The sequence below is a fragment of the Salvelinus alpinus genome, chromosome 37 (genome assembly GCF_045679555.1).
Source record: "Salvelinus alpinus chromosome 37, SLU_Salpinus.1, whole genome shotgun sequence".
NCBI lineage: Eukaryota > Metazoa > Chordata > Actinopteri > Salmoniformes > Salmonidae > Salvelinus > Salvelinus alpinus.
This window is the reverse complement of record NC_092122.1, coordinates 3,577,170-3,863,659: the sequence shown is the minus strand read 5'-3', so window position 1 is coordinate 3,863,659 and position 286,490 is coordinate 3,577,170. Positions and strand designations below refer to the sequence as shown.

At 44.6% G+C, this 286,490-nt stretch overlaps 15 protein-coding genes and 1 long non-coding RNA gene across 41 annotated transcripts; 12 read left to right on the top strand and 4 right to left on the bottom strand.

Moving 5' to 3' along the window:
* The first annotated feature begins 1,238 nt into the window (after positions 1-1,238).
* On the top strand, positions 1,239-10,309 carry LOC139565957 (uncharacterized). Its single transcript, XR_011673015.1, has 2 exons — positions 1,239-1,576; positions 9,905-10,309. It is a non-coding gene; the product is annotated as an uncharacterized lncRNA (long non-coding RNA).
* Positions 10,310-52,876: 42,567 nt separating this feature from the next.
* LOC139565947 (SLIT-ROBO Rho GTPase-activating protein 1-like) lies at positions 52,877-82,052 on the top strand. 2 transcript variants are annotated; one of them, XM_071386657.1, is made up of 23 exons: positions 52,877-53,501; positions 62,507-62,702; positions 62,839-62,893; positions 63,004-63,111; positions 64,351-64,413; positions 65,019-65,210; positions 65,357-65,485; positions 65,594-65,815; positions 67,567-67,668; positions 68,151-68,348; positions 68,445-68,529; positions 68,807-68,834; positions 68,960-68,993; positions 69,073-69,133; positions 69,296-69,373; positions 69,459-69,593; positions 70,254-70,359; positions 72,335-72,556; positions 72,783-72,856; positions 73,238-73,418; positions 73,810-73,923; positions 77,884-78,202; positions 79,888-82,052. In XM_071386657.1, exons 1-23 carry the CDS (start codon positions 53,435-53,437, stop codon positions 80,308-80,310), a joined length of 3,192 nt encoding a protein of 1,063 aa, XP_071242758.1. In that variant the 5' UTR covers positions 52,877-53,434; the 3' UTR covers positions 80,311-82,052. The 2 variants fall into 2 exon arrangements, with proteins under 2 accessions (XP_071242758.1, XP_071242756.1); XM_071386655.1 differs by having other exon boundaries at positions 77,881-78,202.
* Positions 82,053-87,999, bottom strand: LOC139565948 (KICSTOR subunit 2-like). Its single transcript, XM_071386658.1, has 3 exons — positions 87,458-87,999; positions 84,359-84,647; positions 82,053-83,701 (listed from the first exon to the last, which is right to left on the bottom strand). The coding sequence occupies exons 1-3, from the start codon at positions 87,696-87,698 to the stop codon at positions 82,882-82,884; spliced, it is 1,350 nt and encodes a 449-aa protein (XP_071242759.1). The 5' UTR covers positions 87,699-87,999; the 3' UTR covers positions 82,053-82,881.
* A 774-nt stretch (positions 88,000-88,773) lies between these two features.
* Positions 88,774-99,275, top strand: parp12b (poly (ADP-ribose) polymerase family, member 12b). The gene is made up of 8 exons (XM_071386654.1): positions 88,774-89,422; positions 89,831-89,966; positions 91,137-91,401; positions 91,491-91,586; positions 93,561-93,687; positions 97,749-97,917; positions 98,274-98,394; positions 98,622-99,275. The coding sequence occupies exons 1-8, from the start codon at positions 89,076-89,078 to the stop codon at positions 98,720-98,722; spliced, it is 1,362 nt and encodes a 453-aa protein (XP_071242755.1). The 5' UTR covers positions 88,774-89,075; the 3' UTR covers positions 98,723-99,275.
* Positions 99,276-101,136: 1,861 nt separating this feature from the next.
* Positions 101,137-116,277, top strand: LOC139565619 (UPF0606 protein KIAA1549). 4 transcript variants are annotated; one of them, XM_071386059.1, is made up of 21 exons: positions 101,137-101,609; positions 102,281-102,503; positions 104,541-105,875; positions 106,146-106,231; positions 106,456-106,624; positions 107,657-107,787; positions 107,946-108,132; positions 108,398-108,457; positions 108,566-108,720; positions 108,847-109,024; positions 109,239-109,423; positions 109,651-109,856; positions 109,932-110,062; positions 110,781-110,977; positions 111,089-111,333; positions 111,653-111,800; positions 111,959-112,261; positions 112,432-112,484; positions 112,573-112,700; positions 112,804-112,958; positions 113,147-116,277. In XM_071386059.1, exons 2-21 carry the CDS (start codon positions 102,368-102,370, stop codon positions 113,372-113,374), a joined length of 4,416 nt encoding a protein of 1,471 aa, XP_071242160.1. In that variant the 5' UTR covers positions 101,137-101,609; positions 102,281-102,367; the 3' UTR covers positions 113,375-116,277. The 4 variants fall into 4 exon arrangements, with proteins under 4 accessions (XP_071242160.1, XP_071242159.1, XP_071242161.1 ...); XM_071386058.1 differs by having other exon boundaries at positions 102,267-102,503; XM_071386060.1 differs by having other exon boundaries at positions 101,137-102,503; positions 111,959-112,159.
* A 10-nt stretch (positions 116,278-116,287) lies between these two features.
* svopl (SVOP-like) lies at positions 116,288-125,777 on the top strand. Of its 4 annotated transcripts, none has more exons than XM_071386064.1 (17): positions 116,288-116,380; positions 116,486-116,627; positions 117,755-117,955; positions 118,066-118,157; positions 118,273-118,371; positions 118,475-118,546; positions 118,674-118,798; positions 118,942-119,005; positions 119,099-119,224; positions 119,430-119,558; positions 119,642-119,715; positions 119,949-120,148; positions 124,810-124,921; positions 125,057-125,138; positions 125,259-125,348; positions 125,476-125,589; positions 125,697-125,777. In XM_071386064.1, the coding sequence occupies exons 3-17, from the start codon at positions 117,760-117,762 to the stop codon at positions 125,706-125,708; spliced, it is 1,587 nt and encodes a 528-aa protein (XP_071242165.1). In that variant the 5' UTR covers positions 116,288-116,380; positions 116,486-116,627; positions 117,755-117,759; the 3' UTR covers positions 125,709-125,777. The 4 variants fall into 4 exon arrangements, with proteins under 4 accessions (XP_071242165.1, XP_071242164.1, XP_071242166.1 ...); XM_071386063.1 differs by having other exon boundaries at positions 117,748-117,955; XM_071386065.1 differs by lacking the exons at positions 116,288-116,380; positions 116,486-116,627 and adding an exon at positions 116,706-117,034.
* An 826-nt stretch (positions 125,778-126,603) lies between these two features.
* Positions 126,604-153,846, top strand: LOC139565768 (protein-methionine sulfoxide oxidase mical3b-like). Of its 4 annotated transcripts, XM_071386310.1 has the most exons (33): positions 126,604-127,027; positions 128,085-128,464; positions 128,892-129,099; positions 129,253-129,369; positions 129,538-129,639; positions 129,826-130,082; positions 130,693-130,950; positions 131,103-131,218; positions 131,481-131,607; positions 131,691-131,784; positions 131,896-132,043; positions 132,771-132,967; positions 133,231-133,331; positions 133,426-133,530; positions 133,709-133,843; positions 134,339-134,440; positions 134,674-134,760; positions 136,400-136,513; positions 142,436-142,622; positions 143,908-144,038; positions 144,276-144,348; positions 144,682-144,925; positions 145,296-145,489; positions 145,555-145,632; positions 146,104-147,348; positions 147,432-147,532; positions 147,804-147,887; positions 150,285-150,551; positions 151,028-151,121; positions 151,256-151,306; positions 152,097-152,196; positions 152,991-153,064; positions 153,176-153,846. In XM_071386310.1, the coding sequence occupies exons 2-33, from the start codon at positions 128,120-128,122 to the stop codon at positions 153,361-153,363; spliced, it is 5,724 nt and encodes a 1,907-aa protein (XP_071242411.1). In that variant the 5' UTR covers positions 126,604-127,027; positions 128,085-128,119; the 3' UTR covers positions 153,364-153,846. The 4 variants fall into 4 exon arrangements, with proteins under 4 accessions (XP_071242411.1, XP_071242408.1, XP_071242409.1 ...); XM_071386307.1 differs by lacking the exon at positions 145,555-145,632 and having other exon boundaries at positions 126,606-127,027; positions 144,589-144,925; XM_071386308.1 differs by lacking the exon at positions 145,555-145,632 and having other exon boundaries at positions 126,607-127,027.
* Positions 153,847-155,401: 1,555 nt separating this feature from the next.
* On the bottom strand, positions 155,402-163,178 carry LOC139565608 (leukotriene A-4 hydrolase-like). Its single transcript, XM_071386033.1, has 18 exons — positions 162,901-163,178; positions 162,124-162,254; positions 161,746-161,866; positions 160,760-160,933; positions 160,376-160,428; positions 160,138-160,210; positions 159,885-160,025; positions 159,771-159,794; positions 159,603-159,673; positions 159,303-159,414; positions 158,242-158,386; positions 158,010-158,113; positions 157,832-157,902; positions 157,502-157,556; positions 157,295-157,390; positions 157,101-157,183; positions 156,909-157,013; positions 155,402-156,723 (listed from the first exon to the last, which is right to left on the bottom strand). Exons 1-18 carry the CDS (start codon positions 163,054-163,056, stop codon positions 156,591-156,593), a joined length of 1,848 nt encoding a protein of 615 aa, XP_071242134.1. The 5' UTR covers positions 163,057-163,178; the 3' UTR covers positions 155,402-156,590.
* A 94-nt stretch (positions 163,179-163,272) lies between these two features.
* Positions 163,273-168,564, top strand: dennd6b (DENN/MADD domain containing 6B). 2 transcript variants are annotated; one of them, XM_071386035.1, is made up of 17 exons: positions 163,273-163,702; positions 163,942-163,980; positions 164,092-164,134; positions 164,709-164,821; positions 165,223-165,303; positions 165,465-165,525; positions 165,674-165,816; positions 165,955-166,010; positions 166,184-166,306; positions 166,431-166,526; positions 166,615-166,775; positions 166,859-167,013; positions 167,118-167,171; positions 167,261-167,370; positions 167,490-167,592; positions 167,777-167,851; positions 167,992-168,564. In XM_071386035.1, exons 1-17 carry the CDS (start codon positions 163,550-163,552, stop codon positions 168,112-168,114), a joined length of 1,689 nt encoding a protein of 562 aa, XP_071242136.1. In that variant the 5' UTR covers positions 163,273-163,549; the 3' UTR covers positions 168,115-168,564. The 2 variants fall into 2 exon arrangements, with proteins under 2 accessions (XP_071242136.1, XP_071242135.1); XM_071386034.1 differs by having other exon boundaries at positions 165,420-165,525.
* A 2,089-nt stretch (positions 168,565-170,653) lies between these two features.
* On the bottom strand, positions 170,654-178,921 carry gcc1 (GRIP and coiled-coil domain containing 1). The gene is made up of 3 exons (XM_071386032.1): positions 178,789-178,921; positions 176,146-177,332; positions 170,654-173,529 (listed from the first exon to the last, which is right to left on the bottom strand). Exons 2-3 carry the CDS (start codon positions 177,250-177,252, stop codon positions 172,156-172,158), a joined length of 2,481 nt encoding a protein of 826 aa, XP_071242133.1. The 5' UTR covers positions 177,253-177,332; positions 178,789-178,921; the 3' UTR covers positions 170,654-172,155.
* Positions 178,922-179,099: 178 nt separating this feature from the next.
* LOC139565610 (ADP-ribosylation factor 4) lies at positions 179,100-182,681 on the top strand. The gene is made up of 6 exons (XM_071386036.1): positions 179,100-179,299; positions 180,055-180,135; positions 180,964-181,073; positions 181,286-181,357; positions 181,685-181,810; positions 181,995-182,681. Exons 1-6 carry the CDS (start codon positions 179,233-179,235, stop codon positions 182,079-182,081), a joined length of 543 nt encoding a protein of 180 aa, XP_071242137.1. The 5' UTR covers positions 179,100-179,232; the 3' UTR covers positions 182,082-182,681.
* Positions 182,682-183,499: 818 nt separating this feature from the next.
* On the bottom strand, positions 183,500-186,116 carry LOC139565611 (ragulator complex protein LAMTOR4). Its single transcript, XM_071386038.1, has 4 exons — positions 185,984-186,116; positions 185,578-185,661; positions 185,328-185,445; positions 183,500-185,150 (listed from the first exon to the last, which is right to left on the bottom strand). Exons 1-4 carry the CDS (start codon positions 186,053-186,055, stop codon positions 185,053-185,055), a joined length of 372 nt encoding a protein of 123 aa, XP_071242139.1. The 5' UTR covers positions 186,056-186,116; the 3' UTR covers positions 183,500-185,052.
* A 191-nt stretch (positions 186,117-186,307) lies between these two features.
* Positions 186,308-188,034, top strand: LOC139565612 (V-type proton ATPase subunit F-like). The gene is made up of 2 exons (XM_071386039.1): positions 186,308-186,530; positions 186,985-188,034. The coding sequence occupies exons 1-2, from the start codon at positions 186,373-186,375 to the stop codon at positions 187,184-187,186; spliced, it is 360 nt and encodes a 119-aa protein (XP_071242140.1). The 5' UTR covers positions 186,308-186,372; the 3' UTR covers positions 187,187-188,034.
* A 1,036-nt stretch (positions 188,035-189,070) lies between these two features.
* Positions 189,071-192,438, top strand: LOC139565742 (uncharacterized). 14 transcript variants are annotated; one of them, XM_071386262.1, is made up of 8 exons: positions 189,084-189,241; positions 189,352-189,408; positions 189,500-189,556; positions 189,924-189,959; positions 190,145-190,165; positions 191,593-191,649; positions 191,758-191,808; positions 192,037-192,438. In XM_071386262.1, the coding sequence occupies exons 1-8, from the start codon at positions 189,102-189,104 to the stop codon at positions 192,119-192,121; spliced, it is 504 nt and encodes a 167-aa protein (XP_071242363.1). In that variant the 5' UTR covers positions 189,084-189,101; the 3' UTR covers positions 192,122-192,438. The 14 variants fall into 14 exon arrangements, with proteins under 14 accessions (XP_071242373.1, XP_071242364.1, XP_071242370.1 ...); XM_071386258.1 differs by having other exon boundaries at positions 191,958-192,438; XM_071386270.1 differs by having other exon boundaries at positions 191,758-191,812; positions 191,958-192,438.
* A 791-nt stretch (positions 192,439-193,229) lies between these two features.
* LOC139565744 (protein SPMIP1-like) lies at positions 193,230-194,301 on the top strand. The gene is made up of 2 exons (XM_071386273.1): positions 193,230-193,761; positions 194,049-194,301. The coding sequence occupies exons 1-2, from the start codon at positions 193,365-193,367 to the stop codon at positions 194,162-194,164; spliced, it is 513 nt and encodes a 170-aa protein (XP_071242374.1). The 5' UTR covers positions 193,230-193,364; the 3' UTR covers positions 194,165-194,301.
* Positions 194,302-255,440: 61,139 nt separating this feature from the next.
* Positions 255,441-280,061, top strand: LOC139565875 (D(4) dopamine receptor-like). 2 transcript variants are annotated; one of them, XM_071386506.1, is made up of 6 exons: positions 255,441-255,849; positions 262,814-263,001; positions 267,301-267,632; positions 268,170-268,282; positions 271,689-272,395; positions 278,931-280,061. In XM_071386506.1, the coding sequence occupies exons 3-6, from the start codon at positions 267,348-267,350 to the stop codon at positions 279,131-279,133; spliced, it is 1,308 nt and encodes a 435-aa protein (XP_071242607.1). In that variant the 5' UTR covers positions 255,441-255,849; positions 262,814-263,001; positions 267,301-267,347; the 3' UTR covers positions 279,134-280,061. The 2 variants fall into 2 exon arrangements, with proteins under 2 accessions (XP_071242607.1, XP_071242606.1); XM_071386505.1 differs by having other exon boundaries at positions 271,689-272,399.
* The last annotated feature ends 6,429 nt before the right edge of the window (positions 280,062-286,490 follow it).

Below are 286,490 nucleotides of genomic sequence, written 5' to 3'. Positions count from 1 at the left end.
GGGCAGCGGATATGAGGGTTTAAATGAGCTTGCTTATAACGGCGCCATCTATAGGCCGATCATTGCCGTTCTTTTTGACCAAGTTACTTATGGCCTCTAGTTTCTGTGTGCCAAATTAGAAAAAAGTGACCAATCTATGCTTGGTTTATTTGATCATGTCAAGGAAAAAAACTATAATCTATGTATAACAATAGGTTTCACAGCTTCACTGTGAACCCCTAATAAGTATCCAACAAGTTATTGTAGTCTGGCTTTTCCTGTGACTCCACAAGATTTAAGAGGATTATCTGAGGCAGTGGAGAGGCCAGGTGCGTAATTGTGAAACATAACAATGGAGACAAACAGGCTTGAGATGTGTAGCCTAAGTTAGAAGCTTATGCATATTAGCCCATTATTCAATAGCTCAATGTTAGGATTACACACACACACCATAGTAACCCTCTGTAATATTACCACCTAATAAGTCATTACCTAATAAGTCCTGCTGAATTTTCAATTGATGCACAGTGAAGGGATACAAGCCAGCGTTGAACTTCCCTATTTCCCCTTGGTGTCTAATCCTTTGATCTTGAATCAAAGATAGACACGGAAGGGTCAACGGGTTGAGCAGTGAATAGCAAAACCGATGATAAATAGATCAACCTTAACCCTCTCTCCTTCCATCCCTACTCCTCCCTCCCTTCATATTGTGAAGATGAGTCTTGTGTGGTTGAAAACCCATCATCATACAGAGACAGTAATATAACCCAACAGTCCCAAGATGGGGTTGATTAAATGGAATCAAATTGGATTTATAGAGCAAACATACAGTACCAGTCACAAGTTTAGACACACCTACTCATTCAAGGGTTTTTCTTTATTTTTTTTTACCATTTTCTACATTGTAGAATAATAGTGAAGACATCAAAACTATGAAATAAGTTTGGTGTGGTAACCAAAAAAGTGTTCAACAAATCAAAATATATTCAAATAGCCACCCTTTGCCTTTGTAACGATGTGAGCTGAGTCGGGAAGCAAGTTCAGGGAATGAATATTTTAATAAATAAATTAAACATAATACAAAACAAGAAACACGAACAACGCACAGACAGGCAACTGAAACATAATCAATGACGCCTGGGAAAGGAACCAAAGGGAGTGACATATATAGGGAAGGTAATCAGGGAAGTGATGGAGTCCAGGTGAGTCTAATGACACGCAGGTGTGCGTAACGATGGTGACAGGTGTGCGTCATAACCAGCAGCCTGGTGACTTAGAGGCCGGAGAGGGAGCACATGTGACATTACCCCCTCCCCGATGCGCGGCCCAAGCCGCAGAACGCCGACCAAAATGACAATCCCGGGGATCAGGAGCGGACCGGTTGCCTCTGCTGAGGCGCGGGAAACCTGTCAGTCCGGCTGAGATGCGGGAGCATGGCGACCTAGAGCACCGGAGACAGCATATATGACGGTACCCCCTCCCCGGCGCGTTCAGCTCCAGCCGCAGGACGCCAACCAAACGGACGATCCCAGGGATCAGGAGCGGACCAGTCACCCCTGCTGATGCGCGGGAACTCTGCCTTGTTGTTTAAGGGCTTGTAAGTAAGAATTTCACTGTAAGGTCTGCACCTGTTGTATTTTATTTGATTGATTTGATTTAAAAGTTAACTTGTGCAATTATTTTCCTTCTTAATGCTTTTGAGCCAATCAGTTGTGTTGTGACGAGGTAGGGGTGGTATACAGAAGATACCTGTCACGGATTCCCCCGGGTATTGCTGCTCATTCCGTGCACCATTCTTGGAGGTCTACCACCGGCCTCTAGGCGTCACTGAATCGTCTCATTACGCACACCTGATTCCAATTCCCCTGATTAGTAATTATATATAGGTGCCCTGTTTTCACCATTGTCTTGTCGGTTATTGTTCCCATGTCCGTTGGTCTTGTGAGTACCTGTGCATTGTCGTTTCGGCTTTCGTGCTGAATGTATTGTGTACTCATTATTACCTCGCTCTTTTGTTTGGGTTACAACCCTGTGTTTTTGTATACGTGTTTGTTTTGGGCTTCCTCCCCATGTCTTTTCATGGCATGTTGTATTTTTGGGTGGAGTGTTAAAGCCCCCTATTATGTATTCCTGTGCCTGTCTCCAATCCTTTATAGGACTATTGTCACGTTCTATTTGGTAAAAGACCTAGTCCATATTATGGCAAGAACAGCTCAAATAAGCAAAGAGAAACAACAGTCCATCATTACTTTAAGACACGAAGGTCAGTAAATATGGAACATTTCAATAACTTTTTAAAGTTTCTTCAAGTGCCGTTGCCAAAACCATCAAGTGTTATGATGAAGCTGGCTCTCATGAGGACCGCCACAGGAAAGGAAGACCCAGAGTTACCTCTGCTACAGAGGATAAGTTCATTAGAGTTACCAGCCTCAGAAATTCCAGCCCAAATAAATGCTTCAGAGTTCTAGTAACATCTCAACATCAACTGTTCAGAGGAGACTGTAAATCAGGCCTTCGTGGTCGGATTGCTGCAAGGAAACCACTATTAAAGGACACTAATAAGAAGAGACTTGCTTGGGCCAAGAAACACAAGTAATGGACATTAGACCGGTGGAAATCTGTCCTTTGGTCTGATGAATCCAAATTTTAGATTTTTGGTTCCAACCGCCGTGTCTTTGTGAGACACAAAGTAGGTGAACAGATGATCTCCGCATGTGTGGTTCCCACCATGAAGCATGGCGGAGGAGGTGTCATGGTGTGAGGGTGCTTTGCTGGTGAAACTGTCAGTGTCATCCCATCTAGTTTGCACTTAGTGGGACTTTAATTAGTTTTTCAACAGGACAATGACCCAAAACACACCTCCAGGCTGTGTAAGGGATATTTGACCCAGGAGAGTGATGGAGTGCTGCATCAGATGACCTGGCCTCCACAATCACCCGACCTCAAGCCAATTAAGATGGTTTGGGATGAGTTGGAACGTAGAGTGAAGGAAAAGCAGCCAACAAGTGCTCAGCATATGTGGGAACTCCTTCAAGACTGTTGGGAAAGCATTCCCCATGAAGCTGGTTGAGAGAATACCAAGAGTGTGCCAAGTTGTCATCCAGGCAAAGATTGGCTACTTTGAAGAATCTAAAATATATTTTGATTTGTTTAATGGTTACTACATGATTCCATATGTGTTATTTCAAAGTTTTGATGTCTTCACTATTATTCTACAATGGAGAAAATTGCACGTTGCGTCACAATACTGTTTTGAACGTTCGATTTAGGATTGATGCCCAACTGAGCGTTCTACATCCTCATTGGGCGCTGATGAAGATTTGGTGTAAAGTGCATTACTGTAGCTTTAAAACACAATGCCATTTCTAAAGGTGGAAAATACTTAGTAGGAAAACCTTTTGTAATCATTTTGATGTTGTCAGATTGACTTTAGTTACAGTATAACGTTAGCTGGCTAGCTAAGATTAAGGGGAGACCTCCAGATTTCAGCTAGCTAAAATTAGCATTGCTAGTTATTTGATGAACTTTGCTAGCAAATGACAATATTGCCATCTGTCCAAAATATATTTGACAACATGATGATGATTGGAAAGTTGTTTCCTACTAAATATGTGCATACTTTAGCAATGTTATTGTATTCCCAAGCCCTTGTAGTGTAATTTAGACAAAACAGTCATTAGCCCTTGTTTAAAGTCATTAGTCCCCGTCCTAATTTTGAGCATCAACATGGCTACGTGACCGAGTGACGGTGCAACCCATGAATACTTATATAATAAATGTTTCACTAAGTTCTAAATAGCACCCCAGACCTAAACCCCAAAAGATCCAGCTCAGGCAACAGTGGTAAGGGAAAACTGCCTAGTTAGGAAAAAGCAGATACTTGATTCCAACAGTGTGTTTCTATGATTCACTGGGTCATTGTTATATTTCCCTCATCACGCTGTCCTGGTCTGTGATATAACATTAAGACTTGTATGGAAAGTGTGGTGGCTCTGCTAAGCGCGATACTTCTAGAATAAATAATTTATTAGTGCTCTATTCCAGAGTGGAATGTAGATGGTATGATCAACTCTTGTCTCAGGTAATGGTGGTCTTTCTGTGTGTGTGTGTGTGTGTTTGCTACCCCGTCCTCATCCTTTCACCCTACTGCAGTTTGTCATTACCTCTAGGCCCTATGTACATTATTGTTTAATGTTTCAGGGGTCAGAGCACAATGATGATGCATACCCTGTTTTTATCTCTCCATCCTCTTATGGACACTCATCTGTCCGTTTTCACCTTTCTCACTCTTCCACATGGTTTTAGAGAGGCTTTGAGACCCTTCCATAAATCTGCAGATTACTGCCAAGAGGCACTTAACCCTCCTGGATTTACCACTGCCATTTTCTTCTGTTCTTCATCTCATCGGTCTCTACTGCTTCTCTTCTCATATGTCTCCTCTGTTTTTCGATCTCTCCCTCTCAGCCCCCGACACACTGACCGGACCAGGCCCTCTTAATGTCATAAAGATGTCAGACACGTTGTGATAATGATGCTATAACGATGTTACAGAGTTAGGGGATTTCTCTGGTTTTACCTGTATGACTAGATAAGATGTGTGTAAATGTGTCAGAGAGTCTGTAACTATCAGCCCTAAAGGCCGTCTACTGTCTTATGCTCAATAATCCACAGCCGCAAATATGTGATAGTCCGCAGGTTCATTATTACATATTTACTAACCTAACTTCATTGGACGCTCACGGACGTATGTCACATTTACCGTGCAGCTCGGCGGCTTTGAACTCAGTAGCACACTCTGCTGTGTTCCTCTGAACCCAGTCCTCTGTGTTAATGACTGTCAATCATTGCAAACTAACTTAGAGGTAAACTAATACATCAGAAAAAATTACATGAAATCAATGCGTTGGTGACTGATAACGCAACCCAGGCTAATTGTAAGTGAATTACAACAGACTGATCAGAGAGAGAGAGAGAGAGAGATGCCAACCATAGTTCGTCCTGTGTAATTAGGCATTTGCAAAAACTGTTACAGGCTTTGGTTTTTACATTTTGAGGTTGGACATTAGCACGTGGGGTGCACCGATTGGTGTCACCTCGTTAGTCAGAACGTATTACACCTGTGCTGGTTGGTCAGCTCGTTAGTGGGAAGGTGTTTCTCCTGTGCTGGCCCAGGTGCTATTTAAGAGTGGCTGACCCAGTACATCAGTTGTCTTGAGAAACATGGAGGGTTAACACCTTTAGTTGGTTCTCCCAATTTGATATCCAGACAAACAATCTTTTATCTGATCCTCCCTGTTTTTGTTTTGCGTCCTGTCTTTAAGTTTGGTGTGGGATTTTCTTTTGTTTGCCTCTTCTTGGGCAAATTTAGTGGGTGCTGATAGTGGATGTCTTTTAGGTCTCAGTTGCTGCTAGTCAACTTTCAGAGTGTCTTTCAAAACATAATGTACCCAAGATGGCGTAGCAGTCAAACGTCTTTGTCTTTTGTGTCCCTTGTATATATCTTTTTACATATTTTTCTTCGCATACCTTTAAAAAATATTTTCCTCAACCTCAACTTCTAAATACTCTCCTGCAACCCGCCTCACCCAATGTGGCGTGGATCTGCTTTTTTCTAAAGTATTTCTATTCACTTCGGATCTGGAATCCCTCAACTGAAGCTAGCCAGCTAACTACCTACCAGCTATCAGTTAGCAAACCATTGCTAGCGGTCATCCGCTAAACTTTAGCTCGGAAAGCTCTCGCCAGTTCGAACAACGTGACTCAAACCAGAGCATAACGGACCTATTTTTCTCCATATCCCCGGTTTCCTACCGCAAAAAAACATTTTCATCTGGATCTTCGCAACTAGCTAACCGCAATCCCGGGTGACCACTCCTGGAGCAAGCACCAACTGGCCTGAAGCCTGAAGCTAGCCCGGCCAGGGCTCCTGTGCTACCACCGAAGCCCACTCCTGGGCTACAATATCCGGAACCCTTCGGAACCCCCATCGCGACGTCCCCCAAAGGCTAACTTGCTAGCCCCGGTCTACTAACTGCTAGCTTGCCTGCCCCGGTCTGCTAACTGCTAGCCCCTGCTAACTGCTTGCTTGCTAACCCGGTCTGCTAACTGCTAGCTTGTTTAGCCCCGGCCTACTAACTGTTAGCGTGTTAGCATCGGCCTGCTAACTGTCTGAATCGTTCCCAGTCAGCCCAACCACTCACTGGACCCATATGTTCACTTGGCTACGCATGCCTCTCTCTAATATCAATATGCCTCGTCCATTACTGTCCTGGTTAGTGATTACTGTCTTATTTCACTGTAGAGCCTCTAGCCCTGCTGAATATGCCTTAACCAACCATGTTGTTCCACCTCCTACATATATGCGATGACATCACCTGGTTTAAACGTCTCTAGAGACTATCTCTCTCATCATTACTCAATGCCTAGGTTTACCTCCAATGTACTCACATCCTACCTTACCTTTGTCTGTACACTATGCCTTGAATCTATGTTATCGTGCCCAGAAACCTGCTCCTTTTACGCTCTGTTCCAAACGTGCTAGATGGCCAGTTCCTATAGCATTTAGCCGTACCCTTATCCTAATTCTCCTCTGTTCCTCTGGTGATGTAGAGGTTAATCCAGGTCCTGCAGTGCCTAGCTCCACTCCCCAGGTGCTCTCATTTGTTGACTTCTGTAACCGTAAAAGCCTTGGTTTCATGCATGTTAACATTAGAAGCCTACTCCCTAAGTTTGTTAGACTCACTGCTTTAGCACACTCTGCCAACCTGGATGTCTTAGTCGTGTCTGAATCCTGGCTTAGGAAAACCACCAAAACCTTTAATCTCCATCGCTAACTACAACATTTTCCGCCAAGATAGAACTGCCAAAGGGGGCGGTGTTGCAATCTACTGCAAAGATAGCCTGCCGAGTTCTGTATTACTATCCAAGTCTGTACCCAAACAATTCGAGCTTCTACTTCTAAAAATTCACCTTTCCAGAAACAAGTCTCTCACTGTTGCCGCTTGCTATAGACCTCCCTCTGCCCCCAGCTGTGCCCTCGATACCATATGTGAATTGATTTCCCCCCCATCTATCTCCTGAGCTCGTGCTACTAGGTGACCTAAACTGGGACATGCTTAACACCGCGGCCATCCTACAATCCAAGCTTGATGTCCGCAATCTCACACAAATTATCAATGAACCTACCAGGTACAACTCCAAATCCGTAAACACGGGTACCCTCATGGATGTCATCCTAACTAACTCGCCCTCCAAATACACCTCTGCTGTTTTCAATCAAGATCTCAGTGATCACTGCCTGCATCCGTAATGGGTCTGCGACCAAACGACCACCCCTCATCACTGTCAAACGCTCCCTAAAACACTTCTGCGAGCAGGCCTTTCTAATTGACCTGGCCGGGTTATCCTGGAATGACATTGACCACATCCCGTCAGTAGATGATGCCTGGCTATTCTTTAAAAGTGCCTTCCTCACCATCTTAAATAAGCATGCCCCATTCTTTTTTTTTTTTAACTAGGAATAGATAGTCCTTGGTTCACTCCAGACCTGTCTGCCCTTGACCAGCACAAAAACATCCTGTGTCGTTCTGCATTAGCATCGAATAGTCCCCGTGATATGCAAGTTTTCAGGGAAGTTAGGAACAAATATACACAGGCAGTTAGGAAAGATAAGGCTAGCTTTTTCAAACAGAAATTTGCATCCTGTAGTACTAACTCAAAAAAGTTCTGGGACACTGGTAAAGTCCATGGAGAATAAGAGCACCTCCTCCCAGCTGCCCACTGCTCTGAGGCTAGGAAACACTGTCACCACCGATAAATCCACTATAATTGAGAATTTCAATAAGCATTTCTCTACGGCTGGCCATGCTTTCCACCTGGCTACCCCTACCCCGGTCAACTGCCCAGCACCCTCCACAGCAACCCGCCAAAGCCCCCACCATTTCTCCTTTACCCAAATCCAGATAGCTGATGTTCTGAAAGAGCTGCAAAATCTGGACCCCTACAAATCAGCCGGGATAGACAATCTGGACCCTCTTTCTAAAATTATCTGCCGAAATTGTTGCAACCCCTATTACCAGCCTGTTAAACCTCTCTTTCGTATCGTCTGAGATTCCCAAAGATTGGAAAGCTGCCGCGGTCATCCCCCTCTTCAAAGGGGGTGACACTCTAGAGCCAAACTGTTACAGACCTATATCTATCCATCTATCCTACCCTGTCTTTCTAAGGTCTTCGAAAGCCAAGTTAACAAACAGATTACCGACCATTTCGAATCCCACCGTACCTTCTCCGCTATGCAATCTAGTTTCAGAGCTGGTCATGGGTGCACATCAGCCACGCTCAAGGTCCTAAACGACATCATAACCGCCATCGATAAGAGACATTACTGTGCAGCCGTATTCATCGACCTGGCCAAGGCTTTCGACTCTGTCAATCACCACATTCTTATTGGCAGACCCGACAGCCTTGGTTTCTCAAATGATTGCCTCGCCTGGTTTACCAACTACTTCTCAGACAGAGTTCAGTGTGTCAAATCGGAGGGCCTGTTGTCCGGACCTCTGGCAGTCTCTATGGGGGTGCCACAGGGTTCAATCCTCGGGCCGACTCTTCTCTGTATACATCAATGATGTTGCTGGTGATTCTCTGGTACACCTCTACGCAGACGACACCATTCTGTATACTTCTGGCCCCTCTTTGGACACTGTGTTAACTAACCTCCAGACGAGCTTCAATGTCATACAACTCTCCTTCCGTGGCCTCCAACTGCTCTTAAACGCAAGTAAAACTAAATGCATGCTATTCAACCGATCACTGCCCGCACCTGCTCGCCCGTCCAGCATCACTACTCTGGACGGCTCTGACTTAGAATACGTGGACAACTACAAATACCTAGGTGTCTGGTTAGACTGTAAACTCTCCTTCCAGACTCACATTAAGCATCTCCAATCCAAAATTAAATCTAGAATTGGCTTCCCTTATCGCAACAAAGAATCCTTCACTCATGCTGCCAAACATACCCTCGTAAAACTGACCATCCTACTGATCCTCAACTTCGGTGATGTCATCTATAAAATAGCCTCCAACACTCTACTCAACAAACTAGATGCAGTCTATCACAGTGTCATCCGTTTTGTCACCAAAGCCTCATACACTACCCACCATTGCGACCTGTACGCTCTCGTTGGTTGGCCCTCGCTTCATACTCGTTGCCAAACCCACTGGCTACAGGTTATCTACAAGTCTCTGCTAGGTAAAGCCCCGACTTATCTCAGCTCACTGGTCACCATAGCAGCACCCACTCAGGTATATCTCACTGGTCACCCCCAAAGCCAATTCCTCCTTTGGTCGTCTTTCCTTCCAGTTCTCTACTGCCAATGACTGGAACGAACTGCAAAAATCTCTGAAGCTGGAGACTCATATCTCCCTCACTAGCTTTAAGCACCAGCTGTCAGAGCAGCTCACAGCCCATCTATCTACCTACCTCATCCCCATACAGTATTTATTTATTTATCTTGCTCCTTTGCACCCCAGTATCTCTACTTGCACATTCATCTTCTGCACATCTACCATTCCAGTGTTTAATTGCTATATTGTAATTACTTCGCCACCATGGCCTATTTATTGCCTTAACTCCCTTATCTTACCTCATTTGCACACACTGTATATAGACGTTTTCTTTTGTTCTACTGTTTTATTGACTGTTTTGTTTATTCCATGTGTAACTCTGTGTTGTTGTATGTGTCGAATTGCTATGCTTTATCTTGGCCAGGTCGCAATTGCAAATGATAACTTGTTCTCAACTAGCCTACCTGGTTAAATAAAGGTAAAATAAAAAAATAAAAAACACCTAAATCCCCACCAATTTGCTCTGTTTGTCACGCCCTGATCTGTTTCACCTGTCTTTGTTATTGTCTCCACCCACCTCCAGATGTCTCCTGTTTACCCCATTAGTCCCCGGTTGTCACGGATCCCCCCGGTACTGATGCTCATTCTGTTCACCAGTTCCTGAGGTCTACGTCACCGGCTTTCTAGGCTTCATCAACCCCGGACTGTCTTGTCTGATTGCACACACCTGGTTCCCATTTCCCCTGATTAGTATGTTATATATGTGCCCTCTGTTCCCTCTGTCTTTGTCAGTTATTGTTCCCATGTCCGTTGGTGGTGTGAGTACCTATGCGTTGGTGCAGCTGTTATACTGCGTGCTTTATATATTGTGTATTACGGGTATCGTCCCATTTTGTTCAACGAGGTTTACCCTCACTCTTTTGTTTGGGTGCAGCCCAGTGTTTGTATACGTGTTTGTTTTGGGTATATTAAAATCCCCTATTGTGTATTCCTGAGCCTGTCTCCAAATCCTTTACACCAGTGTGACACCAGTGTATTCATCCCTTTGTTTCCTGTCTCTCTGTGCCAGTATGTGTTGTTTTGCCAAGTCCACCAGCGTTTCTTCTAGCTCCTATTTTTCCCAGTCTCTGTTTTTTCCTAGCCCACCTGGTTTTGACCCTGTCCTGACGCCGTATCCGCCTGCCTGACCACTCTGCCTGTTCTGACCTCGAGCCTGCCTATCCCCTTGTACTGTTTGGACTCGGACCTGTTCACTGAACCACTGCCTGTCCTGACCTCGAGCCTGCCTATCGCTTGGCGATTAGGCTTGATGGGCGCCTACGAGAATGCCGGTGTGAGAGGTCGGGTCTCATGAACACGCGTTCGTCTGCTGATGCTGGCGCCTGTCCGAAGGAATCCGGAAATCACCGAAGTTTGTATTTCCGATGACAGCCGAAAACCAGAGGTTCCCAGAGAATAATCGGTGACGGGTGAGTTGGATACTCCCGAGCCCATGCAACTGAGAAGAGCTAGGTTATCGTCGGTTGGGGAACACTCACAAAGAATTTAGCGTAACTGTTGTCATACTGTACGTGACATTATATAGCCACTTGCCCAGTTAAGAAACACTTTTCTTTAGTGGGTACAAGTACTCTTGTGAGCCAGACTGGGAGTTCCCTAACTTCCATCACCCGTCCACCTTTTTTGTGATGCTGCTGTGGGGAGACCAATCTAAGTCTCTCCGGGTGCTCATTGACTCTGGGGCTGATGACAGTTTTATGGATGCTACCATGGTTTCTGAATGAGGTATTCTCACTCAACTTCTCTCTGTCCCCATTGATGCAAGGGCACTTGACGGTTGTTCTATTTAAAGAGTCACCCATAGCACTGTGCCCGTTCATATACGGGTATCAGGAAACCACAGTGAGACCATAACGGTTCCTGATCGATTTTTATTTTTTATTCCCCCCCCCCCCCCCCCCCCATGTTCCTGTGGTTTTGGGATTTTCTTGGCTCCAGAAACACAATCCTGTTATTGACTGGACCACGAACTCCATCCTGGGTTGGAGCCCGTTTTGTCATTCTCATTGCCTAAAAGCGGCACAGCTGTCCTTGAGACGTTCCCCTCAGGACGTAAGCAAAGCCACAGATGTCTCTGCCGTCCCCACCGAGTACCATGACCTCCTGGAGGTCTTCAGTAAGGCACGGTCTACTTCTCTTCCCCCGCGCTGCACTTATGATTGTGCAATTGATCTCTTCCCAGGCACCACACCCCCTCGTGGTCGGCTATTTTCTCTATCCAGCCCGGAGACCAAGGCCATGGACGAGTACATTGAGGATTCTCTGGCTACTGGCGGCATTCGTCCGTCTGCATCTCCTGCCGGCGCGGGGTTTTTCTTCATGGAAGGACAAGACCCTGCGCCCGTGCATTGACTACCAGGGTCTGAATGATATAACGATCAAGAATCGTTACCCCCTACCACTCCTCTCCTCAGCTTTCGAACCTCTACAGGGGGCCACCATTTTTACAAACTGGACCTTCGGAATGCCTACCACCTGGTTCGGATACGTGAAGGCGATGAGTGGAAGATACAGGCCCTGTTTGTGCAACCACTGTGGCTGGTATCCACATTGGACCTTTGCATTAGTTCCGAGCAAGAACTCTCTCTCCAGCCATGAAGCTTCTGTATTTTGCTTTTCTCCGTCTCTCCACCTGTGCTCGCTGTTGTCTGTACAACCTGTTTCGTCTTTGGAGGTCTCAGGAGGTCAAGTCACGTGCGAAGCTGTCTTTTCATCATGGCTGACGCGGGTGCCACTGGTTGTAGCGTGGGGAGTGTTTCTGTAGATTAACAGGAAGGTGTTTCGACGCCTATTGAGGGAGCCGTTCCCTTGTGATGATTTTAAAGCTTGCTTCATCGTTTGGACAAATCTTTCAGCGAGGCCATTCGTTGCAGGGTGATACGGCGCTGACTTGATGTGTTGAATTCCATTTGCTTCCATGAATGACCGGAACTCTTCAGACACCAGTTGGGGGCCATTATCACTAACGAGTTGCGTTGGCAAGCCGAAGCGACTGAAGATTGACCGTAGCTCTTCGATGGTTCTCTCCGCTGAGGTGCTCTTCATCACTGTGACCTCAGGCCATTTACTACGACTAAGAACATACAATCCTCTAGTGGGCCTGCATAGTCTGTGGACTCGCTGCCAAGGCTCCTCTGGGAAGTCCCATGGGTGTAGTGGCGCTATCTGAGGCATGTTCCTCATCTTTTGACATGCAGAACATGACTTGACCTTGTCTTCGATAGCTGCGTCCAGACCTGGCCACCAAAAGTAGCTGCGTGCAATCTCCTTCATTCGCACCATGCCACAGTGCCCTGAATGGAGTTCTTCAAGCACCTGCCTTCTCAGTGGCGGCGGTATGATGACTCGAAAACCCCATAGCAAGCATCCAGACTGAACTGTGAGTTCGTTTCTCCTCACTAGGTAAGGTTGTAGGCTGTCCGACATCTCTACTTCTTTTCCACGAGTGACAATGTCCACGACCTCAGACATCACTGGATCAGTGTGGGTGAACTTTTTCACTTGGACAGATGTAACTGGGGCGTTCGTCACTTCCTTGAAGTAGAAGATTTCAGCCTGGGAGTGCTCAGTGTGTGCGACAGGTAAGGGAAGCCTTGAGAGACCGTCTGCATTGCAGTGCTGCTCAGACCTTCTGTACTTGATATCGTACTGGTGAGCAGATAACAATAACGCCCATCGCTGCATGCGGCTGGCTGCAAGTGACGGAATGCCGGTGTGGGGACCAAAGATCGAGGTGAGGGGTCTATGGTCCGTCAGCAGTGTGAATCGTCGGCCAAACAGAAACTGATGAAATTTCTTAACTCCAAACACAATGGTGAGTGCTTCACGCTCTATCTGTGCATAATTGCTCTCGGCTTTACTTAAGGTCCGTGATGCGAAAGCAAGTGGCCTTTCTTCACCTGATGGCATGATGTGTGAGACAACTGCACCAACGCCATAAGGCGATGCATCACATGCCAACTGTAATGGCAAGTTGGGGTTGAAGTGGGTTAGGGCCTCTGACTGAGCTAAGGCTGTTTTCACTTTCTTGAAGGCCTCCTCACATCTGTCTGTCCACTTCCACTGTTTTGTTCAAAAGTTCATGCAGTGACTTTAACATGTTAGCTAGGTTTGGCACAAACTTTGCGTAGTATGTCAGTAGTCCTAAGAATGATCTCAGCTGACTCACGTTCTGTGGGGATGGAGCTTCCGCAACGGCCTTCACCTTCGATGGCGCCTTGTGGAGCCCCGAACTGTCGATGACGTGGCCCAGGTACTCAACAGAGGGCCGGAAAAACTCGCATTTGTCCTTCCGGACCCTCAGACCGTACTCCTCCAATCTCTGTAGTGTAGCGTTCAGGTTTCTCAGGTGCTCCTGCCCGTCTTTGCCGGTGATGAGTAGATCATCGAGGTAACATTGGACCCCAGTGTCCAAGGGAATGTAGGTAAGCAAGGGGGGGGGGGTTTACAGGTGCCCTAAAGGGACAAAACTAGAATATCAATACACAACACACTCGGTCTCCGAAAGCATTCTCCCTACCTCATGCCTTGCAGCTTCAGTGGATTAGGGTATTGAAACCTTGGTACGCAAGGCACAACGTTCCCAGACTGAACCTGAAGGGGGCCAGGGCTAACCAGTTGTTTGTCCCTAACTCAGTCTGGTCCCGGGTCCTGGAATGGGCTCATTTCTCCAGACTGACCTGTCATCCAGGTTCCCGTCGTACCCTATCCTTCCTCCGACAACGTTTCTGGTGGCCCACAATGGTTCCTGGCATCTCTGCCTTCGTCGCGGCGTGCACAGAACAAAACTCCACGGCAAGCTCCTTCTGGCATCCTTCAGCCACTGCCTGTCCCTCATCGTCCCTGGTCCCATATCTCTCTGGACTTTGTCACTGAGCTTCCCCCGTCGGTTGGCAACACCGTCATTCTGACAGTAGTGGATTGGTTCTCCAAGGCCACCCATTTCATCCCTCTCCCCAAACTACCCTCTGCCAAGGAGACAGCCCAGCTTACGGTGCAGCACATCTTCCAGATCCATGGACTCCCGTTGGACATGGTCTCCCACTGTGGTCCTTAGTTCTCGTCTGGAAGGCGTTCTGCTCCCTTATTGGGTCGTCGGTCAGCCTGTTCTGCGGATTCCATCCCAAATCCAACAGCCAGTCGGAGCGAGCTAACCAGCACCTAGAAACCACTCTAAGATGCCTGGTCTCAACCAACCCCACTACCTGGAGCCGACAACTGGTCTGGGTGGAGTATGCCCGGAACACCCTTCCCTTTTCAGCCACGGGACTCTCCCCTTTTGAGTGCTCTATGGGGTATCAACCTCCACTCTTCCCAGAACAAGAGGTCAACGTACCCTCGGCCCAGATGTTTCTCCGCCGCTGTTGGCGTACCTGGAGAAGAGCAGACCAACTCCAGGTATCGTCGACAAGCGGACTGCCACCGGACTCCAGCTCCCCGCTACCGCAGAGGGTATAGCTTTCCACTCGGAACCTGCCCCTTTGGGTGGAGTCCCGCAATCTTTCCCCCCGTTTCATTGGTCCTTTTCCCATCTCTAGGGTCCTTAGTTCCACTGCTGTCTGTCTTGTGTTACCCCGTACCTGCCGTATTCACCCTACTTTCCATGTGTCTAGGATTAAGCCTGTGTCTCATAGCCCTTTGTCTTCTGTCTCTGTGTCATCGATGGCCATCCGGCATACACGGTAAAATGTCTCCTGGGTGTTCGACCACGGGGCAGGGGTTTCCAGCACCTGGTTGACCGGGAGGGTTACGGCCCGGAGAAGAGGTGCTGGGTTCCCGCTAGAGACATCCTGGACCCGCTCCTCATTGCCAACTTTCACCGCTGACATCCCGTTCAGCCAGGTATGCGCCCAGGTAGGACGCCAGGTGGCATCCCTAGAGGGGGGGGGTACTGTCACGTCCTGATCTGTTTCACCTGTCTTTGTGATTGTCTCCACCCACCTCCAGGTGTCTGACCTCGAGCCTGCCTATCGCCTGGTACTGTTTGGACTCTGACCTGGTTTATGAACTCTCGCCTGACCTGCCTTTTACTTTCCCCTTTTGGTATAATAAATATCGGAGCTCAACCATCTGCCTCCTGTGTCTGCATTTGGGTCTCGCCTTACCCTTATACTGTTAGATAAGTGAAACCCAATCTTTCCTGAATAAGTTCCTCAAAATCCTTTTGCATATAGATTATTCAATGCTTCTTTAGTACATTCATCAACATGTGCAATGTTAGATTTTCTGTTGTAAGTCTTTTCTCTGTTGACCGATATTTTTGTATTTGAGATGAAAATTGTATTGAATGGCCTTTAAAAAGGTACATTTTAAAGGCATCCCATACGATAATTGGGTCTGCTGAACATGTATTGTGCAAGAATTATTATGAATTCCTTAGTTTTTGTTAAAGTACTGTCAATCCATAAACCCTGGTTCAATTTACAATATCCCTGTCCTTGTGGAAAGTCTGTCATAGTCATAAGGAGGGATATAAGTTCATGATCTGATTGAAGGACTGCTACTTAACTTGGCAGACTTCAGTAGCTGTGCTAATTTATAGACACTCCTGTGAATCTCAAATGGCTGCAAATCAATCAGGGAGACGACTTTGTGCAAACTGTCCCCGTGACCTACAAGTCCGAACGTGGGTCTCAGTCTCTCAATGCAATCAAATTCAAACCAGATTTAATATATTGGAAATGATGAATGATAAAAATAACACATATCCAAAGCAGAGAGCTGCAAATCCAATTAAAGGCCCAATGCAGCCGTTTTGGCAGAAAGGTTTGGAACATTGCGATGCTACTATGGAAAGTGGAAACTCCCACCCTTGCAAACCTGCTGAATAGAAGGTCCTTGTAGATTATATTTTCATCCAGCAACTATCAGGAAATAACACTACACTCTTAGAAAAAAGGGTTCTTCAGCTGTCCCCATAGGAGAACCCATTTTGGTTGCAGGTACAACCCTTTTGGGTTCCATGTAGAACCATCTGTAGAAGGGGCTCTACATGGAACCCAAAACAGTTCTACTTGGAATCAAAATGGTTTCTTCAAAGGGTTCCCCTATGGGGACAGCTGAATAACCCCGTTAGGTCCTAGATAGGAAATGTTTTTATTGTAGCTATGTTTCCATGCAAATATTCTAAAATCCGCATACAGAAATTGCTGCGGCTAAAAATCATTGCGTGATGACATGCTGCACACAAAATGTACTTTTTTGCAAATGTTTTCATGTACCGAATAAAAATCTAAAGTTCAGTATGTTTCTATTACATTTTCAACTCTACGGATTGTTTTGTCACAAAAACTGTTTAATAAAATATCAAATGTGCCTACTCTGGTCTTGGCATGTGCTCTCTACCCAACAGCTCGCAGGTAGAGTGGGGGTAGGCTAGTCTACATTTAATTGATTATTATGGATAAGAGCGAGAATATTTGAGCGAGTGGCACAGCATCTCAGTGCTAGATGCGTCACTACAGACCCTGGTTCAATTCCAGGATGTATCACAACTGGCCGTGATCGGGAGTCCCATAGGGCGGCGCACAATTGGCCCAGCGCTGTCCGGGTTAGGGGAGGGTTTGGCCGGGGGGGGGGGGGGACTTTACTTGGCTCATCGCGCTCTAGCAACTGCTTGTGGCGGGCCTGGCGCCTGAAGGCTGACGTTGGTCGTCAGGTGAACGGTGTTTCCTCTGACACATTGGTGCGGCTGGCTTCCGGGTTAAGGGGGCGGGTGTTAAGAAGCGCGGTTTGGCGGGTCATGTTTCGGAGGACGTATGACTCGACTTTTGCCTCTCAAGCCATTGGGGAGTTGCAGTGATGAGACAAGATCCAAATTAGGGAGAAAAAGGGGGGTAAAAAAAATGGTATTGGCTGATACACTTGGAATCCAGTACGATTAGGAAATACACTTGAGTAGGAGTGCTGATCTAGGATCAGATCCCCCCTGTCCATATCATTGTATTCATCATGATCTGAATCAGGCAAAACTGATAACAGATCAGCACTCCTACTATGATACTTTCGGAGTAATTGTGAAGAATTTCTATGAATGTGGTCTGATTTAGCCCTTTTTTGTGAATCGGTCTCTATTCCCCCGAAATGTGACCTGGAATTGTGAGGGTGGGAATGTGGTGGGATTGACGGATTTCACACACATTCTGGCTCCTCAGAGGAGGAAGGGGAGGACCATCCTCAGTGAAGTTCAGAAAAATAAACATTTAAAAAGTTATCCTTTTTAGATAAAACTACACAAAAATCATTCACATCACCAAATAATTGTTAACACACTTATGCAATGAAGGTATACAGTAGCCTCAACAGTACTCTGTCGGGTAGCACCATGGTATAGCCTTAGGACACCTAGCTTCCGTCCTCCTCTGGGTACATTGACTTCAATACAAAATCTAGGTAACTCATGGTTCTCACACCCTTCCATAGACTTACACAGTAATTATGACAACTTCCAGATCACATTCTTCAACCTATCAGAGCTCTTGCAGCATGAACTGACATGTCCACCTAATCAAAGGATCAGAGAATGAATGTAGTACTGAAAGCATACAGTGCATTCGGAAAGTATTCAGACCCCTGGATTTTTCACATTTTGTTACATTACAGCCTTAATCTAAAATGGATTAAATAAATAAAAATTCTCAATCTACACATAATAGCCCATAATGACAAAGCGAAAACGAGTTTCTAAAAATGTTAACAAAAATAAAAACAGAAATGTAGAAATGCCTTATTTACATAGGTATTCAGACCCTTTGCTATGAGACTCTTGAGCTCAGGTGCATCATGTTTCCATTGATCATCCATGAGATGTTTCTACAACTTGATTGGATCCCACAGTTGACAGTGCATGTCAGGGCAAAAATCAAGCCATGAGGTCGAAGGAATTGCCTGTAGAGCTCCGAGACAGGATTGTGTCGAGGCATAGATCTGGGAAAGGGAACCAAAACATTTCTGCAGCATTGAAGGTCATTAAGAACACAGTGGCCTCCATCATTCTTAAATCGAAGAAGTTTGGAACCACCAAGACTCTTCCTAGAGCTGGCCGCCCTGCCAAACTGAGCAATCGGGGGAGAAGGGCCTTGGTCAGGGAGGGGACCAGGAACCCGATAGTCACCCTGACAGAGCTCCAGAGTCCCTCTGTGGAGATGGGAGAACCTTCCAGAAGGACAACCATTTCTGCAGCACTCCACCAATCTGGCCTTTATGGTAGAGTGGCCAGACGGAAGGCACTCCTCAGTAAAAGGCACATGACAGCCCGGTTGGAGTTTGCCAAAAGGCACCTAAAGGACTCTCAGACCATGATAAACAAGATTCTCTGGTCTGATGAAACCAAGATTGAACTCTTTGGCCTGAATGTCAAGCGTCACATCTGGAGGAAACCTGGCACCATCCCTACGGTGAAGCATGTTGGTGGCATCATCATGCTGTGGGGATGTTTTTCAGTGGCAGGTACTGGGACACTAGTCAGGATTGAGGGAAAGATGAACGAAGCAAAGAACAGAGAGATCCTTGATGAACACCTGCTCCAGAGCGCTCAGGACTTCAGACTGGGGTGAAGGTTCACCTTCCAACAGGACAACAACCCTAAGCACAGAGCCAAAGCAATACAGGAGTGGCTTTGGGACAAGTCTCTGAATGTCCTTGAGTGGCCCAGCCAGAGATCGTTCTTGAACCCAATCGAACATCTCTGGAGAGACCTGAAAATTGCTGTGCGGTGACGCTCCCCATCCAACCTGACAGAGCATGAGAGAATCTGCAGAGAAGAATGAGAGAAACTCCCCAAATACAGGTGTGCCAAGCTTGTAGCGTCATACCCAAGAAGATTTGAGGCTGTAATCGCTGCCAAAGGTGCTTCAACAAAGTACGGAGTAAAGGGTCTGAATATTTCTGTAAATGTAATCCGTTTTTTATTTTGAATACATTTGCAAAAAATGCAAAAAACAGTTTTTGCTTTGTCATTATGGGGTATTGTATGTAGATTGATGAGGAAAAAACACAATCTAATCAATTTTAGAATAAGGCTGTAACGTAACAAAATGTGGAAAAAGTCAAGGGGTCTGAATACTTTCCGAATTAGGTTTTGTGTAACTGGCCTACCCCCAATGCCCAATAATGTCAAAGTGGAATTATGTTTTTAGGAATATTTACAAATTAATAAAAAATTAAGAGCTGAAATGTATTCAATCCCTTTGTTATTGCAAGCCTAAATAAGTTCAAAAACAAAAAAGTCTATTGATATCTTATATTCTGAGAACATGGCAACAATGTTGATGGAATATTCTCCTAACCATCAGAAAATGTTTTTGCACCGTCTCTTGAAACTTGTCCAGAACATTATATTGTATATTCTGAGGACCAGAGGAGGCTGGTGGGAGGAGCTATTCCATACATTACAATGATCCCATCCTTCTATAGCTTCTCTCACCAGCCTTCTTTGCTGAAAACATGGTAACCACATTCTGGGTAAGTTCTGTTTGGCAAAACATGCTAAATAAGTTCTCATTTGTCTTTTTCCAACATACAGTTGAAGTCGGAAGTTTACATACACCTTAGCCAAATACATTTGAACTCAGTTTTTCACAATTCCTGACATTTAATCCTAGTAAAAATTCCCTGTCTTAGGTCAGTTAGGATCACCACTTTATTGTAAGAATGTGAAATGTCAGAATAATAGTAGAGTGAATGATTTATTTCAGCTTTTATTTCTTTCATCACATTCCCAGTGGGTAAGAAGTTTACATACACTCAATTAGTATTTGGAAGCAATGCCTTTAAATTGTTTAACTTGGGTCAAACGTTTCGGCTAGCCTTCCACAAGCTTCCCACAATAAGTTGGGTGAATTTTGGACCATTCCTCCTGACAGAGCTGGTGTAACTGAGTCAGGTTTGTAGGCCTCCTTGCTCACACACGCTTTTTCAGTTCTGCCCACAAATCTTCTATAGGATTGAGGTCAGGGCTTTGTGATGGCCACTCTAATACCTTGACTGTGTTGTCCTTAAGCCATTGCTACAACTTTGGAAGTATGCTTGGGGTCATTGTCCATTTGGAAGACCCATTTGTGACCAAGCTTTAACTTCCTGACTGATGTCTTGAGATGTTGCTTCAATATATCCACATAATTTTCCATCCTCATGATGCCATCTATTTAGTGAAGTGCACCAGTCCCTCCTGCAGCAAAGCACCCCACAACATGATGCTGCCACCCCCGTGCTTCACGGTTGGGATGGTGTTCTTCGGCTTGCAAGCCTCCCCCTTTTTCCTCCAAACATAACGATGGCCATTATGGCCAAAAAGTTATATTTTTGTTTCATCAGACCAGAGGACATTTCTCCAAAAAGTATGATCTTTGTCCCCATGTGCAGTTGCAAAATGTAGTCTGGCTTTGGAGCAGTGGCTTCTTCCTTGCTGAGCGGCCTTTCAGGTTATGTCGATATAAGACTCGTTTTACTGTGGATATAGATACTTTGTACCTGTTTCCTCCAGCATCTTCACAATTTCCTTTGCTGTTGTTCTGGGATTGATTTGCACTTTTCTCTAGGAGACAGATCGTGTCTCCTTCCTGAGCGGTATGATGGCTGCGTGGTCCCATGGTGTTTATACTTGCGTACTATTATTTGTACAGATGAACGTGGTACCTTCAGGCGTTTGGAAATTGCTCCAAAGGATGAACCAGACTTGTGGAGGTCTACAATTTTTTTTCTGAGGTCTTGGCTGATTTCTTTTGATTTCCCCATGATGTAAAGCAAAGAGGCACTTAGTTTGAAGGTAGGCCTTGAAATACATCAACAGGTACACCTCCTATTGACTCAAATGATGTCGATTAGCCTATCAGAAGCTTCTAAAGCCATGACATCATTTTCTGGAATTTTCCAAAATGTTTAAAGGCAGAGTCAACTTAGTGCATGTAAACTTCTGACCCATTGGAATTGTGATACAGTGAATAATAAGTTAAATAATCTGTCTCTAAACAATTGTTGGAAAAATTACTTGTGTCATGCACAAAGTAGATGTCCTAACCGACTTTCCAAAACTATAGTTTGTTAATTAACAAGAACTTTGTTGAGTGGTTGAAAAACTAGTTTTAATGACTCCAACCTAAGTGTATGTAAACTGCCGACTTCAACTGTACATACAGTACCAGTCAAAAGTTTGGACACACTTTTTACATTGTAGAATAATAGTGAAGACAAACTATGAAAATACACATGTTGAATCATGTAGTAACCAAAAAAGTGTTAAACAAATCAAAACATATTTTAGATTTTAGATTCTTCAAAGTAGCCACCCTTTGCCATGTTTATTAGTTGCAACATGCATGCACATGGTGCTAGCAACCCAGTTCATCTGGAGGTGATATATTATACCCATTACCCACCTGGCATCCCTGGTCTTGTGGATCAAAGGTGATGTTAGATGTTGTGCAATTTGTCTCCATTGCTCTCACACCCTTCAATCTTTCTTATTTTATCTCCATCTGTTTTTCAATTCAATTTCTATTTCAATTTACATTTAATGGCTTTATTGGCATGGGAAACATATGTTAACATTGCCCAAGCAAGTGAAGTAGATAATGAACAAAAGTGAAATAAACAATAACAATTAACAGTAAACATTACACTCACAGAAATTCCAAAAGAATAAAGACATTTCAAATGTCATATTATGTATATATACAGTGCTGTAATGATGTGCAAATAGTTAAAGTACAAAAGGGAAAATAAATAAATATAAATATTGGTTGTATTTACAATGGTGTTTGTTCTTCACTGGTTGCCCCTTTCTTGTGGAAACAGGTCACAAATCTTGCTGATGTGATGGCACACTGTGGTATTTCACCCAGTAGATATGGGAGTTTATCAAAATCAAAAGATCTGTGTAATCTGAGGGAAATATGTGTCTCTAATGTGGGTCATACATTTATCTCTGTTTTTCTCTCCCTCAGTCCCGCTCTCTCTGTCTCTCTCTCCCTCCCTCCTTCTCTCTCTGTCTCACTTCTCTGGACTCTGTCTCACTTCTCTGGACTCCTCCTCACCAGCCCAAGGAGAGGATACAGTGGTTCTCTCCTTGTCAGCAAAGAGAAACATTTTGATGGCTCAGAGAGTTCCATTTGGTCATTTGGATAATGGCACAGTGTCATCAAAGTGCAGGATGTGTGTGTGTGCATGTCTTTGCATTATGTTTTTGAGTGTGATGTTCTATGTGAGTGTATATTGTTTGGTGAGAGTTTAAGGGTGTGACTTTTCAGCAGGCAGCGAGAGACCACAGGCTCCATCAGTATGCTGCTAGCTAGTACTATGCAGCGAGATACTCACCATCCAGTTTATTAGGTACACCACCTCGTTCACCAAAAGTGATCGCTCATACAGACAGTGAGTCACATGGCATTCAGTTGCTGTTCGATTGAATGCTAGAATGGGCAAAACGAGGCGCCCCGGATCCAGTATGTCAGAATTGGACGCCCTCCTGGGCCTTTCACACACGGCAGTGTCTAGGGTTTAACGGGAATGGTGCGACAAACAAAAAACATCCAGTCAACAGCAGTCCCGGGGGTGAAAAACGTCTCGTTGATGAGAGAGATTGAATGAGGATGGCAAGAATCATGCAAGCTAACAGGAAGGCAACAAACAGACAAATAACGGCGCAGTACAAGAGTGGTGGGCAGAACGAAATCTCGGAACGCACAACTCGTCGATCCTTGTCACGGATGGGCTATTGCAGCGACCACACTGGGTTCGACTTCTGTGGGGAATGCTTTCCTGGCACACGTTAGGTCCATTGATACCAATTGAGCAACGATTGAACACCACAGCATATCTAAACATTGTTGCTGACCAAAGCCAATAGAGCATATTTGGGCTGTTCGCAGTATGAATGTACCACCGTCCAATCTGCAGCAGCTGCGTGATGTCATCGCGTCAGCATGGACCAACATCCCTGTGGAACGTTTCTGGCACCTTGTAGAATCCATTCCCTGTTCTGGAGACAAAGGGGGGGGGTCTGAGCCGGTACTAGGTTGGTGTACCTAATAAACTGTCCGGTGAGTGTATAACATTCACATGGTAGGAAAGTTCCATCTTCGTCACTGTTTCCGCTCATGTAATGATCATGGAAAGGTTTGATTTAATGTATGGTCTACCCACTCTAACCCCCTGCTTTACATCTTTCTCAACCCCCTCTATCCCCCTGCTCTACCTCTGCTTTCCATCGCTTGCTCCCTCTTTCTCGCTGCCCCCCCCCTCTCCCCTCAGGGCACAGTATGACCATGTCAGCACTCCCACACTCACAGCCCATGTGTGAAACCTGCATCTGCTTAACGCTTCCTAATCTATACCAGAACAGTGTGAGTTCACAGTGTGCGTGTCTGCGTACACATAGTATGCGATGTGTATTTGTGTGTATGTGCAACAGCGCCTAGTGAAAGTCTACACACCCCTTCGAGTCTTTCCATTTTGCTGCCTTAAAATTACATTAAAAAAAAGAGATTACATTCGATTTTTCTTCCTGCAGATCTACACAACCGACTCCAGATCTTCCAAGTGAAGGAAAGTTATAGAAAATGTTCCTCATACATTTTTCTAAAATAATTGCATATGTCCTCACACCCCAGAGTTAATACTTAGTGGAAGCACCTTTGGCAGCCATTACAGCTGGGAATTATTTTGAATAATATTCGACCAACTTTGCACAACTATTAGGTTGTGAATGGAATGTGTTTTTGTTATGCACTAATGGAATATTCTGGATATAAATCAACGGTAATGTGATGGCTGGGGATTAATCAGTTGATACATTTGACTGTTTGGAGACAGACTCATTCTCTAGCTCTGTCTCTTTCCATCCCTTCCTCTCTCTCCCTTCGCTGTAAAACATACGGTAATGTTTTACAGCGAAAACACCACGTATATTTATGTTAGCTCACCACCAAATACAAAAAAGCACAGACATTTTTCACAGCACAGGTAGCATGCACAAAACCAACCAAACTAACCAATAACCAACCAAACCAACCAAGAAACAACTTCATCAGATGACAGTCTTATAACATGTTATTCAATAAATCTATGTTTTGTTCGAAAAATTTGCATATTTGAGGTATAAATCATAGTTTTACATTGCAGCTACAATCGGAAATAGCACCGAAGCAGCCAGAGTAATTACAGAGACCAAATTGAAATACCTAAATACTCATCATAAAACATTTATGAAAAATACATGGTGTACAGCAAATTAAAGACAAACATCTTGTGAATCCAGCCAATATTTCCGATTCTTTAAGTGTTTTACAGCGAAAACACAATATAGCATTATATTAGCTTACTACAATAGCCAACCACACAACAGCATTGATTCGTTAGGCACGTTAGCATAGCAAATAAACCATCAAAAGATATACATTTTTTCACTAACCTTCTCAAACTCCATCAGATGACAGTCCTATAACATCATATTACACAATACATACAGTGGGGAGAACAAGTATTTGATACACTGCCGATTTTGCAGGTTTTCCTACTTACAAAGCATGTAGAGGTCTGTCATTTTTATCATAGGTACACATCAACTGTGAGAGACGGAATCTAAAACAAAAATCCAGAAAATCACATTGTATGATTTTTAAGTAATTACTTTGCATTTTATTGCGTGACATAAGTATTTGATCACCTACCAACCAGTAAGAATTCCGGCTCTCACAGACCTGTTCGTTTTTCTTTTAGAAGCCCTCCTGTTCTCCACTCATTACCTGTATTAACTGCACCTGTTTGAACTTGTTACCTGTATAAAAGACACCTGTACACACACTCAATCAAACAGACTCCAATCTCTCCACAATGGCCAAGACCAGAGAGCTGTGTAAGGACATCAGGGATAAAATTGTAGACCTGCACAAGGCTGGGATGGGCTACAGGACAATAGGCAAGCAGCTTGGTGAGAAGGCAACAACTGTTGGTGCAATTATTAGAAAATGGAAGAAGTTGAAGATGACGGTCAACCACCCTCGGTCTGGGGCTCCATGCAAGATCTCACCTCGTGGGGCATCAATGATCATAAGGAAGGTGAGGGATCAGCCCAGAACTACACGGCAGGACCTGGTCAATGACCTGAAGAGAGCTGGGACCACAGTCTCAAAGAAAACCATTAGTAACACACTACGCCGTCATGGATTGAAATCCTGCAGCGCACGCAAGGTCCCCCTGCTCAAGCCAGCGCATGTCCAGGCCCGTCTGAAGTTTGCCAATGACCATCTGGATGATCCAGAGGAGGAATGGGAGAAGGTCATGTGGTCTGATGAGACAAAAATAGAGCTTTTTGGTCTAAACTCCACTCGCCGTGTTTGGAGGAAGAAGAAGGTTGAGTACAACCCCAAGAACACCCTCCCAACCGTGAAGCATGGAGGTGGAAACATAATTCTTTGGGGATGCTTTTCTGCAAAGGGGATAGGACGACTGTACCGTATTGAGGGGAGGATGGATGGGGCCATGTATCGCGAGATCTTGGCCAAAAACCTCCTTCCCTCAGTAAGAGCATTGAAGATGGGTCGTGGCTGGATCTTCCAGCATGACAACGACCCGAAACACACAGCCAGGGCAACTAAGGAGTGGCTCCGTAAGAAGCATCTCAAGGTCCTGGAGTGGCCTAGCCAGTCTCCAGACCTGAACCCAATAGAAAATCTTTGGAGGGAGCTGAACGTCCGTATTGCCCAGCGACAGCCCCGAAACCTGAAGGATCTGGAGAAGGTATGTATGGAGGAGTGGGCCAAAATCCCTGCTGCAGTGTGTGCAAACCTGGTCAATAACTACAGGAAACGTATGATCTTTGTAATTGCAAACAAAGGTTTCTGTACCAAATATTAAGTTCTGCTTTTCTGATGTATCAAATACTTATGTCATGCAATAAAATGCAAATTAATTACTTAAAAATCATACAATGTGATTTTCTGGATTTTTGTTTTAGATTCCGTCTCTCACAGTTGAAGTGTACCTATGATAAAAATTACAGACCTCTACATGCTTTGTAAGTAGGAAAACCTTCAAAATCGGCAGTGTATCAAATACTTGTTCTCCCCACTGTATATTGTTTGTTCGAAAATGTGCATATTTAGAGCTGAATTCCGTGGTTATACATTGTAAACATGTAGCATCTTTTTCCCAGAATGTCCGGATCTATTTCTGACACTCACCTATTCTGACCAAATAACTATTCATAAACTTGACTAAAAAATACATGTTGTATAGGAAATGATAGATACACTAGTTCTTAATGCAATCGCCGTGTTAGAATTCTAAAAATAACTTCAGTACGACATCCAGCTTACGTTATGGCGAGAGAGCACCCAAAATCTGGGCGCAAACTAATAGTAAACAATTTTCGACAGATATATGAAATAACATCATAAATGGGTCCTACTTTTGATGATCTTCCATCAGAATGTTGTACAAGGGGTCCTTTGTCCAGAACAATCGTTGTTTGGTTTTAGAATGGCCTTTTTCCCTCACGAATTAGCAAGCAAAACTAGCCAAGTGCCGCTAAGCTCTCCTTCGTGAACAAACGCAGTGAACGGAACACGCAAAAACTCCCGAAAAAAATTCAATAATCTGATTAAACTATATTGAAAAAACATACTTTACGATGATATTGTCACATTTATCAAATAAAATCAAAGCCGGAGATATTACACGTCTATAGGGAAAGCTTTTCAGAAGCCAAAGCTGATGTCCATCCCGCGTCATCCTGAACAGAGGAAATTGGGGTCCTGTCATTCCAAGAGGCCTCTTTTCACCATAGAAAGAGCTAGAGACCCCATTTCACCTCTCACAGCCTATTGACATCTAGTGGAAGGCGTATGAAGTGCATGTATAGTCATAAATCTCAAGCAAAATGATAGGGAGGGCCTGGAACAGAGCCTCGATTTGAGATTTTTCACTTTCTGACAGGAAGTTTGCTGCAAAATGAGTTCTGTTTTACTCACAGATATAATTCAAACGGTTTTAGAAACTTGAGAGTGTTTTCTATCCAATAGTAATAATAATATGCATATTGTACGAGCAAGAATAGAGTACGAGGCCGTTTAAATTGGGCACGATTTTCCCCCAAAGTGAAAATAGCGCCCTCTATCCTCAACAGGTTTTAAGATACAAGCATCATGAAACCTATAACATAATAAATTAATTTGACTTGGTGAAAATCTGTTTTTGGGGATGTAATGTGGTTTCTTCCTTCACAGACTCCCTGAAAGGATGACCTCTTCCTAAATATTTGGTGAAATGATACATTGTGTATGGTTTCGTAGAAACGAGGGTGGCTCAACTTACCCCTTTGGCTCAACTTACCCCACTCTCCCCTAGGCAATATAGTAGCACTCACGTCGGTAGCCATGAAGTGCTTTGAAAGGCTGGTCATGGCTCACATCAACACCATTATCCCAGAAACCCTAGACCCACTCCAATTTGCATACCGCCCCAACAGATCCACAGATGACGCAATCTCTATTGCACTCCACACTGCCCTTTTCCACCTGGACAAAATGAACACCTACGTGAGAATGCTATTCATTGACTACAGCTCAGCGTTCAACATCATAGTGCCCTCAAAGCTCATCACTAAACTAAGGACCATGGAACTTAACACCTCCCTCTGCAACTGGATCCTGGACTTCCTGGCGGGCCGCCCCCAAGTGGTAAGGGTAGGTAACAACACATCTGCCACGTTGATCCTCAACACGGGGGCCCCTCAGGGGTGCGTGCTCAGTCCCCTCCTGTACCCCCTGTTCACCCATGACTGCATGTCCAAGCACGACTCCAACACCATCATTAAGTTTGCCGATGACACAACAGTGTCTGATCACAGACAACGATGAGACAGCCTTTAGGGAGGAGGTCAGAGACCTGGTAGTGTGGTGCCAGGATAATAACCTCTCCCTCAACGTGATCAAGAAAAAGGAGATTATCGTGGACTACAGAGAAAGGAGGGCCGGGCACGCCCCCATTCTCATCGACGGTAGTGGAGCAGGTTGAGAGCTTCAAGTTCCTTGGTGTCCACATCACCAACAAACTATCATGGTCCAAACACACCAAGACAGTCGTGAAGAGGGCACGACAACGCCTATTCTCCCTCAGGAGACTGACAAGATTTGGCATGGGTCCTCAGATCCTCAAAAAGTTTTACAGCTGCACCATCGAGAGCATCCTGACTGGTTGCATCACCACTTGGTATGGTAACTGCTCGGCCTCCGACCGCAAGGCACTACAGAGGGTAGTGCGTACGGCCCAGTACATCACTGGGGCCAAGCTTCCTGCCATACAGGACCTCTATACCAGGCGGAGGCAGAGGAAGGCCCTAAAAATTGCCAAAGACTCCAGCCACCCTAGTCATAGACTGTTCTCTCTACTACCGCATGGCAAGCGGTACCGGAGCGCCAAGTCTAGGTCCAAAAGGCTTCTTAACAACTTCTACCCCCAAGCCATAAGACTCCTGAACAGCTAATCAAATGGCTACCCAGACTATTTACATTGACCCCCACCCCCAATTTTGTCGCTGCTGCTAATCTCTGTTTATTAGCCATGCTCTAGACACTTTACCTACATGTACTTATTGCCTAAATTATCTTGACTAACATCTTGCCCCACACATTGATTCTGTACCGGTACCCCCTGTATATAGACTCATTACTGTTATTTTATTGTTGCTCTTTAATTATTTGGTGTTTTTTTCTTGTAAAGGTCTACACCTGTTGTATTTGGCACATGTGACAAATACAATTTGATTTGATTTGATATAGGCACCCTTGTGAAATGGGTCAGACGAGACAAATTGGACAAGACAAAGCTCTGGTGTGACGCTGATGTACGAGTTTGTCCAAAATGTGTCTGTGAATGGTATGGAATGTTGTTATGGAGATGTGTAGTAATGGAATGTTTTAGATATAAATCAACGATAATGTGATGGCTGGGGATTAATCAGTCATTACATTTCCCTGTTTAGAGACAGACTCATTCTCTCTCTCTCTCTCTTTTTCTCACCATCCCTTCCTCTCTCTCCCTCCCTCATATGGAACAGTTGGGGAGTGGTGTGAGGTAAAGGAATGTATGGTATTCTAACTACAGATAGTCAATATAGGCAGACGAGAGACAAAGTGTGTGTGTTGGCATGTGTTTGTGTGGTCCAGCTTCCCTCTCAACCTTGTGAAAAGGGTCTGGTGTGACTCTGATATACGAGTATGTTTACGGAGAATCCCTCAATGCCCCTGGTGACCTGAGAGCCAGTGATGATCCATGACCGTGACTGGTGAGGGGGTTCAGGCTGAGCCCTCTGTATCTGACCCCCTCATATCAGAGTTTACTAGGACAGGGCAGGGAGAGCGGGAGTTAGTGGACATAGGAAAGCCCTCTTATTGGGTCATCCACCTCAAAGAGAGTCTAACATTGTCAATGGTAGGTCAATGGGGAACTCCCTATGAAGACAGACAGATTGCTCACCTCTTTCCCTCTCTGAACTCCCTGCATCCATCTCTCGCTGATCTCCCTCCCTCCATCCTTCATTCTCTTCCTATTTCATTTCCTGTAGGCTTGTCTCCTGTAATGGATTGTACTCATTTATGTTTCCTTAATCTAATGTTGATGTACTTACTGGAGCTCAGACAGATTTATTTTCTCACCTCTGTAAGGATTGGGAATCAGCTTCTGTGTGTGTGTGTGTGTGTGTGTATTTTTTAAGGCTCTGCCATATAACAACCTGTTTTCCAAGGCATGCAAAAGTGCAATCTGCATGAACTCAGGAGAGCGGAAATGAGGGAATGAAAGAGAGAGACTGATAGAGGGAGATTGACAAAAGAAGGAGAGAAAAAGATGAGAGAGATCAGGACTGCTGCTGTGGGGAGCAGTGATGGGAAGGAGGGGGACCATTAATGAGGTTACACACTGGAAACAGTGAGGGGTAGATAGGCTGTCTGCGATCAGACAAACTCCCTTTAATTCTGTTAGGACTGCTGTTAGCTCCAGGTGAAGAAAATCATTCCCAGACAATAGCTTCATTGAACCATGTCTTTTTAAAGGCAGAATGGAATCTCATTCCCCTTTCATATTTCCCTTTCGGAATCTAACCCCGGACTCCGGTGGGGACATGTTCCCATGTTTTCAGTGGGTTTCTTTCAGTTCATTTCAGGTAGCTCTCATCCCCTTTGGCCCTCCGTATCTACATATTTCTTGGGGGGCCAACCCTTTTCTACCCCTGTGCATCCAGAGTAATGTCTGTCTATTAGTTATACTGGAATGGGATTTCCTCAGGGGGAGAGAGAGCGAGAAAGAAGGCTGTTTATGTACTTTTCTTATGTACAAATACACAGATAAGCTCCATGTACAGATAAGCTTGGACAGGAAACTATAGATCAAAAACAGACCATCAAAGCACAAAATGCCTCTAACCATCCACAACAGATCCACAACTCCATATATTAGTCAAATACATACATCCACTAATTTGCTGCTCTGTACTCATATCTACAGACAGTGAGAGACACAATGCTTTAAGCTAAGCACACCAGAAACACAGCCTGCGATCCAAAAACGGCTCCCTGTTCCCTATATAGTGCACTACTTTTGGCCAGTGCCCAAGTGCACTATATAGGGAATAGGGTGGTATTTGGGACTGAACCACAGTCTGGTAAATGAGGGTTGTATAACATGGACATGGTCCTCTCCTCTCTCGGTCCGTGGCTAACCTAATAGAGCTGGGCCTGTGGCTGGCTTAAGTGATGTGATGTGGGCACTTACTGCCTGGTTAGTCTGAACAGTCCTCAGGGGCTTCTTATAGCCTCGTGGGGAGAGATACAGGGAGTTTCTAGGATTTGTTTAATGGGGTGGCCAAGGGGGGACCAGGAACCAGTCATTGATGGCCATGGGAAATCAGCAAATTATATCACAAAATAGCATTACAAATTGACTTAAACAATGATGCATTGTATTGAATAACTGTTTATTTGTATCTGCCTCTTAACAGGTAGGCTACCTGTTAACCTTTTTATTGGAACCAATTTTATTTTTGTAAACCAACATTTACCATTTTTATTCCGAAAAATAAAGACAAATGGCATTGACACAATGATTGGCATCCCGGAGCTAGTGCATGGTTGCACAGCCTTTGGCCAAGATAACTGCAGACGAACGCTTATTGTAGCCAACAATGAGCTTGCTGCACTTTTCTACCGACAATTTGGCCCACTTTTCACCGGCAAAATGCTTTCAATTATTTAATATTTCAGGGGTACCCTCTACTGCTGTTTTCAGAACTCGCCATAGGGTTTGGATGTGATTCAGATCTGGACTCTTCTTTGGCCTGTCCAGCATCACTTAACCATTCATGGGTGCTTTTTGATGTGTGTGTTCGGGGTCGTTCTCCTACTGGAAGAGCCACAACCTTCAATGGAGACCCAGCTTTGGGACACTAAGTTGAACATTGGACTATACAAAACACCTGATAATCATGATGCCTTGCGCAAGTTCACGGCCCCCAGTACCAGAAGCAGCAAAGCAACCCAACAGCATTATCAAATCTCCTGCATCTTTGATTTTAAGGAGGGTGTGTTCTTGTCATTGAATGCTTCAATTTGGTTGTCAGTAAACACAGTGCTGATCTGTATTGCTGAAGAGCTCTAATTTTGTTTCATTGGGACACAGAACATTTCCCCCAGGATTTAGGCTTGTTTAGGTGGGTGTTTTAGAAATTCAAATCAGGGTTTCTTCAGCAGTGGGATCTTTTTGTATTATTTATAAAAGATAAAATAACATCTAAACATAAATGTAAAAATAGAACACCCTCCCTACAATCAATTATTGGCGAGGTTTGATAATGCTGAGAAGTGCAAGGATGCCAATATATTTGGCCGCAACTGTACATAGTGCACTTGCTCAGCACCGGGATTAAAAACTCTAGTTTAGTTTCCTGTCAAGTCAAACAGCAGTTACTTAGCCATCTTCCACCTTAACTACAGAAGTTTATGTGAATTGTATGCTCCATACCTGTTAGGGGAGAGTAGGGTAAGTCGAGCCATTTTTTATATTCAACATGACTACATCAAGGGAAATATAGTATTCTTTCCACCAAAGATATCTACATATATTTCAGGATGTTGTGTGTCCCTGGAAATAATCAGAATTCAAGTACACATAACAGTTTTGAAAACATTGCAAAACTTACCTAGCCTCGTACGAATCATCATGATCTCGCGAGCTCAACTTTTTTGTTTGTTTACGTTACAGCGTTATTCTAAAACGTATTAAATCATTTTTACTCATCAATCTACACACAATACCCCATAATGACAAAGCGAAAACAGGTTATACATTTTTGCAAATGTATATTTTAAAAAAATAACGTAAATATCACATTTACATAAGTATTCAGACCCTTCACAGAGTACTTTAATAAAATAAAAAACTTTGTTGAAGCACCTTTGGCAGCAATTACAGCCTCAAGTCCTTTTGGGTATGACGCTACAAGCTTGGCACACCTGTATTTGGGGAGTTTCTCCCATTCTTCTCTGCAGATCTTCTCAACTTCTGTCAGATTGGCTGGGGAGCATCGCTGCACAGCTATTTTCAGGTCTCTCCAGAGATGTTCGATCGGGTTCAAGTCCGGGCTCTGGCTGGGCCACTCAAGGTGTCTTCCAGACCTGACGCTTGGCATTCAGGCCAAAGAGTTCAATCTTGGTTTCATCAGACTAGAGAATCTTGTTTCTCATGGTCTGAGTCCTTTAGGTGCCTTTTGGCAAACTCCAAGAGTGGCTTCTGTCTGGCCACTCTACCATAAAGGCCTGATTGGTGGAGTGCTGCAGAGCTGGTTGTCCTTCTGGAAGTTTCTTCCATCTCCACAGAGGAACTCTGGAGCTCTGTCAGAGTGACCATCAGGTTCTTGGTCACCTCCCTGACCAAGGCCTAGTTATTTTATTTTTTCCTCTGCACCAACATTGGTGTACAGGAAATCATGCGTGTAACAGAAAAACTAAATTAAAAGGAATTAGTGCAGGTGCAAAAATAAGTGAACCCCAAGTTGCATTGGTTAAATCAAGTAGGTAAGTAGAATCAGGTGGGTAAATAATTGGGTACCAAATGAACCAATCAAAGGAGAGATCGTTTGGAAAGAGTTTGGGCGGGACTCTGATAAATAGAGATAAGAAACGTGGTAAGTTTGGTGTTACCCATCCAGGTGAATGCAAAGCAGACCATGCTGAGAGGAAAGGAGATCTCAGAGGACATCAGGACGAGGGTAGTGAGAGCACATCAGTCTGGGGAAGGCTATAAAATCATCCCAAAAAGATTTGAGCTCCATCAGTCCACTGTGAGGCAAATAATGTATAAATGGAGAGCCTTTAACATCAGCAACTCGGCCTGGAAGTGGACGCCCTTCCAAAATATCCCCAAGAGCCACAAAACAATAATAAATCAGGTAAAAGCCAACCCAAACATAACATGTAGAGATTTGCAGACCTCCCTTGCTGCATCTCAGGTAACTGTGCATGCTTCAAGAAAAAGAACACGGAATCGAAATGACATTTATTTAACTTGGCAAGTCAGTTAAGAACAAATTCTTATTTACAATTGATGGCCTACCAAAAATCCTCCTGCGGGGGCTGGGATTAAAAAAAAAAAATATAGGACAAAACACACAAGAGAGACAACACAACACTACAAAAAAGAGACCTACGACAACAACATAGCAAGGCAGCCATTCATGGGAGGGATCTGGGGCTGCTTTTCCTCCTCTGGATCTGGACGACTCCACATCATTATTTGAATGTTTTAAATATTTTACCTTTATTTAACTTTAACCTTAATTCCCGTAATTTAACATTAAGGGAACCATTAATTATTAGGTATTCCAGGAGATTCTTGAACAGAACGTCAGGCCATCAGTCAAGGAACTAAAGCTGGGCCTAAAATGAGTCTTCCAACAAGACAACGACCCAAAGCATTCAAGCAAATCTACCAAAGAATGGCTCAGGAGAAACAAGATTTGTGTTTTGGATTGGCCAAGTCAAAGTCCTGACCTAAATCCAATCGAGATGCTGTGGCAGGACCTGAAGCGGGCAGTTCATGCCAGCAGTGGCGGATTTAGGTATAGGCGACATCGGCAGCCGCCCAATACAGCATCTTGTCGGGGGTTAAACGGGGCGCCCGCACAAAAAAAATCAGAATGGTGACATTTGCGCGATAGGTTTTCTATCCCTTATTTGCACGTCACATCAATGATATCATGTCACCGTGTGGGACTGTGGGTTAATTCACCTTGTTAGAGTGGGCGCCCTGATTGGTAAGGTCTCCCCACTCAGAAGTACGAGATGGGGAGGGGGGCGGGGGTAGGTTGACCTCAGGTCTCCCCACTGGAAACCCGAGGTGGGGGAATCTATCAAACAGCGCACCTCTAACTTTGTACAGTACTAATGCAAATGAGTAAAATCAGTCACACTACGAAATACTACCAAATAAACCACAATGAATTCATAATACTGTGAATATATAGTTTCACAGATATATTGTTGCATTTTTTTTCTGGTTTGTGTGAAATCGTTAAGAATAATATAAAACCAGTCTGCACACCACCAAGGTGAATTGGTTTAGTCTTGACTCTTGGTTGACAGTGTTGGGGGATGGGTAATGTAGTCTTGACTTTTGGTTGACAGTGTTGGGGGATGGGTAATGTAGTCTTGACTTTTGGTTGACAGTGTTGGGGGATGGGTAATGTATTGATGCTCCTGTGCCAAATCAACACAAATGGATAAGAAAAGGTCTAAGCCATCAGGTGCCCAGTTTAGGAAAAAGAGGAAAGAAGGAGAAACGTGCAAAAGATATAAATGGTATGCAGCTATGTCATCTCTTTATGAGTATAATATTATGCATGTAATGAAATAGGCTAACAAACAAAGTGTTATACTAGCCTATGTTGCTTGCTATGCTATTACACGTAGGGTGACAATATTCTGTTTTCTGTCCAACTAGCTTACATAACATTGAATATCATTTCACACAGTTTCTTCATGATAATGTGTATAGCCTGCAGAAAAACGATTACAACCTAACTAGCACATTATTGATTTGGTTAGCTTTCATTGAGGTGACATCATAAAGGGTTTCTGTGATTGTACTGACTAGGTCCTGAGCTCAGTAAGGGGAATTTCCAATGCTATAGGCTAACTTCGAAGATGTCTATATTATGCTGATATTTTGTCTATTTTGTGATATATTGAGTCTTTTGGGATGTCTTATGCCTAGAATTAACCAAGGAGGTTGTATGGTTCATTTAGTTCCTATTCTGAAAGTTTGATAAATTGTGCATAATGGCATATTTAATTGTGCAACAAATGTATTTAGGGTGTCACACTCATATACTGTATTTCAATGCAAATTCAGGGGCACTTGTGAAATAGTTTGGAGCACCCTCTGGCACTGGCCAGGATGAGGAGCCATCTACCTCCTCAGCCACGCACGTGTCTTCACAAATGTTGTCTGAGCCTGAGGATGAAGACCCATTTGGTTCCACTTCTCCCCAGCAGGATTCTTCAGGTGTGTTGGTGCGCACGTGTGTGTAGGTACACGCACATGTGTTTGTGTGCATCCCTGCATAACAAACAAAGTAAATAATTTCCCTGCTGACTGGCCTTCAGTTCTGACTGACAGAATTCGGACACAACTAGTTTGCAGAGGACCAAGTGAGGTATCACCTAACTTTGTTTTCCCAAGGAATGAGAGTGATGGAAGAAGTTGCCACCACCAGTATTTCAGGAAGACCTTGGTGAGTGGGGGGAAAAATCCAGAGAAGTTGGTTGGTGTATTCTGAAAGAAACAACAGCCTCTTCTGCAAACTCTTTTCTAAGAAGAAAATTAATTTATTCTCAGGACTGACAGACTCGAAACATGCAAGTTCTTTGCTGACTTCACACGACAGCAGTCCAGAACACCAAAACTGCATGAAAACATGGAAAAAATTGGCAATGAGGATTAAAAAAAAGCGGAAACAATTGATAAGCATGAAATGGTACTTATGGAGGCTGTGAGAATAAGATAGAGAGAGGTGTTGACACGTCTGACTGCTAGTGTGCAGTCTCTTGCAATTATAAATCTGGCACTAAGGGGACACACAGAAACATTGTACTCAACATCAAATGGAAATTTCCTCAAAGAGATTGAACTGATGGCACAATTTGATCCAGTCGTGAAAGAGCACCTTAACCATGTCCAAAAAGGGACCTAGAGTCACACCACCAGCTACCTTGGCCACCAAATACAGAGTGAACTCATTGATTTGCTGAGCAGCAAGGTCATTTCAATAATGGTGAGTGACATCAAGCTGGCAAAATTATTCTCTATCATTCTAGATTGCACCTCAGATGTCAGCCACACTGAACAGTTGTCAGTTGTGATTAGAATTGTGTCACTGAAGGAGGAGTCCAAAATAAAGGAACATTTTATGGGGATTTTGGAGGCAGAGGGGCCAACATTTGGTATCCCTGATTCTCAAAAGATTAGAGGAGCTAAAATGTATTTTGAGGACTGCAGAGGACAGACTTATGATAATGGGGCCAACATGAGAGGCAAAAACAAAGGTGTCCAAGCCAGACTCCTGGAAATGAATCCAAGAGTTCTACTTGTGCCATGTGGGGCTCACACATTGAACCTGGTTGTGGCTGATGCTGCTAAAAGTTCTGTCGATGCCACAGGTTACTTTGGCATCTTACACAAACTGCACACCTTGTTCTCAGCCTCCACACAGCGATGGGCCATCCTGAAAAAACATGTGGACATCACTTTGAAGATGTGGACAGACAAAAGTGGGAGAGTAAAGTTAAGAGTGTCGAGCCACTGAGGAATCAGGCAACAGCGGTGAGAGCGGCACTGATTGAGGTGAGGGATCAAACCAAAGACCATGTGATAAAGATTGAGGCCCAGTCCTTGTCAGAGGAGGTGGGATCATACCACTTCAGCATCTGTACAGTGGTGTGGTATGACATCTTGAGCCAGATCCAACATGTGAGCAAGCTGATGCAGTCTCCCAGTATGCATGTGGATGTTGCAGTCAGTCTTCTCAGAAAGACAGAGAGAGGTCTCAGCAACTACAGGGCAACAGGCTTTATGACTGCACAAACGTCAGCCAAGGATACTTGCGAGGGTATGAATGTAGAGGACGTTCTACAACAAAAAAGGCTGAAGTCCACAAAGCTGCACTTTTCATACGAATCAATTGAATCAATGGTAGCCATCTTCAATTATGTGGGTACAACAGACTAGGATAGGGAGCGATTGAATATGACCGTAAACACACCAGCCAGCTGGTCTCCGAATGGTTTGAGGACGCGGCTAGGGATACCATCTGGGCCAGCAGCCTTGCGAGGGTTAACACGTTTAAATATTTTACTCGTCAGCCATGGAGGAGGGGGGGGGGGGGGGTGCAGTCCTTGTTAGCGGGCCGCAACGGTGGCACTGTATTATCCTCAAAGCGGGCAAAGAAGGTGTTTAGTTTGTCTGGAGGCATGACGTCGGTGTCCGTGACGTGGCTGGATTTAATTTTGTAGTCCATGATTTCCTGTAGACCCTGCCACATACGTCTCGTGTCTGAGCTGTTGAATTGCGACTCCACCTTGTCCCTGAACTGGCATTTCGCTTGTTTGATTGCCTTCCGGAGGGAATAGCTACACTGTTAATATTCAGACATATTTCCAAACCTCTTTCCATGGTTAAATGCGGTGGATCGCGCTTTTAGTTTTGCGCGAATGCCGCCACCCATCCACAGTTTCTGGTTAGGGTAGGTTTTAATAGTCACAGTGTGTACAACATCTCCAATGCATTTCTTTATAAACGCACTCACCAAGTCAGCGTATAGGTTGATGTTGTTCTCTGAGGCTGACCGGAACCTTTTCCAGTCCACGTGATCAAAACAATCTTAAAGCGTGGCTTCCGATTGTTCGGACCAGCGTTGAATGATTCTCGTCATTGGTACATCCTGTTTGAGTTTCTGTCTATAAGACGGAAGGAGCAAGATGACGTCGTGGTCGGATTTGCCGAAGGGAGGGCGGGGGAGGGCTTTGTATGCATTGCGGAAGTTAGAGTAGCAATGGTTGAGGGTATTGCGCATGCGCGTAGCGCAATCAATATGCTGGAAGAATTTAGGTAGACTTGTTCTCAAATTTGCTTTGTCAAAATCCCCAGCTAAAATAAATGCAGCCTCAGGATGTATGGTTTCCTGTTTGTATATAGTCCAGTGAAGTTCCTTGGTGTCTGCTTGAGGTGGAATGTACAGGGCTGTGACTATAACTGACAAGAATTCTCTTGGTAGGTAAAATGGCCAGCACTTGTAAGGAATTCTAGATCGGGTGAGCAGAAGGACTTGAGTTCCTGTATGTTGTTTTGATTACACCATGAGTCGTTAATCATAAAGCATAAACCCCCGCCCTTCCTTTTCACATAAAGGTGTTTATCTCTGTCGGCGCGATGCATGGAGTGAACCGATTCCGACAACATATCCCGAGAGAGCCACATTTCCGTGAAATAGAGAATGTTACAATCTCTGTCTCTCTAGAAGGCAACCCTTGCTCAAAGAGGGGCGGGGGTGTATGCCTTATGATCAACGAGACGTGGTGTGATCATAACAACATACAGGAACTCAAGTCATTCTGTTCACCAGATTTAGAATTCCTCACAATCAAATGTCGACCGCATTATCTACCAAGGGAATTCTCTTCGATTATAATCACAGCCGTATATATTCCCCCCCAAGCAGACACATCGATGGCCCTGAACGAACTTTATCTGACTCTTTGTAAACTGGAAACCACACACCCTGAGGCTGCATTCATCGTAGCTGGGGATTTTAACAAGGCTAATCTGAAAACAAAACTCCCTAAATTCTATCAGCATATCGATTGTGCTACCAGGGCTGGTAAAACCTTGGATCATTGTTATACTAACTTCCGCAACGCATATAAGGCCCTCCCCCGCCCTCCTTTCGGAAAAGCTGACCACGACTCCATTTTGTTGCTTCCAGCCTACAAACAGAAACTAAAACAGCAAGCTCCCGCGCTCAGGTCTGTTCAACGCTGGTCCGACCAATCTGATTCCACGCTTCAAGACTGCTTCGATCACGTGGATTGGGATATGTTCCGCATTGCGTCCAACAACAACATTGACGAATATGCTGATTCGGTGAGCGAGTTCATTAGAAAGTGCATTGACGATGTCGTACCCACAGCAACGATTAAAACATTCCCAAACCAGAAACCGTGGATTGATGGCAGCATTCGCGTGAAACTGAAAGCGCGAACCACTGCTTTTAACCAGGGCAAGGTGACCGGAAACATGATCGAATACAAACAGTGTAGCTATTCCCTCCGCAAGGCAATCAAACAAGCTAAGTCCCAGTATAGAGACGAAGTAGAGTCGCAATTCAACAGCTCAGACACAAGAGGTATGTGGCAGGGTCTACAGTCAATCACGGATTACAAAAAGAAAACCAGCCCCGTCGTGGACCAGGATGTCTTGCTCCCAGACAGACTAAATAACTTTTTTGCTCGCTTTGAGGACAATACAGTGCCACTGACAGGGCCCGCTACCAAAACCTGCGGGCTCTCCTTCACTGCAGCCGAGGTGAGTAAAACATTTAAACATGTTAACCCTCGCAAGGCTGCAGGCCCAGACGGCATTCCCAGCCGCGTCCTCAGAGCATGCGCAGACCAGCTGGCTGGTGTGTTTAAGGACATATTCAATCAATCCTTATCCCAGTCTGCTGTTCCCACATGCTTCAAGAGGGCCACCATTGTTCCTGTTCCCAAGGAAGCTAAGGTAACTGAGCTAAACAACTACCGCCCCGTAGCACTCACTTCCGTCATCATGAAGTGCTTTGAGAGACTAGTCAAGGACCATATCACCTCCACCCTACCTGACACCCTAGACCCACTCCAATTTGCTTACCGACCTAACAGGTCCACAGACGACGCAATCGCAACCACACTGCACACTGCCCTAACCCATCTGGACAAGAGGAATACCTATGTGAGAATGCTGTTCATCGACTACAGCTCAGCATTTAACACCATAGTACCCTCCAAACTCGTCATCAAGCTCGAGACCCTGGGTCTCGACCCCGCCCTGTGCAACTGGGTCCTGGACTTCCTGACGGGCCGCCCCCAGGTGGTGAGGGTAGGTAACAACATCTCCACCCCGCTGATCCTCAACACTGGGGCCCCACAAGGGTGCGTTCTGAACCCTCTCCTGTACTCCCTGTTCACCCACGACTGCGTGGCCATGCACGCCTCCAACTCAATCATCAAGTTTGCGTACGACACTACAGTGGTAGACTTGATTACCAACAACGACGAGACGGCCTACAGGGAGGAGGTGAGGGCCCTCGGAGTGTGGTGTCAGGAAAATAACTTCACACTCAACGTCAACAAAACAAAGGAGATGATTGTGGACTTCAGGAAACAGCAGAGGGAGCACCCCCCTATCCACATCGACGGGGCAGTAGTGGAGAAGGGGTAAAGTTTTAAGTTCCTCGGTGTACACATCACGGACAAACTGAATTGGTCCACCCTCACAGACAGCGTTGTGAAGAAGGCGCAGCAGCACCTCTTCAACCTCAGGAGGCTGAAGAAATTCGGCTTGTCACCAAAAGCACTCACAAACTTCTACAGATGCACAATCGAGAGCATCCTGTCGGGCTGTATCACCGCCTGGTACGGCAACTGCTCCGCCCACAACCGTAAGGCTCTCCAGAGGGTAGTGAGGTCTGCACAACGCATCACCGGGGGCAAACTACCTGCTCTCCAGGACACCTACACCACCCGATGTCACAGGAAGGCCATAAAGATCATCAAGGACAACAACCACCCGAGCCACTGCCTGTTCACCCCGCTATCATCCAGAAGGCGAGGTCAGTACAGGTGCATCAAAGCAGGGACCGAGAGACTGAAAAACAGCTTCTATCTCAAGGCCATCAGACTGTTAAACAGCCACCACTAACATTTAGTGGCCGCTGCCAACATACTGACTCAACTCCAGCCACTTTAATAATGGGAATTGATGGAAATTATGTAAAAATGTATCACTAGCCACTTTAAACAATGCCACTTAATATAATGTTTACATACCCTACATTACTCATCTCATATGTATATGTATATACTGTACTGTATATCATCCACTGCATCTTGCCATCTTTTTGTAATACATGTTTCACTAGCCACTTTAAACTATGCCACTTTATGTTTACATACCCTACATTACTCATCTCATATGTATAGACTGTACACTATACCATCTACTGCATCTTGCCTATGCCGTTCTGTACCATCACTCATTCATATATCTTTATGTACATATTCTTTATCCCTTTACACTTGTGTGTATAAGGTAGTAGTTGTGGAATTGTTAGGTTAGATTACTTGTTGGTTATTACTGCATTGTCGGAACTAGAAGCACAAGCATTTCGCTACACTCGCATTAACATCTGCTAACCATGTGTATGTGACAAATAAAATTTGATTTGATTTGAACACTTAACCAGCATGGCTACCACAGCATTCTGCAACAATACACCATCGGGCTCCCGAGTGGTGCAGCGTTCTAAAGCACTGCATCTCAGTGCTAGAGGCATCACTACAGACCCTGGTTTGATTCCAGGCTGTATCACAACCGGCCGTGATTGGGAGTCCCATAGGGCGGCACACAATTGGCCCAGCGTCGTCCTGGTTAGGGTTTGGTAGGCCGTCATTGTAAATTCTAATTTGTTCTTAACTCACTTGCCTAGTTAATTAATTGTCAATAGGGGGAGCTGTTAGCATTATTTATTTTTTTACATTTCCAAATTAACCTCTAACGAGCCTCTACCCCGGGTCCGGGATCACCCCCCACCCCCCCCCACACACTGATTAGCATAGCTAGCATAGCTTCACAAGTAGATAGTAGCATCTAAATATCATTAAATCACAAGTCCAAGACACCAGATGAAAGATACAGATCTTGTGAATAAAGCCACCATTTCAGATTTTTAAAATGTTTTACAGGGAAGACAAAATATGTAAATCTATTAGCTAAACACGTTAGCAAAATACACCACTTTTCTAACTCCATCAGTTTCTTACTACTTCAGGTGCTATCACCAATTCGGCTAAACTAAGATATTGATAGCCACTAACCAAGAAAAAACCTCTTCAGATGACAGTCTGATAACATATTTATGGTATAGGATAGGTTTTGTTAGAAAAAAGTGCATATTTCAGGTAGAAATCACAGTTTACAATTGCACCGACCATCACAAGACCACTAGAATTACTATAGAGAGCAACGTGTATGACCAATTTACTCTTAATAAAACATTTCATAAGAATAGACAAAGCATAGCAATGGAAAGACCCAGATCTTGTGATTCCAGACAATATTTCAGATTTTCTAAGCGTTTTACAGCGAAAACACAATAAATCGATAAGTTAGCATACCACATGTGAAAACGTTACCAGAGCATCGATTCCAGCCAAAGAGCGCTATAACGTAATCACCGCCAAAATATATTAATTTTTTCACTAACCTTCTCAGAATTCTTCCGATGACACTCCTGTAACATCATTTTACAACATACATATACATTTTGTTCGAAAATGTGCATATTTAGCCATACAAAACCGTGGTTATACAATGAAAATAGTAGCAACTCAAGCATCAAAATGAGGGACGTCAGCTTTCAGAGTGATCTAGTTTAATCGAAAGCTAATCATATACTTGACTAAAAAATACAGGGTTGACAGGAATCGAAAGACAAATTAGTTCTTAATGCAACCGCTGACTTACATTTTTAAAATTATCCTTACTTTTCAATACAGGGTTCGCCAAGTGACGCGATAACAAACAAAATGGCGAAATATGCGTTTAAAATATTTCGACAGAACAACGATTTATCATATTAAATATTGCTTACTTTGAGCTGTTCTTCCATCAGATTCTTGGGCAATGTATCCTTTCTATGTTGTAATCTTCTTTTGGTCGATAGATGTCCTCTGTCCTTCGAAATGTCCACTAACAACGACCGAGACCCCGAAACGTTCCCAAAGCTAGAAAGTGCACGACAAAGAAATTCCTCAGAATCGCACTAAACGGATATAAATTGCTATAAAACGGTTCAAATTAACTACATTATGATGTTTTTAACAACTATAACGAGTAAAAACATGACCAGAGAAATATTGCTGGCTAAACAACGATTTGGAATGAGGCAAGTCCGATGTCCTTCACGCTTCAGGCGCGCGACGAGAAAGGGAGGTACCTCCACGTTTTTTTATTTTATAGTGGCTGTGATTGTGCAATCGACTCCATTCAAAACGTGATGACGTACAGACACCCAGAGGAAGACGTAGGCAGTGTCGGTTTCTTCATAGCATTCACTGTCACCTTAAAAACAGACTCCAGATCAGGGGTAAAAATTTCTGAAATCTGACCCCTGTCATGAAAAGTGCTGTAGATATAGTTCTGTACCACTCAGAGACAAAATTCCAACGGCTATAGAAACTAGAAAGTGTTTTCTATCCAATAATAACAATAATATGCATATTGTACGATCAAGAATTTAGCACGAGGCAGTTTAATTTGGAGACCAAAATATGCTAATGCGGAACAGCACCCCCTATAGTTCCAAGAAGTTAAACTGCCTCGTACTCAATTCTTGCTCGTACAATATGCATATTATTATTACTATTGGATAGAAAACAATCTCTAGTTTCTAAAACCGTTTGAATTATGTCTGTGGGTGAACCAGAACTCTTTCTACAGCGAAACTCATGACAGGACATGCGAAGCTCTGAAAAATAGTCTCTGATCTCGGATCAGTTTAAAACTCTGTGTGTGCCCTATGGCTTGACATGAACTGCACCCGCCTTCCCCTGGATGTCAGTAACCAATGAGAAGTGGAATGGTGTCTCTAGGTGTTTCTCAGAGTTTATAAAAGGGAATGGAGTGAGATGTCCCTTCTTTTCGACGCTCGCCAGGACGCAAGGGAGGACATCAGAATCGCATGCTCAAAAGCTCTCGTTATTGATCAAAGATATATCCGTCTGTGATTTAATTCGATATAGGTGTTAGAAACATCATAACGAAGTTATTTGAAACCGATTTATATCAGTTTATGCGAGTATATTGCTATTTTTCTGAATTTCCTTAGTATTGCGTTTGAGGATTTGGGCATGTGTGTGCCGTGTAGCTATCGTTAGCTGCTAGTTCCGAAGTTGAGGAGGTCGTTTTACAACAAAGCAACGATTCTTTTGGACAAAGGACACATTGCCCAAGATACTGATGGAAGCTCGTCCAAAAGTAAGAGTTATTTATGATTTTATTCCGTATTTATGTGGAAAAATGTAAACGCAGTTGTCAGCCATTTTTTGCGGCACTAGTCTGGCTGTAACTCACAATGTATGTCTAGTAACGTAAATTTTAAAAATCTAAATCAGCGGTTGCATTAATAACCAATGCATCTTTCATTAGCTGTCCAACCTGTATTTTTTTAGTCAATCTAATCGATAAATAATCGTAAACTTAGGTGCCTTTCCAAGATGGCGCCGGCCAGAATGCATGCCATGTTTTGACAGATTACATTGCATAACCACGATTTGTGATGCTAAATATGCACATTTTCGAACAAACTCTATATGCATTGTGTAATATGATGTTACAGGACTGTCATCTGAAGAATTCTGAGAAGGTTAGTGAAAAAATTAATATATTTTGGTGGCGATAACGTTATCGCCCCTTTTGCCTTGATTCAATGCTGGTGTGATGTTAGCTCATGTGGTATGCTAATATAACGATATATTGTGTCTTCCCTGTAAAACACTTAGAAAATCTGAAATATTGTCTGGATTCACAAGATCTTTGTCTTTCAATTGCTGTAGGCTGTGTATTTTTCAGAAATGTTTTAGGATGAGTATTTTGGTAATTGACGTCGGTCTCTGTAATTATTCCGGCTGCTTCCAACGCTATTTCAGATTGCAGCTGCAATGTAGAACTGTGATTTATACCTGAAATATGCACATTTTTCTAAAAAAACATATCCTATACCATAAATATGTTATCAGACTGTCATCTTATGAAGTTGTTTCTTGGTTAGTGGCTATATATATCTTTATTTAGTCGAATTAGTGATAGCTACTGATGCAGGAAAAAAATGGTGGAGAAAAAAAGTTGTGTCTTTTGCTATCGTGGTTAGCTAATAGATTTACATATTGTGTCTTCCCTGTAAAACACTTAGAAAATCTGAAATATTGTCTGGATTCACAAGATCTTTGTCTTTCAATTGCTGTAGGCTGTGTATTTTTCAGAAATGTTTTAGGATGAGTATTTTGGTAATTGACGTCGGTCTCTGTAATTATTCCGGCTGCTTCCAACGCTATTTCAGATTGCAGCTGCAATGTAGAACTGTGATTTATACCTGAAAAATGCACATTTTTCTAAAAAAACATATCCTATACCATAAATATGTTATCAGACTGTCATCTTATGAAGTTGTTTCTTGGTTAGTGGCTATATATATCTTTATTTAGTCGAATTAGTGATAGCTACTGATGGAGTAAAAAACTGGTGGAGTAAAAAAAGTGGTGTCTTTTGCTAACGTGGTTAGCTAATAGATTTACATATTGTGTCTTCCCTGTAAAACATTTTAAAAATCAGAAATGATGGCTGGATTCACAAGATCTGTATCTTTCATCTGGTGTCTTGGACTTGTGATTTAATGATATTTAGATGCTTGTATTTACTTGTGACGCTATGCTAGGCTATGCTAGTCAGCTTTTTTACTGTGGGGGGTGCTCCCGGATCCGGGATGAGTACCAAGTAAAAGTTAAATAAAGGTAAAATATTTGTTTTATCTGGTTTGCACTTAGTGGGACTATCATTTGTTTTTCAACAGGACAATGACCCAACACTCCTCCAGGCTGTGTAAGGGCTATTTGACCAAGAAGGAGAGTGATGGAGTGCTACAACAGATGACCTGGCCTCCACAATCATCCGACCTCAACCCAATTGAGATGGTTTGGGATGAGTTGGACCGCAGAGTGAAGGAAAAGCCAACATGTAATGTGCAAAGTGCAATATTAGACTCAAATAATTGAGATAGCATGGTTAACTACATCGCCCATGAGTTTGGTGATGTTTGAAGGCAATTTAAAAGAGTTTTAACCCGACTGAAAAACTGTTTGGTATTTTCCCCATTGTAAGTAATGAATGTTGGCTAGGTTGCTAATGGTTTATATGTAAGAGAAGGGATTAAGATTAAGCGTCTGAACTTTTTGTACGATGTTTTATATCCTATTTGTTTTATTTTCCACGAACAAAGGCTCAGTTTAGTTCAGGTAATACAGTATATGTTAATATGTGATGTCATGATAAAATATGTTAATATTTATACAGAAATAGCGTTTAACAGTTTGCTAGATTTATGTTAACCAAATGTAGCTTGGCTAAGCACTAACTAGCCCTAGTCTAGGCTAGTTGGTTTCAGTTAATGTTAGCTGACATGTTAATGGTTTATGATGTAATGGTTGTAGCATTGTTTAGCACAGGCCTCCAGTCATTTATAGCTGTTTCTAAATTGACACTGATAGTACTTTTAAGCAATAAGGCACGAGGTGGTGTGGTCTATGGCCAATATACCACGGCTAAGGGCTGTTCTTATGCAACGCAGTGTGCCTGGACACAGGCTTAGCCGTGGTATATTGGCCATACATCACAAACCCTCAGGTACCTTATGGCTATTATAAACCGGTTACCAATGTAATTAGAGCAGGTAAAATAAATGTTTTGTTGTACTTGGTGGTATATGGTCTGATATACCACAGCTGTCAGCCAATCAGCATTAAGGGTTCAAACCACCCAGTTTACAATGAGTTATATATAATGTGAGTGTGTAGATGTATGGTGATAGTTTTTTTTAGACCTTTTATTTTTGATACTTGGATATGGAATGGGAAGAATTAATAATACAATGAAGTTGTAATGTACTGTTTAATTGATTTTGAGAACAAAAAAGATTAACAAAAGAGAACAATATTTTAATACATCTTGGAGAGTGCCTACTACTAAACACTAACGTTTCTCCGTCTCATCATCTCTGTTAATTCAGGTTTCTCATCTGCTGACCACATCTCAGTCCAAGGCGGTGTTACATTTGTATACAGTGGGCATGAAGATAGTGCATTTTTATTGTTACAAAGCAGTTATCTTGAGTTCATACGCATGATGCATTGCAAAAATACTATTCACATGGAGGGAATTCCAACCTGAGTTATTCATGAGTAAATGGAACTTAATTCCCTTTTGATTCACTATGCGTATTCTGACCTTGAATTTAAACATGAGAATACCATACTATTCACCCGCTATTCGATAGATACTCCATATTCTGACCTTGACTTAATTCCCTCATAATGCCACCATATTTACCCGCGATGAAACCAAGAAAAAGGTTGAGCGAACCAGGTCCAAAGTAGAAAAAGCATCTTCCCCCCCCCCCCAATATAAATAACAGCATTCTCCAATCACTGTAATGTATAAATCGATAAAGAGTTATTTATAAGAGATAGGTAAATGAGTAATCCGTTTGGAGAACGGGATTGTTAATACAAAGAGCAATTGTTTTAGATAATTTTTCCTTGTGATCCCTGGAGACTAATGTGAAACCAATCATATGGAAGCAAACTGAAAATCATTACAATATGACATGTATTGCAGCCCATTTTCCACAGTGAAGTAGGCTATAAATAGCTGTGCCGTTATTTAAAATTGTAATTGTAATTTGCGGGGATGAAATTTGGAGACCCAAGGGAAGGGAAGGGAAAATCGAGTCAGTTGCAACGCATAATGCATTCAACCAAAATGTATCTTCTGCATTTAACCCAACCCCTCTGAACTAGAGAGGTGCGGGGGCTGCCTTCATCCGCTCCGGGTAGCAGTTGTTGTTGGGGGTTAACTACCTTGCTCAAGGGCAGAACAGAAGATTTTTCCACCTTGCCGGCTCGGGGATTTGAACTAGCGATCTTTCGGCTACTGGCCCAACGCTCTTAAAAGCCTAGACTGCACTAAGCTATAGGCTTTTGTATCGCCGAACCGATCAAGTTGATTTATGCGCATTATGTTTTAATTATATGCCCTGCCTTTTCTCCGTTTTAGTTTACAATTAGTAGAATGTTAAATATTAGCCAATATCAGTAATACCCATATAATTGTAACTTTAGTGTTAGTTTCCTTCAATGTGTAGACTAAACGTTGCATCATTCCATTCCGTCTCTGTCACATCCGTGTAGTAGTTGTTCCTGAGGGTCGCTATAGTAGATCATATTAGGCTAACGTTGTGCAATAATTTGGGACATGTAGCGTATATGAATCCTTATGGAATGCAGACCATACGTAGCCGTTTAAACCTGGAGCCTGGCGCACGGTTCACGATGACTGACTTTGGTCATTTTATTAAACCACTGAAAACCCTCCCACTTGCTGGCCAACAGATGTTCTTGTGGAGTCTTCATTCAATTGAGTTATTAGTACATTAACCTTAAGCCATCCCTTTAAATACGGTGTACCTTTTAATTTGGTCACAGACTCACTAGAATGCATCGAAATAACAGTTTCAGAATATTAGTGATCAATGAAAGGAAGCCATCTAAATATATGCATATTTGTCTCCGTTTCAGGACCAGCTGGTTTAAAATTACTCTGATTGTGTAGATAATTTAGGCACATTTTAAGGTTAGGAAAGTATTTGGAGAGCTTTTACACACAATTTTTGGATGAATACATTTTTTTGGTTTAATTCATCCTGAAAGTTGCCATATTCAATTTCAAACCGTTAAATATTGGAAGGTGAAAAAAGTGTACAATAGGGGTTAAACAAAAGGCTAGTCCAATAAATCTACCCTAATCCTCAGTAATAATGGAACTGTAATGTATTCAGACTGTGGAAGGGAACCATGCCTGCAAAGCCGATTACGCGCATGCATACGGTAAGTCTGAATAACAATTACTGAGAACTGCGTAGTAATGACATGCGTAGGAAAAACGTACATTTCCTAAGTCTGAATCGGCTACATTATGCATAAAACGGACAATTAAACCCATGGACATTGGTTCAAGTTACCCCAATGCAAACATTTGTACTATATTAGCCAACACAGCTACAAGGATGCACTTTCATGCTAGGTTTAAGACCTCATATTGTAGACCCCAACTGATGTAATGAACAATCTTAAAATTATATACTTATGTTTCATGATGCTTGCATCTAAACCAAACTTTGTGAAAATCTGTTTTATGAACCTAACTTGGTTACCACCCGTGTTGGGGAGTAGGGAACTACATGTAGTTCAATTAATGTCTTTAACTACATTTTGCAGTAAGTGGTAGTTGATCTAAATTTGAATCTAGGTAGTGTTTTCAGTACTTAATTACTTGTTTTGCCATGCAGCAGTGTAGCTAAGTACTAGAACTACACCCTTTTTTTGCAAAACTAAAATATGAGTGAAGTAGGCAATAATGTATTTTTCAGCATCAGACCTGCCTAATTGACACTTGGATTTTTTGGGGGGTGTTTTAATAGGCTAAATCACACATTATGTTAACATATGACCCCACAAAGTAGTTTGGACGGAGTGAACTACTTTTTAAAAGTAACTGTAGTTAAGTAAACCATTTTTCTTCAGGGTAACTTTCCAGTGTGAAGTAATTGGTAGCTTGGTAAACTATATTTTCAGAGTAGCTACCCCAACACTGGTTACCACTTTTCCATGTGGTTTCTTCCGTCAGACTCCATGAAATGATGACATCTTCCTAAATATTTGGTCACATGATTAATTGTGTATGGTTTCCGCGAAACAGGTTCAACGAACCCTTTGGTTCAACTTAACCCACTCTCCCCTACAGTTTAGCTAGCATAAAGTCTGGGCAGCAATTTTTCAACTAATCTTTACCTTGCGATAACATTACTTCCTCTCAACCTGGAAGTTACCGGTGTCTTCATCTCCCCTCGATAGATGGAACGTAAGAATTTAGAAAATTCTCTTAATAAATGTAATACATTTTTGCTCCATGAGGTAATCCAATTCATGTAAATAAATGATAGTGATTGGATGAGATGTCCATCAATGTCAACAGTGCAGGTGTGTTTGCATGAATACCATAGTAACAGCCTACAGCAATATTACTCATAGCCTATATGACTGACTATGCACGGATTCCTACAGATGAGCGTATGCTCTTAACCTCTCAACCAGGCCCAACATGATTGATTGTTCTCTATCTGTAAAGGGCCTGTGTGGGTGCAGGCTTTTATTCCAGCCCAGTAGCATGAAGTGCTTTGAACCTGATCATGTAGACCCCTCCCACAGTATCATATCCTACATTCTCTCTATCCCCAATTTATCAAGCTAGATATGGGAGACCACTAGGGCCAACACCTAGTGCCTGCCAGTGGGGTTCTGACATATTATTTAAAGGGTAATTCTACCCCTTTTCAACCTCATATTCATTATCTCCACCAAGAAACCAGGTATATATATATATATATATATATATATATATATATATATATATATATACATATACTATTCTATAAAGAGCTAGGTCCAGAGGATGTATAAATGGAGTAACTAGCAGGACTCTACTGGCATCTGGTGGCAGCAGGGCCAAAAGCAAGACTGCATCCTGAAGAGGGTTCTGTAGATATGCATAGTGTCACTAGATGGCAGACCAGTCTGCATCAACACACAGCGGAATGTGCAGGTCCTGGGGGCAGTGTAGATGTAAATCTTGGTGGGGCAAAGTAAAAAAATATATATATATGTTTTAGGATCATGCCAGCAAACCCACTACACAACACTAAACAAAAATTGCACTGTAACGGTGACAAACAGTGCATACAAACTGTTAGGGCCTACATAAAGCTGTCCCAACAGCAGAGCTTTCTTTTCAGCACCATGGAGTGAATCCTTACCACCGCTACACCTGTCTATCAGCAGAGACTTGTCTGGCAGCGACACAGTTCATTCAGCCTTATTTACTGCCTTTAAAAAAATAACAATAAATGCTGATATTACTGACTTGCTTAAACAAATGGGGTTTCTACTGACAATTGAGATGTACAAACTATTGTATAAAGGAACGATGAGCGGATCAGAGGCAATCCGTAATTTAGATGAAGACAATGAGCGTGCTAAGACGGACGAAGTCAATATAACTATTTGTTAAGTACTTTTGAAATGTACAGCGACAGAATTCAGAACATGGGACGTTCTTACAGTATTCTCCCTGTACACCAAGTCAGAATCGTAGGATAAATAAAGGGGGCATATAAGCAGACAATGAAAGTTCTTACAATATTCGATAATGACATTTCTCTAAAACAGGCTATAGGCTACATGTGCACCACCAAGTCAGAACAGTAGGCTAAGTTATGAGGCGGAAAGGAACCAAATTATTAGGGTGAGGCACATATACTGTAGCTAAGAAAGTAATACTAAGTGTATCTCCCTGGCATATTACATCATTTATGCAGCAGCATACAAGACATTTTTGAACTCCCCTTGTTGTGCTGTGCTCACTTGAACAGGAAGATGGTGCGGCGGTCCTTCTTATGGGCAAATTTTGTCATCAAAGTCTCATTTCTCAGTTCCAAATTTCCATTTGTTTGGAACGTGGCAGAAGTCATACTGGATTGACAGCATGACCAATGTATTCAAACTTTTCTGGCCCATGGTGTTGCATGTGACTGTTTATCATTTTAAGCTTAAACCCAGACTTGGACCACACACCCTCTCCACTGAATAGCAGGCTAGCAATTGCTTTGCAACCGTTGAGGTTAGCCACTGATTCATTCCAAACCACTCATTGTTGAAATTGCGATTTCCAACATGTTGTGTAATGTTTATGTATGTATGTATGTATGTATACACACACACACACACACACACACACACACACACACACACACACACACACACACACACACACACACACACACACACACACACACACACACACACACACACACACACACACACACACACACACACACACACACACACACACACACACAGTCAAAAGTTTGGACACCTACTCATTCAAGGTTTTTTTTATTTTTTTATTATTAAGGCACACCTGTTCATTGAAATACATTCCAGGTAACTACCTCATGAAGCTGGTTGAGAGAATGCCAAGAGTGTGCAAAGCTGTCATCAAGGCAAAGGGTGGCTACTTTGAAAGATTTGTATCTGTTTTCAAAACCACCTACAAAAGGTTATTTTAAATATCTGATTCCATGTGCTTTTTGGCTGTTCAGACTGCAGGAAAAAAATCAGATTCGAATAAATAAAATAAGATTTGAGTCACTTCAAACTGCCAATGTGAACAAGGCTTAAGTGGTCACGGTAGGCCTAACTGTCAATCATATCTGGGTACCCGCCCCCGAGTCCCACCCTTTCCCATGGCATTGAGCAGCATGCTGGAGCGGAGTAGCGTAGCCCATAGTTTGTGTGAAAGGTTACTACAGTGTTAGAACACAGACACATATTGTTCATAGTACTCACGCAAACACCCCGGGAGAGCCTTGTACAGGAGAAACTCCGGCGAACGAGAGACCAGGGTGTGCTCCGCTGGAAAACCTAGTGGGCGTGCACCCCTCTCTTACCGCAGCCCAGTGTGTGTGTGTGTGTAGGCTACTGCCGCTGCCTCTCCCGCGCCCATTGAGCTCGCTAATGGGAAATTGTTTCTACCTGCTTCCCAGTTGACAGTTGACAGCTCACAGAGAACCCAAACTTAGCATGGCTCAGGCGGTGGCTCTATGGAGAGGGTGATTCTGGATGATTGAGCGTTGTATCCGCCATCCCTTGAGGAGGAATAATACATTCTGTTGTTGCGGCAGTGAGTGGATCTATTCCCTAGTATGTAACTTGTGGTTTGGGATAGCGCCTCGGGCATCGTAGACGCGCGGTGGAGCGGGAATTATCAAGGTTTGGACCGTTATCTGATTGACCATCGTTAGTGCGCCGACATGTCGAACCTGGTCAGGAGCAAGAAGGACAAAGAGTTAATTGCAGAGTATGAAAGCCAGGTGAAAGGTATGCTTTTTATTTGTTTTATTAGTAAGGCGTCACACGGTCACACGCACGCGAACCTGTGCACACGCACACACTGATATGCACGCACACATATACACCCCTCATGTTTATACACACCCCTCTCTCATAGGCAGATTCATATATATATATATACACACACACACACACACACACACTACACCTGCCTATGTTATGTCTGATTCTACTGCCTCTCACACACGGCTTGTTTGGAGAATTGATGTGTAGTGGGGATGACACCTCAGTATGAGACGTCAGTATTTCTGGGTTCATCCTGAGTGCTGCAAGGTGCCTGAGGGGGAGAGGATAAGGAGAGAGGGAGGAGGGGAATCTGCAGAGCCCTTGATCATTCTCAGCCATGTGGAAGTGTGGGTGTTTGACAGTAGTAGGCTACACTACAGTCAGTGGGTATAGAGTGGTGTAGTAGGTGGGTTTAGAGGGGAGTAGTAGGTGGGTATAGAGGGGAGTAGTAGGTGGGTATAGAGTGGTGTAGTAGGTGGGTTTAGAGGGGAGTAGTAGGTGGGTTTAGAGGGGAGTAGTAGGTGGGTATAGAGTGGAGTAGTAGGTGGGTTTAGAGGGGAGTAGTAGGTGGGTATAGAGTGGAGTAGTAGGTGGGTATAGAGTGGAGTAGTAGGTGGGTTTAGAGGGGAGTAGTAGGTGGGTATAGAGGGGAGTAGTAGGTGGGTTTAGAGGGGAGTAGTAGGTGGGTATAGAGTGGAGTAGTAGGTGGGTATAGAGTGGAGTAGTAGGTGGGTATAGAGTGGAGTAGTAGGTGGGTATAGAGTGGAGTAGTAGGTGGGTATAGAGTGGAGTAGTAGGTGGGTATAGAGTGGAGTAGTAGGTGGGTATAGAGGGGAGTAGTAGGTGGGTATAGAGTGGAGTAGTAGGTGGGTTTAGAGGGGAGTAGTAGGTGGGTTTAGAGGGGAGTAGTAGGTGGGTATAGAGGGGAGTAGTAGGTGGGTATAGAGGGGAGTAGTAGGTGGGTATAGAGTGGAGTAGTAGGTGGGTATAGAGTGGAGTAGTAGGTGGGTATAGAGGGGAGTAGTAGGTGGGTATAGAGGGGAGTAGTAGGTGGGTATAGAGTGGAGTAGTAGGTGGGTATAGAGTGGAGTAGTAGGTGGGTATAGAGTGGAGTAGTAGGTGGGTATAGAGTGGAGTAGTAGGTGGGTATAGAGTGGAGTAGTAGGTGGGTATAGAGTGGAGTAGTAGGTGGGTATAGAGTGGAGTAGTAGGTGGGTATAGAGTGGAGTAGTAGGTGGGTATAGAGTGGAGTAGTAGGTGGGTATAGAGGGGAGTAGTAGGTGGGTATAGAGGGGAGTAGTAGGTGGGTATAGAGGGGAGTAGTAGGTGGGTATAGAGTGGAGTAGTAGGTGGGTATAGAGTGGAGTAGTAGGTGGGTATAGAGTGGAGTAGTAGGTGGGTATAGAGTGGAGTAGTAGGTGGGTATAGAGTGGAGTAGTAGGTGGGTATAGAGTGGAGTAGTAGGTGGGTATAGAATGGAGTAGTAGGTGGGTATAGAATGGAGTAGTAGGTGGGTATAGAGTGGAGTAGTAGGTGGGTATAGAGTGGAGTAGTAGGTGGGTATAGAGTGGAGTAGTAGGTGGGTATAGAGTGGAGTAGTAGGTGGGTATAGAGTGGAGTAGTAGGTGGGTATAGAGTGGAGTAGTAGGTGGGTATAGAGGGGAGTAGTAGGTGGGTATAGAGGGGAGTAGTAGGTGGGTATAGAGGGGAGTAGTAGGTGGGTATAGAGGGGAGTAGTAGGTGGGTATAGAGGGGAGTAGTAGGTGGGTATAGAGGGGAGTAGTAGGTGGGTTTAGAGGGGTGTAGTAGGTGGGTTTAGAGGGGTGTAGTAGGTGGGTATAGAGTGGAGTAGTAGGTGGGTATAGAGTGGAGTAGTAGGTGGGTATAGAGTGGAGTAGTAGGTGGGTATAGAGTGGAGTAGTAGGTGGGTATAGAGGGGAGTAGTAGGTGGGTATAGAGTGGAGTAGTAGGTGGGTATAGAGGGGAGTAGTAGGTGGGTATAGAGGGGAGTAGTAGGTGGGTATAGAGGGGAGTAGTAGGTGGGTATAGAGTGGAGTAGTAGGTGGGTATAGAGGGGAGTAGTAGGTGGGTATAGAGGGGAGTAGTAGGTGGGTATAGAGGGGAGTAGTAGGTGGGTATAGAGTGGAGTAGTAGGTGGGTATAGAGGGGAGTAGTAGGTGGGTATAGAGGGGAGTAGTAAGTGGGTTTAGAGGGGAGTAGTAGGTGGGTATAGAGGGGAGTAGTAGGTGGGTATAGAGGGGAGTAGTAGGTGGGTATAGAGGGGAGTAGTAGGTGGGTATAGAGTGGAGTAGTAGGTGGGTTTAGAGGGGAGTAGTAGGTGGGTATAGAGGGGAGTAGTAGGTGGGTATAGAGGGGAGTAGTAGGTGGGTATAGAGGGGAGTAGTAGGTGGGTATAGAGTGGAGTAGTAGGTGGGTATAGAGTGGAGTAGTAGGTGGGTATAGAGTGGAGTAGTAGGTGGGTATAGAGTGGAGTAGTAGGTGGGTATAGAGGGGAGTAGTAGGTGGGTATAGAGGGGAGTAGTAGGTGGGTATAGAGGGGAGTAGTAGGTGGGTATAGAGGGGAGTAGTAGGTGGGTATAGAGGGGAGTAGTAGGTGGGTATAGAGTGGAGTAGTAGGTGGGTATAGAGGGGAGTAGTAGGTGGGTATAGAGTGGTGTAGTAGGTGGGTATAGAGGGGAGTAGTAGGTGGGTATAGAGTGGAGTAGTAGGTGGGTATAGAGGGGAGTAGTAGGTGGGTATAGAGTGGAGTAGTAGGTGGGTATAAAGTGGAGTAGTAGGTGGGTATAGAGGGGAGTAGTAGGTGGGTATAGAGTGGAGTAGTAAGTGGGTTTAGAGGGGAGTAGTAGGTGGGTATAGAGGGGAGTAGTAGGTGGGTATAGAGGGGAGTAGTAGGCTGGTATAGAGTGGAGTAGTAGGTGGGTATAGAGTGGAGTAGTAGGTGGGTATAGAGTGGAGTAGTAGGTGGGTATAGAGTGGAGTAGTAGGTGGGTATAGAGGGGAGTAGTAGGTGGGTATAGAGGGGAGTAGTAGGTGGGTATAGAGTGGAGTAGTAGGTGGGTATAGAGGGGAGTAGTAGGTGGGTTTAGAGGGGAGTAGTAGGTGGGTATAGAGGGGAGTAGTAGGTGGGTATAGAGTGGAGTAGTAGGTGGGTATAGAGGGGAGTAGTAGGTGGGTATAGAGGGGAGTAGTAGGTGGGTATAGAGGGGAGTAGTAGGTGGGTATAGAGGGGAGAAGTAGGTGGGTATAGAGGGGAGAAGTAGGTGGGTATAGAGTGGAGTAGTAGGTGGGTATAGAGGGGAGTAGTAGGTGGGTATAGAGTGGAGTAGTAGGTGGGTATAGAGGGGAGTAGTAGGTGGGTATAGAGGGGAGTAGTAGGTGGGTATAGAGGGGAGTAGTAGGTGGGTATAGAGGGGAGTAGTAGGTGGGTATAGAGGGGAGTAGTAGGTGGGTATAGAGGGGAGTAGTAGTTGGGTATAGAGGGGAGTAGTAGGTGGGTATAGAGGGGAGTAGTAGGTGGGTATAGAGGGGAGTAGTAGGTGGGTATAGAGGGGAGTAGTAGGTGGGTATAGAGGGGAGTAGTAGGTGGGTATAGAGGGGAGTAGTAGGTGGGTATAGAGGGGAGTAGTAGGTGGGTATAGAGGGGAGTAGTAGGTGGGTATAGAGGGGAGTAGTAGGTGGGTATAGAGGGGAGTAGTAGGTGGGTATAGAGGGGAGTAGTAGGTGGGTATAGAGGGGAGTAGTAGGTGGGTATTCACCATAGCTGGGAGCTCTCTCTGTCTGTGTTGGTTCTGTTCCACTGTTGGTTTACATATATTGGTTTACCTCGGAGGCTGTGACTGCAGCAGGCTCCCCCCGGTGTGTGTGTGTGTTTGTGTGCGTGACGAACTGTATATAATGAGCACTGCACTCTGCGTATGCTGGGAGTGGGACGCGGCGTAGGTTTCATCGTCTTGTCAACCCCACTGATGTCCTCGGAGAGAGGCTTGATGTGGTTACTGTGACAGTGACAGTGCTGTAACTATGGAACTGCCCCCCCCCCCCCCCATGATGCCCTGTGGAACGGCATGAGATGAGGGGGACACCTGGGGAGAGCACTGACTGACTGTGCAGGTGTTCCACGTGAGACCGATTCTGTTAAATGTCACGTCTTACACAAGCACTGAACTGAATACGTCCTCAGACCTGGATGGACGTTGAATACAGACTTGTTTCACGGGTGACCCGGCTGACTACTTTGTGTGGTGAGCATGCTGGCGCCAAGAGCTGCTGAGGCATCACCATCCTACACTGTGTTACACAGAGTGGAAGAGGAGAAGTCCAGTGGCTATAAGACACCCTCTACAAGATCCTCAGCAGACTCCATCACCATCATCTACCACCCTCTGACCAGCTCTCTCCATTCACCCATGAACTGACCCTCACCATCTTCGTAGGACGCAGCTTTCAAAGACTTGGCATCTATTGATTGACCTGTTGTGATATATTGCTCGTTTGTTTTTTGATTTTGAAGTGCTTTGAGATTCTATGAAAAGCGCTATTCAAATGTAATGTATTGTTATTATACTGAGGACTGCACACAGAACAGTAGGGTATTCCAACCAAGATGGTTGCCAGGCCACAAAACTGAACATGGCTCTACACCCATCATAATTACATGGGCATGTTGCAGGGCTGTGTGGGATGAACTCTTTTCCTCTCTCACTCGCTCTCCCTCACAGCACCACAGAGCACATAAAACATATTCTCACTTTATCACCTGCAGTGCCTTTATGCCCACATGATCACTTGTCTCAGAAAAGGAAATGACTTTCACTTTTCACAGGAAAGAGCTCCACATTGTTGTGAAAAAGCCTGATGTCCCTGCAGGTTGATATCAAAGAGAAAGGAGGAAATGGAGACGCTGTTGGAGAGTTTGGACTGAAATGGCATGACGTGTGTGTGTGTGTGTGTGCAGGCATTCTGATCAGGAAAGGTCACGAATACATCCTCAGCTCAGCCACGCACACATTGCTGAAATTCTCATAGAAGAGCTTCTTTACTCTCATCTCTTTCTCTCCCTCCTACTGTGCTCTTTCTGTCACTGAGGAACTCTGAATGCACAGGCTCTTCCCTGGGCACACACACACTGAATCGACATCGACACAGTGACTTTGAGTGATTAGATTTAATGGAGAGCGCCGGAGAGAGTGTGTGTGTGCGCGCGTGTGCGCCCATCCCCAGTCTGGCAGCTGGCCAAAACACTTGGGGATGCCCTGCATTACAATGACCACTTAAAGATACAGCGTTGCTTTGCTGCTGCTCTCTCCCGTCTTAGCGGAGGTACCTGTATGTATCTGAATTGTCGCTATGTGGCTTTGCAGTCTGCCTTCCCTCCCCGGGCTGTGATTGGTCGGGAGCAGCTGTGTTTACGAGGCGGGCTGTTCTACTCACGTGACGATGTCACAGTGAGAGTGTTGAGTGTCACGTCATCAGTGAGAGGGTTGATCTGAAGCCCAGGTATACCCAGGTATTCAGACCTCTGCTATGTATTCCACCATGCTAATGTCTGGCTGTCTCTGTGTGCAAAGATATGGGAGATTTTTTAAATGTTTGATAACATCAAGTGATGGCTTGGATCATATAAGCCTGAATGATAAATGCAAAAGAGGGAAAGAGAGAGTGGGGAGAGAGGAATGGAAGTAGAGTGGGAGAGAAGAGTGAAGGAGGGGGGGCCCTGTGAAAGTGAGCTCTGCTTTTGCCTGCGTCTGCATGTGTGTGCGATTACTGACCCCACATCTACATGCCTGGGAGAGAACGAAGGTGGAGGAGGGAAGAGAGGGAGGAATAAAAGATGGAGAGAGAGAGCCCTCACAACAGTGTGTGGTTGTGAGACTGAAGGAAGAAGAATTTGGTGGCCAATGCCAACACTGTGTGTGTGTCCCTTTATGATCATCCAGCGGTGTTCTGCCCTTGTGTCCTTGGACCTGGTTGTCATGGAAACGGGCCAGGATGAGATTCCTCTTCCTGTTCAGCTGTGACATCACACCCACACACACTCTCTCTCCAGGTGTCTAAGCCATGAAAGGTAATCTAGTGTCAGATTGGTGAAATGAATTGTTCTTGGCTTGTGCAGAGTTGTCTTATTCACAATCATACATTCATACCAAAGACACCCTCCACTAATCGTAGACAACAAACAAGAGCAAAATCATGGTGGAAGAACAAGAGAAGGGAAATGTTTTACTACATTTCTACAGTGTCCAACAGAAGTTGTGTATCTCACTCACTCCTCAGGCCCGCTGTCTCTCACTCCCTCCCCTGTGTCTACCCTTCCATTTCTCCCTTCCTTTCTTAATCCCTCTCTCCATCCCTCTCTCTCTCCCGCCCTCCATCTCTCTCATAGCACGTCTGTCTCTAAGGAGTCATCTTGGACCGCATCCTTTGGCCACAATAACATTAAAGAACACGCACACATTAAACCCACACAAACACATTACACACACACACACACACACCAATCCCACAGTCAGCATGGCAGTGCACACTTCAGTGGTTGTGCTGTTTCAGAGCGAGGGATCTATCAGACACAGGAAGGAGAAGAGAGGACTGGCAGAGAATACACAATGATAACTCTCCCACTCCCCCTCCCCTCTCTCTTTCTCTCTCTCACACATACACACATGATATATTTCTCTCTTTCTCTCTCCCTTCTTCATTTCCTTTCTCTCTCCTTATCTCGGTCTCTCTCACACACACATGCACACGCAGACACACCAATCTCCAGGGGACCCTCTCCACTCCACTACCTGTTGTCTTGGCAACCACACACTGTGTGTGAACTATGTGACGAAGAAGGTGAAGACGGAGCTCAGATCTGCCGCATCGACATTGACACACACACATACATATATATATATGCACACACAAACACACACATACATATTCAGATATGCTTCATAAAGATTCCAATAGAATAATATCATGGCCTTTAGCATGAAGAATCTGATTTCCAGTCATGCATGCTCTCTCGTGCGTGTGTGTGTGTTTGCACACGCAGGCACGTCCCCCACTGTGATAGTGGATATCTAGTGGGCATGTGTTCCAACGCAAAATGGCTGCCATGTGCATCACCCAGGTGGGTGCCTAGCTTCACATTAGTGGGTGATAGAGAGAGGTGACTTTGAGACCTAGTGAAAAACACTATATGAATACAATTCATTAGTATATGGGCCAGTACTCTGGAAAGGTGTTACGTCTGCATATGTTAGTGTGTATTACTAGAGGTGTCTGTGTAACTGAATGATTGTGTTTGTCTGTAGAGGTCTGGTTTAGGGTGTGTGCATGTATTTCAAATCAAATTTGTATTTGTCACATGCGCCGAATACAACAGTGAAATTCTTACTTACAAGCCCTTAACTAACAATGCAGTTAAGAAAATAGCTAAAAAAAAGAATAACAAATTATTATTTAAAGAGCAGCAGTAAATAACAATAGCGGGGATAAATACAGGGGGTACCGGTGTCGAGGTAATTGAGGTAATATGTACATGTAGGTAGAGTTAATATAGTGACTATGCATAGATAATAACAGAGAGTAGCAGCAGGGTTCCGGAGGGGGGGGGGGGGGGGGATTGCAAATACTCTGGGTAGTCGTTTGATTAGGAGACTTATGGCTTGGGGGTAGAAGCTATTTAGGAGCCTCTTGGACCTAGACTTGGTGTTCCAGTACCGCTTGCCATGCGGTAGCAGGGAGAAAAGTCTATGACTAGGGTGGCTGGAGTCTTTGACAATTTTTAGGGCCTTCCTCTGACATCGCCTGGTATAGAGGTCCGGGATGGCAGAAGCTTGGCCCCAGTGATGTACTGGTCCATACGCACTACCCTCTGTAGTGCCTTGCGGTCAGAGGCCGAGCAGTTGCCATACCAGGCAGTGATGCAACCCGTCAGGATGCTCTCGATGGTGCAGCTGTAAAACCTTGAGGATCTGAGGACCCATGCCAAATATTTTCAGTCTCCTGAGGGGGAATAGGTTTTGCTGTGCCCTCTTCACGGCTGTCTTGGTGTGCTTGGACAATGTTAGTTTGTTGGTGATGTGGACACCAAGGAACTTGAAGCTCTCAACCTGCTCCAATGCTGCCCCGTCGATGAGAATGGGGGCGTGCTCGGTCCTCCTTTTCCTGTAGTCCACAATCATCTCCTTTGTCTTGATCACGTTGAGGGAGAGCTTGTTGTCCTTGCAACACACGGTCAGCTCTCTGACCACCTCCCTGTAGGTTGTCTCAACATTGTCGGTGATCAGGACTACCACTGTTGTCATCAGCAAACTTAATGATGGTGTTGGAGTCGTGCCTGGCCGTGCAGTCATGAGTGAACAGGGAGTACAGGAGGGGACTGCGCATGCACCCCTGAGGGGCCCCCGTGTTCAGAATCAGTGTGGCGGATGTGCTTTTACCTACCTTTACCACCTGGGGGCGGCCCGTCAGGAAGTCCAGGATCCAGTTGCAGAGGGAGGTGTTTAGTCCCATGGTCCTTAGCTTAGTGATGAGCTTTGAGGGCACTATGGTGTTGAACGCTGAGCTGTAGTCAATGAATAGTATTCTCACATAGGTGTTCATTTTGTCCAGGTGGGAAAGGGCAGTGTGGAGTGCAATAGAGATTGCATCATCTGTGGATCTGTTGGTGCGGTATGCAAATTGGAGTGGGTCTAGGGTTTCTGGGATAATGGTGTTGATGTGAGCCATGACCAGCCTTTCAAAGCATTTCATGGCTACAGATGTGAGTGCTACGGGTTGGTAGTCATTTAAGCAGGTTATGTTAGTGTTCTTGGGCACTAAGAACGCTAAGGTAACCTGTGTCCATATCAATGCAGGGATGTGTGTAAACATGTCTAATTGGTTTACAGTATGTCTCTCTATAATCATATGCGTGTATACAGTATATCTCTGATTATGAGTGTATCTGTGTGTAGATGTGCGAGCCCAGCTGGTGGAACAGCAGCGGTGTTTGGAACAGCAGACAGAGATGAGGGTGCAGTTGCTGCAGGACCTGCAGGACTTCTTCAGGAAGAAGGCTGAGATCGAGACAGAGTACTCCAGGAACCTGGAGAAACTAGCTGAGAGGTTCATGGCCAAGACACGCAGCACCAAGGACCACCAGCAATACAAGTAAGAAGACGTGTGTGTGTGTGTGTGTGTGTGTGTGTATAGCTCATACTGTATGTGTTTAAGTGTAAACAGTGGCTTAATGCATGTGTTTGTGTTGATTTGAGTACAACCTCTGCAATCTTTCTCTCTCCTACAGAAAGGACCAGAACTTGCTGTCTCCAGTTAACTGCTGGTACTTGCTGCTGAACCAGGTAATGAATGTGTTTGTTTGAATGTGTGAAGGCACATATTGCTGACATGTTGGTTCTCTTCATTAAATAGTTAAAATGTAAACAATTGATCTCTCTCTCTCTCTCTTCAGGTGAGGAGGGAGAGTAAGGACCACGCCACCCTCAGTGACCTCTACCTGAACAACGTCATCACCCGTCTCACGCACATCAGCGACGACTCCGCCCGCCTGCTTAAAAGAGTGAGCCAATCACAGCCTCTTCTCATGCACGTGTCACAGATGACTTTCCCAAGGGAATAGAGGGTTTTATAGCTGTAACGACAAGTCTGTTAGTATGAGAGGGAGCAAGAAGAGAACTAGAAGAGTTAACGTTTTCGAAGGAAAAGTAAAGGCTCATATTTCCCCGTGTATTTTCCCAGAAGCCTCTTGGTTTGAGAGGGAGCTATAAAAGGAGCCACAGAGTTAACCTGATGGGTTTTAATCAAAAGTACAGAATCGGCCCACATTTTCAGTGTTTTCCCCTGTGTATGTTCAGAGAAGCCTGCCTCCGAGTACTGTAGAACAAGTTAAACACACACACCCACACAAACCCCTTCCGAGTTCAACTCATCATGTTCATTATTAATCTCTCTGTGGCTCCTGTTTTATTAATGAGAGCTAAAGTGCTGAGAGACCTGATAGCTAGTAGATACATACAGTACGCCTAGACATAGAAGCTTCGTAACTGTGTTATAACTGCTTATTGAAGCTTTGGTTTTAGAATGTTTTGTATATATTTTTTACAGTTGGATAAACACTCCAAACAGCCTAACCGACCGCTGAGGCATCCGCATGGTCCTAAAGCACATCGTTGCCTCGTTTTGTATATCATTCCAATGATAAAACTGGAGGGGGGACAAAAATGCAATTTCAGAATGTGGGGGGGGACATGTCCCCATCCCCAGTGAAAGTTGCGCCCCTGTATGAAGCTCTAGTACACAGATGACACTTGTCAGTCACTGTGAGTGTGCCCAGGATGACACCGGCTGGTGACCATGACAACGCTGAGTTTCTGACAGCCTGGTGTCCATGGTGACAGGCTCAGCTGGTCCGCCTCACAGTAAGAAGGCTAGTAGAATGGGATTCATCCATTCTGGGATTTTAATGCAATATTAATGCTGTACAGAATGCTATAACTCAAACTCCCAAACTGGAAGGAGCTGTTTAATACATGAGGACTCAGACACACACACAGGAGCTAGGAGCTACAGCCCAGCTCCTGCCACCATATGTTTTATTTATGGATTCATCCGTTTATGGATTTATTTATTTATCTGATTATGAAACGTTTCTCATTTGCAGTGATGACCTGTGTGTGCATTTCTAAATTCTACAGAGTTCTCCTCCCTTCTCCACAGTGTTGATGAAATATCTCTCTCCCCTATCTCTTCCTCCGTACCCCCTCTCTCGTCTACCCTCTCCTCCTCCCTCCACTCTCAGAGTAAAGAGATCACCTTTCAGCTGCAGGAGGACTTGATGAAGCTCCTTAATGAACTCTACACCGTAAGTGACATCATCTATAACTGCCACACGCAGTCTCCGTTAAACATATAACTTCAGGGCTTTTTTAACTGTCACTTTTCCTGTGCTTAAACAAGACATCAAAAACTGCCACACTTCATTTTAAACATTGCGACATGAACTTTGAGGAATGAGTCACTTTTGCTGTGCTCTACCAATACTTGTAATTTCAGCAAAATGCTGCAAAGGAAAGTTGCTGATTGGAGCGTTTAGTTAAGTGAAAGCTTGGCAGCCTTAAAAGCTGCTGGTGTAAATAAAGAAACGCATGAGCTAACAAGAACTTAGAGAGGGGACAGATCGGTTCCTAACCTCACAGGGGAAGGGAGGCTTAGGGTGGGTGCAACATTCAGGTGCATTTCTATAGGTGATTGTGGTATGAGCAGTAAGGTCATGTTCAGGAGGCACGAAACAGGAGAAAACCCTTTCAAAACGGAGGAGGTACTACCTGAACTTGTCCAATGAGGGCCATTCTTTCTGCCTTCTATGTAAAAACATTTCTGTCCATTAGTGCCTTCTGAACACGACCCAGACGATTTGCCTGGGCAGACTTGTTGACAGATGGATGCATTGTGGGCTGTGGTTGCTAGGTGATGAAGACATACCACATGTACCATGGGGAGACGCTGAACGCGGAGACCAAGCTGAGGGATGCCGAGCGTCAGGTGGGGGTTGGCAAAGTGGGGCCTGGCGGGGGGGTGGAGCCATTATTCGGCATGCGTATAGAGGAACGCCACCAGAGACGCAACGCCGCCCACAAGATGGAGAAGATGAGGGAGAAGGTACAGAGACCCATGAGGGACACACACTCCTTTCCTGCATTCATTTAGATTTTTTACGAGTCTCTAAAAAGTCTCAAACTGTTATTTTCTCCCCACCTTCTCTCTTGCTCTCTCTGCTCTCTCTCTCTCTCTCGCTCTCACTCCAGAGGAAAGCTAAGTACTCTGAGAACAAGCTGAAGTCTCTGAAGGCCAGGAACGAGTACCTGCTGACGATGGAGGCCACCAACTCCTCTGTGTTCAAATACTACATCCACGACCTGCCCGATATCATAGACGTGAGCACACACACAAACAAGCCGATTTCACTTTTACCAAAGCAGTGTTGGCAACTAGTGTTAGAGAAAGAAAGACACATTACCATCTCATCTCTCTCCCTCCCTCAGTGTTGTGACCTGGGGTACCACTCCAGTCTGAGTCGTGCGTTGAAGACCTACCTGTCTGCAGAGCTGAGTCTGGAGGCCTCCAGGCGGACAGGGTTGGAAGTACTGGAGGGGGCCGTAGAGGGCCTGGATCCTGCCCGAGACAGACAGCGCCTGCTGGGCCTCTACCCTACCGCTTTCTGCCCCCCGCCACGCTTCAGCTTCCAGCCCCACATGGGGGACCCGGTGAGTGCGCAAAAGTGCAAAAACACACAAGCACGCATGCACACATATACAGTGGGGAGAACAAGTATTTGATACACTGCCGATTTTGCAGGTTTTCCTACTTACAAAGCATGTAGAGGTCTGTAATTTTTATCATAGGTACACTTCAACTGTGAGAGACGGAATCTAAAACAAAAATCCAGAAAATCACATTGTATGATTTTTAAGGAAATTATTTGCATTTTATTGCATGACATAAGTATTTGATCACCTACCAACCAGTAAGAATTCCGGCTCTCACAGACCTGTTAGTTTTTCTTTAAGAAGCCCTCCTGTTCTCCACTCATTACCTGTATTAACTGCACCTGTTTGAACTCGTTACCTGTATAAAAGACACCTGTCCACACACTCAATCAAACAGACTCCAACCTCTCCACAATGGCCAAGACCAGAGAGCTGTGTAAGGACATCAGGGATAAATTGTAGACCTGTACAAGGCTGGGATGGGCTACAGGACAATAGGCAAGCAGCTTGGTGAGAAGGCAACAACTGTTGGCACAATTATTAGAAAATGGAAGAAGTTCAAGATGACGGTCAATCACCCTCGGTCTGGGGCTCCATGCAAGATCTCACCTCGTGGGGCATCAATGATCATGAGGAATGTGAGGGATCAGCCCAGAACTACACGGCAGGACCTGGTCAATGACCTGAAGAGAGCTGGGACCACAGTCTCAAAGAAAACCATTAGTAACACACTACGCCGTCATGGATTAAAATCCTGCAGCGCACGCAAGGTCCCCCTGCTCAAGCCAGCGCATGTCCAGGCCCGTCTGAAGTTTGCCAATGACCATCTGGATGATCCAGAGGAGGAATGGGAGAAGGTCATGTGGTCTGATGAGACAAAAATAGAGCTTTTTGCTCTAAACTCCACTCGCCGTGTTTGGAGGAATAGAAGGATGAGTACAACCCCAAGAACACCATCCCAACCGTGAAGCATGGAGGTGGAAACATCATTCTTTGGGGATGCTTTTCTGCAAAGGGGACAGGACGACTGCACCGTATTGAGGGGAGGATGGATGGGGCCATGTATCGCGAGATCTTGGCCAACAACCTCCTTCCCTCAGTAAGAGCATTGAAGATGGGTCGTGGCTGGGTCTTCCAGCATGACAACGACACGAAGCACACAGCCATGGCAACTAAGGAGTGGCTCCGTAAGAAGCATCTCAAGGTCCTGGAGTGGCCTAGCCAGTCTCCAGACCTGAACCCAATAGAAAATCTTTGGAGGGAGCTGAAAGTCCGTATTGCCCAGCGACAGCCCCGAAACCTGAAGGATCTGGAGAAGATCTGTAGGGAGGAGTGGGCCAAAATCCCTGCTGCAGTGTGTGCAAACCTAGTCAAGAACTACAGGAAACGTATGATCTCTGTAATTGCAAACAAAGGTTTCTGTACCAAATATTAAGTTCTGCTTTTCTGATGTATCAAATACTTATGTCATGCAATAAAATGCAAATTAATTACTTAAAAATCATACAATGTGATTTTCTGGATTTTTGTTTTAGATTCCGTCTCTCATAGTTGAAGTGTACCTATGATAAAAATTACAGACCTCTACATGCTTTGTAAGTAGGAAAACCTGCAAAATCGGCAGTGTATCAAATACTTGTTCTCCCCACTGTACATACACTCACACAGACATACGCACACCCAGTGACACACACACACCCCCAGGTAAGCGCCCAGTCATGCTGTGTGTTGTTCCTGTTTCCTGTCAGGTGACCCAGATAGCCGCCCAGCCACAGGTGCAGGCAGAGCTCACATCTAGGCTGCAGCAGCTCCAGTCACGCCTCTCCACCCTGAAGATAGAGAACGAGGAGGTGAGACACACACACAGTCATATGTACTTCAGTCTCCCAGTGTGCTTTGCTGTAGTTTGGTTGATTCTCAGACTACATGCTGTGGGAAGAAGGAGAGGAAGGTTGGGTTGATTTTGTAACAGATGTAGACCTACAAATAAACCGTTTTCGTGCCCTGAAGCTATAGCTTTTTTGGGTTATGTATAGTGTGGATTAATGTTGCGCAGATTGTATATGGATTGTTGTGGAATGGGAGGGCAGCTGTTGTCTCACCCTGAAGGGCACAGAAGTGTTGACGGAGACTGGAGTAATGAGCTGCATCTGCAGGTCTCCGCACATGCACACACACACACACCGTAATTACCATACACAAATAAACACCACCTGCACCATACAGATTTAAGATGTGCGTTAACACTCGCTCAAACCTCATATCCACAAATACATGAACAGACAATCTGTGAGGGATTACTTTGGTCTAACTCTATTTCCCCTACGCCCAGGTGAAGAAGACATGGGGGGCCACTCTCACCACCCTTCAGGACATGACAGTGCTGGATGACTATGACGTTTCCCAGAGTTTCACGCACAGCCCCTCTTCAGAGTCAGTCAAGTCCAGCGTGTCGGACGGCTACCTAAACAAACCCAGCCTCGCCAAGCGCCGTGCCAACCAACAGGAGACTGAGCTCTTCTACTTTACGGTGACACACACACACACAAACAGGCTAGATGATATAGACAGTTAGGTAGATGTACAGTTAATAAAAGCGGCATGTTCTTCTGTCTGTGGTCCACAGAAGTTCCGTGAGTATCTGGAGGGCAGTAATCTGATCTCCAAACTACAGGCCAAACACGACCTACTGAAGAAAGCCATGGCCGAGGGTAAGAGACACTCTCTTGCTTTCTCATTCTTTCTCGCCGTCGACCCTCTTTCTCTCTGTTAGCCTGGTCCACCATCTTGAACACTGCGCTCTCGTTTTGTTTCACAAGAATCCATGTAGTGAAACAGAATGTAAGCTCGCGATATCAGGATGGTTGAACGAGGCTCTCTCTCTCACTGCCTCTTTTACGGCTTAGAAATATGCCTTGTGTGCTAATGCCCTCCCTGTCTGACAATAAAACTCCTCTCTCTGTCTGCCTGTCTTTGATGTCTCTCCAGGGTATATAGCAGACACGCTGACTACCAGGTATAGCTCTTCAACATGTTATTGACTGAAGCACTGTTTCTATCTTTTAGATTGTCTCACCTCTTGTCTTTTGAGCTCTGCAAAACAAAACTGACTCACTCTGGTCTCTGTTTCTCTCCTTCTAGCCGTGGACGAAAGAACTCCCATAGCAAACACCAGGTAATGTTTCCACTCTTCCTCCTGCTGGTTGTGTGGTTGGCCTCTGCTGGTTGCTTAATTGCCTGGATGTGTTTTTTAGGACTCGACTAAAGCCATTCCTCTGCTGGTGGAGAGCTGCATCCGTTACATCAACCTCCATGGTGAGTCCGACTGTTGAAAACAACACGGTGGATCCTCCACTTAGCCTATTTGGGGGCTAGGGGTTAGGAGCCAAATCCATACCGCTTACACCTATCAAGTCCTTTCAAATTCCTCTGATGTGTACTGATTAGACTCTCATAACCGCCTCCCATCTCCTTCAGGTCTTCAGCACCAGGGCATATTCCGTGTGTCGGGGTCACAGGTGGAGGTCAATGACATCAAGAACTCATTTGAGAGAGGTGAGAGGTCATTGTGAGGTCATCATACGTGTGCTTCCAGGTCAGGTGAGAGGAAACTGACCATGTCCGTCTCTCTGTTGTCAAGGTAATGACCCCCTGATTGACGAGGAGAATAACCATGACATCAACTCGGTGGCCGGTGTACTGAAGCTCTACTTCCGGGGGCTGGAGAACCCCCTCTTTCCCAAGGAAAGGTTCAATGACCTAATTTCCTGTGTCCGTGAGTAGCATTTCCTTTCTTTATGCTGTGGGGAGGTGGCGGGACAGGAGGACAGAGGTCACTGTTTTAATGGGGGGGAATGTTTATTTTTTTGTGTGTATGCAATTAGTCTGTGTGTTTGAAAAAAATGATCAGCTGTGAAGGTTTTGTGATTTACCGTGACATTTGAACAGCTCTAACATGCAATGTGTTGCAAAAACGACCTTATCAGCAGTCGATACGGCCCTTCAAAACGTATTTAAAATGCAACAGATTCCAATTGCTTTGCATGCTTCACTTAAATGCACTGTTTGTTTAAGGTCTCCATAAATTATCAGCGGCTGTTCAGTGACATTCATTGACAAAAAGAGCAGCTTTGAAATGCAGTAATAAAAAGTCTTATGAGTAATACATTCCATTTTGGCACTGTCAAAATGGGTCCCTCTATCTCTCTCTCTCTCTGTATCGCTCTCTCTCTTCCTCCCACACACAATCTCCCAGTCCCATTTCTTTGTCTTCAACTCAGTTGCTTTCTGTCTTTCTGAAACACACAAAGAGCTAGCTGCCTCTCTGTGGGCTGCTTATATTTCAGGATGTGTCAGGATTACACCTCATGAGTTTCTGGGAATATTACTGACAGCTGGTGTGTGTGTGTGTGTGTGTGTGTGTGTGTTCCCACAGGTATAGAGAGCCTGTATGACAGAGCTCAGTGTATTCGTAAGATTCTACTGGGTGTTCCACGGGTGACTCTGGTCGTGATGAGATACCTGTTTGCTTTCCTGAACCAGTGAGTGTCTGTACGCTAACACAGAACCACACATGAACCACGTCTGGGTTAATATAGAGCCCACAGAACCAGTTGTGGGTTAGTCTAGAACCAAGCAGAACCAGGTCTGGACTAGTATAGAACCACACAGAACCAGTACTGGACTAGTGTTGAACACACAGAACCAGTACTGGGTTAGTTGAGAACACACAGAACAAGTACTGGGTTAGTCTAGAACACATAGGTCTGCAATAGTCTAGATCACACACAACACGGTCTGTCTGTATTTGGCTGAACACGATATCTCATCTCTGCAGCTCCAAATAGAGATGGAGGAGGAAGTGTGAACGGGAGGAGAGGGAGAAGTGTGAGGTGCAGGTGTGATCTACCACAGCAGAGAATGTTAGATTGCAGAATGTTAGATTACAGTATTCGGTATGAGTATGATGGACATTCAGTATACTTCTATTTGTATCCTGGAGTGTTTTACTTCCTGCTTTTATTGCTGGCTCAGTAGCCCACATGTTTTATTTAACAGTGTTATCAGGAAGTATTCCAAAAGCATGGAAATCTACATATGTGCTGCCACTCCATAAGAGTGGGGATACAAATGATCTTGACAACTGTCACCCCATTTCAATACTACCTTCTTTAGATAAGATTCTTGAATCCTTGGTTAATGTACAACTTTGTTCCTTTTTATCTGACAATTGCATTTTTAATATAAACCAATCAGGGTTTAGGCCTGGGTGTAGTACTACCACAGCAACCATGCTGTCCAACCACGCCTGGGATATACAGCCAGTTTTATGGTTTCAGAATTATCTTAGCGACAGAACTCAGGCCATCTTGACAGATTGGTTTGAATCTGAATTTCTTGAGAATCAAAAAGGTGTTCCTCAGAGTTCGATTTTGGGTCCAATATTGTTCACCTATCTTAATGACATAGGAAACACTGTTAATACTTGTAACATTCATCTCTATGCAGATGACAGTTTTCTATTCCTGTGCCACCTCGGTGCAGCAGGCCATTCGTGAACTTCAGCATGACTTTGTTTCAATTCAGAAATCCCTTACAGATCATAAGTTGGTGTTAAATACAAGTAGAACCAAGCTCATGCTGTTCTCTAGGTCACGAAATGTTGATCCTGAGGACCTGCATAATTGCGCAACAAATGGAGCCCAAATTGAGCTTGTTTCTCAATATAAGTACCTGGGTGTCTGGATTGATGACAAGTTGTCCTTCGTAACGCATATAGAAAATCTGACTAAGAAGCAAAGATCCTAGATTGTTTTTTTTATTATATTGAAATAAATCATGCCTCAGGATTGAAAATGGGAGAAAGATTGTTCAAACAACGCTTCTCCCTGTATTGGATTTTGGTGATATTGTTTACATGCATGCAGCAACCTCTATTTTGAGACCTTTGGACGCAGTCTACCATGCCGCAATACGTTCTATCACAGGGAACAATTTTAGGACTCATTGTAGTCTGTATAAAAATGTGGGATGGACCTCTCTCTAAGAAGAGAGCTGCATTCTCTTATTTATTTCCAAAGCAATCTGACAGAAACTGCCTCCATATGTAACTTCATGAAGTTAAGAATCATTCCTTCTCAGGAATGGATAACAATAGGTCTCCACGGATTTGGGAAAATCGGCGTTTTAGTTTTTTTTGCCTCTAACCTGTGGAACAGTCTGCAGAGTTCACTGCAGTTACATGTGCTGGTGCCACTCAGGCAGTTAACATTAATGATTGAGGACCTCTATGTAGTTTAATGTGATTGCTTTTATTAAATATGTTTATTTTGTTATTGTGTGCTGAATTATATTATTTTATACACCATGTATATGTATACAGGGCTCTGTTGTAAAATCGATTTTGAATCTCAATGTGACTCCGTTTTTAAATAAAGTTTAAAGAAAAAATAAGGGGGAAAAAATTAAGTGATGTGGTGTTTAAGTACTAACATTTGCCCTGTGCCCCCTGCACAGCTTATCCCAGTACAGCGATGAGAACATGATGGATGCTGGGAACCTGGCCATCGTCTTCGGCCCCACCCTGCTGCCCACGCCCGACGCCCTGGACCAGGTGGCCTGCCAGGCGCATGTTAATGAGGTCATCAAGACGGTCATCCTGCACCACGACATCTTCCCCGACCCCCCGGAGCTGCCTGGGCCCGTCTATGAGAAGTGCATGACTGGAGACCAGTACTGGTGAGACAGATGGACTATACTGTATACTCAAGCCTTGCAACCATCTGTGCTTTTATCCTTCTGTTCATCCATTTTGTGAAATATCAAGAGGGCCCGGTTCTAGCAAGTTTGTCTAGTATTGCTGACTGCTGCAGTTATGGTACTTACACTGCCTTTTTCTTCCTTCTCCTTCTCCTCCCCCACACCCAAACTCTTTCTCTCGCTCTCTCCCCCTCTCCCTTTCTAGCGAGAGTCCGTTCAGCGAGCCGGGTGGGGAGGCGGAGCCTGACGGCGGCACAGAGACTCAGACCAGTGAGGAGGGTATGCTTTGACCTCTACACAATCACCCAGTGGGCTTCTCTCTCTCATCCACCAATGGATAGAGAGCTGTCTCCATGGCAACAGCTAGCATAGAGACCCCCCTCTCTCCCATTGTAGGGGGGGGAAGGGGTGCGGTGGGGTGATGGTTAGCTAAGACTCTTATGCTGATTTCTCTTTCGCGTCCGCCTCGTTCCTCATTGGCTGAGCTCGGGCAAGGTCGAGCCGGGGAGATGAGTTATTGACAGGTCCCGATCATACTATCTGGCTCTTATCGCTCCTTTCTCTCTGTCCTTCTGCCTCCCGCTTCCTTCCCCCTCTCTCTGTTTCTCTCTTTCTCCCTCCCCATCTTTCTTTCTCTCTCCGTTTCTCTCGGTCTCTCAGAGGGGGAAGCAGTAGAAGCGGTGGCCAGGTTTGACTATACAGGCCGGTCGGGGCGGGAGCTCTCCTTTAAGAAGGGAGTGACCCTGCAGCTGTTCCAGCGTGCGTCACATGACTGGTGGGAGGGGCGACTCAACGGCACCCATGGCCTGGTGCCTCACCAGTACATAACACTGAAGGACAGGCAAGTACATGGCTACAGCATAGCTAGCACATAGCATGGTTGTGTTACTTAGCGTGTGTGCTAAGAGAATATGTCTGTAAAATATGCCTACAGCGGCATCCCGTTGTGGACTGTTATCAAATTAACTGTAGAATGAGGAATTGAAGTATCAAAGGAACTGCCCATTTTTTGATTATTTAAACTTGTTTTTGGGGATTTATGGATTGACGACCTAAGTTAATTAAATTGCAGTGAACAATTACTGGGCACTGGTATTGATTGACTAATTTGTCTGATTAGTTAGAGTGCCCTGATTGGTTGGGTAACAGGTTCTGTTTAAAACTGATTTGGTTAGGGAGCAGGTTCTGTTTAGTGCTGATTGGTTGATAAGAGGTGCTGTGTGGTGTTTCAGGCCTGACTCTGCATCGACAGTGGACAGCGACAGTGGGAGCACTAGCAATGACGACAAGAAAGCCAGAAGTGAGCTGAGCTCTCCTACTGACAGACAGCCAGAAACCTACAACAGGTCAGTAGTTAGATCGCCTGAGAGGAGGCCAAATTACAGAGGAGGAACTTCTTGATGCAATTAAAGCATTTAAGTCTGGGAAAACTCCAGGCCTGGATGGCATACCAAACCTTTTTTTTTATTTTTTATATATACTCAGAGGACCATTATTAGCATGTTTTAACCATTCCTATATAAATAGTAGATTATCGGACACTCAACCAGGTCTGATTTCATTATTACTGAAACAGGATCCAAGTAGTGTATATATAAAGAGGGATCTTACACTTCAATGTTGTGATGCAAAAATTCTAGCTAAATGCTTAGATCATAGAATTAAAAAGGTTTTGTCAGTTATTATTAATCCTAATCAGACAGGTTTTTTACATGGACGATACATTGGAGATAATAAGACAAGTACTAGAAACAATAGAACACAATGAAATATCTGCAAAACCAGACTTGGTTTTCATAGCTGACTTTGAAAAGGCTTTTGATAAAGTACGACTGGAGTTTATACACTGCTCAAAAAAATAAAGGGAACACTTAAACAACACAATGTAACTCCAAGTCAATCACACTTCTGTGAAATCAAACTGTCCACTTAGGAAGCAACACTGATTGACAATAAATTTCACATGCTGTTGTGCAAATGGAATAGACAAAAGGTGGAAATTATAGGCAATTAGCAAGACACCCCCAATAAAGGAGTGGTTCTGCAGGTGGTGACCACAGACCACTTCTCAGTTCCTATGCTTCCTGGCTGATGTTTTGGTCACTTTTGAATGCTGACGGTGCTTTCACTCTAGTGGTAGCATGAGACGGAGTCTACAACCCACACAAATGGCTCAGGTAGTGCAGCTCATCCAGGATGGCACATCAATGCGAGCTGTGGCAAGAAGGTTTGCTGTGTCTGTCAGCGTAGTGTCCAGAGCATGGAGGCGCTACCAGGAGACAGGCCAGTACATCAGGAGACGTGGAGGAGGCCATAGGAGGGCAACAACCCAGCAGCAGGACCGCTAGAAGTGTGATTTAATTGGAGTTACATTGTGTTGTTTAAGTGTTCCCTTTATTTTTTTGAGCAGTGTATATAAATGCCTGGAATATTTCAATTTTGGAGAATCTCTTATAAAATGGTTTAAGTTATGTATAGTAACCCTAGGTGTAAAAAAGTAAATAATTGCTACATCTCAGAAAGTGTTAAACTGTCAAGAGGAGTAAAACAAGGTTGTCCACTATCAGCATATCTATTTATTATTGCCATCGAAATGTTAGCGGTTAAAATTAGATCCAACAATAATATTAAGGGATTAGAAATCCATGGCTTAAAAACAAGTGTCATTATACGCTGATGATTCATATTTTCTTTTAAATCCACAATTAGAATCCCTCCACAGCCTCAGAGGATCAAGATACTTTTTCTAACCTCTCTGGATTAAAACCAAATGATGATATGATTACGTATTGGATCACCAAAAAAAAATGCTACTTTTACATTACCATGTAATAAAATGGTCTGATGGGAATGTGGACATACTCAAAATAAATATCCCAAAATAAATAAATGATCTGACTACAATACATTTTTACTGAAAGTTAGCAAAAATACCATGGGAAAATCACCCTGATTAACTCTTTAGTCATATCCTAGCTTACCTATTTGATGATGGTTTTGCCTACACCTAGCAACCTGCTTTTTAAATTATAAACTCAGCAAAAAAAGAAACAGCCCTTTTTCAGGACCCTGTCTTTCAAAGATAATTAACTTCCGGCGCCGACAGAGATGGCCGCCTCGCTTCGCGTTCCTAGGAAACTATGCAGTATTATCCGCCTCTTCAACCTCAGGAGGCTGAAGAAATTCGGCTTGTCACCAAAAGCACTCACAAACTTCTACAGATGCACAATCGAGAGCATCCTGTCGGGCTGTATCACCGCCTGGTACGGCAACTGCTCCGCCCACAACCGTGAGGCTCTCCAGAGGGTAGTGAGGTCTGCACAACGCATCACCGGGGGCAAACTACCTGCCCTCCAGGACACCTACACCACCCGATGTCACAGGAAGGCCATAAAGATCATCAAGGACAACAACCACCCGAGCCACTGCCTGTTCCCCCGCTATCATCCAGAAGGCGAGGTCATTACAGGTGCATCAAAGCAGGGACCGAGAGACTGAAAAACAGCTTCTATCTCAAGGCCATCAGACTGTTAAACAGCCACCACTAACATTGAGTGGCTGCTGCCAACATACTGACTCAACTCCAGCCACTTTAATAATGGGAATTGATGGAAATTTATGTAAAAATATATCACTAGCCACTTTAAACAATGCCACTTAATATAATGTTTACATACCCTACATTACTCATCTCATATGTATATACTGTACTCTATATCATCTACTGCATCTTGCCATCTTTATGTAATACATGTATCATCACTAGCCACTTTAAACTATGCCACTTTATGTTTATATACCCTACATTACTCATCTCATATGTATATACTGTACTCTATACCATCTACTGCATCTTGCCTATGCCGTTCTGTACCATCACTCATTCATATATCTTTATGTACATATTCTTTATCCCTTTACACTTGTGTGTATAAGGTAGTAGTTGTGGAATTGTTAGATTACTCGTTGGTTATTACCGCATTGTCGGAACTAGAAGCACAATCATTTCGCTACACTCGCATTAACATCTGCTAACCATGTGTATGTGACAAATAAAATTTGATTTGACTAATTCGTAAAAATCCAAATGACTTCACAGATCTTCATTGTGAAGGGTTTAAACACTGTTTCACATGCTTGTTCAATGAACAATAAACAACTAATGAACATGCACCTGTGGAACGGTCGTTAAGACTAACAGCTTACAGACGGTAGGCAATTAAGGTCACAGTTATGAAAACTTAGGACACTAAAGAGGCCTTTCTCCTGACTCTGAAAAACACAATGAAGATCTGTGAAGTTACTTGGATTTTTACAAAATATCTTTGAAAAACAGGGTCCTGAAAAAGGGACGTTTCTTTTTTTGAGGAGTTTATATATATATATATGGGATACAATCTTCCCAGCTCTGCAGATTTTGCTGCGAGGCAGTCAGTCATTTGATTATTTATTTTGCGACTGTCCATATGTAGCTCGTTTTTGGTCACAGGTCCAGGAATGGCTGAAGAATTGCAACATTTACCTAGAGCTAACACTGCAAATACTGGGTGATTTTAAAAGTCAGTCAATTGATAAATAATATAATTATTTTAGAAAAAATGTTAATCTTTCATTTACAATCTGTAGAAACTATGAGAATAGAAAGGTTTAGTACATTTGTGAAGGATCACGGCACAGTTGAAAAATATATGGCAAATAACACCATCCAATATTGGATTTCTAAGAGATGGTTGGGAGGGGTTGAATGGAGCTGAAGGGTGGGACTAATAACAAGATAACAAATGTAAAACATACAGGGTCTATAAAATGTATATAGGTTCAGAGGTTTTCAAATAACAGTTGCAAATAGAAATCAAACTGGATGGAAATCAGAAATAGAGGAAAGCCATGACTAAAAACAATCAAAATATAACTATTTTGTCTGTAAAATGTGTATAGTATGTATAAGCTGGAAGTAGAAGCCTAAGTGTTATTGTTTAATAGTTTACTTAATTGGGGGAGGGGTGGTAGGGTTTGTGGGGAATAAATAATAAAGGTAAATTCTAAAAAGGTATATGTTTATGTATGGTATGTATATCAATATATATATTTACCCAAAAAGTATGGGGGATTGGAAATGATGCAGACAATTACATTGATGGAAGCGACAATCTATCTGCAATATTAAGCTGATCCACCCCATAAAAAAACAGGTCAGTAGTTAATAACACACCACAGACCGCTAAGCTAGCGGTTTGTGGAGTGTATTGATTTAGTCAAGCGCTAATCTTAGTTAACGGTCTATACTGTACGTCTCTCAACAGCAGCCACCGCAGGAAGCGGACTGACATTTTCCGCCGCCCCCTCGGTCGCTCTAAAGACCATGGTAACGTGGGTGTGTTGGAGAGGAACTCGCCGCCGGTCACTGGTCACTTCAGCCCGCGGGAGCTCCTTCTGGGGCGGGGCACTGGCTTAACCCCGCCTCTCGACAGCCCCGAGCGTCGTCGCCGTTCCACTGCCGCGGTAACGGTTACCGTGAGCCGCCACGATTCGCTGCGTCGGCCTGAAGACACGCCCATCCGGCGCTCCAGCAGCGGGCAACACGGCTTCAGCTCCAGAACCCTGGACCCAGACACACTGGCACAGGTACTCTCTCACACACACAGTTACACACACATATAGTTGAAGTCGGAAGTTTACATACACTTAGGTTGGAGTCATTAAACCTCGTTTTTCAACCACTCCACAAACTATAGTTTTGGAAAGTCATTTAGGACATCTACTTCGTGCATGACACAAGTAATTTTTCAAACAATTGTTTACAGACAGATTATTTCACTGTATCATAATTCCAGTGGGTCAGAAGTTTACATACAGTAAGTTGATTCTGCCTTTAAACAGCTTGGGAAATTCCGTCATGGCTTTAGAAGCTTCTGATAGGCTAATTGACATAATTTGAGTCAATTGGAGGTGTACCTGTGGATGTATTTCAAGGCCTACCTACCTCTGTGCCTCTTTGCTTGACATCATGGGAAAATCAAAAGAAATCGGCCTCAGAAAAATAATTGTAGACCTCCACAAGTCTGGTTCATCCTTGGGAGCAATTTCCAAACGCCTGAAGGTACCACATTCATCTGTACAAACAATAGTACGCAAGTATAAATATCATGGGACCACGCAGCTGTCATACCGCTCAGGAAGGAGACACGTTCTGTCTCCTAGAGATGAACGTACTTTGGTGTGAAAAGTGCAAATCAATCCCAGAACAACAGCCAAGGACCTTGTGAAGATGCTGGAGGAAACGGGTACAAAAGTATCTATTTCCACAGTAAAACGAGTCCTATATCGACATAACCTAAAAGGCCGCTCAGCAAGGAAGAAGCCACTGCTCCAAAACCGCCATAAAAAAGCCAGACTACGGCTTGCAACTGCACATGGGGACAAAGATCGTACTTTTTGGAGAAATGTCCTCTGGTCTGATGAAACAAAAATAGAACTGTTTGGCCATAATGACCATCGTTATGTTTGGAGGAAAAAGGGAGAGGCTTGCAAGCCGAAGAACACCATCCCAACCGTGAAGCACGGGGGTGGCAGCATCATGTTGTGGGGGTGCTTTGCTACAGGAGGGACTGGTGCACTTCACAGAATAGATGGCATCATGAGGATGGAAAATTGTGGATATATTGAAGCAACATCTTAAGACATCAGGAAGTTAAAGCTTGGTCGCAAATGGGTCTTCCAAATGGACAATGACCACAAAGTTGTGGAAAAAATGGCTTAAGGACAACAAAGTCAAGGTATTGGAGTGGCCATCACAAAGCCCTGACCTCAATCCCATAGAAAATGTGTGGGCAGAACTGAAAAAGCGTGTGAGAGCAAGGAAGCCTACAAACCTGACTCAGTTACACCAGCTCTGTCAGGAGGAACGGGCCAAAATTCACCCAACGTATTGTGGGAAGCTTGTGGAAGGCTACTCAAAACATTTGACCCAAGTTAAACAATTTAAAGGCAATGCTACCAAATATTAATTGAGTATGTAAACTTCTGACCCACTGGGAATGTGATGAAATAAATCCTTCTCTCTATTATTCTGACATTTCACATTCTTAAAATAAAGTGGTGATCCAAACTGACCTAAGACAGGGAATTTTTACTAGGATTAAATGTCAGGAATTGTGAAAATGTGAGTTTAAATGTATTTGGCTAAGGTGTATGTAAACTTCCGACATCAACTGTACTTGCAGACAGACACCTGCTGCACACATCAAGCTACACTTCATCTTATATTTTCTCTATTTCCTCCACCCTGCCTCGATCCCCTCTCTCCATAGGACATAGAAGAGAGTGTGAGTGTGGCTCTGGGGCAGCTGAAGCAGATGGAGCGTGGGGGCTGCAGACCGGCTCCTGACGTGGTCCTGGACACTCTAGAGCAGGTTAAGAACAGCCCAATCACAGCCTGCTCCTCCGAGTCACCCAGCCCCCACAGCACCCCCTCCACCCCAGGGACTCCTGGTACCCCGAGTCCCCTTAGCCCTCTGAGCCCCCTCATTCCCCTCCCTGGCCCCCCTCCCGCACCCCTCCGATCCACCAACCCCTCCCCCGACACCCTGGGCTCCTTCAAGCCCGTAATGGGGACTCCACTCCGTATGGGGGCTCCACTTCGCCCCCCAGCCCTGAGGCCCAAACCCCTGGTGCCCCCCAAGAGCAACACCCCCCCTTTGCCCCCGCTGCTGGACAAGTCCTGCACCATGTGATGAGCCAAACCAGGCCAACCCGGGCCAAAATAAAGAATAGGAGAACAGGGTACCTGCTTACTGTTTAGAAACCTGAACAAGGGTAGAAAGCGGTAGGACAGATCTGAAACTAAAAGGGTTTTATGTAGTAATACAATATAATACATGATATACCATATTTATGTGTGTTGTCAGGTTGGTGTGTACTCTTGTTGGTGTATAGGAGTTAACTTTCTCCATGTATCGAAGCATTTATCAAAGGGTAGCTATGTAAAATGGGACTGCTGAATGGGAGAAGTACAAGAAAAAAAGTATCAGCTAAAGAAAGCAGAACCCTATCCTGTAAAAGAGATGTAGTCACAGATGTGTGGGAAGTGTAGTTCTCAAGTGAAATGTAGTTTCAGTGATGTGAACGTTGATTATGTAATGACAATAGGCTCTTCAGCTAATGAAGGTCTATCACCAAAAGGCTGCTGTATTCTTAGTGTAGTTCAATTGGCTGCTGTATCTACAAGCGATTTTCATTGGCGAAGCAAAAGAAAGGGACGATGCGGAGTGATGAGGTGCCTGATGGGTAAAGGGAGGCTCACACAGTGTGGAAACAAGGGCGGATGTCTGATCTTTTTTATTATTTTCTATTTCACTTGGTTCCGCTGCTAAGCTCACTAATGCCTCAACCGAAGCCTCTCGAGGCATTGGTGACAAAACTCACATTATATTTAACCAATGTTCAGCTATTTTAATGAATGTTTTTTAATTACGACTGTTCAACTCTCTATTGAATGTTCAGTGGGCACTAATGTCACAGGGCCGGCGGTGGCGTTAACCCTCACTACTAGAAAACAGCCTTCTCTTGTGTTCAACCGATACACACACTCAGGCCAGGGGAAATCGTTTGGAGGTACAGTGGGTTAGGAGTTTGTAGAGTACGTTTCCCTCAGCCTGGGTATGTGTGATTTCTTTCCCCATTGCCCTGTTTGTCTGTGTGTGTTTCCTCTGCCTGCCCTCGTTCTGTTCCTTTGTAAGTGCGATGGTGGATAAAATGGATTATTCATGTCTGCCTTTAGTACCAGAACATGTGCAGGACAGGGGTGCGTGTGTGCTGGCACTTAGTTTGTGTGTGGGAATATAGTGTGTCTGTTTGTGTTACACTGAAGTCACTAAATAACCTTAAGTTCACAGTAAGCAAACCGGGTGGGGCTCTTGGGTGTAAATGCCCAAAATACACTTGAACAACAGCACACTGAATGTGTCCTCTTTACTGGGTCGGGAACTGTTGTGTGTGCGTGTGTGTTTGAGGAGTCCTGGGGATGTGTGTCTCCGAGAATGGGCTATGGGTGTGCATCGGTTTGTGTGTGTCAATGTGAAAGTGCCTTTTTTTACCCTTGTCTTTGTGGGGAGTTGTAATCCACTCACGCATGTCCTGAACGAAGAGCAGCAGCACTTAGAATGAAATAATCCAAATGTTTTAGTAGAAGACTGAATTATGAATCCTAGAGTTAATCTATTGTGACATTGCACTTTGATGTATAGGAAAAATAGTGTACTTGGCATGTAGCATTATAACATGTGAACAGGTGCATTTTAAGGGGTGTTGGCTTCTCTCTGAATGTGTCTGATAATTAAAGGAAATGGTTTTGTCTGTTAGTGTTGCTGTATCTGAAACTCCTGAGCTTCCTAAAGACGAGCTCTTATAGCCAAATGCATAGTATCGATGTTGTATTTATATTATAAATAAAAAAAAAAGGGAAGAAACTAACAAGTGCGTTTTGCATAGTCGAGCCTTCATTATTGCCTTGTTTATCACCTGCTGGGTGTGGGGCTGGGATGGAGATGTGCTACAGTTGGCCGTCTGAACACTCAGCAATGTCTCAGTCTTAAGAAGCTTCTGAAACGTGTGACATCACCTCTTACACACACACACGTCATGCTTTTCTACACGTTAAGCTTTTTTCTACAGTCATTTGGGAATTAAACGGATAAATAAGTACAACTAAATAGAGGATGACCTCCGTAAAAAAAACTAATTAAGCACTTCTGTTGACGGTAAACAAACATCGATGTTAACAAAAGTATACAAATTAAGCAAAGGCTTTTTCAGTACATAGCACCATTATATCCCTGACGGGTAGGAAGTTGTCTAACCTGTGATGGAATAGAATCAGGTCAAATGTCTCAGTCAGTTCACTGTGAGAAGGCCACACTGCGTCAGCGACGCATCTCTTTTGGTCTGGAACTGATTTTACAAAACAAACTAAAGGATTCAAATCATGATGCTCAACAGAACAAACAGTTAGACCGCGGGTTGAAGCCATTCTCTGAATTAAAACAAGCTAATGTTGAGGTTCTAATTATATTTCAAATAATGAAGCAAAAGGTCCTGGCCGCCCATTTTAAGAAGCTAAAACCAATCAGAACGTTGCAAAAATGTCACTGGAAGCTTTCCTAATGATTAGACAACTTGTTCATCCGGTCTATGGAACTGGAACAATGCCTCGTCTCTCTGTTATAACGTTACACGCACACACCCCTCTACCCCTTATGGGGACACAGTCAGTTTATGATGTATATGAAGCAGGGCATCTCTCTCTCTCAGCCCTTGGAGCCAGGTTTGAGGGTGCTGAATGGTTTGGAGTTCCTCAGCGAGCCAGAGATCTCCTGCAGGAAGGCGGTGATGTGCAAGTCCTTCTCGGACTTCCTACCGTCGAAGATGACCACCAGGGTGAAGTGTGATTCCGGTCTGGTCAGGTAGTAAGTGCTCTGGACTTTGTCGTCATAGAAGTGTACCACCTTGTCCAGCGTGTTGAGCTCCGCCTCGAAGTCGCCCATCATCATGATGACGTTGGGCCAGTGCGTGAGCGGCCGCTCGCCCCCGGGAAGGGACACCACGGCGGGGAACTGCTCCACCCCCTTGGGCACCTCGCGGTACGAGTGCGGGTGGTGGTAGCCGTGGCCCTGGAAGCTGTCCAAGCCGCGGTTGTCGAACACCAGCGAGACATTGTTGGCATCGTGTTTGCGGATAAACGAACAGATCTTGCCGTGGTAATCAGGGGCCGTGCGTGCCGTCAGGGCCTTCATGTCTGCGGACGCCGTCTGGCGGCTCAGCGCCTCATGGAAGTAGAAGCTGAATTTAGCAAGGAGCGCCCCCTGGAAGCGCTGCAGCCACACGTACAGGTGGGGCAGCTGCACGGCTTTCTGGGACTGGCCTCCGAACAGGTGCTTGCGGGTCTCCCTCTGGCGCTGAAAGAGCTGTCCCCAGGCGGTCAGCTTAGAGCTAGCCCCATGCAGGCTGAGCAGGGCGGGCAGAAAGTGCCACTCTGACACCTGGGCCTGGCAGCGCAGGAGCTGTGTCACCACATCCACCTCTGTCTGGAAGCCCCCCTCCAAGCGGCCCAGGACGGGGTGGTGGAATCTGGGGAGGGGGGAGGAGATGGAGGGGGTCATTGGAGAGCAAGCTATTTCTAATATAAGGGAGAAATGCTGGTGGTGTCAGATGGCAGTCTAAAAACTGATCACACTCCACTACGAATCAATTGTGTTCACTATTCAGTAAGACCAATTATCCTAATGATAAATAGCCTTATTAGTACTAATGCTGATTAATATACTGTAAGAGATGGACTGTGGCCGTGGAACAGTATTGGATGTTTCTGGTGTTCTGTGATGCTAAGGGTGTGGCGACTGGGTGTGGAGGTGCTGGCCCTGATTAGCAGTTAATATCCTGTGTAGTCTCAATGCTGATTACGTTCCATGGCAGTGTCGACTGCTGTGCGAGAGAGTCACCTTCACCCCTGACTGCACAACCACCCGTGTGTGCCAGATTGTGACTCGCTGCAGTGTGAACTGCAACTCAGCCACACAGTGGGCTTTTCTGTGTTGGGCTTGCTTTGGTTCCGGCTGAGCTAAATTTGATATCTGCTGATTTCAGCAGAAAGCTCCCCACCCCTCCCTCCCGTCATGCTCCCCCGCATACGCTTGCCGTCTCTTTTTTCCTGCAATTTCTCAGCCACACACACTATTACAGCCTGCACGCACAGCTGAGCTTACACACATGACACGTCTAACACACCTAGAGCTGTATTTCTGCACCACCGCCTCGAGGGTGGCGACCAGCTCCTCAGAGTTGACGTTCTTCTGGCTGCCCAGCGCGTGCATCTTCTCGTACAGGTCAGCCATCTCCATGCGGGCCTGGGTGAAGTGGCACAGCTGCTCCGACAGATGAGACAGCAGGTCCTCCAGGGAGGGTGCGGAGCCTGGCTGGGCGTGGCGCCCCATGATAACCACCTTCCTCAGCGCATTGAACAGGGAGGTGTAGATGGTGCGGATGGAGTCCTTGCGGCTGAAGAACGACTGGCCGCCTGCAAGAGTGGGTTATGATCCTGATTAACATATTGGAGCAACATAGAGAAAACAGTCCATGTTGGAAATTGTTGTTTGGGGAGCTATAGCCTAACGTAGCTGACGTAAAAACACACCAGAGCGGAGTCCCAACAACCTTTTTTCAGGGGAAATGGAAGTTAGGTTAAATACTGTATCTGTGAAAACGGAAACATCCGTTTTCAGCCGACCCCTCAGAAAGTGGGGAAGACACGATGTGCTGTCTTTTTGTTCGGTGAGTTTATCTGCGGTTGGCATCCAACGTTATGGTGCATTGCCGCCACCTACTGTACTGGAGCGTTTAAACTAATTTCCTGTATCCCCTTCTCCCTCATACTAGATCTCATCCTCTCTCTTACCCTCCGATTCTGCCCAGACTGGAGCAATACATGCTCAACTGTCTCTGTTTCCTGGCAATAATCACACTTTCCTGTTGGATGCTTTCCTATCACATTTAAGGACCTATTCAACCGGATGTGTCCCACCTTTAATCTTGTAAAAATAGTCTCCCTTCCTGCTGTCTTCCCCTCCCCTGACATTCCTCTGTACTTGAAATAAATGCCTGCCGTTAGTATCTATTCCACTATTCCTGCCATCTCTGCACCATCACTGTTCATATCAGGCTTTTACCTCTGCCTTGCTCATTGAAACTACAACATCAAACATCTCTAGGACTAAGTGCTTGTTTAGCCAGTACATAAACTGCCCCGTTCCCCTCCAACCCCACATGGGCTGGGACACAAGTAAATCTTACCTGTATAACCATCTGTTTTATCCTGCCATGGGTTTGTAGTATCTCAAAGCAGGTCTTGTCTGCTACCTGAGCTAAATAATTGACTTCCTCCACACACTTCAAGGCCAACGGTATGGCCATCAGCTCCTCCGTATATACAGCCAGATGATCTGTACATACGTTTCCTGACTGGCATACCCCCCCCCATTCCTGCACTACAAATGCTGACCCAGTGCATCCTGTCCTTGGATCTTTCGAACCATCTGTGTAAATGGCCACAAAATCCTGACACACAGTATCCAGACATCTCTTAAACAAATCAGATGGATCAACACGCTCTCTATCTTTCTGTTGTCTCTCCAACACTTCTAGATCAACTACTGGAGCCGGGTGGTGGTTTTACAGGAATAGCTACCACTGGACTAAACTCCCTTCCATACAGTCCCATCTCCCCCTCGCCTGGGTATTACCCACCCAAAGCTCATATTCTGTCCTCGATCATGTTCCCAGCATGCCTGTAAAATCCCTTTTGCAGGATGAGACACCCCATGTCCCTGTAGGTTGACCCAATAATTCATTGCCAGCTGCTGTCTCCTAATCTGCAATGGCATATCCCCCATCTCCACCTGTAGTGCAGCCACTGGGGACGTGCGAAACACCCCACTACATATTCTGAGTCCTTGTCCCTGTTTGACATCTAGCCTTTCCAATGAGGTCCGAGCTGCCGAACTATAAGCTATACTGCCATAGTCTATTACAGATCGGATCAATGCAACATACATGGTCCTCAATGAGGAACGCCCAGCCCCCCACTCCTTCCCCGTCAGACAGCGCATCACATTTAGCACCTTCTTACACTTTTCCACCACGCTGTCAATGTGTTCTGCCCAGGTCAGTCTCGTGTCAAAGTACACCCCAAGAAACTGGAAGGACCCCATCCTCTACAAGTTTTTTTCCTCAAGCATACCACATCTCCCACCTTCCTCCTGGTAAAGTGAGTTCTCTACAGAGAACCTTAATCCCGACTGCGCTACCTTATCAATTGCTTCCTGTACCTTGTTGGCTATGTATGGCACATTTCTTCTCTCTTCCATAAGGCCCCATCATCTGAAAATAACGACCTCCCAATATCCGGCCATACCTGAGAGTAAACATCATTCGACCATAATTGAGAACAGAGGTCTAATCACGCTCCCCTGCGGTATACCGTTATCCACCAGGTAGCTGCTTGATAGAGACTTTCCCACCCTCACCTGGATAGACCTTCCAAACAGGAAATCCTTTATCCAGTTGTACTTTTTCCTCCTACCCCCATAATATCGACGTGATATTAGCTGCTGAATACACAAGTCATAAAAATGTGGGCTTGTATCGCCACCTGCTGTTAGAAACCTACACTTCAACGTTCTATTATGGAACGTGACTTTCTCGCCTGGATAATAACACCATGGTGAGACTAGTCCCACTTGTGATAGGGTGGGTATAATTTGTGGAACGTTCCAACAGGAATATATTCCAAAAACTTCGTAAAGTACAAGGTTGCCAACAAACAACGCATACAAAGTAGCATCGTCAATTCAACTAGTTGACGAATAGGCATCAACTCAGGACAGACATTTTACGGAATAAACGTGGTGAGTGAAAAACTTAAATAGCCCACTCCCTACCTGGTATCTTATTCTGCCGCTATACAACTTTGTATGCGTTGTTTGTTGACAACCTTGTTATTTACTAAGTTTTTGGAACATATTCCTGTAGGAACGTCCCACAAATTATTCCACCCTTGTAATCGGTTACAGTAATTGCACCGAGGGGTGTCATTTTGCCACACCAATGAGTTTTGTGTGGCTCAGTTGGTAGAGCATGGCGCTTGCAACGCCAGGGTTGTGGGTTCATTCCCCACGGGGGGACCAGGATGAATATGTATGAACTTTCCAATTTGTAAGTCGCTCTGGATAAGAGCGTCAGCTAAATGACTTAAATGTAAATGTAAATGTTTTGTAGTGAAACAAAACGGTCATTTTCTGTCCGTGCGTGTTTACATGGGGTACTTTTTACCCAGCTTTTGTCCCAGGAACGTCATGTTGTGATAGGCCTTCTCCGCTGCGGAAAGGTGTGCGAAGGCGGTGAGGAGAGCGGCCCAGATGGCCGCTGCGCTCTTGCTGCTGTCCTTCTCTTTCTCCACATAGTCCTTCGCTCGGTCGAACGAGAACATTCCGAGCTGCGTGAAGAAACTCTCCAGAATCGCCCGCTCACGTGGCAACGGCCGCAGTTCGTCCTCACGCGGAGCCTCCGTCATGCTTTTAGGATAGCTAATACAGCGAGTTAACTTGTGAATATAATAGTTACTAAACTGGTCGCATACTAGCTAGATACTACTGCTATCATGCTAGCTAGCCATCCATTTTTAGCAACACCACTCTCGGCCCAAACTGAATTTCTGTCAGAATGTATTGTTCATTTAGTACTGGCATAGAACAAACTAAAATTTAAAAACATTATGCGTTAAATAAAAATGTGTATACAAATGTAACTAGCTTTCGGTAGACGCCATCTTGGTTTCACATCACAATACTACATCAAATCAGAAGTGACTGGCGGGACCGTGGGAAGAGTTGCAATCTGAACCTCTAGCGCCCTCTTCTGGCTTGGAGTGGTTCAAAACTACAAGTAGATACAAAAACACACTTGAATGGAAATATGAAAATAAATTGTTTCATTCCATAATTTTCGTTGGATAGAGCTGTGTTAATATTTAAGTACTTACCAAGTTGAAGGGAGTGTCATGTCACCCCTATGCCATGGGAACGAAACACCACCTGGATTTACCATTTATTTCCTCGTTAATACCTGCGTTCTGTTTTGTATGATGTAAGAATGTATTTTTGTATATTTTTTTAACACCTGGATTTACCGTACAAAACATGCAAACAAACACTTAATGTAACACAATGTGGCTGTTAAAGTATCATTGAACACCCTTCAGATTTGCTGGGGTGAGTGTTAGCAGCATTTGACATGAACTATTATTGACTGATTTCAATACTCTAGAAAAAATGTAATCTGCTAAAACCTTACACAGCACGTTTTTGCCACACAGGCAAGAAGAAGAAGGTAAGGGTTATTGTTAAGGTTAGGGTAGGGACGTCCCAAGGTGACTGGATAGCACTGACCACTTTTTCATCTCTCACGCTGTTAATCAGTCACAGATGGATGAAATAATCAGTGACCACAGACCCAGAGAGAGAGGGGAAAATTACGCCACAACGACCAATAATGTTTATCAATAGTATAATATGGAGGCCAAAACTGATTGTGTGCCAATCCCCCCCCCTTCTTAAAAGAGTTAAATGCACTATTGTAAAGTGGTTGTTCCACTGGATATCATAAGGTGAATGCACCAACTTGTAAGTCGCTCTGGATAAGAGCGTCTGCTAAATGACTTAAATGTAATGACTTAAATGTAAATGTATATTGGTAACATATGATTGAAAATAGAATGCTTGATATTTAGAATCAGAAACACTTTCCACTTTTATCCACAACGGGGCGACAAACGCTATTGCATTTCTGTAATGCTCTGAGTTGAACACGATCGCCCCTGCGTGGAGAAAAGTAGAACTACTAGCACTGACAATCTGTTGCTGGTTTGCTGCTTCCGCCTTCTCATCCGCAAATGAGAGAGGCACCAACAATGTCCAGCTACTCCAGAGTAATTCATCATGCCACCAGTATATTATGCAGCAACAAAGGTTCCCTGGCCCTCCAGCAATTGCACAGGAAAGTATTCCAGCGTGTTGAAATAACTGAGGACGACTTTTGGTACATCGTAAAGAAGTGTTCTCGGTTTGTTGCGGTGCGGAACCGAGAGAGGACGGACGAATGGGGAACTGACTGTGTGATTGTCGCCAAAACGTCGTTGCGACTATGTAAAAATTACACAAAACAAGATTGCAGAGATTGCCAGGAGCTTCACCTTTGCAAATATTTTGTTTATGGAAACTGTAGATTTGGGAAAGGCAGGTAAGAGAAACCTCGACCGTGGTGAGTAATTTTTGCTAGGTTGAAGAGGGGAGTGCCTAGCTAGCAGCAGCATAGCATATATGAGATAGCTATCACGCCCCCTTTAATTCTGTATTGATCAATCTGGACAAATAACACCTGCATCCTCTAGTCTAGTCCACTAATGTATGTAAAACTTGTGTTAGCACATTTATTATTATCATCAGCTATATTATAAATACAACATATTGCCATATGATGCAGAATTGCCTATTTGCTTAAATTCCTTGATTTGGAAAGCGTATCATGATCATGACGTTTCAGTAGCCTACACAAAAACAAAATGATGCTTGATGTCTTTATGGTACACTCCTATCTGTTTACCTACTCTACTCCGGTCTGTATGTGTGTGCTGTTCTCTCTCTGTAGGAAGCAGTGTAAGTTCTCCCATGACGTGCGTTCGGAGCATAACTACACGCTCCTGAGGGAGTGCACTCTGCATGAGCTGCACGAGGATGACCTGTTCCTGTTACTGCTGCAGAATGATCCCACCCTGCTGCCGGAGGTAACACATACACACACCAACAGATCGCAGCCCAAATAAATGCTTCACAGAAACACACACACAGAAAATACAGCACAGGCCGCTCCACTACAGACTAGAGCCCCACTACACACCTGGATGGAGCCTTACCAGGGCCTGGCGGTCTCCATTAAGAAATGAGCCCAGTTCCAATCCCTAGCACCTCTCCCTAAGCCCTTGTAGACTTTCATATTCCCTTTCTCCCTTAGATGAATACAGTAGAAATGCAATGCTGTGTCTCATGCTCTCTTTGTGTGTGAATTTGTCTGTCTTGCTCCATGAAGTCTTGCTCCTTTAAGTAAAATGTGGGACGTTTCTGCATTACAGGTTTCTGCCCTCAGTGTAGCAGTGTTCTGAGTGCTCTTTGTGTATGAGCTCAAGGCGTAGACCTCTATCTTTCTCTCTCACTCTTTTTATCTCTCTCATTCTATCTCCCCAAAGAGGGAAGGACAGGAGTAGCTTACATCCTGGCATTCCAGAGAAGGGAATTCTGGACAAGTTTATAGGCAGGTTCAGTGCCAGTGAGAAGTGAATCCTGCACACTGATTGGACGATACCGCTCCGAACCAGATGCACCCGTAATCTGATTGGACAACTATACGGAGGCCTTGGAGGGACAAACAAGTTTCTCAAAAAGAAAAAGGAAAGAAACGTGTGTTCAGTTTTCCGAGAGTAATGTTGGCTCATCCAGTCAAAACAAATATCACAGTAAATCGATGAAAAGGTTGAAAAGACAAAAGAAAAAACACTACGAATACCACCACGTCCAGCCTAAAGCCCAGTGTGGGTGAAGAGTGATCTGAGATGAAGACAAGCCACCTTGGACCTGTGGGACTTCTTGTGTGTAAAAAAATAAAAATAAAAAATGAACGAAAAAAAGAGCAAACAAAGAATGTTATATTTTTTTTAAGAAAAAAAAAAAGGAAATATAAAAACTTACGCTGTTGATGTGGGTTTGTCCCCAGGAAGTATTCGTTACCCAGAGAGGTAAAGTAGAACTTCTTGGTGTGTGAGGTTAGATAATTTTTTGGCCGATGACTATGTAAGCCTTCTAAAGGCAACTGCTTGTTCCAGCCCCTCTGGTTGGCTGTGTGTGACTGCATTTCCACGATGATTGTCTCTGACATTGTTGCCGTGTGTTCCTGACGTCAGGTGTGCTCTCACTACAACAAGGGCTCCGGGCCCCACGGCGCATGCACCTTCAGGGACGGCTGCACCAAGGTGCACATGTGCATGCACTTTGTGCATGACGACTGCATGTTCGGGCCTAAGTGCAAGAGGCAGCACGTCATCGACCAGCATGGCCGCCGCATGCTGGAGGAGAGGGGCCTTAGCGGTGACATCATCAACGACCTTCCCTTCGTCTACCAGAACCTCCACCGCCTCAACACACCCACTACACCCTACACTGCTAAAGGTACGTAAATCCCTCACCTGGAGTGTGTGTGTTGTTTTGGCTTGATCTGCAGTATATGTGCATAATACCTCTGTATATGTGTGTATCAGAGCGTGTAGGTGAGCTGGTCTCCAGTCCTGTGATCAAGAAAGAGGACAGGAAGGAGATTTGTCTGCATTTCATACGCAGGAACTGTCGATTCCAGGGTGAGCTCTCTTCTCCTTGATGTTGTATATTTATTTATTTTTGCCTGTTCAAATTGTATTTGTCACATGCGCCGAATACAACAGGTATTACCGTGAAATGCTTACTTACAAAGCCTTAACCAACAATGCAGTTTGTGAAATAGAGTTAAGAAAATATTTACTAAATATACTGAAGTTAAAAAATAAAATAAAAAGTAACACAACCAAATTTTATAACAAAAAGGAGTCTATATACAGGGGTTACTGGTACTGAGTCAATCTGTGTGGGTACATGTTAGTCGAGGTAATTTGTACATGTACAGTACCAGTCAAAAGTTTGGACACACCAACTCATTCAAGGGTTTTTCTTTATTTTTTACTATTTTCTACGTTGTAGATTAATAGTGAAGACATAAAAACTATGAAATAACACATGGGATCATGTAGTAACCAAAAAAGTGTTTAAGGAATCAAAATATATTTTTATATTTGAGATTCTTCAAAGTAGCCACCCTTTGCCTTGATGACAGCTTTGCACAGTCTTGGCATTCTCTCAACCAGCTTCATGAGGTAGTCACCTGGAATGCATTTCAATTAACAGGTGTGCCTTGTTCATTTGTGGAATTTATTTTCTTCTTAATGTGTTTGAGCCAATCAGATGTGTTGTGACAAGATAGGGGTGGTATATTTTGTAAAAGACCAAGTCCATATTATGACAAGAACAGCTCAAAAAAGCAAAGAGAAACAGAAAATGCCATGAAGCGCTATGATGAAACTGGCTCTCATGAGGACTGCCACAGGAAATGAATACCCAGAGTTAACTCTGCTGCAGAGGATAAGTTCGGTAGATTTAACTGCACCTCAGATTGCAGCCCAAATAAATGCTTCACTGAGTTCAAGTAACAGTCATAACTCAACATCAACTGTTCAGAGGAGACTGCGTGAATCAGGCCTTCATGGTCGAATTGCTACAAAGAAACCACTACTAAAGGACACTAATAAGAAGAGACATGAAACGTGAGCAATGGACATTAGACCGGTGGAAATCTGTCCTTTGGTCTGATGAGTCCAAATTTGAGATTTTTAGTTCCAGCCACCTTGTCTTTGTGAGACACAGAGTAGGTGAACGGATGATCTCCACATGTGTGGTTGCCACCGTGAAGCATAGAGGAGGTGGTGTGATGGTATGGGGGTGCTTTGCTGGTGACACTGTTGGTGAATTATTTACACACTTAAACAGCATGGCTACCACATCGTTCTGCAGCGATACGCCATCCCATCTGGTTCACGCTTAGGGGGACTATCATTTGTTTTTCAACAGGACAATGACTCAATAACACCTCCAGGCTGTGTAAGGGCTATTTGACCAAGGAGGAGAGTGATGGGGTGCTGCATCAGATGACCTGGCCTCCACAATCACCCAACCTCAACCCAATTGAGATGGTAGAGTGAAGTGAGTGAAGGAAAAGCAGCCAACAAGTGCTCAGCATATGTGAGAACTCCTCATGAAGCTGGTTGAGAGAATGCCAAGAGTGTGCAAAGCTGTCTAAAGGGTGGCTACTTTGAAGAATCTAAAATATATTTTGTTTTGTTTAACACTTGGCTACTGATTCCATATGTGTTATTTCATAGTTTTGATGTCTTCATTATTATTCTACAATGTAGAAAATAGGAAAAATAAAGAAGAACCCTTGCATGAGTAGGTGTGTCCAAACGTTTGACTTGTACTGTGGGTAGGGATAAAGTAACTGCATAGATAATTAAAAGTAAGTAACAGCAGTGTAAAAACAAAGGGAAGGGGGGGGGGGGGTTCAATGTAAATAGTCTGGGTGGCCTTTTGATTAATTCTTCAGTCTTATAGCTTCGGTGTAGAAGCTGTTAAGGAGCCTTTTGGACCTAGACTTGGCGCTCCCCTTTTGGTATATTTTCTATGTTTTTGGTATGTTTGGTTGTGGTTCTTTCATGCTTGTTTGTGTTATGCGTTTGTGTGCCCAGACCAGTGTATCCGTGTGCATTTTAACTTGCCCTATAAGTGGGAGGTGTTTGATGGGAACGGCTGGATACGCCTGCATCACACTGAGGACATCGAGAGAGCCTTCTGTGACCCCCGGAACACACACAGGTCAGAGTTCACCACTGCCCACTAAAGTTGAAAGTGGACTCTTACGCACCTTTCAAACCAAGACATTTTTCCTCCAACTTTAGCATCCTGCTAACTTTTATTTCCCCGAACCAACCTAGTTATGATTGCGGTAAAATTCTGCCTACGGCTTAGTATGAAATGTCGCCGTAATGCACTATGCTCTTAAAGGAAAATTCCACCCAAAACACCTTTATTTTTGTATTTTGGAAGTTATATATCTTAACTTGATTTGCTGACATGCAAAACAATTTGGGACTATATCAATGCACTATTGAAACAAATACCAAAATATCGTTTTTGGGAGTTTTTCTTTTAAGCTCTTGATTGTAGCGAGGCAACGCCCTTACTACTGTCTTCCTAGCCGTTCCAAACTTTGCGAGGCATGTCACTTCACCCATCTCATCAAGCCCAGCACATTAACTGTTTTCTAAACCACACCTGGAAATATTCATAAATAATTACTTTGGGAATAAATATCACTGAACGATGAACATAATGGAATAAAGTAGGCTAACGCAATTGAAGGCATCAAATTGTTGCTTACCGAAACTCCGAAAGTCATCATTGTTATAATACATTTGAAGCGTAGCCTACCCGTGTGTGGTCAACTATTTCAGCACCGTTTTGCGCTGCTTTGAGACACGCGTGGGGCCTCTTGATAATTCAATCAATGTCCGATTTGTATTTTCACTGAATCTCCATTTGGATGTTGGTTAGACTACAATTAGGCTGTGGAAATGTTAGCTAAGTTGAGGTGAGTGCTGCTCATGATCGTCTTGTCTAGTTGGCTCATGTATTGACACTGATCAGAACATTTTGGCAGTATGTTATGTGGATTATTTTGCTCTTCACTTGCATTCTTTTAGTAGCCTAGTCCTACCTGACCAAAAGATTGGGACTTGTCTTAATCAATGTGATTTTCTTTCACTGAATCTCCGTCTGTAGGCTGTATTTGGTTAATTCTCTGGCTGGGAAAATAAGTAGAGGTGGTATAGCGCATCTGTTTGTTCGCTCATCTATCACTGATAGAAACATTTAGCATGCAATAATGTAGCCTAAATCAAATATAGGCCTAACTCCAAAAGCCTGCAGAAGTTGTGAAATATGAACACGAGACATGCTTTTTAAAATATAGATTGCTACTTTTTTCAGTCGGTTTCATGATGAAGATACTCTCAATGTAAGACCCTACGCCTGCTCCCTAACAAAGAGGAGTGAGGGTAGGAAAGTGATGGAACGTGGATAAAATAAAATAAAAAGCATGGGCTTACCTTGGGCTCTGTTTCAAAATAAAACTTTTTTATATGACAGCGGTTCCACACTTTGCCATGACGCAAGTTGTGTGGGAAAAATATTATTTGTGTTTTATAGGTTCGTCTCCTACTATAAAATACACTGAACAAAAATGTGACTGACCACCTCGATTTGGTCTTATGTAGCAAAATGTAATTTTTTAAATATTTTTTACATTGGATAAAAGTAGAGACTCAGAGCCACAAAATGGTATATCATACACTGCAGTGGAGGAACAATGGGAAAGTACTTCTGTTTCGAAAATTGAGTAACTTGTAACCTCACTTTTGAAAAAATGTCCCTTGAATGTTTTGGTACACCTTCTCTTTGTCTACTGTTCACACCCTCTTAAGCCTTATGGGCCCCACCCATCTCTTTTTAATGATTCACATGTGAGGCCATGTGCTGAACAGGGTGAGTAAGCAGTGTAGTAAACAACCAAAGTTTAAGACTAAAAGTGATGAAAGGAGTGGCCTACAATAAGGAAAAACTCCAGGTAAAAATACACTTTATCTAGTCCTTGGCCTTTATCCTAATCTGACTTTGGTGCAGGTCATGTTGTTATTCACATTACCGTCTCTGGCAAACACACTATATCAATTAACATCAAAGTATATTTGTCACATGCACAGGATACAGAAGGTGTAAACGGGTACAGTGAAATGGTTATCAAAAATAATGTGTCCAGATAAAAAATAATGTATAAATATTTTATAATTATTAGACAGACACACTTGTCTAAATTGATGGGTCATGTGAAACAAATGCTATAACCACCTGCCAGCCACATCTACCTAATTGGATTGGTCACTATTGTCGAGACATGTTCATGAAATATAATAAATAGAATGTCGTAATCACTCCCAGACACACCTGGCTAACTTGATGAGTCATGTAATCTGGCGAAGTGGAGTCTTTTGTTTAGACATGTAGCAAAAAATGAACCATAATCCCAACCCATACTACTAGCAATACAGAACTGATTATCATAGCTAGCCACCATGCATGAAATGCTGTAGTATGAACCTGCAGGTAGCTAAAGCTTACCAACTAGGTTCAATGTTAGCTAGCTAACATTAGGCTATAACTAGCAATGCAAATGGCTTTCTGAGATACTAATAATATTACTACACAGATCATACATGTAACATTAGCTAGCGAACCCGCAAGCTACTGTTCCCTAGCTAGCTAACAGTACGCTTTAACTTGCAATGAAAACGACTTTCTGACTAAATTTGAAATGTACAGTATAATATCTAAAAATGAAGCTAGATTCTTACCTGTATACATGGTTGAACGCTTCACGGCAAACTGGAACCCCTTTTTACTCCGTTACAACTTGTTTGGCCCCCGTTGTGTCAAGTCATTCCAGTTCACACTGACCGTGTGCAGAAAGTAGTCCGTCACAACTTTTCCCTCTGATATTTGTCGATAGCGCCTGCTAAATTTGTTAACATGTATGCTCTCGTTGACTGGCCCTCGCTTCATATTCGTCGCGAAACCCACTGGCTCCATGTCATCTATAAGTCTTTGCTAGGTAAAGCCCCACCTTATCTCAGCTCACTGGTCACCATAGCAGTACCCACTCGTAGCACGCGCTCCAGCAGGTATATTTCACTGGTCACCCCCAAAGCCAATTCCTACTTTGGCCGCCTTTCCTTCCAGTTCTCTGCTGCCAATGACTGTAACGAATTGCAAAAATCACTGAAGCTGGAGACCCATATCTCCCTCACTAACTTTAAGCACCAGCTGTCAGAGCACCTCATAGATCACTGCACCTGTACATAGCCCATCTGTAAATAGCCCATCCAACTACCTCATCCCCATACTGTTTTTAATTTTAAATGTTTTGCTCCTTTGCACCCCAGTATCTCTACTTGCACATTCATCTTTTGCACATCTATCACTCCAGTGTTTAATTGCTAAAATGTAATTAATTCGCCACTATGGCCTATTTATTGCCTACCTCACCTATTTTACCTCATTTGCACACACTGTATATAGACTTTTTCTCTATTGTGTTATTGATTGTATGTTTTTTTTATTCCATGTGTAACTCTGTGTTGTTGTTTGTGTCGCACTGCTTTGCTTTATCTTGGCCAGGTCGCAGTAGTAAATGAGAACTTGTTCTCAACTAGCCTACCTGGTTAAATAAAGGTGAAATAAAAAAATTATAAATTCAAGGCACCAATGTTTTCGAGAGCAGTAGCAACACTTTTGCAGTTCTCCATTGATAACGTTATATCTTTCAAAAAAGCTGCAGTAACAAGGATCATTTACACATACTGAGCAGCTCACGTTATAGACGTAAGCATGCGAAATGGAAAACTGTGATTATTTTTTTTAATTATTGAACCGAAACCGAACTTACCTCAAAAGGCACTAATCGCTCAGCACTAGTAGTATCCTAAACCTATCGATGTTACATTTAGCTGGGTGAATGGAATATGAATGACAGTCATCCAATGTGGTGTAATAGAAATAAAGCCCTACTCATGAAGTAAAAAAACATCCTCCCTCATCTTAAACGGCATCGACCACCACTGACGTCCCCCACTGACGTCCCCCCCATATCGGCCCACATGCATGTGCACGCGAGATATAAACGGCTTATCCAAGTAAGAATGTGGTAAAAATAGAACTGTATGAACTGGGTTCTAATAAACATTAGCTGATTTGTTTTATAGGCAATATACCGTAAAGTCTGACTGTAAAATTAAAACAATCCATGAATGTCTCTCTCTCAGTCCGGGCTCTCGGCCAGTAGACTTCCTAACGATGACACAGGAGTCAGACCCCGTGCGGCGCCTGTCCACGGTTTCCTCGGTAACAAAGCCGGCTCACTACATCCTGACCACTGAGTGGCTGTGGTACTACAAGGGCGACCACGAGAACTGGATTGAGTTTGGAAGACCCGTAAGTCTGGAGGGAGAAGGGGAGACATTGAGCTTTGTGGCGGTTGTTTTGTGGTTGAGATATGGTTGTGAGGATTCAGTGATGTTAAGTTGTAGTGGTGCTGTTGAGGTATGGTTTAAGAGCATTCAGTATTGATAAGGGCCAAGATTCAATGCAAGGCGCTCTATAGAGCAGCACATTACTCTCGAGTTTTAATTTAGCATGAGCCGACATGCACAGCGTTTACCGTGAATGCTTTCTCCGCGAATGTTGGGGAAATTACCATTAAAATGCGCATTGTCGGCAGTCCAGTGTGCTGCTCTATAAAACGCCTTGGATTGAATCCCGGCTAAAATATGTGTTGGTGTTGCGGTCAGGACGATAAACAGCGTACGACATCCCTCTCGTCCCGGGAGCTGGAAGAAGCGTACCTGGCAGACAGATCTGCTGAGGTCACCATTATGAAAGGTCACCGCAACTACTACCTCAGTTTTCAAGGTAAAGCCCTTATTACATACCCAACATGCACCTGCACTGAAATAGCTGCGTAAGAAATGAACCTGGTCAATATGTTTATATCAAAACATACAGTGACCAGGACGAGGAGTCATTCATCTTTGACCTCTCCCTTCTCTTTTTTTGTACCCTTCCTTTCTCTTCCCTACCCTCATCTCCTCTGCCCATCTCCTCATCAACTTGTCCTCCACGTTCAAACCTTCCTGCAGACATGTACCAGCGGAACCCCAAACACAACACCAAGAGGAGGGTGCGTCGCCGACCACGCTTCATCTCCATCGTGGAAGTGGAGAACAAGACTGCACCGTAGGGAGAGAGAGAAAATAATTGGGAGGAATAAATGGGCAGATCTGTTCCTCTCTGAATGAATGGAGTACCTTTTACTCTGGATCTGGTGAGTGGGGATAAATTGGACTGGCTGACAGTCACCCCAATACAACACAGTATGTAAATCACTCAATACCACAGGGATGACTACCAGGTACAGCCACGAAGAGCCAGCAACAGGAAATCAGTGTGTTGATCATTTCAAATAATGTTAGTGATATAATATGCATTTTGTTTGCAATCATTTTTGGGGGGTTCATTGGAAAACCTGGTGCCCTCAACTGAAGTCTGTTTTTACATTTCCTGTAAGCATGTAGTCAATATCAAGGTACATCTCGTCTTTTATGTACAAACTGTCTGACTGTAGACAAATGAGGAAGTATGTTGTTTTTTTCTGTATATTTTAACATTTAGAATATCTATCAAGTTATGAGTTAATCGTGGTCTGTAGTATATAACTCTTATTTCCTAGCATGCATCTCTATATTTGTGTAAGGATGAAGATGTGATAATAAACTATAGACTGGTCTGCCATGTTTATTTGTGGAATAGTTTTGTCTATTTAATGTTATTCAAGACCATACTCAAACTATCATTTGCATGTACCCCCATGTTTATCATCATTAATTACACAGAAACCTTATTCTGAAGATCATTTGGCCCTAATATTCTACATGAAAGCCATATACAGTGGGGAGAACAAGTATTTGATACACTGCCGATTTTGCAGGTTTTCCTACTTACAAAGCATGTAGAGGTCTGTAGTTTTTATCATAGGTACACTTCATCTGTGAGAGACGGAATCTAAAACAAAAATCCAGAAAATCACATTGTATGATTTTTAAGTAATTAATTTGCATTTTATTGCATGACGTAAGTATTTGATCACCTACCAACCAGTAAGAATTCCGGCTCTCACAGACCTGTTAGTTTTTCTTTAAGAAGCCCTCCTGTTCTCCACTCATTACCTGTATTAACTGCACCTGTTTGAACTCGTTACCTGTATAAAAGACACCTGTCCACACACTCAATCAAACAGACTCCAACCTCTCCACAATGGCCAAGACCAGAGAGCTGTGTAAGGACATCAGGGATAAAATTGTAGACCTGCACAAGGCTGGGATGGGCTACAGGACAATAGGCAAGCAGCTTGGTGAGAAGGAAACAACTGTTGGCGCAATTATTAGAAAATGGAAGAAGTTCAAGATGACGGTCAATCACCCTCGGTCTGGGGCTCCATGCAAGATTTCACCTCGTGGGGCATCAATGATCATGAGGAAGGTGAGGGATCAGCCCAGAACTACACGGCAGGACCTGGTCAATGACCTGAAGAGAGCTGGGACCACAGTCTCAAAGAAAACCATTAGTAACACACTACGCCGTCATGGATTAAAATCCTGCAGCGCACGCAAGGTCCCCCTGCTTAAGCCAGTGCATGTCCAGGCCTGTCTGAAGTTTGCCAATGACCATCTGGATGATCCAGAGGAGGAATGGGAGAAGGTCATGTGGTCTGATGAGACAAAAATAGAGCTTTTTGGTCTAACTCCACTCACCGTGTTTGGAGGAAGAAGAAGTATGAGTACAACCCCAAGAACACCATCCCAACCGTGAAGCATGAAGGTGGAAAGATCATTCTTTGGGGATGCTTTTCTGCAAAGGGGACAGGACGACTGCACCGTATTGAGGGGAGGATGGATGGGGCCATGTATCGCGAGATCTTGGCCAACAACCTCCTTCCCTCAGTAAGAGCATTGAAGATGGGTCGTGGCTGGGTCTTCCAGAATGACAACGACACGAAGCACACAGCCATGGCAACTAAGGAGTGGCTCCGTAAGAAGCATCTCAAGGTCCTGGAGTGGCCTAGCCAGTCTCCAGACCTGAACCCAATAGAAAATCTTTGGAGGGAGCTGAACGTCCGTATTGCCCAGCGACAGCCCCGAAACCTGAAGGATCTGGAGAAGATCTGTAGGGAGGAGTGGGCCAAAATCCCTGCTGCAGTGTGTGCAAACCTAGTCAAGAACTACAGGAAACGTATGATCTCTGTAATTGCAAACAAAGGTTTCTGTACCAAATATTAAGTTCTGCTTTTCTGATGTATCAAATACTTATGTCATGCAATAAAATGCAAATTAATTACTTAAAAATCATACAATGTGATTTTCTGGATTTTTGTTTTAGATTCCGTCTCTCATAGTTGAAGTGTACCTATGATAAAAATTACAGACCTCTACATGCTTTGTAAGTAGGAAAACCTGCAAAATCGGCAGTGTATCAAATACTTGTTCTCCCCACTGTAGATCCATGATTCACAAGGGCCTATGCCTTGCATCAAGCAGGACAAGTTAACCGGTATTTTGAGTGTTATTCTCCCAGCCAATGACCAGGTATGTTGGCACACGCATTTGCGGAATACTAGGGTGTTGCAGAGAACGCTTTGCTGCAAAACCATCTAAGCGATGCGCGCCTCCCAATAATAAACCCAATTATAGCGTGCTCATGATTTGCGTGTGGAATCGAATGTCATTTTCGGGTATTATGGACAAAATTAGAGGCGTTATGATAGATTCCTATTTAAGGCGGACAGTGTGATACTGAGACATGTCCAGAATCTCAGGTTTTCCAATGATGAGCGTGTGACGTTTCACCGCGAGATGAACACGGCGCGGCTTACGTTCAAGTGGTCGGCCGCGAACAGATTCAGTCATTACTGGCGACATTGGGAGTTATTTATCTAACGGAAAAAAACGGGGTTTCAGGTTCTGCATTTTGCAACATAGTAATTGTGTTCGTTCTCTCCGTGCCGGGGAGCGCGTGGCTGCATGGGCCTGGGAGATGCGTGACGCGCCTGTACCGCATCTCCTGGATGGCAGGTAGGCTCCATCACATCGCTGTGAAAAAATAGGCTATGGAAAGAAAGAAATGCGCCGAATGCTGTAGGCTACATGTGTGTTTGAGATATTTTGATTAGGTTTTTTTTCTTTTATTTCAGTTACACATAGGTTAGTTTAATATTATCAGCCGATTGTCAGCATTCAGTCTTAAAAAGGCTTCCAAATTTGAGCTATTAACATCTCGCCCTTGATGCCCTTTTTATCGCTGGAATGTATCAATTTGTCTATTGCTGCGAAAGTGTAGGCATACTGTGGGAAACTGTAAGAATGTGCGCTAGAGGAGGTAGCCTAATGATAAAGATAGGATAATACGCTGGGAATTGTCATGACCGACAGTATTATAGGTTAATTATGATACAACTAAATCCGTTGGCTATTTCAAATAGGCCTAATAAATAAAGGAACCGCACGGTGGCCGTCGGATGTGTGAGATGCATGATGTTTGTTGGCAGACGTGGCCTAGTATAAGCCTCCCAATAATGGGGTCAGCCAGCTATCAAATGTGTCAGTACACTGGTAAGGCGTCTGTTGCTTTAGTAGCCTAGTTAAAAGTAGGCATTAACCCATTCAATGTTTCTATACAATGAAGATATTTTTTATTATTAGTCCTTTATCTCAGTAGATTTGTATTATTAGATATTTGCATATAGGGCCTCCTGGTCGCCAGAAAGCATGCAGTGATGATGCTATTGAGGAGAGATGGCATCGCACATGTGTGATGTGACAACTCGCGTGCCATGGAGAGTCTGATTTTGATGAGCGCGTGTTCGAGGATGTGCCCCGGAATCTCTCAGGGCCTGCGCACTAATTGCGCGCACCTGCTGGTAGCGTCCTTGCTGGTGTCCATGACGATGTCAAGCTCACCTGTTGCAGGTACGTGACATTTTAATTGTTTTACCCTCATAGGCATGGATGGCTGATAGCTTTGAGTCAAAATGATAAGAATTACTGTTCACACCTGGTTTCATCAAGGTACACTGAGACAGGGACAGTATTTGAATTTTCCTTTACTTTTATTTGACTTTCCCAGTATTTGACTTGCTCTTGACTTTTGGAGCTGGCCTTGGTGCTGAATGCACCAACTTCCATATTCACCCCCATCTCGTCACCTAGTGTCTTTCCATCCTTTTAACTCTGTCCATTCATCCTCCTCCATCTCTGTGACTCGGTTATGTTGTCAGGGACAGATGGACAGTGGATGCCTACACACACAGTCATCCCTCAGTCAGTCCCACTCACTGGCCTTGAAGCATTACACACACACACACACACACATACGGCGCATACAAGCACCCCCTCAAAGTCAAATATATCATGACTTAAAATAAAGAAATCTGTGGGCGGCTGTGTGACAGGGGCAGACGGACTGCTGCCTGGTGATGAAGGATGTTTAGCACTGCTGATTGGATCATTGTCATCAAAGCCATGTGGATCGACCGCAGGGTGCTGCATGCTATTCTTAGAAACACAAGTCTTTTCTCTCACCTATCTTCATTCCTGCAGTCTCGTTCTCTTTCTTTCTCCTCTCTCGATTACTCTTCCCCTCTCTAATTATATTTCTCTGTATTTTTTTCTGCTCTCTCCATCACTAACTCCCTCTCTGTATCAATGTAATGCGTGTGTGCGCGTGCGTGCGTGTGATTTGATCCTGCTGTTGGCTTGGACGCCTCTGAGCTGTGTGCCGTGTCTGCAGCATACCAATGAGCTCGCTGCCACACAGCACGTGACGCTGCCGCAATGCACGGCAGTGCCTAGTCAAGGCAAGGAGGAGGAGGCAGGGTGCTCGCCATAATGTAACTTACTATACTGCCGTGTGTGTCTGGGTGTGGGAGGGAGGGGATGGATGAGGAGCAGGGAGAGCAAGGAGATTGTTCATTTATTCTGTTTGAGTCAAGGTAACCATCCCAGAGTGTTTATCATACATCTGTACTATAGCGCTTTGTGATACAGTATGTTGTGCATAAAATCATGATAAATGAACAGTGGCACTGGGTGTTTTTCAATGCCTATGTGTGCGTGTAAGACTCTTCAGTGTCCTGTTGAGTGACGATTGTGTGTGCAGGGCCGACCCTCCAAATAAGCGACAGTCAGGGTCTCAACTTACTGCTGAGAGTTAGAATAGTAGAATACACAAGGTGCCATTTTGAAATTTGGTTTTGCATCAGCAGTTTTCCTCTTATGTCAGTCACTCAATTAGCCCATGTCGGCTAACATTTTAGCCAGCTATCTATCTAAAAATTGTATGTAGTAATCATGCAGGGCACGTGCCCAGGGGCCCTGACCTCCAGGGGGCCCCCATTTGATTTGTTAGTCACTCACCCAGATATTGTATCAACATGGCTTAATAAGTCATTTGGCAAAATGTGTGGAATTGCTGGAAATTGGCTTAAAACAGAAAGAAATCACCTTTTAGCAAAATGTGTATAAATTGCAGAAATATGTATTTAAAACTGTCTCTATTCATGTCAAAATGTTTAAAATTGCAGGACTTTTTTTATTTGTTTTAAGCCAAGAAGGGGAGACACAAATGTTTTGCCCATGAGATAGAGGTCACACAAGCAAATCTCGCTTAGGGCCCCTAAAAGGCTAGGGTCGGCTCTCTCTCTCTGTGTGTGTGTGAGAGCTCAGTGCTGGCCTCTATCCTCTGCTCATTGTATTCTCTAGATGGAGCTCAGCTTTAACTAGGTCTCTCAGCCACCAGCAGGGATTCTGCTCAGCCTGCTGTGTTCATACATTAATTTTAACCACGCACACATGTACACGACCCTGCGAAAGACTAGTGTCCTGTCCAGGGAGCGTACTTGTACATCAAGCTGCCTCGCGCTACAGAAACAGGAGAGGCTCCTGCACTATGGGCCATTCTGGCCTGGACAGTCACGCGTGTTGTGACTGCAGTTTATCTCTCCACAGGCGGTGTGGACTCCAACGGAACGACAGCAACACGGTCCTCATCGCGGTCATCACCGTCACCCTCTTCCAGATGGCCAGGCGCCACCCCACCCAAAGACACTAGTCACCATGGTAACACTGACGCTGCCTCAGTGGACGATGAAGCTCAGGGCATACATCTCCTCCTGAGACCCCCAGACCTGCTGTCCCCCAGCCACCCCCCTCCTCTGCCCCCCCACAGCCAGCCCACCCTCACCCCTCCCCCACCCTGGGAGCACGCCCCCTCCCTAGAGGAGGCCTGGGGTTCCGGAGACTACCTGGAAACGCTTTCCTTCATGGGCCCAGAGGGGGAGGAACTGGCCCTGGCCACAACCTTACCCAGTCACACCTACGACCCTGACGACGGGGCCTCCTATGACACCTCCTTCCCCTCCCGCCCAACCCTCCCCCTGTCCTCCAGCCTCCTCCGACCCTATACGTCCCCCACCTCCCCCCTCCGGGAGGGTCTCCCCTTCACCCACCCTGCCCAGCCTGAGGGATACCCTCACTGGGATGAAGAAGACTATGACCTGGGGGACATTTTTCCTCTGGTGCCCACGGAGCTGCTACTGCCAGACATGAACAGTCTGGAGTACTACACCAATCTGCTGGCCAGAGAGAGAGACGAGGAGAGGGAAAGGGAGCGAGAACGGGAGAGGGAAAGGGAGCGAGAACGGGAGAGAGGGAGGGAAAGGGAGCGAGAACGGGAGAGAGACAGGGAAAGGGAGAGTGATGGGGAGAGGGATAGAGATGGAGAAAGAGACAGAGATAGAGAAATTGTCATCCCACCCCCAAAGACCACCCCCAAACTTGGCATCACACCCACCACTACCACAAAAACACACACACACACTCAGCCCCCAACCCCCTCCCCTAGCACAGGGCCCCCTCCTGCCCGGGACCACAAGCACCCTCTTGTCCCCTCAGCAGGTCCCACCCCTCCCCTGACCCTCTCACCCACTCTCTGGGATGGTCAGGGTACCCCCACCCCTGGAGTCAGACCCACCTCCAGAGTACCCCCTCAGCCTCCTGTTCTGCGGCCCAGAGTCCCCCCAGCTACCCCTGGCAGACACCCTCCACTGCCCCCATCTAACACCACCAGCCTGGCTCGCCCCCCCATGCTGCGACCTCCAGGGAGGGACCCCATAAAACCACCACCACCTGTGACCGAGGTCCCCAGCAACCGACCGACGACCACTACCAAGGCAACTACTGTTACCACGACAACCCCTGGCACCCTGGCGACTCCCCCAGCCCCTCCAGGACGCCAGTACCTGTGTAACGTCACCAAGCCTGACATGTACCTGGTCAGAGTGGGTAAGACAACACCAGTAGAACTCATAGTAGACTAGAGATGGAGGTACATACTGTATGAGAGGCAATTGTATTCCAATATTGTAGATGGGGATGCATTGCACTGTGCTCTACTGTTCTGGCCTGTCAATGTGTTGTGCTGGAAACTCATGGTCACCTGTTTAAAAGGGAGCACATCCCTTGGTTAATGTATAGCTTAGGAGTGTGTTTTCAGGGAATGCGTTGGCAATAGTTGAATGCAGGTTGCTTGAGGTTAAACCTGTCTCTTCCTAGTCCTGCCGAAGTCTGGCTCCACTGTGGGCTTTGGCCAGGTCAGGGACATCTTGAAGAGGGAGTTCAACCGCTCAGTGGAGTTGCAGGTAGGCCTACTATCAATACTCACTGGGGAAGCTTTGGGGAAAGAGCATGATTGTAATGCATTGCAGGAATGTGCAAATTTGCCCTTCACAAATGTCTTGAAAGCCAATCATGCCTGGCTTCCTTCTCCTCTGCTCTCTTCTCCCTCCAAACCTCCTCTCCACTCTCTCCCTCTGCTCTCTTCTCTCTCCCAACCCTCCCCTCTCTCTCTCTCTCCTTCCGCCAGTTCCTGAGAACTCCGTCTAGCTTTGCGTTCCGTGTTGTGGCGGGACCTCTGATCTTCACTGCCATGTCTGTCGTCAACGCTCTGCGCCAATCAACACAAAGCTCCTCCTTGTTCCCAACTGTCTCACCCCTCTACGGCATACCTGATCGCAAGTACCAGATACGCTCTGGTAGGAACCTCTCTCTCTCTCTCTCTCTCTTTCTCGCTCTCTCTCTCTCTCGCTCTCTCTGGCATATATGAATTAATCCTGCTATAGGACTCATTGCGACCAGCAGGTCAAACGAACGGCTAAAACGAACAAGTCTCTCAGAAAAACGAATCTCATATGATTCACATATGGTTCGTTTTTTCTGAGTGACTCGTTCATTTTAATCGTTCGTTTGACCTGCTGGTCGCAATGAGTCCTATAGCAGGATTGATACACGCTCCTCCGGCTCAGAAGCTCCAGAGAGATGGTGGTCAGACCACGTGTCTGTCATATATTGGCACATGGAAGTAGCTCATGATGCAGGCAGCGTAGAGAAGAGAAATACATGTTCAGAACTGATCATTGATCTCCTGAATGAACTGAATGTTGTGATGACACAGCTTTGTAGAACCAAAACATACACCGCCTCTGCGCAACAAATTTGAATTGTTTAGGGGGCCGCAGCTTGAACGATATTGTGCTCATCACCCTCATGGCAGTCAAGCAATGTATTCCGCCAGGAGTCGTATGCCCTCGCAATCTACAAATAGACATAGTTTAAATCAAACTTTTACAAGTCTGTCACAAAATGCAGCTCCAATAACCCCCCCCCCCTATGGTGAACTAGAGGCTTGTAGAATCATGACTTGAGTTTTCAGTTCATCGTTGGCTGGTAGGCGGTCCTGCATGCTCTGGGCATTACTAACTCAAATGAACTGAATTAGTCGAAAGATTTGTTCTTTTGACTGAACGAGTCAAAGTTCTGAGCCAAACTTCCCATCCCTAGTGTGTGTGTGTGTGTGTGTGTGTGTGTGTGTGTGTGTGTGTGTGTGTGTGTGTGTGTGTGTGTGTGTGTGTGTGTGTGTGTGTGTGTGTGTGTGTGTGTGTGTGTGTGTGTGTGTGTGTGTGTGTGTGTGTGTGTGTGTGTGTGTGTGTGTGTGCGCGTTTTAGTGCTGCATTGGACAATGTGTGTGTACTGTCCGTGTGATAATCTATAATGTGTGTGTTTTCTAGTGCTGCAGTTTGTGCCCGGTCACGTGGATGTGCGTGTGTGTAACTTCAGTGAGCGAGTGGAGAGAGGACTGCTGATGGCCTACACGGAGACACGCAGACGCGCACACGAAGTTGGCAACGTTACTGTACAGGTGAGAGTCGTAGCCGTGAAAGTGTGTGTACTAGCCATTTACTTGGGCAGGTTCAGCGGAGCTGAGGAAAGAGATTCAGATCAATCAAAAAGTTTGTAAATCTGTAACGTGTGTGTGTGTGTGTGTGTGTGTGTGTGTGTGTGTGTGTTTACCTCCAGCTGCTGAACATCACCATGGGTCAGGCCAAGCCACAGGGTGACCAGAAGGTTCCGGTGGACATCACGTTTGCGTTGCGTGATGGGCGGGGCTACCTGTTGGGGTCAGAGGTCAGCGGTCACCTGAGAAGCCTAAGCACGGTGGAGTTCAGCTTCTACCTGGGCTTCCCCGCGCTGCAGATCGCTGAACGTAAGTCTCACACACACACCACACACATCTCATCTACCCCTCACTGACACTACACGTACACCCCATCTATACACCAGTTACTATCCCACACATGCATGTGCACACACACACTTATACACTCTCACACGAGGGTGCCGTTTATAGCATCCTGACCATATGCATGTACTGTACTCCCACACATACCCATTCTAAATGAGTTACTTGCCCCACGGACGTCAGTGAGTAACCTGATTGTATCTTATCCATCCTGTGTTTGTCTCCCCAGCCTTCCACTACCCCGAGCTGAACGTTTCTCACCATCTACGCTCCTCCTGGGTCCGCACAGGTACGAATATTGAGAGAATTACCGTGCTAGAGCTGCATGCATGTGTTTTGTGTTGCAGTCATGATGGCCGTTTTTGAGAAGTGCATTAGTGTTGTGTGTGTATTGCAGTGTTACTGGGTGTCCAGGAGCAGACGGTGACTGAGCGGAGCTTCAAGGCTCGTCTGGAGCGCCGTCTGGCCCTGCTGCTGGAGGAGGGGCTGGGGGAGGGGAGTCAACGACCCCGCTGGAAAAGATCCACGGCCGTGGGTAACAACAGCTTACAGGTACTCAACACACTTATACACTCTCACACCCACTATGGGTGCTGTTTGTAGCATCCTTACCACTTGCACATGCTGTACTCACCCACACACTACACACACACTCTGACTCCATGGTGTTATCTCCAGGTGGTGCGTGTGTCGAGGCTGGCAGGTTCAGGGCGTACTCTGGAAGTGGTGTATTTCGTGGAGGGACCAGAGGGGGAGAGAGTCCCTGCTGATGCCACCGCTGCCACCCTCAACCGCCTGGAGCTGCAACGGGCTGCCATCGTACTGGGGCACCGCGTCCAGAGACCCCTTGCCCAGCGTGAGTCTATGCATGCGACCGTGCGTGTATGTGTTCGTGCACCAGCGGGTGGCCGCATGTGCACTTGTGTATGTGCGATTTCGATAAGTAGTATCCAGTGATTCGCAATGTAAGCCCATGCAGGTTGCACTCATTTCCTAATGTACAGTAGCATATTGCTTAAATAAAAGTGTAAGCTGATTGTATATGTACATACTGTACTTGTCTTCTGTAGCTGTGGAGACCCTGACAGTGCCCCCGTCTGAGACTCAGAGCAGCAGTGTCTGGCTGATTGTGGGGGTGGTGGTGCCTGTCCTGCTGGCTATCTTCATCATCATCATCCTCTACTGGAAACTGTGCGGCTCGGAGAAGCTGGAGTTCCAGCCTGATGCCATCAACACCATCCAGCAGAGACAGAAGGTTGGGGGCAGGGGTGAAGGGTTAGGGGTAGAGGGTCGACCTAGATGAGGGACTGGATTTGTTATCTGACTGGAATTGCATCAAAATAAGAAGGGCATAAGGCTGTAGTCATGCATACATACAGGTCTTGATGTGCTTGGATCTCTACTTGTTCCACCCTTTTCTCTCTCCTCATCTCTCTTTCTCCCCTCTTTCTCTCTCCCTTTCTATATCCCCCCCCTCTCCAGCTCCAGGCTCCCAGTGTGAAAGGGTTTGACTTTGCCAAGCTCCACCTGGGGCAGCACAGTAAGGATGACATCATGGTGATCCAGGAGCCTGGTTCCCTCCCTGTGCCCATCAAAGAGGCCACCCCCTCTGAGGGAGGGGATCTCAACACTCCCAAATCCAAGGGCTCCTCCACCAAGGCTGCCCGCGCTAACCGCCGTAGGGGAAGGTTGGTAACACATCCACACGCAGGGATACATCCACACAAATCCACACTAACCGCTGTTTTTCTCTGATTGGCCAGACTTTCCCCGTCAGATGGTGACTCGTTAGGTAGCGACCAATCGAGTGGCAGGGAGTCTGCAGAGGAGACCACCAGATATGTGGGCACGCCCCACGAGGGGAAACCGCACCGAAACAAAACGCCCAAGAATGGCAAGAGACACGGCCATTTCTCTTTACCTAAAGCCTTATTCATAACATTTTGATAGAAATGTACCATAATAGAACAAACTGGATTCTTTGTCATGTAGATTATAATGAGGAATCAGGTCATCTCTACATGTATACTATTCTATCTACAATGCCCATGCTGAAACACAGAGGAGAATAAGTGGTAGAGGGAGAGATTGTGTGAATTAAAGAGTGCGAGTGTGTATATATTTGTGTGTGTGTGTACGTGTGTCCTAGAGAGAGCTATGCGCTGAATCAGCAGGAGAACAACTGATTCAAGGAGTTGCATCAAAGAGAAAAACAGAGGGAGAGCGAGAAAAGGAGAGAAAGAGGTAGTGAGAGGGAGCAGGGAAAGAGGAGTGCAGGAAAGAATGGAGGACGGAGAGAGAGTGGAGGAGGGGGAGGGAGCAGAAGCGGAGGGGAGAAAAAGCTTGCAATGTGAACATGTCCTGAATCGCTGTCTCTGATCACCAAGTGATAATGCTTCTTGCCCCCTCCCCCTCTCTGTCTCCCTCTCTCTCGCCTCCTCTCTTTTTGTTCTGACCTGGATCATAGGGAGGAGTAAAATGGGAAAGTCCTCGCTTCATGTTGAGTGGTTCAGTAAAGCTGCAGCTTGCCAGGAAGAACCCAGTTTAGTGTTGCAGTATTACTACAGTTTACCTTACTCTCTTTCTCCCTCTCCCTGTCTCCCGCTCCCCAGTCCCTCCCACAGGCAGTGGTCCAGATGAGCTGCTCTCCTCTTCCTCCATCTTCGACCACGTGGACCGTCTGTCCCGAGGCTCGTCTGACGGCAGGGCTCGCCAGGCCAACAAGGTCCAGCTGATTGCCATGCAGCCCCGGCCCAGCCCACCGCAACACTCACACAGCCCCACCATCACAGAGAGGGTCAGCGCAGAGGTGAGAATATACACTCTTACACACACACATCTAGCTCACACAGGCGAATACACTCAGACACACACACACACCTTAAAACTCCTTAACATCTTGGTGTGTGTGTTTATCTAGGTGGCTCTGAGACATAAGTCGGAGATCGAGCACCACAGGAACAAGCTGCGTCAACGGGCTAAGAGGCGGGGCCAGTGTGAGTTCCCCTCTATGGATGACATCCTGGATGCCTTCGGGCAGGCGCAGGAGGAGGCGGGGCAGGGAGGGTGTCCCCAGCGCCTCTACAGCTCAGCCCATGACCACATGGACAGCATCTTGCACACCGACCCCCCCTCACCCCCCACCCCAGGGGAATCCAGGAAGAGGTGAGATGGTCATACATACTCAAACTCTTAGTCTTTCCTCCATGGTCAACTTGTTTCATAAATACCTCCCACTAGCATCAGGTGGTTTTCATTCTTTGTATCAAGATTCTCCTTTTCGTTCTTCTGCATAGACCTCTAGATAGAAGATATTTGCGTCCCTTGTACACGGTTTCGCTGTAGAGCCCAATGAATAGTCACGCTGAATATGTGTGACCGATCTGTATTAGTGTCTGTGACTGAATTAGATGGTTCTGTGAGACTCCGTTGTATGAATGTGTCTGTGACTAATCTGTGCCGATGTCTTTCCCTGCCCTGCCAGGGGGAGGCGCTCTCCTCGGGGCCGGCGGAGGCAGCAGGGGAACGGCAGTCTGCCAGACACAGACAGACTGACGGACAGAGACCGCCTGCTCACAGACCACAGCGCCACCTACAGGAAATACCCTGGACTCAACAATGTGGCCTACATGGTGAGACACACATACTATGCGCATACTGTGTGTGTGTGCAGGTGCGCATAGTGTGTGTGTGTAGGTGCGCATAGTATGTGTGTCTCACCATGTAGGCCACACACACACCATATACATGCTCACTCACACTTCTTCCTCCTCTTCTCTCTCTCCTCCAGTCCGACCCGGACCTACCTCCAGACCACGGCAGCCCCTCCCCTAACGACGAGGTGTTTGACCACGCCCCTCCCCCGCCCCCCTACGTGCCTCCCCAGCCGTCCATCGAGGAGGCGCGGCAACAGATGCACTCCCTATTGGACGATGCCTTCGCCCTGGTGTCGCCCTCCTCCCAGGGCAGCGTCAGTGTTGGGGTCACGCAGGTCAGCCCCGCACTGCCAAGCCCCTCTCCCTCCCCACAGACACACCCATCACGCCAGTGGGGTTCCTACCCCGCAGCCCCCACACACAGCCCCTTCTCTGCGGTAAGAGTGTGTGTTTGTGTGTGTACTCCCAGGGTCTCTTCTGTGAAGTATGAATCATACTGTCTCTCTCAACCTCTCAGCTTCTCTCTCTCCCTCTTTACTATTTTGCATCTACATGTTTCTCCTCTCTCTATCTATATATATATGTTATCTCCCCTCTTCCTGTCCAGAGGTATGCAGAGTTGGGGATGTCTCCCTCGTCAATACAAGGCCTGTTGCAGAGGTGAGACAGATGTTACTATACTACCCAGGCTGAAGTACATTCAGTGAATGTCAGCATTTCCAAAGTCTGGTGTATGTGTGTGTTTCAGGCAGGGCCTGGGTTCAGGGGCCTATGTTGCTGCAGAGGAGCAGTTGCAGGATTCTGTCTACGCCAACAGGGGGCAGTATGAAGAGCCTCCCTCCTCCTCCAGACCTCGGCCTGTTGGGGGAAGCACAGGTAAAGGCACTGTGTGTGTGTTAATTGGGATTAATGTGTGTATGCTAAGTGTATAATGTGTGTAGCTAATTACTTACATATGGTGTGTTGTTTGTGTTCTCAGGTGCTCAGCTGCATCACCTGACTCAGGTGGGCTTGTCGAGCCGGATCAGTGCGTACCCTGGGGTGGGCCGCAGCGTCTCTGGGCCAACAGGCTCCAGCTGGAACCAGCAGCCTTTAGACCAGGACCTCTCCAGACCCGGAGCCAGCAGGGAGACTGTGAGTCAGACTACATGATGACCAACAGGGACAGCATGAGACTGTATTGGGCGGACCACATGTCAGAGATAAAGAGAAACATTTGTTTTCCAGAGGAGTAATCTCGTTTACAGAGAAGTAATTTGATCTCTCTCTCATCCTATCTCTTTCGCTCTTACTCTGTCTCGGATCTATCTCCCTCTCTTTAGGTGCTGTCGTTCCCTGAGTTCTCCTCCTCCGGTGTGTTTCAGATGCCCAGCTCCTCTCTGGGAGACCATTCTGCCCCCCCAATGCTCCTGGCCCCTCCCACTCCAGAGTTCCCCCTAGACGAGTCCTCCCCCTCAGCCCAAAGCTCCGCCTCCCTCATCAAGGCCATCAGGGAGGAGCTACGACGGCTCGCCCAGAAACAGGTTGCTGTGGCCAGTAGTTACTCCTAGACCAGTGGGAGCCCCTACCCCATAACTGGTCAAAACTACTGGCTCTAAACTGGTCCGACCAGTTTGAACTACTCATCCTAAGCAAGTATGGACCGACCGGAACCACTACCCCAAACTAGTTTGAAACAGTCAGAACCACTTTTCCTAAACTGGTTTAAAGAGGGTCATACTACTATTCATAAGCTGGTCTGAACAAGACTGAGCCAGTCTGCAACAGATACGATTTCCTTACAACAATAACATCACGGTTCTTTACAGGGTTCTTCTCTCTGTAAAGGTTCCTCGTTCTACAGCACAGTGTTTCCACTGGACAGGAGGATCGAGTTTGTTTTCTTCAGAGTTCCATAGAAATGCTTCCGTGAGAGGGGCCGTCTCTGCCCTCCCTGACCTAATGTATGTGGTGCTAATCCTCAGCCTAATGTCTCCTGTCATTAAGTTAACCACGCATTGCCTTCAACACACGTTCATCATCAGCCAGATTGGTGAGGTCTTCTCCATTCATCAGCCATATTGGTGAGGTCTTGCACTGTAGAGAGAGTTGGAGTATAGTATACTTTGGGCACGGGGGACTTGAATATACAGATGAAAAAAGTATATAAAATGAAAATAGTAGATATAAAAATCCTAAATGAGCACAATATGAATTAATAAGGGTGACCAATGGAGTATTAAAATTGTATTTATTTTTTATTGCTCTGAAAGTATACTTTAAATCCTTTATTTAGTTCAAAAGAAGACGAAAAAATACCAAAACTGTTTGGATGTTCTATAGCTGTATTCTCCCTGTGTTTGCGCTCTCTGTTGCCGTGGAGCTGATCATAACGTTGTTTATCGCAGTGGAGACGTCGCTTAGCATAGTCGCTCCCTGCTCGTGTGTTCATGTGTTGACGGTACAAAAATGAAGAAGAAAAACCATGGATTTGCAGATATAATGTATATATAGCTCTTTTCAGTAGGTGTCAAAAGACTTGACACGGGGCAAACCTATCCCATCCACCACCAATGTGACCTTCTGCGGCAGAACAAAGGCATTTATCTGTGATGACGATTGACTCTGTCAAATTGTGATAGTGTTTCTCTTGTGAAAATTCAAGATTGAAATAGGAATGATTTTATACAATGGTATGAACATCGACAAACGTGTTGCAAAGGTGATTTGAATTTGGGAATTTTGATGGAGTGGTTTATAGCGAGTGAAAAACACCATGTCCATATTCCTCCAAATAGATTCCTTTCTTCATCTCCTTTCCTTGGTCAGCTCTTATCCAAATGGATGTAAAGGGGAACCTCTCGAAGGAGGTGGATCTAGGAAACAAAGCTATTTAGGACAAATGGACATACTATACTGTAGTAGTTGGTGAGTTTGGTGGTGGTTATGAAGTGCTCTTTGTCTCCATCTGCTGGTAGTATGGCTGCATGGCTGGCTTCCATCTCCGCTTCAGGCTGTTTTCTCTGTGGTCTTATTGTATTGGGTTTGGTCAATGGTCAGTAATGTGTGGGTTTGTGCAGGCGAGAGAAGGTTTGCCCATACAGCTCTGTGGTCTAGCTATCTACAGCATGTTGACTACGTTTGAGGCTTCGGCTAGCTAGCTATTAGTGATGTGACAGTTAATTGTTGTCTTCTCTCAGGCATGCTGCTAAAATAAGAACAACATTTTTTTAAACAAAAGTTAAACTGAAGAGTTGTAACACAAGTAAAGAGTGAGAAGTGCCATCCAAACATGATCCATCCAAGCACATAATACATCATGATAATCAAGCAGTAGAAAATATACACTATGTTGGTGTTATTCTGTTATTCTCTTGTTTTGCCTTTTCTAATAATATTTTTGAACCAAAATGAAAATTGATAACAATAGATATAGTATATAAAAGAAAATAAATATAAGCGTAAAATATGTCAAACTATTTTATCTGTGATTGCTCAATTATATGGACAACCGTCCAACAGAAGGACTAACACATCATCTTCCCTGTGGACCAATCCTGATTCAGAACTCTTCATCTGCTGGGACTTATAACCTTCCTGATTGGACCTAGTACATGCCAATAAGGCTGTGGGATTATACAGAGAGTGGAGTCACAGAGATGTGTGTGCGTGGACGACAAACCGATTCACCTGGTGCTACTAAGTAACTTACAGTAACAGACCCCTCACTCCCTCTGTACAGGGGGTTGGAGTGTGTTGATGTCTCCTCAGTCTAACAGCATCTCACACATAGCCTGTACAGACATGGGGAGCACAGACACACACTGATGTTGATTGATATTCCTATCTAAAAAGATAGGATTCTCTTGTCACTTCAAGCTCTGGACTTTGAGTAGCTGCGGCGTCTCATGAATGTTTCATAGATCTGTGTTTTATAGATCTGCGTTTCATAGTTCTGTGTTTTATAGATCTGTGATTCTCTGTGTGTGTCTCCAGAGTGTCGGAGCAGGTGTGTTGTTGGCCCTGATATCATACCCCTATACTCTGTCCCCAGAGGGTATGTGTTTTGTTTACTTTTGAGACTGGGGCGGGCTCATCTATAGGCCACACCATGGGGGCGTATCTTTGACAGCGTAGTAGACGCTCAGGGGTATTAAATGTCAGACAAGGGTGGGGTTCCTGCCCGACTAGATCCACAGACATTGCATTGCGTCAACCAATGGTCGCATGCCACATCATCGACTGCTCAGTCAAAATCACATGTTGTGGTTAACTGGTATGTTAAACACCTATCCAGCTGTTGTGAGGTCTGGCATGTGTCTGCAATGTTGTCGGGCAGGACCACCAATACCTGTTTTACAGCTCTCTCACCTTCCCACTCTTCATACCTCTCTCCTTCTGAGCTGCATCCCTGTGATGTATTGAATCTGAATGATATGTAAATCAAACATTAAAGAAACGTGTTTAAAACTCAGCCTTTTGCTGTCTTCATTTTTTTTCTCTACAAAAGTGTAAAAAGTGTAGTATTTTAGTTGCAGGTACCTTTTTTTGTTGTAAAGATTGGCTAAGGCTTACAGGTAAGTGCAGCTGTGGAACAGAAGTCCTTCTGTTTAGTTTTGCACCGAGTTCCCAATTCTGATAACTGATACCTAACTCTTCTGTCCCTTCCAACACACACACAGACGGAGAGAAACAACAGGATAAACCTGACTGAATAATGCCTCAAAACTATTGTCAACCCATAATCTGCAACCCAACCTCTCCCCTGTAGCTTTGATCTCACCAACACACACCGGCAGATATCTATCTCCTCAACAATACCAGGTAGGCTAAGATATATTAATGTCCAGGCAAGTAGTAATTCTCATTGGGTAGTCCTGTTTGAATATAATTTATCGTGGACAGAAAAGGAAGTGGCAGACTTTCGCGATCATTTTACTTATGGGAAACCGAGATTGGTTTGAATAGGGTTGTTTATTAACTTTTACAATATTTGAATACTAATTAGCATATGTAGTTACAGACGTTGTTAGGCGGAACCTGAAAACGTGTCGCCTGATTTTTTTTGGGGTGTTGTCATCAACTTCCTGATTTACCTGTCCCAAGGTGGGCAGAACTGGCCGAGTTTCTGCGTTGAAATTGATTCTCAAGATGGCCAATATATGAAAAGTTATTCATCAGGACAAAGATAGCCTTCTTCAATAAAGTTGCGAATTCATCACAAAGAGCAGGTAACAGTGATTCCCCGCAGTGGTGTGATTTACCGCATAGTTTACTTTGTGCATTATTATTTGATGTGCGGTTAACTTCGCATAATAAGTCTATGCGCTGCTCAATGTATGGTAACGTGTATGATAACGTTCAGTAGATTTATTTTTTAAATTGAAAACTTTGCGGAATATTTGTAGTTGTGGGTTTATTTTAGCCTTTCTAAACGTTATTACAGAGTGTCGGGATTGTAGTTAACATGGAGTCAGCTGTGGTCCATTATGTTCAACTGAGAATCCAAGAGAGGGTAGCTGTAAACCCGCTTGGGCCCCCTTGTGTTCTTGAGAGCTAGTTGACAGGTAGACTTAATGTTGTTGGTTATGTTAAATTATGGCCAGGTGACGATATTATATGTTGTGGTAGGTTTTTGGCAGGACATCTTATCTGTAATAATATTAAAGGGACAATTTGCGATTTCTACTAATATTTTTGCACTTTAAAACGAATTGATTCTTAAAGAATATAACTTTGACATGCTTCATGAGCTAAATTCAACTGACCCCCTCAGAACTCAAAATACGTTTATTTTACTCTGTTGTTTGTAAACAATGTAATTGTAAACAAACTGTATAGCCTCAAAACATTATTAAAGCTATAATTTTGATCTCTTGGGTCCTTGCATCCATAGCTCTGTCTGTGCATAAGATATTATATTAATAGTATGGTAATGGTGTAGACTGCAGTGTCTATGGGCACTGTAGGGAGACCGAGGAGGTCCTCCATGAAGACTCAGCTGGTTAGTGCCATCCAGCTAGAGGAAGTGGAGATGGAGATCAATAACCATCACCAAGAGGTCAACAGCCCTTACCAAGAGGTCAACAGCCCTTACCAAGAGGTCAACAGCCCTTACCAAGAGGTCAACAACCCACACCAAGAGGTCAAAGGTGAGCGCGGCTCATAAACCACCCAGTGGGTAGAGTGTTTGGTCATGTGCTGGGAAGGGATAATGTGGGGGTGGAGTGTGTGGGATTTGAACTTTGACGTTGTGTTTCAGAGCCGCAGACGTACAGTGTGGAGGAAGCGGTGGAGACCATCGGCTTTGGTCGCTTCCATGTTCTGTTGTTCATCATCATGGGCAGTGCCAGCGTGAGTGTCCGTGTGTGTGTCTAGCTGTCTGTCTATTTGTCTGTCAGTATGTAAGTGAAAAGACTCTTGATAAAGGATGTGCACAAGCATATAAGCGTGCATGTATTTATTGTAGATAGCGGAGGCCATGGAGATCATGTTGCTGGCCGTGGTGTCTCCTGAGATCCGCTGTGAATGGCATCTGGACGACTGGGAGGTGGCTCTGGTCTCCACGGTGAGGAAATACACCAATGAGCATGCAGCTACGTTTAAATATGTGGTAGTACCTATTAAACATGTATATGATATAACTTCCTGTCTGTCTGTCTCTGTCTCAGATGGTGTTTGCAGGGTTCATGGTGTGTGGAGTGCTGAGTGGATACGTGGCCGATAGATATGGACGCTGGAAAGTATGTCCCCTTACAGGTTTATGTGATGAACTGAAGATGAAATCTTCCGGAATTGTTTTTATCGGTTTTAACAGGCTGTGTCGGAATGAATGTGTAGATGTGTCTGACAGTCTATCAATCTATCTAGGTGGTGTTTGGGGGTTCTTTGTGGGCAGCGTATTTCTCCCTGCTCACCTCCTTCTCTCCATCCTACGGATGGTTCATCTTCCTTCGCCTAATGGTGGGCTGTGGCGTGGCCGGGTGCTCCCAGGGGTAAGACTGACACACACACACACATCAACACACACACACACACACACACACACACACACACACACACAGAGGCACACACACAGACACACCTAGTTCCCTGTTCTGTGACACATTGTTACTGATGTCACTCTCCTTTCTCCTAGGTTTGTCCTAAAGACCGAGTTTATCCCTGCTAGCTACAGATCCTACCTGCTACCTCTCGCCTCAGTAAGTCACCATAGCCTCACTTAGCCATCATCATCATCATCATCATCATCATCACAACAGTTGTTTCAGCTTTAGTTTTGTCTTCCCCTTTAGATCTTCTGGATGGTCGGCTCCATGCTCATCATCGTGCTGGGTATGACTGTGGTTCCAACGCTGGGCTGGCGTTGGATGATCCGCCTGTCCGTCATCCCCAGTGTCATCCTCCTCCTTCTCTTTCAGGTAGGAGTCCCGCCTCCTCTGAGTCTCAGCAGCATCTCTCTTTGACACGCCCCTCACTCTCTGACCCTCTCCTTCCCTACTCCTTCTCTATCCCCTCCACCCCCCTTCTCTCCCCATGACTCCCCAACTTCAGAATAGTGTTGAGACTAGCCTCTCTGACACTCTCTTCCTGGTTAACTTTCCTGGCGTTCCCATGTGTCTGTAGCTTATCCCGGAGTCGGCTCGCTACAACGTGTCAGCAGGGAATGTGCAGGCTGCCGTGGAAACACTCCAGCGTATCGCCAGGATGAACAGGGCCTCCATGCCACCAGGGAGGCTCGTGGAACCTGTGGTGGTGAGTTGTGTGTGTGTGTGTGTGTGTGTGTGTGTGTGTGTGTGTGTGTGTTTATTGATGTCTCTGTGGTGTATGTGTTTCAGAAAGACAGGGGCAGTTGGCGCCTCCTGGTCAGTCCAGCATTCAGGAGGACCTCCCTACTACTGTGGTACTCATGGTAATGCCCCATACACTTTTCCTTCTCCTCCTACTCTTCCAACCTAAGAGTACTTCCCTGTTTGTATTTGAGTGTGTGAGGACGGCGTGGTGTGGAAGGGTGTATGACATTCTATTTTTCAACATCTATACGTGTGCTCTAGGTTTGTCCTTTTCTTACTGCAGCTCTGCGCTGTGAAGCTCTAACTGTGTGTGGTTGTGTGTGTGGTTGTTTATTTATTTATGTGTGTCTAGGTTTGTGGCGTCCTTCTCCTACTATGGCTCTGTGTTGAGCAGCTCTGAGCTGCTGGAGAAGAACCTGCTGTGTGTGACCGACGCTGACGCAGAGCACCAGCAGAAACACAGCCACCCAGAGGACGGGCTGTGCTACTGCATCCCCTTCGGCTTTAGCGACTACCAGACCCTCCTCATCAGCTGTCTAGGGGAGGTTGCCCGTGAGTGAGGGGTTGGAGGTGGAGAACTATGGGTGTGCGCGTGCATGTGTAACACATGTCCAGTGAAGACAAGAAGAATGGTCTCGGTACCAGTGTAACAGATCGTTCTTAGTAACTCTCTTACGTTGTTTAAAAAAAAAAGGAATACCCAGCCAGCGGTCCCAGTTGCTCTTACAGCAATAACATACTATTAGAGCATGCTAGCTAACTCGCTCTTACAGCAATAACATACAATTAGAGCATGCTAGCTAACTCGCTCTTACAGCAATAACATACTATTAGAGCATGCTAGCTAACTCGCTCTTAAAGCAATAACATACTATTAAATCATGCTAGCTAACTCGCGCTTACAGTAATAACATACTATTAGAGCATGCTAGCTAACTCGCTCTTACAGCAATAACATACTATTAGAGCATGCTAGCTAACTCGCTCTTACAGCAATAACATACTATTAGAGCATGCTAGCTAACTCGCGCTTACAGCAATAACATACTATTAGAGCATGCTAGCTAACTCGCTCTCACAGCAATAACATACTATTAGAGCATGCTAGCTAACTCGCTCTCACAGCAGTAACATACAATTAGAGCATGCTAGCTAACTCGCTCTTACAGCAATAACATACTATTAGAGCATGCTAGCTAACTCGCTCTTACAGCAATAACATACTATTAGAGCATGCTAGCTAACTCGCTCTTACAGCAATAACATACTATTAGAGCATGCTAGCTAACTCGCTCTCACAGCAATAACATACTATTAGAGCATGCTAGCTAACTCGTTCTCACAGCAATAACATACAATTAGAGCATGCTAGCTAACTCGCTCTTACAGCAGTAACATACTATTAGAGCATGCTAGCTAACTCGCGCGTACAGCAATAACATGCAATTAGAGCATGCTAGCTAACTCACTCTTACAGCAATAACATACAATTAGAGCATGCTAGCTAACTCGCTCTTGAAACAGCAATAACATACAAAAGCACATCCCAGGATGCCCCAAATATCTAACAGGCACAATTTGTAAGTCGCTCTGGATAAGAGCGTCTGCTAAATGACATAAATGTAAATGTAAATATATACAGTTGAAGTCGGAAGTTTACAAACAGGTTGGAGTCATTAAAACTCGTTTTTCAACCACTCCACACATTTCTAGTTTTGGCAAGTCGGTTAGGACATATACTTTGTGCATGACACAAGTAATTTTTCCAACAATTGTTTACAGACAGATTATTTCACTTATAATTCACTGTATCACAATTCTAGTGGCTCATACGTTTACATACACTAAGTTGACTGTGCCTTTAAAAAGCTTGGAAAATTCCAGAAAATGATGTCATGGCTTTAGAAGCTTCTGATATGCTAATTGACATAATTTGAGTCAATTGAAGGTGTACCTGTGGATGTATTTCAAGGCCTACCTTCAAACTCAGTGCCTCTTTGCTTGACATCATGGGAAAATCAAAGGAAATCAGCCAAGACTTCAGAAAAAAAATCATAGACCTCCACAAGTCTGGTTCATCCTTGGGTGCAATTTCCAAACGCCAGAAGGTACCACGTTCATCTGTACAAACAATAGTATGCAAGTATAAACACAGTGGGACCACGCAGCCGTCATACCGCTCAGGAAGGAAACGCGTTCTGTCTCGTAGAGATGAACATACTTTTGTGCGAAAAGTGCAAATCAATCCCAGAACAACAGCAAAGGACCTTGTGAAGATGCTGGAGGAAACAGGTACAAAAGTATCTATATCCACAGTAAAATGAGTCTTATATCGACATAACCTGAAAGGCCGCTCAGCAAGGAAGCAGCCACTGCTCCAAAACTGTCATAAAAAGCCAGACTACGGTTTTCAACTGCACATGGGGACAAAGATTGTACTTTTTGGAGAAATGTCCTCTGGTCTGATGAAACAAAAATATAACTGTTTGGCCATAATGACCATTGTCATGTTTTGAGGAAAAATGGGAAAAATGCTTGCAAGCCGAAGAACACCATTCCAACCGTGAAGCACGGGGGTGGCAGCATCATGTTGTGGGGGTGCTTTGCTGCAGGAGGGACTGGTGCACTTCACAAAATAGAAGGCATCATGAGGATGGAAAATTATGTGGATATATTGAAGCAACATCTCAAGACATAAGTCAGGAAGTTAAAGCTTGGTCACAAATGGGTCTTCCAAATGGACAATGACCCCAAGCATACTTCCAAAGTTGTGGCAAAATGGCTTAAGGACAACTAAGTTAAGGTATTGGATTGGCCATCACAAATCCCTGACCTCAATCCTATAGAACATTTGTGGGTAGAACTGAAAAAGTGTGTGCGTTCAAGGAGGCCTACAAACCTGACTCAGTTACACCAGCTCTGTCAGGAGGAATGGGCCAAAATTCACCCAACTTATTGTGGGAAGCTTGTGGAAGGCTAGCCGAAACGTTTGACCCAAATGAAACAATTTAAAGGTAATGCTACCAAATACTAATTGAGTGTATGTAAACTTCTGACCCACTGGGAATGTGATGAAAGAAATAAAAGCTGAAATAAATAATTCTCCTATTATTCTGACATTTGACATTCTTAAAATAAAGTGGTGATCCTAACTGACCTAAGACAGGGCATTTTTACTAGGATTAAATGTCAGGAATTTTGAAAAACTGAGTTTAAATGTATTTGGCTAAGGTGTATGTAAACTTCCAACTTCAACTGTATATACAGTGGGGAGAACAAGTATTTGATACACTGCCGATTTTGCAGCTTTTCCTACTTACAAAGCATGTTGAGGTCTGTCATTTATATCATAGGTACACCTCAACTGTGAGAGACGGAATCTAAAACAAATTGTATGATTTTTAAGTAATTAATTTGCATTTTATTGCATGACATAAGTATTTGATCACCTATCAACCAGTAAGAATTCCAGCTCTCACAGACCTGTTAGTTTTTCTTTAAGAAGCCCTCCTGTTTTCCACTCATTACCTGTATTAACTGCACCTGTTTGAACTTGTTACCTGTATAAAAGACACCTGTCCACACACTCAATCAAACAGACTTCAACCTCTCCACAATGGCCAAGACCAGAGAGCTGTGTAAGGACATCAGGGATAAAATTGTAGACTTGCACAAGGCTGGGATGGGCTACAGGACAATAGGCAAGCAGCTTGGTGAGAAGGAAACAACTGTTGGCGCAATTATTAGAAAATGGAAGAAGTTCAAGATGATGGTCAATCACCCTCGGTCTGGGGCTCCATGCAAGATCTCACCTCGTGGGGCATCAATGATCATGAGGAAGGTGAGGGATCAGCCCAGAACTACACGGCAGGACCTGGTCAATGACCTGAAGAGAGCTGGGACCACAGTCTCAAAGAAAACCATTAGTAACACACTACGCCGTCATGGATTAAAATCCTGCAGCGCACGCAAGGTCCCCCTGCTCAAGCCAGCGCATGTCCAGGCCCGTCTGAAGTTTGCCAATGACCATCTGGATGATCCAGAGGAGGAATGGGAGAAGGTCATGTGGTCTGATGAGACAAAAATAGAGCTTTTTGGTCTAAACTCCACTCGCCGTGTTTGGAGGAAGAAGAAGGATGAGTACAACCCCAAGAACACCATCCCAACCGTGAAGCATGGAGGTGAAAACATAATTCTTTGGGGTTGCTTTTCTGCAAAGGGGACAGGACGACTGCACCGTATTGAGGGGAGGATGGATGGGGCCATGTATCGCGAGATCTTGGCCAACAACCTCCTTCCCTCAGTAAGAGCATTGAAGATGGGTCTTCCAGCATGACAACGACCCGAAACACACAGCCAGGGCAACTAAGGAGTGGCTCTGTAAGAAGCATCTCAAGGTCCTGGATTGGCCTAGCCAGTCTCCAGACCTGAACCCAATAGAAAATCTTTGAAGGGAGCTGAAAGTCCGCATTGCCCAGCGACAGCCCCGAAACCTGAAGGATCTGGAGAAGGTCTGTATGGAGGAGTGGGCCAAAATCCCTGCTGCAGTGTGTGCAAACCTGGTCAAGAACTACAGGAAACGTATGATCTCTGTAATTGCAAACAAAGGTTTCTGTACCAAATATTAAGTTCTGCTTTTCTGATGTATCAAATACTTATGTCATGCAATAAAATGCAAATTAATTACTTAAAAATCCTACAATGTGATTTTCTGGATTTTTGTTATAGATTCCGTCTCTCACAGTTGAAGTGTACCTATGATAAAAATTACAGACCTCTACTTGCTTTGTAAGTAGGAAAACCTGCAAAATCGGCAGGGAATCAAATACTTGTTCTCCCTACTGTATATACCACACACACACCAGGACATAGTGAAATCATACGCATTGTAAATATGAAAATAGAACATAGTATTTCAAAACATGACCTACAGCTTGCATGTCAATATCAGACTGGAAGGAATTTACGTTCGCTGTCTCTGCAAGCGTAACCAATGGCATAACACCTTATTGATATGTAAATTCAACCAACCAGTAGAAATACATATTTCTGCAGTGTCAAGTGGAAACCCTGTTACACATGCATGTGTGAGTGTGTGTACAGTTGTGGTCAGATTCACTCTCTTGTTTTGTTTTGCTGAATAATCGTACTGTTCGTGTGTACGTCTGATTTGTTTTTGTGCTCGCTCTCTGTCTCTTTGTCTCTGTCTCCAGTCATCCCTCTGAATATATTCCTGTTGAACGTGTTTGGGAGGAAGTGGAGCATGGTTCTGCTGGAGCTCATGGCAGCTCTGTTCTTCATGCTGGTCAACATCTGCTCTACTATGTATGCACTGTAAACACTCGGGGTGGGGGCGTAGTTATTTGACTGTTTTATTTTGTCATCAATTTCAAATACAGTATCAATACTTTTGTTCATCAGATTCTCTCTCTGTCACTCTCTCGCTCTCTCTCTTTCCAGGTTTGGTTTTACCATTTTGTTGTTCTTGATCAGGTCTCTGGTCTCCATGAATTTCAATGTGGTTTATATTTATACTGCGGAGGTATGTGGACACAACTTTTACATTTCATCCGTAGATTTACTGTTAGTGTATAACAATGTATTGTACAGACCTCTCTCGGGTGTATACCGTGTGTGTCTGATGCCTCCTTCGGTCTCTCAGGTGTACCCGACTGCAGTGCGTTCTCTCGGGATGGGTTTCTGCACTTCTTTTAGCCGCATCGGAGGCATGATCGCCCCCTTCATAGCACAGGTTTGTGACTGTGTGTTGTTCATGTTGGCTGATGAGTGTGTGTGTTTGTATTCATATGTGAATGTGTGTTACAAGTGTTTATCCTTCAATGTGGGTGTCTATTCATGTTTGACTGTGTGTGTTGTAGGTGTTGATGTCACACTCAGTGATTTTAGCTCTGCTGCCATTTACTGTGGCCTGTGTGCTTTGCGCTGTTGGATCCTTTCTACTGCCTATCGAGACAAAGGGACGAGCACTACTGGTACGACACTCTCTGTGTTATTGTGTGACATTAAGACAATACTCTGTATGTGATATACAAGTCATGTGTTACTTTTTGTCATTCGATTCGCTTTTTTCTCTTCACAGCAAAGTTCCTGACTGTGTGCATGTGATTCTCAACACGTTCATGTCATTGTATATTTATGCATTAAAAGTTGTATGCTTTGACAACTGTCTTTTGTGTTTTAAATGATCTAGATATTGATATTTCAGAAAGTGTGTATGTACACTTGAGTGAAAATAACTTGTCAGGCAGGGGAATTCAGTCTCACTTCCCATCACTAGATGGTGACATTACCCCGTAGGGAGATGTCGCTGTCATCTATATAAATTATAAGACAACGTTCTAATCCAATGGGGTTATGTGAAATCTTAAGCAAACAGTGGGAGACTTGGTTGGGTTTCATTGGAAAGGTTGAGAAGCCCAGTCATGGAGAGGTTAATGTTAAAATTAGACTAACATCACCCACACACCACCCGCAGCTTCATGGGGTGTGTGTGCATGTGGTGGGGAGCGGGCATTATACTGAAGTAGTTACTGGGAATATAGTATGGATCAGTGAAGGTGATCAGGTATTAGCTGCAGCGTAAGCCATGGGGTCAGGGGTTAGCCACAGTGTTCAGCCATAGATTCAACCCTGTGTGACTTTTTCACCCACCCTCTCATTAGGCTTGGGTCTTCAGCTATGGAAAACATGGATCATTTTGGGTTAGCAAAGATTCATATGACCGTAAGTTGAAAATTGTGGGTAGGCCTATAAACGTGTATTTGCTCTGTCATGTGTAGGCACCTCTACACAGACCGAATGTATAACCCAACCTTTCTCTCTGACAGCACTGGAGGGTTTGGGTCTTGGCCATATGCACAAATAGGCCTCTGTCTATGTGTTCTGTCCCCACATACCCACTCTGTTTTTCTGTGGCTATGAGCGGGATCTCTCTCCCTCAGCGCCACGTTCTTACAGAATGATCTCTCTCTTCTGATCCCTCTCCTCTTTAAGCTTGTTAGATCCCAGTCTGTTTCCCAGGCACACCGTGAGATTAGGTGTGTGTGTGCCCGTGTGTGTGTGCGGGCGTGCCCGTTTGAGTGTGTAGCCTATGTGAACATGCTGTGTGGGAGGAGTCTGTACTTGGCTGTTCCCTGACCTTGGATGAGAAACGTGTCGGTGTGAGAGAGCGAGAAAGACAGACTTGGAGAGTTGGGCATCAACATAATGCACATCAAACTATAAGGAAGGGAGGGGGACAGACCGAGGCAATGGGGGCTGCAGTATAGGCTACTGCAGTGCAGGTTTGTGGGGTGTTATATCTGTGGCTGAAGAGAGATTTGCATTAGGATACTGAGGGACACCTGGCAACCCGTGGCTGAGCTGAGGAGTGACGATGTCTGTACAGGCCAGAAGACAACACGGCATACAGTAAGTCCTACACAGCAGTTTGTGTGTGTTCTTCTGTCAATGTGTGTTTGTGTGTGTGTACTTGAATGTGTTATCTAGAAAGTATTGTGTGGACATAATGGACGGACAATACTGAAAGAATGAAAGTGTGTTGACGTCCAAGGTAATTATGTAGCGTGTCTTAGACACTCATACTATCCATTTTAGATGAGTCTATTACTTATGTAAGGTTGTTTAGTCTTGTGTGGTCATTTGCTGCTGTTTATTTCCCTTTGGGGGATTAGTAGTCTATCAAATGTTCTAATTCAATCTAATAAACTGCTATACTGTACATCTCCCCCTGCTATGCTGACATTGCAGTGTGTGTGGGAGCTGGAGTATGTGTGTGGGTTTCTCTTGGTGCTTGGTGCGGATGGATCCACTATGTATGAGGTGCATTGTGTCCCCAACCCCCCTCACCCCACCCCCCAACTACACACATTCCCTCCCTCTTTCTCTTTGTATTGTCTGGTGACTGCTTTGGTTATTGTCCCAGTGAGATAATGTTGGCTGATTATACCATACAGAATATACTGTATAATGCGCTTTATGTTCACACACCTACGTGCAATGAATATAATGCGATAGCAGGATATAGTACACTTTTCTGAGGGCTTTGATTGTGTGACAATCAGAGTCTCAGCAGCTGATATACTTCATTACCCATAAGCCCAGTGCACAGCATGGAGAGCTGGTTTATCTGGGATCTAACGGTATAAGAACAACTCTGGCCCTACCTCCTAGCAGGGGACCTAACATCTGATATGCAGCCAGCTCAGACCGAGAACACCTTAATCCACACACACACACACACACGGCTACTTGCAAACTTAGAAATGTACTTAGATGTTTTATAAGCAATTTATTACGCATGTAGCCTGGTCACATCTGTTTTTGCAAATGCCAACTTCATTGCTGTCATTGGCGTGACAAGGAGTTGGAACGATAACACAAACAGACTGGCTATTAGGCATGGATTCTACATGGGAAGTCAGTGTGGAACACTGGAACGTGGTCTCTGTCTTTTCTCTCTCTCCAGGCAGCCAATGAAAGAGCCCGGAACAGGAAGCTGAGATGGAGTTCTCAGGGTGCCCTGCTGCTGCCGGTGTTGCCGACCAGACCCAGGAGGCGGAGCAGGCGGAGAAGGAGGGCCATGCCCAGGTTCTATTTGATGAGTTTGTCCAGGCGTCCACCTGCAGAACGACACTCCGTGCCTTCAACCTGCTGTGTGAGCACCTTCAGCTCACACACACACACACACAGCCACAAAAATACTCCCCGACGCAGCCGCAGCGGCCTTTCTACCACACCCTCAAAGAACGCCTCAGCTACTGGAAGGCCAACGCACTGTGGGCCAAACTGGACAAACGGGCGGCCCACCACGAGTACGGGAAGGGCCGTGTCTGTGCCAACACAACGGTACTTATTAGTAATTTACTATCTGGTATTTAAAATGTTCAAATACATAGCCCAAAACAAGTACATTTATTTGAGTGTTTGAATGGTTATTTGTCAAAACTAAATAGTCTACCAAATATAATTTTCAAATATAATTTTGTAATGCCTGTGTTAAATGCATGGGAGTTTATTTGAGTCAGTATTTTCAAATACTTTCCAACTGTATTTCCAAATACATTAAAATATTCAACTGCTTGTCTTTTCGATTAAAAGATATCTGAATACTTACATTCAAAGTACGTGAAAGTAATTGAGATATTAGAAATAGTATTTGAACCCAGGTCTGATATGTATAGTATATGGATGGCAAGCGTGTGTGGCTGCACAGCGTGTGTATGTTTAAGTGTGTACGTTTCTAGCTCCTCATCCCAGCTATCCTCTCTCCCAGTGTGTGATCATTGGGGCGGGGCCGTGTGGTCTGCGTACAGCAGTAGAGCTGGGGTTCCTGGGGGCCAGAGTGGTGCTGCTGGAGAAGAGAGATGCCTTCTCCAGGAACAACGTCCTCCACCTCTGGCCTTTCACCATCCATGACCTCAGGGGCCTCGGGGCCAAGAAGTTCTACGGAAAGTTCTGTGCTGGAGCCATTGACCACATCAGTGAGTATGGAATGATCCCTGACCCTTGACCCCTGAGTCTCCATGGTTACAGCTATGGGGCTTCAATGTTCATTAGAGAATCCTCTCTCTAATACCCTATTTCTCTCGCCCTCCCTCCCTCCTCCCTCTCGCTCTCCCTCCTTCTCTCTGTAGGTATACGGCAGCTACAGTTGGTGTTATTAAAGGTAGCTCTGTTGTTGGGGGTGGAAGTCCATGTCAACGTAGAGTTCAAGGGACTGGTGGAGCCACCTGCGGACCAGGAGCAACAGAGTAAGACCTGCCGTGTGTGTGTGTGTGTGTGTGTGTGTGTGTGTGTGTGTGTGTGTGTGTGTGTGTGTGTGTGTGTGTGTGTGTGTGTGTGTGTGTGTGTGTGTGTGTGTGTGTGTGTGTGTGTGTGTGTGTGTGTGTGTTTAATGCCTTTGTGTGTGTGTGCCTCAGAGGTAGGCTGGAGGGTGGAGGTGAAACCCAAGTCTCACCCTATTAACACACTGCAGTGTGACGTGGTGATCGGAGCTGATGGACGACGGAACACACTGCCAGGTAAATCATCTAGTAGCACCTACTGAACTGAAACAGCAACAGATCTCATGCAGCATCAGTCAGACTTCCCATCACTGAAAGAACAGATTTCTTAGTAAATGCCTTTATAGGAAGGGAATTTTTCTAGCCCTCTGATCCCAGACTTCCTGTTTGCCATCACATCCTGTCTCCCATGTGTGCAATCAGGGTTCAGGCGTAAGGAGTTCCGGGGCAAGCTGGCCATTGCCATCACAGCTAACTTCATGAACCGTAACACCACGGCTGAGGCCAAGGTGGAGGAGATCAGTGGAGTGGCCTTCATCTTCAACCAGAGGTTCTTTCAGGAGCTACGGGATGCCACGGGAGTGGACCTGGAGAATATAGTGTACTACAAGGACGACACGCACTACTTTGTGATGACAGCTAAGAAGCAGAGTCTGCTGGAGAAAGGAGTCATTCTGCAGGTAACAGCGCACACAGACGGGCCTCCCGAGTGGCGCAGCGGTCTAAGGCACTGCATCGGGAGACCCATGAGGTGGCGCACAATTGGCCCAGCGCCGTCCGGGTTAGGGGAGGGTTTGGCCGACCGGGATGTCCTTGTCCCATCGCGCGCTAGCGACTCCTTGTGGCGGGCCCGGGCGAATGCACGCTGACTTCGGTCCCATGTTGTATGGTGTTTCCTCCGACACATTGGTGCGGCTGGCTTCCGGGTTAAGCGCGCAGTGTGTCAAGAAGCAGTGCGGCTTGGCAGGGTTGTGTTTCGGAGGACGCGCGGCTCTCGACCTTCGCCTCTCCCGAGTCCATACGGGAGTTGCAGCGATGGGACAAGACTGTAACTACCAATTGGATATCACAAAATTGGGGAGTAAAATATATATAAAACAACGCACACAGACACATACACACACACATAGTGTATGACACACTGATACAGCTGCATTGACTGTATCATTATTTTGCTCATGTTGGTCTCACTGCTGTGTTACTGCCCTGATTTTGACTGGATAACTGTGTTATTGTTCAAACATTGATTGCATACTATTGTACTGATGTTTACTGTGTCATACCTATCAGGACTATGCAGACACAGAAACACTTCTCTCACGGGGAAACGTGGACCAGAATGCACTGCTGGCCTATGCCCGCGAGGCGGCGGACTTCTCCACCAATAACCAGCTGCCGTCCCTGGACTTTGCCATGAACCACTACGGGCAGCCTGATGTTGCGTTGTTTGACTTCACCTGTATGTACGCGTCAGAGAACGCTGCACTGGTCAGACAGAGACATGGACACCATCTACTGGTCACGCTGGTGGGAGACAGCCTTCTGGAGGTGAGGAGCGAGGGAGAGGAAGAGAGGAGCAGAGTTGAGGGAGAGTAGAATAATGTTAACGTCAGCAATCCTGATGTACTCTGAAAGTAATTCTGTTGTAAGTAGCATATGGTTGTAATGTGTATGTGTCTGCTTGCGTGTGTATGTGTTAGCCATTCTGGCCCATGGGGACAGGTATAGCACGGGGGTTCCTGGCAGCACTGGATTCTGCCTGGATGGTACGGAGCTGGGCTCAAGGCCTCGCCCCCCTGGACTTACTTGCTGAAAGGTGAGATGGCAGGTCTTCAGTTAGGAGAGCACGCGCACCAGCAATCAGGGAATAGGCACACTGTCAAATTACACATTGTAAAACCTATAGACAAACACACACTGCCAAACCCACACAAACATACATGACATGCCAAAATCATTGATGAACACACACAGGCACCTCAGCTATGTAACCAAATTATCATTCACCTGATTCCATAACTAAACAATCCTCTCTCTCTCTCTCCTCTCATTCTCTCTACTCTCTTTCTTTTTTTCAGAGAGAGTCTATATCGCCTCCTTCCTCAGACCACTCCAGAAAATGTCAACAAAAACTTTGGTCAATACACCGTCGACCCAGCTACCCGTTACCCTAACATCAACCCTCAACTCATCACCCCCGCACAGGTATGCACAGGCACACACGCATACACACACACACACAGGTCTGATGATGATGATGATGATGATGATGATGACAATCTCTGTAGGTGGGCCATCTAATATACACAGGAGAGAATGGAGGTTCAGGTGTGGTCCAGGAACCGCAACCCCGATCCCCCTTGCCGAAGCTACTACGACAGGGTGAGTCTGAGTACTGACTCTGAGTACTGAACAGTACACTAACATAACTCTAACCATTGGCTTGATCAGCATCTGCACTCATATTTGTTTTCTTCCTATCTGGTTCCCCAGAGTCCTTCTCTCGCTCCAGTAAGCTTTTGTCGTGGTGCCAGCAGCAGACGCAGGGTTACCGTGGCATTGCTGTGAGCGACCTCACTACTTCCTGGAAGAGTGGCCTAGCTTTGTGCGCCCTCATCCACCGCTACCGACCTGACCTCATGTGAGTCACCTTGGACCTCTAGCCTCCTGCTCCTCACAAATCACCTCGCCTCTCACCTCATCCCAAAGGTAGCATTCAGGCGCAATGTAGTTGGACTGGAACGTTACCAATGCCTCACTTCTCAGCCCACCTCTCACCTTTCGAACCTTAGTCTCACTTCCTTTTCACGCAAGCTCAGGTGCGTGTGTGTGTGTGTGTTTGTGTTGTGTGTGAGAGAGGTGAGGCTGATGAGTCAGAAGACCATGGTCCTGATTAGTGCCCTTTTAATTACCTGATTGGATCAGTGCCTCTCTTTGTCCACTTGCTCTGGTGTGTGCGTTTGTAAAGTGTGTCTATTTGCACGCGCGTGTGTGGTGTGACTCTCTTACTTTGACTCTCTCGTCCCATCTCTCTGCAGTGACTTTGACTCTCTCGCCCCAACTCCCTGCGGTGACTTTGACTCTCTCGTCCCATCTCCCTGCAGTGACTTTGACTCTCTCGTCCCATCTCCCTGCAGTGACTTTGACTCTCTCGTCCCATCTCTCTGCAGTGACTTTGACTCTCTCGTCCCATCTCTCTGCAGTGACTTTGACTCTCTCGTCCCATCTCTCTGCAGTGACTTTGACTCTCTCGTCCCATCTCTCTGCAGTGACTTTGACTCTCTCGTCCCATCTCCCTGCGGTGACTTTGACTCTCTCGTCCCATCTCTCTGCGGTGACTTTGACTCTCTCGTCCCATCTCTCTGCAGTGACTTTGCCTCTCTGGGGGAGGATGAGGGGGAGGTGAATATGAGGTTGGGGTTGGAGGTGGCAGAGAAGGAGTTTGGCATCTCTCCTGTGATGACTGTCGAGGAGATGGCGTCTGTCAGTGAAACGGACACTCTCTGTATGGTCATGTACCTTAGCCAGTTTCACCAGCTCTTCAAGGGGGCACTGCCCCCAAGTGGTGAGTTTCTCAACCACAGTAGTCAGCTGTTAATGCTCAATTCTCCTCATCACCCTCTATTCTTATCCTACCCTCTCTTTCCAGAATGTTCAATACTCTCCCTCATCTCCAGCCCTCTCCTTCATAACCAGTTATCTACAATGCCTTACTAAGCAAAAGCAAAGTGGTGAAACTGTTTCTATTCCTATTCCTAGTGGTTGTGAAGGAAAGGAGGTGAGGAATGGCTGTGCGTGACTGTTCTTCTCCTCTTATCTTTTCTGTAGAATCCCAGACTGAGAGCCCAGATGGGAGGGCTGCTGTGATCGGTCCTGCCTCTCTCCTCAGCCGCCTGGGCCACAGCCCATCCCGCAAGCGCAACCCCAAGGTACACACCCCTATTTGTTTATGCAGGGCCTCTGTTTGTCTTTGTATAGGTGCATGTGTGTTTTACATGTATTTGTCTGTGTCCCTCCCATCAGGAGCAGAAGGAAAAGGATGCGGTGGGGAAGAGAAGAAAAACCAGTCGGCCATGTCTGGAGGACGTGAAACAAGATCTCAGATTAAGATCTCAGGACAGTTATGAGGTGAGAGGTGTAACCTGTAGCCCTGGGTTAGGTTACCGAAATTGTAACTGCCGGTAGTTCTGTGACTAAATGAAAGAGATGCAATAATGTAAAGTATTTTAGAAGTTAGAACAGCAATACAACACCTTTGGCCTTAAAGTGACACTGGTCAAACTCTTCACCATTCTACCTTCCACAGGAACAGGCTGCCCTGTGCTCTGTGGGTGGAGCAAGCCAGAGCAGAGTGCGCTCGATGGCCAATCAGCTGCTGGCCAAGTTTGAGGAGAATGCCCCTTGCCCCTCCTCCACACCAGCTGCAGCTCTACGCAGACAGGTCAGAGGGGATGGAATTCAGAATTCCTAGCTGCTAAGAGTTTTCAGGTGTTTCTACGAGTGGTTTCCCTCGCTCAAAGCGTCAAAGTAAAAAAAAAAAAAAAAAAAACTCTTATTGAAAATCTGTGCTTTTAATCTGAATAAAAGGAACTTCTACAGCACGGTCTGTCATCAATAGCTGTTGCTAGTTTAGATCCTCCAGGTGTGAGCCGACTGACTTCCTCTTGAGGTTTCAGAGGATAAGACAGATTAGCTGCACTGTGATGGGCACTTTGGGTAAGGGCCAATGGGACTCACTGAGCCACGGAGCATTTGGTTGAAGGGAGCAGCTGTGGTTGCAGCAATATGGGTTAAGATGAACCGGTAGTTAGGGTTAACAGTGGTAGCTCTTGGCCTAGGCCCTAGACTCTTAAGGCTGTGGTTGTAGTATGGTATAAAGGTAGCCGTGGCCGTCCCGGCTCCACAGCCCTCAATCCCTCTACTAACTGACCACCAGGGGGACTCCATGCCCACGCTTCCACATCCTCCAACATCCCCTGACCCCCAGGCCCAGCCAGCCCTTGTGGCCTCCGCTGCCACCTGGAAACAGATAAAAATAGTAAGTCCCCCACCTGCTTCACTTGTGGTTCTTAGAGGACTGTAGTTATATAGCTGTATCTCTCTGTGTCACCACATGAGGGTGCATGATGTGTGCTGTGTAGTTCAGTCGCGTGGCATTTTGTCATATAGCCCTTTCTTAGCCTTAGAGTTCCCTAGATATTACAGTATTTCACTATTTCGCTACGTCAACCACCCACTCACATGATGTCGTCTAAACCCATCTACCCCCAGAAGAAGCGCACGCAGCAGCAGGAGCAGATGAGTTTCAAGTACAAGGAAAAGGTCAAGTGTCACACTCTACCCAGCAGGGGGGAGCAGGTAGGCCACCCCAGAGGATTCTGGGTGATGTAGTTGTGTGTAGACCAGGTGGCATGTAGACTAGTAATGATGTCCCATGCCACCCATAAATGTTCATAGACTCCTCAAGTTCCCAGTAGCCATCTGTAGACTAATGTGTGTCATTGGTGTGATGACTTTTAAGGTCTCTTCTCGGCTACATCAGTGGTTCCCTGATATATCTTCAGGACAGAAGAGACCAACTGTCAGAATTGTCTTTCGACAGGTGGCGTCAATCCTACGCGACTCGCAGTCCGTCAACCAACAGACGAATGTTGCGCTATCTGGCGTAAGACAATGAATTGTTCTAGCAGTGTAGTGGAAACAATACACTGAGAAAACATATCAAATCCACGTTTAGATCTCGACAGAGACATGGTGAACGTTGGCAGTAAGCGTTGACAACGGTCTAAGCTTTAATCATACCCCTAGGGTGGACTTACCCCATTCATAGCTACCTTTAGCGCCAATTGACGATAGCATAGCCCCAAGGCTTGCGCTAAACATTAACACGCATCGCTTGCGGTACGGTTTTGGAAACATGTGAAACCCGTCTTTCATATAAGCAATAAATCATTTTCAAAAATCACCATGTTAAATTACTAACACGCCTTTTAGGGTTCGTGTTCTCACACAGCCATTTCCATGTTGCAGTGTCTGTTTGTGGAAAACAGAGCGGACTACCTGAGCTAATTAACTATCCGTGTGTGTCTCCGTACACCTCTGTGTAAACTGAAGACAGACGCCACAAATGTGTTGTCACTGAAAAGTGCAGTCGGCTGCAACTGGATTTTGTATTTGTGAAATGATTTTGATGTGATATGAAAGGGATTTGTGTTTCTAGAACTATACCGCAATTGGGAATTGATTCACATTTAGATGGATTATTTGGCTGTTTTGGCTTCCAGAACCAATTCAACCTTTAAACAGAACATGTAAGATCCTTGGACTATAAGGAGTAACGTTAGGCTCGATTAGTCCATTACTGGGCTAGTGTGGATCATAAGTGGGCTACAACTTGACCCCTAGTCATTGAGTTCAATCTATGGGCCTCGGGGCAGTGTCAGAGGGCTAAATGATACTGTAAATCATATTAACATCTGTTGTTTCAGAGAAAGAGGATTAAACTGGACTGAACTGGAGTCAGAGTACATCTTGTTTGGTCTTTAAGAAAGTATATTTGTATAATTTACCGCAGGGCATGTGGCATGTGACAACACTGCAACTGAAATGTTCCTTTTTAAGATTTAAAAAATCAGAGGCCTGTGAAGGGTTTTTGTTAATGTTTGCACAGGCTTCTTTTCTCGGACTCCTCTCTGATTGGCCTACAAATTCAGGTTTATTGGTGTGAGATAAGGGCCTAGTGATAACATGTATATTTATTATTTTGGACAATGATTACACTGCAACAGAAAGAGGGTTAAATGAGTATAATGATTGAATCCAATAGGGGTTTGATACTTCTAGCTTTGTGGTCCATTTCCACATCCATAGCACCACATCAAAACACTCTGTTTATGGCTCCGATTGTGTCATCCCTAGTGAGTGTGTCTGTGTGTGTTTACTGTTTGTTCTGTCCTTCGTCTTCATCCTGTCTGTCTTTTCTCCTGTTGTCTTTTAGAAATACGTTCAGATGTACACAGGGGGAGTGAGCTCATTGGCTGAACAGATATCCAATCAGCTTCAAAGTCAGGAGTCACCTTCACCCCAGCACACTCCTGATAGGAAGGAAACGGTAAGAATTGATTTGAATGAGTCGACTCACCCATACTAATACTGTCGATGGGCCGAAACTCATCCAGCATTGGATTACACCCTATCTAGGCTTGTTCTGAAGTAGGTCATTTCCATGTACAAGTACCCATGAGCACCAACATGTGAAGTTCATAGGAGCATGTCAAATTGGATGCCAAATGAAAGATAGGAGTACATTTTTAATTTTTTTATTTAGGCATATATCAATTTTTCAAACATTTTCCATCCCAAAAAATGTGAATAAATAAAGGCTTTGATTTCTGGACAAACAGATGGGAAAAGGGGTCTTTAGAAAACATCTACCAGAAAAAGTCTTAAATGTATTATAAATGTATCAAAACACAATAATGTTGAAGTAAAGACCGCTGCCAACTAATATCAACACTTAAATTTAGTTTTGGAGAAATGTCTGTAAGTTTAAGAAACATTGCCTTGTACTGTGAAATTCTGTACCAAAAACCCACATATCTTGAAGATATTTTCTAATGTCTCTCCCTCATGAGGAGGGAGGATAATGAAAGTTCACAGAAGTAACAAGTAAAGGTATACCTATCAATTAGTTATAGTGTTTTTACCAGTGGTGTCAAATATTTAAGTAGAAATACTTTAAAGTACTACTTAAGTCATTTTGGGAGGTATCTGTACGTTACTTTACTATTTATATTTTTGAAAACTTTTACTTCACTTCATTCCTAAAGAAAAATATGTACTTTTACTTCATACATTTTTCCTGAAACCCAAAAGTACTTGTTACATTTTGAATACTTAGCAGGACAGTACAATGGTCCAATTCACACACTTATCAATAGAACATCTCTTGTCACCCCTACGCCCTCTGATCTGGTGGGCTAAACACAAATGCTTCATTTGTAAATCATGACTGAGTGTTGGAGTTTGCCCCTGGCTAAAAAAATGGTGTGATCTGGTTTGCTTAATATAAGGAATTTGAAATGATTTATACTTTTACTTTTACTTTTGAAACTTAAGTATATTTAAAAACAAATACCTTTAGACTTTTACTCAAGTAGAATTTTACTGGGTGACTTTCACTTAAGTATCTTTATTTTATTCAAGTATGATAATTGGTTACTTTTTCCACCACTCGTTTTTACTGATATCAATTCGGTATCAGTAAATCAATCAGTAAATCAATCGGTAACGGAATTTCCGAAAAATCGGTAACGGATTTTCTGCAATTGAGTTGGCTACAATGGGAATCCATAGTGGTCACAAACCACAGTTGAGTTCACATTTACATTTGAGTCATTTAGCCAGACACTCTTATCCAGAGCGACTTAAAGGAGCAATTAGGGTTAAGTGCCTTGCTCAAGGGCACATTGGCAGATGTTCGCCTAGCAGTCTCGGGAATTCGAACCAACGACCTTTTGGTTACTGGTCCGGCTCTCTTAATAACTGTGCTACCTACAGCCCCACAAGTTTGCACAGTAAAGTACAATACAGCACAGTAGAGTACAGGAAAGTAAAGTATGGTACAGTAAAGAAAAGTAGTGTATAGTTCTGTACTGTACGGTAGAGTTCAGTACAGTACACAGTATGTATTTGGTATTTTATTAGGATCCCCATTAGCTTTTCCGAAAGAAGCAGCTACTCTTCTTGGGGTCCACACAAAACATGAAACATTACATAATACAGAACATTAATAGACAAGAACAGCTCAAGGACAGAACTACATCAATTTAAAAATGGCACACGTAGCCTACATATCAATACATATACACAAACTATCTAGGTCAAATAGGGGAGAGGTGTTGTGAGGTGTTGCTTTATCTGTTTTTTAAAAAAACAGGTTTGCCGTTCATTTGAGCAATATGAGATGGAAGGGCGTTCCATGCAATAATGGCTCTATATAATAGTGTACGCTTTCTTGAATTTGTTCTGGATTTGGGGACTGTGAAAAGACCCCTGGTGGCATGTCTGGTGGGGTAAGTGTGTGTGTGTCAGAGCTCTGTGTAAGTTGACTATGCAAACAATTTGGGATTTTCTCAACACATTGTTTCTTATAAAAAGAAGAAGTGATGCAGTCAGTCTCCTCAACGTTTAGCTAAGAGAGACTGGCATGCATAGTATTTATATTAGCGCTCTGATTACAATGAAGAGCAAGACTTGCATCTCTGTTCTGGGCCAGCTGCAGCTTAACTATGTCTTTCTTTGCAGCACTCGACCACAGGACTGTACAATAATCAAGATAAGACAAAACTAGACCTGGCAGGACTTGCTTTGTGGAGTGTGGTGTCAAAAAAGCAGAGCATATCTTTATTATGGACAGACCTTTCCCCATCTCTAAGAGCACACTAGAGTTGAGTACACTATAATGTACTCTATTGTACTGTACTATAATGTACTCTATTGTACTGTACTGAACTCTACTGTGCTCTACTGGGCTGTGCTTTGATATCCAAACAGACATCGATGATTGGTTCAAATTTGGTCGGGTTCAGACCCACCAAATTTGGTCTTGTTTTGGGGCAGCGCTCATTACAATAATATAATAATATCCAAATATCTCAAGGAGGATATTGCATATTTATTACTCCATGACATTCGGGTGTACTCTGTATTGAGTGCACACGCTTGAGCGTTTTTTTATGGGCCTAATAATAAAGCCAATTTAAACAGTAAAAATGTATTGGCTTTTAATGCGGTATTAACAGAAACAGTTATGGTATTTTCATCTGATTGTCAAACAAACCACTTCAAAAAGTAGTCTACCTGTGCATGTTCCTCCACTCCAAAATAATTCCAGCATCCAAACTGCATGTATAGGCCTACTCGCGCCATTTGATGATTAAATGATAATGCCCGAGAAACCGGTGTTTGGAGGATATATTGGCACGTGTGTTGTTACCGCAAACCGTGCCAATATATCCTCCAAACACCGGCTTCGAGGGCATTATCACTTTTATACAACGGGTTACGTATTCATATAATGATTTACATATTTTAATTAAAAAACGTTATTTTGATGAATTTATTCATACCATGTCATCATTCCACAAGATAGAGTCCCGAAACAAATCTAAGGGTGCTACCCAAGCAGGCTGGTCTATTGGTTCGGTTGCCAGTCTTTTTGTTCTGTATCTACGGACGCGACCCAGTCGTTCGTTCTAAATGTTTCATTGCCATACTGTCTGGCAACGTTCTTATCCCTTGCTTGCTAGCTAGCCAACTACGGCTAACTTACAGTCACGTCAAACAGTGCAGCCAGACAGAATAACAGTAGCTGCATTTGTTTAAGCTGTTTTCTAGTGACATTTATTTGGATTTCGCCTGGCATAGAAAATGTGCTCTCTCGTTAGGACACGGTTCAGAGGAGCTAGCCAACAACACAGCCAACACAATAACTTCAAACTGACGCTGGAAAGACTGAAAACTAGCTGCACTTCGTTTCGTTTGAACTTTTTTCAATTGACATTTCTTTGTATATATCCATAAAAATGATGCCAGCTGATTCATGATTTCGACTGGCTGAGAAACGCTGCCTGCCTCTCTCTCTCGTCCCGACTGCTGGAGATCTAATTTGAATATTGAAACAATGTTGCAAATGTCAGAGAGACAGACAGCAAGGTTTATACAAATATCCTCTGTTAAAAACTAAATGTAGTCGAAAAGAAATGTGAGATCATGTCTAGATGCTTTTTATAGTGGAGATCAAGATTTTAATTTCCCTGCTTGGGTTGACGAGACAGTGATCTGGCAATCAAATGGAACAGAGTAAATAGTCATTTAAATAGTCATTTATGAAATTACATAGATTTAGCTGGTGGTAATTTGTGCATTATAAACTGGGTGGTTCGAGCCCTGAATGCTAATGTAACAGTATAACTTTAGTACCGTCCCCTCGCCCCGACACGGGCGCGAACCAGGGACCCTCTGCACACATCAACAACTGACACCCACGAAGCGTCGTTACCCATCGCTCCACAAAAGCCGCGGCCCTTGCAGAGCAAGGGGAAACCCTACTTAAGTCTCAGAGCAAGTGACGTAACTGATTGAAATGCTAGTAGCGCGTACCCGCTAACTAGCTAGCCATTTCACATCCGTTACACTAATTGGCTGAAAGCCGTGGTATATCAGACAGGATACCATGGGTATGACAAAATATTTATTTTAACTGCTCTAATTGTGTTGGTGACCAGTTTATAATAGCAGTAACGCATCTCAATGGTTTGCGATATATGGCCAATATACCACGGCTAAGGGCTGTGTCCTCCAGTGTTGCGTCGTGCATAAGAACAGCGGAAACCGGAGGGTGTATTATCATTAACATCAAATCGGCTGACCCGTAGCCAGTCTGTAGTGGTAAAAAAAAAGATAGGTGAGTAAATTCTGATTGCAGGTGTTGTGCTGAAAATCCCCCCCTTCGCGTGAACGCGCACACACTCCATTCTTCATTGCTGTGACTTGCTTGCTATTTGAGATTTCTGCTCTTCACTCTGTTGTCAGTTCAGCCTACTGATTTTAGTAGCAGAAATAATTGTGTATTTGTGTCCTTCAAGGCAGCTGTCAATGATCACGTTAGGCTACGTTTAATTTTAAAAAATTATGGTTGTTTGATCGCATGTCTGCAGTTTTCGGGTTGGCTAGTTGTTTCAAGTGTATTAGTCTATAAATATTTTTGCCAAAATTCGTCATCTCTCCCATGTCTTATTCGACTAGTAGTTTTTCTGAAATGTTTATTGCTTGCCTACATTTTACTCCCTCTATGTTTAATATAACACACATACATTCATTATTAATTTCGGTTGCCTATCCTGACGTGAAGTTTGTTGACATTTGAATTAGAGCAGTGATCTTCAACCCTGTACAAACCATGGCTCTTGGAGATCTGGGAAAATGCACTGTATGTGGAACTATGGCTACGTAACATTTCATTATGTTTCGCCGTGAAACAGTTTTCATGGGCACACAAATCCAAAATAATGTAGTCCTATACCATTGCAAAATCGAATGCTTCTAACAGAAGTCAATTATAGGTCTACTGTCAGTAATTTATAGGCCTACTTATTTGATGCGCATTGGGGTCTCGCTGTAGGCTAGTTGTCTAGTGATTGTGTCGACCATCATCCGCTGATCCAGGAAAGACAATTATTATTGATAGAAAATAATCAAGCTAAATAAATGGTCTACTACTTCTGGCCACTGATGGCACGGAGAACACCAGCACCCACCTGTCTAAACAGCTGACTGACGAAATCAAACAATTATAAGTCAACGGAGAAGTCTAATGCATTGGAGTAAAAGCATGGGATGGCAAACAAATGTCTCATTCAGGGAAGCTGAGCCCCTCCCGGCTCCCCGTAATCCGCACCATGTTAATACCTTTTGTGTACCTATTTAGGAAACATCACCATGAAGAGAATGACATTCATATCCATAATTATATATTTATGTGTGGTACAGATCAGGGACCCATAATGAAATTCCGTTTCCGCAATTCTGTTACCGGTGGTTCTATAACCAAAATATCGTTTTTTCAAAGTCAATGTGTCATGTCATAGTTGACACCTGATTCTTTCTGCAGACATCGTTGATTCTTAGTTTATCAGAAATTGAACCGTTTTTGGAAAACGTGGATGCAAATTTGGGGGGGAGATTTTACCATAATTCTGTTATCAAACTTTGCATCTGCAACAGTTCTTCTAGTAAAATGTGTTTTTGTTACATCAGTGTAAATTGTTAAAAGTAGTCATTGTGCATAGTATGGTTTGTTCAACTTTGAAATCAATGTTTGGCATATATTTTAATGGAAAAATCTGAATCTCAGCGCAATTCCGTAACCTCTTTGGTAGTAAGCTAACTCTGAAGTGAGGTGATTTATCTATTACAGCTTATTCTCCCCCCCATCTCTCTCTCTCTCTCTCTCTCTCTCTCTCTCTCTCAGGCTGCTGTTCGCTCTGTGTTGGCAGGGCCGGGAGGGGCCAGTGACGTATGTTTCTTCTGCAGCAAGCGCGTGTACGTGATGGAGAGACTCAGTGTTGAGGGACTGTTCTTCCACCGGAGCTGCTTCCAGTGTGACCACTGCAGCTCCACCATCCGCCTGGCCTCCTACGCCTACGACCGGCCTAACGGTGAGCCCCTGGGGAGGGAGGAGAGTGAGACCAGGTCTAAGGATGGAGAAAGGGGAGAGACCTGGGAGGGGTGAGTGGGTGAGTGCAGGGAGAGGGTGTCACTGAGCTCCATAGAGTTAGAGAGTAATGGTAAAAGTGGGTAACTCCGATGAATGACATGGGCTGCCCTACCACACACACACTCACTGAAAATACCACTACCAGCCCAGCATGGTCTTGGCTCCCCGAAACACAGCTTCAACTTTTTATATGCTCTACCACAACTTGTGTTATCTTGAATGCAGCTCTGACCTGCAGTTTATGAGGGTTAGTGACACTATAAATCATGCTGATTTGACACAGATTTCTCCAATCTGCACTCTGGGTTGATGTTACACCGCGTGATCACTTTGTAAGGCTTCCAGGTTATCAGCAGACCAGAGACCAACTCAGTTAACACATGATGAACACAAACTCAGTGTATTGCTTACTGCACCGTTGGGGCCTGGGGCTCCCTGGACCGACTGCGTGGTTGTTTATCTTTGATTACTGTAGAACACACAAGGTGCAAGAAACAAATGTGGTTGTGCATGAGCAGTTTTTCTCTTCTTATGTCAGTCACTGACAGTCACTCAATTTGCCATGTCAGCTAACAGTTTTTTAGATTAGGGGCCCCCTACTTGGAGGTGTCATGAATGGTGCCGTGAATAGGAGGGCTACCAAAATGTTTTGCCCACGAGGTGGGGGTGGCCCCCCAACCAAATCTCCGTGATGTCATGTCAAGAGCTGATTTCTAAGTTTAAATCAAACCCTTCAACCAATCAGGGATGAGGTGTCACATGATAGCCGTTTGATTGTGAGGCGGGAGAGGAGTGTGTGTAGGGTAGACTATATATATGAAGTGGTCTGTCAGTGTAGGGACCAGATCGAGTGTGTCTTCCTGTCAGTCTGTAGACCGGCGCTGTTTTCTATGGAGGAGTCACACTGTAAGACACAACTCTATTTCATTCTCGCCGTTCCTTTCCGGGAGGCTGAGAGATGTAGCTTTTCCTCAAGGTCAAGAGACACTGTTTTCTTTGTGTGGAAATGTGAATAAGATTTAGCTGAGGATGAGACTTGTAAGATATGTAACACTGTTTTCTCTGTACTTCTACTGTAGTTAGATAACACTTTGTTTTTGTTTAAAGTTCTTCTGTAAGATGCATGGGCGCTGCAGATCTCTCTTTTTAGTGTAGCGAGGTTCTTAAACTGCTGTGTGTATGGCGGTTCTATGTATAGTGTTCTAACACATTGGTTCTGTGTGTAGGGAAGTTCTACTGTAAGCCGCACTATGACGTCCGTCTGGTTGGGCCGGTCCAGAGGAAGAGAGCAGCCCCTCCGACCTCCGATCAGCCCCCAACTCCGTACGAACGGACCCCCTCTCAGCGGACCCTCCTGGTAAGGACTTCTGCCTTTCCCCTCGTACTCTGGCTAAATGGAAGCTCTTGGCTGACCTGGGGTTTTAACTCCTGATATTTGTATAGAGGTTTCATTTAATGACCAGCTCTCTCTGTATATTATATTGTTTTGAGGAGAACACGTGATGTATGTATGAGGTTTTCTGTAGATCAGTACACTGATCCTTGGAAAAATGTTTAGTAAAATACTATTTTTTTCTTTGCTCCTTCCTTCCAGGAGTACCCAGCTGCTCTGTCCACTAACCCTCGCTCCTCAGTGACTGTGGTGACAGCAGATCGCAGGTCCTCAGGTAAGCCAAGAGGTTCATGTATCTGTGTCGTGTGTGTTTTCAGACGTAATGCTTGTGACGTGTGTGTGTGTGTTTGTGCACAGAATGTGTTTCTTAGTGACGCCGCTGAGTGTGTAAAGAATGTCCTGAGTGTGTAAAGAATGTTATGAGTGCCCAAAGAATGTGACATTGACTTTGGCTAAGTGTATGTCTGTGTGTGTGTGTGTCTGTGTGTGTGTGTGTCTGGTGTGTGTGTCTCAGTGGCGTCTCTGATTGGGAGTCGGTCCGGCTTGGTAAAGCTTCTATGTGTGTGTGTGTGTGTATATGTGTGTGTATATGTGTGTGTGCGCTCAGTGGCATCTCTGATTGAGAGGGAGTGTGGCTTGGCTAAGCGCGTGCGCGGCACGCCAGAACGTATAGAGCTGGAGAACTACCGTGTGAGCCTGGGGAGCCTGGAGACTGAGCAGCTAACAGATGAGCCGGAGGAGGTGCCAGAGGAGACGCTGGCAAATTACAACCTCAGTCTGCTGGTGACAGAGGAGAAGAAGGCCAATCACAAGTGCAGCCCGTTGCGGGACAAGAGCAACGAGGGCTCCAGGTCAGCATTACAAAAACAAACATCTTTATTTCTATCTAGCGTGTCCTCTTTCTCTCCCCCTCTTTCTTTCTCGCTATCTATCTCCCTCACTCTCTCCCTCCCTCCCCTTCTTTCTCTCTCGCTATCTATCTCCCTCTGTCTCTCCGTCTCTTTCCCTCTCGCTATCTATCTCCCTCTCTTTCTCTCCCCCTCTTTCTCTCTCGCTATCCTTCTCTCTCGCTATCCTCTCTCGCCATCTGTCTCCCATGGCCTCTCCCTCTGTCTCTCTCCCTCTTTCTCTCCTCCTCTTTCTCTCTTCCCCCTTTTCTCTTGCACACACACTTACACACACGAACACACACACACTAATTGCCTTCCTCTCTCCTCATAGTTCGGAATCAGAGACGGAGGAGGAGGGGGAGAGGCAGCGGGCTCTAACCAATGACCTGGCTAGAGACTCCTGGAGGAAGGCCATGGAACTACACGCACGTCTCAGAGGAGAGAGAGGAGACGACGAAGAAGAGACAGGAGAGGAGGAAGGAGAGGTTGATGAAGATGATGATGATGAGGAGTTATCTAGTGATGGTAATTGTGCCTTTTTCTCTGTTTTCCTGTGTGTGTCTCCATGTGCTGTCAGTCACTGCTGGTAGAAGGTGAGTACTCTCCGTGTGAGAGGGAGCGTCATTCAGGTCTGTGGCTCCTCCCTCTAGAAGAGGTGGAGGAGACAGGTGGCACCGCCACAGGAGAGAAAGCTAACAAAACATGTTTATCCTTTTTATTATGGTAATTGTTTTGTTACTAACCATTTAGCATGTTTTGTTGTGTCATTGAGAATAATGACACACGAGTAGGCAGAAATGACAGTAACTTCCTCACCTTTTGCACCCCATGGACTTACACAAGTGATTCTTGCACCACTGTCCAATGGTTTTGGGGGCTGTGGTTGCCCAAACCTTATTAATAATATCATTTGCCTCATCAAGTCTACAGTGTTGCCAAACAATGGCAAAAAAAACTAATACCTACTCTAGCAATGCCAACAGTGGCTCACAAGCAACATTTCCTGTAAGACACAGGAGGTTGCTATCTAGAATCTCTGTAGAGATTCTGACTTTCTCTTTACTTCCTCTCCCTTACTCTCTCTCTCCCTTACTCTCTCTCCTCATCCCTCTCTTTTTCCCCCTCCCTTTCTCTCTCAGAGGAAGGATCATCCCCCCTCACCGCTGAGGAGGTAGCCTCGTTGGACGAGTGGCAGCAGAGCACACACTCTCCAGACACACTCACGCCTGACACAAACACGCCTCGCATACAACTGCCTGACTCGACAACACCCGACACACACCGTCCACACAGCCCCACCAGTATACCCAATATCACCTTCTCCACTCCAGCCACTGCCTCAACACCATTCACCCCCTTAATGTCACATGCACCCACACCAATGTCCTCTGTCTCAATTCCAGACTCCTCTGTCTTTACCTACTCCTCCCCTAACTCCTCCACCACCTCGGGCTGCTCCCCCGGTCCGGAAGTGGGAGAGGAGGATGGGGAAGAGAAAGAGAGGAAGGAGAGACAAGAGCGAGAGGAGAGGGAGAGAGGGGGGAAGGAGAGGGAGAGGGTGCGTGACCCCAGCAGTAGTTCCGGGATCGGTGTGGGCGGGAGCTCCACCACCTCTACCTCGGACCCTCTCACCCCTCCCTGCATCCCTCCCCCCGCCCAGCACAGGGCATGCTGGGATAGCCTGCCCCACCCTGCTGTGGAGGCGGAGTCACTGCAAAGCCCCGCCCCTCGCCCTGCACCTCGATTTGCCCCCGCACCTATCATGGCGTCGGCTGTTGTGCGGGGGGTCGGGGGCAAGAAACTGAATCCGTGGGACGTGGGTGGGGGAAGGGCGCCTGCCGCGGGGGGGTCTGTTGGGGCGGGGTCTCTTGGGGAGCAGCCGTGTAAGGGTGAAGTAATAGACCCCTTAGAGGACATCAGCCCCCCCTTGTCCCCCCTGAAGCCCCTTAAGGCAGTGCCCAGAGATGAGAGAGAAATCGGGAGGAAGAGGGAGATGGAGAGGAGGAGGGAGATAGAGAGAGCAGCCATGGGGGTGGGCTGGGAGGACATGAAAATCACCCTAGGAAGGGAGCCTCTCCCAGGGAAGAGCATTGGAGGTCTGGACCCCCGCAGACTCACAGAGAGCCTGCCTCCCCTCCTCCTCACACAACTCCAGGGGGGCTCCCTCTTCTCTTCACGTAAGTGCCGCAGGGACAACCAGCCCCCCAGCCAGAGTATGTCTGAAGCGGGCATAGGAGAGGGTGGACCCCTGGGCATGTGGAGAGCTGTCATCTCTGGCTATAAGAGGGACAGGAAGAAGAAGGGCAGGACTTCCCTTCCCAATACGACAACAGCCCCAGCCCCCAAAGAGCAGAGCAAGAGGAAAACTTCTGCAGAGAGAAGAGGTAACACACACAAACACACACACACACACACACTGGTGATCTGGTATAGGGAATTTCTAAGGTGAACCTCTGTGTTTGTGCAGGTGTGAAGTTCAGGGAGCGCCAGAGCTGGTCAGAGCCGGAGGAGTCAGACATCACCTGCTCTGTTGTGATGGAGAGATGCTCCATGAACCCCAAGGCCAACGTAAGAACATCACTACTAACACGACCACTGATCTCAGAGCAGCAGGCTGACATTACACTACAGCTCTGACTGTGGGAGTCAGTGATGTCACTACAGACCTCTGATCAGCTCTACAGCTCTGTGGATGCCAGCGATCTTTACAGTGATTGTTTGGAGGAAATTCATTCACACTATAGGAGGCTGATGTCGTATGTGTTAGGGGATATCTGGTCTTTATCATCTCCTGTCTTCAGAGGCTCAGGTAAATCTCTTAATGGATGAATGTTTTCAGCTTCGTCTGGAGCTGTTTGACCTAGCGTCTCTCCAGAACGAAACCATTGAGGAGGAGGAGGAAGAGGAGAATGAGGAAGGGGAGGTATACCTTTTTGTGGCAGTACGATGCAGGCCGTTGTGTCCTAGTCTAGTTAGAGATAGTTACAGCAGCGTTACTGAGCGAGGTTACGCTTCTCCCATTGTGTAGATGGGTCGTTTATAGCTGTAATAAATAGTTTGTAAGTTTCACGATTTAGAGTACGTTTTGTGTGAACTAGAAATACTATATATTGTGTGCCCTATTCTGATTGTTCTTTGGTCTTCATCTTTCCAAGTCTGCATATGTGCCTCATGCCCTGGCCTTTAAGAGGGCGTATGCCATTAAGGTAGTGTGAACATTCCCATTAAGGTAGTGTGAACATTCCCATTAAGGTAGTGTGAACATTCCCATTAAGGTAGTGTGAACATTCCCATTAAGGTAGTGTGAACATCCCCATTAAGGTAGTGTGAACATTCCCATTAAGGTAGTGTGAACATTCCCATTAAGGCAGTGTGAACATTCCCGTTAAGGCAGTGTGAACATTCCCATTAAGTTAGTGTGAACATTCCCATTAAGGCAGTGTGAACATTCCCATTAAGGCAGTGTGAACATTCCCATTAAGGCAGTGTGAACATTCCCATTAAGGTAGTGTGAACATTCCCGTTAAGGTAGTGTGAACATTCCCGTTAAGGTAGTGTGAACATTCCCGTTAAGGTAGTGTGAACATTCCCGTTAAGGTAGTGTGAACATTCCCGTTAAGGTAGTGTGAACATTCCCGTTAAGGTAGTGTGAACATTCCCATTAAGTTAGTGTGAACATTCCCATTAAGGCAGTGTGAACATTCCCATTAAGGCAGTGTGAACATTCCCATTAAGGCAGTGTGAACATTCCCGTTAAGGCAGTGTGAACATTCCCATTAAGGCAGTGTGAACATTCCCATTAAGGCAGTGTGAACATTCCCATTAACTTCTCACGAGTCACAAACCCGGATCTGGGATCCCCCCATCAAAAAAGCTGACTAGCATAGCCTAGCCTAACGCGACAGGGATATCATATAATATAATTGTCATGAAATCACAAGTCCAAGACACCAAATGAAAGATAAACATCTTGTGAATCCAGCCATCATTTCCGATTTTTTTTAATGTTTTACAGCAAAAAAAACAATATGTATTTCTATTAGCTAACCACAATAGCAAAAGACTCAACAGCATATTTTCACAATTTTTTTACCGCATAGGTAGCTATCACAAATTCGACCAAATAAAGATATAATTAGTCACTAACCAAGAAACAACTTCATCAGATGACAGTCTTATAACATGTTATACAATAAATCTATGTTTTGTTCGAAAAATGTGCATATTTCAGGTATAAATCATAGTTTTACATTGCAGCTACCATCACAAATATCACCAAAGCAGCTAGAATAATTACAGAGAGCAACGTGAAATACCTAAATACTCATCATAAAACATTTATGAAAAATACATGGTGTACAGCAAATGAAAGACAAACATCTTGTGAATCCAGCCAATATTTCAGATTTTTTAAGTGTTTTACAGCGAAAACACAATATAGCATTATATTAGCTTACTACAATAGCCAACCACACAACCGCATTCATTCACCGCAAAGGTAGCGATCGCAAAAAAACAGCAAAAGATATAAAATTATTCACTAACCTTGACAAACTTCATCAGATGACAGTCCTATAACATCATGTTACACAATACATATATGTTTTGTTCGAAAATGTGCATATTTAGCGGTACAAATTGTGGTTTTACAATGTGAATACGTAGTCAAAATGCACAAAATTGTCCGGAGAAATCTTGGACAGTCACCTAATCTAATCAAATAACTCATCATAAACTTTACTAAAAAATACATGTTGTACAGCAAATGAAAGATACACTAGTTCTTAATGCAACCGCTGTGTTAGATTTTTAAAAATAACTTTAGTACGACATACAGCTTAAGGTAGTGTGAACATTCCCATTAAGGTAGTGTGAACATTCCCGTTAAGGTAGTGTGAACATTCCCGTTAAGGTAGTGTGAACATTCCCGTTAAGGTAGTGTGAACATTCCCGTTAAGGCAATGTGAACATTCCCGTTAAGGCAATGTGAACATTCCCGTTAAGGTAGTGTGAACATTCCCGTTAAGGTAGTGTGAACATTCCCGTTAAGGTAGTGTGAACATTCCCGTTAAGGTAGTGTGAACATTCCCGTTAAGGTAGTGTGAACATTCCCGTTAAGGTAGTGTGAACATTCCCATTGGTTGCATCAAGCCGTTCTGTGCTCTGTGCTCCTTATCGCCCCTAAACCTCAGTAGTGTCTATACTCAGAATTTGCTGCTGTGGTCGAATCTTAATGGTGTGTGTGTGTGTCTGTGTACGCGCATGCTATGTGTGTGTCAGTGTGTAGGCTGCTGACTCTCTCTCTCTCTCTCTCCTAAAGAGGCACGTGGGGAAAGAGAGGGAGCTGGACAGCTCCCCCCATATGGATACACAGCGGAGGTCATCGTGCCCTACGGAAGTGGTGGGGGTACTGGTGCACATGAAGGACCTGAAGGACCCGTCCAGCCTGAATGTGTCAGAGGCCATGTTCCACAGAGACAGAGACCCAGAGGAGGAGCAGCTAGATGCCAGGTTAACACGCAGAGTGCAGAGGGCAGCGCGCAAACAGGCCAAACAGGAGCAACTCAAGAGACTGCACAGAGCCCAGGTAGGACGTAGGTTTCTCATGTGTGTGTGACTGGGCGTGTGATTTGTTTGAAGGCGCATTGATATTATAGATGGCGCTAACATGTATCTTTTGTCCTGATCTTGTCCACATTCTGATTGTGCCCACATTTTCAGAAATATGTCCAGTCGTGGTATTAAAATATCTCATATCCGTCCACTGTGTCCACATTCTGACCAGATGTTCTGGTCCCTCCCTGTATGCAAATGATTTGACAGCTATTCATTATTGATTGATTTTAAGACACATGTTGATTGTAAGCTATAAAAACAAAGAGAGTCGGTTTACTGGGAGTTTGTACATCGAGTGTGCAACTCTCTTTGTTTTTATAGCTTCCAGTTTATTCCCCATTAGTCAGCACCTCTACACCAATCAGAATGTGGACAAGATCAGGACAAATAATGCGTGTTAGAATCGGGTATAAACAGGGCTTGAGTGTATAAAATGGGCCTTGTCAGATGATCCAAAGGCAGTTGGAGCAGGTGGAGGAGAAGCAGAGGCAGCTGGAGGAGAGGGGTGTGGCTGTGGAGAAGGCCTTGAGAGGGGAAGCAGGTAAACACATTGTTTACAAACCTGTTTGACATCATGGTTTGTTTTACATATATTACTCTTAGTTAGTTTGACTATGCATATGATCAGTGTACGTGTGGTCATGTGGTCAACTCCCTAGTATGTTCTTATTTTAGACTACTGGGGAGAGTCGAATGACAGTGAAGAGCTGGACTTGCACCTGGGAGGTATGTACCTCACATACTATATGCTGCATTCCATCCAGTGGATCTGCTGAGGGGAGAACGGCTCATAATAATGGCAGGAACGGAGCAGATGGAATGGCATCAAACTCTTGGAAACCATGTCTTTGACGTATTTGATACCAATCCACTGATCCGGCTCCAGTAATTACCACAAACCCGTCCTCCTCAATTAAGGTGCCACCCACCTCCTGTGATTCCCTCCAACTATGAATTATCCTCCAATCTTACCCATGGTTCCTTACACTTCTTCTCTCTTTCTCTCTTTCCATGCTACCTCTCTCTCCCTCTACCCCTCCCTCCATCTCTTTCCCCCTACCCCTCCCTCTCCCCTACCCCTCTTTCCCCCCCCCCTACCCCTCCCTCCCTCTTTCCCCCTACCCTTCCCTCCCTCTTTCCCCTCTTTCCCCTACCCTTCCCTCCCTCTCTCCCCCCTTACCCCTCCCTCTCTCCCCCTACCCCTCCCTCTCTCCCCCCTACCCCTCCCTCTCTCTTCCCCCCTTTCCCCCTACCCCTCCCCCCCCCTACCCCTCCCTCTCTCTTTCCCCCCTACCCCTCCCTCTCTCTTTCCCCCCCTACCCCTCCCTCTCTTTCCCCCCTACCCCTCCCTCTCTTTCCCCCCTACCCCTCCCTCCCTCTCTTTCCCCCCTACCACTCCCTCCCTCTCTTTCCCCACTACCCCTCCCTCCCTCTCTTTCCCCCCTACTCCCCCCTACCTCTCTTTCCCCCCTACTCCCCCCTACCTCTCTTTCCCCCCTACCTCTCTCTCCTTTAGTCATGGGCAGGCAGGATGATCCAGCTCTGATGCAGCAGTGGTTCAAGCTGGTCCAGCAGAAGAACTGTCTGATGCGCTATGAGTCAGAACTCATGATATTGTGAGTATCTATATGACCTTTGACCCCCTATGTCACCACTGGACTCAAATATATGATTAGTATGAGCGCTCATGACAAAATGGCAGTATGTACACTGCTCAAGGTACATACAGTACCTTGAGCAGTATGGCCTGCTGGAGGTCATTTTGCAGGGCTCTGGCAGTGCTCCTCCTTACACAAAGGCGGAGGTAGCGGTCCTGCTGCTGGGTTGTTGCCCTCCTACGGCCTCCTCCACGTCTCCTAATGTACTGGTCTGTCTCCTGGTAGCGCCTCCATGCTCTGGACACTACGCTGACAGACACAGCAAACCTTCTTGCCAGAGCTCGCATTGATGTGCCATCCTGGATGAGCTGCACTACCTGAGCCACTTGTGTGGGTTGTAGACTCTGTCTCATGCTACCACTAGAGTGAAAGCACCGCCAGCATTCAAAAGTGACCAAAACATCAGCCAGGAAGCATAGGAACTGAGAAGTGGTCTGTGGTCACCACCTGCAGAACCACTCCTTTATTGGGGGTGTCTTGCTAATTGCCTATAATTTCCACCTTTTGTCTATTCCATTTGCACAACAGCATGTGAAATTTATTATCAATCAGTGTTGCTTCCTAAGTGGACAGTTTTGATTTCACAGAAGTGTGATTGACTTGGAGTTACATTGTGTTGTTTAAGTGTTCCCTTTATTTTTTTGAGCAGTGTAGTATGCCTGGGCGCAGTATGCAATTATCTGAGTCATCAGTGTCTTTGTGCTCGACCCTGTGGACTGATGTTGTCTCCATGGCAACTGTCTCTCCCTCAGTGCTCGGGAGCTGGAGTTGGAGGACAGACAGAGCCGTCTTCAACAGGAGCTCAGAGAGAGGATGGCCGTGGATGGTAAGTACACATACATATGCAAACACACACACACGTCACACAGTACCATAACGCTCGTAATAAATTCTGTGTTTTCAGCCTTCTCTCACTCCCTCTCTCCCTCTCTTTCAGACCACCTGAAGGGTGAGGCAGAGCTGGCTGAGGAGAAGCTAATCCTGGGGGAGATGTTGGAGGTGGTGGAGCAGAGAGATGCTCTGGTGTCTCTGCTGGAGGAGCAGCGTCTGCAGGAGAGCCAGGAGGACAGAGACCTGGAGGCCATCATGCTGTCCCGGGGCCTGGGCCTGCACAACTGGGCATGAGCTCTATCCCGAGGCCTGCACAACTGGGCATGAGCTCTATCCTGCAAAACTGGGCCTGAACCTGAACAACTGGGCCTAAGCACAGACACGTCACTTCCCCTCTAAAGCTGCGATCAGGGTCACGGTTGTGAGGTCACTTCCCCTCTGATACAACGTTATGACCAGGATCAAGGCGGGACTGTGTATGGATGATCAGTTTTTAGGATTGGAGATGTTTCCCCAATCCCCACTGCTACACACATCCTGCTATACCCCTGACTGACGGGCCTCTGAGACTGATGGCTCTATGCTCACTATACTCACCCAGGCTGTTGTTATGGCGATATGTGGCATGTGTGAATGATTTGTATTGTTATTTATTAACCATTTAGAAAAATGTATATTATGTAAAAAGAAACGGTACTAATTTTTTAAAACCTTTTTAAAATGACATGAATGATGTTTTACTTCACACATTGGATAATAAAGACAGACATTCTGACATCATGTTTGAACATTTGAGGGGGACTCCTGTAGGGGAGAGGATGGGAGGAAGACCTGGGGCTGGGGATTCCAGTGAGATAGGGAGGGAAACTTCTTATGCAGTCTGCCTCCTGCACAGGTGTGGATATTGTGTTCAGTCAGAAATAGCTGCTGGGATTACTCTCAGCTTGTTCATTCCTGTCTAAACCTGCCACTTGTATAAAGGGGAGTGGCTAGATATAGTATGTGAAGGAGTTTGTGGCTCTGGGGTTAAATCCCCTGCCTTGTAGACAGAGTTGTAGGTTCAAAACACCTGTTTTGTGTGGATTTCTGTAATTCTCTGTCAAAAATACAGAGGGAAGTGTTAAAGTGTAAGGGAGTCTGTGGCTCTGGCCCCCAAAGCACATGGTTGTAGGCATGAATCCAGGTGTCTGCTCTGGAGCATGGTTGGATACTGAGGACTTCACTGGTCGGTGAGTCAAGGCCATCTGAGGGAGTGGCTGCCACACAATGATGGCTGATTGGATGGGAGGCGGGGGGGTCAATTCCACGGGTTCGAAAACGTGGACAGCAACTGTTATGGAGAAAACCGCCTGGAAAAAGTGTCCGCTTATTTTTTTAATCAAGATCGATGGGTATCGCGGAAGTTCGGCTCTAAAGCCCAATTGTAATTTAATGGCAATGTTTCCGCGTTGCGGAGACTGCATATGTCAGCAGTAATTGGAAACTACTTTGAAATGTATATTGCGCAATCTGTAACACATCAGCGATACAGATTGAATAGGGCCCTTCGTTTTTAAATATAGAGCAGTCGCTATTGAAAACAAATAAGTGCCCACTTTTTCTGGGAGATTGTCTCAGTAACCGCTGCTCATTGACTCATCCCCTCGTTCTGAATTAAAGAGTTCCAGTGCTGCACGCAGGTCTTGAACCCATGACCTGTCATTGGAGGGTAAGCTCCTAACACCTGAGGCACCAGCTCGTTTACACTATAAACATGTCTCTTCCTATATGTATATTTAACATAGACTATGAAAATGCATTCAAAATAGTCCAGGCAGATGGGTTGCCTCCCACATTAATGTTCCAGCATATTAGTGCTGTTGCCTTAGGTCTTGGATTTCCGAGGCTACATTCTAAACACAGAGTGGAGATTTGAACCCGCAACCCCAGAGCAACAAACTCGGGCAGGGATTCAATCAGATCACGTGTTATAGGCATTGCAGCTTTTAAAGGCAATGTTCCCGTGTTCCCAGAGATCCCATTCCCAGTAAAAGCTGCATGCTGGCTCAATCGCAAGTTGTATTCCTATAACCCGCAATCGGATTGAATCCTGGCCTCAATCTGGGTGCCCTATATCCTACACAGCACATATACCAGATCCAGCACATCTACCTATCAGCCCTTCTCTCTCTGTCTGAAGCCAGCAGATTGGGATGGAAGTCTGTAGTCCAGTGTTGACTGGTAACCATCTCTCAGATTCTTAAATTCTCAGGACTACTGCTAGAGGGCAAATGCTGGGACGTGAAACTGCCTAATACTGTCAACTGATCATGAAAAAACACGAGACATTCACTACTCTATGATCATGGTGTTTAATGGCATCAAATAAAGGATGAGATATTGTAACTAATCCACACAGGTTCTGTATTTGAATCTGGACAAAATTTAACCATTCTAAAATCAGTTTCCCTCCCAAAATTTAAAAAATGTATCTTATAACTGATTTTTTTCTTTACTTTTCTGCCCTGAGATGAATACCTAGATGTCAGAGTTGGGGTCAATTCTGAATTGAGTTGCGAATTCTCTTCAAACTATTTGAAATAATTACAGTGGTGTGAAATACTCTAAGATCATGTTGTGGGTTGTCTATAATAATTTCCTTAATGTCTTTAAATATCCGAATACATTTCCCAGAACGCATTAGATCAAACACTAGTATGAAAGGGAATAAGCTATCATCTCATGACAAAGAAAAATACTGGTTTGAGTTATAATCAAACTAAAGCCTATAATCAATCAGATCAAGCGTTAACCGGCAATAGTCTCATTTGCATTAGAAATTCAGGACAAGAAAGTGTAGGCTACATAGAAATAATCATGCCCAAATAGAAAAATCATTAAAAAAAATAATGACGACTTCTATCATCCTAATCGAGGTGTAGATTACATCTGTGTTCAAACTTGTAAAAAAGGCTTCATGGGATTTCTGTTAATGCAACGCCATGCAGCCAATGGCAATGTCCGCTTTAGGTATAAAGCTGGGGAGTCACTTGTAGATTTAACAGTTCCACCTCCGTTGTCAAAACAACCGCTATGCAGATGTCTGCTAAAGCGGATCTGATTGAATAGAGCCATAATATTTAAAATGGTATGTGTATTCTTTGCATTAATAAGTGGCATATGCTTTTTATAAAATATTTGTCAAATTAATAGGCTTCCATGTCTTAGTTTAATTGGTTTGAATTCAATTCTACTTCTTTCAATTCAAATTCTGCTTCCTGTGGGCTGTGGCAAATTAGTTTGAATTGAATTAAATTCAGAATTGACCCCAACTCTGCTCGACGTATCATAAACCTCAATGTAAAACAAACAGAAACAAGACAATTCTGAATAGCTGCCGAGCAAAGTAGACAGTTATTAAAGGTGGGGGTGTGACAGGAAGCTTCTCTCTAGCTTTCTCCGGTCGTTTTGGGCAATGGGGTGGGGTATGTCCCGATAAAAATGCCGGCCTCGGAGTGCTTCCGGTGGGATTCCAATTAGAATCAGGTGCTCTTGCCAGTGTCCACCTTCAGGTCCTTGGCCACCAGATTAGACGTTACTGGGTGCATGGCTGCCCGGTGGGCTATGAACACACGCACCGCCTCCTCACGATACTTATCAAAGTTGTACACCTCTCTAAAAGAAGGGAGGGAGAAAGAGAGGGATTAGGTAGAACACAAGCACAAATGGTCCCTAAGTAAGAGAATAGGACTCGTGTTTTTAACAAGATGCTGCCTAGAAATAATTTGATCCAGAAAGCACAACAACGCATGGCATCTAATAACAGAGATTGTCTCTCAGATAGTTGCGCCGCTGGTTACTTGAATAGTGGCCGTGTGAACTTCATCCTCCCCTGCTCTGTCGCCATCTTCAGCGCCATGGGAACGGCATCCTCCCACTTGGACTTGACACACAGCCGCAGCCACCTGGAAGAAGGGAGCCAACCGTGAGAGACAATGACACACACTTTGCCTGTACATACTGCACGATGGGACCCCAGAACAGGAACTCACCTGAAGCGGATCTCTGCGTTGTTGAAGGCGTTGAGTCGGTACACTTCCTGCATCTTCTTCACATGGCTGAGGGGGAGGGGCTCCTAGGGGGAGAAGATACGCTCATTGGTCTGCTTTGGATTCCAATAGAACGATCACATGGCTTATGGAAGGTTGCTATGATGACCAGGTGAGTGACAGTGAGGCGTGTCTACCTCTTGCAGGAGCAGAGACAGGAACTCTATAAGCTGGTGGGTGGAGAGAGTCTTCACATCCACCTCACTGAAATTCCCCAGATCCCCCTCTTTGGTCTAGAGAGGGAGAGAGAAATTAACATACAGAAAAACGTGTAAAAATGCTGTGTTCTACCATCATGAGGTTCTAGAACAAATGCATTATCAATGTGGAGCATGTACCCTCACCTTCACCCATCTCTTACACAGTGCGATGCAGGCGTCTGCCATAGTGGTGTCATATCTGGAGGAGGAGGGTGGCATTGATTTAACACACACACACACACACACACACACACACACACACACACACACACACACACACACACACACACACACACACACACACACACACACACACACACACACACACACACACACACCTCAGATTGAGTGGACAGGTAAACAGTGACACAGCTAAAAACAGACCCACAAACTAACAGAAGTGTGGCTCAAAAGGTGTAACAGGCAGCCAGGTGAGTGACTCTCGAGTGAAATGGTTAGGTAAGGTAAACCCACTGTGGTTTGACGGGGGGCATCCCAGGGGTGTGCATCCAGGCGTTCCAGTCCACCTTATTCAGGATGTCCACCTGAGATCGGACAGGGAGCAGTAAAGGTGAAACAGAGAAACGTTCAAGAGCCACAGCAAGGGGCTTTGATAGCAGCTTGGTTAGGTGGAGAGTGGTGGTTACTGTACCTTGTTCTTAAAGTAGGTGAAGAGGTACTTCTTCCACTCCTCAGTAGTGACGCTGCTGTAAGCAAACATCTGGATGTACGACTTCACAAAACCCATAAACACCTCTGTAAGAGACACAGCCAATTAACACGAAGCAAGTGACTTCAATTACAAAAATTTACTGAATGAAATGCAACTGTGTGTGTGTGTGTGTGTGTGTGTGTATGTGTGTGTGTGTCTCTCTATCTCTCACCAGGTCCTCCCATGAGCTCCTCCAGGTGGTATAGAAGAGCGAAACCCTTCTCGTAGGGGACAGAGGAGAAGGCATCGTCGGGGTCCACCTCATTCAGGTTGGGAACCAGGTTGGTCAGAGGGTTGTTGGCCCCAAACGTGTTCACCTGGGAGACAGAGGTAACAGATCAGATAAGGCCGGGCATACACAGTTGCACACGCACGCACGTACACACAAACGCAAACACACACAGGTAGAAATGAACATGTAAGTGGCTTGTCTTTCAGTGAAGTCAGACATTACTTAAGCCTTGTTCACACTGCAGGCCTCAATGCTCAAATCCGTTTTGGAAAACTGACTGTCCAGACAGCAGGTTACAAGTGACAGAATCGGATTTCTGTGTGTTCAGACAGCAGTCATTAGCTGACATGTCTACGCTAATTGTCATAGTAACGAAGGGGTTTGTGCACAGTGGTGTAGGCTGATTGGTGGCGGTGCTGGTGCTTCCTATCACTCAGAAGTTATGTAGCAAGCCAAGGTGGACGTTTCCTAGTTACTTTGAATGATCAAAATCATAGAGTTAGAACACATTTAAAGCCTCAAATGTCAAGATGATCTAACTTTCAAAAACAAGTCCTTTTTGGCTAGCCACAGCAATCAACTAGCTAGCTAGGTAGCTGTTTAGCTCTCTACCGATCACTCACTCATTTGTTGGTGAAGCTGGTTAGCTACCACATGTTCTTGTCAAACTGTCAATAGAGTAGCTAGCAAGCAACAAGATATGCCAAACAAAAACCACTTGAGAGCAAATTAATCCGATTGGACCGTTTAGACAAGTCGCATGGCCAGGAATCAGATGTATGTCTGACTTCAAACCACCTACGAAAGGTGGTTTGAAATGTGACTTGAAATATCCGATTCCATGTTCTTTTTGGCTGTTCAAACTTCAGGAAAAATAACAGATTATATAAAAAAATTGGATGAGTCACTTCAAACTGCCAAATGTGAACAAGGCTTTGTGTATCAGTGTGTGTAACAGTGTTACAGTGTACTCATGCATGTGTGTGTGTGTGTTCTCTCACCGATTCCTGCAGGTCCTTCCAGCCGCCCATGGCCTTGAACTGTCTGAACTGTTCACTCTCCATCGACCTGCCAATCATTCTCTCAAGGTACACCGTGTGACCCTCGTTCAGCCTGGAGAAGGAAGGGTCACAGACACTAATTATGAACTCATTAACTCCGGAAAGCGATCTTCCTTTTCTATCTCTCCATCCCATTTGTCTGATACTCAGTTATGGCTAATTTCACCAATTGACATGATATCATTCCCATTCATTCAAGCGAGAGAAAAACATTGATAGAATGTTTTCTCTGTGCCGTACCAGAAGTGCTCCCAGGTCTTGTTGGTCACCAGGTTGCCAGTCCAGCTGTGAGAGATCTCATGGGCTATGACCTGGAGAGAAACAGGAGGACACAGGTTAACACACCCATACACAGATATAAACACATACATGAGAAGACACGGACACCTGTGAACTGTGATTACTTACATTGGACAAGGATCTGTCTCCAGCCTAGAAGATAAACATAGGAACAAAGGAAGGTTAAAAAAAGAATACACAGGCAGGTGTATTTGGTATTGTGATGTGTGTACGGTGTCTCACCAGCAGTGTGGGGGTGGCAAAGGTAAGGCAGGGGTTCTCCATGCCTCCATACGGGAAGGAGGGGGGCAGGACCAGGATGTCATACTGGCCCCACACATACGGCCCCGCAAGGTCCTCAGCTGTCTTCAACATGGTCTCTGTCTGAGAGGGTCACACACACATTTCAATATTAAACTCTGCTGATGTAGAATGAGTGGGACATGGACATATCACCGACGTACCTCACAGATACACTAAATACTGAGAAACTCACCTCTGAGAACTCAAAAGCTGCCTTGTCCACAAACTCCTTCTCTGACCAAACACGAGACCTGGGCCCAATCTCTCTTGTAAAACAACAAGCAAACATTTATTACTAATAGAAATAATTAGGAGGAAAACAGGGCAATAGTTACATGTATGGGTGTGTGTGTGTGTGTGTGTGTGTGTGTGTGTGTGTGTGTGTGTGTGTGTGTGTGTGTGTGTGTGTGTGTGTGTGTGTGTGTGTGTACCTGCTCTCCAGAGCTCCCACCACGATGGCAATGAGGTAAGAGGGCATGGCCACCTGGGAGGTGTCAAAGGTCAACAATGGGGAAATCAATCAAACACAGCGGTCAGACACACACAGCCATGTACCTGCTCCAACACCAGTCTCTGAGAATGTACTTCATTCAGACTGCAGGCATGCTACGACGGGTTCCTTTTGTTATCTGGCTGTTATCTGGCTAAACTTTCCTTGTAATTAACTCCTTATTGCTTGATCAGCAGCTACTTTGGCAGCGCTGTACCTTGAACAGTCAAGCCAAAAAGCAAGACTGACAGTATTACGCTATCGATGACAATGGATGGTTGGATGGAGAGATGGATAGAAAGTGATAGAGAATAGAGACACTGACTGGTTGTCTGAAGCGGTAGATGACCCGGCTGCTGTCCTGGGGATCAGGCTCCTGTCCGTCCCGTACAGCACTCATCACAGCCACCAGCTCCTTGGGGACAGACACCTGGGCATAGTAGGTGTGTTTCATAGCGGGGGTATCCTGGCAGGGTACCATGCTCCTGCAATGGGTGGCCTGGAGGGGTTTGAGGTGGTTATTAGCACATTGCTACATCCGCCACCTAATCGGGATTTATCTCCAAGAGGGGACAAATAGAATTAATTGAAGTAAACAAAGTCCTATTGAGTGCAATAATAGAGAAGGCTGTTAATATCAATATCAGCGACAAAGGAGCCAATGATCAAGGTCCTCTCATAAAGCTTATCTGTGCTGCAGCTGAACACTGCACCTTTGGACACACAGGTGATACAGGAAAAAGAGGGAGAAGAGGGATATATAATGAAGAAAGAAAGCAGGGGCAAAAGCAACCTCAACTGGCACAGGTTACGATCAAATTATGACATCTTTCTTCTGCTAAGAACTTCAAAGAGCAGCACAGGTTTTTGTGTGTGACTACAATACAACTGGCCAGATGTTGCAGAAGACGGGGTTGGGAAAGTGTTCTTTTGTGATGTCTTTTGAGGCAGTCGTACAACTACTCTGACAGTTAAAATGACCGTTGAGCAAGACTGGCATCCAACCAAAAATTAAGACGTTTCATGTTTGTAGAAGTGCATAATTCGTCTCACATCTGGCACTGGTTATGACCATTCTACAGCACTTTTCCTCTGATAAGAACTTCTAGCTACAGAAGTGGTTTCTGTGTGTGACTACAGTTACACTGGGCAGATGTTGTGTAAATGTTCAATTTTGATGCCACAGCAACTACTTTTACCATAAAAGTACTGTTCATGGCGCAGTCTTTTGTAAAAAAAAATTAAATAAAAAATAAATACAAATACTTCAGGTTTGTGCATGTTCATAAACTCACACAGTGTGTGTGTTACCTGGCACTGGCTGAAGAGGTAGGGGTGTTTCTTCCCAGCAGTCTGTTCAGGAGTGAGCCACTGCAGCGCAGAAGCACTAGGTGCAGTCTCATAAGTCACCTCCACGATCACATGCTGACCCCTGACAAACAAACACACACACTAAATATTACCCCTAAACCAGCATCCATCGGTTCAATGTCTGAGGGTTGAGTTACCTGGGGTGCAATCAGTGATGTGCAGTCTTCTGAACATTACAGATAGAAATGAAGTGAATAGAGAAGACACTATTCCCCTACTCTATATGACAAACAATCATATATGTTCTACACAATTCATTTCTATCTTAAGGTTCTGTAACATTACATCCTCCTGAACAGGCCCCTAAGGTGTGGTTACCTGGAGAGGTCAAAGGGCAGTGTGATCTCCAGAGGGGTTCCCATGAAGCTGTGCTTGGGTCCCAGAGTGAACTTTGCTGCCTGTCCATTGGCTGTTACCTTAGAGACCTTCAGGTCCTTCGTGTCAAGGGTCTGATCATAGGAAGGATGGAGAGAGAGAGAGAGGAAAGAAAAAAGAAAAAGGAAGTGGGGCAATAAGTTTGGGTAACCAACAGTGTGTCAGCAACTACAAGAACCACATCATCCATCTTCCCCCAGATTGTGACTGTAAAACAGCTGTCACCAAAAGAAATACATCATTCTGTCTCTCCCTGGCCCTAAGTCGCTGACTACATTTCCTACACCTGCTCTGAGAAACACAGTATGAACTCAGTTCTAAAGTTCACGTGCCTGGTATCACATGTCAACTCGACCTGTCAAAGTCTTACTGTCACTGAGCAGAACAGTGCCATAAAGCACATATGGCTAGCTACATATTATTCCTGAATTGACCCACTAATGATCAGATTTACAATGAGTGATATTCAGAGCTTGTCTTGAAGCAGTGTGTGATACGTTGTGTCTGATAAACTCAACCAAATGCTTTGTAGCAGTGTACTGAAACAGGTGAACTGAAACAAGGTTTACAACTGAAACAAGGTGTACTGAAACAAGGCTTTTTCCCACGTCAAGTTTAGTAGCAACACAAAGGCATTTTCTAGCAAGAATGAATGAACTTGGCTAGCTAGTTTAATAGCTTGCTGGCTAACCAGATTGAGAAATGAGATGAATACTGTACCAAAGACGTGAAATTATCCACTAAAACCTCCACGGTGAGCGCGACCTTAGCTTTGATGACATGGCTGTCAAAATCCACATGGTAGGTGAGATTCAGGTGCTTGGTAACGCACTTGGAGAAGGAGGAAAATGAGCAGGGGTCTGTAGCTGAAGCCATGTTCGGTCCAGGATCATGAAGAGTGAGAGCAAAAAAACTAGCATTAGCTGTGAACTACAACCCGGTTCACCGCACGTCCATGTGACAGCGCCCTGCTGCATGCATTGTGGGAGTTGTAGTTTAGTCTGGACCTGAATGTGTTGAGTTTCCTTCTAAATTAATAATCAAACCACTACATGTACCAGAATGAGCTGATACATTTCCGTTCCCTTTCAACAATCTATTTCTTTGCGTTAATAAACACGTCGGGGAAAACATTTTAATCATATGAAAAGTTATGTAGATTTCAAAGCAGTCTTTGTATTTCGCTTGTTTTTAGCTTTTATCTGAACAACTATCTACTGTTACTACAGGACAGGGGGATTCAGCTGTCATTTCAAGCCCTTCTCACTGGAGGGCGACGCGTCTTGCTTGCATGTCACGAAGTAAATAGCTTAGCCAACAGGGCAGCACAATAATTCAGGGCAATGAGGAAATGGACCTCTGAGTCGTAATGGACCCGTTAGACAGCTCCGAATCGCGTCTTGTTGAGTCGGCAAATGCGGCAGAGAATACAGAATCGAGTTTGCCATGGGCCCGTTTCTCGTCGTGGCTGGAGTGTGTCTGCGTTGTTACCTTCGACCTCGAGCTCGGCCAAGCCATAGAGGTATTGCGGGGTTGCAATGTACTGTACTGTAGCATCCCTAGCAGGTGTTGTTGACATCTGATCTAGCTAGCTAGCATGCTAATGTTCTTGTGTACAAAGTCTTGTTTGCTTGCAGAAAGAAATCAACATGATCCACGTAACTTGGCCCACATCAACCTCTCATGTGTTTCATAATCTGGCCTGCCGGCGCATGTGTGGAATAGTGACATGACATTTTGGCACTTTCTCCTCTATTCCAGCTTGTGTACCCACACGATGTGAAACTAACTGAGAAGGAGGTAGGAAATTAATTTATGCTCTTTTTGTGATGCCCCACATACATAACAAGCTAGTTGCCTGTCAATAATTGTGTATGTCCCTGATTGTGCTTCCTCTCCTTTAAACTCCAGAAAACTAGCATTTGCTACCTGTCCTTCCCTGACTCTTACTCAGGTTAGTGTATTAGATTACACAAACTATCATCACGAAATACATTACGGTCAGAGGACCAACCCCAAATCGATCCAGGACACTAGGCACTTGTGGAGATCTGACATGATTTGATGGCTTTTAGGAATATGGTGAAACTTCCACCAATCCTATCAGAAGTTGGAACTATTACCATATTGCAGGGTTCCCCAACTGGCGGCCTGCGAGCCGAATTTTGCCCACAGGTGATTTTATTTGGCCCCCCAAAGTTTTCTGAGCAAAAACAGCAATTGTTTAAAAATGTTTTTATTTTTATTGCTGGACACAAAAGACTGTAAAAACACTAGCAAATCAGCTCCAAGTGACTTTAATTTTGGACATCTGTTCCCAAGTATTCCCACACCTAGTAGAGAGATACATGTGATTGTCTACAAATGTAAGCAAAGATCAGCCTGCGGCTGAATCAAGTTGATGATCCCTGCCAAATTGCTTGCACTGTCAAATCCACTCAGATCTCCATGTGTAGGGTCTAGAGGTCGATTTGGGATTGGGCCAAACATCTATATCAGTCACATGACCTGTGTGATGTGTTTCCCAGGATGCCTTGGAGACACCCAGTTCAGTTTCAGACTGCGCCAGTCTGTGGGCCGCAGGGGCTCCTGGTTTGGAGAGGAGGACGCCTACAGCAGAGACGCACCTGTCACACTACAGGTGAGCCCTCTGTCTGACCCAATCCCAAATCACACTTTTGGAGATTTGATTAGATTTGACAGGTGTAAGCAATAGGGTAATAGCTCCACCTTACCCTCTGATAGGCTAGGTGAAAGTTTCACCATATTGCTTATATCAACCAAATCCTCTCACATTGCCACAAGTGTGTAGGGCTTAGTCTTAGGGGTTGATTTGGGATTGGGCGTCTGTCATCGGTCTGACTGAATAAGTGGTCCAGGCCAGGGACAGTTTGGTTGCTTACCTTTTAGGGTTATGGTTGGTTCTCTGGTAGGGACAGCTAATCTTAAATCCGTGACTGGAGTGGAATATAATGTCAGCCACCACTAATTGTCTGTCATTGCAATAGCTTGATTATTCTCATCTTTCCCTTTCTCCCTCAGCGAGAGCTGGCCCATTTCTATGGCTATGTCTACTTCAGACAAGTCAAGGACGCCGCCGTCAAACGAGGCTACTTTCAGAAGGTGAGAAGCTTATGTTACAGATCTGGTTCGTCACCAGAACCACAATGTAATCACATTTGGTTTTCTCTTTCATTCTCTCTCCTGCCTTTTCTCTTTCACTCTCTATCTCTCTCTAGTCTCTTGTACTGGTGTCCAGACTACCGTATGTCCACCTCTTTCAGTCCCTGCTGCAGATCATAGCTCCAGAGTATTTTGAGAAGTTGGAGCCTTGCCTTGAAGCAGGTGGGGAGATATAACTTCTTGTCTTTTTTTTTTCTTCCCAGTCTATCTTATTTATAATTCATCTCCCATTTATAGTTACCTAGGGCTCTAATGTACAGCCTGGACTCTACTTCCCTAACCTTTTCTTTCTCACTCTCCCACCTTGCAGTGTGCAACGAGATTGACCAATGGCAATCTCCGGTGCCAGGGCTGACACTCAACCTGCCTGTGATGGGCGTGGTCATGCAGGTCAGGATCCCATCCAAAAACGACAAACCAGGGGGAAGCCCGGAGAAACAGGCACAAAAGGAGGTTGGTGTAGCTTTTTATGTAATGGGCCACATGCCCATAAAAATACGACTTCTCCATGATGTTAGTAAAGTTGATGTTAGTTGATAGGTATCGCTAGAGGACCGTTCATCTAAAAAAGTATGTTTCTGTTATAACCAGAATCTTCTACCAGCCCCTATGATGCTACCGACCATACATGAGCTTGACCTGTTCAAGTAAGTGAAAATCTAAACTTCATATAGTGTAAATAGTTATGTATCTGTTTGTGTTTATGTAAATTACATGGCTTGAACTTAGCTGTATTTTCAGTTTAATTTGAGGATGCATTATATTAGTAAAAGCAGCGTCCATTGTATATGAACTGACCTTTGCCCTCTGACCTGCCCAGGTGTTTCCAGTCCTTCCTGATCCACCTGCAGATGCTCTGGGAACTCATGCTGCTCGGGGAGCCCGTGGTCATCATGGCACCCTCTCCCACTGTCTCCTCGGAAACAGTGCTGGCCCTAGTGAGGTAAACAGAAAATGCATGAAATATGCCATATGATGTATGGCATTTAGCGTCACGTGTATGTAACGTAACTCAATGTAACTCGGTGAATTTGTAAATTGAAATTCTTATTCCTCCCATCCTACAGCTCGATCGCGCCACTGCGGTATTGCTGTGATTACAGGCCCTACTTCACCATACACGACACTGAGTTTAAAGAGTATACCACTAGGACACAGGCACCGTGAGTAGGGCTTACTCTAAACACTGGGTTTATATTCTATCATACCCGGGGGGCAACTCAACTCACCCTGCTCCCTTTCTCTCTCCAGTCCCAATGTAATTCTGGGGGTCACTAATCCCTTCTTCATAAAGACCTTCCAGTCCTGGCCCCACATTATACGCCTTGGAGAACTCAAGATGTCAGGTGATCTGCCCAAGCAGGTGAAGGTGAAGAAACTAGCCAAGCTGAAAACACTGGACACTAAACCAGGTAAAACATCTGGAGGTATGGAGCCAACATGGTTTGAGAGAGTGAGTTATTAGTGTGTAAGAACATGTTCTCCCTACCTGTAGGTATCTACACAGCACATAAAATGTTCCTTCAAAAAGACAAGTCCCTCATCAAAAGACTCCTTAAAGGGATCCAGAGGAAGAGGCCGTCTGAGGTGCAGAGCGCCATCTTGAGGAGACATCTGTTAGAACTCACCCAGAGCTTCATCATCCCACTGGTGAGGGGACTGCCTTCCCTATCACACTAACATCCCACCCCTAAATAGACTGTCTGTCTGTCCTGCTGTGTGTACCACCTGTCTCTCTGGCTGTCTTCCCCCAGGAACGCTACCTGGCCAGCCTGATGCCTCTGCAGAGGTCTGTGACTCCTTGGAAGGTGGGTGATATTGATAACAAACCTGTTTCTTCTATAGTATGTTGATACTGTTTGAATATGGTAATAACGTGTGTGTGTGTGTGTTTCAGACCCCTCCTCAGATCCGTCCCTTCAGTCAGGAGGAGTTCATGGGGACTCTGGAGCACGCTGGACCTCAGCTCACCTCTGTGCTTAAAGGGGATTGGGTTGGCCTGTACAGGTGAGTATGTTCACCTGCCAGCTCATCTGTCATTTCTAACTATTGTATCTTGTTGTGGCATATGTTTTTCTAAACAAATCATCCATAATGCATTGCACTATCAATGTATGGCCTTGTAGGAAATTCTTCAGGTCCCCCAACTTCGATGGCTGGTATCGCCTGCGACACAGGGAGATGACCCAGAAACTAGAATGTCTCCACCTAGAGGTCGTCTGTGATGCTGTGAGTTGACCCCACAGCCTTGTTCACTCACACCTAAAGACATTAGTTTAACTCTACTTACAGAGATTCATGTGACCAAAAAACTCAACCACACGACTCCACTGACTTTACTTCAGTTAGGAGTCCTTTCCCTACCCATAAGAGTTGATTAGTTTAATGTTTTGTTAATGATCTGCTCGCCCAGGACCTGCTGGGTTGGACCAAAGACAAGTCAGAGGTGGAGATCGTGGACCTGGTTCTGAAACTGAGAGAGAAACTGGTCAGTAAAACCCATCAATATATCCATTACACTCACCTCAACGGGTGCCATTTGTAACATTCTATATTTAGTGTTGGGAAATGAATTCTGTGCCACAAACCATTGCGTACTATAGTCTCGGTCTGTGTCCCCCACTCCAGATGAAGGCTGGAAAGCAGCAGCTCCCGGTGAAAGAAGGGGTGCTGGAGAAACTAGAAGGATACCTCCAGACTGTCATCAGCTCTCTACCAGAGGACCTGCAGACTGTGCTACACAGATACTGACGTTAACACTGACGCACTGCTGTATATATACAGAAACTGACACTGAGTAGTGTTTTGTTTGACGTCTTTTTAATAACAACCTGAAACTAAAAGTATTGCCATCACCAAAACCACTACCCCCTCTGAGTAAGATAATGAAGATTTATAACTAGAAGTGTAGGTAATATAATAAACATAGCTGTTTCATCATGACAGTAACATTAGGTCAAGGGGAATCGAGAGTAGTTGAAATGTAGGCTTTATGAGATTATGCCTTCACTAAGTATCGTGGTTGTTACTAGAGGGATTGAAGCATATACCTTGGGAAGAGGGACATGTGGGTATAGCCTTTTGCTCTAATCCAGACATTTAGATGTAACATGCATAGTTGTTAGCATAAAATATAACTAGCATATGCACCTTTTACATTTATTTTATTTGTCATTAAACCCATAAAAGGGGTGAATTACATTTAAGTGACTACATTTTGAGGCTTTCATCAATCTCAGTATTTTCTATTGATCAAGCACAAACAAATCACACTACATTGAAACACCTCTAAATATCCAGGTTACACAAGCTTAGATTGCAGATTTCAGTTTAGATTTGTGTGTATGTACAAAAGTATGTGGACACCCTTTCAAATTAGTGGATTTGGCTGTTTCAGCCACACTTATTGCTGATAGGTATATAAAACCAAGCACACCGCCGTGCAATCTCCATAGACAAACATTGGCAGTAAAATGGCCCGTACTGAAGAGCTCAGTGACTTTCAACGTGGCACCGTCATAGGATGCCACCTTTCCAACAAGTCAGTTTGTCAAATTTCTGCCATGCTAGAGCTGCCTCGGTCAACTGTGCTGTTATTGTGAAGTGGAAACGTCTAGGAGCAACAACGGCTCAGCCGCAAAGTAGTAGGCCACACAAACTCATAGAACGCCCCCCCGAGTGCTGAATCATGTAGAAATCATCTGTCCTTGGTTGCAACACTCACTACCGAGTTCCAAACTGCCTCTGGAAGCAACGTCAGCACAAGAACTGTTCATCGGGAACTTCATGAAATGGGTTTCCATGGCCGAACAGCCACACACAAGCATAAGATCACCGCCATTGGACTCAGGAGAAGTGGAAACATGTTCTCTGGAGTGATGAATCACGCTACACCATCTGGCAGTCAGGCGGATGAATATGGGTTTAGCAGATGCCAGGAGAACACCACCTGCTCCAATGGATAGTGCCAACTGTAAAGTTTGGTGGAGGAGGAATAATGGTCTGGGGCTGTTTTTCATGGTTTGGGTTGGCACCTTAGTTCCAGTGAAAGGAAATCTTAACGCTACAGCATACAATGACATTCTAGACGATTCTGTGCTTCCAACTTTGTGGCAACAGTTTGGGGAAGGCCCTTTCCTGTTTCGATATGACAATGTCCCCATGCACAAGCGAGGTCCATACAGAAATGGTTTGTCGGAATCGGTGTGGAATAACTTAACTGGCCTGCACAGAGCCCTGACCTCAACCCCATCGAACACCTTTGGGATGAATTTGAACGCCGACTGCGAGCCAGGCCTAATCGCCCAACATCAGTGCCCGACCTCACTAATGCTCTTGTGGCTGAATGGAAGCATGTCCCTTTTCCAACATCTAGTGGAAAGCCTTCACAGAAGAGTGGAGGCTGTTATAGCAGCAAAGGGGGCACCAACTCCATATTAATGGCCGTGATTTTGGAATGAGATGTTCGACGAGCAGGTGTCCACATACTTTTGGCCATGCGGTGTAATTGGTGCACAATAGACATATGGCTGAACTGAGCTTATTTATTTAACGTTATAGTGGTCAATGAGTGCATAAAACACATGTAGTACATTATGTTGTGGGTATGTGCATTTTTTTTTCTTTTTTCGAGGTTGACCGTGCCAGTCCTAGCCAAAGCCACACCAGCTCCAAGCTAATTCTGCTAAGATATTCATCCATCAGCTAACATCTTTCCTAAACTACAACCACTCATTACATTGCAGGTTAACAGTGAATGTAAAACAAATGCAGCTGATCAGGGCTTCTACCTCACTCCTTTTTGTCTGTCTACAAGGCCTGCGTTTTACATAGGCAGTCCAATTATGATCATTGTTGAACTAATTGGTCTTTTGAGCAATCAGATCAGCTCTGAAAAAGATCTGTTATGATTGGTCAAAAGACCAATTAGTGGAAAAAGATCAGAATTGAGCTGCCTTCGTAAACACAGCTCTATTATTTCTCAAATAGGTACAGTATATGTGGTACTTAAATACTTTTTCTTCAGTTTGTTTTGTGAAGTACTGTAAAGGCATTTGGTCACTAGGGAAGCAGTAAACTGCAGTTTGCAGATGAGTATTGATAATACTGATATACTATTTGGATCCTGGTGTTTACTTATTTGTAATAACCTATTGTTTTTTTTGTATATAAAGAAAGTTTATGGTTTCTGATGCAAATATACTGTTAGTGTTACAAATAAAAGTTGGAAACTGTGCTAAAAGATAACTCAAAGGCTGTGATACATCCATGCACCCACACGTTTAGAGAATCGCAGATAAAAATTGTTTAATTTTCATGTTGAGGGAATCAAAACTATGGATTTCATCAATAAACATTGTATTATCCACACAACTGTATACTAGAAAATACTGTAATTACCAACCAAAGTATTCCGTTTTGTATCATACAATGATGTACAAAACATCTAGCATTAAAGGGAAACTTCGAGAGTTTGGCAATGAAGCCCTTTATCTACTTCCCCAGAGTCAGATGAACTCCAGGATACCATTTTATGACTTTATTTAGGAAGTTAGCTTAGTGAGCCAATGCTAACAAGTGTTAGCGCGATGACTGGAAGTCTAAGGTATCTACTAGCGTAATAGCGGTTACCATAGATTTACAGTCATTGCACTAACGCTAGTTAGCAACTTCCTTCAAACTGCAGACAGAAACATAAAATGAGTTCAGGGAAGTAGATAAAGGCTGAATAATCCCTTTAAAGCTGATAGTAGCTCAGTATTAAAAAAGAAAGATTTACCCATTTAGAAGTTATCGTATTTGTGCATCTCTGAGCAACGTTCTATCGATTCCCAGGATCATTTCATGTTTATCAGAGCTATTCGCCCTTCAAGCAGACAGAAAGAAATACAGTCGGTATGAAGAGTTTTGCATAATCTTTTCCACTAATTGGTTTTATTTCAATATGATGCAAAACTCATCATACCCGGCTGTATTTCTGCCTGCTTGAACAGGGAATCTTTCCTTTAACGTCATTATGGCTGTGTTTACACAGACATCCCAACTATTAGTAAAATATCTGATCTGACTGGTCAAAAAAACGATTTGTAGAAAGATATCAAAATTGGGCTGCCGGTGTAAACGCAGTCTATCTCACCAAGATCAATCGATGATTTATTTTCAACATATGCAGAAGTATAGTTTAAATATTCAAATAGAAGCAGGAGATCACTAGTGAACAAAGGCAGATGAGGAACCTCAGACAACAAAATTTGACCTGTGGCGCACGTCCCTTGACCGACATGGACAACCCAGGAGATAATCAGTGTTGTAAAGAGAAAAACAACTCTCACACAGGTGATAAAGACTGAGGTTGTCTAAATGTTAGATTCTGTCCTTATCCCTGTGTAAGAACAGTCAATATTTGGTTACCTTTTGACAGAAACAGATGTGAGCCTCATGCTGATTCTATCTTATCAAAGAATCAAAACAACCAAACATGCTGCTTCACATAGTGACAGTGACAAATACAAACCCACACTTCTAGAGCCACTCATTAGATTGCGCAATCCGATGTGTGCTTTCACACATAAAGCAACCATTTTGAATAAAGTCTTGAGGAAAATAAAATGTAATCAACAGTGTCAAAGCTCAAATGTTGGTTGCCATTTCATTTGTCACCACACCAGAATCCTGGGAAAACACACCAAAATAAATAGACTTTATTCAGGAAAACTAAACACACACTTGTTGACTGTCGGAATGTTTCAAATGAGTTCTCATTATTTGCAGAGTGAGGAGCTGCACTCATCATCACCTCATCCCTGCCGTCCACCACGCCTGGTTCTGGTGCTGTTTGACCACCGCCTGCTTCTCCTGGGGGCTGAAGTGCAGGATGGTCAGTATGGCTGTGAGGGTCTGCTGACGCCCCCTGGTGTCCTGAAGGGTGAGGAACTTGTAGATTACGTTCTTGAGGTACTCCAGGTTGGCCCCCTCCCTGCCCTGGTCCCTGTGCCGTTTGTCCAGCTGGCCGCGGAGCTCAGCCACCTCCTCGTCGTAACTCTCCCCGTTGGCGATCAGCCTCCCCTGCAGCTGGTGCACGTCCTCCTCCAGCCGATGCTTCTGCCGCCGCAGTGAGCCGATCTCCACCTCCTTTCTCGCCAGCTGCTCGGCGTACAGGAGGAGCGTGGGCTCGTTGGGCCCCGCCAGCCGCAACGCCTGGGTGATGATGTCACTCTCCTCCTGCGCCGGGTCGTCCATGTTGTTGGCGTTTTTGCTCCTGCCGGCGTCCGCGGTCGCTCTGAAGTCCGCCCCTGTGTCTCCTTCGTCGCTGTGGTGGCTTCTGTAACCAGCAAGACTGTAGCCGATAGACTTTAGCTTCTCCAGCTCCTGGTCCTTCTCTTGCAGCAGGGCCATAGTGCGGTCCCTCTGCCGGTGCAGTTCCCCCTCCAGCCTGAGGAGGCTCTCTCTGTATTGGGCCTCAGCCCGGTCAAGCTCCTGTTTATGACCCTGCTGCAGCATCCCTATCCCCTGCTGACACTCCTCCAGCTCCCGGCGCTGCTTGGCCTCTGCCTCGTCGTCATGGATACGCAGGTTGATGTACTTCTCCTTGAGCTCAGCCAGCTGGTCACGGGCCTCCTCCAGCTCTTTGGCCAGGCTACAGTCTTTAGCGTTCTTGTTCTTCAGCACCACCTGCGCCCGCACCTTGTAGCGCTCAAACTCCTCCTTCAGCTGCCGCAGTTCCTGCTGGTAGTAAAGTGCCGAGGCCTTCTCCCCGTCTGACGACTCCCCCCCACTGCCCGTCCCCTGACCCAGCCGCCCCTCCTTCTCAGCCAGCTTCTCTATCTCCATGGTCTGCTCTGGATGGTTCTTCTGTGTGGCTAGCAGAAGAAGCCTCTTCACCTTCTCCAGGCGCTCCTTCAGCACGTTCACATCCAGGCTGGCCTCGTCCATGCTGAGGTCCAGGGGGGAGCCCCGGGTGGAAGCGGCGATGGCCAGGGTCTTGTTCTCCGTGTCCAGCTGCAGGATGCGCTCCCTCAGCCGGTGGGCGTTCTGCTGGTCCCTCTGCCGGGCCTTCTCGCAGGCCCCAAGCAGCTCAGACAGCTCAGACACCCGCAACTCCAGGCTGGCCACACGGCCCTCCTCCAGCTGGGATTGCTCCTGTAGACGCTCCTCTGCCTGCGACACCTGCAGATAGAGAAAGGACAGGCACATGACAGCCATGAGACATAAATAGACAATGGAAGACAACAGTTCATGTATTGTGTTCCTTCTTCCTTTCCCTGAAAAGCAAGTGTCCTTATAATGTCATGTTATTCTCTGCCATGGAATTTATGTTTTATCAAGATATTTCTAATACAAGAGGTCAAGGGGTGTAGAATACATTGGTAAAATTCAGGTCATCAAATATTTTATATGTTCAAGTCATTCACCTTAATACAGGATACATTTGTAAAATCAATGCAGGGTGGATCATTTGAACTCAATCACTTTCTGACAGCACCCCTTTTGATTTGAACGAAACACTTCATACATATTTACCCATTATAAAAGTGCTCAGAAAGTGACGTTTTGATACTGAATGCCAAAACATTCAAGAGATTTAGTTGATATAGTTGCTCAAAGTTAACCTATTTTGCATACCCCGAGACATCCATGTTTTCATCACTGGAAAATAAACTGTTGAGATTGATATCATTTAAAAGCTTAAAAACAGGGTTGTCAAACTATTTCATAATTTCTTGGGAGGATTTGTATTTTTTTTAATAGAATTTATTTATTTTACCTGAAACGTTAATTATATAAATATGCATAAACTCAAATATTTTTTCATATTTGCATACGCTGTAGCTTAGACCCAAATTTACATAATCGAAGGTTTTTGTGTTTTGCCTGCCATCGGTTGAGACAACATGCTCCTTAATACAGGGTGGGTGTCAAGTTTTGGCTGATAAATGTACTAAAATGGTAATAAAATTGAAATGTAAACTTTCAAATGATACCCCAAAGATGGTTGGAGGTCCACACATCGGCACTTATCGTAATAGTAGAGGTGTTAACCCCGGTGTCGTGGCCAAATGCCCCATCTGGCCCTCATACTATCATGGCCACCTAATCATCCCCAGCTTCCAACTGGCTCATTCCTCCCCCCTGTAACTCTTCCCCAGGTCGTTGCTGTAAAAGAGAATAAGGGTAAAGAAAATAAAAAGAGGATATCAAATGAGAGTTAAGAGTCTATATTTCTGTGAAATTACATTTTTCAACCATTTTCCATCCTACAAATTAGGAATAAGCAAAGGCTTTGATATCTGGTCAAACAAATGGAAAAGGAGTCTTAGACCACATCTACTAGAAAAAGTCTTAAAAAAGGTATCATGAATACATCAAAACACAATAATGTTGACGTAAAGACCGCTGCCAATTAATATAAACATTTCATTTTGGATAAATTTGCCGTCTGTAAATTTAATAAACATTGCCTTGTGCATTGTAGTTCTGTCACTAAAAACCCACATTTTAAGATATTTTCTAATGTCTCTCCCTCATGAAGGAGGATAATGAAAGTTTACAGAACTAACAAGGTAGACCTACCAATTAGTTAGTGTTTTTACTGATATCAAGTTTGTTAATGAATTATTAAGTGATTCAAACTCGTTATCCTTTTACCAAATCGGTAATGGAATTACTGAAAAATCTGTATCAGAATTACTGCAATTGAATTGACTACAATCTCCCAACTCGACACCTACCCCCTTTCCATTTACTGTAAAAAGCATCCTCGCCCACTGAGCACCAGATGTCCACGGACGTTGAAAAGTTGTTGAAATTTCGTCAGTCCGCCCTGGCCGGACCAAATCTGAACCAATCATAGACTTCTTATGTTTCACAAGTTTGGACAGTACAGTAGAGCACACAGTACAGTAAAGAACAGTATTATGTACTTCATTGTACTGTACTCTATTGTGATGTCCAAACTGATGAAACATAAGACTATGAATGGTTCAGATTTGGTCTGGTAAAGACCAACCAAATGCGGTCTTGTTTGGGGGCAGAGCTCATTATAATAATAGCCAGTGTGTAAAATACCCAAATGTGCAAAAGAAAGATATTATGCATGTTCACCTTTGTGTATCTATTCAGGATACATCACCAGGAAAATAATGATATTCATAACCATAATTATGCATTTCTGGATTGTACAGATCAGGGACCTGTGTTGTAATTCCGTTACAGGGTGTAAATCCACTTCACCTACTGTAGTTCAATAACCAAAGTATTTTTTGTTGTTAAACTAAGGTGTCATATCATAGCTGACACCCCATTCTTTCTGCAGACATCTTTGAATCTTAATTCAGAGCAGATATTTAAGTGTTTGAAAAATGTTGTCGCATAAAACAAATGAAAACTGGGAGATTTTACTGTAATTCTGTTACCAAACTTTGCACAGTTCTTCCAGTCAATGTGTTTTTGTGAAATTCTGTGTAAATTGTTCAAAGTAGTCCTTGCGCATCGAGTTGTATGGAATGTTAAACTTTGAAATTAACGTCTTGTTTGGTATACATTTTAAAGTGAAAAATCATAGTCATAGCGTAATTCCGTTACCATGGAAATGCCTGTATGAAAAATGGGTCAACTTTGAGTACCTTTATCTCCTGAATGTTTTGGCATTCAGGTCCAAAAAGTCACTTTGACCACTAACTACTCCATGAGGAAACATACATGGAAAGTGTTGTTTAAATACTGTTAAAATGTGATTGAATTCAAATGGATTTACTGTACAGTCTTTCCTAATCATTACCATACCCTTCTGATCTCATGATGCATCTGCTGCTGAAAGTGGTTCTTGAGTGCCGACAGCTCCCGCTGCAGCTCCTCCACCCGGGGGTCTGGCTTGTTCCTCTCCGCCTCCGCAGTCTGCAGGCTCCTCCTCATCTCCTCCCTCTGCTGGGTCACCTCTTTTAGCCGGGCCTCATAATCGTGCCCCCGATCTGCGGCCTGTGTGACTTCCAGCAGGACCTCCCTGGCGTCCTCCAGCCGAAGCTCGGCATCCTGTCTCTGGCCTCTCTCCTCCTGCAGCAATTTCTGGAGCTCTCTGAGCATGTGGGCGTGGTCACCCTGCTCCTGCTCTCTCTCATGTTGCTGGGTGATAACCCGAGCCTTGCTCTCCGCCAGCTGCTCATGCAGGGCATGGATCTCTGCTTCATGCTGCCTCCTGGACTCCTCCAGCCTCCCCTGGAGCTCATCCATGTCATGCTTGATCTTCCGCTTGTCGGCCTGGAAGTTGGCCTCCATCCTGGACTTTTCCTGCGTGACCGTGGCCAGGGAGCTGGTCAGGGTGGTCAGCTGGGTCTTCAGCTGGAGAACCCTCCGGTCAACCTCCATAGAAGAGGTGGGTGGGGGTGTAAGGTGCTGCTGAACCTCAGACCCTCCACTACTGCTGGAGCTGATACCGCTCTCTGACCCATTAGCCTCCTCAGACCTCTGGGACACTGAGGGGCCTCCAGGCCCGGTCGCTCCCATCTCTCCTGGGCTACTACCCTGCTCCTCTTCAGCCTGGTCGCCCTTGGTGCTCCCACTGGTAATGCTGGTAGCAGTGTCGGCGGAGGCTGCTGTGTCCAGACTGTCCTCGCTGTGCATGGAGCAGTGATCATCTTGTAATTCAGAGGTCAAATGGCTGCCACTGGCAGAGCCGTCATCTCCACGCTGGCTGAGGTCGACCTCCTGGGAGACAGTCAGTACCTTCAGACTAGCCTCCAGAGCCTCCTTCTCCTTCAGCAGGCTCTTGTAGGCCCTGACCACATCCTTGAAGCGTGTTTGATACTGGACCATCTGCTTTCTCTGAGTCTCTATGGTGTCCACAAGCTCCTTCTTGCTGGGGCCACCCCCAAAGCTCATCCCAAACTTCTCCATGGCTCAGTGGGTTTTTGGTTTTATTTTCAGTTGCTTGACTTCCAGCTGGGATCCATGATTGCTGGCTTCAAACAAAAACCCTGCATGGAACATAGTAAGAGGAACCATTGTTGGACAGCATCATAAAACAGTAGCAAGCTAACGCTAGTGCCAAAGATACATTGGATTCAGAAAGTATTCATACCCCTTGACTTATTCCACATTTTGTTGTAACGAATTTAAAATCGATTAATCGAGGACTTTCACATTATTGTATACTTGCCGTCATTGTCCTGTTGGAACGTAATTCTCCCCCAATCTAATGTCACTTGCATTCTGAAGCAGGTTCTCTTCAAGGATTTGCCTGTATTTGGCTCAATTAATTGTTCCCTCTATCCTTATCAATCTCCCAGTCCCTGCTGCTGAAAAGCATCCCCATAGCATGATGCTGCCACCACCATGCTACACGGTAGGTAGGTATGGTGTTAGACAGGTGATGAGCTGTGACTGGTTCTCTCCAGACATAGCACTTCACATTCAGGCCAAAGAGTTAACTATGTATCTGTCATGTGCCTTTTTCTCAGGAGTGGCTTCCGTCTGGCCCAACGCCCAATTGGTGAAGTGCTGCAGAGACTGTTGTCCTTCTGGCAGGTTCTCCCATCTCAGCCAAGGAACTATGTAGTTCTGTCAGAGTGGTCATTGGGTACTTGGTCACCTCTTAGACCTAGATCATGGTCTTTCTTGCCCAGTTGCTCAGTTTTGTTGCACGGCCAGCTCTAGTCTGGGTTGTTCCATATTCTTGTCCATTTCCCCAATGATGGAGATCCCTGTACTCTTAGAAACTTTCAACACTCTAGAAATTGTTCTATACCCTTCCCCAGATATATGCCTCATGACAATTCTCTCTCTGAGATCTACAGACAGTTCCTTGGACTTCATGGTATAGTTTCTGCTCTGACATGCAATGTCAACTGTGGGGCCTTATATTAGGCAGGTGTGTTTCTTTCTAAATCATATCCAAACAATTGAATTGGCCACAGGTGGTCAATCTCAAGGATGTTCAAAGGTAATTGGATGCACCTGATGTCAATTTGGAGTGTCATAGCAAAGGGGTGTAATGACTTATGTAAATGATAGATTTCTATATTTCATTTTCAATAAATGTGCTCAAATTTTCTAAAAACATGGGTGACAATTATTTTTATTTAATACATTTTGAATTCAGGCTGTAACAAATGTGTAATAAGTCAAGGGGTATGAATACTTTCTGAAGCACTGTATCTGTGTTCGTGTTGTCTACTGGTCTGTTTACTTTACAAGACATATTTCAACCGACATGGGCAGACTAGTTGCAAATAAAAAGAATGTATTATTCGACAGCTAACATTAGCTATGCTAAACTACACAACAATCTGGAATGGTCTTCGCGAAAGACCTCTCTCTCGCCCTCTTCGACAGCATACAATTAGCAACAAACAGTTCGATACCCCAATGTATAATCAAAATTACACTAATATAAACAGGATGTGCAATATCACAACTTTAAAGTAAACTCACATTCGGAATACGACGTGTCAACAAACGACGGTTATCCAAGCTACTTCCTGTTCTTCACAGTAGGATTTTTTTTAACGTTAAATAAATGTACTAGAAGCAGTCTGTAAAAGCGGCCATTTTGCAAAGGTCGAAATAATCCGTTATCTGTCAAATACAGAGAATATTCAACATTCTCAATGAACGACTTCTGTGCATATTTTGATACTATACACTATATGCATTGTACAATGAAAAGCTCAATAAACGACAGGTACATGGTTCTAAATGAAGGAGAGAGTCTGTGAATAAAGTTATGTGAAAGCCCTGACGTCATATATTTCGCGTTGGCCTGGACGTGGCATCTGAGAAGACTGCGAAAGAGAAGCTGCACCCACTCTCTGTCTGGTTACAATAAACAGCTTTGGTTTTCTATTTTATTATCGTCACGCGGAGCTCTTTCACAACATGGGGCTAACAATTTCGTCGATATTTTCCAGGCTTTTTGGCAAAAAACAGATGAGGATACTTATGGGTGAGCAATCCTCTTATCAACCTGGCCAAGGAACTAGCTGGCTGCTAGCTAACGTTAGCTAGCTAGTGGGAGGGGGTTGCCATATCAGGGATGTACTTTGATTTTTGTGAAATATTACAGTTATAGTAAACTACCTGTTCACATGTCTTGTAACGTAAACATTACTCGTTTGAGAGCAATCGGGGTAAAAACACAGACTAGCTAGGATAACACTCAGGCTTAGACGGGAAATTGCTAGCTATTACACAATAATTACTTGTAGTTTGTTCACTTAATACCAACAAATGGCTTAGCTACGTCATATCTCATGTCTATACAAGTTGGTAGATATAGTGAACTTTTTTTAATGGGTCTATAGTTTTCAATACGACGCATCTAGAATCATGTCCATCCCTCTTACCATAACTTCTACACCTATGTGTTGGACAGCCTATATTTTGGGGTTGTGGATGCTGCTCCTAATTTGAGCTAAAGGCTCAGATGGTAACCTATATATATTTATATACGTTTCCAAATCATTGCAGTTTGACAGCTGATGGGAAACTAGGCACCCCCTCTGTCAGCTGTCAGAGGGATTTCATTTGACACAGAGACAGACCTGTTTTGTAATGGATACCTATCTATTTCATGAAGTTGCAGTACAATACGTTTGTCTTGCTTGTTTTGTTTTGTTAGGTTACTTATTTTCCATACAAAAAAAATCTATATGGGTTTATTATGATTGAGAAGTTTGACATTACTCTTTTCTTCTGTAGTTGGTTTGGACGCTGCTGGAAAGACCACTATTCTCTACAAACTGAAGCTGGGGGAGATTGTAACCACAATTCCAACCATTGGTAAGAAAATCTCTGGCTATGACCAGAGCCAAAGATGGATAGATCTCTAGCATACACAACCATATGCAAAACATGGGCCCTCTCAGCTCCTGGCAGACTGTCTTTAAAAACATCTCTTCAGTAATCTGATTTAAATGGGTGACTTGCTTTCTCATGGAGCTTGTGGGCAGATTTCTTTTGATGTCTTGTCCTGGTGACTGATGTAGCATGACACACACTGAGCCAAATCTTTGATGTGTCGCCATGGTAATCAAGTCCAATTGTTCAGGAATGTATGCCTACCTTGTTTAATGTTCATGGAAATTGTCAATAAGGTCCACACAGAGCTGTGCTCTCAACAATTCAGTCTGTCAAATTTCAGCAAAAAAATATTTTTGGACACGACAGTGAGGTATAGAACTGGAGCTGGATGGTTTTAAGCCTTGCATTCTGGGACAAAGAACAGTAGATGGCTATACTGCCTCCATGCTCCAGAGCTGTTGGGGCTTGCTGGGTGAGGGGGCTCTTTTTATGGAGCAGATTGGTTGATAAGTGTCTAAACTCCTAGACAAAATAAGTAGGGAAGAAAATAATGGTTTGTCCCACCTGAGATCAGATAGACAGAACTGGGTCACCATTCCATTGTTTTTCAATTTGAGCTACAAGTAATAGTTTACTCCTATTGCAAATTGGTTTTAATTAGCTTATTTTATACAGAAACGTATTTCTACCATAGTGATCTAGATTGGAGCTGTTTATGCTGAAGGTGTCAGACTGGTGACTCTACATCTAGTCTCTGTGAATTCCTGTTGCTGATGCTCTCTCTCTCGCTCTTCGGTGACTGAGCAGGTTTTAACGTGGAGACTGTTGAGTACAAGAACATTTGTTTCACCGTGTGGGATGTGGGCGGTCAGGACAAGATCCGCCCCCTCTGGAGGCACTACTTCCAGAACACACAGGTATGACACACCTGTGACAGCAGTGACATACATCAGTGATGTCATCATTGCATATCTTTGATATCTTAATTCAACTATAGAAATAGTGCCAGAATCAATGTGTCAGAATGGACTCTGTCAAAATAACCCTTGTTTATCTCAAAAGCTAGGTGAATATGTAGAGTAGACAAAATACATAACAGTAGCCTGACTTTTGAACCTTGACTTCACAGGGCCTTATCTTCGTAGTGGACAGCAATGACAGAGAGAGAGTAGCAGAGTCGGCAGAGGAGCTGTCTAAAATGGTACGTGTTGCACACATGTCTATTTATAAGCTACTGTTGTTTTTGGTCAAGGAACGGTATGCTTTTTGTGTTGGCATTTACCATATTTCTTTGAAAAGGAACCTAAAACTGAGCTCATGGTTGACATGGGAAAATAAACAGTAATTCAGTGGTAAATAATGGTGTTATTTATATAGTTGCCATTGTGACTGATCATTCATCATCCGTGTTGACACACACAGCCTTCTGTGGCCAATGGTTTCCCATTGACAATGGCCGCCTCCATAAATGTTTTCCCTCCCCTTGTTCTCCCTACCAATTTTCTAATTTATTTCTCTCTCTCTACAGCTGCAGGAGGATGAGTTGAGGGAGGCAGTGTTGCTGGTGTTTGCAAACAAACAGGACCTGCCCAACGCTATGGCAGTGAGCGACCTCACAGACAAATTGGGCCTGCAGAGCTTGCGCAGCAGAGTTGTGAGCATATCTCTCTCATACACACACACTTGAACAGTCCTTCCAAAGAGTTGTACAGTAAAATGTATTTCTGACCAGATAAAGATGTGGTCCATGTAGTATACACTGTGGCTATGCAGAGTTATTCATATGTATGACATTACTGGATTTTATGTACAGCAACTCATTATGTCTCTCCTTCCAGTGGCATGTCCAGGCTACCTGTGCTACCCAGGGCACTGGGCTATACGAAGGACTGGACTGGCTTTCCAACGAGCTGTCGAAACGCTAAAGAATAGAGAAATCGCAGGACCGGCGCGAAAGAGATCTGAACACACGAGCAAGAGAAGGGGCGCAGGCTGAGCATTTCATCAATTGAAGAAAAAAAACTGCAACTTTTTAAATGATCAGTGTGTCTGTCTGGTAGAACTTGCAGTTATGGACTTTGCAATCAGTTCCTGTTCTGAAACCTTTTTTCATCATTCTTCCCTTTTATTCCCATTATTGTCAAACCTGCAGATGTTTCATAGACTGTTTCTTCCTTTATGCCACCCAACTTCCTCAACAGTAAAATTGTTTTAAGTTGCATGTTTTAAAAAAACAGATTCACATGATGGTTGTGTGCTGATGTTGAGGAATGGAAGGGTGGGCCACTAGGTTTTGTTGGGTGGGGGGGGGGGTATTTGGATACCGAGAGTTTGTTGGAAACAGTATATGGGGGAGGGCAGCGGCGGGGTTTTGGGTGCAAAACCCCTCTGGCCTGCCCTGACAGTCATTCCAGAGAGCTGAACCTGAAGGCCAGTTCCATTCCTAAACAATGTGAAGAGAGCAGGACCTTCAGTCATTTCAAAGGCCATTATGATGCAATAAAATGTTTTTTTTCTTTTCTCAACTGTTGAAACATTGTCTTCTGAGTGCGAGGTCGGACATAGTTGGTCATGGAGGATCGTGAGATGTGGCCCTGGTTCAAATAGTTGGGAATGTTTCTTAACTTTAGCCTAAACAACCTGTTCAGTTTTAGTTTGTACGTTTTAAGCAAAGAGAGCAGATTCTCCTAGGTTTATCAACAACTCTGATACTTTGAAAAGTAAATTTGTGTAGTTGAAAGTAAACTGCTTTAAAGTGCTTATAAAAACAGTTCCATGCCCATTTACATTTCCCTCTTAATTTTCAGATTAAAATCCTACTTAGATATTTTCATTATGCAGCTTTAAAGCATGCAGCTTTAAAGCTGCAATATGGAACTTTTTGGGCAACCTGACCAAAATCACAAATTTAAGTTAAAGATATGTAATTCATTGACAGCAAGTCTTTTTAACTAGGCAGGTTAAGAACAAATTACTTACAATGACGGCCTACCACGGCCGACGCTGGTTCAATTGTGCGCCTGCCTATGGGACTCAGTCAAGGCCGGATGTGATACAGCTTGGACGCAGTAGATTTGTAAAATTTCTATGCCTCACCTTCCATTTAGTTTTTGCATCTTTTACTTTTGTACAACAGCTTCAAACAGCTGAAAATATATTTTTGGTTATGGAGAAAATATTTAAAGTTTAAATGCTACAATGATTCTCCACACTATGCTTACTGGTTTTTGTCACAAACTGAAATTAGGCAAACTATTAGAATTTTAGCAACCAGGAAATGGCAGAGCAATTTCAGCATAGTGCAACTTTAAAAAGGCATTTATAAACAAGTTCAAAGCATGTGGATGTTTATAAGCAAAGCTTTATTTGAGGTAATCAAAATAGTAAAACCAAGGTATTTCATTTAGAGAAGGACCCTAAATATTCCAGACAATTTAACATGCAAAGACAATAGCTCACGATAAAACAGTCATTGCATGTGTATATACACACATTAGTACTGATAGCAATTACATATAAACATTGCACACGTGATACTCAGTTCAGGTTAGAAAAAAACCAACAGTCACCCTAAAAATATCAATTTCCATCAAGCCACATTCCATAGGGCACAACATTAATACATAGAAATGTATTAAGTATAACAGACATACCTCAGAGGTATTTAAAAGATGTCAGCTCTATCCATGGTATTTCTATCTGCAACATTCAGTATGTTAAACAAAACCCTGCTGGGTTATTAGGGAGCATTCAAACTAAATAGCAAGTGCACAGATACTATAAACTGAATAGATTGAATTCCAGTCTACCTGCCACACACAAACCAACAATTCATTATCACATACTGTAGGGACTAATACACCACGGCACTATTCTGTTCCATTTCTCATTACAAAGTTACCAATTAAGATTACATGCAGTTTGACATGCCTATTTTGGCCCATTCAATGTGAATTCTTCAATATCTATACTGAACAAAAATATAAACTTAACATGTAAAGTGTTGGTCTCATGTTTCATGAGCTGAAATAAAAGATCCCAGAAATTCTTTACACACAAGCTTATTTCTCTCAAACTTTGTGCACAAATTTGTTTACATCCATGTTAATGAGCATTTCTCCTTTGCCAAGATAAGCCATCCACCTGACAGGTGTGGCATATCAAGAAGTGTATTAAATAGCGTGATTACACAGGTGCACCTTGTGCTGGGGGACAATAAAAGGCCTCTCTAAAATGTGGAGTTGTCACACAACACGATGCCACAGATGTCTCAAGTTGAGGGAGCCTGCAATTGGCATGCTGACTGCAGGAATGTCCAACAGAGCTGTTGCCAGAGAATGTAATGTTCATTTCTCTACAATAAGCCACCTCAAACACCATTTTAGAGATTTTGGCAGTACATCCAACCGGCCTCACAACTGCAGACCACGTGTAACCACGCCAGCCCAGGACCTCCACATCCAGCTTCTTAACCTGCGGGATCATCTGAGTAGGGGAATGGGGGGTGCTGAGGAGTATTTATGTCTGTAATAATGCCATTTTTGGGGGAAAACTCATTCTGATTGGCTGGGCCTGGCTCCCCAGTGTGTGGGCCTATGCCCTCCCAGGCCACACCACTGCCCACTCATGTGAAATCCATTGATTAGGGCCTAATGAATTTATTTCAATTGACTGATTTCCTTCTATGAACTTCAACTCAGTAAAATCTTTAAAATTGTTACATGTTGTATTAATATTTTTGTTCAGTCTAACTTCATGTGCTTTCTTCTGTTGTTCTAAAACCTTATATAACGAGGAATGGAACAAAACAGTTCAGTGGATTACAGAGTCCCTGTCCTGTGTGAGTTGATTGGAGTGATGTCCTTCGTCCTCCCAACCCATCTTCACTGCACGGTTCTACACCACTACAGGTTCCCTCTTGTTGTTCTGACGTTTCACCACAAACACCTTCTGACCAGACACGGTCACTGTGTACACATAGTCCTCTAGCATGACTGTGAAGAAATAGAACACAGGGAGGTCTGGTTAGAGCGGCATGTTGGCAACAGCAATACTGTGTGTATGTGCGTTCGAGTGAGTCCTTGACAGCCTCACTAGTGAGCTGGTGGCATTATATGAAGAGACGGAGAAACCCAACAATGTACTTGATTTGTGTGTGTTGTCAGACTTACCTGACATGCGTTTGAATGGTGGCTCAGCAGCACCCTGCAGTCTGAAGCGACATGCTGTCCGCACCATCTGCATTATGACCCCAGCTGTGTGCTCATCATTCTCCAGCTCCCCCGCAGACTGAGAGAGGGGGGGTAACAGGGAGTCAGTTGGAAATGAGATGGAGTGGAGGATAGGCGTGCTGCAACCTGGGCTTTATCTAAGCTGCTACCAGGGCAGGACATACATGTACGCATATTTGTGTGAACATACTGCCAATACGCCATCCTCACTGATCACCAAATACCCCAGTTGATCAGGGATCCTCTCCAGACCCTGTGTCAGAGCGCTAGTAGTCTAAAACACAAACAAATGACATAGATGGACACATGTTAGGATCTGAGGTACAATTACCTGCCACCAAACACTGTTTTCAAAGCTCAAAGGAGGTTAACTTTGCATCAAATCTGCTTTTGTCAATAGTAAAAGTGGCCACAAAGAATCAGTGTTTACAGCTAGTTAGCGAGACATCGGAGCCAGAAAACTATCACGCGCACTACAGTACACACAAAATAGGCTACAATGTAGCTGATACAACAGTATGAACCACTGAATGACGTTGCTTTTACACAATACAAAGTCACAGACTACCAGTAAAGCAGAATATAAGAGTTTATACCATTTTCACTTGTTTTGCCCGATGAGGAAGCCCATCTGATGCGTTTCCTCTCTTTTTTTCACGTGACTTCATCAGCTGATGTGACGTCACGTTATTCCGATATAGAAGGATTTTATCCTTTGATGAGGCATAAACCCAAAACCACTACTTCGTTTACAAAACAATTTAAAGCTATTCAATGTATTGCATTGTCATTGATAGACAGTCATTTTGTCCTGCTCGCCATTTCATGATATGGAAAATTATATAGATCAATATATGACAGCTAACATCTCCAAAGAGCTCACCAAAAGCGGAAGTACTGGTCAGCTGACAGTTTCGTGATTCAGAGAAGGAGAAACAGTTCAGTCATTGCTTGTTTTTGCAGTTTTATCTTGTAGAATTGAATAATGGCTGGGCGAGGTAAATTAATTGCCGTTATTGGTGATGAAGACACGTGTACCGGGTTCCTACTCGGTGGCATTGGCGAGCTGAATAAAAATCGTAGCCCGAATTTCTTGGTGGTCGAGAAGGAGACAAGCATCGCAGAGATAGAGGAGACCTTCAAGTAAGTTATAGCTAGCTATCTACCAAATTTTGAGATCGAAGAAAAATAGCTAAAAGCAGACAAACTGTGCGCTTGTTTGCACACAGGGTGAACACAGTTGATGCTATATTATGTTTGTAATTGCATTGGTAACATCGAAAATTATCTGTGCTACACCTAACAGTACCTATCCTGTAACTCCCAGTATAATGGGTACAATTTTTCTGGGGGGGTAAATAACATTATCTGGTGCTACAATCTGTACTTAGGTGGCATCATGATATCTGTATTCCATTAGGCCTAGTTGTGTGATTTGATTAATTATATCACCTTGAAATACTACTAGTATCTCTTTCAATCCATATAAATTACTGCTGGACAACATACCTTGTTTTTTGGTGTTTAAACACCTGCGCTGTAATGTTCACAGTCATCGTCTCTCTAATTTACTTATTTCTGTTATGCTCCCCCCTAGGAGTTTCCTGACCCGCAATGACATCGGCATCATCCTGATCAACCAGTTCATAGCAGAGATGATCCGTCACGCCATCGACCAGCACATGGAGTCCATCCCTGCCGTGCTGGAGATACCCTCCAAGGAGCACCCATATGACGCCTCCAAGGACTCCATCCTACGCAGGGCCAAGGGCATGTTCTCTGCTGAGGACTTCCGATAAACACACAACACGTACCCAAAGATGCAGGGACAGAGATGGAAGAGGGGGACTTTGGAGACTGTCGTGATCCTAAATGAGTTATCTTGTGTAATACCATGAAAGCTGTAAAGTATGAATTGGCCTGATGGCAGTTTCATGTGTTATCCATATTGACTGAGGCCATATGTGGTACCTACAGTCCCACTCTCATCTCTTGCCATGGTCCTGCTCCATCCACCTGGCAATGCATTTTCGCCAGACCCAATGTTGAATTGTTTGATGTAATAGTTTAGTTTTTCATTCCTTTGCCTGGAACATTATGGTATTACTGTTCATTGACCACATTGATGGTTGAATTGTTTTGCAGTATGCCTTTCCGGGTTATTCATGTTGTTGTATGAAATCTTACGCAGGTACTGTATCTTGTGGTCTCATCTAGTCTGATTTTCAAATGCTTGCTTCATTTTGTCATAACCTTGGGGAGAGTATGCTTGCATAAGACATCTCAGCAAAGAATTGTAGATAGTCATCTGCAATTCAGGGAGTGTAACATTTGTCAGATCATGCATGTGACCATGACTGTGTCTGTTTTAACTTCACATTTGTAATTTATGGAAACATTCTCTATGCCCCTATGTGTATCCTAAACTGTAAAGTAGCATTTCATCATCTGGTGACATGTACCCTGTGGATTGTGGAATAATACTGTACATCTCATCAACAGAAAATCCACACAAAAGAATGGCACAGCTTGAAAAAACAGTGTTTAGCACTGCAAAATGTCGTAATGTATTGCAGTTGTGACAGTTTTAACTTATACCTGTATAAAAAAAGAAATAAAGATGTTTAAAAATAATAATTATTCTATACCAACCTGTGCTGTGTAAGTTATTAATAATAATGTCAAGACCAGCACAACTGTCTTAAATGTTTGATATTAGAAGACAATCACACTATCCACAATCTCACAAAAGCCTTAAACAATTCCCTGTATGTTAGCTTGGAAGACTTTCATTATTTCATACTGTACAAAATCTTGAAATTAGAACCAGCAATCCTCCATGCTGATTCTAAAGCCTTATAGCGCTAGTAGCCTGAAGTAGGACAAGAATGTTACATTTACATTTACATTTAAGTCATTTAGCAGACGCTCTTATCCAGAGCGACTTACAAATTGGTGCATTCACCTTATGATATCCAGTGGAACAACCACTTTACAATAGTGCATCTAACTCTTTTAAGGGGGGGGGGGTTAGAAGGATTACTTTATCCTATCCTAGGTATTCCTTAAAGAGGTGGGGTTTCAGGTGTCTCCGGAAGGTGGTGATTGACTCCGCTGACCTGGCGTCGTCGTTACATGTCAGTCATAATGAAATCCCACTACCAACTATGCCTCTCTCCAACCCTGTCTGTAAAAGAGATACAAGCTTTCCTGATGATGTGACTTGACCAGGTAGTTTCTTTTGGGAAGTAGGGTAAAGTTCCCATGCAGTCAAAGTTTGTTTAACATCTCACTAAATAGTTTAGGCAGAAGTGAAGTACTTCCCAGCATCTCTGTGCCAGTGGCGGAGGACAAGCTTCAATCACAGATTTTTTTCTTCAAAAAACCTTAAAGCCCAGTATATTATCCCTGACAATAAATCTGATTTAGAGTGGTTCCCATGATTAAAGCCCGACCCTGAGACTGAACCTGATGTATTACAGTATGTGGGGGCCTGCACACACGGATGCTGTGAACCAACTGGCAAATATTTGAACAACCTTGTGACGGGCCTCATCATTTATCTTGCTGGACGTGTGAGTCCTTCAATTCTTCCATGTTCTTCAGTGAACCAGGGACAAACACCAACACACAAACACAGCTCTGTTCTACTTATAAAGATATGGAAGGTTGGCCAATAGGTGCTCAGTAAGCTATATAAGAGGTCCTCCCAGAATGAACCTGTACCTGAACACGGGATTTTTTCACGGACCTGACGGCCCTTCCGGAGAACAGATGATCCCTGCCTGGTCTCTCGGTGTCCTCCTCCTGGGCTACGTCTTTGGATTCCCAGTCCCCTTCAACAGCACTCAGAGGTAAGACATCTATCTACCTGTGAAAATAGGAGATTAGAGGTTGTATGGATGGCGGACAAGATGGATAGAGTTGTAACCTGTGAGGCATGTGCATTTTATTTCCTCTGTAGACAATATGAATATGAGACTCTTCCTCAACTCAACGACACAGTGAGAAACACTACACAGTGAGTTTTGGGTTCTAATACTTCTAAAAACAAGGATGAGTTTGACTAAATGTGAGAATAGTGAGACCAACATACTGCTTTGCTCTTTCAGACCCTTCATGTCGAATGACACAGAGTCCAATGAAACAGAGATTCCCTTCCCCTTTCAGTGAGTATATTTATGGGTTTATATTTGTATTTTGTTGAATCCAAATGTTGTAAGCCATTTAGAAGAAAGAACACTCACATTGCATCTCATGTTGGGCGGCAAGTAGCCTAGCGCTTAGAGAGGCGAGCCAGTTTGAATCCCGGGTCTCAAATCCTAGATGCCATTGCCTACCGGTATGCCCTTGAGCAAGGGACTTAACCCCCCACAACAACATCTCCCTGGACGCACAGTGTGGCAGCCCCTCGTACCTCTCCAAAATCATGTGTGTCTTTTTGGAGGGGTTGGGTTTAAAGTGGAAGTACAATTTCGGTTGGACCTTGTGTGCAATTGACCAACAAAGTTGTTCTACCTTGTTCTATCGTTACAGAATTATACTTCCTATGGAGAATATGAGTCCATTATTGTAAGTCAGCTCTTCAAACTCAGCACGGCCCCTGAGGGCCAAACACATGTACTTTAGCGTGTGTAAACACTATTGACTCACGATTGACTCTTTTCAATCTTGTTTTGCCAGATGTGAAAGAACAAGTTTTATGGATTCACACACATTTTTCAAAAATATCTCGTATTTTTTTCTTTCTCCTTCAGGGATTACGACCATGCAATACCGTAAGTCTCCCTAAATGTACGCAAGTACAATGCGATTGAATCATTTTGACTGAGCACACAAGCCTGTGTGTGTGTCCAACTGTTGTGTATGTGTCCAACTGTTGTGTGTGTGTCCAACTGCACTATTGTTAAAGTAATAGTGCAAATACATAACCTTAACTGTTTCTTTAGCAGCAGTGACATGGTCATTGCTGCATGTCTCACCACCCAGCAGGACACACTCCAGACCTCTAACCTGATACTCCCCTCCTTTCAATCCAGAGGCAGCGTGTCTCTCTGCTACCTTCCCACCTGTATGAACGCTAATCTGGGGTCAGCCCTGCAGAAAGGGGACGAGATAGCGGGCGCCTCCACCAATGACCCCCATGGGATAGGCAGAAAATGACACTGACACAGGACAGCTTAAATTGGCACACAGTTTTTTAATAACACGTGTTATCACATTGGTTGCAGCATGACTTTGGTAATAGGTTTTGTGGCTCTCTAACAAAAAAACGGCACTACAACTATTTCTGAAATGTACTGCACCAGAGTTGAAGTAAATTGGGAGCATGAAAAGGAAACTAATGCTAGGGTGCGTTTTAAAGTAGATTAACTATTATAATAGTTCATAACTTACATTCAATATGTTGAGTACTTTATGTCAAATACTTACTTGTTTTGTGTAAAGTGACTAAACCAAATATACTTCACTTCTTTTGTACGCAAGTAAAAGCTTTTTACAAACCAGGAGTGATGCAATAAATGCCTGCTTTTCACATAAAAATATAATCATAAATGTCTGTCTGCACTTTTCTTGATTCAATCCACACTCACTCTGGTTCATAAAAAATTATAGGCCTTACTCAACCATGAATATCTAGTTGAGCAGACGCAAAGGGATACAAAGTACAGACAGAGTAACTGATAAAGTGATACTCTTCTGTTGAATCTAAAGGCCTTGATGTTAGTCCATGACCTGTGTGTGTTTTTTTTATATGTATACTGTATGTAGGCGATGAAACCCAGCTGAGTAAACAAGAAATGTTCTATAACTTGAAGTTTTATTTATTTTATTTTTTTACATTTTATTTCACCTTTATTTAACCAGGTAGGCTAGTTGAGAACAAGTTCTCATTTGCAATTGCGACCTGGCCAAGATAAAGCATAGCAATTCGACACATACAACAACACAGAGTTACACATGGAATAAACAAAACATAGTCAATAATACAGTAGAACAAAAGAAAACAAGTGACAGAGTAGTTTAACTCACTACTGATATCCCCTCTGTATCCACGCAGGCTCTGTATTCCTTGGATCAGCACTGAAACAGAGTATGGCTCAACGTGAGGAGGATCATTGGTGGAAAGGGTTGTGGGTATGCTATAGAAAATATATACTGTTACAATTCAACTCGCACTCTGTTGTTGCTCTTTTGCCAACAGGCCTGAGGAGTTGATGCAGAGTCAGAACGAGACAGATAGCAACTCAACATTAACTACGTGAGTTCTCTTATTCTATTATTATAAACAGGCATCTACCCTTTCATTGTGCACATGTTCCAATATGCCATTAATCATTTCTTTCCCCTCTACTGCACACAAACACAGGTACAACGCTCCTCCTTCCCTTGTGAATAAAAGGGAAAGACAACCTTCGGTGTAAGTATGTGTTTTCAGTCAGTCTTCATACATTTTATCAGTAGGTGGCGCTTTAACTCTAAAGGAGGGAAGACAAAAAGCATTACAAAACTGTACATCGTTGAAGTGAAATCAATGTTTTCTCTGTCCTTCTTGGCAACTCTTTTTAGACTAGAATATGTAGTAGCTTCTCCAGGCTGCGTGGTGAGTCTCTGTGCCCTGATTAACCTGGGCCATACACTGAACCAGGGCGGGGACGAGAGTGCAGGCGGGGCAACCAGAGACCCACATGGCAACGGCAAGAGATGAGCGGAAGAGCAGTGGAGGAAGATGAGAAGAAGTGTGATGTTGGGCCTCATACAGGAGCTGCTGGCTGTGCTCTATTTGTCTTAAACCATTACTTTTGTCACCACTGATCTGGAAAGATAAGAGGATTGAGAGAAATGTGGAAATATTGTAGTCACTCCACCGGCCTATTGCTTATGTGCAGCACTTGGTGATGGAGGAGAGGACACAATAGGAGAGGAGTTGTACAGAGGGTGTAATTTGTGTGTGGTAAACCTAAAAAGTTGCTATTTATTAAAGACAGATTAATAATTATCTTCTTAATTAATTTGAGATTATCCACTTTTAATAAAGAAAATTATCAAATATGTGTCATTGTGTGACACAGGGCCTGCTTGACATAAGCGGTTATCCCCGCCCGGGTTCTCAACTGTTGAGAGTTATAATATTAGAATACACAAGATGCAAGTTCGAAATGTGATTTTGCAGTCACTCAATTAGCCATGTCAGCAAACAATTTTTAGATTGGTAAATTAGTCTAGCCAGGTATCTAAACTTGTAGTAATCATGTCCGAATAGCAACCTTGCACACAGGGCATGTGGCCAGGGGCCTGTACTCCAGGGGGACCCCATTGATTTTGTTAGTCACTCTCACTCAGATATCATTAGCATGGCATAAATCATGGCAAAATGTGTAGAATTGCAGAAATGTAGCTTTAAAACAGCATATAGCTTACCATATTTCTCTCTGGCCCATGACAAAATGAGTAGAATTGCATGAAATGTATTCTAAAATTGCAAAATATTCTCTCCGCCCCATGGCAAAATGTGTACAACTGCAGACAACTTGCTTTAAAACTGCAATATTTTCTCAACACCCTATGGCAAAATGTGTATAATTGCAGAAATTTCACTTTAAAACGTACATTTTTTGTCTCCAATGTCAAGAGGGGGGGAACAAAAAAATATTGACCGCTTGGCCAATCAAATCTCGCTTAGGGCCCCCAAAAGGGGAACCGGCCCTGGTGTGACGACATAAACCTATTGTTACGCAAATGTTTGGAGAGGTTTCACGAGCGCGCCATGATACCCGCACACATTTTGGTGATGGAACATTCAACCCTACATCTCGTGCAATTTCTCTTGCACATTTAATGTGATGGAGATTGTATTGGTGCTGAATGTATCCAGATAATAAAAGGATATTCCAAATATTTAATTGCTTTGGGTGACAGTTGTGCATAACCTCAACCCGCAATAAGACTAGCTGACTTTTGGGAAGAGCAGCGGACATGGATTCTCAAAAACAGGAGTTTTGGAAGGAGGCTATTTTGAAAGAAAAAATTGTCAGACTAAATTGGTTTCGAGATAACTGGATCAAACCTAAACTCGTCAAAAAGGTGGGTGAAAAACGAGGGATGAAACTGCCACAAATCAACGAACCTCAACGTGAAGCTAAACCGGTGAAAACGCTCACCAGAGAAGGGGCGCAGGTCAAAAGTAGAGATGAGAAGGTCATTATCGATGTGATGCGGCCGGTTTCGGGAGAGACTCGGGATGTGCTGTATGATGGTTTTTCTGAAGAGGAGACTGGACGCTACAAATACCTCCTCCTCAGGAAGCGAAAGGATCCTGAGGTCAAGTACCTCTACCCTATAACCAGCAACTGGCAGTATGGATGGGGTCTGGGTAAAAAACAACACTTTTTTTTAATAAAAATTATTAGGCTTAATTGTTGATTAACCAATTAAACAGGCATTCTATCAACATGGTAAAACCACTCATGGATTTGGAATGTTTAAACGTATAAATAGCCAAAATTAACTGGAACATCACATGCAATGGGGGGGCATACAGTAGAAAAACTATTCAGGGGGTGACATCATGGTCCTGACCAGCTTTTAGCTCTACTACATTCCATGTCTTATCTCCAGTTGTCATGGTAACTGTCCCTGCTGCGCCCCTTCTGAATGCAGGTGACATGAACAAGGCCTACGTCCCGATGTACGCACTCAACGCCATTGTGAAAGAGAGCTTTTTCCGCAAGAACGGCGTCTTCCCTCGCACCGCCACCTCAGACACCGTGGCGTGATGGTGTCTACCGGATCGCACAGGACTCAACTGACAATACAGACCCAACACCTGCACTGGTTTTGTGAAGACGAAAATCGTTCATCATTAAGCTGATAAATAGAATGTGTAAAATAAAAGCATGGTTCTGGAAACTTGTACCACTGGAGTTTGAGATGCATATTGCCATGTTGGCCTAAGTGCCCGTCCCCCCTTTCAACACACACTGTCTAAATTATAAGTAACTAAATGATCAATGTGAAGTAATCCACCAGACACTCAGACCTTTGTCCCTGTTGGCTATGAGGCTATGGCCTAATGTCATGAATCATTCACCTGCTGGATTAATATCGTATTAAGTCCTGCTTTTCACAAGTGGGCAGATCAGTTTACTTTCACCTGGCTGCCACAGGTGGGTAAGGAGAGTTGGTCTGCAGTCAGGGATGAGTGAACCAACGCTGAGCCCAGAGAATAGAGTGGATTCTGTTACAGTTGGCTACTCTGGTAACAGGGAGAGGGATTGATGTCCAGACACAGGCCCTGAATGTGTAGGGAAAGAGGCATGCCCACCAGCCCCCTTAACTCCCCTCTCTCTAATTAGAGGGAGGTAAATATATCCCCTCACCACAGTTTTATAGGTAGTAGCCTATTAAAGACAGACTATTCTGATGTGTCTAACAACATAACAATTAGTTTTCTCTTTTCCTTACAGAATTCTATTTCTGCCTGTTCAAATAGCCCTAATGCAGAGAGACCCAGTAAAGCTCTGCTGTGAGTCTATTTGTACAGTCACCACAAGGTGGAGCCCACACCTCACAATAGACAGAGCAGTGAGCATGACACCGTGATATGGCAGCTTGGTCGAAAGGCTCTCTGAAATTACATGAATGGTCTTTCAAAGCAATGTACTGTAACCCAAGGGACAAAGGCTGGCATTTATGTCAAATGTAACTACCCCAATGTATTACCTACTTATGTCAGTCAAAGATTCTACTTGAATCACAGCGTTGACCACCAGACAACACAGGGGAGAATGACCTCCAGAGAGTGCCACTGTTTTTTCATAGACAGATCAATGCCAATACTCTATTGTAACAGAGAGCATTAGAGGAAATATTGTAAAAAAAAAAAAAAAAAGTGAGACGTGCGATGTCAATTCACTGCATTGGCACTTTAGCTATCAAACAAATAGGAAATTACAGGCTCCTCTTATTCCTAGTCTGATGATGCTCTCTCATCACAGGGCCCCATCAGGACAGCAGGCTGTGCTCTGTCAGATAAATAGCTCTCATTACCCACCCAGACACTCCCATAGAGACAGCATTAGCACAGGCAGCCAAATGTCACCACAGCCAGATTCTGAAGCACTGTGATGGGAGCAGTGAGAATAGAAATATACTAAACAAAAAGATAATCCATCCACCTGACAGGTGTGGCATATCAAGAAGCTGATTAAACAGCATGATCATTACACAGGTGCAACTTGTGTTGGGGACAATACAAGGCCACTGTAAAATGTGCAGTTTTGTCACAAAACACAATACCACAGATGTTTTGAGGGAGCGTTCAATTGGCATGCTGACTGCAGGAATGTCCACCAGAGCTGTTGCCAGAAATTTGAATGTTTGTTTCTCTACCGTTTCTTTGCCGCCTCCAAAATCGTTTTAGAGAATTGTGAGAATACGCCTCTCAACCACAGACCACGTGTAACCACGCCAGCCCAGGAACTCCACATCCAGCTTCTTCACCTGTGGGATCGTCTGAGGGGGTGCTGAGGTGTCAGGACATTGGCAATGTTTCAGGCTTCTTAGAAGCTGATTATTGTTCCAATCAGTGAGTGATGCAGCTTGTTGTTTTCGATGAATAGAGCTCCTTGCCAATCAACTTAAATAACCAATATCTTCCTGGTCGATGGCCTATTACTTGATTTTCAAAATTGGTCCTGGATTATTTTGGATTGTTTCATAGATAAGACATTCACATCTCTAGTTCCTCCTGGAACACTTCCACAGCACAACAGCACTAATGAAAAAATAAAACATTTACATTTACATTTTACATTTAAGTCATTTAGCAGACGCTCTTATCCAGAGCGACTTACAAATTGGTGCATTCACCTTATGATATCCAGTGGAACAACCACTTTACAATAGTGCATCTAACTCTTTTAAGGGGGGGGGGGGGGGTTAGAAGGATTACTTTATCCTATCCTAGGTATTCCTTAAAGAGGTGGGGTTTCAGGTGTCTCCGGAAGGTGGTGATTGACTCCGCTGACCTGGCGTCGTGAGGGAGTTTGTTCCACCATTGGGGTGCCAGAGCAGCGAACAGTTTTGACTGGGCTGAGCGGGAACTGTACTTCCTCAGAGGTAGGGAGGCGAGCAGGCCAGAGGTGGATGAACGCAGTGCCCTTTCACCTTGGGTGTAGGGCCTGATCAGAGCCTGAAGGTACGGAGGTGCCGTTCCCCTCACAGCTCCGTAGGCAAGCACCATGGTCTTGTAGCGGATGCGAGCTTCAACTGGAAGCCAGTGGAGAGAGCGGAGGAGCGGGGTGACGTGAGAGAACTTGGGAAGGTTGAACACCAGACGGGCTGCGGCGTTCTGGATGAGTTGTAGGGGTTTAATGGCACAGGCAGGGAGCCCAGCCAACAGCGAGTTGCAGTAATCCAGACGGGAGATGACAAGTGCCTGGATTAGGACCTGCGCCGCTTCCTGTGTGAGGCAGGGTCGTACTCTGCGAATGTTGTAGAGCATGAACCTACAGGAACGGGTCACCGCCCGTTCCTGTGACCCGTTCCATCGCTTTGAGACTCCAAAGGGATATTTACACAAGTTTCAACCACCCACTTCTATCAATAGGGATGCATATATGCAATTCAAAATAGTTAGTAGTTAGGGGCAAATTACACCAGCGCCTCTGTTAATCCTCTCTATCATGACTCATGGTGTGTGTGTGTGTCTGTTCGTGTGTTGCGCTGATCTGCAGACTAGTTCTTTCATCCTATCCTGTGACTCACTGCTGCCATCTTCATCTATAACAGGGGGTCAACCCTGCTACGCTTCTCCCACCCACCTCTGGCACATCACACATTTGTTTTTAATGAGTGTGTGTGCCCGTGCATTTTATGTGTGTGTTGCAATAGAGACAAACTGCACACTTGTCAGTTGAGTGATGGAAGGTCTTGTCTTCCTAACCCAGGCAGAACTGATCTCTGGCACGGTTAAACAATTCACACCTCCATCTATGACCGTTATCACCTGCCTTTTCACCATTGGACAGATTATGTCCATACAGGCTTTATACTGGTCTCCAATTGGGCAGAAAACGAAGATGGAAGATTTGCCACGGACCCACAGATCAGTGGCATGGCTAACAGAGTTTAATCAGTCAGAGTAGACTGTAAAGATGTTTAGTTAATGGTTACATATCGGACCTCCAGCCTTCATTCTTCATATGAAGTGGGTTTTAATGAGAGACCACTTGCAACCTACTCAGCGTCCGCCAGTGTTTAATGGAGAGGAATAATCTCTCACACGCGTGAGTGATTCTGAATAAAACGCCAAAGGTTAGCTAACCTCGGTCTGCTGAAAACTTTTGCTTATGACCCTTTCCCCCAGCAACCCTTCTGTCCTTGAGTTTTGGCTAAGTACCTGACTCTGTTGAAACTATAGGCAGATGAATTACTTATGCTTACATGCCGTGAACGCTGCATGGCTAGACAGGACACGCATGGTTAAGTCTTCCTAAATAATCAAGTATCTTAACCCTTTTTCTTTTCATTCCCTCTCGCTTTCTTTTTTTTTGTCCATACTTCATTCTGGTTCAGTCTCAAAGAGATGAGGTTGTCACTACCAAGTTTGCTGAAAAGGTTAGTTTTCAGTGCTTCATCTCTCTCTCTCTCTCTCTGTCTCTCGCTCTTCTAACCGTTTCCAGCTGTCCCTCTTGGTTTTTGTTTCCTCTCTCTCTCTCTGATGTATGAGGATGACTGTGATCTCTGTGCCAGTGTTGGGGGAGCATATTCTACTTCTATTTTGGAGTAAAAACAACACCTGCCATTTTACCTGCAGATATCAATCCTGCCAACAGTTTATTTCCCCAAAGTCATAACCGTCCAACAGTACCACTTGGTGCGTGAAACCAAGTGGCCCAAACATGATCCCATCCCATTCCAAGTCTCGCAGAGATAACAGAACATGTTTTTCTGTCTGTGTTCTTAGCCCCTATATCCCCTGTTTACTTTAGTAATTATATCAGTAAAAATGCCAATCCAATCCCGGAGACAAGAAAACACAATCCATGACATCACATTCCATTTCTCGTGTTGGTCGTATACTTATCAGTGCATCAGAGAGAGAGAGGGTTAACTGATTGGGAACGCAATCACACCACGCTGCTGCTAGCTGATTAGATGATTATATCGTAGGCTGGGCTGCTCTTTGAGCAATCAAACATGGCAGGGAGAGACACAGGAGCAGGTGTGTGTCACAGCTCTTTGTCTAGGCATGTATGGCTGATGCAGTGTGAACACATGGATGGAATACAGAAACAAAAGCCCGGGGAGGAGAGAGTGACGCAGAGAGACATAAAGAGAGATGCAGAGAGAGAGAGACAGAGAGAGAGAGAGAGGCAGAGAGAGAGAGTGGCCTTCTGTTCCAGGGGATCCTGTCCAACTGGCGACTCAGTGGTGCGCGGGGGACAGCGCTTCAACTTTTTCATATAATACCAGTATGTAGGCTGCCACGAACACAAACACACACCCACTCATAATAGCACACAGTAAGCATTAAGCACACACACAAGTCATGACACATGCACGTGCACACACCAGTGGAGGCTGCTGAGGGGAGAACGAATTATAATAATGGCCGAAACGGAGCAAATGGAATGGCATCAAACACCCTACCATGAGCCCATTCTCCCCAATTATTGTGCCACCGATCTCCTGTGGCACACACGCACACAAACACACAAACATCGGGCCATTTTGTTAGTGTGCTGTCGAACCTGATCAGTTTCAATGGCTGCCACGATGGGGGGGGGGGGGGGGGGGGGGTTGCTTGTACGTTCACATCACTCACAGCTAAATGGATTGGCCTGGGGGAGCGATTGACAAGCACAAGCACCTCTTTATGTGTTTGTCAATATTACAACTGTTTGGAAGAGGGTTAATGGACAGAACAGGCGGGGCGGGGGATGGTTACAGGCTGCCCTAAATGGACCATGGAAATCACTACTCCATGATATATACAGTCGTGGCCAAAAGTTTTGAGAATGACACAAATATTATTTTTCACAAAGTCTGCTGCCTCAGTTTGTATGATGGCAATTTGCAAATACTCCAGAATGTTATGAAGAGTGATCAGATGAATTGCAATTAATTGCAAAGTCCCTCTTTGCCATGCAAATGAACTGAATCCCCCAAAAACATTTCCACTGCATTTCAGCCCTGCCACAAAAGGACCAGCTGACATCATGTCAGTGCTTCTCTCGTTAACACAGGTGTGAGTGTTGACAAGGACAAGGCTGGAGATCCCTTTGTCATGCTGATTGAGTTTGAATAACAGACTGGAAGCTTCAAAAGGAGGGTGGTGCTTGGAATCATTGTTCTTCCTCTGTCACCCATGGTTACCTGCAAAGAAACACGTGCTGTCATCATTGCTTTGCACGAAAAGGGCTTCACAGGCAAGGGTATTGCTGCCAGTAAGATTGCACCTAAATCAACCATTTATCGGAACATCAAGAACTTCAAGGAGAGCGGTTCAATTGTTGTGAAGAAGGCTTCAGGGCGCCCAAGAAAGTCCAGCAAGCGCCAGGACCGTCTCCTAAAGTTGATTCAACTGCGGGATCGGGGCACCACCAGTACAGGGCTTGCTCAGGAATGGCAGCAGGCAGGTGTGAGTGCATCTGCACGCACAGTGAGGCAAAGACTTTTGGAGGATGGCCCGGTGTCAAGAAGGGCAGCAAAGAAGCCACTTCTCTCCAGGAAAAACAACAGGGACAGATTGATATTCTGCAAAAGGTACAGGGATTGGACTGCTGAGGACTGGGGTAAAGTCATTTTCTCTGATGAATCCCCTTTCTGATTGTTTGGGGCATCTGGAAAAAAGCTTGTATGTTGAAGACAAGGTGAGCGCTAGCATCAGTCCTGTGTCATGCCAACAGTAAAGCATCCTGAGACCATTCATGTGTGGGGTTGCTTCTCAGCCAAGGGAGTGGGCTCACTCACAATTTTGCCTAAGAACACAGCCATGAATAAAGAATGGTACCAACACATCCTCCGAGAGCAACTTCACTCAACCATCCAGGAACAGTTTGGTGACGAACAATGCCTTTTCCAGCATGATGGAGCACCTTGCCATAAGCCAAAAGTAATAACTAAGTGGCTCGGGGAACAAAACATCAATATTTTGGGTCCATGGCCAGGAAACTCCCCAGACCTTAATCCCATTGAGAACTTGTGGTCACACTTCAAGAGGCGGGTGGACAAACAAAAACCCACAAATTCAAAAACTCACAAATTCTGACAAACTCCAAGCATTGATTATGCAACAATGGGCTGCCATCAGTCAGGATGTGGCACAGAAGTTAATTGACAGCATGCCAGGGCAGATTGCAGAGGTCTTAAAAAAGAAGGGTCAAAACTGTAAATATTGACTCTTTGCATCAACTTCATGTAATTGTCAATAAAAGCCTTTGACACTTATGAAATGCTTGTATTTATACTTTATAATTCCATAGTAACATCTGACAAAAATATCTAAAGACACTGAAGCAGCAAACTTTGTGGAGATTAATATTTGTGTCATTCTCAAAACTTTTGGCCACGACTGTACATAGTTACATATATAGGAGATGTATCTTATACTGTCCCGGCCGATACCCTACCCTCTGTGGTAGGGTAAGGAGTTGCACTATTGCACAAATACAGTATATTACACCCCCTTTACACCCCGTCCTCGAGGTGAGAAATAGTTCTGATTTTCATTCTTCTTCTCTAATCAGAGGCTGATTCAGTCAAGTGACACCCGGTGAGTGGACTGTCTGGTAGTACTAAGCGATAAAGCAACATACATAAAAAAATAAAAATAAAAGTTATTAAACAACTAATTGACGGAAGTCGGTTCCATTTAGTTCGATTTTTTGGGAACCCAACACGCAATTTCTCTCGAGAGAAATCAAATAATTCATGACAGGAGAGAAATCAAGTCAAGAACTATGTGGGACGCTGGGCTGAAGGGAGTTTTCATTAAGCAAATATTCAACCTAGTTCAGCTCAGAAACATGTTTATTAACTACAATGTCCATAATCCATTGCACCTGTTTTTTTCTGTCTCAGACAGAATGAGGACGAAGAAAGAGGTTTCACTCTCCCAAAAATCTGTCCAAAATAACCCCCTTTTCTACGGGTTTATTGTTGGACCTAAGCGTGTCACCTTCCTCCCAGCCTTTGTGAAAACGACATCTATTGTTAGGGTGGAGACATGAACATCTCGTCATTATATTCAGATCTCTGGACGGATACACTTTTACGCCTGATACAGTACGTTAGGTTACATACACCCGGAGAGAGAGAAAATGTAGCCTACACCACACAACGACGACACGGACCGAGACAATTTGTGAACGACACGGACAGAGACAATTTGTGAAAGTACACCTGATCTATTTTGAAGAACTAGTACAATGATTTTGTCAGACAGCTCTGCAGCATACTTAGGCAGGCTAGCTAAATAGGATGACTACAGACAGTACAGTATGGGTAGAACATAGACAACTGGCTGGCTGACTGCTACTGCCTGAACAGAGATGAGATGATGACTTTAAGGAATGAAACATAATAAAGTCATTAAATAAAACGAAGTAATGTATACAACTGAAATATTGTATTATTTCAAAGTAATTTCCTATTGATGTCTACCCAATGTGGACCTGACAGAGACCATTTAAAAAATTTTTTTGGGCAATTTAATGTTTACTATTTTGGGCTTTGGAATTTCCATTAAAAAGCTCTATAATCATTGTAATGTCATAATTTGTTTAATTATAGAAGCTCCGTGATAATTTTTAAAATAATCTAACCGAAACCGAACCGACCTAAAAAAGCATTAATCGCTCAGCACTACTCACTGGCTAATCAGTGACGTCCATCAATCACTTATTAACTTCCAGAGAGAAAATATAATCATAAGTATTTGGGGCTCGGATTTGAGTACCCCTGCAGTACATACCCTAGACCAGGGGTGTCAAACATACGGCCCGCGGGCCGGAACCGGCCCCCAAGGAGGTTCGATCAGGCCCGCAGGATAATTTGAAAGTGGAAAAAATGCATAAAAGACATGGAATTAATATTTTTAATTCGCTGCAATTCATGGATTATCCGCTAAGGGGCGCACTCTTTCCATCAGAGTAGAAGACAAGCCGCATCACTGAGACAGACTGAAAACAGCAGACGGTATCAATGCGCCATCTGCTGCTTGTTACGACGTTGTTAATACCTTGGTCTCTACCTCTCCGCTACACCCTCATTAGCCAAAATGTCGTTATCCAAACGGAGAAAAGTAGATAAGGAGTGTAGAATTTTCAAAGAAAAATGGACCACGTCCTATTTATTTACAGAGATGCACGGAAAACCTTCGTGCTTGGTGTGTTTGCAACAAGTTTCGGTATTGAAGGAATATAATATTCGACGCCACTACGAGACTCATCACAGCGAAAAATATGACGGCTTGCAAGGACAACTGAGAAGAGATAAGATTAACGAATTGCTGGCGGGTCTGAGGAAACAGCAGTCAACTTTCATCCAGAGCCGAGAAGTCAGTGAAGCAGCGGTAAAAGCCAGCTACCTAATTGCTAGCGAAATAATCTTAAAGTGCATTACTATATTTTTCAGTACCAATTAAAGTTTTGTGCCTTTGTACAATCAGTGGGATCAGTTGCAATGCATATTTGTGAATGATAAAAGTAAATTGCACATTTGTCTAAGGAAATATGAGGTGTTTCATGAAATGTTTTGTAAAAGGATAGTTCATTAAATTTCAATATTTTCCTAATGTTCTTGTGCTTCTTTACACCAAAACAAAGGAAAGACATGATATTTTGGTTATTTATAGCAGAGTATGGTATAATTTTAATGGTCCGGCCCACTTGACATCTCCCTAGGCCGTATGTGGCCCACGATGCGAAATGAGTTTGACACCCCTGCCCTAGACTCACATGCCAGGCCTCTAGGCTAGCCACCAAGAAGCAATTACAAAACCGGTTAAATCAACTCCTTTCTCCTTGACTTAAAAACCTAAAAAACACTGCATTCAAGGAGAGGGTCATTTGCACAGAAGTGATCTAGTTGTTGTAATGAAGTCATGGGTCACTGAGGTCAATGGAGGCTTAGACCTTGTTGGCGTCCCAAATGGCCCCCTATTCCCTATGTAGTGCACTACTTTTGACCAAAAGCAGTGCACTATATAGGGAACAGGGTGCCATGTGGGATGCAGGCTTGACCTGGAAGTTACACAGGAGGAACATCAACACTTCTTGATGGGCGATGAAGGCTTAGTAAGAGAACGACTGCCCTAGAGCCTTATATCTAAATATATAAAGATTAGCTTAGCTTCAGAGACAAGACAGCATTGGGATGCAGGGTGGTATGCTGCTGGTAGACTCCAGCTAGGAGGGCTATTGCAGTAGATTGACTGTTAATTTATCCGGAGCACAGCTATGCAGCATTTGTGATTGGTAGCGAACTCTTTAGTGAGTGTTTATAGGCCTAGAGCTGGTTGGGGACAGCCTGTCCTCTTTTAACAGATGTTAGATCAGGTGGTATTTGCAAACAGTCTAAATGTAATGAATTCCTCCAGTGACAGGCCAGAGCCAGGCTTATTAATGTAATTCCTCTTTAATTAAAGCTAAGGACTGTCAGGCACTCTGCTGATACCATAGCCCTCTGTTAGCCTGCCTGCTCATCTTTCTCTATACCCCTCCCTATATCACCCTCCCTCCCTCGCTGTCTCTCTTTCTCGCTGTCTCTCTCTCGCTGTCACTCTCTCTTGCTGTCTCCCTCTCGCTGTCTCTCTCTCTCTCAAACTATTTCTATGTCACCCCTCTTTTGGTCCCCCTCTCTTCCCTATTTCTTCCCCTCTTTCATCCTTCCCTCTGCCCCACTCTTTATCTCCCTCTCTGTTCCTGTATTTCTCTCCCCCCTTCACAAACATCTCCTCGCACTCATGTCAGGAAGTGTTACATCACTTACGTGAAGTGCAGTGGTGGTATAATAAGGAGTTACTTTAGTCTAGACTGTAAAGGGAAGTCAAGTGAGGACCGCACACTGCTCAGATGGAGAGAATCATGCTGTTTACAATAGGCTGCCATTTGTCATTGTTCCTGCCAATAGTGTCTGGTAAAAGTTTTGATTAAATATAAAGCTCCTTGGTGAGAGTTTTGATCTTCACACAATGGCTCTCCTAATATGAGCCGACTAAGAGCAGACTGAAAATAAAGAAGGAGAAAGAGAGCGAGAGAGAGGGGAGGAGGTGGATAGACTGCGTTTAACCTGTCAAGCTCACTTCTCACCAAGTCAATCATCTCAGACAGAATAAATAACCCTATAAAGGGGATGATTTGTAAAAGGTCACACACACACACACACGCACGCACGCACGCACGCACACACACACTACTTTTACACGCACCCACCCTCTCTCTAAATTGGAGCTGTTTTTCCACATCTGAGAAACATTCAGACATTCAGTGCATAACAGCATTAGACATGACATTCACTCGGAAAAGCTCCTTGCTTATCTAAACTGCTTTGCTTTCAAACGGTGAGCACTCTCAGTGTGCGTACAGATCTCCCAGTGCTTTACAACAAAGACAACGGCAATTAGGATGATGATGGTCATGTTATGGTAAGAATCCCTCCTGGATCTTTTCTACAGTGTTTCTCTGAACGGGTTTGATGTTCTTCAGAGGGCCCTTCAGCAGAGAATGATGTAGCACACACAGCCCTGATTTCCTTTCAGCCGGGTGACGGACATTTATGCTGAGACAGTAAAACGACTACAAGAAAGGCACACAGGATGACAATACGGAAGATTTCTGTGATATCTCATCCTTAAAAAAACTATGCTTTTTTTTATATTGTAGCCGTATTGCAACTGTTTCTACTGAGGTGTCGTTTGAACGCTTGAGCTGGTGGCAGGTGTTTACTTGTAGAGTGCAAAATGAAAGACTAAATTACATCTAAACCGGATTGTTCTAGTCTTAACCTTATATCCACACCTGAGCCCTTTACTGTTTACTTAAAGGTGTGTTAAAGCCTTTGAAGGAGTAGCCTGTTTGAAATCCCTTCTGGTGCTGATGAGTGATGTTCCTATCAGGTATCAGGGGGAAGCAGGCCATCAGCACAACACACATGGGACAGGTGAGAGCAGACTTGGGGCAGTCAGGGGATTAAAGACAGGCCAGCCAGCACTCAGCCCAGCAGGGGAGATGGGGTCTGGGGGGGAGGCAGGGGCACGTTAGTGGGTTCAGCTGGCTCTGATCTACCAGAGAGAGAAGTCCCTATTTGACCACCTGCGGAAAGGAGGAGGCGGGTGAGGAGGGAAGGAAAGGAGAGATGGTTGGTGAAGGTGAAAGAGAATAGAAGAGTAGGAAAGAGAGGACGATGTTGTAGTGTAATATGGTGGGGGGAACAGAAGGAGAGGACAAGGGAATGGTGATAAAGGAGGAGGGAGAGCTGAGGGTTGGAGAAAGGGTGAAGGTAGAGGAAGATGTAAGGATGGGGAAGAACAAAGCAAGAACGTTGCAATTAAAGGAAGCTATGAGAAAGGAGGATAGAGAAGGAGGGGGGATCTATGTCCTCAATCCCCCCATTGTCACGCCCTGACCGTAGAGAGCTTTTTATGTCTCTATTTTGGTTTGGTCAGGGTGTGATTTGGGTGGGCATTCTATGTTCTTTTTTCTATGATTTGTATTTCTGTGTGTTTGCCCGGGTGTGGTTCTCAATCAGAGGCAGCTGGTTATCGTTGTCTCTGATTGAGAACCATACTTAGGTTGCCTTTTCCCACCTGTCTGGGTGGGTAGTTGTCTCTGTGTAGTTGCATGTCAGCACTCTGTTATTTATAGCTTCACGTTCGTTTTGTTGTTTTTGTTAGTTTGTTTAGTGGTTTATTCGTTAATTAAAAAAGAATGTATTCACATCACGCTGCGCCTTGGTCTCCTCACTACGTGACAGAACTACCCACCAAAAACGGACCAAGCAGCGTGGTAAGAGGGAGCAGCGGTTTTTGGAGAGTTGGACATGGGAGGAAATCCTGGACGGCAAGGGACCCTGGGCACAGACGGGAGAATATCGCCGTCCTAAAGAGGAGCTGGAAGCAGCTAAGGCGGAGCGGCGACGCTACGAGGAGTTGGCTCAAAGAGGCGTGCACGAGAGGCAGCCCCAGAAGTTTTCTTGGGGGAGGCACACGGGGGGTGTGGCAGAGTCAGGTTGGAGACCTGAGCCAACTCCCCGTGCTTACCGTGGCGAGCACGTGACTGGTCAGGCCCCGTGCTATGGGGTGATGCGCACAGTGTACCCAGTGCGCACTCATAGCCCGGTGCGCTATATTCCAGCTCCTCGCATCTGCCGAGCTAGGGTGAGCATCCAGCCAGAAAGGATTGTGCCAGCCCTGCTCTCCAGATCTCCAGTACGTCTCTACGGCCCAGGATATCCTGCGCCGGCTCTGCGCACTGTGTCTCCAGTGCGTCTGCACAGCTCAGTGTGTCCTGTGCCTGCGCCCCGCATGTGCAGGGCCAAAGTCACCATCCAGCCAGGACGGGTTGTGGAGGCTCTTAGTTCGAGACCTCCAGTGCGCCTCCACGGCCCAGTGTATCCAGTGCCTCGGCCAAGGACAAGGCCTCCTGCATGTCTCCCCAGCCTGGTGAGTCCTGTGCCTGCTCCCAGAGACAGGCCTCCTGTGTGTCTCTCCACTCCAGTGATGATCCATGGCACGAAGCCTCCAGTGATGATCCATGGCACGAAGCCTCCAGTGGTGATCCATGGCACGAAGCCTCCAGTGGTGATCCATGGCACGAAGCCTCCAGTGATGATCCATGGCACGAAGCCTCCAGTGGTGATCCATGGCAAGAAGCCTCCAGTGATGATCCATGTCACGAAGCCTCCAGTGATGATCCATGGGAAGAAGCCTCCAGTGATGATCCATGGCAAGAAGCCTCCAGGGGTGAGACATGGCACGAAGCCTCCAGCGACGGTCTCCAGCCCGGAGCCTCCAGAGACGGCCTCCAGCCCGGAGCCTCCAGTACGGCCTCCAGCCCGGAGCCTCCAGAGTCGACCTCCAGCCCGGGGCCTCCAGCGTCGACCTCCAGTCCGGGGCCTCCAGCGACGCCCTCCAGTCCGGAGCCTCCAGCGACGCCCTCCAGTCCGGAGCCTCCAGCGACGCCCTTCAGTCCGGAGCGTCCAGCGACGCCCTTCATTCCGGAGCTTCCAGAGGCGCCCTTCAGTCCGGAGCTACCAGAGGCGCCCTTCAGTCCGGAGCTACCAGAGGCGCCCTTCAGTCCGGAGCTTCCAGAGGCGCCCTTCAGTCCGGAGCTTCCAGAGGCGCCCTTCAGTCCGGAGCTTCCAGAGGCGCCCTTCGGTCCGGAGCCTCCAGAGACGCCCTCCGGTCCGGAGCTTCCAGAGACGCCCTTCGGTCCGGAGCCTCCAGAGACGCCCTCCGGTCCGGAGCTTCCAGAGACGCCCTTCGGTCCGGAGCTTCCAGAGACGCCCTCCGGTCCGGAGCTTCCAGAGGCTCCCTTCAGTCCGGAGCTTCCAGAGACGCCCTCCAGTCTGGAGCTTCCAGAGGCGCCCTTCAGTCCGGAGCTTCCAGAGGCGCCCTTCAGTCCGGAGCTTCCAGAGGCGCCCTTCAGTCCGGAGCTTCCAGAGGCGCCCTTCAGTCCGGAGCTTCCAGAGGCGCCCTTCAGTCCGGAGCTTCCAGAGGCGCCCTTCAGTCCGGAGCCTCCAGAGACGCCCTCCAGTCCGGAGCTTCCAGAGGCGCCCTTCAGTCCGGAGCCTCCAGAGACGCCCTCCTGTCCGGAGCTTCCAGAGGCGCCCTCCAGTCCGGAGCCTCCAGAGACGCCCTCCAGTCCGGAGCTTCCAGAGGCGCCCTTCAGTCCGGAGCCTCCAGAGATGCCCTCCTGTCCGGAGCTCCCTACGAGGGTCCCCAGTCCGGGGCCCGCTACGAGGGTCCCCGCTCTAGAGGCGCCACCTAAGTGGGCCAAGCCAGAGGTGGAGCGGGGTCTACGTCCCGCACCAGAGCCACCACCGCGGTGAAATGCCCACCCAGATCCTCCCCTATAGGTTCAGGTTTTGTGGCCGGAGTCCGCACCTTTGGGGGGGGGGGGGGGGGGGGGGGGTACTGTCACGCCCTGACCGTAGAGAGCTTTTTATGTCTCTATTTTGGTTTGGTCAGGGTGTGATTTGGGTAAGAATCCCTCCTGGATCTTTTCTACAGTGTTTCTCTGAACGGGTTTGATGTTCTTCAGAGGGCCCTTCAGCAGAGAATGATGGAGCACACACAGCCCTGATTTCCTTTCAGCCGGGTGACGGACATTTATGCTGAGACAGTAAAACGACTACAAGAAAGGCACACAGGATGACAATACGGAAGATTTCTGTGATATCTCATCCTTAAAAAAACTATGCTTTTTTTTATATTGTAGCCGTATTGCAACTGTTTCTACTGAGGTGTCGTTTGAACGCTTGAGCTGGTGGCAGGTGTTTACTTGTAGAGTGCAAAATGAAAGACTAAATTACATCTAAAACGGATTGTTCTAGTCTTAACCTTATATCCACACCTGAGCCCTTTACTGTTTACTTAAGTGTGTTAAAGCCTTTGAAGGAGTAGCCTGTTTGAAATCCCTTCTGGTGCTGATGAGTGATGTTCCTATCAGGTATCAGGGGGAAGGAAGCAGGCCATCAGCACAACACACATGGGACAGGTGAGAGCAGACTTGGGGCAGTCAGGGGATTAAAGACAGGCCAGCCAGCACTCAGCCCAGCAGGGGAGATGGGGTCTGGGGGGGAGGCAGGGGCACGTTAGTGGGTTCAGCTGGCTCTGATCTACCAGAGAGAGAAGTCCCTATTTGACCACCTGCGGAAAGGAGGAGGCGGGTGAGGAGGGAAGGAAAGGAGAGATGGTTGGTGAAGGTGAAAGAGAATAGAAGAGTAGGAAAGAGAGGACGATGTTGTAGTGTAATATGGTGGGGGGAACAGAAGGAGAGGACAAGGGAATGGTGATAAAGGAGGAGGGAGAGATGAGGGTTGGAGAAAGGGTGAAGGTAGAGGAAGATGTAAGGATGGGGAAGAACAAAGCAAGAACGTTGCAATTAAAGGAAGCTATGAGAAAGGAGGATAGAGAAGGAGGGGGGATCTATGTCCTCAATCCCCCCATTGTCACGCCCTGACCGTAGAGAGCTTTTTATGTCTCTATTTTGGTTTGGTCAGGGTGTGATTTGGGTGGGCATTCTATGTTCTTTTTTCTATGATTTGTATTTCCGTGTGTTTGGCCGGGTGTGGTTCTCAATCAGAGGCAGCTGGTTATCGTTGTCTCTGATTGAGAACCATACTTAGGTTGCCTTTTCAGCACTGTCAGCACTCTGTTATTTATAGCTTCACGTTCGTTTTGTTGTTTTTGTTAGTTTGTTTAGTGGTTCATTCGTTAATTAAAAAATAATGTATTCACATCACGTGACACCCATACCTTGGTCTCCTCACTACGACGTACGTGACACCCATACCTTTTTAATATTAACAGTCACACTCTGATGCATAAACACACACACACACACACACACACACACACACACACACACACACACACACACACACACACACACACACACACACACACACACACACACACACACACACACACACACACACACACACACACACACACACACACACAGACTTGATGGTAAGAGATGGTTAATGGTAAGAGGAAAAGGGAAGGTGTCTCGAGCATATTTGTTCCCTGTATCTTTTACGGGGGATATAAAGAGAGCACACATAAGTGTTTTGGAGCAGACAATGTCAGAGTGGGAGACATCCGGCTCAGCCATCCACTCAGAGGAAGCAGGAATGGGAGGGAGAGGGGCTAATAGCCTCCTAAAATACGCAGTTAAAGGAAGTGGCGACAGTCATGGCCCTCATAAAACTCGTTTTCAACTGATCCATGAAGGATCTATTGTCTAGAACAGAACAGTCCATGTAATCACATTAACAAGGAGACACAGCACAATCACACCCATCCACAGACACACACGTGCTGAAGACGCGCACATACATGCACACCAGTGGTGGCTGCTGAGGGGAGGACGGCTCATAATAATAGCTGGAATAGAGCGAACAGAATGTCATCAAACAGATGGAAACCTTATGTTTGATATATTTGATACCATTCCACTTATTCCACTGCAGCCATTACCACGAGCCCGTCCTCCACAATTAAGGTGCCACCAACCTCCTGTTAAGCACACCCAACCACTTACAAACATACACTATATATACAAAAGTATGTGGACACCCCTTCAAATGATTGGATTCGACTATTTCAGCCACACCAGTTGCTGACAGGTGTATAAAATCGAGCACATAGCCATGCACTCTCCATAGACAAACATTGTCAGTAGAATGGCCTTACTGAAGAGCTCAGTGACTTTCAACGTGGCACTGGCATCAAATGGGTTTCCATGGCCAAGCAGCCGCACACATGCTTGGCCATGTGCAATGCCAATCGTCGGCTGGAGTGGTGGAAAGCTCGCTGCCCTTGGACTCAGGAGGAGTGGAAACGTGTTCTCTGGAGTGATGAATCACGCTTCACCATCTGGCAGTCCGACGGATGAATCTGGTTTAGTGGATGCCAGGAGAACGAACGCTACTTGCGCCAACTGTGAAGTTTGGTGGAGGAGGAATAATGGTCTGGTGCTGTTTTTAAGGGTTTGGGCTAGGCCCCTTAATTCCAGTGAAGGGAAAACCTTAACGCTAGGGCATACAATGGCATTATAGGCGATTCTGTGCTTCCAACTTCCAAACTGTGCAACAGTTTGGGGAAGGCCCCTCAACCCCAACAAACCAGGCCTAATTGCCCAACATCAGTGCCCAATCTTACTAATGCTATTGTGGCTGAATGGAAGCAAGTCCCTGCAGCAATGTTCCAACATCTAGTGTAAAGCCTTCCCAGAAGAGTGGAGGCTGTTATAGTAGCAAAGGGGGGACTAACTCCAAATTAATGCAGATGATTTTGTAATGAGATGTCCGACGAGCAGTTGTCCACATACTTTTGGTCATGTAGTCTATATGCGCAAAGAAGACTTGCCTAATTAAATAAAGGTTAAAATGTTTTTTTAAAGAAGACTTGCCTAGTTAAATAAAGGCAAAAAAAAAATTAAAAGAAGACTTGCCTCGTTAAATAAAGGTTCAAATGTTTTTAAAAAGAAGACTTGCTCTGTAGCATCTCTCTCTCTCTCTCTCTCTCTCTCTCTCTCTCTCTCTCTCTCTCTCTCTCTCTCTCTCTCTCTCTCTCTCTCTCTCTCTCTCTCTCTCTCTCTCTCTCTCTCTCTCTCTCTCTCTCTCTCTCTCTCTCTCTCTCTCTCTCTCTCTCTCTCTCTCTCTCTCTCTCTCTCTCTCTCTCTCTCTCTCTCTCTCTCTCTCTCTCTCGGCTGACAGCCATTCTCACCTCTCGCTTGGCTCCTCTATATCCCATAATGCTGGGTAATAAGGCAATCAGTGCCTAATTGGAATGGAAACATTCAGCTGTGAATGTATCATAATGCTGGAACAAAAAGCTTTTGTCAGGCTTTTAACAACATCACCATCACCAGCACTGGGCCCGGGTCCAGATGACGAACCATATTCACAGATGGAAGTTTAAGTACGCTCTCATCGTAATGTTAACACTTTTTTTGTAATATCTGTAGTTATTGTTTCCACCAGGCAGTTACAGCTCAAATTAGCAATAAAATACTTTTAGGGTGGTAAAGGGGGGAGCTGTTGCCAAAAGTAACGTAAAATATGTCCCCACTAGAACAATAAGGTTGGGATTCTCAAAGGGACCTTTAATTTCCACTACAGAAATGTCCTTTATACTTCCAAACGTGTATGATTATTCTCTCAGAGGGAAATGCAGAGGTCACGGTTGTGTTTTTATGTCTTATTCTTCTCTCAGAGAGATAGGAGTCCATTGTATCCGGGCCGGCTGAGGTCTAAGGAGTGGGCTGTCTCTGGAAGCTGCATCGCCATAATTGAAGTCGGCGTCATCTTCATAGCTTTTCACTTTGTCATTTCTTACAGACCCAGGGGCCAAAAGTTTTGGCATTCCCACTTTAATGGTGCAATATTATTGGTAATCCACCTCCCTCTCCTCCTACTTATGCATTTAGAACTTCAGCCACGTTCACTTTCATTCCAAGAAATGGTAATATAGCTTTTAGTATGCAGCCACTTGACTGGCTTGATTAAGTAAAACCAAGAGCAGAAAATAAAATAAAATAACCCAAAAATGCGTACACCCCTTACACACTGACACACACTCACATACACAAATTGAGAGCTGGGGACTATAAAAAGATGATTCTGAGATAATTGGCTTTAACGTTCCGAACCCTCATTGGTTTGAATGGTGTCAGCAATTTCTATTTTGTATTATTTTTTACTTAACATGAATTGGGGTATTTCTAGTGCTTTCTAGGTAGACAACATTGAACAGAACAAGGCTATGTCAATAACTACATTTGGGGGGAAAATGCAGATAGAACCTTATAGTCCCATGCCCTCCAAATGTCAAATGACAGTCTATAACTTTGAACTGTAGGCCTATCTATTTCCTAAATATTGTAATATAGTCCACTGTAATAATGTCTATGGCCATTACAGCACAACATACTTCTCTAAATTCAGAACAGAACTGATATTCCCCTCTGTGCCTCTTCCAGCCCGAAACCACCATTTGGAATTCAATTATGAGAAGTAGCCGGAACCACACAACCTAAAGAGGTCCATCTTTTTAACGTATTGCCAATACTGCCAATAAGTCTCCGTTTTACATCTTATGCAGGTTCCTGTAATGTTTACTGCCCTGTTTGAGAAGAACGATGGATGAAGGGAGAAGAGCCAGCCCTGTGGGGATAACCCCAGGGTTTTTACATTACTGAGCACTTTCAGTGAGGTCTTCTGGAAGAGTCTCTCAGGGGACAGAGGCATCAAATTGAAAGGGACCTGGTGAAGGAACAGGCGTCAGGGAAAGGGTGACAGATATAAAAAGGACTTGGTGACATCCCCTCAACTCAACCACGGGCCACACAAACAAACAAATGTTTTCTGAATATAAATGAATGTGGCTGTAAACACATACTGTAGGCACACAATGACACACAACATAGGCACACAAAGACAGAGATACACGCATGCACGCACACGCACGCACACACACTCTTGTCAACCCTTCTGTCCTCTGCTGCTTATTAGCTGCTTATTAATCGTCCATGGATACATCTCCTTGGGGCCCATAGTGTGGGCTTTGAGGTAATTTATTGTCACACACATCGCATGTATGCGCACACACACACACACACACACACACACACACACACACACACACACACACACACACACACACACACACACACACACACACACACACACACACACACACACACACACACACACACACACACACACACACACACACACACACACCCTGAGTCTCTAGACAGAACATATGCGGACGCTACGTCAGCAGGTCCCAGCCTATCTTTTCTTTCCTCTCTTTCTCTCTCTCTCTTCATCTAAGAATCTCTAGATCGCTCACACACTCTCCCCACACAGTCACACTTGTTCTCTACACTCATTATTGTCCTATTCATCCCTCCAAGGACACACGGGAAAAAGCCGCTGTCTCAGTACTTTGTGAAAATAACACAGATGCATAGTTCGAGGAAATATTTTGTCAAATGCGGATTCTGAGAACCGTATCTTTCATGGCATGACAAATGTTACAGTGCATTCGGAAAGTATTCATACCCCTAGACTTTTTCCACATTTTGTTACGTTACAGCATTATTCTAAAATTAATTTAAACGTTTTTCCCCCTCATCAATCTACACACAATACCCCACATTTTTGCAAATGTATTAAAAATAAAAACTTAAATATCACATTTACATAAGTATTCAGACCCTCTACTTTGTTGAAGCACCTTTGGCAGCAATTAGAGCCTTGAGTCTTCTTCGGATATGACGCTACAAGCTTGGCACACCTGTATTTGTGGAGTTTCTCCCACTATTCTCTGGAGATCCCAAGCCCTGTCAGGGTTGGATGGGGAGTGTCGCTGCACAGCTATTTTCAGGTCTCTCCAGAGATGTTAGATTGAGTTCAAGTCCGGGCTCTGGCTGGGCCACTTAAGGACATTCAGAGACTTGTCCCGAAGCCACTCCTGCGTTGTCTTGGCTGTGCGCTTAGGCTCATTGTCCTGTTGGAAGGTGAACCTTTGCCCGAGTCTGAGGTCCTGAGCGCTCTAGAGCAGGTTTTTTATCAAGGATCTCTCTGTACTTTGCTCTGTTCATCTTTCCCTCGATCCTGACTAGTCTCCCAGTCCCTGCAACTGAAAAACAGCCCCACAGCATGATACTGCCACAAACATGCTTCACCGTAGTGATGATGCCAGGTTTCTTTTAGGTCAAAGCGTTCAATTTTGGTTTCATCAAACCTGTTCACCAAAAGTACCTTTTGGTAAACTCCAAGCAGGCTGTCATGTGCTTTTCACTGAGGAGTGGCTTCCGTCTGGCCACTCTACCATAAAGGCCTGATTGGTGGAGTGCTGCAGAGATGGTTTTCCTTCTGGAAGGTTCTCCCATCTCCACAGAGGAACTCTGGAGCTCTGTAAGAGTGACCATCGGGTTCTTGGTCACCTCCTTGACCAAGGCCCTTCTACCCTGATTGCTCAGTTTGGCCGGGCGGCCAGCTCTAGGAAAAGTCTTGGTGGTTCCAAACTTCTTCCATTTAAGAATGATGGAGGCCACTGGGTTCTTGAGGACCTTCAATGCTGCAGAGATTTTTTGGTACCACACAACCTTCCCCAGATCTGTGCCTTGACACAATCCTGTCTCGGAGCTTTACGGACAATACCTTATATAGACAGGTGTGTTCCTTTCCAAATCATGTCCAATCAATTGAATTTACCACAGCTGGACTCCAATCAAGTTGTAGAAACATTTCAAGGATGATCAATGAAAATAGGATGCACCAGGATGCACCAATTTTGAGTCTCATAGCAAAGGGTCTGAATACTTATGTAAATAAGGTATTTCTGTTTTTTATATTTAATACATTTGCAAAAATTCCAAGACCTGTTTTTGCTTTATGATTATGGGGTATTGTGTGTAGATTGATGAGGGAAAAAAACAAATTCAATCCATTTTAGAATAAGGCTGTGATGTAACAAAATGTGGAAAAAGTCAAGGGGCCTGAATACTTTCCGAATGCACTGTATGTTTGGTTGAGCGTGTTCTCTGACGGCTGGCAGAAAAGATCCTCTATTTATTGCATGGCAAATGCACAAATCATTTCCAGCCTCAGTCATGCCGCGTATTGCTACCTTCTTCATGCCATACAAATTCAAACCATTTTCTGAATCCAAATTCAATCCAGGTATGCCATAATTACATTCATATGGAGTGTGCAGAGTGCAGTGTGTGCTGGGTGAACCCTGATGCGCACGCTGTGAATTACATTCTTTCTATACCAGCCTGCTTGAAAAATCACCATATAAAGAGGTATTGTACTTCTTGTGTTCTTTTATGACACTAATGGTGGCCTTTTTCTCTGTGCTGTAACAAAATGTATACATTCATAGAAGGAAGGGATGGTGAGAACAATACAAGACTTCAGGGACATCATTAAAAACTGAGGATTGATCAGGTTTAACAGCCTCACCCGTTGGTTATGGGGCCACGGGTTGTAGACACACACACACACACACACACACACACACACACACACACACACACACACACACACACACACACACACACACACACACACACACACACACACACACACACACACACACACACACACACACACACACAGTCTTGTACAGCTAACCTTGTGGGGACATACAATTCAGTCCCATTCAAAATCCTATTTTCCCTAACCCCTAACCCTAAACCTAACCCTAATCCTAACCCGTACTCCTACCCTAACCCTAACCCTAACCTTAACCCTAACCCTAACCCAAAAACCTAAACTTTATCCTAACCCTAAACCTAACCCTAGCTCCTAACCCTAACCCTACAACTAACCCTAGCTCCTAACCTTAATATTTAACTTAATTCTAACCCTAACACTAATTCTAACCTTAACCCTAAACCCACTAGAAATAGCATTTGACCTTGTCTATGGTAGAGTGGCCACTAACAAAATGTTAGCTGTCCCCAGCTGGTCAACTTTTTGTTCGTTTACTATTCTTGTAGGGACTTCTGGTCCCCACAAGAATAGTTAAACACGTCCACACACACACACACACCACACACCACACACCACACACCACACACACACACACACACACACACACACACACACACACACACACACACACACACACACACACACACACACACACACACACACAGGACCCCAGGAAGAGTAGCTGCTGCATGAGTAACAGCTAATGGGGAGCCTAACAAACAAACACACACACACACACACACACACACACTACACATCTAACATTAGCATCACTCCAGTCTCCTCGTCATCTCTCTGTATTGGAGCAGGAGGATGGCTGTATCTTTAATAGTTAGTTGAGTCCCAATTAAAACATAATGGACAACTGGACTTCCAAGAACTGTACAATCAGGTTCAATTCAATGAATTCTAAAGCATTACTATGAGAATAGATGGACAACAAAGGAAGAAAGACACTTAAATACAGCACATAATGCGTTCATAGAGGTGGTTGCGGTGGGGGGGTCCTAATTACACCATCTAGGTGTCACACGATGATCTGTTTCTCCTGTCTTTGTGTTTGTCTCCACCCCCCTCCAGGTGTCATCCATCTTCCCCATTCTGCCTGCCCTGACCCTGAGCCTGCCATTCTGTACCTTGTAACACCACACTGGATTATTGACCTCTGCCTGCCCTGAACCTGAGACTGCCTGCCGTTCTGTACCTTTTGGACTCTGATCTGGATTACTGACCTCTGTCTGCCCTTGACCTGTCGTTTTGCCTTCCCCCTGTTCTAGTAATAAACTTCTGTTACTTCGGCACTGTCTGTAATCTGGGTCTTCACCAAAACGTGATACTAAGGCTGTTTTTAAAGGAAGAAACGGCTATCAAAGCTGTCTGTAATTGTCTCTAACGTCCTACAATAAGCGTTCAATTCCATATGCTTTAAATCAGGATTATACTGTACTGGACTGGCATCATACAACTTTATTTAATGTTGAGACGTTCCAGGTTGTCATACTAATGCTGTTGCCTTTCATTGACTCACATTCATCTCCAAAGCATTATGTTGGCTATGGTGCCATACTCCATAGGCATTGCGGCGAACGAAAGAGCCTCTAGGCTTAAAATTGTGTCTCTATTAAGCATTAATTCAGCATCGACAGAGAAGCAATATAAACGCTACACTGATATCGTGTTTCTTCTGTCTTCGGGCCGAGTTTGGCTGACTTTCACCCCTCACCGAGTCTCCGCTCACCTCTCTCACTGCCAGGGGCGGCTTCCTACCTGTAAATTACAGTATGTGATCAAGCTCGCATGTCACTCTCGCAGACTATTCTTACACCGGTGGGTGAAAGGGGAGGGGGGTCCTCTACATTTGTGTGTGTTTGTGTGAGAGAAAGAGAGAGAGACAAAGGGGGAGAGAGTGAGTGTGTATATGTGCGGAATAACAGTGCCAGTGTGTGACTGTGTATATTGTGTGGGAGGATGACACGTGTAAATATGTAAATGTGTAAGCCTAGTCCTGTGGGCAGTTGAACCTATTCAAGCTAGTCCACTGCACCAACGAAGCTCTGTAAAAAATAATATTAATAATGCCATATAGTCTTGAAACGTGACATGTTGTTTTGAACGACCAATTTATCCTTGAGCCAAGAAACTTTCAGGGAAACAGGGAAATGATTACGTTCAATGCAAGGTTTTTCCAGGATGCTGACAATGGGCTGAAACCTCCCATGAAGGCATTTCAACTGGCTGAAACATAAAAGCTAGACCTCCTGTTCTCTCTATGACCCTTTCCCTCTAGGTTGGATCATTCCCCTTTGTCTCAGGGCTCTTGATAATAAGCCATTCTCTGTCTGCAGTCCTATGGGCCATGGTCAAAAGCAGGTTAGCGTTTTTCATCATGAACTTCCTGGTTCTGGAGGCAGCTCTGCAAAGTGGTCACTAGCTGGCACAGCCACAAAGTCGTGAAAAGTCGGACTAAACCTAACCCGAATGTTAACCCCACTGCTAACCCTGATTCTTAACTCTAACCTTAAATTAAGACCAATTTTTTTTTTTATCAACAAATCATGCCCACTTTTGCAAAGCGCCATGTGCAAATCGCCCCTGCCCACTTCGCTTCTCTTCATTGAATGGAGCTCTGTTGTTTCATCGCCCCCAAAATGTTCAAAGAATCACTGCCCGATACTGATTGACAATGCCTCAACAGCCAAAGCTCTATGGCAGTGATCACCAATGTTCCCTCTAAGCTGTGGTGTGCAGTAGTCCCCGGGACTACGCGCAGAGCACAGACGATCAGTCCATGGAGAGAACCACAAAAATAACTATCTGTCCATGGAGAGAAGCATGGCATTTAACTTTCTAGAGTTTTTCCTGTTAACACTATCAAAGTTTCCCTTTTCTGTGGCAATATTAGCCACTTTCAATGCAACATACCTATCAGGTGTGAAGGTAAGACCTAGATGCAGACCACGTCGAATAAACAATTGTTTAATAATCCAACAGGGGCAGACAATAGATAGGTCAAGGCAGGCAGGTGTCAATAAACCAGAGCTGGGGCAACGGTACCGGTCGGCAGGCAGGCTCAGGGGCAGGCAGAGTGGTCAGGCAGGTGGGCTTGGAGTCAGGACAGGCAAGGGTCAAAACCAGGAGGGCAAGAAAAGAGAGACTGGAAAAAGCAGGAGCTGAGACACAACATGTTGGTTGATTTGAACAAACAAGATGAACTGGCAACAGACAAACAGAAAACACAGGTATAAATACACAGGGGATAATGGAGAAGATGGGCGACACCTGGAGGGGGGTGGAGACAATGACAAAGACAAGTGAAACAGATCAGGGTTTCACTTGGCGAAGACCAGGCAGCGCAGGGTGGTTCTCGAGGTCCTGGTTGGCTCGCTCCGACTGGCCGTTAGACTAGGGGTGGAACCCGGAGGACAGGCTGGTCGAAGACCCAATGAGGTTGCAGAACGCCTTCCAGAACCGGGACGAGACCATGTCCACGGGCAATCCATGGATCCGGAAGACGTGTTGCACCATGAGCTGGGTCATCTCCTTGGCAGAGGGTAATTTGGGGAGAGAAATGAAGTGGGCGGACTTGGAAAAGCGATCCACCACGGTCAGGATGGCGGTGTTGCCATCAGATAGGGGGAGACCTGTGACAAAGTCCAGGGAGGTGTGAGACCAGGGGCGATGAGGGATGGGCAGAGGTTGGAGGAGACCAGCCGGAGCTAGTCGAGGGGTCTGGTTCAGTGCACAGACCGTGCAGGCGGCGACAAAGGCGGCAACATCCGGAACCATGGTAAGCCACCATCGTTGTCGCACGAAGGCCATGGTCCGCCGGGAGCCCGGGTTGCAGGCAAGCCTGGAGGAATGGGCCCACTCCAGGACCGCGGAACGGACAGCATCAGGCACGAACATTCTGTTATCTGCCCCCCCCCCCCCCAGGGTTCAGCTGGGACCTGTTTCCCAATACCCCAGCTGTGCCGTTGCCAGGCACTCAGCCTGGGGATAATGAGGAAGATGGGCGACACCTGGAGGGGGGTGGAGACAATCACAAAGACAGGTGAAACAGATCAGGGTGTGACATTACCGAAACAAAACAAACTGCACAAGAGATTTTGTTGTAGGCAGAACTCATCAGAGTAGGATTCTATTGCACATGACTCAGCCCATACTCTACCTAGACCGGTGCGGCATAACCAATCAGAGCTGCAGTAGGCCTATATGCAAATAGACCATTGCCATATGGATCTGTGCCATTTACTTTGAACTGGACTGTGTTAACAGCTGTGAGTAGATGTGTTTGTTTTGAGATCAAAGCAAGAGCTGCATGTGGCCACGTGTGCACATTTTGTTCATATCCTTTGTTAGTTAGTGAGTAATTAGCCCAGTTATAAATAATTTGTAGTCAGAAATAGGGGAGTGATTGCGTCTTGCAAGAGCACAAAAAGTGTACATTTTTTGACATTTCAGGAAAATAGCTTTTTGTTTGTCTGAAAGGGTCAGTGTTGTATTTGGAGACAGGGTTGAAGAAGCTAAGTAGCCATTAGGCAGAGGGTAGCATAATTAGTCTGATTCTCTGTAATAATAGTACGGGAAAAATAATGCATTTTATTTTGTAAAGTGGTTTCTTGCATCAAACAAAAAAGTATGTCACCTTATCTGAAGGACAAGTGGATAAACAGGTCAATGTCAAGCCTGTTTTATTTCATAAGACTCATGGAATGTAGGCCTACATTGAACACAACACATTGGCTGCTACTTTAGGCTGAATGATATAACAGCTATTTCTATGTTAAACTGTTATGGGACACATTTCCATTGTTTTTGAAGGTAGCCTACTCTGACAGGCCTACATTATGATCAAATAGCCACAGTAGCCCACTTGACCACTGTTAAAACTAACTTAAAGCGGGTACAGCCTCAGTGTTCACAGTAAACGTGCGCTGGAAGTTGCACAGAATTTTCACAACATTCAAGTTTGCACTCAGCAGATCGGAAATTTGCTCAGTTCTGCCATAAAAAAATTGCTTGAACATTGGTGGTCACCAACCTTTTCTGAGTCAAGATCACGTTGAGTCAAAATGCATGCCGAGATCTAACACTCAGATTTTTTTTTTTAAACATGACTTCAAGAACGTAAGCCTATGCAACATTAACTAATTAAAAACAGTTCTATGGCAATTACAGTGGGGAGAACAAGTATTTGATACACTGCCGATTTTGCAGGTTTTCCTACTTACAAAGCATGTAGAGGTCTGTCATTTTTATCATAGGTACACTTCAACTGTGAGAGACGGAATCTAAAACAAAAATCCAGAAAATCACATTGTATGATTTTTAAGTAATTAATTTGCATTTTATTGCATGACATAAGTATTTGATCACCTACCAACCAGTAAGAATTCCGGCTCTCACAGACCTGTTAGTTTTTCTTTAAGAAGCCCTCCTGTTCTCCACTCATTACCTGTATTAACTGCACCTGTTTGAACTCGTTACCTGTATAAAAGACACCTGTCCACACACTCAATCAAACAGACTCCAACCTCTCCACAATGGCCAAGACCAGAGAGCTGTGTAAGGACATCAGGGATAAATTGTAGACCTGTACAAGGCTGGGATGGGCTACAGGACAATAGCCAAGCAGCTTGGTGAGAAGGCAACAACTGTTGGCACAATTATTAGAAAATGGAAGAAGTTCAAGATGACGGTCAATCACCCTCGGTCTGGGGCTCCATGCAAGATCTCACCTCGTGGGGCATCAATGATCATGAGGAATGTGAGGGATCAGCCCAGAACTACACGGCAGGACCTGGTCAATGACCTGAAGAGAGCTGGGACCACAGTCTCAAAGAAAACCATTAGTAACACACTACGCCGTCATGGATTAAAATCCTGCAGCGCACGCAAGGTCCCCCTGCTCAAGCCAGCGCATGTCCAGGCCCATCTGAAGTTTGCCAATGACCATCTGGATGATCCAGAGGAGGAATGGGAGAAGGTCATGTGGTCTGATGAGACAAAAATAGAGCTTTTTGCTCTAAACTCCACTCGCCGTGTTTGGAGGAATAGAAGGATGAGTACAACCCCAAGAACCTCATCCCAACTGTGAAGCATGGAGGTGGAAACATCATTCTTTGGGGATGCTTTTCTGCAAAGGGGACAGGACGACTGCACCGTATTGAGGGGAGGATGGATGGGGCCATGTATCGCGAGATCTTGACCAACAACCTCCTTCCCTCAGTAAGAGCATTGAAGATGGGTCGTGGCTGGGTCTTCCAGCATGACAACGACCCGAAACACACAGCCAGGGCAACTAAGGAGTGGCTCCGTAAGAAGCATCTCAAGGTCCTGGAGTGGCCTAGCCAGTCTCCAGACCTGAACCCAATAGAAAATCTTTGGAGGGAGCCGAAAGTCCGTATTGCCCAGCGACAGCCCCGAAACCTGAAGGATCTGGAGAAGGTCTGTATGGAGGAGTGGGCCAAAATCCCTGCTGCAGTGTGTGCAAACCTGGTCAAGAACTACAGGAAACGTATGATCTCTGTAATTGCAAACTAAGGTTTCTGTACCAAATATTCAGTTCTGCTTTTCTGATGTATCAAATACTTATGTCATGCAATAAAATGCAAATTAATTACTTAAAAATCATACAATGTGATTTTCTGGATTTTTGTTTTAGATTCCTTCTCTCACAGTTGAAGTGTACCTATGATAACAATTACAGACCTCTACATGCTTTGTAAGTAGGAAAACCTGCAAAATTGTCAGTGTATCAAATACTTGTTCTCCCCACTGTAAGTGTGTGCAGTAGGCTTTAAGCCCAATACATTATCACTGCATATTGGCTATGCTTGAATTGCTCTGCCATTGTTTTTCTTCTCAGACCATTTTGAAATTATATTAAACAATTGTAGATATATGATCACATTGGTAATAGATAATGTATTGTGTTACGTGTAAGGCACAGCTGAGTGAGCATAATAATTAGCTTTTTTTTACTGGACTGATGGCCTGTATGCACCAGATTGTCAGTCTGAGGGGAGGTGAGGCTGCTCCCTCTCACCTGTCCTCTCCCTCCCTCCTCCACTGAGAAAACAGGACACAGTTATCCAGCTGAAGACGAGCCTTAAGTTGCATTGCATTATTTCAGCCTCATGCACCAATTCATGTTGTTACTCCTGTGACCAGAGAAGGTGAAATATTCCTTGCAGCTAATAATAACATCGCAAGCTTATTATCGAAACACTCTGCTATACTGGTGGAAGGAGAACGCCATTTTATGGCTTATTAAAGTGTTGAACAAAGTGTTGACAGTGCTGAATAACTTAGACATTAAACTTACTCATAAAAACAGCAGCTCTTTGCTGTATTCATTGAGTCTCTTTCTAGTCATGTTTTTAAAAGTTTAGAAATCACACATGATCAACTTTGCTATGCTTTCCAGGCTTATTTTTGCAGTCTATTGTGCGAGAAAGCTGTGTAGGCACAGTGATCTGAGCTATCTGATTGGCCAGAGGTAGGCCTATAAGTGCACTTGATTTGCTCACTGGGCCTGCTGGGTGTTCCCAAAATGGGAACACTTTGCCTGCCTGGCACTAGGGCTGCTGAATCGAGCACCTACCGCCAACAGTGTGAAACGAATAAAAAAAATAGGAATGCAAGGCTTTATTCATTGTTTTTTTCTCCAAAAATGTTTGATGATTGACTAGGAATCCCTTGGAGATTGACCACTCGATTGCAATCGACCGGTTGGTTACCACTGCTCTATGGTTTTCATGCCAAGCCGACGGACTCTACTATGTGGTCGGAATAGGTGTCGGAATAGGTGTTGGAATAGGTGTCGGAATAGGTGTTGGAATAGGTGTTGGAATAGATGTTGGAATAGGTGTCGGAATAAGTGTCGGAATAGGTGTTTGAATGCAGTGTTTGGTTTTTGCCAGACATAATGGGACCAAGTTGACTCAAGTTTAACAAAAAGCACCTGGAAGCACCTGCATGATCATCAAAACTCTTGGAAGAATGTTCTATGAACAGATGAATCAAAAGTATAACTTTTTGGACAACATGGGTCCCAATACGTCTGGCGATAACCAAACACTGCATTCCACAGTAAGAAACTCATACCAATGGTCAAAGATGGTGGTGGTAATAGATGGTTTGGGAATGCTTTGCTGCTTCAGAACCTGGACGACTTGCCTTAATAGAAAGAACCATGAATTCTGCTCTGTATCAAATAATTCTACAGGAGAATGTCAGGCCATCTGTCTGTGAGCTGAAGTGCAGCTGGGTCATGCAGCAAGACAATGATCCAAAACACACAATCAAGTCTACATGAAAATGGCTAAAAAGCTACATATTTGAAGTTTTGGAATGATCTAGTCAAAGTCCAGATCTAATCCCAATTGAAATGTTGTGATAGGACTTGAAACAAGCAGTTCATGCTTGAAAACCCACAAATGTCGCTGAGTTAAAGCTGTTCTGCATGGGAAGAGTGGGCCAAAACTCCTCCACAGTGACGTGAGAGACTGATCAACAACTACAAGAAGCGTTTGGTTGGAGTCATCGCAGCTAAAGGAGGTACAACCAGTTATTGAGTGTAAGAGGGCAATTACTTTTTCACACAGGGGCATTGGGTGTTGCGTAACTTTGTTTATGATAAATTAAATAAGTATGTAATTGTTGTGTTATTTGTTCACTCAGGTTCCCTTTATCTAATAGTATGTTTTAGTTGAAGATCTGTTAACACTCAGCATCAAAAATATGCAAAAGTAGAGTAAATTAGAAAGGGGGCAAATAGTTTTTCGCAGCACTGTACGTGATGGGATGTATAGACTATGGACAGTATGTGGATAGAATATGTAGTATATCTGAAGAATAGTATATGTACATCAATAGTTAAATAGGATACGCCTTGACTAGAATACAGTATATACAGTTGAAGTCGTAAGTTTGCATACACCTTAGCCAAATACATTTAAACTCAGATTTTCACAATTCCTGACATTTAATCCTAGTAAAAATTCCCTGTTTTAGGTCAGTTAGGATCACCACTTTATTTTAAGAAGGTCAAATGTCAGAATAATAGTAGAGAGAATGATTTATTTCAGCTTTTATTTATTTCATCACATTCCCAGTGGGTCAGAAGTTTACATACACTCAATTAGTACTTGGTAGCATTGCCTTTAAATTGTTTAACTTCGGTCTAACATTTCGGGTAGCCTTCCACAAGCTTCCTACAATAAGTTGGGTGAATTTTGGCACATTCCTCCTGACAGAGCTGGTGTAACTGAGTCAGGTTTGTAGGCCTCCTTGCTCGCTCACACTTTTTCAGTTCTGCCCATACATTTTCTATAGGATTGAAGTCAGGGCTTTGTGATGGCCACTCCAATACCTTTACTTTGTTGTCCTTAAGCCATTTTGCCACAACTTTGGAAGTATGCTTGGGGTCATTGTCTATTTGGAAGACCCATTTGCGACCAAGCTTTAACTTCCTGACTGATGTCTTGAGATGTTGCTTCAATATATCCACATCATTTTCCATGCTCATGTCCATCCTCATTTGTGAAGTGCACCACTCCTGCAGCAAAGCACCCCCACAACAGGATGCTGTCACCCCCGTGCCTCATGGTTGGGATGGTGTTCTTCGGCTTGCAAGCCTCCCTCTTTTTCCTCCAAAAATAATGATGATCATTAGGGCCAAACAGTTCTATTTCTGTTTCATCAGACCAGAGGACATTTCTCCAAAAAGTACGATCGTTGTCCCCTTGTGCAGTTGCAAACCGTAGACTGGCTTTTTTTTATGGCGGTTTTGGAGCAGTGGCCTTGAAATACATCCACAGGTATACCTCCAATTGACTCAAATTATGTAAATTAGCCTATCAGAAGCTTCTAAAGCCATGACATCATTTTCAGGAATTTTCCAAGCTGTTTAAAGGCACAGTCAACTTAGTGAATGTAAACTTCTGACCCACTGGAATTGTAATACAGTGAATTATAAGTGAAATAATCTGTCTGTAAACAATTGTTGGAAAAATGACTTGTGTCATGCACAAAGTAGATGTCCTAACCGACTTGCCAAAACTATAGTTTGTTAACAAGAAATGTGTGGAGTGGTTGAAAAACGAGTTTTAATGACTCCAACCTAAGTGTATGTAAACTTCCGACTTCAACTGTACATATACATATGAAGTGGGTAAAATAGTATGTAAACATTATTTAAAGTGACCAGTGTTCCATTATTAAAGGGAAAAGTGTTCCATGACTATGTCCATAGGGCAGTAGCCTCTAAGGTGCATGGTAGAATAACCAGGTGGAACAGTCTAGTGACAGTGACTAAAGTTCAGGGCAGGGTATTGGGCGGGCAGCCGCCTAGTGGTGACTATTTAACCGTTTGATGGCTTTGAGATAGAAGCTGTTTTTCAGTCTCTCGGTTCCCGTTTTGATGCACCTGTATTGATCTTGTCTTCTGGATGGTAGCGGGGTGAACAGGCTGTGGCTCAGGTGGTTGAGGTCCTTGATGACCTTCTTGGCCTTCCTGTGACACCAGGTGCTGTAGATGTCCTGGAGGGCAGGCAATGTGAACCCGGTGATGCGTTGGGCAGACCGCACCAGACCGCACCAACCTCTTTAGATACCTGCGGTTGTGGACCGTGCAGTTACCGTACCAGGCGATAATACAGGACGTTCTCAATGGTGTATTTGTAAACGTTTGTGAGGGTCTTATGGGCCAAGCCACATTTTTTCAGTCTCCTGAGGATGGGGGTGTGCTCCCTGTGCTCCTTCATTTTGTTGAGGGAGAGGTTATTTTCCTGGCACCATTCCGCCAGGGCCCTCACATCCTCTCGTAGTCTGTCTCATCGTTGTTAGTAATCAGGCCTAGCATTGTTGTGTGATCTGCAAATTTGATGATTGAGTTGGAGATGTGCGTGGCCTCGCAGTCATGGTTGAATAGGGAGTACAGGAAGGGGCTGAGTAGGAACCATTGTGCGGCCCCTGTGTTGGGGGCGACCCATCAGGAAGTCCAGGACCCAGTTGCACAGGGAAAGGTTCAGACTCAGGGCCCCGAGCATAATGATGAAGGGTACTATGGTTTTGAAGGCTGAGCTGTTGTCAAGGAGCAGCATTCTTACATAGGTATTCCTCTTGTCCAGATGGGATAGGGAAGTGTGCAGCGCAATAGCGATTGCGTCATCCGTGGATCTATTGGGGTGATATGCAAAATGCAGTGGGGTCTAGGGTGTCAGGTAAGGTGGAGGTTGATCCTTAACTAGCATCTCAAAGCACTTCACGATGACATTAGTGAATGCGTAGTCATGATAGTCATTTAGTTCAGTTACCTTCACTTTCTTGGGTACAGGAACAATGGTGGACATCTTGGAGCAAGTGGGGACAACAGACTGGGATAGGGAGTGATTGAATATGTCTGTAAACACTCCAGCCAGCTGGTCTGTGCATGCTCTGAGGACGCGGCTAGGGATGCCGTCTGGGCTTAAATGTCTTATGTCGGCCACGAAGAATGAGAGCTCACAGTCCAAGGGAGCCGTGGCGGCACTGTGTTCCCTCAAAGCGGGCGACGAAGGTGTTTAGCTTGTACAGGAGCAAGACTTCAATGTCCAGGACGTGGTTGGTTTTTCCCTTTATAATACGTGATGGTCTGGAGTCCCTGCCACATACGTCTCATGTCTGAGACGTTGAATTGTGACTCCACTTTGTCTCTGTACGGGACATTTTGCCTGTTTGTTTGCCTTACGGAGGGCATAACTGGACTGTTTGTACTGAACCATATTCCCAGTCACCTTGCCCTGGTTAAATGCAGTTGTTCGCGTTTTCAATCTTGTGCGAATGCTGCCATCTATACACAGGTTTTGGTTTGGATAGGTTTAAATCGGCACAGTGGAAACAACATCCCCTATACACTTCCTGATGAACTCAGTCACCGTGTCAGTGTATACTTCAATGTTGTTCTCAGAAGCAACCCGAAACATACCCCAGTCCGCGTGATCAAAATAATCTTGAAGCATTGATTCCGATTGGTCAGACCAGCGTTAAACAGTCCTTAAAAAGGGTACTTCCTGTTTGAGTTTCTGCCTATAGAAAGGAAGGAGAAGGATGGAGGAGTGATCTGATTTGCCGAAGGGAGGGCAGGGGAGGGCCTTGTGGTCGACAGTTACTTATGCGTGAGTGGCACAGGCGATGTGGTAGCGATTTCTTCAGATTTTCTTTATTAAAGTCCCCAGCTACAGTAAATGCGGTTACCAGTTTGCACAAAGTCCAGTGTAATTCCCTGAGAGCCGTTGTGGTATCGGCTTGAAGGGGAATATACACAGTTGTGACAATGACAGAAGAGAATTCTCTCGGTAGGTAATGCGATCGGCATTTGATTGTGAGGTGTTTTAGGTCAGGTGAACAAAAGGACTTGAGTTCCTGTACATTACCACAATCACACCATGAGCAGTTAATCATGAAACATACACTACTGTTCAAAAGTTTGGGGTCACTTAGAAATGTTCTTGCTTTTGAAAAACAATTACATTTTTTGTTCATTAAAATAACATAAAATTGATCAGAAATACAGTGTAGACATTGTTAATGTTGTAAATGACTATTGTAGCTGGAAACGGACGATTTTTTATGGAATATCTACATAGGCGTACAGAGGCCCGTTATCAGCAACCATCACTCCTGTGTTCCAATGGCACATTGTGTTAGCTAATCCAAGTTTATCATTTTAAAAGGCTAATTGATCATTAGAAAACCCTTTTGCAATTATGTTAGCACAGCTGAAAACTGTTGTCCTGATTAAAGAAGCAATAAAACTGGCCTTCTTTAGACTAGTTGAGTATCTGGAGCATCAACATTTGTGGGTTTGATTATAAGCTCAAAATAGCCAGAAACAAATAACTTTCTTCTGAAACTTGTCAGTCTATTCTTGTTCTGAGAAATTAAGGCTATTCCATGCGAGAAATTACCAAGAAACTGAAGATCTCGTATAATGCTGTGTACCACTCCCTTCACAGAACAGCGCAAACTGGCTCTAACCAGAATAGAAAGAGTAGTGGGAGGCCCCGGTGCACAACTGAGCAAGAGGACAAGTACATTAGAGTGTCTAGTCTAGAAATAGACTCCTCACAAGTCCTCAACTGGCAGCTTCATTAAATAGTGCCCACAAAACACCAGTCTCAACGTCAACAGTGAAGAGGTGACTCCGGGATGCTGGCCTTCTAGGCAGAGTTGCAAAGAAAAAGTGGAACAAGAATAGACTGAGGAGTTTCAGAAGAAAGTTCTTTGGTTCTGGTCATTTTGAGCCTGTAATCGAACCCACAAATGCTGACGCTCCAGATACTCATCTAGTCTAAAGAAGGACAGTTTTATTGCTTCTTTAACCAGCACAACAGTTTTCAGCTGTGCTAACATAATTGCAAAAGGGTTTTCTAATGATCAATTTGCCTTTTAAAATGATAAACTTGGATTAGCTAACACAACGTGCCATTGGAACACAGGAGTGATGGTTGCTGATAATGGGCTGTATGCCTATGTAGATATTCCATTACAAATCTGCCATTTCCAACTACAATAGTCATTTACAACATTAACAATGTCTACACTGTACTTCTGATCAATTTTATGTTATTTTAATGGACAAAAATGTGCTTTTCTTTCAAAAACAAGGACATTTCTAAGTGACCCCAAACTTTTGAACGGTAGTAAGTAAGTTCTATATAGGACAGACACCAAGACACAACTAAAATACTATTTACACACTATTCATATATACATATTCATATTCTTATATACAGTACAGTTAAATTAAATCTTTAGAAAGAGGAGAGATGCGGGAGGGATTATATGTGACAGTGAGGGAGTATGAGGGAGTATACGTGACAGTACCCCCTCTGACGCGTGACTCCAGCTGCAAGGACGCCGACCAGAGGAACGGTCCCGGGGACCAGGAGCGGGCCGATCGTTTCTGCTGAGGCGCAGGAACCTGTCAAGCCAGCTGAGGCATGGGAGCCTGACGAACTGACTGAGGCATGGGAGCCTGACAAACCGGCTGAGGCATGGGAACCTTACGAACAGGCTGAGGCATGGTAGCCTGATGAACTGGCTGAGACATGGGAGCCTGCCGATCCGAGTCTTGTGAACCTGTCGAGCTAGCTGAGGCATGGGAGCCTGACGAACCGGCTGAGGCATGGGAGCCTGACGAGCTAGCTGAGGCATGGGAGCCTGACGAACCGGCTGAGGCATGGGAGCCTGACGAGCTAGCTGAGGCATGGGAGCCTGACGAGCTAGCTGAGGCATGGGAGCCTGACGAACCGGCTGAGGCATGGGAGCCTGACGAGCCAGCTGAGGCATGGAAGCCCGACGAGCCAGCTGAGGCAGCTCCGGTAGCTCCGGTAGCGAAACCCGGACCCAACATCATCTACAAAATAAAAACAAAAAAATACTCCTTGATGCTCCCCTTTGGTGAGGTGTTCTTCTGTATGCCATTGTAACGGGTACGCAGGGAGTCGGGAAGCAAGTACAGGGAGTGAATCATTTAATAAATAAAAGAACATGGAACAAAACAAGAAACATGAAAAGTGTACAGACATGAAACAGAAACAGAGTCAATAGGAAAGAAGAAAAGGGAGTGACAGATATAGGGGAGGTAATCAGAAAAGTGAAGGAGTCCAGGTGAGTGTCATGAGGCCATGGTGCGCGTAACGATGGTGACAGTAATGAAAGGTGAAAGGTGCACATATTATATTAGCAGAGCATTGCTTCTATGGTATTTTTTAAAAGGTTGTTTATTCTACATGGACATGTTACTACATTTAAAAGTTATCAAAATACATAGTTTAGAATATCTACATAAATTCAGCAATTGCATTTTTCTCATATAACTCTGTAGGCTACTGACCTATTCAAAGTTTCCTGTGGCATCTCACCATACATCTGCCTGTAGTCATTGATCTCAACCTGCAGGAGGTTTGTTTGTTGTGATTGAGTGGGGGGAAACAGCTGTGGGCAAGGTTCTGATAGATGGGTGTGTCTTGGTGGTGGCAAGAACACACCCAAGAAACACCCACATCAAACCACACCACCAAGCCAACTCACATTTGGCTTCTGTCATGGCTGCCAGTAGTTTTTGAGGAGCAAGCCAAAAATGAGGCCAAGTCAGAGTGTGCAGTTCCCCTTTAAATTAAGTCACTCAAAGGCTTCCTACCTGTCAGCCTTGCATCACTATGTATCCCTCCACCCATGTCCCCTTTACTCTTTTTTTTATCCTCACCCAGACTATGATTAAGAATTGGGAAATGGTGCTCAACAGTTGACTGGGTATGAAGAATTAGGTAATTAGTCCACTGGGCTGGGAAATAAGAAAAATGGCCAGCCACAGCCATCACTTTCTAGCTGCTTAAACACAAGGTAGGCTCTGTGTAGTTGCATTCCACCCTGTGCTGTGCTGTGTTCCACTGTTTTGTCACAAGCCAGGTAAATAAAGACAAGAGACATAGCACAGAGCACAAACAGGAAATGGTATTTCATCAAATAAAATAAAATAACATTTATATAGCCCTTCTTACATCAGCTGATATCAAAGTGTTGTACAGAAACCCAGCCTAAAACTCCAAACAGCAAGCAATGCAGGTGTAGAAACACGGTGGCTAGGAAACTCCCTAGAAAGGCCAAAACCTAGGAAGAAACCTAGAGAGGAACCAGGCTTTGAGGGGTGGCCAGTTCTCTTCTGGCTGTGCCGGGTGGAGATTATAACAGAACATGGCCAAGATGTTCAAATGTTCATAAATGACCAGCATGGTCAAATAATAATAATCACAGTAGTTGTCGAGGGTGCAACAAGTCAGCACCTCAGGAGTAAATGTCAGGTGGCTTTTCATAGCCGATCATTGAGAGTATCTCTACCGCTCCTGCTGTCTCTAGAGAGTTGAACACAGCAGGTCTGGGACAGGTAGCACGTCCGGTGAACAGGTCAGGGTTCCAAAGCCGAAAGCAGAACAATTGAAACTGGAGCAGCAGCACGGCCAGGTGGACTGGGGACAGCAAGGAGTCATCATGCCAGGTATTCCTGAGGCATGGTCCTAGGGCTCAGGTCCTCCGAGAGCGAGAAAGAAAGAGAGAAAGAGAGAAAGAGAGAATTAGAGAGAGCATACTTAAATTCACACAGGACACCGGATAAGACAGGAAAAATACTCCAGATATAAACAGACTGACCCTAACCCCCCGACACATAAACTACTGCAGCATAAATACTGGAGGCTGAGACAGGAGGGGTCAGGAGACACTGTGGCCCCATCCGATGATACCCCCGGACAGGGCCAAACAGGCAGGATATAACCCCACCCACTTTGCCAAAGCACAGCCCCCACACCACTAGAGGGATATCTTCAACCACCAACTTACTATCCTGAGACAAGGCCGAGTATAGCCCACAAAGATCTCCGCCACGGCACAACCCAAGGGGGGGCGCCAACCCAGACAGGAAGATCACATCAGTGACTCAACCCACTCAAGTGACGCACCCTTCCTAGGGACGGCATGGAAGAGCACCAGTAAGCCAGGGACTCAGCCCCTGTAATAGGGTTAGAGGCAGAGAATCCCAGTGGAGAGAGGGGAACCGGCCAGGCAGAGACAGCAAGGGCGGTTCGTTGCTCCAGAGCCTTTCCGTTCACCTTCACACTCCTGGGCCAGACTACACTCAATCATATGACCTACTGAAGAGATGAGTCTTCAGTAAAGACTAAAAGGTTGAGACCGAGTCTGCGTCTCTAACATGGGTAGGCAGACCATTCCATAAAAATGGAGCTCTATAGGAGAAAGCCCTGCCTCCAGCTGTTTGCTTAGAAATTCTAGGGACAATTAGGAGGCCTGCGTCTTGTGACCGTAGCGTACGTGTAGGTATGTACGGCAGGACCAAAATGGAAAGATAGGTAGGAGCAAGCCCATGTAATGCTTTGTAGGTTAGCAGTAAGACCTTAAAATCAGCCCTTGCCTTAACATTTCATCCAGGTTGCTGCCCCTGTATGTGTGAGTCACTCACTCTGTGGGCTAATGGATCAATTGAGCAGCAGGATTAGTCAGGAGAATGGTAAATAAGAGATGTGATCTCAGACAGAGCACCCTATTCCCTATATAGTGCACTATTTTTGACTAGAGCCCATATGGTCAAAAGTAGCGAGCTACATAGGGAATAGGGTGCCATTGTCTTCTCAACACTGCCACGACATCTCTAACAACTCACTGTCCTTCTCCTGCTGTGATAGCAGGGTTGTTGTGACATTCAAACAAGTCAAATACTGTACAGGAAAGATGTATAGAAAAACAACATATTGCACATACTTTCTGAGGGAGATTTTTTTTTAAACATCTCCTTCCCAAATGGCACCCTATTCCCTATAAAGTGCACAACTTTTGTATACTATATAGGGAATAGGGTGACATTTGGGACATAGCCCCCACTCAGCACAGACAAACCCAATGTCGTCGATTCCCATCAGTGTGGCCTTTGGCAAACTGCCAGTCCCAATGAGAGGGCTCTGACCCATTGAGTGATCCATCGTTCGTGGCGTCTATTAGGTCAGTCTCGGGACATCAAAATGGCAATGAAGCTTTAACCTTTAGCCCTGTTCCTGTCTTGGCTGAATTGAATTACAGAGTTGAATTGAAGTTGGGAAATGTTATTCACAAGGTCGACAGGGCTGGAATATCTGAGACCCACAATAGATTGTCAGAGTTCTAAGGTGCAGAAACAATTGTCTGTCTGCCTCTAACTCCTTTCTTTCTCTCAGCCCTTATTTTTTCTCCTCTTTTCTCTCTGGTCTGTCACACTCTATCTGGGCGTGTGTTTCTTTTTATTCTTGTCTGCTTGTCTTTGTCTGTCTGTGTCTTTTTTGTCTTCATTTTGTACACCCTTCTCTGTCTCTCCCCCTCCCTCTCCTTCTCTCTCTCTGTCTCTCTCTCTCGCACTCAGATGACATTGTGTGTGGGTATGATGGTGCCTCCCTTGTTTATCTCAGATAGACAGCCTTGAGGTCCAGATTAATCTTCTGCCCAGGGTGAGAGAACAGAGCGGAAAGGGGGAGGAGAGGAGGGAGGACGTAAGGGGACACTTGGGGGTCAGTGAGGGAAGGAGAGGGGAGAAGGTGAGAGGGGACAGGATGGGGAGGTGAATGATGGTGTATATGAGGGTCAGTGAAGACTGTTAGGGGTCAGGAGGGTTGAGTGAGTGAGCACTTCAAATCTGCACTAAATCAAGAGAGTGAAGGAGAATCTACTGCTATTGCCAAAGGGTCAAGTTGGTTTTATTCAGATGTTATTCAGATTGTCTGTCAAGGTCGAGAACCTTCTTGCGCATCAAGAAGGACACAGAGAGATCAGAGCCACGGACGACAGGCACATGAAGCGAATGATGAAACGTGATTACATTGTGAGAGCAATTTCACAGAGAGGTGAGACAGAGGAGAGAGCGAGAGAGAAACGGAAGACAGAGAAGGAGAAAATGAGAGGGAGAAAGAGAAGGGGGCAGACAGAGAGAGAGTGAGAAAGAGAGATAAAGAGAGAGAGGAGGAGGTGAGACAGCCACCTGAGATGCAACTGAAATTTTGCGGGTGAGGAGAGAGCGAGCGAGGATGGAGGAAGCTTTCCTTGAAGTGCTGGGCATCTTGTTCTGACATGCATTATCTGAATTAGCCCATCAGAATTATACCTACGGAGTAGCGTCTTCTATGGAGGAACTTTGAATGTCTTTTAATGTTGTACCAGAGAAAACGTTAGCTAGCTAACAAGCTTTTGCGTGCAGAGCAGCTCTAGAATTCAAAACACGTCTTACCTTTTTGTAGTTAATGAATTCAATGAGAAACATGATAACTATAGTATTTTTAACTAGCATTGGAAAAGTTAATGCATTCTCTCCTTAATTTCTGAATCATGCTTGTACAGTTGTCAGTAGGCTACAGTAACCTATGCTTCAAAGGGGAGGGGCAGGTACCTTACATACACCCACTAGGAAAGATTTCCAGCTGGCAGGCAGACGCTGGAATACGTTTCTGAGTGACAGAGTGAGGGCTTTGCATAGGCGCTTTGTTGCCTGGAACGTAAAAAAAATATGTATTCACCCGGTTCCAATGCTTTTAAAATAACGTTTTGGTTCCGGAACAGTATAGATCACTTTTGTTTCCGGTTCGGGTTCTGTTCCTCAAATAATTTCGTTATTTTCCTGTTTTCGGTACTGTTCCCTGAACCGGTTCCAACCCTTGCAATGGACCAAGGAGAAATAAAAGACTGAACCTCTCAGCTGTCAGCCCCGACACCTGAGGGTAAACATAATGCCAAAGACTAGGCTTGACAGCTTCGCCACTGGAAGCACATAAGTACAGATGTAGGCCCAGTGGCAGTGATCAATGTGAAGAGTGCCAAAGAGATGTGTGGCACTTTGCGCGTGTACGTGCATGTGTGTGAATGCGTGTTAGTAGTAATATAGTGAAGCGAGGGAATTTTGATCCACTTTTTCATTCAGCCGCAGCACACGACGTACTGTAGGGCAGAGAGAAAGGTCAGTATCTAAGCAGCTAGAGAAGACAACAGTTGAATGCACATTTATTTTTAAGAACTGCTGTTTCTATAAATGTATGCTTCTAAGAATAAGAGCACATTTTTCGCTACAGTAGTTCTCTGTTGAAATGGGCTGTACCTTAAAAGCACAAACATGCAGTGCCATTTCTATACAAATGAACTAGTACTCTATCTGGAACCTAGAATGAAGCCTACGCTGCATCTGCTATATTCCATATTTGACAGAGGTTTGATACCTCTGTCCCCATCATCCGTCATCTCTTCATTCTACCTTATGAATGGGCATAAAAGCCCCTTTCGCTTTCATCTCCCTCAAAATGCAAATGACAGGCAGAACGGTGGCAGTCAGTGTACCGTGTTCAGGGGCCTTCAGAGCTGACCATTTGCATAGCGACTGTCACCGCGGCCGTGCACTCTAATAGAAACCCTCTGACAGTGATAAATAAGACGGTAGAGAGACAGACCAGCAGGAGACCCTCTGTATTTGAAATGTACATCTTTTTTTTTTTTTTTTACTTTATTTAACTAGGCAAGTCAGTTAAGAACAAATTCTTATTTACAATGACGGCCGACCGGGGAACAGTGGGTTAACTGCCTTGTTTAGGGGCAGAATGACAGATTTTGACCTTCTCAGCTCGGGGATTCGATACAGCAACCTTTCGGTTACTGGCCCAACGCTCTAACCACTAGGCTACCTGCCGCCCCAAAAGACCGGTTAGGACAGAATGCAACCTTCACAAAGCCTTAATATAAAACCACAGAAGGTATGATAAGAGTGAGCCGACCTGGCACATGTTCCTTGAGGAATCAGTGTGGAAAAATGGCCACATAATATCGGATTTGGATTCAAAAGCCACCAACTAATTTTTCTGTTTAAGAAGAAGAATTTATTTAAAATGTAGCCGGTGTGAGTCACTGAAAACACACACGACAACAGCAAGTCACAGCGTATGTTAATCTCTCAAAGCAGGACCCTGATCTCTCCCTCTCTCCCTATCTATGGCTACATATCTCATCTCCTCCTTTCTCTTTGTATCTGCCTGAACAACAGACAAATAAAGGGAAGCGGATGGGAGGCTGCCAGCCTAGATCAGAGGACTTCAACCACACAACCAGCAAGGAACTCTGAGAGAGATACAGTGCCTTCAGAAAGTATTCATAACCCTTGACTTATTCCACATTTTGCTGTGTTACAGCCTGAATTCAAAATGGATTAAATAGATTTTTTTCTCAACCATCTACACACAATACCACATAATGACAAAGTGAAAACATGTTTTTTTTTAAATGAAATACAGAAATATCTCATTTACATACAGTACCAGTCAAAAGTTTGGACATACCTACTCATTCAAGGGTTTTTCTTTCTTTTTACAATTTTCTACGTTGTAGAAAAGTTGTGAAGACATCAAAACGATGAAATAACACATATGGAATCATGTAGTAACCAAAAAAAGTGTTAAACAAATCAATATTTTATATTTGAGATTTTTCAAAGTAGCCACCCTTTGCCTTGATGACAGCTTTACACACTCTTGGTATTCTCTCAACCACCAGTCTTGAAGGAGTTCCCACATGTGTTGAGCACTTGCTTTTCCTTCACTCTGCGGTCTAAACTCATCCCAAACCATCTCAATTGGGATGAGGTTGGGTGATTGTGGAGACAAGGTAATCTGATGCAGCACTCCATCACTCTCCTTCTTGGTCAAACAGCCCTTACACAACCTGGAGGTGTGTTGGGTCATTATCCTGTTGAAAAAAAATGATAGTCCCAGTAAGCGCAAACCACAAGGGATGGTGCATTGCCGCAGAATGCTGTGGTAGCCATGCTGGTTAAGTGTGCCTCGAATTCTAAATAAATCACTGACAGTGTCACCAGCAAAGCACCCCCACATATCACACCTCCTCCTCCATGCTTTACGGTGGGAAATACACATGCGGAGATCATCCGTTCACCCACTCTGCGTCTCACAAAGACACCGAGATTGGAACCAAAAATCTCAAATTTAGACCAAAGGACAGATTTCCACCGGTCTAATGTCCATTGCTCGTGTTTCTTGGCCCAAGCAAGTCTCTTCTTTATGGTGTCCTTTAGTAGTGGTCTCTTGCAGTAATTCGACCATGAAGGCCTGATTCACGCAGTTTCCTCTAACAGTTGATGTTGAGATGTGTCTGTTACTTGAACTAATTTATTTAGGCTGCAATTTCTGAGGCTGGTAATTCTAATGAACTTATCCTCTGCAGGTAACTCTGGGTCTTCCTTTCCTGTGGCAGTCCTCATGAGAGCCAGTTTCATCATAGCGATTGATGGTTTTTGTGACTGCACTTGAAGAAACTTTAAAAGTTCTTGAAATGTTCCGTATTGACTGACCTTCATGTCTTAAAGTACTGTCGTTTCTTTGCTTATTTGAGCTGTTCTTGCCATAATATGGAGTTGGTCTTTTACCAAATAGGGCTATCTTCTGCATACCGCCCCTACCTAGTCACAACACAACTGTTTGGCTCAAACACATTTAGAAGGAAAGAAATTCCACAAATTAACTTTTAACAAGGCACACCTGTTAATTGAAATGGATTCCAGGTGACTACCTCGTGAAGCTGGTTGAGAGAACGCCAAGAATGTGCAAAGCTGTCTCATCACATTGAAGAATCTCAAATATATTTTGATTTGTTTAACTCTTTTTTGGGTACTACATGATTCCATATGTGTTATTTCATAGTTTTGAAGTCTTCACTATTATTCTACAATGTAGAAAATAGTAAATATAAAGAAAAACCCTAGAATGAGTAGGTGTGTCCAAACCTTTGATTGGTGCTGTAAGTATTCACAGCCCTGAGTCAATACTTTTAAGAAGTCTGTAACGGCATTCTACGTCGTCCTCCTCCTCAGACGAGGAGAGGCGAGAAGGATCAGATGACCAATACGCAGCGAGGTATGTCGACATCATGAATTTATTAGACAAGACGAACACTAAACCGAACTATACTTGATAAATACAAAATAACAAACGTAGACTGACCTGAACATGCAAACTACATAAAATGAAGAACGCACGAACAGGAAAGAACGAACGAGACAGTACCGTGTGGTGCAATAAACACAGACACAGCGACAATCACCCACAAACAAACAGTGAGAACAGCCTACCTTAAATATGGTTCTCAATCAGAGGAACGTCAAACACCTGCCTCTAATTGAGAACCATATCAGGCACATTAAACCCAACATAGAAACACAACACATAGAATGCCCACCCAGCTCACGTCCTGACCAACAAAACAAAGGATTAACACAATAACTAGGGTCAGAACGTGACAAAGTCTTTCTGGGTACGCCTCCAAGAGCTTTGCACACTTGGATTATGCAACATTTGCCCATTGTTCTTCTCAAAATTCTTCAAGCTCTTTCAAATTGGTTGTTGATCATTGCTAGACAACCATGTTCAGGTCTTGCCATAGATTATTAAGTAGATTTAAGTCAACACTGTAACTCGGCCACTCAGTAACATTCACCGTGTTCTTGTCAAGCAACTCCAGTGTAGATTTGGCCTTGTGTTTCAGGTTATTGTCCTGCTGAAAGGTGAATAAATCTCCCAAACATAATTCCAATTTGACATTATGGTGTATTGTGTGTAGGCCAGTGACACAAAATCCAAATGTCATACATTTTAAATTCAGGCTGTAACACAACAAAATGTGGAAAAAGTAAAGCGGTGTGAATACTTTCTGAAGGCACTGTATGGGGTGAGTCTGTGATATCACAAGTAGTAAGACGCATGAATTTATCTAACTAAAGCTAGGGTTTCAAAACTGCTGGTAATTTACTAAAGTTACCGGAACTTTCAGTAATTTTGGTAATTAACAGGTGATCTATGGCAATCTATGGTAACGTTTGTAAGGTATTCATAAATAACATAAAAAAATGTAATAATGCATAGTATTCATTTTGTATGTGTCCATATTGTCCATGAGTTTCTAATGGATAGACCATATGGTTCAAGAGAAAATAGCCTAATTAATGAAAAAGCATCAAATCAACAATGGCACTCTTCCAACTACTGAATTTTTTCACAACTGCCACCTGTTTGGCGCCAAAACATTTAGAACAAACACATATTGACATAGTAAAAAATATATAAATGTGTAAAAAGATATAAAGGATATTTCATGCTGTATCCCTCATATTAAACATCAGTGGTATTCACTAAATTAATGGTTTGCATTTAGGATCATGTTTTTCAGCTTAATCATTATATAATTTTAATAGAAAATCATCTTATTTGATTACTTTATATATTTTACATGTGAAAAGGCCACACAGAAGGCCAGAGTTAATTACAGACACCTGTGATAATCAGAAGTACCACAAAAGGCCACTAGATGTCATGTGATAAAATTCCCAAAAACGTGAAAGTTACCAAAATTCTTGAAAGTTACTAGCAATATACCCTCTCTTTGCAACCACAACTAAAGATTAAACCATGCATAAAACATGGATAGACCAATTTTTCTTTTTAAAGAAGGAAATTCTAACAGGAGACAAGTAGAGAATTATGAGGAGCCTTTAAATGGCTTTTTGCAGACATTGTGGGAGCCAAGCTTAATTGGAGTTAAGCTTGGTAAAGCTGGATGGCTTTGTGATGTGACAGTCAGTGTAACTAACACAAACATACACCCGCAACCACACACACAGGTACACACACACACAGGTACACACACACACAGGTACACACACACACAGGTACACACACACACAGGTACACACACACACACACACACACACACACACACACACACACACACACACACACACACACACACACACACACACACACACACACACACACACACACACACACACACACACACACACACACACACAGGTACACACACACTCACACACACACACACACACACACACACACACACACACACACACACACACACACACACACACACACACACACACACACACACACACACACACACACACACACACACACACACACACACACACAGTCTCTAGACACAACAAACACACCCTCAATTAAATAAAACATGAAAAGAACATCCGGAGCACACTGTTAAAATTGAGCATTTGGAAGTCAATGGATTCTGAAAGGTTCCATAAATATCACCTGTTCTGGGACATGTAAATCAATGTTGATGAGACTAAGTTTTGGCACTTAATCATATGTCAGCCAAGGATGTAGTGTAATCCATTCAGATATGATCACCGAGCGGGCGCCCATCTGACCATGGCCGCGGGCCACTTTAATAAGGAGCAGGGAGCCTGTCCAGGTGAATAATGATTTGAGGGACACACACACCCACAAAGATACACACACACACCACACAAGCAAGCACGCACGCATGCACACCACAACAACAAATGGAGCCAATTAGCGGGGGCAGTGAGAGGTTCACCTTGTAGCTGAGAGTATAGAGCGCAGACAACTCCATCACGTCATACCTCATATATGAACAGTGTACCATTAGAGGGAGCACACGCAGACCAGGTGCCGATACAACAGATCTCATGAGACCAGAACAAATGCAGCATGAGAGCTCCTAATACATCATATTACGTGACCCTTGTTTTACAGTGACCTGCACGAAATGGACCAGTCGTAACATGTATCATTATTGAAACACAATGACCCTGAAAAAGCAATATCAGCAGAGATATTCAACAGTGAATATGGTTCAAAACAGGTCGGCGTGTGGGAGGGGAGGTGACAATAGGGAGGGAGGGCAGAAAAAATAGAAGGAGCAGATTGAGAAAGAGACAAGAAGCGAAAGAGACACAGAGAAACAAATATGTGGAAAAAGAGATGCAGGCACAGATATTGAAAAATAAAGTATGTACAGTAAAGGGCGGGAGGGAACATTAAAAACGTCTTTGTGACAGGGGGCAGCATTTTCACTTTTGGATGAATTGCGTGCCCATAGTGAACTGCCTCCTACTCTGTCCCAGATGCTAATATATGCATATTATTATTATTATTGGATATAAAACACTCTGATGTTTCTAAAACTTTGAATGATGTCTGTGAGTATAACAGAACTCATATGGCAGGCAAAAACCTGAGAAAAAATCCAAACAGGAAATGAGAATTCTGAGGCTGGTCGATGTTCATCTCATCGCCTATTCAATTCCCTGTAAGATATGGATCTGTTTGCACTTCCTACACCTTCCACTAGATGTCAACAGTCTGTAGAACGTGGAATGAAGCCTCTACTGTGATGTTGAGCCGGATGGGAGGTGTTTCAGTCATTGGTCTGGCAGAATGCCAGTTCCTGATCACGCGCATTCCAAACGATATCGTCTTGCTTTCCATTACTTCTAGAGACACAAAGGAATTCTCCGGTTGGAACGTTATTGGATAGTTATGATAACAACATCCTGAAGATTGATTCTCTACTTAGTTTGACCAGTTTATTCGACCTGTAATATAACTTTTTGAAGTTTTCGTCCGAGTTCGCCTGCATCTGCGCTAGCGTTTGGACATGTGCACTAAACATGCTAGCAAAAGTAGCTACTTAAGTAATAAGTAATGGACATTATCGAACAAAACAACGATTTATTGTGGAACTAGGATTCCTGGGAGTGCATTCTGATGAAGATCATCAAAGGTAAGGGAATATTTATGATGTAATTTCGTATTTCTGTTGACTCCAACATGGCGGAGAAATGTTGTTATATCTGAGCGCCGTCTCAGATTATTGCATGGTGTGCTTTTTCCGTAAAGTTTTTTTGAAATCTGATACAGCGGTTGCATTAAGAACAAGTGTATCTTTAATTCTATGTAAAACATGTATCTTTCATCAAAGTTTATGATGAGTATTTCTGTTATTTGACGTGGCTCTCTGCAATTTCTCCGGATATTTTGGAGGCATTTCTGAACATGGCGCCAATGTAAACCGAGATTTGTGGATATAAATATGCACATTATCGAACAAAACATAAATGTATTGTGTAACATGATGTCCTATGAGTGTCATCTGATGAAGATCATCAAAGGTTAGTGATACATTTTATCTCTATTTCTGTTTTTGTGACTCCTATCTTTGGCTGGGAAAATGGCTGTGTTTTTCTGTGGCTATGTACTGAGCTAACATAATCGTTTGGTGTGCTTTCGCCGTAAATCCTTTTTGAAATCAGACATGTTGGCTGGATTCACAACAGGTGTAGCTTTAATTTGGTGTCTTTCATGTGTGATTTCATGAAAGATTGATTTTTATAGTAATATATTTGAATTTGGCGCGCTACATTTTTTTCTGGCTTTTGGCCAAGTGGGACGTTAGCGTCCCACATATCCCAGAGAAGTTATTAAGAAAACAGAGAAACTATGACACCCATCAAGGGACCCAGGGAGAGAACTAGAAATGGAAAAAGACCCACATTAGCTATGTTTCCATCCAATTGGCAACAGATTTTCATTATTCTACAATCTGCATAAAAACGAAAGTTTCCCCAAAAAGATGTGTTTCCATCAAACAGACTTATTGTGGATAAAAAGCTGTGCGTGATGATGTAGCGCACATGAAAATAACTTCTGCAGTTAAATTCCCATGTACCGATTTTAAAAATACATGTTAAATGGGTTTCCATCCAACATTACACTGTGTACAAAACTTTTCATGACAGACTGACCAGGTGAATCCAGGTGAAAGCGATGATCCCTTATTGATGTCAATTGTTAAACCCACTTCAATCAGTGTAGATGAAGTGGAGGAGACAGGTTAAATAATACTTTTTAAACCTTGAGACAATGATTGAGTATGTGTGTCGTTCAGAGGGTGAATGGGTTAGACAAATATTTAAGTGCCTTTGAACAGGATATGGTCATAGCTGCGGGAAGCAGGGGTGCAGAGGTTGCTGCAGCACCCCCTGAAAAATCAGAATAATGTTTTAAATATATATATACACAGTACCCAGGGGCGATTTTAGCATGTAAATAGAAACGTGGGATGCATGCCAGCAAACCACTACACTACACAACACAACACTAAACAATACATGAATTGCACTATAACGGTGACAAATGGTGCCCACAAACTGTTAAGGTCTACATAAAGCTGTCCCAACAGCAGAGTTCCAACAGCAGTCCCAACACCTTACCTCTGCTACACCTGGCTATCAGCGGAGCCTTGTCTGGCAGCGAAACAGTTCATGCAGCCTCATTACTGCCTTTAAAAAAAAATAGCTGATATGGCTGACTTGCTTGAACAAATATGGTTTCTACTGACAATTGAGATGTACAAACTATGGCATAAGGGGACGACAAGCGGTTAAGAGGCAATCCGTAATTTCGATTAAGACATTAAATGAGCGAGCTAGGACGGATGTAACGTTAGTCAATATAGCTATTTGTTTAGCACTTTTGAAATGTACAGTGACAGAATTCAGAATATGTGCTGTTCTTCATGGGCAAATTTTGTCATCAAAGTCTGGCATTCTCTAGATTTATGGTGCTTTCAAAACAACTGGAGGCCAAAAAGAGCCCCTTAATCCCAGATTTGGGACCACACAGCCACTGTCACTGATTCCTTTCAAACCACTAGTTGAATTTTCGATTTCCAACTTGTTGTGTAATGTTTATGTCCAATAGCCGATGAGCACCGATACGTTTTATCTATAATTTCTCTTCATATTTCTCTTCATTTGACAAGGATTAAAAAGGATTTGCCAGTAGATTGTCGATTTGATTCATGATGATGACTGCTAGCTAAGATTTTGAAAGTATGATGTTGACATGATCAGTCCAATCAAAGTTACTGTACATAAAACGTGATTTGACGTAATTTTATGGCCAATGACCTTGAGCCTTCTTGGATGGGCACTTCTAATATACCTCTATGGCAGCACCAAAAAGGCTAGATTTTTGGGGTCTCCTCTTACACTTGGCAGTGACGCAGTGTCCCCATGAGTGACAGAACACTGAGTCAATCACTGCGCAATGCTCCGTATTTTCTGCTGGCTTGCCCCACCACAACAGAAAGCATTGAGCTAGGCTGAAACACCTGCATTTTGGAGCTGCCTTACTCAAGAAAACAAAAAAGAGACTATGTTTGTATGCGGCTTTATTAACTCAATGATATATTATTTTTACATTGTTTGCATACTGATATGTGACATGTATTAATGCCAAAATAACATGCAAAACAGGCAAGCCCCCCCCCCCCCCAAACATTTTATTTTTTTATTTTTGCAAATGTGGGGCTCAAAACCTACCTGCCCTGAATGACGTGTCACCACTGATGGTATCAGTCAAAAGTTTGGACACACAGGGTTTATCTTTATTTTTAGTATTTTCTACATTGTAGAGTAATAGTGAAGACATCAACACTATGAAACAACACATATGGAATCATGTAGTCACCAAAAAATTGTTCCACAAATCAAAATATATTTTAGATTTTAGATTCTTCACAGTAGCCACCCTTTGCCTTGAAGACAGCTTTGCGCACTCTTGGCATTCTCTCAACCAGCTTCATGAGGTAGTCACCTGGAATGCATTTCAATTAACAGGTGTGCCTTGTTAAAAGTTAATATGTGGTATACAGAAGATAGCCCTATTTGGTAAAAGTCCAAGTCCATATTATGGCAGGAACAGCTCAAATAAGCGAAGAGAAACAACAGTCCATCATTACTTTAAGGCATGAAGGTCAGTCAATATGGAACATTTCAAGAACGTTTCTTCTAATGCAGTCGCAAAAACCATGAAGCGCTATGATGAAACTGGCTCTCATGAGGACTGCTACAGGAAGACCCAGAGTTAACTCTGCAGAGGATAAGTTCATTAGAGTTAACTGCACCTCACATAGCAGCCCAAATAAATTATTCACAGAGTTCAAGTAACGGACTGTCACGTTTACTCCCGCTCCCCGGCGCTCGACGTCGACAGTTTACTCATTATTACGCGCACCTGAGACTCTCCATCACCTTCCTGATTACCTCCCCTATATCTGTCACTTCCTTTGGTTCTTTCCCCAGGCGTTATTGTTTCTGTTCCTGTGTTTTATGTCTGTACGCTACTCATGTTTCTTGTTTTGTTCCATGTTCCATTATTTATTAAATTCACTCCCTGTACTTGCTTCCCGATTCTTAGCGTACACGTTACATAGACACATCTCAACATCAACTGTTCAGAGGAGACTGCGTGAATCAGTCTCCTCTGCTGCAAAGAAACCACTACTAAAGGACACCAATAAGAAGAAGAGACTTGCTTGGGCCAAGAAACACGAGCAATGGACATTAGACCGATGGAAATCTGTCCTTTGGTCTGATGAGTCCAAATTTGAGATTTTTGGTTCCAACCGTCGTGTCTTTGTGAGACGCAGAGTAGTGATCTCCGCATGTGTGATCTCCGCATGTGTGGTTCCCACGTGAAGCATGGAGGAGGAGGTGTGATGTTGTGGGTGTGCTTTGCTTGCTGGTGACACTGTCAGTGATTTATTTAGAATTCAAGGCACACTTAACCAGCATGGCTACCACAGCATTCTGCAGCGATACGCCACCCCATGTGGTTTGCGCTTAGTGGGACTATCATTTGTTTTTCAACATGACAAGGACCCAAAACACACCTCTAGGTTGTGTAAGGGCTATTTGACCAGGGAGAGTGATGAAGTGCTGATTCAGATGACCTGGCCTCCACAATCACCTGACCACAATCACCTGACCACAATCACCCTCAGAGCTACAAAATGGTATATCATACATGACAGTTGAGGAACAATGGGAAAGTCATTTTGCTTTGAAAGTTGATAAACTTGTAAACTCACTTTTGAGAAAATGACCTTTGAATGTTTTGGTACGACTATTGTAGAGCCCTTCTTTGTCTACACTCATTCAGCATCGTTCACACCCTCTTAAGCTTTAGCCCCACCCATCTCTTTAAGGGTTGATCAGAATGTACTAACAGCAGTCAAGCACCCAAGCTAACTTGCCAGCTACTTAGAGACATGGTTAGGCTGTTATGTGATCCAGAGCGTTGGTGACTGTGCAACTGTGCTGTCAGATTGTCTGTTCGTAAATTCAGAGCGTTTTGTGTTCAGAGCGCACACTGATGAGTTTACTGAGTTTACTGACATCATGCCATATTCAACTGGTGTTGCGCTCTGTGGCACACTCAGACGAGAGTGATCTGAAATCGGAGTAGACGGCCATACTGAATTTACGAACGCACCCAAAATGGTTATTTGCATAGTGGAGTCTTTCGTTAAGACATGTAGCTAGCTACATAATAATCACAACTCGTGACGTTACTACCCTGCATAAATCTGCAGGTTGCGAACCAACCAGGTTCAATGTTAGCTAGATAACATTAGGCTATAGCTAGCTAAGCAAATGTCTCCGAGATACAAATAAGGTCATACACATAATGTTAGCTAGCGAGCCAGCCAGTTAACGTAAGCTAGCTAGGTAAACAATGAACCATAATCACAACTAATGATGTTTCTACCCTGCATGAATCTGCAGGTAGCTAACCAACCAGGTTCAATGTTAGCTAGCTAACATTAGGCTATAGCTAGCCAAGCAAATTGCTCTTTCTGTCAAAATTTGAAACGTGTAATATCTGAAAATGTAGCTAGCTAGACTATCTTACCCATATACTGTACATCATTCATGGTTGGACGCGTCTTCTGTCGGATGCCATGGTTGCCCTTAGTTTGAAGATGTAATCCGGAGACAGGTGTTTTCTCAATCTCCTTAGCTATCATCCTCAAATTCCACTGATTTCAAAACTCAGTCCTCCAGAAAGTGGAGAGCAACACTTTTGCAGTTTTAATACACAAGACATTTTTTAAAAAGCAGCATTAGACAGGATTACCTAGACATACTGACCAGCTCAAATAAACAGACGCGTGCTATGTGGCAGACCAATCCAAACTCATCTCTTGATATGACCAGCCCACTCATTATCTCGGCCAATCATGGCTAGCGGGAAGGTTGCTGTCTATTTTTTGGCTAAACCAACTAGGCTCGTAATTTAACAATTTGATTTGTATTTACAGATGGCATACACGTTATTATTAGGCCACATGAAAGTTCACATGTTTGCGAAGGCATTTCTGCAACAAAAAAAACGCATTTTGATCCCCCAAAAAGTTTATGTTCAAACGGCTCTCCTGTGAAGTAGTGACTCGCAACATACGCCTAGTTTGCTGAAATGGGTCACATATGTGGGAACTCCTTCAAGACTGTTGGAAAAGCATTCCTCATTAAGCTGGTTGAGAGAATGCCAAGATTGTGCAAAGCTGTCATCAAGGGTGGTGTCACGCCCTGACCTTAGAGAGCTTTTTATGTTTCTATTTTGGTTTGGTCAGTGTGTGATTTGGTTGGGCATTCTATGTTCATTTTTCTATGTGTTGTATTTCTTTGTTTTGGCCGGGTATGGTTCTCAATCAGGGACAGCTGTCTATCGTTGTCTCTGATTGGGAACCATACATAGGTAGCATTTTCCCACCTGTGTTTTGTGGGTAGTTATTTTCTGTTTAGTGTTGTCTGTACCTGACAGGACTGTTTCGGTTTCGTTTCTCACTTTGTTGTTTTTGTTCTAGTGTTCAGTGTTAATAAATATCATGAACACTTACCACGCTGCGCTTTGGTCCGATCCTTCCTCATGCAACGATGAGCGTTACAGATGGCAAATTTGAAGAAAGTAAAATATAAAATATATTTTGATTTGTTTAACACTTTTTTTGGTTACTACATGATTTCATATGTATTTCATAGTTTTGATGTATTTACTATTATTTTACAATGTAGAAAATAGTGAAAATAAAGAAAAACCCTTGAATGAGTACTGTAGGTGTGTCCAAACTTTTGACTGGTTCAGTATATATATTTATAAAAAATATATTTTTCCACAAAAGTAGTGCACTGGGCCTTTACTAGTCCTGTATTAGCGGACTGATATAGCTGTCTATAGCGCAGACAACAAAAAAAAATCTGGAAATAAACAAAGAGGCAGGAAGCCAGGAAAGAGGCAACCAGACAGAGAATAGAGAGGAATGGAGCTAGTCAAACGTAGGCGATCTCTGTGGAAACGGCTTAAGCTGAGAGATAAAAGGGGTGAGTGAAGAGGTGAAGGAGGGAGAGGTGGAGGAAGAGGAGGGCTCAGAGACTCAGCTCTCCTATCTGTGTGTGTGTGTGTGGGGGGTCCGGAGGAGGATGCGGAGAGAGGTGGATGAGCATTTCGCAGCTGTGGAACAGTCTTCGCTCTCACCTCCTTCAAACATACAGTTTACATTTACAAGTAGTCCTATGACCCCTGCTGAAATCTGTCAATTAAAAAAGCAGAGCTCTTTAGAAGGGCAGGAAGTGATTTAATAGATCAAACACACTCGTCTGACACTTTTACACATTCTCCCTCCTTTCTTCTCGCTCTCGCTAAATAAACCTTAAACATGTAAACGGCAACGACATGTGTACCAACCTCATTGCAGCTGTGATAAAGACACTCTGGCACACATTCATCTTCACACGTGATCTTTAAAACCAGAGATCAAAGAAGGAACAGGAGCTGCTGTTTGAAGTCTAATTAAACTATCGGCCTCCCCCTTGGCTTGCGAGCGGCCGAAGGCCAGCAACACCTTATACTACACAGAACAGGGAGCCATTTGAGACACATCCATAGTGTAATCAGTGCTACTTTTATTTATTTATTTATTTCACATTTATTGAACCAGGTGGGCTAGTTGAGAACAAGTTCTCATTTACAACTGCGACCTGGCCAAGATAAAGCAAAGCAGTGCAACACAAACAACAACACAGAATTACACATGGAATTAACAAACATACTGTCAATAATACAATAGGAAAAGTCTATATACAGTGTCTGCAAAGGAGGTAGGATAAGGGAGGTAAGGCAATAAATAGGCCATAGTGGCGAAATAATTACAATATAGCAATTAAACACTGGAGTGATAGATGTGCAGAAGATGAATGTGCAAGTAGAGATACTGAGGTGCAAAAGAAAATAACAGTATGGGGATGAGGTAGTTGGATGGGCTATTTACAGATGGGCTATGTACAGGTGCAGTGATCTGTGAGCTGCTCAGACAGCTGGTGCTTAAAGCTAGTGAGGGAGATATGAGTCTCCAGCTTCAGTGATTTTTGCAATTCGTTCCAGTCATTGGCAGCAGGGAACTGAAATGAAAGGCGGCCAAAGGAGGAATTGCCTTTGGGGGTGACCAGTGAACTATACCTGCTGGAGCGCGTGCTACGGGTGGGTGCTGCTATGGTGACCAGTCAAATCAAATCAAATCAAATGTATTTATATAGCCCTTCTTACATCAGCTGATATATCAAAGTGCTGTACAGAAACCCAGCCTAAAACCCCAAACAGCAAGCAATGCAGGTGTAGAAGCACGGTGGCTAGGAAACTCCCTAGAAAGGCCAAAACCTAGGAAGAAACCTAGAGAGGAACCAGGCTATGAGGGGTGGCCAGTCCTCTTCTGGCTGTGCCGGGTGGAGATTATAACAGAACATGGCCAAGATGTTCAAATGTTCATAAATGACCAGCATGGTCAAATAATAATAATCACAGTAGTTGTCGAGGGTGCAGCAAGTCAGCACCTCAGAAGTAAATGTCAGGTGGCTTTTCCTAGCCGATCATTAAGAGTATCTCTACCGCTCCTGCGGTCTCTAGAGAGTTGAAAACAGCAGGTCTGGGACAGGTAGCACGTCCGGTGAACAGGTCAGGGTTCCAAAGCTACAGGCAGAACAGTTGAAACTGGAGCAGCAGCACGGCCAGGTGGACTGGGGACAGCAAGGAGTCATCATGCCAGGTAGTCCTGAGGCATGGTCCTAGGGCTCAGGTCCTCTGAGAGAGAGAAAGAAAGAGAGAAAGAGAGAATTAGAGAGAGCATACTTAAATTCACACAGGACACCGGATAAGACAGGAGAAGTACTCCAGATATAACACACTGACCCTAACCCCCCGACACATAAACTAATGCAGCATAAATATTGGAGGCTGAGACAGGAGGGGTCAGGAGACACTGTGGCCCCATCCGATGATATCCCCGGATAGGGCCAAACAGGAAGGATATAACCTCACCCACTTTGCCAAAGCACAGCCCCCACACCACTAGAGGGATATCTTCAACCACCAACTTACCATCCTGAGACAAGGCCGAGTATAGCCCACAAAGATCTCCGCCACGGCACAACCCAAGGGGGGGCGCCAACCCAGACAGGAAGATCACGTCAGTGACTCAACCCACTCAAGTGACGCACCCCTCCTAGGGACGGCATGAAAGAGCACCAGTAAGCCAGTGACTCAGCCCCTGTAATAGGGTTAGAGGCAGAGAATCCCAGTGGAGAGAGGGGAACCAGCCAGGCAGAGACAGCAAGGGCGGTTCATTGCTCCAGAGCCTTTCCGTTCACCTTCACACTCCTGGGCCAGACTACACTCAATCATATGACCCACTGAAGAGATGAGTCTTCAGTAAAGACTTAAAAGTTGAGACCGAGTCTGCGTCTCTCACATGGGTAGGCAGACCATACCATAAAAATGGAGATCTATAGGAGCCCTGCCTCCAGCTGTTTGCTTAGAAATTCTAGGGATAATTAGGAGGCCTGCGTCTTGTAGCGTACGTGTAGGTATGTACGGCAGGACCAAATTGTAAAGATAGGTAGGAGCAAGCCCATGTAATGCTTTGTAGGTTTGCAGTAAAACCTTGATATCAGCCCTTGCCTTAACAGGAAGCCAGTGTAGGGAGGCTAACACTGGAGTAATATGATTAAAGAAAATTGATGAGCTGAGATAAGGTGGGGCTTTACCAAGCAGACACCTAGGTATTTGTAGTTGTCCACATATTCTAAGTCAGAACCGTCCAGAGTAGTGATTCTGGATGGGCGGGCGGGTATGGGCAGCGACCGGTTGAAGAGCATGCATTTAGTTTAACTTGCATTTAAGAGCAGTTGGAGGCCACGGAAGGAGAGTTGTGTGGCATTGAAGCTCGTCTGGAGGTTAGTTAACACAGTGTCCAAAGAAGGGCCAGAAGTATATAGAATGGTGTTGTCTGCATAGAGGTGGATCAGAGAATCACCAGCAGCAAGAGCGACATCATTGATGTATACAGAGAAAAGAGTCGGCCCGAGAATTGAACCCTGTGGCACCCCCATAGAGTCTGCCAGAGGTCCGGACAACAGGCCCTCCGATTTGACACACTGAAGTAATTGGTGAACCAGGCGAGGTAGTCATTTGAGAAACCAAGGCAAACACACAAACCAATCACAAACCAGACCTTTACTGTCTGTCGATGAAAATTCAATTTGTGTTTAAAGGAAAGAATAAACCAATAGACGTAGAGCTCTGTAGAGGATAGAGTCAAGTTGGACCTAACGGAAATGACTCACTCTGTCATACTGCTCTAACCCAACACATGGAGAGCAGAGAGGACACTATAAGCTCATCTGACTCAGAACAGAGAGCAATCACTTGGTACTCACACACAAAATAACCCCAACTCATACCTTCCTGTCACAGTAACCTTCCACTACCTTCCAATATACTGTCACTGTAACCTTACATTCTACACTTTTTCCTGATTTCCAGACTTATGTAGGCAACCTGGAGTACTGCAATGTGACTTCAAGTAGAACAGCTCCCAGTTTAATTACATTCAAGAACTGTCTCATCTACAGAATAAGCCCATCACTTAGAGCAGGGATGGCAACCCCCCTTTTGAAGGCCCATGGATCAATTTCCAAAAACTCAGTCAGGGTCCCAACAGTTGTGTAATGAGGTGCGCACTGGCGGCAGAGAAGTCAGGCGCAGGAGAGCAAAAACTGATTTACAACGGTGTCGTTTAATAAACATAAAACACCGTCAACAGAACATACATGAACATACATGAAATGGGTCAAACAAAACCCGGTAATAACCAGCATACCGTGCACAAGCACTACAAGAAACAATTACGGACAAGGACATGGGGGGAACAGAGGGTTAAATACACAACATGTAATTGATGGAATTGGAACCAGGTGTGATGGAAGACAAGACAAAACCAATGGAAAATTAAAAGTGGATCGGCGATGGCTAGAAGGTCGGTGACGCCGACCGCCGAACGCCGCACGAACAAGGAGAGGGACCAACTTCGGCGGAAGTCGTGACAAGTTGAGAGTTAGAATAGTAGAATAAACAAGGTGCCATTTCGAAATGTGGTTTGCATCAGCAGTTTATCTCTTGTTGTGTCTGTCACTCAATTAGCCCATGTCAGCTAACATTTTAGGATTGGTAAGTTAGTCTAGCCAGCTATCTAAATTCGTAGTAATCGTGGTTTAAATTACCGACCAGGGTGCCCCCATTGATTTTGTTAGTCTCTCTCACTCCCCTCCGTGGATTTTTTTTTACAATTGCATGAAATTAGTTATAATAATGGCTAAATCTTCTCTCTGCCACATGGCAAAATGTGTAGCATTGCAGGACATTTACTCAAAAAAAAAAAAATAATCTTCCCGCAAAAATGTTTGCCCGCAAGGTGGAGGGAGCCCCCCCAACAAAATTTCACTTAGGGCCCCCAAAAGGCTAGGGCCAGCTCTGACTGCATGTGTGGGTATGGATGTGGGTACGCAGATCCGCGAACCACATGGGGGCAAGGGGTCAGAAGAGACAAAGTGTCACAGTTATAATTTCCCTCTGTCACGATGCTCTACTATGACTTGCAGTGTGGTTACTCCCTCACAGCTTAAATGCAGGAAGCGGCAGCTGAGCCTGCCTGACATGTCCAGGGACGGTCTAACTCCAGAATTAGCTATGTGGGATTCCATTCTAAGGCCAGGTTGAAGCTTTCTATAAGAAACATGAATGTGTTGAAAATTCCTAATTGTTTGCGTGTAATGAGTGAGTTTGTGTTGTGAGTTGTGTCAACTTACACACAGCACTGACACACCCACTTACCCTACCAGACATGCCACCAGGGGTCTTTTCACAGTCCCCAAACCCAGAACGAATTCAAGGAAACGTACAGTATTATACAGAGCCATGATTGCACGGAACTCCCATCTCATATTGCTCAAGTGAACAGCAAACCTGGCTTTAAAAAACAGATAAAGCAACACCTCCCAGCACAACGCCTCTCCCCCATGTGACCTAAATAGTTTGTGTGTACGTACTGATAGATCCTAAGAATGTAAAGGTAATATATGAACATATAAATAATACATGTAGGCCTAGAACTGTGTTGAGTCAGTATAGAACCTTTTAGTTATATCTTTCTTGTTATAAATGTATATAGTTCTGTCCTTATCTATTACTGTTCTGTACTATGTCATGTTTCATGTTTTGTGTGGACCCCAGGAAGAGTTGCTGCTGCTATCGCAACAGCTAATGGGAATCCTAGTCAATTACCAAATACCAATTCCACAATCCATCAGGTCTGACCAAGGCAGCCAGGGAAAGGTTAGGTTATCAACCTGTAATGGATTTCGCTGGCGTTTCTCAGGGTGCTGTTTTTCCCTCTTTCCCGGTCTTATAAGCCTCAGTGCAGACTCCCTGCTTTATTTCTGTCTGCCTGGAGTATAGGACATCCGGGGGCTGTATTCTGCAGCTAAAACTCACCTGATAGGATCAGACACACTCACAGGGAGTGTGGAGGGGCCCAAATGTTTAACACCCTTTTCCCATGTCCATTTCACACACGCCTGGCTGTGTCACGAGATAAGGTTGCAACCCCCTCGAACACACACACATGTCAATGCATAGAAGTCAATAATACACGCACGCACCTGCAAAGACCCTTTTTACGGACTACCTGCAAAGACCCTTTTTTGCACTAATTCTCTTGTACTGACTCTATGCACACACACTGGACTCTACCCACACATTCACACATACCTACACTGACACCCCACCACACACATACACTGCATACGCCCACACACACATAACACGTACACATATGCATACTGAAGCCACACACACACACACACACACACACACACACACACACACACACACACACACACACACACACACACACACACACACACACACACACACACACACACACACACACACACACACACACACACACACACACACACACACACACACACACCCTGACACACACATGAATGAGCATACAGCTGTATGTATGTTTTCAAGAACTCTCTGATTTGCCCTCCACTATTGAGTAATCCTGATTTCAATTGAGATGAGTACAAGACTCACTACTCTCCTTAGGGCAGATCACCGACAGGCAAGTGTTACTCCCACTTAAAGTGCTCACACTTAAAGCCACTTCTATTAATCTGTCATATTGGTGAGACTCGTTGAGATATACGTGTAGTTCATTTTCTATGGTGGGTTCCATGGAAAACCAAAGAGAATGTAGAACCATGTCTATTCTACGAGTTCTATTTTTGGTAGCTGGCAAGAAGCCCTGAATCACTGATTCAGGTACAGCGGCAGTAAAAGAGGGGTGGAGTCAGAGCATAGCGAGACCCAGTGATAGGGCAGCAGCTGTTCTGTGAGAGTGAAGGGAGCGGGGAGGGGTGCACAGCAGCCTTTAACTGTTAACCAATCACAGAGGCCTCAGGCAAATCATGAGTAATTAAGCAAGTGATGGTCCCTCAGCATCCAGAGAGAGAGAGAGAGAGAGAGAGAGAGAGAGAGAGAGAGAGAGAGAGAGAGAGAGAGAGAGAGAGAGAGAGAGAGAGAGAGAGAGAGAGAGAGAGAGAGAGAGAGAGAGAGAGAGAGAGAGAGAGAGAGAGAGAGAGAGAGAGAGAGAGAGAGAGAAAGACAAAGCGAGACAGAGATACATTTAGAGAGTGAGAGGAGAGAGTTTGTGAGTTTCAGCACACTCTCTGTGGCTGAGTCTTTGAAAAGGGAGACGATGTGGGCTCAGTCATGTTGTGTCATATCATAAATGTGAAGGCAGGGGACAAGTTTCTGACAGACGGCTCAGCAATAGTAAAACTCTGCACAGTTGGAGCGCAGGAGGAGATGGAGTAGTGAGTGCGAGTGTGTGGCGGAGCGAGGGAGAAAACAGCTGTTGACGGACAGTTTTGTGGAGCTGAGTGAAGGAAAGCAGGGGAGTAGACAACATCAGACTGAGACAGTTTGGACTGGGAACCTCAGAGTGACAGGGATAACAGGATTGATAGACTTCATGGGGTCAAAGGCATGATGTTGATGTGAGTACCTTTTTGCCTTTTGTGCTATATTTATTGTTCTGTGTTTTTGGATTGTTTTACTCTTGTTGTAAATCGGGTCCTCTAATACCAAAAACAAACAGTGTAATTGATACAAACGTGATGACAAAAAAAGTCGAAATAAAAAAGATCTGCATATAATGGTGAAAAAGGTTATTGGACAATGGTGATATGATTCGACATGTTAATACATAAAATGGTTGTTATATCCACATGTTCAACAGTAATAAACAAGTCACTTGAGTTTTCAAAATGGAAAAGCACACTATTGGTAGGGCAGAATATATATTTCTTTCAAAGATTGTCATATTAAAGAGAACGATTATACTTTTTTTCTTAATCAAAACAGATCAGGCATGATTAGTATCAAGCGAGAGAGAGTGGACGGGTGCACGACTTTGTTGTCCTCTATCTAATCATCTTAAGGGTAGCATCTCTATTCATCACTGAGTTTGACATCAACATATGTTGCACCCTTATTTGCACCATTAAACATCTCTGTGGAGAGTGCATACGTGTAGCCTTCGACCAATAAGACAGCACACTGCTGGCCTCCTCTGACCAGTGTGAGCCTCAAGGGGATGGGGGGGTAGTGTCAGATTCTGTCTGTGAGATAAGACCCCCCCCCCCCAGGGTGGCATGGTGCACAAAAGGAAATAACCACAGAGCCCTAAAGCCATCGAAAACCAGCAGTTACTCATATAGTACTTCCCAGACAATTACAGAATTAGTCCACGTAGAAATGTACTTCATAGAACAGTTGTTCTCTATTAGTGTGAGGGGTGAAAAAGACCAGCATCCCAACTATATCTCAGTATTTCCATTTCTAAAAAACCAAGAGACTCTAGCCTACTGAAACACGCTCCCATGGCGTGCTCCTACTGTCTCCTGCTACACACTACAGCACAGCCACATGTAGGGCATACGCAGCATCATAACCCCTTGTTAATACAGTCCTGGCTCCGTTTCTATCTTCTCTAAACCCATCGCCACCACGCTTCCTAGTAAGCAGCTGTTGGCACAGTTGGTCGCAGCAGCTCCGGGGGCTTAATTTGGACCCCCTACCACCCAGGCCACCACCCAACACTACCCAGCCCAGTTTGATGAGCTCTGGATGGGCTCCAACACAACGATAAAGACCTTGCGTCAGACACACCTGGTGAGCACATGTGCAATGGATATGGAGCGATAACATGGGACAGGACAGGTGGTTCGCAAAAACACAGTTAAAGGGCAATGAAAACATAAAAGAGGCTAATTCAGCAAAAAAAATAATGATATTGATAAACACAAAGTAAGATTTAATTTCTTATCTGTCAGACTGTCAGTAGACTATATAGAGATGTCAATGAAACTGACGGATAGCACACTCTGGAAAACAGCAATGCTTTAACGGAAAAGACTACCCAGGTTACATCAATTACACCTAACTCGACATCAGAACATTTAATGAGCAGAAAACAAAAGATAAACAACTTTCTTCTTTAGACACGCTTTCACTTCTATTAGCTTCCCAAGGCACCACACAGTGCAGCTCTCTTTAACAACTGTCTCAGGCGTGGAAAGATTTCCCAGACCCTCCCTTTGACAACCATGTGTTTATATTATTTAAGTTGAACTTTTGATACTTAAGTATATTTAAAACAAAATACTTTATAGACTTTTACTCAAGTAGTATTTTACTGGGTGACTTTCACTTTTACTTGAGTCATTTTCTATTAAGGTATCTTTACTTTTACTCAAGTAGTATTTTACTGGGTGACTTTCACTTTTACTTGAGTCATTTTCTATTAAGGTATCTTTACTTTTACTCAAGTATGAAAATTGGGTACTTTTTCCACCACTGGTCAGCAGCAACATCTTGACTGTTGTATTCCAAAAAATGTAATAAAAACTGCACTTTTCCTTTTCAAATAGCACTTTGCTAATAACTATTTTATTGAGGGAAAATGTACTTACTACGACTGTGATATTTAGTTGGCTCGCCTAGCTATCTTAATCATCCACCCCCTGCCACGACCCTGTCCAATTTAAACCTTCATGGAAGGAAGAGTAGAGAAAGTATGGTTGCATCGCAAATGGCACGCTATTCCCTATATAGTGCTCTACTTTTGACCAGTTCTGCACTTTATAGGGAATAGGGTGACATTTGGGACACACTTGAAGAAACTCAGATTAAGCCCTCTATAAATCCATATGTCAGGTGAGCTACAGGTTGGTTCTAGAGCACCGAGCATCCTAATGTCTCCGCCTGCTGTCTCATTTGCTATTGTTTCGATGAACACGATCATTTCAGAATCAGTGGGAGGTGCACTGCTAACCTACATGCCATTTCTGGCATCATTGGTATGCATGCAGCCTCCAAGTCAAGATTCAATCAAGCCACGCTCTATACATTCCCCAACATCCCATAAAAAAAAGTATTGATAGACAAAGTCATGGCCATATATCCGTTTCTATACTACAGGGTCTATGACGTATTGCTTTCCCCTGTCAGATACCCCTGACAAACGTCATCTTCCATTCACGACTGTTGATAGATAAACATACACACATACATAAATATATATATATATATATATATAGGACTCATATATAGGACTTATACCTTTCTCCAAGAAGACCTGTCAGATCAGTAGGCTAGCAGTGAACAGTGACCAGTGGTGGCTGGTTTGGTGACTCATTGTAAAGGTTGGAATTAAATGAACGGAACAATACTAAACACCTATCAAACACATTGTTTCTATGCAATGTGCTTGATACCATTCCATTAATTCCATTCCGGCCATAACTATGAGCTGTCCTCCCCTCACCAGCCTCCACTGAAACAGACCATGCCCTGTATTCAGACTGACTGGCTGAGACATGCAGCACATTATGCTATTAGGTTTTATTTGAGCGTTTACCACCTGTTGCAGACATTTTTACAACCTCTGTGTGTTTGCATCACTTGGCAAAGACAGAGAAATGACATTTCTATATCATAGGGAAATCACCTCTCAATAAATCTCTCGCAGACCCGTGATGATGCAAATGGTTCCTCTCCTCATGCAAAACGACAGGCAGCTCATTAGCCAAGTAAATTAAATCCGAGGCCCCGGATCAGCATCATCTATTATGACAAAGGACGTTTCTAGGATACCGACCGGCTCGTCGTGTGTGTGCGGAGACTGGAGAGACACAAGTGTCCAGTTGTTGCTGCTACAGTAGTATTAAAAAGACAGCCTAATACTGACCGGCAGACATCCCGCCGTAGTAGGCTGATGATGTACATTTGGGGATTTTAGCGGGTTGTTTGGCACGGCTAGGGTGATGTGTTTGATAAATGGCAGCAGCGGCACTAGTGGTGGTGACGACTGTGGAGAGTGGTGTTGGACAAATGGCCACTCAGGCAACCACGGCCGACAGAGCACAGCAGGAGCAGAAGCTATGGATGAAAGCAGAGAAATCCCTACCGGAGGCACTGCTCACGAGAAATACAGAAAGAAAGAGAGAGAGAGAGAGAGAGTGGGAGAGAAGAGAAAAGGGAAGAGAGTGAAAGAAAAAGGGTTAAGAGAGAGACCACAGAGAGAGGGGGTGAGATAAAAGAGAGATAGGATGAAAGGAAATTATTCATACACGAGGGGAAGGGTCGGGAGAGAGAGAGAGGGGAAGAAAAACTACAACCGGTGATTAGGATAGAGAGTAAGAGAGACAGACAGACAAGAGAGAGAGATAGCGGGCAAATACAGGTCAATGCTCCTGGGGATACTGTATTGGTATGCAGATGCACACACACATAGGAAAACACATGTCATACACACTCCATTCCAACCGCATATGAGCTAATAGATGTGACAGGAAGCTAACACATTGCACATACACACACCTGCAACATAAAACGATTATGCCACAAACGTGTTCTTCTTCTTTACTCAAGACTAAACTTAGCGTGTGGAATAACATCTCGCCCCAGGAGTCTATACAAACACCCATGCTATCCTCCTCTCCCAATACACATTATGTCGTCTCCATGTTAGCTGTGGCCTGTGGTCCCGCCTGGCTAATTGACAGTTCAAGTGTTGAGGATGACGGACTGAGACAAGACGAGATGCAGCCAGTCTGTGACATGTTAGGCGCCGTAAGCTCACACACCCATGCAGGCAGGGCTCCCAGGACCAGTCATTTCAGTCATTTCCATCGTGTACATGGGTTGAAGAAATTACCACTTTGACTATCAACACCTCTTAAAATGCCATTACACTTCTCTCTCTCTCTCTGTAACGCTTGTCGGAAGGATGAGACCAAGGTGCAGCGTGGTACGTGTTCATGCTTCTTTATTAAAACCGAACACCAAACAAAACAATAACGAACGTAACGTCTTGAAGGCCACACAGAGCTAACAAATAGAGACATAAAAAGGCTTTCTAACGTCAGGGCGTCTCTCTCTCTCTCTCTCTCTCTCTCTCTCTCTCTCTCTCTCTCTCTCTCTCTCTCTCTCTCTCTCTCTCTCTCTCTCTCTCTCTCTCTCTCTCTCTCTCTCTCTCTCTCTCTCTCTCTCTCTCTCTCTCTCTCTCTCTCTCTCTCTCTCTCTCTCTCTCTCTCGGAGAGAAACAATGATCATCACTGAACAGCATCTACGAACAACAGCTAAGAGAGAGAAGGGAATAGGTATCCATGCCATTCACTTGTATGACCTCTCTCTAAAAGTTCATACAGCAATACAGATACACAATGACAGTGGGAAGACATTCGCACTTCCTATGTACCATTGGTAGTTAACCCTTTCCGGTCACAATCACAGCATCTGTAAGGAAACACTTGAAACGTGCAACAAAACAATACTTAGCCTATATAAAAAATGTTCATGTGCCACCTTATTTGACAGGGTATGCATGCAGAGATTCAATTTGCCAAAATTATAGTAACACAACAAGAGGTTTTATGGTTATCTAAAATATTTGCTGTTTAAATGAGGGCAGCAGAAGTGAAAATCTACGGATGGGTTCATCAGTAGCCTCTACTGTAATGCGTTTTCATGTAAGTCTAGCTCTCACCTGAGACTATTCGCCTTGATAGTGGGATTTTGGTAGGTAGTTCATCACAGTTGGGCTGTAATGGCACTTCTAGAGAAATCCCATGTTCAATTAAACAGGAATTGGAGCCGAACAATGCCCAACTCTCACAGCCTGACAGACAGATGACAGACAGAGCGAGAGGGAGGAAAGTTGCTTTGACTAATGGTCTTCCGACTGGGCACAGACGTCAGTTCAATGTTTTTATTTACATTTGGTTGCGCTGTCAACGTGAGTTCAACATGAAATCAATAAAACATTTCACCGTGTCATTGGATTTAGGTTAAAAGTTGGGTCAAAAAATATGAAATGCCCTTATATTGATGGCTTTTAGTCAATCTAATCAGTTATCCACATTGATTCAACATCGATTTTTTTTTTAGGTTGAAATGGCGTGGAAACAACGTTGATTCAACTAGTTTTCGCCCAGTGGGTTGTTTGTGCACTGCAGAGTGGTTTTTCCCAGGGGGATGTGGGGTTGTTGTAAGAGTGGTGATGTCTATCCACGTCTTCTTTGCTCTGCTTTATCAGTCCATTCCATCTGATCTGATAAACCTCAATAACTCCCACTTTATTTCCCTGTCTTGTTTTTTTCCTTTGCGCCGCTCTCGTTCTAAGCTGCAAGCTCCCGCTTGGTTTGACATTTAAGGCGGAACGCCGAGGCCGCCGACCACGTAGATGAATTACCTGCTACACAGCAGGCCTAGGAAATGCTTTGTGTGTGTTTGTGTGCATGTGTGTGTGTTTTTGTCCAGATTGCTCTTTTGAATTCAACCAAGATATTAAACACAGCAGTGAGCTTGAACACCCTCCAGATCACAATTCAAATTTCCACCATGAATCAAATTCAAAAGATCAATCCGTCTCTGCTTGGGACAAATGCTTCTATTTGGCAATATGTGGCTATTATCAGGAAGTGATCCCTGATGTAGGAACATCATCAATATAATCACCAATGAATGCATCTGGACTGCCCAGATGTGAGAAGGAAATCCTTTTTTGGACCAGAACCATAGACACACAGAACATGACAAACTCTGTCTGTACATACAGTCATGTATCAATTGCACAAAAACAGTTTGAATAAATGTTTTTTCCACATCATAAAAATGTTTTGATGACGTCGAATCAACGTGGAAAACTGATTGGATTTGCAAAAAGTAATTAACTTAAGGGAATTTCATATTTTTTTTCACCCAACTTCTCACTTAAATCCAATGACATGGGACATTGTTAGTTGATTTCACGTTGCAATCACATTAGTTGACACTCCAAAATTGGAAAAACTTAAAACACTGCTTTCATATCTCATCTATACAAGTGAAATGAGCTGGAACAGTTCGAGTGGGTCTTTTTGTAGATTGTGCAAGCTCTCATGGGTGTCATGGCAACCCTCACCTGTTGCCGCGGAGAAAAAGACAGTTCCATCTTACAGGAAAAACTGCTCTGATCTGGAGCACGCTCAGTGGGGAGATTGTGGGGAAACAAGATGTGTTATTTCAGAACAACATCCAAAACAACAAACCAAAACAACAATAACACAGGGAGGGAGGCTGCATACGATGAAATCTGAATTAGAGTTGGAGTTAAAAATGTGACACGAAAGAGGAGCAAAGGGAATAGTAATAAACTTTCCTTTAAAAGCTATCCTAAAACTGCAAAACATTTTGGGAATATATCAACAGTAGACTAATGAAACAAATACCAAATTATCGTTCTTTGGGGTGAAGTTTTCCTTTAAACTGCATTGATGTGAAAACACAGATGCCTACTGTACCATTACTTCGGATGAAAAATACCGGTCACTCTGGGCTACCAAGTTGCAACAGAAGCAGGTTAAAGAAAATGTGTTTTCGTTTTTTAACATCCCATCTCTTCCTCTTCCGTGGCAGGTGTGATCTGTGATGTCACTCAGGGAGACGAGCATGACTGAAGAATCATCTCTATAAAACATGGCTGTCACGGGTCTCAGCGAGGGGAAGCAGTTGGCTGACACACACACGCTAAACACGCGGTGTCTAGAATCAGCGGTCAGGACGCACATCACGCTCTGCCCATCTCTCGGCCTCACTTCATCAAGGTATGAACAGATTTGGCAGGACCTGCACACTATCACAGATTACATGTGAGTAAGACCATTAAACAGGTTAACATTAGCAAGGCCGCGGGGCCAGACAGAATACCAGGACGCATACTCAGAGCATGCGCTGATTAGCTGGCAAGTGTCTTCACTGAAATGTTCAACCTATCCCTGACCCGGTCTGTAATACCAACTTGTTTCAAGCAGGCCATCATAGTCCCCGTGCCCATGAATGCCAAGGTAACCTGCCTATAGCCACCTATAGCCATGAAACGCTTTGAAAGGCTGGTCATGGCTCACATCAACACCATCATCCCAGACACCCTGGACCCACTCCAATTCGTATACAGCCCTAACAGATCCACAGAGGAAGCAATCTCTATTGCACTCCACACGGCCCTCACCCACCTGGAAAAAAGGAATACCTATGTAAGAATGCTGTTCATTGACTACAGCACAGCATTGAACCGCATAGTCCCCTCCAAGCTCATCACCAAGCTCAGGAATTCCTGATGGGCAGCCCCCAGGTGGTGAGGGGAAGCAAATACACATCCGCCACTCTGACCATCAACACGTGGGCCCCTCATGGGTGTGTGCTTAGTCCCCTCCTGTAGTCCCTGTTCACCCACGACTGCCTGTCCGTGCACGACTCCAACCCCATCATCAAGTTTGCGGTTGACACAACGGTGGTAGGACTGATGACAATGAGGCAGCCTTTAAAGAGGAGGTCAGAGACCTGGCAGTGGGGTGCCAGGACAACAACCTCTCTCTTAACGTCAGCAAGACAGGAGGAAATGGAGGGGCGAGCACTAAAGAATGAACATGGTCATACACACCTACACAGTTGTGAAGAGGGCACAACAGGGCCTCTTCCCCCTCAATAGGCTGAAAAGATTTGGATCCTCAAAAGCTCCACAGCTGCACCATTGAGAGCATCTTGACTGGCTGCATCACCGCTTGGTATGGCAACTGCAAGGCACCCGACCGCAAAGTGCTACAGAGGGTGGTGAGTACGGCCCAGTACATCACTGGGGCCGAGCTCTCTGCCATCCATGACTTCAATACCAGGGGGTGTCAGAGGAAGGCCCAAATAACTGTCAAAGACTCCAGCCACCGAATCCATAGACTGTTCCCTCTGCTACCGCACGGCAATTGATACCAGTGCACCAAGTCTGGAACCAACAGGACCCTGAACAGCTCCTACCCCCAAGACTACTAAACAAGACTGATAAATAGCTAATCAAATGGCTACCCGGACTACCAGCAAAGACCCTTTTTTGCACTAATTCTCTTGCACTGACTCTATGCACACACACTGGACTCTACCCACACATTCACACATACCTACACTGACACCCCACCACACACATACACTGCATACGCCCACTCACACATAACACGTACACACATGCATACTGACGCCACACACACACGCACGCACACACGCACACACACACACACACACACACACACACACACACACACACACACACACACACACACACACACACACACACACACACACACACACACACACACACACACACACACACACACACACACACACACACACACACACACACACACACACACACACACACACACACACACACACACACACACACACACACACACACACACACACACTTTTACACTCACCACATATACTGCTGCTACAGTCTATTATCTATTCTGTTGCCTAGTCACTTTCTCCTACCCATACAGATGCCTTCAGAAAATATTCACACCCTTTGACTTTTTCCACATTTTGTTGTATTACAGCCTAAATGTAAAATGCATTAAATTCAGATTTTGTGTTGCTGGCCTACACACAACACCCTATAATGTCAAAGTGGAATTATGTTTTAAGAAATGTTTACAAATTAATAAAAAACGAAAAGCTGACATGTCTTGAGTCAATAAGTATTTAACCCCTTCATTATGGCAAGCCTAAATAAGTTCAGGAGTACAAATGTGCTTAACAAGTCACATAATAAGTTGCATGGACTCTGTGTGCAATAATAGTGTTTAACATGATTTTGAATGACCGCGTCATCTCTGTACCCCACACATACAATTATCTGTGATGTCCCTCAATCGAGCAGGGAATTTCAAACACATATTCAACCACAAAGACCAGGGAGGTTTTCCAATGCCTCGCAAAGAAGGGCACCTATTGGTAGATGGGTACAAAATAAAAATAAACAGACATTGAATATCCCTTTGAGCATGGTGAAGTTGTTAAGTTATTAATTACACTTTAGATGGTGTACCAATACACCCAGTCACTACAAAGATACAGCTCAGCGTTCAACACCATAGTGTCCTCAAAGCTCATCACTAAGTTAAGGACCCTGGGACTAAACACCTCCCTCTGCAACTGAATCCTGAACTTCCTGACAGGCCGCCCCCAGTTGCCACACTGATCCTAAACACGGGGGCCCCTCAGGGGTGCGTGCTCAGTCCCCTCCTGTACTCCCTGTTCATCCATGACCCCATGGCCAAACACAACTCCAACACCATCATTAAGTTTGCTGACGACACAACAGTGGTAGGCCTGATCACCGACAACGATGAGACAGCCTATACAGAGGAGGTCAGAGACCTGGCAGTGTGGTGCCAGGACAACAACCTTTCCCTCAACGTGATCAAGACAAAGGAGATGATTGTAGACTACAGGAAAAGGAGGACCGAGCACACCCCCATTCTCATTGATGGGGCTGTAGTGGAGCAGGTTGAGAGCTTCAAGTTCCTTGGTGTCCACATCACCAACAAACTATCATGGTCCAAACACGCTAAGACAGTAGTAAAGCGGGCACGACAAAGCATATTACCCCTCAGGAGACTGAAAAGATTTGAAATGGGTCCTCAGATCCTCAAAAAGTTCTATAGCTGCACCATCGAGAGCATCCTGCCTGGTTGCATCACCACCTGGTATGGCAACTGCACGGTCTCCAACCGCAAGGCACTACAGTGGGTAGTGCGTGCGGCCCAGTACATCACTGGGATCAAGCTTCCTGCCATCCAGGACCTCTATACCAGGCGGAGGCAGAGGAAGGCCCTAACAATTGCCAAAGACTCCAGCCACCCTAGTCATAGAATGTTCTCTCTGCTACCGCACGGCAAGCAGTACCGGAACGTCAAGTCTAGGTCCAAAAGGCTTCTTAACAGCTTCTACCCCCAAGCCATAAGACTCCTGAACAGCTAATAAAATGGCTACCCGGACTATTTGCACCCCCCCCCCCTTCAGTTTATTTTAGTTAATACTTTTTTAAACAAAAAAAAGTATCCTGGGCACTTATTTTCATGAAACTGTAAGTAAGTAGGCTTGTAAGTAAACATTTCACTGTAAGGTCTGCACCTGTTGTATTTGGCCCATGTGACAAATACAATTTGATTTGATTTGATACAGGCGTCCTTCCTAACTCAGTTACTGGAGAGGAAACTGCTCTAGGATTTCACCATGAGGCTAATGGTGATTTTAAAACAGTTACAGAGTTTAATGGTTGTGAGAAAACTGAGAATGGTCAACAACACTGTGCTTACTCCACAACACTAACCTAAATGACAGAGTGAAAAGAAGGAAGGCCGTACAGAATAACAAATATTCCAAAACATGCATCCTGTGTGGAAAAATGCCCTTAAGAAATATTGGGGAAAATCCAACACAACAGGAGTTTTAATATTTTTTGCATGGTGGTGGGCTAGGGAGTTTTTTGGGATAAAAATAAATGTAATACAGCAGTCTGCTTTCCAACAGACACTGGAAGAGGAATTCACCTTTCAGCAAGACAATAACCTAAATCACAAGGCCAAATCTACACTGGAGTTGCTAACCAAGATGACATTGAATGTTCCTGAGTGGCCTAGTTACAGTTTTGACTTAAATCGGCTTGAAAATCTATAGCAAGACTTGAAAATGGCTGTCTAGAATTGATCAACAACCAACTTGACAGAGCTTAAAGAATTAAAAATATATATATATCATGGGCAAATATTGTACAACTCAGGTGTGAAAAGCTCTTACAGACTTACCCAAAAATACTCACAGCTGTAATCGCTGCCAATGGTGTTTCTAACATGTATTGACTCAGGGGGTTGAATACTTATTTTATTGAGATATTTTCGTGTTTTATTTTTCATAAATGTTTAATAAATGTTCACATTTTTCTTCCACTTTGACAATTAAATCCATTTTAACCCCACTTTGTAACACAACAACATGTACAAAAGTCAAGGGGTGTGAATACTTATTGAAGGCACACCAGAGCAAACACTCTCCTCTCGCCTCCTCCCTAGATGTTAACTTCAGAGCGACAGTGCAGCCCGGGGCCTCCATCATCGACATGGTCAATGTGACGACATCACCCAGCAGCAATGCCACCCCAGAGGGTCTGACTGAGAGGGGGCTGGTGGTCCTGGGCCAGAGGAAAGAGTATGAATACAACTACTTTGCCCTGGTGCTGGGTGTGCCCCTCATCCTGATCATCATCCTGGGCAACGTACTTGTGTGTCTGAGCGTGCTCACTGAGCGCTCCCTGAAGACTGCCACCAACTACTTCATCATCAGCCTGTCTGTGGCCGATCTACTGCTGGCTGTACTGGTGCTGCCCCTCTATGTCTACTCTGAGGTGAGGAGGAGTGGAGAGTGTGTGTGTGTGTGTGTGTGTGTGTGTGTGTGTGTGTGTGTGTGTGTGTGTGTGTGTGTGTGTGTGTGTGTGTGTGTGTGTGTGTGTGTGTGTGTGTGTGTGTGTGTGTGTGTGTGTGTGTGTGTGTGTGTGCGTGCGTGCGTGTAAGTTGACCTTCCCTCCATGACCTCTTAAATTGGGCGTCAGGTAGCCTAGAGGTTAGAGCGTTGGACCGAAAGGTTGCTAGATTGAATCCCCGAGCTAACAAGGTAAACATCTGTCCTTCTGCCCCTGAACAAGGCAGTTAACCCACTGTTCCTAGGCCGTCATTGAAAATAAGAATTTGTTCTTAACTGACTTGCCTAGTTAAATAAAGGTTAAAAAAAATAAGAAAATATATATTTATAGAAGAAACACATACTATAGTTTTATCCAATTACCTGCCCTGTCTGTCTCTTTGTAGTTTAAAGTCCATTGCCGACAGGACTGACAACCTGTTGTTGGTGTTGTTGTTGTTGTCGTTGTTGCTGTGTTTCCCAGTTCCTGGGTGGTACCTGGACCCTGAGCACATACATCTGTGATGCTCTGATGACCATGGATGTCATGCTGTGCACCGCCTCCATCCTCAACCTATGTGCCATCAGTGTGGACAGGTGAGTCCTTCTGTCTCAACTTCACCTGGACACTATGGTAGCACATGGCTGTCAGTTCACACTAGTTTTCAATACCACACCTGTCCCTCTCTGACCTGTCTAGTTACGGTACACCGGACTCTGAAACCTAGTAACAACACATGTCCACCCACAGGGCACAAACCGGTTGAATCAACGTTGTTTCAATGTCATTTGTCAACATATTGTGATGTGGAATATACTGTACGTGGAAAATACATTGGATCTGAAAAAAGTAATTAACTGTTGTTCTGAGGGCTACATTTCTAGCACAGGATTATGTCATCATGGTAACCAACATTTCAACATAGGGATATCTTGTATATAAACCTTGAATGTGTACCTCTAAAACAATGTCAGATCTTCAGTGTTATATCGACTGTCAGAATAAAAAAAGCAATAGGCTTGGGCAGCACCTCCTACTGGAGAATTGAGAATTACAGTTAGTTCACTGGTCACCATAGCAGAGCCCACCCGTAGCACGCGCTCCAGCAGGTATATTTCACTGGTCACCCCCAAAGCCAATTCCTCCTTTGGCCGCCTTTCCTTCCAGTTCTCTGCTGCCAATTGCAAAAATAATCACTGAAGCTGGAGACTCATATCTCCCTCACTAACGTTAAGCACCAGCTGTCAGAGCAGCTCACAGATCACTGCACCTGTACATAGCCCATCTGTAAATAGCCCATCCAACTACCTCATCCCCATACTGTTATTTATTTTATTTATTTTGCTCCTTTGCACCCCAGTATCTCTACTTGCACATTCATCTTCTGCACATCTATCACTCCAGTGTTTAATTGCTATATTGTAATTATTTTGCCACTATGGCCTATTTATTGCCTTACCTTCCTTATCCTACCTCAATTGCACACACTGTATATAGACTTTTTCTATTGTATTATTGACCGTATGTTTGTTTATTCCATGTGTAACTCTGTGTTGTTGTTTGTGACGCACTGCTTTGCTTTATCTTGGCCAGGTCGCAGTTGTAAATTAGAAATTGTTCTCAACTAGCTTACCTGGTTACATAAAGGTGAAATAAAAAAAATAAAAAAACTTCGGTCTCCCATCCAGGGTTTTTACCCAAGCCCTATTAGCTTTGATATTTGGTACTGACTATCACCAATGTGCTATCGTGAGAACGATTGTTGAGAGATCTCCACTTAAAAAAAACAAAATAGATTCACTGCTGCTATCGAAGTCATTACAAAAGGGCAGGTTTAGCAGAGTAAATAAAATGTGACCAAACTCTTATCACTCCTATATCATAAATGATGCTATTTAGGCCTACAAGCTATAGGATTTGCAAAGTCATCAACAGCTATTGTTTTATTTCAACCCAGAATTTGACAAAAAATAGACAATACAACAGGTCTAGGGTTTAATTGAATGATATTTGGTGATATTGAATTGTGTACTTGGTTGTGAACGCAACCAAATATCAACATTTGAAGGAGATAGGATAGTTCCATTTGTGTCAGTGACTTAGTCTGCCTTTAATTCCAGTTTGTCTACAAATTAACAATTGATACGTTGGATTCACGTCTTCATCTCAATCAAAATTGAAAGTTAAACTTTATTTAAAGTGCTTTTAAAGTTTGATCTAGTTCTATTCTTTAACTTAGACAAACTGGAATTAAAGCCAGACTAGTTAGTGGCACAAATAGAACTTTCCAAGCAGAAGATAATGTTGATATTTGATTGCGTTGACAACCAAACACAATTCGATATTACTTTTGTAATACAGTAAATAGCCTAAAGTTAAGGCTATCTTACAAACGAATGTAACCTTAAAATGAGTAACACATCCGTGGCCACATTGAGGTTACTGTAACTATGAATGTATTCTCATGTAATCATTAAAGCGTGCATATTCAAAATAGCATGCATAGGTCGTCGCAGGTCTGTGGAGATCATCACAATTACTGTAATAATCTGTGCAGAATCTTGAACAGCATTGATCACTTGCACCATGTACTTTTAATGTAATCTCAGCTGCAATCCAGGTCATTTGGTTACGCTATTAGATGAAGCACAGTGATAACACGGTCATCTTTTCTATAAATAAACCACAAATTAAACATTGTTTGGCATTGGAATTTGTTTGTGCCTTTAGATGGTTGAAAGCATCATGATAACACAATGGATATGAAAACGAACTTTTGGCTGTCTTTTCGAGTGGGTGAATATAGGTTGTAATGTCCTTGATCGACATGTCAACCAAATATGACCCAATTCTCCGCGTTGAAATGACGTGTCTCCAGCATGATTTATGAGTTAACAAAAAATTGCAAAGAACTACTGCAATATCTCTGAGTTATTGGTCGAACAAGGAAAAGATTGATAACACAAGCTTTTCTTCAAAAGGTTTCTTCAAGAAATACCCTGTATCTTTATTCCCACTTACGAAAGCAACACAGAGAGCCATTAAAAACACCAAAAACAATATCTTCAACTTGCAAGCTCAATATTTCTTTCTAATATCTGTAGCGAGCTCTGTATTGAGCCCTGTCACTCACAGTAATCCCCCAAATCATTCTGCCAGACTGTGAGAAGAGCGTAGCGAGACCTTTAGCAGACATCACACAGTGAATGCTAACTGATGGCTGTGGTCTATAGGAGGCTAATGGAACTGTAGCTCTGGAACCCCCTCATCGACCCAATCATCAAGACCCACTAATTACTCAACACAGCGAGAAGCAAACTCACGCCAACCACCCAGGGGACTCTACCCCAAACAACATCTAAGGGCTCCAAGAGTTTTCTAAGGCAAAGCGAAAACAAACCCACTGTAAAATATAAGATAAGCATTAAATAGGTTCCACACAGCACACACTTCCTGCTAGTTAAATGTTATATCCCTAGCGTTATGCGGCTCGTGAGACTGACAGGTTCTATAGCATTGTGGTGTTATTAGATTTCACAATGTAATAATTCGACATGGTATCTAATCAATAGATTGAGATTCATTGGATTTATTAGACAGGAGAAGCAGGGTAGAGCCAGGTTGTGGGGGGTGGAGTTGAGTGGAGTTATGAATGAAGGTGAATATTATTGTAACTTTATCTGTGGCATTCTAGTGCCTCCACATCTAAGTTTACTTTGAAGGAGGATCACAGAACAGCTTTGAACAACTTTCAGGTTTTTCAAATGCTTCCAAAACACCCACTATGTCCTCTGAGTATTTCCCTGCTGTATTGGCCTGTTTGAAGTCCCTCCATGTTAAATTTATGTATTTATGTATTTTAAATGTAGACTATGTTATTTACTTTGATCCGTGTCCCTGCAGGTACATAGCCATGGTGGCAGCAGTGCCCCTGTAGTACAACAGGTGTGCTCTATGTATTTGAAATGTATTTTATCCCCTGTGATGTGTGTGTCCCTGCAGGTACATAGCGGTGGTGGTGCCACTGAAGTACAACAGGAACCAGTTCAGCATGCGGCAGCTGGTCCTCATTACGGCCACCTGGGTTCTCTCCCTGGGCGTCGCCAGTCCCGTCATCTTCGGCCTCAACCAGGTGCCGGGCCGCGACCCCACCGTGTGCAAGCTGGAGAACGACAGCTTCGTGGTCTACTCCTCCGTGTGCTCCTTCTTTGTGCCTTGCCCTGTCATGCTCTTCCTGTACTACTGGATGTTCCGGGGGTTGAGACGCTGGAGCTCAGGCAGGAGCCGCTCCCAGCTGACGAGGGGAGGAAAACAGAGCCTGTCCCTGCGCCTCAGCTCCGCCCTGCAGAGGGAGAACGCAGGGGTCAGGGCGGGTGCCAAGGAGAAGGTGGTGTACCTCATGCCCACAGCTCTCAGCCCGATGTCACCGTCGGCTGTATCAATGGCGTCGCCCACGGCGACCCTCGGGGTGGAGAACAAGCAGCAGGATGGTTTGGGGGCGGGCGTGGCGGAGTGCGACCCCATGACTACCCAGATGGACAGCGTTTCTGACGCGGACCCCACGGAGAGGCCGCCTAGGCAGGGGAAGAGCCTGAAGGAGAATGGGCTGGCCCACGCTAAGGCCACCAAGAGGGGGCGCCGCAACAGCAAGAGTAGCAGAGTGAGTGGGAGGGAGCGCAAAGCCATGAAGGTTCTTCCTGTTGTAGTTGGTAGGTATGTGTACGTGTGCGTGTGTGTGTACATGCATGCGTCTTCCAAGGGTTACACAAATCATATCAACAAAGCACATTTAGCATCGTTGGGGCAAGAAAACAGGGGGTTGCGGTGAGCTTAAATAGTATTCATTACATTAACATGGGGGGACATGGAAATGAGGGGTTCACCCACTGTGAGCAAGATTAAAGCGCATGGCTGTTTGGGACAGTTGCTGTTTCGGTAATCAGTGCCTGGAGGGTGAATGGTTTCACCTCTTCTCTGAGTATACAGTATATCCAGCTTCTCAAGCTCCGGTTCAGTGTGCTTCAATCCATAGCTAGAGAACTTGTACTCTCTCCAGGAGTGAGAAGAATCCCCAAAAATGTACAGAACTCCAAAACGAACAAAAAAGTCACAAAATGTTGTCATAATATATGCACAAACCCTTCTGAACTTTTCAATAAGTTTGCTAAAATGTCTAAAAACATGTTCTCACTTTGTCATTACGGGGTATTGTGTGTAGATGATGTCATAGTATACACAACAGTGTTACGGGATGTCATAAAGCAGTGTTTAAGGCTATATTGAGGCATTCTTGTGAGACGGGAATTAAAACCACTTGCCTGAAAAGGTACTCCTCTGACTAGACATTCACGTTATAGTACATGGTGTCAGAAGTAGGATGACAAGCTCGCATTCTACTAAGATAGTGGACTATGGCGACGTTTGACCCACCGCAAAACTTGAGCTTTGATAAACCGACGGAATGGATGGATTGGAAACAACTTTTTATGAGATTCAAAACCGTGACCTAGTTGGATCAGGGAGATCAAATGTACAGGTCAGTTCCCTCATGCCATGGGCAGCGAGGCAGAGAACATTTTCTAATCGTTCACCTTTGCATCAAAGGATGAGAAAGCAGACTTTCTCATCCTCTGAAAAGTGTTTTCCAAAATGGAGTGTTATTTACGAACGTGCCGGTTTTTATCAACGAGTACAGCGACCTGGGAAAAAGGCAGAGACATTCATCAGAGCCCTTTACGAGCTTTCAAAGCATTGTGACTTGGATGCGAATAGAGATCAGCATATTCAGAACCAAATTGTTGTGGGCATACTGGATAAACGACTGTGTCCTAAACTGCAGTTGATGGCAGATCTCACGTTAGCAACTGCAGTCCGTCAGTCAGAGAAAGTTAGCATGCAAGTAAACCAGCAGGGAGAAGTTGCGTGCTATGTGCAGGAGATTGCACGGGGGCACAAGGAAAATGCCGCAGGTGTGGGAAAATGTAACATAAAGAGCAGGAAAGATGTCCAGCTTTCAACTGGACATGCAACAAGTGTCAGTAAACAGGACACTGGGAAAGAATGTGTCACACAAAATCAGTGAAGTTATTGTTTCAGATCCGTTAGCAATGCCGATAGGAGTGATGACCAATGGACAGTGCAATTTCTCATTGGTGCAACACCTGTAAAATGTTTAATTGACACTGGAGCAGATGCTAGTGGGGCGGTAGGTAGCCTAGTGGTCAGAGCGTTGGGCCAGTAACCGAAAGGTTGCTGGATTGAATCCCGAGCTGACAAGGTAAAAATCTGTCATTCTGCCACTGAGCAAGGCAGTTAACGCACTGTTCCCCAGGCGCTGTGGATGTTGATTACGGCAGCCCCCCGCACCTCTCTGATTCCGAGGGTTTGGATTAAATCAGGAAGATGCATTCAGTTGTACAACTGACTAGGTATCCCCCCTTTCCCTAGTGTAATGTATGAAGAGACATTTGATATGCTCATTCCAGAGAAAACATTGCAGACAGAGTGTGAACAACTAACTCAGCCGGTCAACAGCAGCCGAGATTGGCCTGGTGAAACGCATCGAAGAGGTTCATGACGCATTTGGAGAACATGGCTTGCTCAACACAGCCAGTGAAAATACAACTGAAAGAGAACACACAGCCATATGCAGTGCACACAGTGCACAGAATCCCAATATGCAGAAGGTGAAAGAGGAGCTGTGCAGAATGGAGGAAAAGGACATTGTGGAGAAGGCGATGCAGCTAACAGATTGGTGTGCACCCATGGTGCCTGTCCAGAAGAAAAAGGGAAAAGTATGTGTATATGTGTGGGTTTGAAAAAGCTTACTGAAGCAGTAAAAAGGGAACAGTTCATCCTACCACCTCGGAAGATACTCGCAAAGCTGAGCGGAGCCAGAGTATTCTCAACAAAGGGATCCGGCAAGTGGCTTTTGGCAAATACCCCTACACTGTGACAGCAGAAAGTTGACAACCTTTATTACACCTTTTGACAGGTACTGTTTTTGCCGTCTGCCGTTTGGGATCTCGAGCCCTCCAGAAATCTTCCAAAACAAAATGGAGACATTGCAAGGCCTTAAGACAGCCCCCGTTTTTATGGATGACATTTTGGTATATGCTAATACTATAGAGGAGCACAACGAGCGACTAAAAAGAGTCCTGCAGAAGATCGAGTCAACCGGACTAAAGTTGAACAGAGAAAAGTGAGTCCTCAGGCAAACAAAGCTACTCTTCCTGGGACACCTCATTGACCCATTAGGAGTCAGGTCTGATTCAGAGAAAGTGGACGCCATCAGGCAGCTTTCCCCACCAGAGAACTTGCAGGAGCTGAAGAGAGTTCTTGGGATGGTTAAATGACTAGGGAAGTATATCCCCAACCTATCCACAGTGGGTCAACCACTGCATGAGCTCCTGAGGTCAAATCAAATCAAATGTTATTGGTCACATACACATGGTTAGCAGATGTTAATGTGAGTGTAGTGAAATGCTTGTGCTTCTAGTTCCGACAGTGCAGTAATATCTAACAAGTAATCTAACCATTCCACAACAACTACCTAATACACACAAATCTAAAGGGATGGAATAAGAATATGTACGTATAAATATTTGGATGAGCGATGACCGAGCGGCACATGATGCAATAGATGGTATAAAATACAGTGTATACATATGAGATGAGTAATGTAAATATGTAAACATTATTAAAGTGGCATTATTTAAAATGACTAGTGATCCATTTATGAAAGTGGCCAATGATTCGAGTCTGTATGTAGGCAGCAGCCACTCTGTGTTAGTGATGGCTGTTTAACAGTCTGATGGCTTTGGGCGTGGGCGTGGGATCACGCACAGCAGGCGGCGTGCCAGCCCCTCAAAGTACTTCTAACGACTTCCCCAGAACTGACGTTCGAGAAAATTAGAGAAATATCTAGGTTTTCAAGCCAGTGACCACAAGCCCTTGGTCTCACCAATGAACAGCAAAGACTTGGATAATGTGGCTTGGCGGTGCCAGAGACTACTCATACAGCTCATGAGGTTCTAACCCACAGCGGAGTACGCGCCAGGCAAAACGTTGGTCGTGGCGGACACTCTGTCAAGGAGGCCGTTGACACTCACAGAAAAGGAAACTGACACGCACACGGACGCGGAGTGCTACATCGCAGCCGTAATCAACGACATACCTTTTACACAGACAAAAAAAAATGGAGAGCATCAGAGTTGCCACTGCAGCGGATGATACACTACAGACAGTAGTACACTCAAGTACATCAGGTCAGACTGGCCTGAACATGTGAGTAAAACCCCAGAGATTTTTTTTCAGTGAAAAGTGAACTGTCAGAGTACAATGGTATGGTCACAAGGGGGAATTGCATACTAGTACCACAGGCACGGCGGGCAGACAATCTTGATAGAATACACAATGGACATCAAGGTCTGACTAAACGCAGAGAGAGAGAGCCAACGCCTCAGTATCTCATCAGAGCTGAAGAAAAAGGTTATGTCAGTCTTGTTGTGAGCTTAGAAAGGAACAGCAAAGTGAGCCAATCATCTCAACGCTGCTCCCTGACAGGCCATGGAAAATAATTGCTCTGGATCTACGTGAGCATAACAAACAAAACCATCTGATTATATCTGACTATGACTCAAGATTCATTGAGATACTACACATGCCTACAACCACAGTACACAGGTCGCCCTGAAGCTGAAAGGAACCTTTGCAAGGTATGGGATTGCAGATGAGGTCGTTAGTGACAAGGGGGCCCCAATTCCCTAGTTCCGAGTTCCAAGAAATGGCAGAGCAGCTTGACGTTAAGCACATTACTTCCAGCGCGCACAACCCTCAGGGTAACGGTCACGCCGAAAGGGCAGCGCAGACAGCGACGAGGATTCTGAAGCAGAAAGACCCACTGGTTGGTCTCATGTGCCACAGATCAACCCAATGCAAAACAACGGGAGCAAGCCCAGCAGAGCTCGTCATGGGTAGAAAAATCGCAACGAAAGTCCCAACGGTTGGAGAGAAACTAAGTGGCCCAACAAAAACACATCAGGCTAAAGGACGCAGCAGAAAAGAGGAAACAAGCCTTCTACTACAACCAGCCGTCACGGGGCGAGACCATTACAGTTGCTACTGCCAGGGGAAACAGTGCTCACCAAGCTACATCACCTAAACGAGTAGACGGCACCTGCAGTGGTAACAGGGGAAAGCACCGCACCCAGGTTTGCGAGATGCAGAAAGGAGGAACACTACGACGTAACTGTCGCCACCACCAGACAGTGCCTATACCCCAACTAAAGGTATTACGCCTGCCTCTCCTGAAAGAAGAGAAAATAGTCTACTGCCAGACAATGGTCAACAAGAGACTGTTTTACTGGCCTCGGGTGACAGCACAAAGGCTGCTGGTCAAGGGCTTTTACTTGCAAGTCTGGAAGGGTTTGCAAACCAGTTGTCAGACTGGACCTGTAAAGAACAACTATGTAAACCAAGAGACATTGAAAAGAGACATTACATGTCAATACACATTGTTTGGGGGGTGGGGGGGGGGTACGTGTGAATTGTTGCGTTGCTTTATTGTTCTTTCAAAACCTTTTCAGTAACATTGTTTCTCTGTATTGCTATTCTGAAGTGCGGTTGCTTTCATTGTGGTTCCACTCGTTTGTAGAAGGTGTTAAAAGGAAAATGTGTTCAAGTTAAAGGGGGAGATGTCATAGTGTGCACCAGAGTGGGACGTCATGAAGCAGTGCGTCAGTTATCTTGAGTCTTTCCGGTGAGACGCGCATCCAAACAACTTACCTAGAATGGTACTCCACTGTGGCTGTAGCACAACAAAATGTGGAATAAGTCAAGGGGTGTGAATACTTCCTGAAGACACTGTATTTGACAGAGCGATTTTATCGAACTTTAAGTCTGAACAGTTCTTCCGGTACATTTTCAGTGTAAATTGTTAAAAGTAGTTGAACCCATAAACTTTGAAATCAATGGTTTGAAAAACATACTATTATGCATTACATAATAACACGGCATTACAGCAATACAAAACAAGGATCAGATTTTTTGCAATCTGAGACCACAGGGGATGGCATCTATATAACAAACACCGAACGCTTCAAAGAGGCTGCATGCTGAGAAGGAGCTAACATTTTGATTATATGAGACAAAGGCTCACACTCCGTGGCTGTAAATTCAACGTTTGAAAACACAAGACTGTTAAAATGCAACGAGGGTAGACGATGGTGTTAGACGGCGTTGTTGCTCCACAGATTTAGCAGGACGCGTTTAGCACTATGCTAGTGTTGTTGTGAAGGATAGAGGAATGAATAATACCACCATCCACAGCATAGTCTCTTCCCACAATGCTGGGCCTGTTTGCCTGTGTCTGAACGGACAAAGCAGGGAGAAATAGAGTCCGTAGTCTATGTGTTGTGGATCTAAGCTGTATCATACCATATGTGTGTGTGCGTGAACAGGTGTGAGTGTTGGCACGTGCTGAATGGGTGGAAAATATGACATACACACACCCGTTGTCTATGTACATCTACGCACATCTACTCTGAGAGTCGTTCACGCCATAACTGGCGCAGGCCATGTGTACAGGCAGAGCTGACTAACTTTACTCAGTGTGACAACGTTATCATGGCACGTTTGCTGGAAAGGTGATGAAGTGTTACCAGCTAGTTAGCTAGCGACCAAATATAGAGTTAACACATGATGTGTCTGTAAGGTATCATACATTATGGTAATGCAGCCTGCAGTACAAGGAGAGGACGCCATCTCCTCGGAAACAGCCACTTGACTGCAATCTTCTACCATGGTTCACATGATCTGTGCAAACACTTTTTCATGCCACATGCATCTATTCTACACAACCGCACACAGATAATACAAATTCAGTAACTCTGTATGCAGTGAGCTACAGTCTGCCTGTCATAGACAGCTTTTCCTCAATGGGACGTCACATGATATTTACCATCTCACATTATACCAACATACTCGTATTAAACACAACCTCTATAAGCAGTGTCTGTCATGAACACCTTTTCCTCAATGTCATAGCACATTGATGTTTACCATCTCACATTATGGTAATATACTGTAGTTATGTATCCCTTGCCATGTATTGATTTATTGAAAAGACTGACTGCTTCACCTTTTCCCTCTTCCTCCCCCTTTTCCTCCTCCCTCTTCTCCCCTCCCCTCCTCCCCCCTTCCCCCTCCTCCCCTCCTCTTCCGCCCTCTTCTCACCTATACCAGGTGTGTTCCTAGCCTGTTGGACGCCTTTCTTTGTGGTACATGTGACCAACGTGCTGTGCGTGTCCTGCAAAATCAGCCCCACTCTTATCTCCGTGGTAACGTGGCTGGGCTACGTCAACAGTGCTGTCAACCCCATCATCTACACGGCCTTCAACGCAGAGTTCCGAAATGTCTTTCACAAACTTCTCTGCTGTCGAGCATGAGACCTGAGTTCTGAGATCTCTTTGACAAACTATTCATTGAGATAGAACAACAATTATCTTTATGGTTCAACCTGAGACCTGAATTCTAGAATGTTGCTCTCGGCCATGAGACCTGAATTAAATGATCTTTCACAAAACTCCTCGGTTGCTGGATGTGAGTGTGACTTCTTTACCCAGAGGGGTTTTCCTGGATTTAAGTGCTGGCAGAACGTGAGGTTGTCAAAATGGATGAACAATACAGGGGACAACATGACAGGATTTGACTGATGCCTTAGTTGACATATTGTGAACTGAAAGACAGTGGCTCACTGTATCTGATGTTTCTACATTGAAGTTGATACTGTGCGACTGTTTTTTCTCCTGTAAAATATTGCTTGGTTACAGAAGATGGGGAATACTGTTAATATCATAGCCCAAAGGCATAAAATATGTGAACAATGTGCACATTTAAGAACATCTAACTATTTGATATGTGAGTTTTGATCTCTCTCAGAATGAAATGTTGATGTTATGTACGGTTCTCAGTTTTGATTTAATAATGTGCAGGTTTTCTGTATTGGTATTGTATTTTCTTTAGAATTGACTTTGTCTCCATTTATCCTGAGGATTTGGGAGACTTTAGGGACATTGGGAGGCTCAAGAGGAACTTCAATTATACAACAAACATAGTGAAATAAAGGTTAAGTAAAAAATACAAAAAAACACAACATTTTCTATCTTGTGGATTGTAGATAATATTATGAACATTTACGCCACAAGAAGTGACAAATGACAGACTTCAGGCCAACATTGTGGAAAGAACTATTTCAGATGATATCATTTGTAAAGTTATACTATGACCTATTTTGACGAAAGTGCTGTGAATGTGACAAATGTAAACAACTCTCTTTGTCGTCGATGGAAAAATAATAAAACATGTTCCATATGATACGTATGACGATACTAAATGACACATACGATGATACAAAATTATACGTATGATGATACTAAATGATACGTATGATGATACTATATGATACGTATGCCATATTTCCCCTACGTACGAAACTGAGAACACTAGTCGCAATCAGAATTAAATCATTTCAGCCCAAATGACATAGATAAAATCTATTTATCCATGTCACTGAGAGCGATACGGAATGTTGGTCGATTCCCTCATCAAAAGCCACAGAAGACACTGCTATATTACACACACAGGAAATTACCATTACACGTGAAATGATCCTTGCCTGTTATCTACAAGGCGGAGAGAGAAACTAAATCACGCAATTTCACCTCGAGCGTTAAGGCTTGAGCGCTGGGCTTAATGAGGTGTCTTTGCTGTGGCTGGTGGACGCAGCTCTCACCCAGCTAGAGGAGCACATACACCCAGAGATAGGGAGCTGAGATTTGGACCAGTGAGCCATACTTAGTGACCAGCCACCATGTATGAAAACAATCCATGTAGATCTGATCCACAGCCAGCCACCGACCACACTAGCAATCTTCCACACAGCAGGCCTGAAAGCCAAGGCAGAGCAACAAGAGCGATAAATCACAGTTTGTCGTTTTAATCTCTGGCCATGCTATGATGACCTGTCAAAATGAAATGTGACTCTACTTAATTTGTATTTTATTTAACCTTTATTTAACTAGGCAAGTCAGTTAAGGACAAATTCTAATTTACAATGACGGCCTACCAAAAGGTCTCCTGTGGGGACGGGGGATTAAAAACAAAAATAAATTAAATAAAAATATAGGACAAAACACACATCACGACAAGAGAGACAACACAACACTACATCAAGAGAGACCTAAGACCAAGGGCCCTGATATTACTCCTGTGTTCTGCCATCCTTGTTTTCAGAGCTCGTTTTGTTTTTGCTACGTAGCATAGACCACAAATACACTTGATCAGGTATATCCATTTTTTGGTGGAACACGTAATGATGCCCTTAATCTTAATGGCCTTGCCCGTAAGCGGGTGATTGAACATTGTGCATTTGATCGTGAAGTTACACTGCACCATCCGCCACATCTATAGTTACTGTCCGGCACATTGTCTAGAAAGGTACTGCGCGGCACTGGTGGAAGATCAGACCTCACCACCGTTTCACTGATGTTGGGGGAGCGTCTGAAGACTAGCCTCGGGGATTCTTTAAACGTATTTTACAGTTGTGGATCAGTACTCAAGATGTACCGGTGTTTTTTAATGATGTGGTTGAACTGTTTACCAAGTGGGGAGTACTGAAGGAAGCATTGAACGCGTTGGTCAGGAGGGCGGAGAGGGTTGGGCGTGAGGCTGTCATCCCAAGTCATATTTTTATAACATTCCCTTGCGTCATGCAGCCATTCCTCTGGGTAACCCCGCTGTCTGAAAGGCTCATCCAAATGGTCGGTTTGTTTGACATAGTCACTCTATGTACTGCAAATCCTACGTATGTGTCACGTTCGTTGAAATGAGCGGACCAAGGCGCAGCGTGCATAGAGTTCCACATGTTTATTTAAATGAAACTCACCAACAAAAACAATAAAGAGCAAACGAGACGTAACGACTGGAGTGCTCACAGGCACTACACAAAAACAAGATCCCACAAACTAAAGGTGGAAAAAAGGCTGTCTAAGTAGGATCCCCAATCAGAGACAACGATAGACAGCTGCCTCTGATTGGGAACCATTCCCGGCCAACAAAGAAATAGAAAAACTAGAATGCCCAACAAAATCACACCCCGACCTAACCAAATAGAGAAATAAAAAGGCTCTCTAAGGTCAGGGCATGACAGTATGCGACTGTATTGGCAAATGGGTAGGCTCTTTTTTAGGGGTGTAGGGTGGAAGCTGTCTCCGCGTAACAGGGAATTCCTGTCCGTCGGCTTCCTGTATAGATCCGTACTAAACCCCCCCCATTCCTCTTAATCAAAATGTCAAGAAAACGTATTTCATGCGCATCAAATATGAGGGTGAATTTCAAATGTTCACTGCTTGTATTGATGAAGGAGTGGAATCGATGAAGTTCCTCTGCTGTGCCCTGGAATAGAACAAATACGTCATCAATGAAGCGTTTCCGAGGCTAATATGGCGCAAGAATAGATTATTAGGGCTGAAAATCACGTTCTTCTCAACAACAACAAAAAACAGATTGGCATAATTCGGTGCCATTTCACTACCCACAGCAGTTCCCTTCAGTTGAATGAACATGTCATTTTCAAAAAAAGAAAAAGTTCTTAGTCAGAACAATCCCAGCCAGTTCAACAAAACAGTTAGTGCTAGGGAGTGTGCCAGTGGGTTATTGACTGAGGTAGTGTGCCATGGTTTCTAGGCCTCCATGATGGAGGATATTAGTATACAGTGATTCAACATCAAAGCAAGCCATAAGCATCTCCCCATTGTTATTGTGCATTGTCTTGAGAGTGTTAACCACGTCCATAGATTTGCGTACATATGCAGGGTTTTAGAAAGAAATCTACAACAGCAGAAATATCTTCAGTCAATGAGCCAATGGAGGCCACAATCGGTCTCCCTGGTGGCTAATCCAGTCGTTTTTTGGATTTTTGGTAAGGCATGAATGATGCTCCTGATTGGATAGTCTACTTTCATGAACTCATATTCTTTTGCATAATGTCTCCACTTTCCATAAGAGACTTCAGCTTGCAGTGAATCTCATCTTTGAACAGTGGTGTAGGGTCACGTGACAATTTCTGATACAAATTTGTGTTGTTCAATTGTCCCCGGATCTCATTCACATAGTCATCGCGGTTTAACAACACCACTATCGAAGTGGAATAATTTTTTGAAACATCCAATGCTTGCCTCTGTTCTTTAGGGAGATTATTGTAAACTCTGTATTCTCATTTCTTATTCAAAATCCCACAACACTTCTTTTTCCACTAATCTGCAGTATGTTTCTAGGGAGGGATTTCTGTATCTGGGCAGACAAAATGTCACGTCTGCTCCCGCTCTTTCCCTCCCCCTGGCGCTTGAGGGCGCCAGAATGCCTTGCATCACTCACTCCTGCCATCCATCACGTACACCTGCCTTTCCTTGTCACGCGCATCAGCGTTATTGGACTCACCTGGACTCTATTATCACCTGTTCATTTCCTCCCCTATATGTGTCAGTTCCCCAACTCTGTTCCCTGCTTCTGCATTGATTGTTTTTCTGTTTGCTAAGCTGTTTATGTCTCGTTCCATGTCCGTGATTTATTAAATGTTACTCCCCGTACCTGCTTCGTCTCTCCAGCGTCATTTTGCGTGACAGAATGCAGAAGCCATCACACGAAGCATCGGGGAGTACTGGCGTTCTGGTTGGTATAGTGGCATCGGCTCTGGGTCACCACCGATGGAACCGGGGGTGCCTAGCCTGCTCGTCGGGCTTCCACGCCCTAGCAGGCTCGAGAGGTTTCCTTGCCCCGGTTGGCTCGGATGGCGCCCATCCCACGTCGGGCCTCAGCTGGATCGTCAGTTCTTGTCTGCCCAGCCTGTCCAGGAGTTTTTTTGTTTGTTTGTTGTTTGTTTTGTCGGTGACGTCGGGGGTGGATTCTGCCGCCGATGGAACCGGGGGTGCCTAAGCCAGCCCGTCGAGCTTTCATGCCCTGGCTGGCTCGAGAGGTTTCATTGCCTCGGTTGGCTCGGTGGCTTCCCATCCCACGTCACAATCCACCGGATCATCGGGTTTCCTCAGCGGGATCGACAGGCGTCTGGACTCAGCCGGATCGTCAGGCTCCCATGCCTCAGCCGGCTCGCCAGGCTCTCACGCTCCAGCCGGTTCGTCGGGCTTCCACGCCTCAACCGGCTTGCCCAGCGCCCATGTCTCGGCCGGTTTGCCCAGGTGGGACGCCGGGTGGCGCCCCTAGTGGGGGGGTACTGTCACGTCTGCTCCCGCTCTTTCCCTCCCCCTGGCGCTTGAGGGCGCCAGAATGCCTTGCATCACTCACTCCTGCCATCCATCACGTACACCTGCCTTTCCTTGTCACGCGCATCAGCGTTATTGGACTCACCTGGACTCTATTATCACCTGTTCATTTCCTCCCCTATATGTGTCAGTTCCCCAACTCTGTTCCCTGCTTCTGCATTGATTGTTTTTCTGTTTGCTAAGCTGTTTATGTCTCGTTCCATGTCCGTGATTTATTAAATGTTACTCCCCGTACCTGCTTCGTCTCTCCAGCGTCATTTTGCGTGACACAAAAAGTGGATTTAGCTCGAAAAGGGGACATTTAACAGAATGTGACTGGCAGAACGGGTGTTGTATGTGGAGGATGAGGGCTGCAGTAGATATCTCAGAGAGGGGGGAGTGAGGCCTAAGAGGTTTATATAAATAAACATCAACCAGTGGGTCTTGCAACGGGTATACAGAGATGACAGGTTTACAGAAGAGTTTAGAGTGCAGTGATGTGTCCTATAAGGAGCATTGGTGGTAATGGTAAAGAACATCTAGTCGCTCGAGAGCACCCTTACCTGCAGATCTATAAATTACGTCTCCGTAATCTAGCATGGGTAGGATGGTCATCTGAACCAAGGTTAGTCTGGGGTGAAAGAGGAACGATTTCGATATAGGAAACCAAGTCTAGATTTAACTTTAGCCTGCAGCTTTGATATGTGCTGAGAGAAGGTAAAACCAAGAGATGACGCCGATAGAGATGGTCGCCTCGCTTCAAGTCATTAGGAAACTATGCAGTATTTTGTTTTTTTATGTATTATTCACGGACACCGATGTCTTGCTTCCAGATAAACGAAACACCTTCTTTGCCCGTTTGGAGGATAATACAGTGCAACAGACCCGGCCCGCTACCAAGGTCTGCGGGCCCCCCCTCTCCTCCGTGGCCGACGTTAGTAAGACATTTAAAAGTGTTAACCATCGCAAGGCTGCTGGCCCAGACGGCATCCCTAGCCGCGTCCTCAGAGCATGCGCAGACCAGCTGACTGGTGTGTTTACGGACATATTCAATCGCTCCCTATCCCAGTCTGCTGTCTCCACATGCTTCAAGATGGCCACCATTGTTCCTGTACCCAAGAAGGCAAAGATAACTGAACTAAATGACTATTGCCCCAGTAGCACTCACTTCTGTCATAATGAAGTGCTTTGAGAGACTAGTCAAGGATCATATCACCTCCACCTTACCTGCTACCTGCTACCTGCCACCGTAGACCCCCTTCAGTTTGCATACCGCCCCAACAGGTCCACAGACGATGCAATCGCCATCACACTGCACACTGCCCTATCCCATATGGACAAGAGGAATACCTACAGTTGAAGTCGGAAGTTTACATACACCTTAGCCAAATACATTTAAACTTAGTTTTTCACAATTCCTGACATTTAATCCTAGTAAAAATTCCCTGTCTTAGGTCAGTTAGGATCACCACTTTATTTTAAGAATATCAAATGTCAGAATAATAGTAGAGAGAAATATTTATTTAAGCTTTTATTTCTTTCATCACATTCCCAGTGGGTCAGAAGTTTACATACACTCAATTAGTATTTGGGAGCATTGCCTTTAAATTGTTTCACTTGGGTTAAACGTTTCGGGTAGCCTTCCACAAGCTTCCCACAATAAGTTGGGTGAATTTTGGCCCATTCCTCCTGGCAGAGCTGGTGTAACTGAGTCAGGTTAGTAGGCCTCCTTGCTCGCACACGCTTTTTCAGTTCTGCCCACAAATTTTCTATGGGATTGAGGTTAGGGCTTTGTGATGGCCACTCCAATACCTTGACTTTGTTGTCCTTAAGCCTATTTGCCACAACTTTGGAAGTATGCTTGGGGTCATTGTCCATTTGCGACAAAGCTTTAACTTCCTGACTGATGTCTTGAGATGTTGCTTCAATATATCCAAATCATTTCCCCTCCTCATGAAGCCATATATTTTGTGAAGTGGTTGGGATGGCTTCACGGTTGGGATGGTGTTCTTCGGCTTGCAAGCGTCCCCCTTTTTTCTCCAAACATAACAATGGCCATTATGGCCAAACAGTTCTAATTTTGTTTCATCAGACCAGAGGACATTTCTCCAAAAAGTACGATATTTGTCCCCGTGTGCAGTTGCAAACCGTAGTCTGGCTTTTTTATGGCGGTTTTTGAGCAGTGGCTTCTTCCTTGCTGAGACGCCTTTCAGGTTATGTCGATATAGGACTCGTTTTACTGAGGATATAGATACTTTTGTACCCTTTTCCTCCAGCATCTTCACAAGGTTCTATGCTGTTGTTCCGGGATTGATTTGCACTTTTCGCACCAAAGTACATTCATCTCTAGGAGACAGAACGCATCCCCTTCCTGAGAGGTATGACGGCTGCGTGGTCCCGTGGTGTTTATACTTGCATACTATTGTTTGTACAGATGAACGTGATTATTATTTTTTTCCCACGATGTCAAGCAAAGAGCCACTGAGTT

Coding starts and splice junctions, on each gene's coding strand:
- LOC139565875 (XM_071386505.1), top strand. CDS start 267,348: ATGGTCAATGTGACGACATCACCCAGCAGCAATGCCACCCCAGAGGGT. Junction 267,633..268,169: donor CCCTCTATGTCTACTCTGAG/GTGAGGAGGAGT, acceptor TGTGTTTCCCAG/TTCCTGGGTGGTACCTGGAC. Junction 268,283..271,688: donor TGTGCCATCAGTGTGGACAG/GTGAGTCCTTCT, acceptor GTGTCCCTGCAG/GTACATAGCGGTGGTGGTGC.
- LOC139565947 (XM_071386655.1), top strand. CDS start 53,435: ATGTCGAACCTGGTCAGGAGCAAGAAGGACAAAGAGTTAATTGCAGAG. Junction 62,703..62,838: donor AAGGACCACCAGCAATACAA/GTAAGAAGACGT, acceptor TCTCTCCTACAG/AAAGGACCAGAACTTGCTGT. Junction 72,557..72,782: donor ATGACTGGAGACCAGTACTG/GTGAGACAGATG, acceptor CTCCCTTTCTAG/CGAGAGTCCGTTCAGCGAGC.
- LOC139565611 (XM_071386038.1), bottom strand. CDS start 186,055: ATGAAGTCACGTGAAAAAAAGAGAGGAAACGCATCAGATGGGCTTCCT. Junction 185,662..185,983: donor GGGCAAAACAAGTGAAAATG/GTATAAACTCTT, acceptor TTTGTGTTTTAG/ACTACTAGCGCTCTGACACA. Junction 185,446..185,577: donor GTGAGGATGGCGTATTGGCA/GTATGTTCACAC, acceptor CCCCTCTCTCAG/TCTGCGGGGGAGCTGGAGAA.
- LOC139565610 (XM_071386036.1), top strand. CDS start 179,233: ATGGGGCTAACAATTTCGTCGATATTTTCCAGGCTTTTTGGCAAAAAA. Junction 179,300..180,054: donor ACAGATGAGGATACTTATGG/GTGAGCAATCCT, acceptor TTTCTTCTGTAG/TTGGTTTGGACGCTGCTGGA. Junction 181,074..181,285: donor ACTACTTCCAGAACACACAG/GTATGACACACC, acceptor TTGACTTCACAG/GGCCTTATCTTCGTAGTGGA.
- LOC139565744 (XM_071386273.1), top strand. CDS start 193,365: ATGGATTCTCAAAAACAGGAGTTTTGGAAGGAGGCTATTTTGAAAGAA. Junction 193,762..194,048: donor GCAGTATGGATGGGGTCTGG/GTAAAAAACAAC, acceptor TTCTGAATGCAG/GTGACATGAACAAGGCCTAC.
- svopl (XM_071386064.1), top strand. CDS start 117,760: ATGGGCACTGTAGGGAGACCGAGGAGGTCCTCCATGAAGACTCAGCTG. Junction 118,547..118,673: donor ATAGATATGGACGCTGGAAA/GTATGTCCCCTT, acceptor CAATCTATCTAG/GTGGTGTTTGGGGGTTCTTT. Junction 119,006..119,098: donor ACCTGCTACCTCTCGCCTCA/GTAAGTCACCAT, acceptor CTTCCCCTTTAG/ATCTTCTGGATGGTCGGCTC.
- LOC139565768 (XM_071386307.1), top strand. CDS start 128,120: ATGGAGTTCTCAGGGTGCCCTGCTGCTGCCGGTGTTGCCGACCAGACC. Junction 133,844..134,338: donor CTGCAGCTCTACGCAGACAG/GTCAGAGGGGAT, acceptor ACTGACCACCAG/GGGGACTCCATGCCCACGCT. Junction 152,197..152,990: donor GAGTCAGAACTCATGATATT/GTGAGTATCTAT, acceptor TCTCTCCCTCAG/TGCTCGGGAGCTGGAGTTGG.
- LOC139565612 (XM_071386039.1), top strand. CDS start 186,373: ATGGCTGGGCGAGGTAAATTAATTGCCGTTATTGGTGATGAAGACACG. Junction 186,531..186,984: donor GAGATAGAGGAGACCTTCAA/GTAAGTTATAGC, acceptor GCTCCCCCCTAG/GAGTTTCCTGACCCGCAATG.
- LOC139565619 (XM_071386059.1), top strand. CDS start 102,368: ATGGAGAGTCTGATTTTGATGAGCGCGTGTTCGAGGATGTGCCCCGGA. Junction 105,876..106,145: donor CATGTACCTGGTCAGAGTGG/GTAAGACAACAC, acceptor GTCTCTTCCTAG/TCCTGCCGAAGTCTGGCTCC. Junction 109,857..109,931: donor GCTAACCGCCGTAGGGGAAG/GTTGGTAACACA, acceptor CTGATTGGCCAG/ACTTTCCCCGTCAGATGGTG.
- dennd6b (XM_071386034.1), top strand. CDS start 163,550: ATGGACCCGTTAGACAGCTCCGAATCGCGTCTTGTTGAGTCGGCAAAT. Junction 163,703..163,941: donor AGCTCGGCCAAGCCATAGAG/GTATTGCGGGGT, acceptor CCTCTATTCCAG/CTTGTGTACCCACACGATGT. Junction 167,852..167,991: donor TGAAACTGAGAGAGAAACTG/GTCAGTAAAACC, acceptor CCCCCACTCCAG/ATGAAGGCTGGAAAGCAGCA.
- LOC139565742 (XM_071386258.1), top strand. CDS start 189,102: ATGAACCTGTACCTGAACACGGGATTTTTTCACGGACCTGACGGCCCT. Junction 189,242..189,351: donor CCCTTCAACAGCACTCAGAG/GTAAGACATCTA, acceptor TTTCCTCTGTAG/ACAATATGAATATGAGACTC. Junction 189,409..189,499: donor ACAGTGAGAAACACTACACA/GTGAGTTTTGGG, acceptor TTGCTCTTTCAG/ACCCTTCATGTCGAATGACA.
- LOC139565948 (XM_071386658.1), bottom strand. CDS start 87,698: ATGACGGAGGCTCCGCGTGAGGACGAACTGCGGCCGTTGCCACGTGAG. Junction 84,648..87,457: donor GTTCCTGGGACAAAAGCTGG/GTAAAAAGTACC, acceptor CCACTCTTGCAG/GCGGCCAGTCGTTCTTCAGC. Junction 83,702..84,358: donor GTGCAGAAATACAGCTCTAG/GTGTGTTAGACG, acceptor CCCCCTCCCCAG/ATTCCACCACCCCGTCCTGG.
- parp12b (XM_071386654.1), top strand. CDS start 89,076: ATGAGAGAGGCACCAACAATGTCCAGCTACTCCAGAGTAATTCATCAT. Junction 89,423..89,830: donor TGTAGATTTGGGAAAGGCAG/GTAAGAGAAACC, acceptor CTCTCTCTGTAG/GAAGCAGTGTAAGTTCTCCC. Junction 91,402..91,490: donor TACACCCTACACTGCTAAAG/GTACGTAAATCC, acceptor TGTGTGTATCAG/AGCGTGTAGGTGAGCTGGTC.
- gcc1 (XM_071386032.1), bottom strand. CDS start 177,252: ATGGAGAAGTTTGGGATGAGCTTTGGGGGTGGCCCCAGCAAGAAGGAG. Junction 173,530..176,145: donor TGCATCATGAGATCAGAAGG/GTATGGTAATGA, acceptor CTCTATCTGCAG/GTGTCGCAGGCAGAGGAGCG.
- LOC139565608 (XM_071386033.1), bottom strand. CDS start 163,056: ATGGCTTCAGCTACAGACCCCTGCTCATTTTCCTCCTTCTCCAAGTGC. Junction 161,867..162,123: donor CTGCCCTTTGACCTCTCCAG/GTAACCACACCT, acceptor TTTGTTTGTCAG/GGGTCAGCATGTGATCGTGG. Junction 157,014..157,100: donor AACGCAGAGATCCGCTTCAG/GTGAGTTCCTGT, acceptor CCCTTCTTCCAG/GTGGCTGCGGCTGTGTGTCA.